Here is a 288,358-nt window from a genome sequence, read left to right as displayed (position 1 = left end):
AATATACACAAAATGTTATGATAACTCACAGAGAAAAAAATGTGACAATGAGTGTGTATATGTCCATGAATGACTGAAAAATTGTGCTGAACACTGGAATTTGACACAACATTGTAAAATGATTATAAATTAATAAAAAATGTTAAAAGAAAGTTAAAAAAAAAGAGAAAGAGTGTGAAGACAGAAAGACCTTCTACTTTTGGACAAGAAAGAGTATTAGGAACTGAATTTACTCTCTTGCTTGAAATTATCAAAAAATGGAAATAACTATGAAACATAGGTTTTCAAGACACTGGACACAGATACTAAAGAACAATGAAGTTGCCCAATTTCCTTCCTTGAGAGAGTTTCCAGGCTGCAGGGTAAGGAAGGGAAAAGCAGGTAGAACCTGGCCAACTGCCTGAGTTAGAAGTAAAGCTGAGTCCAGGTAGACCAAGGTGTTAAGAGTTTCCATAACAGAGTAAAGGAAAGGAGAGAGTAGCATAGAGAAAGAAGTCTGGATATCTGTAGAGGGTCCTCCTCTAGTAGTCAGATGAGAAATGATCAGCATATATGTGTGTGAAGAAACTACCAGAAGCCAAGGAAAGAAACAGCAAAAGAATTAGAAGTAGCAGTGCCAGAACTCACACAGGACCAGAAATACCACCTATTTTCACCAATCAGATTGAGAACTGGGTAAACTAGATAAAGCTCCTTTCTAAATAATGGAGAATAATTATTCCTATACTGAACACAGCTCCAGTACCACCTAATAAATCTTCTGATGAAACCCTGAAAGGATCAAACTGTTTTCCAATAACTTAACTGCATCTCAGCACAGAGCTCAAAAATATTTACAGCAATTCAAAAACATCCAACACATTCCAAGGTAAAACTCACAGTATCAAGCATCCAATAAAAAAATTACCAAGAATGCAAACAATCAGAAAAACAAGATCCACAATAAAGAGAAAAATCAATTAATCAAAACTGACTAAAGTTAACAGATGTTAGAATTGGCAGACAAGGAAGTTAAAGCAATAATTATAATATTCAAAACATTAAGTAGAGTCTTAGAAAAAAAAATTTTTAAGGCCTAACTCAAACTTTTAAAAGTAAAAACTATAATGTGGGAGACAATACGCTGGATGAGAATAATGGCACATTAGACATTGTAGGAAAAAAGTTCAGTGAATTCGAAGATACAGCAACAGAAACTAGTCAAAATGAAATGCAGAGAAAAGAGAATTAAACATAGCATCAGTGAGCTGTGAGACAACTTCAAGCAGCCTGACAGATGTATAACTGGATTCCCCAAAGTAGAGGAAAGAGGAAGACACAAAAACATTTTGAAGAAACAATGGTGAAAAATTTTCCAAACTGGATGAAAACTACTGGTTAAGTTCCAAGAAGTTCAATAAACCCCAAGCATAAGAAACACGAAGAAAACCATATCAAGTAGTTTTAATTAAATTGTTCAAAACTAGTGACAAAGGAGAACACCTAAAACAGCCAAGGGTGGGTGGGTCGGACCACATATTATGTACACAGGCACAAAGACAAAGATGACAGAGGAGGTGCAAGAGAAAGGACAATGAAGCAACATCTTTAAAGCACTAAAAGAAAAAAATATGTCAAGCTAGAGGTCTATAGAGCAAAAATCTCTCTCAAAAACAAAGGTAAAACCAAGACTTTTCCAGATATACAAAAGTAGACTTGCGCTACATAAATGATACTGGATGCTCTCTGAGGAGAAGAAAAAGGACACCACCTAGAAATACGGATTTACACAAAGGATTAAAGAGAATTAGAATTGGATAAATATGTGATTTTTTTCTCATTTTTTCTTATTATTCTTTTCTACATACATTAAGATAAAATAAGGAAACTTTATTAAGATTTTATGCCTATAATACGTTCAACAACTTAGTTGACATGAACAAATTTCTTGAAACATATTATCAAACTTCATTTAAGAAGAAATGGATAATGTGAATTGTCTTGAATCTATTTTTAAAATGGAATTTGAAGTTAAAAAAACCCATTCCACACACACAAAAGTGTGGAGAGAGACCCTTCTATGACATAGATGGACAGGGATGGCTAAAAGTTGCGGGTAAAGCATGAACACTGAGAAAAACCCTCTGAGAACTAAATCCTCACCCTAACACAAAGCAATAGCAACCTGTCACTAGAAAATGTGAAGCCTGAAGTGCACTGAAGGTAATGATAGTAGCAACAAATCCAAACCTAGCTCAACTCTTGACTAGTTTGACAACTTCACACTCACTGATGACAGATCAGAAGTGTGCTCATTTTCAGGCATAAATAGAATTAACTTCAGTCTCTACTGCTCTACACACAATGTCTGGCATTCAATAAAAAATTTCAAGATCCCAAAACAACCAACATCAATAAAGCATAAACAGGACCAGGCTAAGAAATGACCCAGATGTTGGAACTAACCAGACATGGACTTCAGAATAATTATGATAATATATTAAAGGGTCTAGTGAAAGAGCTGGAACATCCATGAATAGATGGATAATTACAGTAGACAGTTGGAAACTATAAGAGTCAAATGGAAACGATAGAAATTAAAAACCAACCAACCAACGAACACAAAGTCAGAGAGAAAGAATTCCTAAGGAAAGGCTCATCAGTAGACTCCAACACAGTTCAGGAAAAAACTGGTAAACTTATAAATAAATCAAAAGAAATGATCAATCCTGAAACATGAAGAGAAATAAGAGTGGAAAAAATTTAAAGATCATCCAAGAGTTGTAGGACAGTATCAAAATTGTCTGACAGTTTTATTTGAAGACTCAGAAAGAGAGAAAACAAGATAAAAGACATGAAGGGAAAATGGTTGGGAATTTTCTAAAAACAATGAAAGACATCAAAGCAAAGATCCATGAATCTCAGAGAACACCAAGCAAAATAAAAACCCTCCTATCAAAACAAAAACACCCCCTAGATATGATATAATGAAACTTCTAAAAACTAAAGATAACAAGATGTGAGAGATTCAATACAGTATTTGCAAAAAAGGTAGTCTCAATCCTTTTCTACAAATTTTAATCAAAGTTAAGTCAAAGTAAAAAAGAGTCAGAAGTTACTGGGGAACAGAGGAGGATATTTCAGCAAGGGTCATTGAAATGTCATGAGTCCCATCGTCCAAAGAGTAAATACAGATGGTATTATTTCCTGACCCATGTCTAATAAGAAAGAACTTCAGGGATATTACTCAGAAATTTTAATACACATCATCATCAGCTTGAAGGATACATTAGACTGATGTAATTCACATTTAAGAAATCTGAAGGGCATGAAACTAGCTAGCTAGCTACCCAACAACGTCACAGTAAAAAGAGCTTACTGATACGTTGGAATGAGCACTCCCAGAGTGTGTCAGTGAAGACAGCACAAATGCTTATCATGGATCAGATAGGGGTCACGTGGAAGAGAGAGAACACTGCCAAGACAGGCTGACCACAGGAAGATGGAGGCTCCTTGGAATACACAGGAGCCAAGGAAAGAGTAAGAAACTGGTAACTGGAATAGAGACAAATTTGCCTTCAACAAGGAAGCTACAGGACAAAGATCTTTAGCAATAAGGAAGAATTTTTGAAGTATCAACAAAATTACTTACATGGATATTTGGATAATAATAATAATCAAGGTAAGGTATAAGTAACTAATCTTTCTGTTTACTTCATCTTTTCTTCCTTAGTCTGCTTTTCTACTCCCAGAAAAGAGCAAGGAATTTATTCTAAAAGAGGGTGAATAAAACTAAATCCTTCTGAAAAACAGTCTAGTGTAATTTCACCACATAGGAATCTTCCCTATAAACATGTTCTTCTACTGAATTCACAACTACAATAGCTTGTCAATACGTCCCTTTAAAAAAATTAAGTATATGCATATGTAGAGAAAATAGTACAATGAAGCTCCATGTACCCATCACTGAACTTCAAAAATTATGAATTCATAGCCAGTCTATTTTCATTACATTCTCCCACTACCCTCACTCAATTATTTTGATGCAAATCCAGGATATCATCTTAATGGTAAAAATTTTAATATATATTGCTAAAAGATAACTTTTTTTCAACATAACCAAAATTATCATCACATTTAAAGAAATTTAGCAATAATTCCTTAACACAATCAAATATCCAGTCAGTGTTCACATTTACAGTTGTGACAATTTTTTAAAACACAGGATTCAAATAGGGTTATACATCAGAATTAGCCGATGTGTTTCTTAAATCTCTTTTACTCTACAGGGATGTGTGTGGTAGTTTTTTTTTAATTGAAGAAACAGTTATTTACATCAATATGAAACAACACTGCTTGTTGAGGAAAGGCATACCTCATTTTATCATCTCACTTTATTGCACTTCACAGATACTGCATTTTTCACAAAAGTTTGTGGCAACCCTGCACTGAGCAAGTCTATTGGCATCATTTTTCCAACAACATTTACTTAACTTTGTGTCTCTGTGTTATATTTGTGTAATTCTTACAATATTTCAAAATTTTTCATTATTATATTTGTTATAGTGACATGTGATCAGTGGTCTTTGATGGTACTATTGTAATTGTTCTGGCACATTTTAGCAATAAAGTAATTTTAAATTAAGGTATATACTTTTTTTTAAAAGATATAATGCTATTGAATACTTAATAGACTACAATCTAGTGTAAACACAGATTTTATATGCATTGGGAAACAAAAAAAATTTATGACTTGCTTTATTGCAAAATTCACTTTATTGTGGTGGTCTGGAGCCAAACGCTCAACGTCTCCAAGGTATGCTTGTATTCAGCATTTCCCTCATGTCTGGATTTTGCTGACTGCACCCTCATGGTGATGTCATACTTTCCTCTGTCCTCGGTAGTTCTTATAAAATTGTGGCTGGGTACAGATATTTGATCGGGTGAGGTTCATTTTGGGAGAGGAAGATCATGTTGTTGTTCGTGTTCTTCAGTCAAGGCTCCTAATGTCTTGCCACTTTTTGTGATATTAGTAGCAGTTGATGATCAATGCTTAGGGATCTTTAGAGATTACAAAATGGTTAAAATCTAATTATTTAATTCTGTCATTCCTTCTTCATTTAACTAGTTAAAATACTTCTATAAAGAAAAACTTCTCTTTATCTAGCTTTGGTTACTTGGTAGTAGAATTTTTATAGGAAAGATGGAGTAAGTGCTTAATGTTTTTCGCCTTTATTTACTTGTTTTCAAAATGAGTTGGTTAACTAGAATCCTCTACTGGTAACCAATTAGTTTTGCTTTAAGTATCATTATAAATTCATGGGCTAAACATACTTGATATATTTCAATCCACTACCATTATTATTCTTAGTAATACTCAAACTGTCCTATCTTTGCCCAGTGATAGCTTTTTCATGCTTGACTCCTGTGCAGGAAAGAGTTAACCCAGCAAGCCTGGGTTGTGGCCTGTGTGATTGACCCCCCGCCCCAGTAAAAACTCTGGACATCTAGGCTCAAATGATCTTTCCTAGTAGACAACATTTTACAAGTGTTGTCATAACTCATTACTGGAGGGATTAAGTGCATCCTGTTCAACTCCACAGTGAGATGATTCTTGCAAGTTTGCACCTGTTTTCCTAGAGACTTCACCCCATGTACTTTTCACTTTGCTGATTTGTATCATTTCACTGATAAAATATAACTGTGAACATTATAAGTCCTGAGTAATTCTAACAAATCATGAAACCTGGGAGTGGTCTTGGTGGCCCACAACATAGCTCCTAAGTCCTTTTGACATAAACCTAGTAAATGATTGTAGTCTCCCAGCTACCTGTTAAGACAAGAAGTCCAGGCTCATCTTGTACATTTGCTGCCCTAGATGAGGATCAAACATTTCTCCAAGGAACCCTAATTCCTTTCAATGGGAAATAATACTTAGAGACTGCATTCTGGATACAAAGGAATGAGCATGCTTTACATACAACTTATTCCAAGAAAATATGTTAAATTTTAGAATATATGTTTCAAACACTGAATAAATCTTTAAAGTAGTAGGTATTCAGAGTCAGGGGAGGTAGCAGTGTCTCAGTTTGGCGGTATTTACCGCTAAAAAAAATTCTCTTGTTTACCTAGTTAACTGACAAAGTTCAGAAAAAGCTCTCTGAAAGTGGAAAATATTTGAGTTAATCATTTTTAACTATAATCCAGAACTGCAACTAGTAAAAAGAGAAAGCAAGAAACTGGATAGAGGGGGATGGAGCAGGGGTAGGCACTTAAGTACCTAAACATTTCTTTCTTTCTTCTTATCATGACCATTACTACTTTTTGACTAGTACTAGAAAAGTCCTGATATAACAGTTTCTAATTTTAAATACAATTAAATGTATATAAAGGAGCTTATCTTTAAAATTTAGATTTACAAATTAAGAAAAAAGCTAGTCAAATCTGTCAATCTTTTTTCTTTATAGTATTATGCTTTTTGTTTTAAGTTAAGTATTCTGCTTCCTTATGCTGAGGTTTAAACAAATTAACTATATTTTCTCCTTAAAGATTTTATACCTATTATAGGTATCATCTTATTAGCTAATACTTGTATAGCATTTATTATATAACAAATGCCAGGCACTAGTCTAAGTATTTTACATAATCTACTATTTTACAACAACCCCATATGGTAGGTAGGTATTGTTATGATCTCCATTTTGTACATGAAGAAACAGTCAGGCACTGATAGGTTAAATCACTTGCCCAAGGGCACACGGTCAGTAAGTGGTGAAGCCAGATCTCTGTCAATGTAGACTGCGACCTCATGATTTGCTTTGACCAACGAGCAGAAATGACTCCTGTGGAAACATTTAATTGCCAGTATGCACTGTCTAGCCTGTGCTTTCCTTGCCATCATAATAACAGAAGCAGAGATAAATCTAGAGATGCAATGCTGACCCACATATGGAGAACAGCTGCCTTGCAGTCACCCAGACTAGCAGCAAAATTCACGTGAGAATAAACAATTTTTTTAAAATTTTAAGCCATTATTTGAAGATTGGTTATTACCACTACACAAGTAGCTAATGCTAACTACAAAGATTATACACACGATGACGTTAGAACAGGCCCTAAAGGCACACATAATCCTTAAAAACAAATGACTCAGACACCCATGGCAAACACTTCTTCTAAAAGTCAACTACTCTGAAATCGATGGCCTTGTAGAGCTCTCTACAGTCAAAGAAAGAAGAAACAAAAATTATGGCCTGGCTTACACATGGTTCCATATGATATGCTGGCATTATCCCTATACAGAGGTAGCCTTGCTGGACAGGAGAAAAGGGAAATCCTCCCAAGTAGACAGATTTCCAAGCAGTTCTGTCTGGTTGTTCACCATGCCTGAAGAGAAATGACCAGAAACACAGGTCTATGGTTTGACAGTATCTGTCACCAGTACTTGGCTCAATATGCTCATGAAAAACATGGCTCTTTTGGCAGGAAGAGATATTATACCATGGCTCATAACAGACTTCACCAGTGTTAATCTACAATTCCATGATATGCCAGGCTATCTCGTACCTCCGTGTATTTTCTTAAGATACTCTCCTCTCTGGAATGCCTTTCAACTGCCCTCTAGCATAAGTACCCTACTCTTCTTTCAAGACTTAGATCAACCAGTCACTTTCTCCATAAAGTCTTTCTTAGCATATTACTTGTATCCATTCAAAGCCCTTTCTTTTCCCCTCACTCACAAGTTCTCAACGTACACAGTCAGGGATCTGTGAATAACATTCATAAACTTTGATGGGAAGAAAATTCTAACATTCTTTTTACTACTCTCTAACTAAAATTTATAACTAATTATGAATGTAGGCAAAACGAAAAACCTCACTACTTTCTGTGACTTGGTCACCAATAGATTATCAGAGATATTTTCATATTAAATTACAGTTGTTGCAGACACTTGATATCATTTATGCTCATCACTACTTCATGCCACATTTCTCTTGTTAAAGAGTCCCTGCCCCTGTAAGAAATGTTGTTTCCAACAACAGTCTCTCTTCTCTAAGGCACACAAAACATCCAGAGGGATTCTTTCAGGACCTCTTCCTCTTGAATTTAGAGAAGGGAAATGGCCTCCATCCCCTTGCCTTAGGAAACAGAGAACAGTTGATTCCTTTCCATTAATACTGCTCTTCCTTCCTAAGGGGTCACCTCCCCCTCTCCATCTTAAGCCACTTATAAACTGATGAAGTAGACAGAATCTGAGTGCTAACTTGTCCCAGTAGCTCACATACTTAATACCTTCTACTCTCAGAAACCTGTATAGGTTTATTAGTCCTATTTTTGAACCATAACTTCTCTAGGGCAGAGTATGTCTCAGTAGTGTTTGTATTTCCAGCTCCTAACAGGGCTAGCACATAGCTAGCATTTAGTTCATTTTTACTGAATGAAGAGCTTAACAGCAACAAGCAGGTTGTCAGCAGCAGACTCGGCAGAGAGGATAGGGAGCAAGTATGGCAAAGCCTACTAGTTCCCATCCAATATAGTTCCACACCTCCACCCTCATTGAGCTAGTCCATATGCTCAGCTGAAGCCATTTCTGAATCTTACTTATGCTAAGTGTGGCCAAATGACTAAGTTCTGGTCAAAGAGATCACAGGAAGTACTGTGCAGGAAATGCTAGAAAGGTTTCTTCAAAGATGAAAGGTATACCCCTTTTGTCTTCTGCCTTTCTTCCTCCTTCCTTCTGCCTAGATCATGGATGTGATGGCTGGATATTCAGCAAACATTCTGTGATCTTAAGACTAGAAGCCACATGCTAAGGATGGCAAAGGAAAAAAGAAAGGAGACTCGGTCCTTGACAAGTCTATAAAGTTGCCATATCAGTCCAAGACTGACATTTCTAAAAATTTTTTACAAGACAAAGACATGAACTATTTTCTTATTTAAGCAATGGTTATTTATTATCTGTTTCTAGCAGCCAAACACAATTCCTACGTGACAAGGTAAGAAAGAGACTTTAGCAACAAATCTATGGTCTAAGATGTCAACAAGCCATCTCAGTTATGCTTCAGTTTAATGCTGATAGAAGTGTTCAAGATTTCGCCACTGGAATTGGGGGTAGAGGATGTAGGACACAAGACTGAACAAAGAGCCTGGACTCTGTGAAGGTGCACCACCATCATAGTTCAGATGAAGGGGTATTTATAGTAGTTTAGCACACTGACAAGATTTCATAACACAGTACTATAATTTCTTGCCAACATTTGGCAGTTATGTTCTAGAAAAGTAATGTGGCTTATAAAACTCGACTGGCCAAAACCAGATTATATGAAAATAAGAGGCTAGGAAAAATAAACATTTTAATGGAAGATGTTAAACCAACTGTTTAAAACCTGTTTAAGTGAGAAAAACCAGTGAACTTTCTACAGATTAACCTCCTTCAAGTTTTCAGGAAATACCACTGTAGCACAACAGTTACATAAGGCTGATTCTCCCATGTATTATGCACACTGATTCTACTTTATAAAGATTTTGAACCTGTCCTTCCTGGCCTGCCATTTAATGTCTTTTGTCCTTGTGTTTTTATTTGTTCAATCTCACTAAAATTTTTCAAATTCTTACAGTGATTGTATCATTTTTGAACTGTTTTTCATCCTTACATAAAAAAAAATAGAAAATAATCTGATCTCTCTGTGGGAATACTGTTATAGACTGAATTTCTGTGAATCCCCCAAATTCATATACTGAAATACTAACGCCCAATGTGATGGTACTAGGAGGTGGGGCCTATAGAAGGTGATTAGGTCATGAGGGGTGGTGCTCTCATGAATGGGCTTAGTGTCCTTATAGAAGAGATCCCCAGAGAGCTCTCATGTGTGGTAACACAGTGAGAAGACGGCCATCTCAGAAATAGCAATTGGGTCCTCAGCTGACACAGAATTTGCTGACACCTTGATCTTGGACTTCCCAGGATGAAGAACTGTGAGAAATAAAGATCCATCATTTAAACCACCCAGTACTTTATTATAGCAGCCTGAACTGACTGAGATAAATATTTTTTTCCACTTCTGCACTCCCTTGAATTTGGACTAGCTTGGCGAGTTGCTTTGACCAACAAAATGTGGTGGAAGGACCATTAGATAAGTTCCAAAGCCTAATCCTCAAAGAGGCCTTGAAGCCTTACAACGTCCATCTTCACCTCTTTAGAAGGCTACCCTGAGAATGCCATGTAAGGCTGCCAGACTAGCCTACCAGAGGATGAGAAGCCACACTGAGAAGAACTAAGTACTTTAATGGAAGCCAGCACCATGTGCAAACATATGAGTGAGGACACCTTGGACCTTCTAACTCAGTCAGTCCTCCATGTGGCTTCAGCTGCACTAGAGAGCCAAGGGAAACCAATAGAGGAACAGTTTAGCCAACCTACAGAATCATGAAAAATAATAAATCTTTCTGTCCCAAGTAATAAAATTTTGGGGTAGTGTTTTAGGCAGCAATACTAAACAAAAAAACTTTAAGATAAAAAATACTTAATAGTTTTTTGAAGGTGAGAAAGATCACCTTGAGATTTTTCTCTTTTTATCTTTAATTCACCTAGTATGGTATCCTGGAAGTCATGCTTACTCCAGTGCTTCATTCCACTACAATTAAAAAAAGAAATTAATGTATGAAGGTAAAATGGAGAGCCACTAAAGAATTCTGTGTGAAGTTAGTAGTATGTAATAGGCACTTTAGAAAGAGGACTCTGGTTACACTGCAGAATGGACCAGAGGGAGGAAAGATTGACGGCAGGGTGAGCGGAGAGAATACTGCTGGAATGGTCCTAGTAAGATGTTAGAGCCTTAACTATCACTGCTGCTGCTGCTGCTGCTATTATAATGTATTTATGATGTGCCAAGTACTCTAATAAGAACCTTACGTATATTTGCTCACTTAATCCTTAACACAATCCTTTAAAAAATTTTTTTATTTTGAAATAATTATAGACTCACAAGAAGTTCCCAAAATATGTGCCAGGAGATCCCATGTACCCTTTGCCCAGTTTCCCCTAATGGTAACATCTTGCATAACTGTAGTAAAGTTGGAAATTGACATTGGTAATTGTTATTGGTAATTGTCACTGGCTAGGAAACTGACACTGGTATAGTCCATGCAGGGTTATTCAGATGTCTCCAGTCTCACAAGCACTCATTTGTCTATGCATGTGTGTGTAGTTCTGTACAATTCTGTAACAGATATGGATATGTATAACTACCACACTCAAGATGCAGAACTGTTCTATCATCAAGAGGCCCCAGTGCAGTCACCCATTCACCTCTCCCTGACTCCTAACCCCTGGCAAACATTACTCTGATCTTCACCTTTATAATTTGGTATTTCAAGAATGTTATATAGAGAGAATCATATAAAATGCAAGCTTTTGAGAGTGGCTTTTTTCACTTGAGACCCATCCAAGTTGTTGCAGGTATCAAAAGCTCATTCTTTTCATTGCTGCACAGTGTAAATGTGCCACAGTTTAACCATTCACCTGTTGAAGAACATCTGGGTTGTTTCCAGGTTTGGGCTATGAGGAATAAAGCTGCTATGAAAGTTCACATACAGGTTTTTGTGTGAATGTAAGTTTCAATTATCTGGAATAAATGTTTGAGTCCAGTTGCTGGGTATATGGGAAATCTGCTGTGAACTGCAAATTGCTCTAAAAAAAAGTCTAGTTAAAAAAAAATTAAGCCCTAGTACAAAAGAATATGTAAAAAGCATAGGTTTCACTTTCCACTCAGCATCCAACTTCCTCCACTCATTTTTCAAAAAAATACATGGGGAAGGAATTTAAAGAGTTAAATTGACAAACCTTAGTAGCTAACAAAAGTCTATATTAATTAAGAATCAAGCACCATCAAGAGTACAGGGTTATTTCAATTATACCTCAATTAAAAAAAAAGTCAAGGATCCATAATGATAAAGGTGATTAGATAAATTTGATTCTAACATTTTTTTATTCTAACTTCTTTATTCTAACTGTTCAGTATTTTATAATAGAACAAAATAACTATTTTGTAACCCATACTTTTCCATTTAACAATTTAAGTGCCACTTGCCATATTTTATGACTACATTTTTACAGTCATATTTCAAACTTAGAACTATAATCCTATAAATAATCAAAGTCAGACCTTTTATTACATAATCGAGTTTTTAACCCCTTTCTCCAAAGTTAAAATCTACTGATTTACTTTTCTTGTACTTGTTTTCATGGCAGACTGGTATCCAAACACAAAGTCTAGAATTCATAAAGATGAACCAAGAATTTCTAAACAGAATCTGTGTCAAAGTCAACACATTCACAATTCCAAGTTTTAATATATATTATTTGTTTACAAAAAGATAAATGTATATCTTTATCATATCACAGCAATTGCAAAAACAAAACCCTTTAATGAAGAAAACTTTCAATTCTTATTTTCCAATCCCAGTTTAATTTAAAACTAGATAGCTTTCAGAGACATTGAGAGAGTAAGGTATGAGTGTAAAGCACAGGTATGAATCATGACAGGAATTAGCTTGGTTTATGGAAAGCAGGTAGTGCCAAGTAAAAACTAATCTAAATCAAAACACTGGGTGCAATGTTTATTTCTGGCAACTTTAGCTCCTGGCTAGAAAATCTATCCCAGCTATGATATTAAATAGTGAAAATTTATTGAGCTACAAAAATATTGACAGATTTCGAAGCCCTGTTTCTGTTCTGGGACATACCTCAGTGTGAGAGCCTTGAATTAGATCACTGATTCTCAAGTGGAAGCCCACGGTGAGCCATATCATCTAGGAGATTTTTTTTTCCCTTCAAAACAGAGCTACCTCCCTTCATATTCCCCCTTCCATAAGATTCTGCAGGGAAGTGGAGAGGATATAATGGATATGTATGTGTGCCTTTTTTTTTCCCCCAACTCCTAGAGTATTCTCATACATTTGTAACTCTCCACTTTCATGGAGAAATCCTGAATTAGGTCCAACTCTATTTTTTAACGTTCTATCAACAGCAGGCAAAATGAGCAGAGCTACAAAGCGACAAGAGCACAGCAGAAAGCTCTGCAGGTAAGGGGTTGTACTAACACCAGCTGAAAGTCACCTTTAGAGCTTTCTGTGCCAGCTCCCTCCAGAATCCATTATATTACATTTTAGACAATGACAAATGTTCAGTTCATCATCCTGGAAAAGCACATAGTCTACTAGCCAGATAAAAATGTAAAAAGAAGCTATTTTGGATATCAAAAAAACTAAGAAGCCACAGGGAAAAAAAAGACAAAAATGCCTCTGTTCTTGCATTAAAAGAACAATAACAAAGTAATACTCTGTGCATCTGATAACTTACTTGGAGACTTTCTGCTCATATTTTATCATTTTAGTTTTTCATTATGTAGCACTGATTTTTCTATTATAAAACTCAGTCAAGCTGAAAATCTTAATCATTCTAGAACTTAATAAACCTAAGATACTAAAGCTGTATTAAAAACAATCAAACAATCCCAAATCCATACAGCATATCAAGATAGCTTAAGAGTTTATTAAAAAACAAGATTTCAAAGTCCATTTTAGAGCAATTATATTTCCTTACAGCGATTGTTTCAAATTCCTTATAAACGGTCCAGTACTGAAATATGTCAGAAAAGAGGATTTCTAATGATATACAAATTATCAGTCAGTTATCAAACGATATTCTAATTAGGACTAGTGTTCTTAAACCACTTGGTAATTTCCTACCCAATGTTCAACTTTATTGCATTCTACAATGACACCTACTGGCCATTCAAAATCAGCCATTAGTTCTCTAAGACAGCTCTAGTAGGCTGGTTACATAACAAGAAGAAACACAGGTATACACACATAGAGACACACATACACACACACACACCCCTGCATAAAAGCAGAGATTTGTTCACAGATACTCACACTATAGAAATGCACCTAAAATAGAAGCAGAACTATTCTTTGTGACTGAGATAGTATTATTTTTGCCAACAGTTAAAAAGACAAAGAATGAAACATCAAGTATCACAATTTTTATCTGAAACACTGCCAAATATTCGGTACTCTGAACATTTCAATACAAACTCACCTCTCTTTACCAAGTGACACTTAGAAAAAAAAATTTTTTAATTTAGTTTCTAGGATGTACTAATATAAGTTATCGATATTAGGGCAAAAAACCACATCTTAGAAAGTTTTTCTGACGTGCAGAATAAGCTCAGTAAAATGATGTACTTGCTAATACGATTGCTCATCTTAATTTGGGGTAAATCAATTAAGGAATACTTCTATCACTGAACCCACCACAGAATAATCTGTTTGATAAATTCTTAATGACTACCTATGTTTTCTTGACAATCCTGTGTTTCATTATAACGATTACACACAAAAATATTTTTAACCAATTAAACTGGACTTACTCTCTAGAAAAAAAAATTAGCTTTTATTTTCCAAGCTAAAGGCAACATTTCAATCAGCTTATGTTTTAGCAATTTATAATGCTTCTTTTAAAACTGCTTTCCTGCGAACTATAAAATCAAGTTTTTAATGTAGTTAAACAGTCCATTACACATACTGAATGGAATTCCTATTTAAATTCCACATTTCATTGGGCAAATAATGAAGTATAATAACTTGGGGGAAAATGATAATTTACAGTTAATTCTCTCTGTAAATACATTTTACTTGGTCGGAGAGATTCAGAGAACATATTTTTTAAACCTAAGAAATAAGCAACTCATAACTAGTTTCTCAGACTTACAGAGCAAATTACTCAAAAGATGACTTTCTGCCCCAATCAGACCACCACCTTATGTTCAGTCTCTAACATACACAATATCTAGCGAGAAAAAAAATCTACCAACTAATTTTCCAGTCATTTTCCATTTTCCAACTTGCACTTACCTCCTAGTATAGATTGTTGAGGCACTCCACTGTCCTGAAGATTTAAAAAAACTGTAATCAGCCTTGACCCTCAAAACAAATAAATTCACAAACTACAAAACGTGAACCCGGCCACGCTCATCTCTAACACATCTCTCAACCCAAGTCCATATTTGGGATAAGCTCTTCGTGACTACTCTATCCTTCATGCTCCTTCGCCCACAGAGCCTGCCGAGGTAGAAAAACAGTCCAACTAACCAAACTCTTCTGACACATCAATAGGTTTCAAGACCTTCTCTTCGAGGGACAACCTAGTTGTTTGGGTAAATAACAGCCAAGGATTACATAATGTATAGCTATGAAGAGTTTCTAGCATCTGGCCGCCAGTAAGTATCTTTCTTCTCCGCTCCCTCCGTTCCCACCCCCAGAAATGGCCCTAAGAAGAAGCAAACCCGAGGATTCCTGCAATGCTGCGTCCCCTTCTATCTCGGAGCTTGATGCAAGGAATTCCTCCAGCCCTCACGACACCGTTTGCTCCCGCCTCTCTCTGTTCTCTGCCGGCGTCACCGCAGCCCCCATGCCCGAGGCCCCCACGTCTCCCCGCAGGACTCAGCCTCCACCCGCCGCGGCTGCTTCTCCTCACGACCCTCCCAAGCTGCTACCTGGTCGCCAGACGTTCGGAACCATCAACACTCTGGCTGCCGCCTTCCTAGACCACCCTGGGCAGATGCCCTCTCTAGTTCTGGCAGCCGGAGAAGAAGAAAATCCCTCTTATCTGCCACTCCGCGTCCCCCAAAGCCAGCGCCGCCGCCTACCTGTCACCCCGCTGCCTCCGGCTCCTTACCGCCACCGCCTCCCGCTGCAGCCTGCCAACTGCAGCGCAACAACCCGTCCTCCCGTTGGGTGAGTCCACGCTCCAACAACAGCCCCGCTTATTGGCGGCAGGCTGCCGGCGGCCCGCCCCCTGTGCAGTATCTAAAGATAACCGTCTCCGAGCAAGGGCAACGTGGCTTCTTCCCCGCCCTTCTGCCCTCAGTTTCTCTTACCGCGGTCAGACTCCGGATGCACAGATGTGCTGGGGGAATGTCCACTTCCAGCCTCCTTCATGTCATCTCCACCTGGTCCAGGAAGCTGTGACCCAGGACCAGAATGCTAAATTTCTCCTCTGCTTTCCTGCCGTAAGGTCCTCAAGGTGACAACTTCCGTTTCCGGTTGCCTCAGGCTGGAGGGTTGAATTGCGAGTGTCCTGAGAGGTCAGATTGCTGTCAGGTAAACTGGGGAGCTGGTGGGAGATCTCTTGATCGGGAATAAGAATGAGACTCTATTCCGGGATTGTAGAAAGGGAGAGACTAAATGGAGAAGGACGATGAGAGTGTGTAGCTCGAGAGGGAAGGAGATCGAAGAACTAGCAGGAGAGAACTGTGAAATCCTGGAGTAGTGAGGGGTGGTTGTAGCAGGATGCAGTGAGAATCTCTGTGGTGGTCAAGTCCAGATGCTTTTCTTCCTCTTCTGCCACCCGCAGTACCCCCTGCTCCGTGATTTTTTGGTTTACTTTTGAGTAAAATGAAGGCACAACTGCCCTCAAATCAAGAATTTGTAAAATAGGAATAACTGTAATGCCTGCCTCATAAGTATGTATAGTTTTAATTAAGATTTTTCTGGTATGAATATTTATGACACAATGTTAAAGTGAAAAAAAGGGTACAAAATCAAATAATTTTTAGAGTGATTACTATTTTTAAATTGCATATAGCAGATGCAGGGACTAGAAAGGACACTGAAGGTGAAAACAGTTTGTCTTTTATTTATTTTTCTTTTAATTCTATTTACTTTACTTTTATATGGTATTCACAATTTTTAAAATGAAGGTAAGTTGGGATATATATTTCAAAGTCTTTGGTAGACCGTGAAATCACATACAATATCTGTGGCATTACCCTTTCATATCCTTCTTAGGGAATGTATGTACTAGAGCCAGCCCCCTTTAGTGGAGGTTGATCTGCACCAAACTTAAAGGTTCACTCCAAATGTAGGTAGGTAAAAAAAAAAAAAAAAAATTCATCATTACATGTTCTTTCCTTGTTGAATTAATTTGCTTGCTGTTTTTGTTTGAACAGCTCTGTAACTGAAATAATCACCCGTTGTTTAGTCCTTGGCACAATTTAAGTCACTTTATCTAATTTAGGTTTTATTGTGACATATATATATAAAACAGAAAGGTGTATAAAACATAAGTATGTTTTTAAGAATTGTAAGTAAGTAAACACTCGGTAACCATCCCTCAGGTTAGGAAATAAAGCATTGCCAAACACTTAAACAAGCATTCTCAACTGAGGTGATTGCCCTTCGAGGAGGTAAAAATTAATTCTTGTTGGGTGGAGGTGAGAGGGCGAAAAAGAAAAACCTTACAATTGTTTGTGGCCCTCCAAAGAGCCACAGTACATTAATTGATACACACTATATCTGTGGTGTGGGGAGGACAGGATGAGAATCTGATTAGGGTAAAAAAATGTAAAATTTGGAGTACAATAATTACAGTACATTGAAAAACACTGCCTTAGAAGCTCCCTGTATGAGTTTCTGTAATTCCATCTCCTCCACTGTCCTAACTTGTAATAATCATTTACTTGTTTCACTTAAATTTCTTCTTCTATGTTGCATTCCTAGAAAATGAATTGTTAGATTTTTCCTTTTATATAAATGGGATTCAAAGTGTGCATATATTTTTCTGACTCACCCCTTGCTCATTATTATATTTGTGAGATTCAGTCATACTTTTGCATGTAATTTTGCATTGTATAATGTTCCATAGTTAATCCATTCTATCACTGTTGGACATTTGGGTTGTTTACAGTTTGAGGCTAGCATAAATAATGTGGTTAAAAAGATTCTTATAAAGTATATCTATTATACAGATTCAAGAGTTTCTCTAGAGCAATACTGTCCAATGGAAATATAATAAAAGCCACATATATAATTTAAAATTTTCTAATAGCCATATTGAAAATGTAAAAAGAAATACAATTTTAATAATGTGTTTAATCTAACCTAGTATGTATAGTCAGAATATTATTTTGAGATGAAATCAGTATTAAAAGTTAATGAAATATTTTACATTTTCTTCATGCTGTGTTCAAAACTGATGTGTTTTACACTTGCAGAATATGCTATTTTTGTAAATATAAACCCTCAATCTGCACTTATATTTCATAAAATTTACAGTTAAGTAGATTTGTACACCCTATTGGTTCCAAACACACTTTAAAATTATCCAATAACTGGTTTCAAAATCTGTTTTGAAATTTAAATTAATTAAAATTAAATGAAAATTCTTAGTTCCCCAGTTGCACAGGTCACATTGCAGGTGCTAGTGGCTACCATATTTGACAGTACAGATCTAGAGTATATATTTATACAGTATCTTCGATTGGACTTGGTAGGCCATAAAATATTCTAATGTTCAACTTTTCTAGGTCATGCTGCCAAACAGTTTTTTAAAGTGGTTGTGCTAAATCACATTCTCACCACCTGGGTGTGAAAGTGGAAAGCACATCATCACAATGTGTTTTCCCCAGTTTTCACAGTCTTGCAAGGTAGTTTTTAACCTCATGTTATAGAGAGAAACTGAAGTTTAGAGAGATTAAAATGATTTGCCCAGAATTTTGTAGCTCTTAATGGTGCATCCAGGGTTTGATGCCAGATATGTACAGCACCAAAGTTTGCACTTAAGTAGAATTCCAAACTCTTCCTTCAAGTGACTGAGATATCGTTGTTTGATTTATGGCTATTCTGAAGTAATAATAATTTTTAAAAGAAAATGAAAGTTCCCTAAAAATAGTGTTGTTCAACTTTTTGTTGTTTTTTGAAAAGTCATTGAAATATTATATTCAGTAAATGCTTATAAAGGAACCCTTTCTGAAATATTTTAATTAGATAGAAGAGAAAATACATTGAATGTATTAAAGAAATTTTTTAGAAGAAATGAATGTATGTATACTTTAATGGTTTCTTTCAAAGATTTATCATCCAAATTACTTAATATTTTGAGCATAGTAATTTGTAACTTTGAGATAACCATCATACCATCATAATATTTCAGCTTTTATTTTCAAAATCAAACTATTTTATGAAAAAATTTTGACCTTTGTTTTGTATTCTCTTCCAAATACATTGATGCTCAAGTAGGTGTAATATTCTAGAATTGACATTTGCCAAAATAAGGATTTGTCTTGTAATCTAGACATTTTTGGAATGAAACATTATTTTAAAAAAATTTTTTTAAAACATAGTTTGAAGAAGTCAAGACTTTATCATTATAATTAATCCTTCTAAAAGTCTTTTTTTTGTAATAACGTATAGACTCCCAAAAGTCAGACTGAATTCTGAAACTATAATTAGTTTATATTATTGAATCCACCAAATATTAATAAAATAATATATTAAATGTTTCATTCAAAGTTGTGAATGTTGTAGTTTTAACTGTGTTTGCTGGGTGTTGTTTTTTTTTTTTTTTATTGAAGTACAGTCAATTACAATTGTGTCGATTTCTGGTGTAGAGCACAATGTCCCAGTCTTGCATATACATACATATATTTGTTTTCATATTTTTTCCATTAAAGATTATTACAATATATTGAGCATAGTTCCCTGTGCTTGACAAAAGAAACTGGTTTTTATTCTCTTTTAAATGTGAAAATCATCAACATGTTTTGTAATACCTTAACATGTCTGTAAATATAAAGTGTTGGCTAATTTGTCAAAATTCCTGTGTACAGATTTCCCCCCCATATTCTGGGAGCTACTGTTTAATGAAACAAGCATTTCACATAGTATGTCTTTAGTATACACTATCTAATAATTACCTCTGTCTTCTAAAATGCAGTGTGAGAATCCTGCCTTATTTTTGGGCTTGTTTGTAGTTATAAATGCAGACAAAAATGGTAATAATTATTTGGTTTGGTTTTATTTCTGGAAAGCAGTGATTATAGAATTGCTACTGCTAACCTTACACAGATCATGGTACAGCATTATTTACTCATGCCCCCTTAATTTGAAATTCATAACAATTTAACTGGGAACTGAGCTCAAGTTTATTTTTATCTTATATAAAAATATAACACTAGAAAACTGAAATCTTTATATAGCCACAGAGGACATGTTTTATTTAAGCAGACTTACCAATTAAAAAGCTGTCCTAAGCTCTCTGTTGATCTAGTTCAGGAGTCAGCAAACTACAGTCTGCTGGCTAAATTTAGCCCATTGCCTGTTTTTAATGTGGCCAGTGAGGTAAGAATGGTTTTTACAGATGACCATTTGCAATCAATTTCATACTAAGGAACACTAAACTTTGAGCCCCAGTTGAGCAAAATGTCATCCCAAAAAAAGAGGATTGCATTTTTTATCAGATCTGTATTATAAAAAATTATATTCAGTGATTGTCATATTTAGAATTTTATTAATAAAATACTTGTGGAAATTTGTTTTCTCTCTTGTTATGTAAGTATCTACATAATATCCTTTTGAATTTACCTCTTGGTCCACAATGCCTGAAATATTTACTGTCCGGCTCTTTACAGAAGTTCATGTGATCCATATGTATTAAACATAGTAATACTGCATTTTAAAGAACCATCTGAAGAGAGCAGGTAATAAAACAGTATGTACAATGTTTTTGTTTTCCATATTTAAGCATTATAAAAGGACTAATAAGAAGGAACCAGTATTGCTTAGAAATTAGGAGCAGGGCTCTGAAATGGCACTGCAAGGTTCAAAACTCAATTGTACCATTTACTATTTTTGTTTAGAAACTTCAGAAAGTTACTTACCTTCTTGGAGCCTCATGTCTTCATCTATGAGATGGAGATAATAGTAATAATTTAAGGGAGGAGGGTATAGCTCAGTGGTAGAGTGCGTTTCTAGCATGCATAAGGTCCCAGGTTCAATCCCCAGTGCCTCCATTAAAAATAATAAATAAATAAATGAAAACCTTATTACCCCCCCAAAAAAATAATAATTTAAGTTCAAAGAGTTATTTTAGGAGTAACAGAGTTAATACATTTAAAGCACTTCAGCATAGTGTACTTGGCACATAGGGCATGATAAATGTTTGCTATTATAATGAAGAAAGGAACCAAATAGTAAATGTTTATCTCTTACTGATTATTTTTCTTTTTTATATTTTATATATTTGTATTTCCTAACTGTGACTATGTATGAGTTATGTAATAAAACACTGTTTTATAAGATTTCTTAAGTTAGAATTTTGAAGCTTTTATATTGGCTCTCTTTTTTAAAACATTAACTTTAAATGTTTTACCTTAAAACATAAATAGGATACTTGGGTATTTGATCCTTACAATCTATATATTTCTCCCTCAAATTAATCTTTTCCTATAGAGATGGCCCATGGACATGGACACGAACATGGTCATAGCAAAATGGAACTTCCAGATTATAAACAATGGAAGATAGAAGGGACACCATTAGAAACTGTCCAGGAGAAGCTGGCTGCACGAGGGCTAAGGGATCCATGGGGCCGGTAAGAATAACTAAATAATTAATTATCCTAGAGAAGCAGTATCTATATTCCTTTTCAATGTAGTCTCTTCTTTAAAAATTAATCATTGAAAATGGCTTCTTACATTTAAGTTTTAAAATCAGCCTTTTTGAAATATTTACTTACAGTAACATTCCTCCCATTTTAAGTGTGTCAGTCCATGAGTTTTGACTGATGTTTGTAATTATGTGACCACGACCACAGTCATGATACAGAATATTTCTATCATACTAAAAAGATCCCTCATCATCCTTGGTACTCAGTACTATCCTACCTCTGGGTTCTGGCAACCTTTGATCTGCTTTTTCTAGAGTTTTATACAGTTAGAATCATACAGTATGTCGTCTTTTATTCTAGCCACTTTCACTTAGCATAATGCTTTTGAGACTTAGGCACATTGTTAACTTATATTCACAGTTCCTTTCTTTTTTAATTGCTAAATAATACTCCATTGTATGCATACACATCATTTTGTTTGCCAGTTGATGGCCATTTGGGTTGTTTCCAGTTTTTGGCTATTATGAGTGAAGTTGCTGTAACCTTTCAAGTACAAGTCTGTGTGAGCCTGTTTTCATTTCTGTAGGGTAAATACCTAATAGCGGGATTTCTGAATCATTTGAAGTGTATTTTTTTTTTTAAGTAAAAAACTGCCAAACTGTTTTCCAAAGTGGCTGTATCATTTTGCATTCCCACCAGCAGTGTATGAGAGTTTAAGTTGCTCAATACTTAGTATTATCAGCTTTTTAATATTAACCATTCTAGTGAATGTGATAGTAATTCTGTTAATATATTGAGTCAATTTCATTGACTTTCAAGTATTAACCAATCTTGCATTCCTGAGATAAACCCTACTTCCTCATGATACGTTATCCTTTTAAATATTGCTGGTTTCAATTTTCCAAAATTTTATTAAGAATATTTATGTCTATGTTCATGAGAAATATTAATCTGTAGTTTTCTTCTAATGTCTTTGTCTAGTTTTAGTATCTTAGATTTGATTAACTCTCATAAGTCAGATTTTTAGAGTTATGTGGTTTTGTTCTTTGTAACATGATTTTTTCCACTCATCCTAACCTATATTTTTCACTAGAGCTCTCTGATTTCTGTTTCCTTCTCTATTCAGAATGATTGCCAGAGCAGGAAATTATCTTCTAAAGTTCAGGCTTCTGTGACAGGGAAAATCAATGACCCTCTTGAATAGTAATAGTATTGTCGAGTGTTACATACTTTTTGTGCCAAAATACATCATACATTACCCTTTTTAATCTTTATAACAACACTATATTGAGTAACTCATTGAGTAGAAGAGGAAACAGGCCCTGACAGGTTAAGTAACTTGCCCAGCCTAGAAAATTGTGTATCTAGTATAAGTGGCAGAGCAAAGATTAATACCTAGGTCTCTTAACTTCCTCTTTCCATGAAGCTGTAATGACTAGTATGGGCAGAGCCACACAGCTGACCTGTGATGGATAGGCCAAATGAGTCTACCATTTGAGAATTCTGTAAAATCCTGAGTATTGTGACTATGAAATGTAAAATCATCAGTGTTCTTTCTTGTATTTCATATACGAAATGTGGGCATATAGACCTAATTATCTTATGCCATAGAAACATTCTTATTGTCATCCATTTTCATTATCTTATATAAGGTTGCATTTAAGAAAATTAGAAAGATGAAAATCAAATATATTTTACTCAATGAACGTATGTTGTATGTGATCATAATTTTTCCCTTTTTTTCCTCTAGCAATGAAGCTTGGAGATACATGGGTGGCTTTGCAAATAATGTTTCCTTTGTTGGTGCAATATTAAAAGGATTCAAATGGGGATTTGCTGCATTTGTGGTAGCTTTAGGGGCAGAATATTACCTGGAGTCGCAGAAAAAAGATAAGAAGCATCACTGAAGATAATACCTGGAAGTATTTTTTAATGGCTTCTTAACTTCTCTTATAAAAAGAAGATTTCTTCACTGTAGTCTACTGGTCTGTGTGCTTGTCCCTTAAAGAATACTAGTAAGATTTAATAAAATAAGAAAACATGTACCAGTCTGTTTTGTCATTCTTTAAAAAAAAAAAAAAAGTGTCTCAAGCCATATCGTACTTGGTTTGGAATACATGGACATTGAGTGCTAGCAGCAGTATATTCTGCATGTAGCAGACAGCCAGCATATATTTGAACAAATGGGTATGTTCTAATAGGGTTTTTTTAATTTTAAAAATTATGATAAATTTTTATCATCTTGTTTTTATGTGAACAGTGATAATAAATACATTCATAATGTTGTGCTACCATTACCACCATCCATCTCCATAACTCTTTTCATCTTTTAAAACTGAAAGTCTGTACCCATTAATTAATAATTCCTATTCTCTCCTCCCCCTAGCCTCTTGCAACCATCATTCTACTTTCTGTCTCTATGATTTTGACTAAGTACCTCATATAAGTAAAATCATATAGAATTTGTCTTTTTCTGACTGGCTTATTTCATTTAGCAAAATGTCCTTAAGGTTTATCCATCTTGTAGCATGTGTCAGGGCTTCCTTTCTTTTTAAGGCTGAATAATATTCCATTGTATGTATATTTTGATTATCCATTCATTCATCAATGAACACTTTGGTTGCTTCCACATTTTAGCTATCATGAATAATGCTGGTATGAACAAAGGTGTACTCTAATAGGTTTTTAAATGGGAGTTGGCCTTGCTACTTTTACAGGTAGTTTAGAGAGACCTCAATTATACTATAAAATACTTGGTTGCCTAAGTTATGATACACAGCATATGCATGTATCATGTTAATTTTTGTTAATTGTGATATTTTCTACTCTTGCCTTAATCCTCATTGTTCTCACAGAGTGAAACGTTTGATATTTTTTCCTGTATTTTCTAATAATAAATTAGACATTCTCCCCACATGATTGAATTTCTAAATTTTAATTAAGTCTTTTAAGTTGAGACTTAAATTTCAGCTCGTTGAAGAAGGGTAATATTTTATTTATTTGAATAACAAAGCTAATATAAAACTCCAGGGTGATTTTTTTTCTTGGTAGATTTCTTATTTATAAATACAAACTTGGGAAGTCACTAAATAAATGAGATAGGAATTCTTAATAAGCTGTTGGGGTAAATGGAATGTGGCAAAATAGAATCATAAGAAAGGATATTCAAAAGAAGATAAGGAAAGTTTAATGGAACAAAGAGCAATGGGACAAAAATAGCAAAATGGTAGATTTAAACTTAATCATATCAATAATTACATCAGGTGTAAGTGGTCTAAAGTTTAATTACAAGACAGATTGTCAGCCTGGGCAAAACAGCAATACCCAACTATATGCTGTTTACAAGGAAACACTTTAAAGACACAAGGTAGCAGGGTAGGATATAACTCGCTGTTAGAGTGCATATTTAGCACGCATAAATTCCTGCATTCAATCCCCAGTACTGCCTCTAAAAATAAATAAACCAAATTACTGACCCCTTAAAGAAAGACACAGGATAAATGTAAAAGAAAGGAAATAGATTATGCTGTGCAAACACTAATTAATTCAGTTGTAAGGAATATCAGAAAAAAAAGATTTTATAATAAAGAATATTATAAAGAGGGATATTTTATGATAATAAAGGGGTTGATTCATTAAGAAAATAAGAAAGTTTATGTATGCACAGAACTTCAAAATATGTAAAGCAAAACCAAATAGAACTAAAAGAAATAATAAATCTGCAATTATAGTGGGAAATCTCAACATTCTTTCTCAGTAATTGATTTAACAAGTAGATAGATTAGTAAGGCTTTAGAAGACTTGGACAACACTATCTACTATCTTGATATAATATTTGTAGACTGCTCCACCCCAAAATAGTAGAACATTCTTTTCAAGGACACGGGAATATTTACCACAACAGACTATATTCTGGGCCATAAAACAATATAAGAGAATTGAAACCACAAAAAGTAAAGTTTTATTTGTATCTTAATTTGAAAATTATTGCCTGAATTCCTTAGGAGCTGCAAAGCATACAAACCACTGTCATTTCAACTGTTGCAATTACTTGGACTAGGACAAATTAAATGTGATACTTCTTCTTAAAACGTATGATCAAAGTACATTCGGAAATGCTAATTATGTGTCTACTGGCCTCATGATTAAGCAATGTAGATGATTATTAAAAGTATTATTAGCCCCAATTTGTATGTTGGCCAAGTCCATAGTAAAGTAACAAAACCTAAGGAGGCGTAGCTAGCAAGTTCTAGAGTTAGATTTTGAATCCATATCAGACTACACAGCCCATGGTAACCACTATATTACATTACCTATCATGTTGTATCTGGTAAGTAGTATAGATGCCATAAAATTACCCTTTTGGATTTTTTCTCAGAGCTACTTTCTAATTATGCTTGAAGAAAACAGTAGGGATTTTTAAAAATCTAAAGTATGGCATGTAATATTTTGTGAAAAAGAAAATGAATGCTGTCATTTTACTGTATACTTGTACTTTGAAGGGAACTCTTGTTTTGATACACCTAATGAAACAGATTCAGACTTTTTTTAAGTAACATGAGGATTTTGGGGGGACAAGTTGGCATGGAAAATGTGTACAAAGACAAAAATATGGAAAGAATAGGAATTTACCCATGTGGACAGTTAATATGATGGAAGAAACAGAAGAAAATAAAAAAGGAAAAGAAGAGGTTGCAGGATATGGACATGATGGAAGCAACAGAGACAAGGAGAACTTATACAATAGGTTGTATTTAAAATCATCCACTTGCTGCTTCAATCAAACAGAGACCTTAATGATACTGTGGAAAGGAAGATACATTATATTGGTTTTTAACACAGTCAGTCCACATATTAACATAGATTTGTTTAACTTTGGAGAGAGGGACATTGGCAAGGTCTGCTTGATTAGAGATTAGATAGAACTATTCCAGTAGAAATAAACTGAGTCTTATCCTTCATCCTTCTCTCTCTCTTCTCTATTACTGATTACGTTTGCCATTTTTCTTTTTAAAAACTCAGGTGAATAGAAAAAAATCAGAAAATAGACTCATTCTCTGACATGAGAGTCCCCCAAATGGAATACACACAACTCAGGGGATGTGCAAGACCATGCATTGGTGTGAGAAGAGAAAATGTTTAAACTTGTATTTAATAAAAATGAATTCAATATTGCTAATGTTTAATGTATAGATAAACAGTGGAGTTTTCCCTTATTTGGTGGATACCAAGTGATCATGTAGAATTTTTGGTAACTAAGGTATGCTGAAGGGGAAGTGGGAGTTCTACCCTCCAAAGGGAAGAACAAAGGGGCTTTTCAGCAAACTGTTCCAGGTTGTACTTTATATTTGCTCGGTTCCTAGAATTCATTATCTACTAGTTTTAACTAAATTCACCTTCATGCAGTAGATAAATGCCTTGAAAAGATTTTTACAAAAAGACTGCTGACTGAAGCCAATACTGATATGTAGGAGCAAGCAAACAAGAAGAAAATAACAGTTATGAACTCTTTGTCAGCAACATTACCAGGTAAATACAATGATCTAATCATGAAAAGTCAACCCCAAAAAAAGAAAATCAAAATATGTACTTGAACCCACTATCAGTACAATGGCCCTTGCCCTAAGAGTATTAATCTGATATACTAATGACAGTATGTATCATGATTAGCGAAACATTAAAAAATATGTCTCATCTTTGAGGAGAGGGTATTGTTCAGTGTAATAGTGACAGTGTGTGCTTAGCATGCACAATGTCCTGGGTTCAATTCCCAGTACCTTCACTATAAAAAAAAAAAAAGTTTAATCTTTGTATTACCCTTAATTCCTGTATTTGTGTATTCTTAACATACAAAGATAATATTTACATATTACATATAAAATGTTAAGACAAGGATTGGTATTTAATGTAATTCTCAGAATTCAGCTGTTATTAAAAAAATAGCATTCAAAGGACTCATCAGATTTTGAGTGTTGTGTTTTTTTTAATGTATAGTTTACTATATAAAACTCAGGTAGTTTAGCAACGAAAATTAGTTATTTCATGATGGCCTCTCTCTCAATTGGCAACATGAGTTTCAAAATGTGATATAATCCTCATGGGTCTTCAGAATCTCTATAGTTTCAAGGTATTCAAATTAAACAGCTATGTTTGAGAGTGGAGTCCGGATTTACCTCAATACCAGTTTGCAGAGGGAAATGGGGTTTTTCTTTTTTGCTTTTGTTTTTATTTTTGTTTTGGGTCAGAAAATCAGTTCAGGAACTTTGAAACTAGACCACCCAATGGAAATTGCATTGCCTGCCAATGATTCTATCAGAAAAGATCTACTGTAAAGAGTTTTACTTTAATTTTACATATTATGTTATATATAAAATATATATCATATTTATATTATACAGTATAATATCATACAGTATAAATATTAAACATATAATAAGCTATTCAAAATGCTAACTCATACGAAGATTAAATTGTTAAATGCCATATAATGAATTAAATTGAATCACCTTTCATACACAAACCGCTTAAAACACGGCTTTAGTTGTTAAAAAAAAAAAAAAAGACAAAATCCCTTGTCTCAAGGTCCATATATTTTTCTGCTGAATCACACGTGCGGAAAAAAAAAAAAAAAGCTCTTTTGAAATGTGGCCCCAAGTTGCAAAACTAAGTGAAAAGAATTTTGATTGTTGCTAAAGACTTAAGTTTCTGGAAATCTATTACAAAATAAGAACATTACATACACTTAAGACAAATCAGAAGGTTGTGTGTCATTTGGAAAAGTCATATATTTTCATTTTGTGTTTTAATACTGAAAGAATAATTCTTAATACTGTTCCAAACAGTGTTCTGCAAAGCAAATTATGGCTAAAAAGAAATATATTGCTTTTAGATTTTTACCAGGTATAGTATATGTAAATTATTAATTAAACCTCATTATAAATAAAGCATTTAGTACCCCCTGCAAATATTCCACCTGCTTTAATTTTAACTACTCAGTACCCAAGCTGAATTTGGAAATTATAACAGCATTTTACTTATATTTTCCTGTTAATTTGGTGATTAATCAAACATCTTTCTAAATGTACTTATTTTGTATACATTCGTCAAACATTTTTATCTTATTGTAGAAGAAAAAAGAGATTTCAAAAAAAACCCTTTGCATTATATATTTAAATGAATTACACGATTATGTGAACATTTTGTGATTATAGCTCTTCTTGTGCTATTTCTGATATATTTTATTTCATTTATTCTCTTGCTACAAAATTTCTGTGGGGAATACTAACTGTTCAGGGACATAGTACCGAAGGCCAAATTGTGGTTCACAGTAACCATAGCAATTACTGTCCTAAAAATAAAGAGTCCTTGTATCAGCACAGATGGAATCATCTTAGCGAGGAAGAATCAGGTTCACATGCAGCGGTACCACCTGCACCTGGGAATCCCATGTGATAGTAACACAGTCCAAGAGCATGAGGGTTTAGTACAGATATAAAGACTTAAAATTAGACCTTACATTTACACCAAACTTTCCAGTGAAATACAATTAAAAACTAAATCTATATCTGTAGATGCTAAATAAGTTCCAGCAAGGAAACATGTCACAATTCCTATATTCAACAATACAGGGATTAAACTCAAGGTATTAATTTCTTAATTCATGGCCTATAAATACTTCCTTGTATTTGGCCTCAGTTTATCAGCAATTCTAATAAATCAATTTCTGTATTTATAAGTAAATGAAAGAAATTTTTTTACAGCCTTAAACCCTAAATATATTTCTATTATTGCACTTGTCATAACGCATTGTAATTATTCATTTACTTGTCTGACCCCCTCATTAAACCACAGGCCTCCTTGAAGTCAGGGACTGTACCTGTGTACTGGTGTTTAGGCAGTATCTGTTGAATGAATGAATCCATAATTAGAGACCTAAATATACAAGTGAGGTAATAGAGATTATCTGTCACAGACTAACATCTCATCTATGAATCTACAAAGGGTTAGTGAGAATAAAGGACTGGGGAGGCTCACGTATTTTCCAATGTCTAAGAGGCTTGATGGGTTCCAATCGCTTATCAGAAAGCTGACATCATTACAAAAGGCCTGTGATGGTGACCTGGGCACATAGTCCAGGATTGGAGGGCACTTCTCCAATCCCATGGAAAGGCCTATACCTTCTGAAACATGCCATGTAAGCTTCCCCTACTCGCTGATGAGTTGGTGATAAGAGTACTAACCACTAGAGGTCAAGACCAAAGCTACCAATTACTCTACGGCCATTGCATACAATACAATTGTATTTCTCATTTAATACATTGGTCATTGTTTTGTTTTGCCAAAATTACAAGGAACAGAACCCCACATGCAAATAATGTGGCATGCTTACCCAGTCTTCCTCCAAGGTCCAAGACAAGTAGCTTCATGGAGTTACAACTAGAAAGGAGGCAGTTTTCTCAGCTCCTTTTCTTCCAATTCTGTTCATTCACTTTAATATTTAGTGAGCATCTCTTGTGTACCAGGGATCTTCATGGCAAAAAGGATTACATCAATGAACAAAACAGACAAGTTTCTCTTCTCTTGGCACTTACATACTGGTGCAGTGTTACTATTACCAGTACTGGGTCTTTTCTCTACATGTCAGGCATCAAAGACATTTTGTCCACATATAGTATATTTTGCCAAACATTTTTTTCCCTAAGAACATAAATCTGAAATTGTAGTTTGAATCAGTGAGACTTGACTCTTAAAAAAATTTTTTTTTACTTTTTAGTTAATATATTTTTAATTTTTTTTAATTAATTAATTTATTTATTTATTTTAATGGAGGTGCTGGGGATTGAACTCAGGACCTTGTGCATGCTAAGCTCGCACTCTACCACTGAGCTGTACCCTTTCTGCTAAGGCTTGATTCTTGGTAATGATGTTTCCCTCCTATAAATTGCTCAGAATTTTGTACCTTCCTAGTAAAACATATCTTGTTTTATCTTGTAACTCAGGTATTTATATACTTGCTTTATTATTCTCTAGCAGGTTATAAATTCTTGAAAATCTTGCCTTCTTTATTCTTTTGTCTCCTACACAGTGCTGAGATGTGTAGTGGGTTTGCATGCAGCCTGGGTTAACTGAAAGGTGGCCTGAATGTGTAAATGATAAAGTGGGGCTGATCTCATCTTGTAGATTAACAGGAAGCATTTTTTTTCTGTGCCCTGTCCCATGGTCTCCATAGGTCACAGGGGACACCAAGACACTGAGATCTGTTTGCTAAGCAATGAACCATGGAGATTTAGCTGCAGCATGACAAGGGTTCCAAAGCTCAACATTCAACAACTGGTTGAAGCCCCAGGCTATTTTCTCTGATTTCCTACATTCCTTTTCACTCCGTCTTATTTACTGGAAACTAATTCCTGCCACAAATAAGTCCTTTTCTTCAAGCCCTCAGCACAGCGCTTATAATTAGTTTACAATTTATCTCATTCTACTTTGTTTGACTTTTGTCTTGCTTCTAGATTGTGAACTGAGACTAAGACTGGGTATTTTCATCTTTATTTTCTCATTACTTCCCCGTCATCTTACTGTGGGTACAGATGTTCACAAAAGTAAAGCTATGTTCCAAAACTGATTTGGTCTTAGCCTCCCCTGGGACAACCAAAATTGCACCACCCATTCTGGTTTATCTTAAGGTTGAAGACAAGCCACATATGTCTATATGGACATGTAAGCATTGTTTACACAGCAGAAGTGTGTCCAAGTGTTTTTAACAAAGAGCAAGATGATTAGAAATCCATGCATATAGAAGGCTAGCTTTTTATTTTTTATTTTTTTGGAGGGGGGAGGTAAATTAGGTTTATTTATTTATTTGTGTTTGGAGGAGGTACTGGAGATTGAACCCAGGACCTCATACATGCTAAGTATGTTCTCTACCACTTGAGCTATACCCTCCCCGCCAGAAGGCTAACTTTTTAATGACAACTGTAGAAGCCAGCAATTCTAAAAAATCAGTTTTTTCAGCAGTACAAAAGATATCCAAAAACACTTTCTTCAACTTTATTTACAAAAAGTGCCCATTGCAGAGTTATTATTTGTGCCAATAGCACTAGCAGTTATTGCTCAGTTGTGATTGAGGCAGCAAGCACACAGGTACTTCTCACAAGGCATATTTGATGTGAGGACAGATTCAATTCAGGCTTCAAATTTATACACCAAATGCTATTGAAATTCTCAACTTTCAAATTGATGAAACTTTCCTAGCACCCAGGTGGATCTCAACATTGTCTGCCTAGACTTTGGCCACATGGTTAGAAAGATTATTTCTGGAATTTTAAAAAATTGAGGTGTAATTGATGTATAACATTGTATTTGTTTTAGGCGTACAACATAATGATTTGGTGTATGTATACATTACAAAATGATCACCAGAATAAGTTTAGTTAACATGCCATCATTTCACATACTTACAATTTTTTTCTCTTGCGATGAGAACTTTTAAGACTTACTCCCTTAAAATTTTCTGGAAATTTTTCACAGAAAAGCTGGTAGAAATGGTGGATGGCCTATCTGGTACAGGTCTAAGGGCTAGGGGAGAGGACATTTACCAAATCAGGTCCAGAGAGAGTGCTGAAAGCCAGAGGCAGAAAATCCTGTCCAAATGGATTGTGCAACAGAAAAGGATGTGGGGATAGTTTAAAATGCAAGGAGATCATCAAGCCAGGCAGGCAAAGAAAACAAATGGAACAATTCTGGACAGTAAATGACAGGCCATCTAAATAAAAGCTGGTGACAGCTGATACTGCCTGAGGCTGGATCTCACATTTTAGGGCTGATCAGATTCATTTAAAGAGTCTGGAATGGAGCAGACACTAAACTTCATACTCTGGGAAAGTTCCAGGGATGCTGTGTCTGTAGTTCAGTCAGTTCCTTCCAAAAGGAAGGTTATGGGACAGACTGGATGGCCATTCATTTTATATCACTGGTTTAAAGCAATTTATCACGCTATTTGGTGTCATTTTATTCATATTTCTTGTACTTGGGGTTCATTGAGTTTCTCTGATCTATGGTTTTATAGCTTTTATCTAATTTGAAGTTTTCAGTCATTGTTTCTTCAAGTAGTTTTTCCTGTCCCACACACCCTTCTTCAGGAACTCCAATAACATATAGCTTAAAGTGATACTACAGCTTCCCTCATACTGGATTTTCTTTTCTATTTGCGTTTTATTTTAAATAGTTTCTATTGCTGTGCCTTCACACTCACTAATCTTTTCTTCTTCAGTGTCTCATCTGCTGCTCACCTCATGCAATATATTTTTCACCTTAGACAATGTAGTTTGCATCTAGAATTTTAATGTCTTTTTGTATCTTCCCTATCTTGACTTAACATGCTCAGTCTTTCCTGTCTTCTTAAACATATGGAATAGTATCTGTTTTAATATCCCTGTCTACTAACTCTATGATCTGTGGCATTTCTGAGCCTGATTCTATTGACTGACTGTTGCCCTCATTATGGGTTGTATTTTCCTGGTTCTTTTTCTTTTTTGTAATTTAAAAAAATTTACTTTCTTTTTTAATTTACTTACCTTTTTTTTAAACACTTTTAAAAATTCTTTTTTGTAATTTTGAATCGAATGCCAGACACTGTAAACTTTACCTTGTTGGGTGCTGGATATTTGTGTATTCTTATAAATATTTGTGAGCTTTGTTCTGGAAATGCAGTTAAATGATTTATAAACAGTCAAATCTTTTTGAGGCTTGTTCTTTGGCTTCATTATATGAGACTAGAGTCACCTTTAGTCCAGGGCTAATTTTCCCCCAGTACTCAATGAGCGAAGAATTTTAAGATTTTCCACTCTGTCTGGCATAAACTTGAACTATTCTTGTCCCTGTATGAGCTTTGAGAATTTTTTCCTCTGCTCTCTTCAGGAAGTTCTTTCCCAGACTTGGATGGTTTCCTTCCTCATATTCACTGATTAGTATTCAGCTGCTCAGTTTCCTAGAGCAGTCACTCTGTCCGAGTCTCTCACCTCTGGACTTTGCCCTGTGAACTCTAGTCACTGTAGTCTGCCTGGACTCTGTCTCTGCAATTTAAAAAGATTAGCAGGCTCTGCCTAAATTCTCCCTCCCTGGGTCCTGACATGGAAACTCTTTCCAGGCAGCAAACTGGGGGAGTCATAGGGTGCACCTCTCTCAAGGATCACTATCCCATACTGCTTGATGTCCAATGTCTGAAAACTGTTGTTTTATACATTTTGTCAATCTGATCTTGCAGTTGTTTGGGGCAGGAGGGTACGCCAGGCCTTGCTACTGCATTTTGCTGAACAGCTTATAAAGTTAACAGAACCACCAGCAGTTGCATGGACTATATCTGGGCTCCTCCACATCCCATGATTTACATAGCATTACCTTTGCAAAGAATAAAGCAGTCCTAGAAACTCTATTCATTCATTCATTAAATATTTAAACACTGTGGTAGAGATGGCTAGCTGTCCACTACAGTCTGCCTCCTTTCTGTATTATGAAATTACCCTTAGGAAGCGGCTGTCAGGCCAGGGACTGGTTTTCCAGATACTCTGCCCCCCACCACCCATCCCCACCTCCTTGTTTCTCAGTGTGGTCATTTGTTTAGTTTTCACCAATGAAATGTGAGTGGAAATGAGATGTGTCATTTTTCAGACAAGGATTTTTAGGAAGCAGATATGTTTCTTCACATTCTTTCCCCCTTTGCTGATGAAATGCTGAGGATAACAAGTCCCCCGGGAATGGTGAAACCAAAACATGAAAGGAGTCTCAGTCCCTAAAATCACTTCATAGAAGGAAGCTGTCTGCCAGAAACACCTGCATTGATCAGCTAGGTGATGACAAAATAAACTTCTATTGTGCTAAACTACTGCTATTTGGGAGTTACTTTTTAAGGCAGTGAATGTTACCCAACTAGTACAGGAACCTATTGTGTGCCAGGCATCGTGCTAAGTGCTGGATATTCAATGAGAAACCAAATAGTAATAATCCTTGGTCCATGGATCTTAAAGTTTAGTCAAGAAAGACAAAGATAAACAAGCAAAGAGACAGATGTACACGGTCACACCCTGCAAAGCACCCCACCCTGTTCACATCTTTCCAGTAGAATGCATCTTGCTTTTTAATACCAAAACTTCAGAGAATATATTTTCCCCTTCATACAGTGTTTTTTTTTTACATTTATATCTTCTCCAAAGTCACTACAACATTTTAAAACAAAATGATATAAATGGTAAAAAATCTTGCATTGCATTCTGAATACAATTGATCGAATATCAGAATCATATACAGATATTTTTCCAACTTTTTGTTTTCAAACATGAAAACCAGAAAAGTTTAAAGAATACAGACATATCCTTTACCTAGAGTCACCAATTAAGAACATTTAGCCACATTTGTTTCCTGTCTCTCTCTAGACATGCAGACATACAAACATAGACACACACACATACACAAACTGCTAAGCCATGTGAAAGTAACTTGTAAGCATTGTGATACTTTACCCCTAAATATTTCAGTATTTATCTCCTGTGAACAAGGGAATTCTTCTACATGATCAAAATACCACTATTACACTTAGAAATTGAACACAAATGCACAATATTATCTAATACGCAGTCTAGGCTAAAATCCTCTCATCTGTCTGTAGCTGATTTTTATTAACTTATTTACCATCCCTTTATCTCCAAAATAGATCTTCCTTCTCCTACCCCCTACTAGGTATAAGTCCTCTCCAGAACAAAACCAATCCCAACTTGATCAACAGGTTCAATGGAATCCCAACCAAAGTACCAGAAAATTATTTTATGAATATAAGCTAACTGATTCTAAAGTTCATATGAAGAGGCAAAAGGCTGAGAATAGTCAACATAATAATGAAAAAGAACAAAATCAGGGGACTGATGCTACTTGACCTCAAGATTTACTATAAAGTTCCAGTAATCAAGACAATGTGGTATTGGCAAAAAAGAATACAAATAGATCAATGGAACAGAGTAGAGAGCCCAGAAACAGAGCCCCGTAAATATAGTCAGCTAATCTTCAACAAGGGAACAAAGATAATACAATGGAGCAAAAATAGTCTCTTTAACAGACGGTGCTGAAACAACTGGACACACTCATGCCAAATATTAATTAGACACAGACCTTACATTTTTCACAAAAAATTAACTCAAACTGGATCACAGACTTAAATGTAAAATACAAAACTATAAAACCCCTGGAAGATAAAATCAGAGAAAATTTAAGTGAACTTGGATTTGGCGATCACTTTTTAGACACAACAGTAAAGGCACATCTATGAGAGAAATAATTGATAAGCTGGACTTCGTTAAAATTAAACACTTCTGCTCAATGAAAGACAGTATCAAGAGAATGAGAAGAGAAGCCTAGGAGAAAATATTTACCAAAGGCATGTCTGATAAAGAACTGTTATTCAAAATATAAAAAGAAAACTTAAAATCTAACAGCAAGAATATAAACAATCTGATTTTTAAAAGAGCCAAAGATGGGGGAAAAGGGCCTAAAATCTTAGCAGACATCTCACCAAAGAAGACATACAGATGCCAAATAAGCATATGAAAAAATGCTCCACATCACATATTGGGGGAAATGCAAATTAAAACAACAGTGAGATACCACTACACACCTATAAGAGTGGCCAAAATCTAGAACACCGACAACTCCAAATGCTGGTGAGGAGGTGGAGAAATAGTAATTCTCATATGTTGCTGGTGAAAATGCAGAATGGTACTGACACCCTGAAAGATAGTTTGCCGGTTTCTTACAAAACTAACCATACCCTTGCTATACCATCCAGCAATTGTGCTCCTTGGTATTTACCCAAAGGAGTTGAAAACTATGTCCATGCAAAAACCTACACAGAAATTTTTATAGCAGCTTTCATAATTGCCAAAACTTGGAAGCAACCAAGATACCCTTCAGTAGGTGAATGGATAAACTGTGGTACATCCAGATAATGGAATATTATTCAGTGCTAAAAAGAAATGAGGTATCAAACCATGAAAAGACATGGAGGAACCTTAAATACATATAACTGAGTGAAAGAAGCCAATCTGAAAATTACATACTATATGATTCCAACTATGTGACATTCTTAGATAGCAATACAAGACAATACAATAGACTAATGGTAGCGGTATCTCTGTACAGGTGGGAGCAGGTGGCATTTCTGTTCTCAACACGGCCGCCTCTTAGGTTAACAGCAGGCAATGGCAATAAGTATAAATAAAGTATAACCTTTAAAAATTTGTGAATCACTGTATTGTATACCTGTAACATACAATATTGTTCATCAACTATACTTCAATTTTAGAAATATGATATTGTAAAATAAATACATAAATAAAATTTTAAATGGTTAAAAAGAAAAACAAACCACAAAAACCCAGCAGGCAATGGCATCTCCTATGGCCTGGGCTCTAGAGTTAGACTCCTTGCTTGTGAACACTAGCTTCGCTAATTATTACTTGTATGACTTTAAACTCTGGTTACTTAATTATTTAGCCTCTCTAACCCTCAGTTTCTCCATTAGTAAAATGGGGACAATGGTCGCCACCAGAGATGACATGAGTTGATGCATATAAAAAGCATATTAATATGCCCAGAATAAAATAATAGCTACTGGTTATGCATGCCTACTTTCAAACGATGGCTCCCCTTGTCAATGTCTCTTTGTAGGCCCCAGGAGGGGACATGTGCATGACAGATGCTCCCCTGGAGGCTGTGCCCTGAGCTGTGGGGGAATAACCCTATCTCTAACTTCAGTTTAGGCACTGAAGCAGCATGTATTTTTTGGTGTCTGCCTTCTTGCACTTAGCACAATGTTTTCTTCCTTAAAATTTCATTATCAAATGTTTAATCACAAGGAAAGGAAAATCAATCTACTAGAGCACTTACTTCGTGTTGGGAAAATGTTCCTCACTGTGAAGCAACAGCAGGAAGGTAGCTGATGGCGAGTAAGGAACAGCAGCAGGACGACACAGAAATGACACATCTATCCCTGGGCTCAGCCTCCACCTGTGCCAGCATCTTCCTCCAGGCCTGGGACATGGCTGAGCCAGCTGGAGGCCTTTGGACTCCCATGATTTTTCTCTCCTCTGACCTTGACTGTCTCTCTGTCACACTCTGTCCTCAACACATTTCTTCAGTGCTTCATCAAAGCAGACAACAGATAGACAGAACTCCAACAGTCCATGGAGGAAATCAGATGGACATCAAAACTAGAAAAACACAGTAGAGAGACATATGATCATTAAAACAAAAGACAAATCCTGGTTGACAAAAAGAGGGTCAGTGACAGAAATAATAGTTAGGGGCAAAGAAAGGAAAGTAGATCTATAAAGAGACTGAGAAGGAAAGATCAAAGAGGTGGGAGGTAAATCTGGAGAGAGTTGGATCCTAGAAGCAAAGGAAGAAAGGATTTCAATGTGGAGGACAGGTAATGAGTGTCCAACTAAGGAGCAGTGTGCCCACTGGATTAGAAAACCTCATCAATCTTCTTTCCACTTTGGAAGCTCTCACAACCAGGCCTTCTCTGCAGGGAGGAGATTAGAAGAGTGCTCTCTGCTAAATCTGACCAATTTGAAAGGAAAAATTTTATTTTATTTTATTTAATTTTATTTTATTTATCTTATTTTATTTGAAAATACTGACAATGGAGGTACCCAAAGGACATAGCTCAGCGAGAGATCATCCACTGAGATGCTCAGAACGGATCTCATCTACTTAGGAGCTCAGTGCTTCCAATTCACTTGTGTTTGCCTGTTTGTTTTAAAATCAATTTCTTCAATGTATAGTGTTCATAAATAAATGCATTCATTTAAGTGTTCAGTCCAGTGATTTTTGATAAATGTATACTCCAATGTAACTATCATACAATCAATGAAGTAGAATATTTCCATTACCCCAAAAGTTTCCTCATGCATTTTTATAATCAACACTTCTCCCAGGCAACCACTGATGCACTTTCTGTCACCATAGCTTTGTTTTGTCTGTCCTAGAATTCTTTATAAACCATGCAGTATGTATTGTTTTATGTATCTGGATTCTTTCACTCACACAAGCCTTTTCACTTCCCAAGCCTTTTGTTATACAAATGTTTAATCATAAAGCAAAGCTCAAAGAATTTTATAGTGAACACTCATATACCTACTACTAGACTATACCATTATAACTTGCTTTAACATACCCATTTATCAATTTGTCAATCCATCTTATTTTTGGTGTATTTTAAAGACGTCAACACATTTTCCCTAAATACTTCAGCACGTATATAGGGCATAATTATCCATGTTGTTGCATGAATCAGTTGTTTCTTCCTTTTTACTGCTGACTACTACTCCATTCTACGGATATACTTCAAATGGTTTATACATTTACCTGTTGATGAATATTTAAGTTCTTCCAAGTTTGGGAATTATTAGCAAAGCTGCTATGACTATTCATATGCATGCCTTCGTATAAATATATGCTTTTATTTCTCTTGAGTAATACTTAGGAGTGCTTTTGTTGGGTTATATGCTAAGTGTACTTTATAACAAATAGCCAAACTGTTTTCCAAGTTGTACTATGTTACATTTCTGCCAGCAATGTATTAAAGCATCTCACTGATTCTTTGTATTGTGAGCCATTTTGATTTTAGCCATACCTGTAGGCTTTTAATTTTCATTTCCCTGAATAACAAATGACTGAACAGCTTTTCACATACTTATTGGTCATTGTGTATCCTACTTGTAAAGTGTCTGTTTAAGTCTTTTGCCCATTTTAAAAATGGGTGATTTGTTTCATTATTCAGAGTAAGAATTCCCCATATATTCAAGTGTTATATCCATTGAGAGATATATATTAGAAATATTTCCCCCTAGTCTATGGTTTACCTCTTCATTTTCTTGATGAAGGCTTTTTAAAGAACAGATTTAAAAATTTTGATGGATACCAATTTATAAATGTTTTCTTTTATGGTTAGTGCTTTTTTTTGTTGTAAGAAATCTCTGCATACTTCAAAGTTCCAAAGATTTTCTTCTATGTATTCTTCTAAGAATTTTATAGTACACAGCAATGAAAATCAAATAACAATATTGACATACAAAACAATGAATCTCAATGAACACAATATTGAACATAAAAAGGAAGACACAGAAGAATATGGTTTATTTTCATTCATATAGAGTGCAAAAATAGTTAAAACTAAGCTACACTGTTTACAGATACATATGTAAGTGGTATAAATTATAAAGAAAAGTCAAGGAAATCATTCTCTCTAAACTTAGGAAGGTGATTACCTCTAGGGGGAGGAAGTGGGTTATGATCAGGGAGGGGTACACAAGGGACCTCTGAAATACTTCTATTTTGTGCCTTGGGTGGTAGTTATATGGTAGATTTTATCATTCTTTATTAATGTGTGTTCTTGTGTATCACTCACTTTTATGAATTCTTTTACATTTCACAATTTTTAAAAATTCAAGGAGCCCTAGCTTCATTATAATTCTTAACTCTGGGATTAAAAAAAGAAAAGAGGTGGAGGGTATAGCTCCAGTGGTAGAGCACATGCTTAGCATGCACAAGGTCTTGGGTTCAATCCCCAGTACTTCTTCTAAAAATAAATAAACAAATCTAATTACCTCCCCCACAAAAACAAAAACAAACAAAAAAGAAGAGAAAAGAAAACCTCATTAAAAGGGTTTGGAAATACAGGAAATGTCTCAAAAAGTAGAGATCAAAGACAAAGAAAAAAGGAGAAAATAGGAGAAAAAATACAGAGCAAGTCAAGGAGGGCCAATATAGGAAGAAAGGAAGAAAGACAGACAAATAGAGAAAATGGGTGGGACAAATCACCAACTATATACTTAAAGAAAGTCTCCTGGAACTGATGGCTGTACTTTCAAACTGAAGACTCTGAATGCCCAGTACAGTGAATGAAAATTGTGGATGTACAGCATATACTGTGAAATTTCAGAATACTGAAATCAAAGAAAAGATGCTACACTCTTCTTATGTTAGTCAGGGTTCTTCAGAGAAATAGAACCAAGGAAGAGATATAAAGAGATATCAAGAAAAAGGTTTGTTATGAGAGGATGGCTCATTTGAGTATGGAGGCTAAATCCCACAATCTGCCAGCTAGAGACCCAGGAAAGCCAGTAGTGTAAGTCCTGGTCCAAGTCTGAAGGCTGTGACTATCATTTGCATGATTATAATAGCATAAGTACTAAAATTGATCTAATAAAAATCAAAATATAATCATCTTGGGAATATGGTGACATTAGAAAGGTTGGAGTGTGAATAGCCAAAACTATCTTGAGAAAGAAGAATGGAGTTGAGGGAATCATGGTCCCTGACTTCATACTATACTACAAAGCTACAGTAATCAAAGCAGTATGACACTGGTACAAAAATAGACACACAGATCAATGGAACAGGCTAGAAATCCCAGAAATAAACCCATGCACCTAAGGTCAATTAGTCTACAACAAAGAAGGTAAGATATACAATGGAGAAAACACAGTCTCTTCAATAAGTAGTGCTGGGAAAACTGGACAGCTACATGTAAAAGAATGAAATTAGAACATTATTTAACACTATATACAAAAATAAACTCAAAATGGATTAAAAACTTAAATGTAAGACCAAATACTCTTAAACTCCTAGAGGAAAACACAGGCAGAACATTTTTGACATAAATTGCAGCAATATTTTTTCAATCCTAGAGTTATGAAAATAAAAGCAAAAATAAGCAAGTGGGACCTAATTAAACTTATAAGCTTTTGCACAGCAAAGGAAACCATAAACAAAACAAAAAGCTAACTTACTGAATGGGAGAGAATACGATGAGACTGACAATGGACTAATTTCCAAACAAACAAATTAATACAGCTAAATATTAAAACACCCCAATTGAAACAAACAAACAAACAAACAAACAAACAACCAAACAAACAAAAAAACCCAATCAAAACAACCCAAACAACCCACCCCCCCAAATTCTCCAAAGAAGACATAGAGATGGCCAACAGGCACATGAAAAGATGCTCAATGTCACTAACTTTTAGGGAAATGCAAATCAAAATTACAAAAAAGTATCACCTCACACCAATCAGAACAACCATCATTAAACAGTCCAAAAATGACAAATGCTAGAGATAACATGGAGAAAAGGGAACCCTCCTACACTGTTGGTGAGAATGTGGTTGGATCTAGCTATTATGGAAAACACTATGAAGTTTCCTTAAAAAATCTAAAAATAGACTTACCATATGATCCAGCAATCCTACTCCAGGGCATATATCTGGATAAAACTGTAATTTGAAAAAATACATGCACCCCAATGTTCATAGTAGCACTATTTACAATAGCCAAGACATGGAAGCAATCTAAACGTCCATCGACAGATAAATGGATAAAGAAGGTCTGGTATATATACACAATGGAATATCACTCAACCATAAAAAAGAATGAAATAATACCATATGCCAGCAACATGAATAGACCTAGAGATTATCATATTAAGTGAAGTAACTCAGACAAAGACAAATATCATATGATATCACTTATATGTGGAATCCAAAAAAATAAAGATACAAATCAACTTATTCACAAACCAGAAATAGACTCAAAGACATAGAAGACAAACTATACTTACCAGAGGAGAAAGGGGTAGCAGGGGGAATAAGTTAGGAGTTTGGGATTAATGTATACTCATTACTACTATATAAAATAGATATACAACATGGACCTACTCTGCAGCACAGGGAACTACAATTCGATATCTTGTAATAATGTATCATTATTCAGATAATTCTTTGAATTAAGATTCAAAAGAATCTGAAAAAGAATGTATATATATTTGTATAACTGAATCACTTTGCTGTACACCTGAAACTAACACAACATTGTAAATCAACTATATGTCAATAAAAATAAAATAAAAAAAAAAAGAAAAGGAAAAAGAAGCCAAGTAATATAAAATGTTAGGATTTCCTTTTCCTCTATGTTAAAAAGATGATTTTAAAACTTTTTTTTCTTTTAAGATATATATCACTGATTTAACAAAAGTATGAAGCGTGGTGATTGTTTCTTCTTTGGACAAATGTTGTTTTAAGGACAAAAGGACAAATGACATTAAAAATACGGCTTTCAAAAAGAAAAAAGTTTGGAGTGAACATCAAGCAGAGTTTATGGAAAAAGAGAGCTATAGTCTTATCTTGTATAATACAAAGTCTATAGGAAATACTCAAACCTAAAAAAAAATCAAGAAGAAACAATATAAGCATGTCATTTAGAAACGCAAATAAAATAATCATCTAAAAGAAGTGAAAACTTGTCTCTGGAGAGGGATTGCTAAAATGCAGGAAAAGCACTTAGCTAAATTCGGCGTTCATTCATGATTTTAAAAAATGTGTTACATCTTTCCTTCCCTTCTTCCCTCCTTATAATCCAGCCCTAAAGCCACTATGTGGGGCAGGGCAAAGTAGGCACGGAAGCAGAGTGGCTGTCTGATGTGAGGTGTAAGAGCTGGGGCAGGTTGGGGGAAGTGTCTATGCTGGTGTAGGAGGGAGAAAGGAGTGGTTATATCAAATGTTTTTAAGCCATTTATATTTCCTCTTCTGGGAACTGTCTATATATTTTCCCACAATATTTCTACTAAATACTTTTCTTTTTGATTGTACAAGTTTATACAAACTGTGTGTGTGTGTGTGTGTGTGTGTGTGTGTGTATGCCATTAGCAGAATATTTTCAAGGTCCATCAATGTTATGTCATGTATAAGTATATGTCTACTTAGATTGTCTATTTCTTCTTGAATCAGTTTTGATAGTTTGTGTCTTTCTAGGGATTTGTCCATCTAGGCTACCTAATTTGTTGTCAATTATTCAGTGTTCCTTTATAACACTTTTTATTTCTGTGGGGTCAGTGGTAATGTGTCCTCTTTCATTTATGATTCAAATCTTTTTTTCTCTTGGTCAGTGTAGCAAAAGTTTTGCAATTTTGTTCCCCTTTTTAAAAAATTAGCTTTTGGTTTCATTGATTTTCTCTATTGTTTTTCTATTCTGTATTTTATTTGTTTCCACTTTAATATTTTTTTATTTCCTTCCTTTGGCTGCTTTAGGATGAGTCTACTCTTTTTAACAGTGTTTTAAGGTAGAAGGTTAGGTTATTGATTTGAGATCTTTCTTTCTGCTTAATATAGGCATTTAAAGTTATACATTTCTCTCTAAGCACAGCTTTAGCTGCATTTCATAAGTTTTGGTATGTTGTGATTTTCATTTATCTCCAAATATTTTCAGATTTTCCTTTTGATTTCTTTTTTGACTCACTGGTTATTTAGGAGTGTGTTATTTGTTTGTCATGTATTTGTAAGTTTTACCAATTTTCCCTGTTATCAGCTTTTTCTAATTTCATTTTACCGTGGTCAGAAAACATACTTTATATTATTTCTATCCCTTTAAATTTATTGAGGCTTGTTTTATAGCCTAGCAGATGGTATGTCCTGGAGAATGTTCCATGTGCACTTAAATATATATTCAGGTATATTGATTCTGTTGTTGAGTGAAGTGTTCTACAGCTGTCAGTTAGGTCTAGTTGGTTTAAAGTGTTGCTCAAGACTTCAGTTTCCTTATTGTCTGTCTAGCTGTTCTATCCATTATTGAAAGTGGACCATCAAAATTTCCAACTATTATTTTTACATCATCCATTTTTTATTTATATCTTTCAATTTTGCTTTATGTATTTTGGTTCTTTGTTATTAGGCATATTTATTTATGATTATATCTGATGGATTGACATTTTTTTTCTTACAAGATATCCTTCTTTGTCCCTAGTAACAATTTTTGGTTTTAAAGTCTATGTTGTCTGATGTCAATACAGCCACTACAGCTTTCTTGCAGTTGCTATTTACATGATGTCTCTTCCCATATTTTTACTTTCAGTCTGTATCTGTGCATCTAAAATGTGTCTCCTATAGACAATTATAGTTGGATTGTTGATTTTTAGGTTTTTTTTTTTAATCCAGTCGAACAAACTTTCCTTTTGATTGGATCATTCAATCCATTTTAATTTAATGTTATGATTGATATAGTTGGATTTGCATGTGTCATTTTACTTTTTGTTTTCTATTTGTCTTTTTGTTCCTCTATTTCTTCTTTATTGCTTTCTTTTGCATTAAGGGAATATTTTCTAATGAAGCATCTTAATTTTTTAATGATTTTTCACTATATATTTTTGACTTATTGTTTAGTGCTCTAAGGTTTTCTGTATACATCTTATCAGAAGCAGTTTTGGATTTATATCAGCTAGCTCCAGTTCTATACAGAAATGCTCCTATATACCTCTACTTCTCCCCCAGCCCCACCCTTTGTGGTATTTTGTTATACATATTACATCAGTTAATGTTACACACCCAACAATACACTGTTATTATTATTACTTTACCATCTGTAGTCATTTCCTTATTCCAATACAGCTTTGTTCCCACCCACCTTCTTTGTGTTATTAGCAAAAACATTTCACATATATTAATTTCTATACGTTACAGGCACAGCAATCCATTATATTATTTTATACAATTGCTTTTTAAATCAGTTTAGAGTAGGAAAAATATTTATTTATACTGTCTTTTACAATTATATAATTACTTTTTGTAGGTTTTTTTTGGGGGGGGTTATGAATTTGAATTGCTGTCTAGGGTTATTTGCTTTTAGTCAGAAGGAACTTCCTTCAGTATTTCTTATAAGGCAGATTTGCTACCACAAATTTAGTTTTTGTTTATTTGGGAAAGTTTTTCCCCTTATTTCACAAGATTGTTTTGCTGGACATAGGATTCTTGGTTGAAAGTTTTTTCTTCAAGCACTTTATTAAAGATGTTATCTCATTGCCTTCTGGTCTCTCTTGTTTTTGCTGGGAAGGCAGCTATTAATCTTACTGCTAGTTACTTGTAAGTAATGAGTCATTTTTCTCTTGCTGTTTTCAAGCTTTCTTTCTTGTCTTTGACTTTCAGCATTTTGTTCTGTTGTGTCTGTAGATCTCTTTGCATTTATCCTACTTGGAGTTTGTTGAGCTTCCTGGATGCATAGGTAATAGCTTTTCAATAAATTTGGAAAGTTTTTAGCCATTATTTCTTTGAATATTTTTTCTGCTCCTCCTTCACCCTCCTCTCCTTCTGGTATTCCTAATATGCACATGCTGATGTGCTTAATGATATCCTATACTTCTCTGAAGCTCTTTACATTTTTCTCTATTCTCTGGCTTGCATAATCCCTACCCATCTATCTTCAAGTTAGCTTATTCTTTCTTCTGCCAGTTCAAGTCTCCTGTTAACCCCCAATGAAGTTATTTCAGTTACTGTACTTTAACTCCAGAATTTCTATTTGGTTCATTTTTATAATTTCTGAGTCACATCCCTGCTCTAGGGGCTAAAGATCTTTTTATTGATATTTTCTATATGATATGACATTGTTGTACTTTAATCAAGCTTTTCTTTAGTTCTGTGAATATGCTTTTAGTGGTTACTTTGAATTTTTTTTTTTCCTGCTAAACCCAAATATCTGGTTGCTCTTAGAGACAGTTTCTGTTGTCTGCTATTTTTCCAATGTATGAGTCATACTTTCCTGTCTCTTTGCATGCTTCATAATTTTTTGTTGGAAAACAGACATTTTTGATAATATATTGTAGCAACTCCACATAAGTATCTCCTCCCCACTTACTATCACCCCAACTTTGTTATTATTATTTGCTTGTTTATTTATTTAGTGGCTGGCTGGACTACTTTAGTGAAGTTTATCAAGTCCCCTCCACAAGCTCCACCCCTTAAATGTTGTCAAACCCTTCTGACTTGTTATCCTGGCATTACAGTAATTTGGGTAGGGCTCTCTTCCTCTTCTCTGACCATACCCATCTGTTAAATTCCACTAGTTTGCTGGCTGATTGGTGTATTATTTACAAGAATGCTCTGGGGGGTATATTGTTTTTCAAATAAATCCAATCAAATTCTGGCCCCTTTGAAGCAACAGTTTATGAGGTCAAGGTTTAATATTTGTCTTACCCCAGGGGAGCTTCCCCAGAGCTGTCTCGATCTGTGATTCTCTTCTGCAAACCAGCCAGCCTACGATTTAACCCCTATCTTGAATCTCTCAATTGCCTATCACTACAACCTCCAGATTTTTGAGGGCATCCTTTGTCTTGAATTTCTCCATGTTCTGTTGCAAATGAAATCAGTTTTTTTGGAAGAGATTAAGAGCTATCTGTTTTATGGAAGGACTCAGGCACAATCACTGAGTCAAGGCTTTGGAGCAGGAGGTGGAGCAATGGCAAGCTTCTCTCAGGGTCTTATCCCTTTTCTGGGGCTGAATTCTAGGTCAGGATGAGGTAGCAATCTGAGGTCCTCTTGGTGCTTCTCTTCTGGCTTGAACTGTTACGGAAATGACAGGCCAGTCAAGAAACAAGCACCACTCGGAGGGTTGGAGAACTCAGATGTATTACGCCGGCGGGCTCAGAGGGGCTTCTGCTCCAAAGCTCTGAGCACCTCCAAGACGTGCGCATGAGGTTTTATAGGGTAAAGTACAAGCTTGGGGTATTAGGCCAATAGGCATGGAACAGCTTTAGCAGCATTATCATCACAAAAGTAGAGGTGGGGAAGCAGCAAACCAACATTCCAAAGCCAGATATGTATCTTTGAAAACCCAGCTGGCTAGCAAAAAAACATGAACAGCAAACCAACACTAATTAACCTAGATTTACAAGTTAGTCTAGCAGAACTCAGATAAGTATTCCAATACTTAGACTTGTGAGTTATCTTGTTAGCCCAGCCCAGCTTTTCCTTCACAGAACCACTGCTTCAGGAGCAGGGGAAAGGGTAATTAGGACCCCAGTATTGTCAGCTCACCAGCCCAAGGAAGAGCCTCTGTTCCATGAGGGGAGCTGTTTGAAAGAAAGAATCCTCCATCTATCAGCCACTTCACGCAGGACTTAGCCTCAGTATCAGGTAACAACAGGCAGAATGAGAACTGGTGACATCTGCCCCTCCCTCTGGGAGCCTGGGGAGAGGAGGGCGAGCGTTTCCTGTTTCAAGGCAGAGTGGGGTCTCTGCTTTGCAGAACTAGGAAGGCACAGGGAGAAGAGGTCTTTGTTGAAACACCACAGATTCCTGCATTTCTTACCATTTTTTCCTAGAATAGATACTTCTTTATTTGCTCTTTTCTCTTAGGACTAATTCCGTAGGCTTTAAATTGTTATTGTTTTCTTGTCTTAAAACAATTTTCATCAGTTTCACTAGGAAGTGGGTCAGCAGAGCTCCCATGATGTCAGGTCGGTGGTCAACTTCTCTTGGTATTATTTTTGCAGCTTTCTTGTAAGTTTAAATATATTTCAAGAAAAGTTAAGAAATTTTAAAAAGTCACAAGACACTGAGGAATAAAGCATAAAGCACTTTTACATTTGCTACTTACTGTTTTTCCCTCACATGGTGAAAACCCTAGGGGGTGCTTTCTCATCGAGCTGCGTACTTTAAACCACTATCCAATCCAGAAGTTCAGTCAGTCATATAAACAGGAAACAGCAGGCAGGCGGGCTGTAGCACAGAAGAGTGTTTCAACTCAGAGGGACTCATTGGGGTGAGTGGTGAGTGGGGTTTCTGGGTCTAAAACAGTGAATGTCAGACCATCAAACTTCTGTAGGATGAAAGTTTTTGTGGGATGAGAGAGAAGTCCAGGATAAGCAAGGCGACCGGATTAGGGGCTGGGCAGGAAAGCCACGTCCGCTTTCAGACTTTCGGTTTCTTTGCCTCCATCTTGCCTGCATTTTCAGGCGTCCAGGGGAGTGAAGTCTGACGGGTCGCAGCCAGAGGAGAGTCTCGCCGCGGGCAGGACGGTACGTGCCCGCGCTGGGTCCCGCAGCTCCTCACCCTCCCCAGACCCCAGCCAGACGCCAGGCCCTGCACGCTGCCTCTCGCGTTCCTCGCCACGGTTCCTGGACTCTTCCCTCAGCCCGGGCGGGGGATGCCCACCGGGGGCCAGGGGAGGGGTGGGCCTTCTGGCTGGTGACTCAGCCCTATAGATCTCTTATCTGCGGTTTACTCCTGGGCCCCAGGCGGTGGGGGGTGTGTGTGTGTGTGTGGGGTGTGTGTGTGTGTGTGTGTGTGTGTGTGTGTGTGTGTGTGTGTGTGGTCCCCCGCCCCCGCTCGCCTCCGCCCCGGATTCTCGGGGGGTTAGCTTTACTCTTACGGGATCCCAGGTGCGGCCCCTGCGCAGGATCGCCTAGACCCACAGTAACTGGTCCCCAATGCTGAAGCCCCAGAGAGAGGACTGAAAGAGGGCCGCAAGCTTTGGTGGCAAGTCCCCAGCGTCCTGTAAATGTTGCTTAAGAATATCCTGAGAGTTGCTCAATTCCGGGGTTGACCTGTTCAAAAGATTTGGCAGTTTTCCTTTGCAAAGTTGATGAGAACTTCGTGTGCAGTAGTCTGTGTCTTGGCGGAAGCAACCGGCCAGGCAGGAATTTTTACTCTCTTGCAATATGCTGTTGAAGTAGGTTCGGGCGCTATTTCTTAAAGCAGGGTAACGTGTATTTTGACAAATTGCAAGGAGAGCTTACCTTGGGAAAGTTTGGAATGATTTTTGTAAAGTCGTGAAATAAGCTTTTCCCCCTTCTATTCCTTTTCCCCTTCAAAGGGACTGGGGAAAGTAAAATTATTTTACATTCTTGCTCGGTGGTCTTTGGTGGGCAGGGTATGTTCTTTTCAAATATTAAGAGTGTAATGCAATAGAACAAAGGCCATTGAAATTCAAAAGAAGTTTTTGGCTCAGGGTAACAGGAAGTTCAAGGACGTAAAAGCTCTCTGGAGTATTTTCAGTTGTTGACAGTTGAAATTTGTTTACAAAAGGCGAGGAGGTGCCAATGGGGAGCCTGTTAGCTACCGACAAACCATGATAATCTAAAACTAAGACCGGGCTACGGTGGGCTTGACCTGCTTTAGGTAAGAGATTTCAGATAAGAGAAACGGAAATTTTTGGTAATTTTCCTCTGGTGATTCCCCTAAATAATTTTTAAAAAGTTTCACTGGGAGAAGCAAAACAAAACAAAACAAAACAAAAACCAAAAAACCTGGCCCAACTCCAAAATTAAAAAAAAAAAAAGAAGACTCGGGTTTGAAAGGGATTTTCGAATGTGTTTGTCATACATAAGCTGCATTTTAAAAAATAACACTAGTTTTACTTGTAGCTTCTGGGTTGGATGTCCTGATTAAAATGGTTTTTCCTAACGACTTCATGTTTTACATTTGTAACTGACTTCAGCGCTTCCAGCTTTCGTAGGTGAATCCGGCTCCAGGTCCGCAGGGGCTGGGTGTCCTTGACCCCTGCCCCCTACCCTCTGGGAGTCTTGCGCTACTGGGGTGTTGGGAGGGTAGTCGCGGGCAGTTTTTTGAGCTGTGTCAGGGGACCTATCGGCAGCTGAAGCGGAAGTAGGTTTGATCTCTGCGGCGCCCGAGGGTCCACAGTCCGGCTTTCAGTGGAGCAAATATACTCAGCGGCCACGCCCATGGGGTCAAGGCCTGCCGCACGTAATTGCCACCCAGCGCCATGTGGGCTGTTTGCCCCAACGAGGGTGAGTTTACTATCTGAAGAGACACGCATGTGCCCCTGTGGAGTTTTTAAGTTGTAGGGGCTGAGGCTTCTGGAGCACGAGGTTCTGTTTGGGCTGCACGCCCCTGGCAGGACGGAAGCGCACAGAGGTTTCCAGCCTGCTTGCCTTGGAAGCTGCTTCGTGATGCGTCCGATGTTCTCCTCCAGTTCCTTGTTCGGTCCAGAGTAGTTCCATCTCTGGTTTTCCGCTGCGTCAGGTCCAGTCGTGTCCATCAAGGCTGGGCGGCGTTCCCGGCCGAGATCCAGCAGGAAGAGCTGGCGGCTGCCCGGGCGTGAGTAGACCGAGAACCCTACCTGCTCCCTCTTATGACCTGCGCCCCCGTGCTGGCGTCGCCCTCGGCGCCGGGGGCGTCGGGGCACTGTCCGCTGATCCCGGCAGAAAAGGATTGACTCTCCTGCTTTCAGCCCTTCTTTGAGTCTCCTTGGCACTCGCCCACCGCATTCCAAGTCGCCAGGCGTGTCTGTCCCTTTTTACTTCAGGAATGGATTCCGTTTGGTTGTTTCTTCCTTGCAGGGCCCCAAAGGCTCATTAAACTCGTGTTTATGGACTGAAATGCCTCCTTTCCTTTAATTCAGGATAATTCAGTATAAACATATATGGGGCTCTTCAGGGCCAGGCAGAGTTCTGGGAAAGTAGAAATGGATCTGAATTTGATTTTTTTCCCCCAGAATCTCACAGAGTGGTTGGGGGAGACCGAGCAAAATTACCTGCAAAGGTAACATGGATTCCAGGTAGCCTAGAAACGGGCCAACGACACCATAGAATGAGAGGAAGCCGGTTGGGCCAGATTGGGAAACAGATATGTGTTTTTGATTTACTTACTGTATATCAGTGAAGGTAAGACGCGCTATTATTATTGTAATGCCCTATTTTCTTTATATTCAGCACCTGTTACCTCCTCTAGAAAGACTTAACAACCCACCCCCATGGGTTCCCTTCCTCTGTACTTTCCTATATACTCTGGGGCTGTCTTTGCACTTATCATAGGATTGCACTGAATACTCTGCATTGTAATACTTTTTCTCTTAAAAACTTTTCAGCCAAGTTGTATTATAATTATTCGGGTTAAAACACATGCAAAGTAAATAGAGAAAGCCTGCAGGAGTCTATTCCCGAAGATAACCAAAGGTTGCAGTTTACTGTCTTTTCTAGACATTTATGTACTCAGAGTCTATTAAGTGCTTTTAAAAATATGTATTCTGTTCTTTTTTTCTTCTTATATGATGCTGTTTCTTCAATTGTATTTCAGAACTTTTTTTTCCCTATTAATATCTCTGCTTTTCTCATCTGTCCTTTCACTTACCTCTGGCATCAGCTTCTAATAAAATATTTGTTTTTCTTCTCATGAGTACTTTTCTTGTTTTTGAGAATGTATGTATCCACAGTTTAGATTTCATTGATCTACTTGTTCAGGTGCCCTGGATGTTTTTTCTTCCTCCTCAATTCTGGGTTTAGAGAAATAATTTCTTCTTTGACCCCATGCACATATGAATGAATGAATGAATGAATATATATTCTTGAATCTTTTCTTTCCAGATAAAACTGCTTCCTTTTCCACATTTAGTTCTGCATTTTTGTTTCTCCAGTGGCTTCCACTTTGTCTTTATTTGGCCATTTAAGTTTTTGTGCAAAATATAGCTTCTTCATTATTTTCCTCTTATTCTAGAGATTGGATTGTCATCTTTGGTAATTCAGTACTGTCAACTGATTTTAGAAATGGGAACTGCAGATTTTTTTTCTACTTGTGAAATTTTAAAAATTTTTTATTGAAATGTAGTCAATTTACAACATTAGTTTCAGGTACAGCAAAGCAATTCAGTTATACATATACATATTCTTTACCATTACACCTTAGAATACAGATTCTTTTCCATTACAGCTTATTATAAGAAATTGACTATCGTTCACTGTGCTATATAGTAGGTCCTTTTTGTTTATTTTATATATAGTGATGTTTATCTGTTAATCCCAAACTTCTAAATGGTCCCTCCACCCCCACTCTCCCCCCTGGTAACCACAGTTTGTTTTCTATGTCTGTGAGTCTATTTCTGGTTTGTAAATAAAATTTGTATTTTTTTAAGATTCCTCATATAAATGACATATGATATTTGTCTGTCTCTGTCTAACTTACTTCACTTAATATGATAATCTCTAGATCCATCCATGTTGCTGCAAATGGCATTATTTCTTTTTTATGGCTGAGTAATACTCCATTGCACACACACGCACACGCGCACACACACACACACACACACACACACGCACACACACACACACACACCCCTTCTTTATCCATTCATCTGTCAATGGACATTTAGGTTGTTTCCATGTCTTGGCTATTGTAAATAGTGCTCCTGTGAACATTGGGGTGCATGTGTCTTTTCAAATTATAGTTTTATCCAGATATATGCCCAGGAGTGGGATTGCTGGATCATATGGTAAATCTATTTTTATTTTTTTAAGAAACCTCCATACTGTTTTCCATAGTGGCTGCACCAACTTACATTCCCATCAACACTGTAGGAGGGTTCCTTTTTCTTTACTTGTGAAATTCTTGAGTTTTTTTTTTCTTGAACTTCCTTTGAATCTTCCCTTTGACTTGCATATCCTTTTTTTTTTCTTGAGACTTTACTTGAAGCTTTAAAAAGGAGTTTTTTTCCTTCCCCTCACTTTATTAATTTTTTTTAGATTTTTTTTTTAAATTGAAGTATAGTCAGTTTACAATACAGTGTCAATTTCTGGTGTACAGCATAATGTTTCAGTCATACTTGTGCATACATATGTTTGTTTTCATATTCTTTTTCATTAAAGGTTATTACGAGATATTGAATATAGTTCCCTGTGTTATACAGTATAAACTTATTGTGTATCTATTTTATATACAGTAGTTAATATCTGCAAGTCTTGAACTCCCAGTTTATCCCTTTCCACAGCCTTCCACCCGCCAGCCACCATAACCATAAGTTTGTTTTCTATGCCTGTGAGTCCTGTTTCTGTTTTGTAGATAAGTTCACTTGTGTCTTTTTTTTAGATTCCACATATAAGTGATATCATATGGTATTTTTCTTTCTCTTTCTGGTTTACTTCACAAAAGTAGTTTTTAGAGTCAGAGGATCTTTGTTTTAGAGTAGGCTTGTGACAAATCTTGCTTGAATACTATCTGGTGAATGAACCAAATTCCCTGCAAGAATTACGAAAGCTTGATTCAGAGCTGAATAAAAATAATAAATGAATGAATCTCTTCATTCAGCATTTATTGAGTACCTGCATTTACTGAGTCTATTCCTTTAACCTCAGTTGTCACCCGAAATGTTATGGAACTTGGAAAGAGGAAACTGGCAGGAGGACAGAAGCTGGGGATCAGGTAAACAGATGCCAGAGATAGTGATGGGGCTGAAGCCAAACAGGGGATTTTTATTTTCTTCTTTACTTTTCTCCATTTTCCAGATTTTCCTCCAGCATGCAGGTGGTGCTTTGTATAACTAGGAAGAAGAATGCTATATAAAAGGAATCTTCAGAGCTTTATATCTACAGTATTATGCACAACTTCTGATTTTGAACAGGACTATCTCCTGAAGGACCGACTGGCCCATTGTATAAACCGAGAGAATATACCTGCTAGGTTGAAATTTTAATTCAGGCCAGTCTTGTATAGATGAGTTACAGAGATTGTCCGCTAAATATTTTATTTTAGCATGGCATAACTAACTGATAAGAAGCTACGCCCTTGGACAGCTATGGTTGTTTCTTGAGCCCCTTTTGAATTCTTTGATGAACATCTTGAGGAGAAGGAATGTGTGTCTACCTGGCTGGTGTCATATGATGTACACTGAGTTCCTGTAAAGATGACATCATATGGTTCAGATACCTAAAAAGAGCTGAGGCTAAACAACAGCCCTCCTTTGCCCTACTTGGAATTGGAATGTGGCCTCTGAACTCATTCAGGCTTTGCTGAAGCACTAAAATTTGGAATCTTGCTTAAACTCAGACAGCTTGGCCTGGTGCTATTTTTCTTTTCATTTTTTTTCTTTTTCTCAAGGAAATTGAAGCCTCACAGTAAATTGATGAATGCCTCAAATGCCTCACATTTGCCTATGGCGTTTTTCTTAATAACATGAGTGAATACAGCAATAGCACAGGGAAGATGGATTGTGTATTAAACTCACACCATCTCACACAAGGGATTAGTAATTTTGAAGATGTCAGAGGACTGTCATATTTGAGGAAAAAAATACTTTAAATTTTAGGCACTTCTGAGTCCATACTAAACTCAAAAGACTGGTCTGGAGGTCTGGCAAAAAGAAAACTCTGACACACAAATCTTTGAGTTTTAGAACTTGTGATAAGCACAAAGGACAAATTTTTAGCTAAAGGTATGGGGGGAGATTACGTTTTGCTAAAATGCCGAGGGATATCTGGTGAACTTGGCTGGAGACTTTGTGTTCTGTCTGTTCAAGCTAGGGTTCTGTCTACTACCAGGAAGCCCTGGCTGGACCTCACCCAGCTCTTAAAATCACATTGTAATTCACTGGTAAAATTACAGCATTGTTACCTCACAGAGTTGCAAAAACTTCCTTTCATCAACTCTGTCTCCTGGATCTAACAACTAGGTTCCAAGTATGGTTATCTTACTCTGCCACCAGCCCCATCTGGCTTTGCTATAGGTTATGAAAGGATGAGTAGGCATTACATGTGTACAGGCCTGCTGGAGCTTTGTAATCATGACCAGTAGGTCTGTTCAAGTTCTAGGGGGTTGAGCTTGGCAGGCCTGGCCAGGACCCATCACAGCCTAATGCAGATGAGTGGGAGCTTGCCTATCTTCAAGGACTGTACTACATAGGACAGGTACCCAAGAAGAAAGTAAAAACAGTGTTATACAGCAGGAGATGACCTGATTTAGGAATCAAGACAGACTTAAGGAAGAGATGCCTTGAAAGATGGGATAGAATTTCAACAGGCAGAGACTGAAAAGACAAGAGGCTTTCCAAACGGAGGCAAATGCTTGAGCAAAGATGTTAGAACAGAAAAACACTGTCCAGGGAACACTGAAATACTTGTCTCGAGTTAGGTTATGTGTTGGGCAGAGGAGGGGAGATGCTCTTAAGGGGTCGTGCTCTGTGGAAGTTTGCCCTAGTGAAAACTGAACTTTGGTTAAGGAGTCGGCCACTGCATTAATGGATTTTGCTTTACTCTGCTCATGTTTCTGAATTAGATGATTGATGATCTCTTTGTCTTTCTGTGGTTCTTTCACCCCCTCATCTTCTGTAGGCTGTATGCAGCTGTTGTGAACCAGGGAAGTTACTGGAGGTAATGTGATGTTGAAATTCGTAGGAGCTTCCTTGAGAATCATACGGCTGAGCCTCATTAAACAGCTGTATAAGATATACCTTCTAATTTTATGTCATTTTATTATTGGGACCACCTGTTGTTTGTGGGCAATTTGCTATAATTGAAATGCACTGCTTGTGAAGCCAAATAATTTCTTAATGCATACTTTTAGTCACCGATACATTATGTATCAGTAATGTACATTGTACATTATGTATCAGTGTACATAATGCATCAGGGGCTAAAAGCACACATTAAAATTATACAATATTAAATTTAAAAAACAAAATATTAAATTAAAAATAGGTGTTAAATAATCCCAAGTTGGAATGTATTTATGCTTCAGCCTCAGTACATGGTCTTCTAGACTAGTTTCAAATCTGTATCTGCAGCACTCAACAAATCAGGAACCACATGACGGTCTGTTACTAAACACCTCATTTTGAATATGAGGGGCACACAAAATGGCATTTCATGCACTATCTTGGAGTTAAAGTACCTACAGATGAAGAAGGAAAGACAGATTCATTATAATAGCTGCTTGAATTGCTACCCACAGAGCCCACAACTACAGGTCCTGTACACAATGGAGGAGGAGGGAGTTGGGCCTAGTTCTGTTCAGAGTGGATGCCCAGAACTCCCATGACTTGGCCATATTCTGTTCTACCCGAGATCATCTAACCCCTTCTCCTGTATCTTTTTAGAAACTTCCGGGTGACTCTCAGGGATTTTAGATTCTCAGTGGGGATTCCCAGACACCTGAAAGTTCCAGGTTTGCATGCTGCTTTCTGCAGCTGGCAAGGCAGGCTTCTCTCCATTGCTGTTCAGTTTCATCGTGTTGCTAGGAAATCATATTTGCTTGCAGGCTGTGCCTCGGTGAACATGACCTTGCTTTCAGGCTGTGCCATGACCAAAGCAGTGCAAAGAATGGAATATTAAGTATGCCTGTCCTTGGATGATCTAAGTGTGACGGGAACCAGTCATGCTGGTGGCTACGGTACTGGAAACGTTATGTGCTTTCAGTACCAGATGGTTTGGAGGCAAAGTTGACATTCTGTGAGAAAGATTGGAAAGCCTGACTCAAGTTAACTGCATTTTATTGTCATGTATTGGAGCTGTGCTGGGTGCCAGGGAGGTATGTACCTAATACAGTGGTGGAACAAAGGAGTTACTGATTAAGTCCTGGTGTGCTCTTCCCAGGAAGGCTTTACACAGTGGGAGACACCAGCTGGCCCTGCAAGCTGAGAAGGATTTTTGCCAGGCAGGTAAATGGAAGAGAGTAATTCAGGCAAAGACACCAAGATGCGGGAAAAAACTTCAGTTTCAAGGTTTGATTGAAACTGAAAGCGCTAGGCGTGTGAATGAGAGACGAGGGCAGGAGCTGGGGCAGCAGGGGCCCTGACTGCAGAGAGAATTGGAACCTGCAGTGGAAGTTGAAGGATCACTGAAAGGGTTGAACTAGGAAAGTGACTTGCTTCAAGCCCGAACTTCAGGAAGTTCATCCTGATAGGAGATCTATTTGGAGAGGGAGAGGCCATAGACGGGGGAGCAGAAAGGCCTGAGTGAGAGATGAATGCTCTGGCATACCCCCATTTAAGAAGCAGGTGCAGGAAGAGGGTGCTGAGGAGTTGGAGAAGGTTAGCGGGGGACTGTGTAGAATATAGTGGTGTGAGGTCGGCCGAGGGAGGAGAGTTTCAAGGAGGGATTAAGCAGCAGCGTCAGAATGCTTGGATAGAGGAGGATGTCCATGTGACCTTGGATGTGACCTCTAGGAGGTCACCAAGGCCTCTACAAGAGCACTGTCGGGTGAGGACACCAGGGTGAGAAGAGTGAGGCACTCACCTCAGGCACAACACTTAAGGGGGTGCTAAAATCAAGACATAATATTTTAATGCAAGATTTTGAAAAAATTGACATGAAGGCAAAAAATATCAAAAATTTAAATAAAGACAGTATCCATATTACTGATTTTTCCTTTGCCTCGGTTCCAGTGTGGCTTGGCACTAAGTGTTACTGTGTAAGGGCTGTGGGGGCAGGAGGATGCAGGTAGAGGCACATTGAGGAGGGAATCGAAGTTGAAGTTGCTGAAGCACCCAGTGCAGACTCTTCCAGTTCTCAGCTTCACTTAGAAGGCTGGTTGGTCTAGGGGCTGAAAGGCTGAAGGTTTTTTTTTGTTTTGTTTTGTTTTTTTAAAGATGGAAGAAACTGAACATGTTTACAGGCTGAGAGGAGGAATCCCTGGAGGTAGAGGGAGGTAGATGAAAGGGTGGGTGAGGGGCACTGGGGGGAGTGGCTGGCCCAGGAGGCAGGGACAGCAGGGGAAGGTGGGAGAGTTGTGGGAACTCACTTCTGACTAATGGCAAGGTCATCCGGGGAGCTGAGGCACCAGTCAGTGGTATTAGGTTGGAAGAAAGCACCAAAGGGTGGAGCTGCCATGAGGCTGTTGAAAGTAGCTGACCACGGTCCTGGAATAACATGCTGAGCAGCACGTAGAAAGGGGCTCCCTGAGGTCGAAAACCACGTGTGTGGGATGCTCTTTCCCCTCCCTTCAGCATGACTTGCTACTCTAGATGCCTAGAGTTGTGGAGGCTCACCATCTGAGGAGCGGATAATTGGGTGACCATCCTGGTTTGCCTGGGATTGAGGAGTTTCCTGGAACACAGGACTTTTAGTGCTAAAACTAGGAAGTCCTGGCACAGCATGGTGTTGCTGAGCTGGTGGTCAGGAGGCAAAAGGACAGGAGAATTGAAGATGCTGGCCAGAGAGTGTTTGTAGCGTATGCTCTAGGTCCATTTTGGGAGTACAGGAAGTGAGGCTGTTATATGGTAGTGGTTTATGGAACTACATTCATTTATTCATTCAAATATTAACCCAGTGCTTACTGTGGGTCAGGCACTGGGGTCCACGCAGAGGATTTAACCACAGAGAGAAATAAATGCTTTTATGGAATATCCTTCTATTGTGGCTAAGATCAGTTGGTGTTCAGGACCCATTCCCAGCCTCTGCCTAGAGGGTGGAAAACTACAAACTGCATTTCCCAGACTCCTTTACAACCAGCTTGTGGACTGAGTTCTGCCAGTTAGGTGCATTCAGGCAAGATCTGTAAACAGAAGTAGGGTAGAGGCCAACAGCTGGCTGCTTTTGTCGGTTCCTGTGCTGGCAGGCATAGTGGTGGTGAAGTGGGGATTTGAGTAGAAGCAACATGAAGTCCAGTCACTGGGAAGTGTGGGAGGCAGGCATGGTGGTGGTTGGCCCTCTGATCTCGGGGTCACTGCCCAAGGGGTTCTTGAGCTCTGTGTTCCCAGTGGCGGGCTCCTGCTTCCCCACTGCCTTGGCCGAGACAAGGTCTTTCTGGGAGCCCTGGGAGTCTTTCTAAAAAGCCCAGCCAAGAGCCTCTTCCTCCAGCCCTTGTAGCAGTTTTGTAAGCACCCATATCAATGTATTTCTGCTCAAAATACCTGGAGTGGTTTCTGCTTCTAGAACCAGACACCCTTCCCATTAGCTAGGAAGGTGGAAGTGAATTCTGGTGACTTACATCTGTTTTGTTTGATATATTAAGTGATCACTGGCAGCCACTTGAGAAATGAAACTGGAACAGTTCTTAGGTTTCAGCTGCTTTGACTGCGAAGGTGGGGACAGTTTGTACCATCGTGGAGATTTCGTGTGGGTGTGGAAAAGAAGGAAAGACACAGTCATTAAATTAAAATTTGACGGGATGACAGACAAGGGGAATTCCTTAGAAATTTTAGAAAACACACAAAGCTGCCAGTTTTGCTTGGCTGGGGAAGGTGATGGCTTCAGACAGTGGAGCAGAAGAACACTAACAGAAGCAGTGATCAGTCAGAAGGACTGAATGTTTGAAAATGGGGAAGTAGAAGAATTAGGCTTGGAGAGCTTCTTTGTCCCTGAGGGAGGTGAAGCAGTCGCCTTCAGAGGGGTGTGTGGAGTGGTGAACTAGGCTGCTCAGGCAGGGCGGGGCTGGTAAGTGATAGGCACTGTCCTTCCACAGAACTCTTAAGAACTCATTCTACCTGCCACCCCCACCCCAGCTCTTCTGCCCTATCTTTAGAACCACGTTCAATAAAATCTGACTTGTTCTTTTTGGTGATAACTTCGGGATGCCTCTAAGCTTTCTTGTTCTAAGGTTTGTCTTTATATACATCAAAGAAGCTCTAAAAAGCCAAAAGACTACATTTTATTCAGTCTCTTCTTGATAGACTTTAGGTGCTATCCATTATTTTTCCGTACCATCTGCTGCTGCTAGGAACATTGTGTCCATGTTTTGGTACACCTGGCTGAGAATTTTAAAAGAATATTTACTTAGGAATGAAGTTTTCATGTCCTGGAGTAATGTATGCATTCATCTTTACCAGGTATTGCCAAAGTGTTCTCCAAAGTGGTTGTATCAATTTACGATTCTTCCAGCAACATACAGGATTTCGTATTTCTCTGACATTTGGTAACAGATATTAGCATTTGACCAATGTGAAGTAGTATCTCATTGTAACTTAAATCTGCATTTCTCTGAATACTAGTGTAGCTTGAATATTCTATGGTTTATGGCTATTTTTTTTTTCTTCTGGGAACTGCCTGTGGTGTTTTACTGCTAGGTTGCTTGTCGTATGCTTATTGATTTGCAGAAATGCTTTCTACATTCTGGATACCAGTTCTTTGTTAATTAAATAAAATGCATTTGTCTTCTGCTTGGGCTTTCTCTTTTTTTCATTTTTAAAAGGATATGGGCTTTTTATGTCTTACAGAATCTTTCATAATTGGAAGTTATAAACAATATTCTTGTAGAATTTCTTCTAGAACTTTATGTCCAGGATGTTACTGCATGTGGAGTTGATTTGTAAATGGTATGAGGAAAGGATCCCAGTTTATTCCTTATATATATTTGAATAACCATATATATGTTGTCCCACCACCATTTCTGGACATTAATGTCCTTTCCCTATTGATGTACAGGACTACCTTAGTCATCTGTGTGTGGCTTGATTTCTGAGCTCTCATCTGTGTACTGGTTGTTTTATTTTCTATCCTTGTGTCATATTACTATACATTTGTTTTAAATCTTGATTTCTGGTAAGGCAACTTCCTCAAACTGGTTATTCTTAAAACTTGTATTGGCTATTCTTGGCTCTTCTTCTCCTTCAGATAAGTTTAAAATCAGCTTGCCATGGTCCATAGCACAACTTTTGGATTTGGGGTTGGACTTAAATTTATAAATGCATTTGAGAATTGATATCTTGATGATATTGAGTCTTCTGTCCATGATTATCATACATTTCTTCAATTATCTCTGTCTTAACTGAAGTCTTTGATAAAGTTTTATAATTTCTTCTTTAAATGTCATATATCTTTTCTGGATTTATCCTATATACCATACAGATTTTGTTGCTTTTGTAAATAGTATCTTTTTTAAATCTACATTTTCTTCCTGGTTTTTGCTAGTGTATAGTGTATTTATTACTCATATATCTCAAAACCTTAACCACTTACCACTTATGAATTCTAGCATTTTGTCTGTTAATATATTTGGGTTTCCTATGTAGAAAATCTTATTGCCTGTGAATAATGATAGTTATTTCTTTGGTTCCAATGCTTATACTCTTATTTTAAATTTTTTTATTTTAGTGCTGAGTTCTGTCCTCTGGTACAATGGTGAATAGAAGGGATAACCATGCATATCCTGTCTTAAGTGTGATTTTCAGGGGAATGCTTCTAACATGTCACCATTAAGTATAATATTTGCTGTGGACTTTTTTTTCCCTCATAATTACTATTTAACTATGTATAAATTGCTGCCTTCTAAGTTAAATTCCTTGCTTTTAATCCGTAGATCATTTTTTTTAGAGAACTCACATCTATATTATATTATATTATATTATATTATATTATATTATATTATATTATTCAATATTATTATATTGAATTCCTTATTCATGAACAAGGTAATGCTCTCTGTTTGTCTAGGCCTTTATTAATATCTATTCAGTAATATTTTATAGGGGTTTTTTTTGGTGTTTTTTTTTGGAATATCTTTGTTAGAATCATTCCTACATGTTACCTGTTTTAATGCTATTGTATATGGCAAATCTTAAACTATCACTGTGGTTTTTAGCAGTTTTTTCTTTTTGCCTTCCTACACTCTTTTTTTTTAAATTTTTGTTTTCCAAACATTAGCTTAAAAGAATTTTTATTTTCCAAACATTAGCTTAAAAGAACATTAAAAGTGTTAGAAATACAAATCTGACCTAATGGTTAACATCAGAACAATTATAAAATGTTTGAATACATCACATATTTTGCATCACAGCAAAGCATCAAGAGAACTAATTAATATACCCTACTAATTTGTCAAAGTCAACTGAATTCTCAATACTTTTATTAAAGTTCTCATTTTAGCCCTTATGGAGAAGTTACATATGTCTATCTATATCTTCACCTCCATATAGATATCGGTATAGAGAGACATATATTACTTAATGAAGAGACAAGTAATACATATCTGCCTCTGTCTCCACATCTACACATATCCACACACAGACAGAGAGACAGAGACAGATACAGATGCCTTCCTACACTTTTACTTACTTTCTTAAATACTCAACTGTATATTTGAGCAAATTTTTTTTATGTTTTATTTAGCATATCAGTGTGTATTATAGCTAGTTTTTTTTTTTTTCCCCAGATTCTCTAAGGCATCTCAATTTTGGCACTATTGGCAATATAGGGCTGGATAATTCTTTGTTGAGGGGAGCGTGCATTGTGTAATGTTTAGCAGCATCCCTAGATGCCAGTAGGACCCCGTGGTTATCATGACCAAAAATGTCTTGAGACATTGTCAAATGTCCCCTGAGGGGCAAAATTGCCTCTGATTAAGGCATTGAGTTGGCCTATCATATTGCAGAAATTCTCCTTATCATTTTGAACCTTTTAAGATCTTTATTTTAAACTCTTTCAGATATAGTTTCCTAGGATGTGTATTTTATTTGTTTTGTCTTCTGTCATCGTGATTTTTGTTTGTGCACGGTAATTTATTATATAATTGGATTGTGTCATATGCCCTGGGTTGTGAAGGTGACCTCATGAGGTGGTTTGGAGTTTGCCTCTCAAGACCTTATGGGCTCCCCTAGTCTGAGAGTAATTTTTATGTTAATTTCTTGGTTTGGGCTTAAAAGAAACCTTAACAAAATAGTGATTATTTGGACTGTAACCGTCCATCTCCCTTTCATGCTCCCCATTGTCGAGTGCTTATCACCTCTAGCCCCAATTAACTCTCCCCAACACCACCCCAGTGTATAAACACTGGTATTTTGCTGCATCTGGTTGGCCTGGCTCAGCACAGGATCTGTAGTTTTCCTTTTGATATTTTCTTTGAATATGCCAGATGCTACCACTGAGTAATTTGGATTTTACTGCCAAACTATACCTCCATTAGTACAGAGAGAAGACAGCATGCCAGTTCTCTTGCTGAGTGTGCGTGACTGTAGGAAGCGGTCTTACGTGTAATGGTTGGGGGAAATGAACTGAGCAGATAATATTTTTAAAAATAATTGTCCAATTTTGTTAACTCTTGATGGCATTGTTACATCATTGATAATTATGAACTACAAAAGTTATTGTTTTTAAAAATAGGGAATTGAACATTTCATTTCTAGTGGTTCTGTGTGGTTCTTTTTCAGATCTGTCTGGTGAATATAGATAACACCCCCTTTCTTCTTGTATTTAATGACTTCTTACTTATTTTATACCTTCTAATGTGTATAAATATTTTATAGTTAATTTATCGTAATCACTACTGACAAAATTGTGACTTGTAGTTAATAGAAGAACTTGATCTTCTTTTATGGAAACCAGTGGTTAAGTTAAAGTACCGTTTGCCTGTGAGTGGAGAATAGACTTAGGCTCTCCAGGACACATAAAATTAGTATTGAGCTTTCAGATTAAAAAAAAAAACCAACAAAAAAACAAAGTAGTCTGAGTACTACTTTTTCTGCTTCCATTGAGCAATCATTTAGTAAATTTCATTTCTCCAGTTATTCAAAATGTCTGTACTTAAGTGAGGCTTGGATGAATGAACATGGAATTGGTATAGACACACCAGTACTTATTTAACAAGTACACATTAACTAAAATGTCTATTGTTATTAAGAACTGATCAATTTAGACTGGTTGGGAGAAGGCCAGTGTGAAAACTGTAAATGAATGGGTTTATTTTAAAATAAAATATTATAAATTAAAAAAATAAAATTTACAATAAATATAATTTTGTTAATTTCAGATACTGAAGTACTCATTAATATTTTCATTGATGGGGAACTCTGGAACTCTAGGGAAATTATGCTTCCTCTAAGAATCTGTTTCATTTTTCTTGTTTTTGACAGCAAGAGCTTTTTAACATTCCATATATCCCTTTTTGCTTTGACTGCCAGGAAGCTCAGGACAAATTCAAGGATTACTAAAAATCTGTGTAGGCCTTTCTGGCCTGTGTATTTATATGTGTTCTCCGTCCCTCCACCTCATTTTGACTTTCACCTAATTTTTTCCCCTTGTTCTTATATAAAATTTTTTCCTACTTATGTGTTTTAATTGTAACATGTCTCATCTTTTGTGGACTGAGACTGTATATAAGTAAATAAAATACATTCAGTGTTCCTTTCACCAAATCTGGCTAGATAAATATATAAAAATACTTGTACACAAATAAATAGCAACAGTTAGCAACTTACAATTAGGTTGTGTTTCCAATTATTTTTTTGCTAAGATTAGCTTTTAACCTGAAATGTTTTCTGATAGAAACAGACCAGGTTTCAGACAAGGTAGTCTCTCAGAGCACAAGCTCTTATTTAACATAAAATATAGCTATGAAACTTTAAAGTAGACAGTGACTGCCATTTGCAACTTAAAGTTAGAAAGAAAATAGGTTTGCGTTACAATGGAGGAAGTGAAGAATACATCCATGGCATGAACTTTCCACCGATACCATCAGGAACTCTAGTGATAACTGCTGTCTAGCAGTGTATTGTGAATCAGGGCTCCTGACCCTTGTGAGGGGCTCCAGGTCTGAGAAGATGATCGAAACTTGACAAGACCTCTGTTCAGCCATGGTGGCAGGTCCTTTGAGCATTCATGATGATGCCATGTAAAGGGCCTGGGGCTTTGGGAGGATGGCAGCCCAAGTCTATGCTTCCAGGTGTGAAGGAGGGGTTTCAAAGTAGGAGAACAACTGGAAAAAAGAGGTGGGGTAGGGGCAGAAGCCTCTTTTCTCCCATCATTTTTGACACCCTGCAGAGGGTACCCTTCGCTCAGATTCGTATTTGCTCAAGCCTACTTGGAGATTACTGAAAGGGAGTTAACCTGTGACCTCAGGTTTTCTCATCTAGTCAGCTGCTTAGTCATTGGGCTTTTCCTCTGTTCCCCCCCCCCACCACCACCCCAAGGTCAATTATTTGCCACTTAGTCATTAACTCCCTAGCTGTGATTTTCCCCTTCAACATACTTTACATTCGATACATTCTAATAAAGTACATGGGATTTTTTGGAAATGTTCATCTCTGGTTTCATTTCCTTTAAAATGTAGGTTATTTTCTTTATCTGTCTTGGTTTTTGGGTCAGTTGCTTTGTCTACTGAGAGGGTCACTTTCTGTAGACATAACATGAATTTAATCTGCTAGATTAGAGAGACCAGCAAGAAAGGAAAAGCCTCTACCTTGAATTTTAGCATAAGTTACTTTGATAAAAGGATTAAAAAAAAATTCCCTTTCAACCATAGAACTCCTCCACTGGAAAGGAATCTGAAAGAAATGAAGAAAACCATCAGAAATGAATTCAGTAGCCTCACGGCCTGTTGACTGGACTAGACTATTCTTACTGCCGTTCCTTGGGTTGACACTGTACAGGATGTCTGCGGAGGTCTTCCATCAGGTCGAAGAATCACTTGACGAAGAAGAGAAGGAGATGCTTCTTTTTTTGTGCCGGGATGTTGCTGCAAATGTGGTACCACGTAATGTCAGGGACCTTCTGGATATTTTAAGAGAGTCAGGAAAGCTGTCTTCTGTGAGCCTGGCTGAGCTGCTCTACAGAGTAAGGCGGTTTGACTTGCTCAAGAAGATCCTGAAGATGGACAGACAGGCAGTGGAGACCCTCCTGCTCAGGCACCCTCATCTTATTTCGGACTATAGGTAATTCATCAGTGAATACAGCAATAGCACAGGAAGGTTATAATAATATTCTTGTAGAATTTCTTATAAAATTTTATGTCTGGGACATTAGTACATGCAGAATTGATGTGTCAATGGTGATAGTTAATTTATCAGTGCTTCTTGAGGCTGGACTGGTGGGAGGGAAGGAGGAGGTCCAGACTTCAGAACCATAGAAATGAGAACAGTAAGAAAAGCAGCCTCTTTACTTTCTCTACCCTTTGATCCAGGCTGTGTGGTGTTTCTTCATTCCTCTGAACTCCTTGAATTCTTACGACCTGTTAGCTTAAAGTAGTTGGGTAGAAGATCAGAATGAAAGTGGAAGAGGTGGATGGTATGTGTTTGCCTCGTGGGTGGAGTGCGAGTGAGAAGAAAACCCAAGAGTTAGCACTGTGGCAGGCCTCTGACCATGAGAGCTGTGTGTTCTCTGCTAGAATGACTTTCTGTGATGTCAGACCCTGGCAATTTCTGGTGCTGAGAAAGGAAATAATAAGTCTGACAGTAATCTTCCTGAGGTTTGTAGAGCTCTGTGGTCCCTCCCAAATCCTCCTCAGTCTTTCCCTTGCTGAAGAAGTTAGTGGGGTGAGCTCTCTTTCTGTGAGGTTCCTGCTTCCGAAGGCTCTGGGAAGCCCAAATTGACCACGTGCAGGCCCCCTTTGGTTCAGAGAGGAATGGCCGTTGGAGTCCCCTTGAGTTCAGGAAGCCTTGAGTGCCTTCCTCCTGTTTACATAGTACTTTCTCGGAAGCTCAGAGGAACACGGAAGCCACCAGAAAGGCTGCGTTTCTGGGAAGGAAAGATAACTTGTAACCTTAAATTAGCAGTTCCCTTTTCTCCAGGCCACCAGCCTTTAGTTATATCGATAGTATGTATTTGGAGATGACGTGCACGATTGAAGACTATATAAAAGAAAGTTGAAAGCAGCGTGAGCCTTGGAAAGTGTCTGAGACTGGAGGTCCAAAGGCTCATCTGCAGTTCCATCAGTTACAGGTGACGTAGGCTGAGTCAGCCACTAACGTCAGTCGGGTCTTTGTTTTCCTACTTGTAAAGCTAAGAAGAATAATACCTGATTTCACAAGTCTGTTTGTGAGGATTGCCTGTGGTAATTTAGTATGTGAAGTACTTCTTAAAACTGGGAAGCACTCTGCAAACGCAAGAGTTTATTATTGTGGTAGCTGTAATTTTTGCTCACCTTCCATTTCTCCAACCATCAGATGATGTCCATAATCTTTAAACTTTCTGGGAGGCGCTGACTGGGTTTTTGTAAGTTAGGGGACTCTCTCCATTTCCCGTTTCCTTGCAATGGTGAATGGAGGCGGAGAGGCCCAGGAGTGTTAGACTCATTTATTCGTCTGGCCAGTGGGCTTTCTTGTGGGTTGACATGTGCCCAGGAGTTTGGTGAGCGCTAGAGCAAAACAAACGAAGAATCTTCCATCCTCAAGAGTCTGGGAAAATGGGCTTCTAAGCAATGATGGCAGTGTCGAGGTAGTAATGACAATTGAGGTGTCCTTGGGAGCCCCAGTAAAGAGTGATGGTAACTCTTAACTAGAGCAGAGCTGGTTAAGTCAGGAGGGACTTTCTAGACAAAGACGTTGACAGTCAGTGACTAGGATCCCCATGGCTTTTACCCTGTGAGTTCGGGAGCGGGCCAGGAGAGCCCAGGGGTTACTGTGCTTCAGAACCTTGTGACTTCAAGTCTTGTCACTGGATCAGCAGCATCCGCATCACGTGGCAGCTTGTTAAACAGAGACAAGATCACTTTGAATTCTATTCCTTTCATCTTAGTCATTTAGGTTCTTCATTTATTTCATCATAACTTCTGAGGGAGCTAGGGGATTCTTTGGGGAAGTTTTTATTCTCTTGTTCTTTTTATAGCAGTTGGAGAAAGAGGTGCCATCTCCTATTGAAAACTGGCGAAAGCATAAATTTCCTTTTTGAGCTCCCTTCACATCTCCTCCTGGGGTGATCTGAGCTTTCTGTTTCCTGGGGGGGCACATTCAAATGGGGGCCAGAATTAGTCTTTTAACCAGTTACCGGCGTAGAGGTGACCGAGGTGCTTGGTGTTCTCACTAGGACTGGTATCGGAGTTTACTAAAGAAACTTGCCTGGTTTACAGGGTGCTGATGTTGGAGATTGGTGAGGGTCTGGACAAATCTGATGTGTCCTCATTAATATTCCTCATGAGAGATTATATGGGCCGAGGCAAGATAGCCAAGGATAAGGTGAGTGTTCTTTCTTTTTTTGGTTCCTATTCCTAAGAGCCTATCAGAAGCTGGGGGTGGTGCCCTCTGGATTGTGAAGAGAGGGAAACAGTCACTTGAGCGGGATGGACCAGGTCAGGGTGGGTAGGAGGTGGGAGGTTGGTGTGTGAAGGCGAGAAGGGAGAAGAGTGGGTTTTTTTCATAATAACACTAACGGGAAGAAAATTGGTTCATGAATTGAGAGGCAATAGGGTGAGATCATCTGGTGTGGCCCTGAGTGTTCCTTTCATCCTTGTATTTTATCCTTTATTTGCATAAAATTCACAGGGCTGGCTTACACACCAGTTTCTCTCCCTGGTTGGACAGATCCTCTGGGAGAGTTAGGAAGTCGTGTCTGCTCATGCTGAGTAGAAACAGGTGGGAAGTGCTGGTCCACCCCCATCTTGCTCTCCTCCTGCCATCTACTCCTCAGCTAGCTCGGGGTCCGCGTGGAGTCATTAGGCTGCATGTGGAGGTGGGCGGGGGAAGGTTCTTGGGACTGATGTATCCAGGGAATGGCAAAAATAGAGATTTGGGGTTAAAAACGAGGATGAGGTGAGGATCTCAGGGATGTTGTGATTGCCTCTGGTACTGCTGACATGTGGACAGGCCAGGAAAAACTCGGGTCTCTAGTGCGTGACAATATGTCCACCAAGGACCTGCCTCCAAGGACTCTGGTAAATCGTTGCTTGAGAATTCCTCATGTTCCTTTTTTTTTTTTTTTAATTCTTTTTTAAATTGAAGTATAGTCAGTTAACCATGTTGTGTCAATTTCTGGTGTACAGCGTAATAGTTCTGTCCCATGTATCCCTCATGTTCCTTAATGATTGTTTTTTTCATTTCTGAAGTCCGGGGACGTAGGGTGACTATATGCCTCCACCATCAAATGCAGAAGGGAAGGAAAATGAAAAAAATAGAACTCCTTTTCTGGAGTCCCCTAATCAGTTTATTTCCCACTCATTTCTAGAGATTTAATTATGATTATTAATTAAAAAAATAAAGATAGCACATTGGAAACCAAATGTTAAACGGAAGGGAAATAAAACCAAAAGCAATGCCTATTTCTGAAATGGTTCTTTCACAATTTCTGTGGTCCCGGCCTTGTAATTTTGCCGCCTCATATCCCCTAAGTCAGAATGAGTTGGAATTCCCGGCGTTGATGAAAATATTTTAAGAACTTCAAAACTGTATCATTGGAGTTTTTCTAGTAAAAACTTCTCCCCCGGCTACACTCTCTCTTCCTCTTTTCAGGAAAGCCCTTAGAGTTTTTCAGTGTAACACCAGCCTGGCTTTTTGGAATAGAATGAGCTCGGGGGGATTTTGTTTCCAGGGCTGCTGTCACTCCTTGATGACACAGAATGGCCCATGTGTCTATCACCAACCTCGGTCTAGGTTGGCCTCCCTGCCAAAGACTTACCTCCTTTCTGAGTGAAATCCAAGAGTGTAATTTGCTCATGGCCTTGAAAGGACTATAAAACTGAGAGGTCTGGGTTAGGGCGCTGAAGGGGCTCCTCTGGTCGCATTTTCTTGCTGTTATAAGTTACACAGCCTGAGGTTCACATATGGGGCCTAATAATCAGCCCTCCTGACATTTGTTTCTTTCTGGTGGTTCTCTTAGAGTTTCTTGGATCTTGTGATTGAATTGGAGAAACTAAATCTGGTTGCTCCAGATCAGTTGGATTTATTAGAAAAATGCCTAAAGAACATCCACAGAATAGACCTGAAGACAAAAATCCAGAAATACAAGCAGTCTGGTAAGCAGCACTTTGGCCTCTCTGTGGCCTCAGGAAAGTACCTGTGCATAGTGGGTTTGGCTGGTAAAGATTCATGTGTTGGACGGCTGGATGGAACAGAACCTGAATGTCCACAGCCCCCACCAGCCTGCAGCTGAAGATCTAAACCCTTCATGTCCTTCATACCCCAGATCTGCTGACTTTGTCACCCACACCCGTGACTGCAGAGTCTTGGCCCTCTGCAAAATGCCACCAAGCAGTTGTTAAAATTCTGATCTTCAGGAAAGAGTCTGTATGCCCATTGCCTGCAAGGGCTGACGATGCTGTGGACATTCAGGGCTTTTGAGTCTATGCCGAGCCCCGCTGCCTTGCACCATTGTTTGGACTACCATCCAGCTCTGGGTGGTATCTTGTCACTGTGGGCCTGTAACTGCCCTGCGTATGTCCCAAGTTTCACAAAACCTCCTCATGGAAAAGGGCATCTTTTCTGCTGATAACTCCTCCTTCCATAAAGAGGACCAGCTTACATTGGCCTCGTTTGCGACACCCCTACCCTCAGTGTATATGTGTGTGTGTGTGTGTGTGTTTGTTTATTTGCTTATTTATTTCTCTGAATGGAGTCACTGGAGATTGAACCCAGGACCTTGTGCACGCCAAGCACAGGCTCTACCACTGAGCTAGACCCCCCCCCCGTTGTCTTTTAGACTCAGTGTGGGCTCTGCTAGCAGTCTACTTGCCACCAGAGAGCTGAAGAGTGTGTCTGATACCCAGTGATCAACACATAACTCCCCTCCCCCTCCCGAATGACTGATACAAGTTCCAGAGTACCATTTTCAGTCTGTTAATGTCATTGGTAGTAGAATCATCTGATCTGATATTTTGACATCAGTAAGGTGGCTGGGAAGTTTCGGGTATTTTGAAAGATCATGATTGACCCTGAGCTGAGTCATTGTTGAAGATACCTTTGATGATAATTTGTAAATCTTAACTCAGTGCCTCTCTTCTTCTTGTAGCTCAAAGAGCAGAAACAAATTATGTAAATGCTCTTCAGGCATCTCTCCCAAACTTGAGTCTTAAGGATACTTCATATAACCTAAGGGTGAGTCTGGAGCGAATATGTGGAATCCCGGCATGAAACAATTTCAGAACTCGATAAAAATATACATATTCTTTGAGCATATACTTCATTTAATATGTACAAAAAATTGTGACAAATTTGCATTTGTTTTAAAATATGTGTACCTTCTTATGAGACAATTTGGAAAATACAGAGAAAAAATTTAAAGGGAGGGAGATAAATCACTTCTATCCTATTACCCAAAGACAACTGCCATTATTGTCTTAGTATATTCCCTCATCTTTCCCTGAGAATCTGTTGTTAACCATTACCTTCTCTGATCATCCAGATAGTTTATTGATATATAATATTAATGTTTGTTCTTTTCTTCTGTATAAATGGTGTCACACTGTGCCCGTTGTTCTCATCCAAGAATTCTTAGAAATTGTTTCATATGAATCTTATGGAAATCTATTTACTCACTGTTTTTCATTGTTGAGTATGGTTTCACTTTCTAGATGTATTACTATGTATGTATATTTTCATTGTTTCCAGTCTTTTGTTCATAAAACAGTGAAAAATAAATATCCTTATATTTATGTCTCTGTGCATTTGCTTTTCATTGAGCTTACTTTAATGAGTTCAGCAAAAGTGTTTTGTCCTTGAGTGATGTTATTGAGTGATTTGTGACCATAAATAACACTTAGTCACTTGTTGTGTTAGTGAACGATGCAAGGTTATCATCAGAATTGTGCTTTGGTTAATTTTTTTATCTTGAGAAGTTAACTTTAGGGTAATCTCACCCTTATCCCCATATTAAAGATATGTGGAATTTGTAGTCCAGACTTAGACCACAGTTACTTGGAATCTGTAGTCAAGACTTTAGGCCACAGTTTATAATTTGTACATTATAAGCACTCATAAAAGTATGTGATGAAAACATTAACTACACCTGTAATAAAAACAGTTTTGGGAGAATATAAACTGTAAGAGATACCACTGAGCAACAGACTTTCAGAACTAATATGGATGTTAAGCATTATACCGTCCAGCCTCTTCATTAAATAAATAAGGACAGTTAGGTCTAAAGAACACTATGTGATTGCCCACCTCAACTTACCACCAGACGTGGCCCAGTCAATACTCCTTTCTCTACACCATGGTGTATTTAATAAACTATGTACTATCATGTCATAGCTTAGATATATCTGTCTGTCATTTTTTCAAGAATTAAATATGCTTTTTTTTGTCCTCCTGAATCTCTATGATATCAAATCATGAGACAAAGTGATTTAGGATTCAGATCCAGATTTTCTGCGCTTTCTCTGCTATTGTCTATCTAACATAAATTTTACTGTCATTCTTAGTCAAAAGCCTGCTGTGTTTTTATTATTGTCTTTCCATTTTGTTAATGAAAGTAATTGTATTCACTGTCTGTGTAACCTATTGGGAACCCACATGTTGTGTGTGTAAATTTTTCCTTCAATTTGCTATTTTTATCTGTGACCCTTATCATTCATTCATTTAGTAAGCAGGCACTGTGGTATATGAATTCAGTGAATTTCTCATGAGATTTAGGAACTGAATACCTGGATATTAACTCATACAAGGCTGCAAAAAATGCTTTAAAAATTACAGTGGCATTAAATGACATGTGATACCAATATTATAGAATAAAAAAGTTGTATGACTCTAATATAATGCTTTTTATATTTATCTGCAATAAATTCAGCTTTGATTTGATGTTATGTCTCTTCAATAGGATGTAAATGTGAATGCACACCTATGTGGGATTCCAAATTCTATCTAATATCATTAGCTTCTGGTTAAGTCATTGATTTTTAGTGATAAAAGCAACTTATGTTTTTCTTCAGTTTAGACGCACAGACTTAGTTGCAGACACAGCTTAATAAATAGTGTACTTCTCTCTTTTGGCTAGGATAGCTTCAGAGGAGAACTGTCATTTGAAAGCTGAGCGTATCAGATGGTTGACAGTGTGTGCTATGTGTACCTTACACAGGACCTGTCATCTGAGAAGAGAAAGGGTCTGTTCAATCTTTCATTCTCTGGTTCATTTCACTCTGGCCCTCAGAAGGGGTAGCTAATTTTCAAGAACCACACCCACATGGGGCTTATGTATAGCTGCATTATAGGAAAAAAACTGGACTTTGATTAAGCACTTCCATGTGCCTAAAGGACACTGTGCTGAGAGCTTTGTGTACATTTAATCTTCACAAAAAATATATCAAGTAGGTACTATTATTATCCTCATTTTGAAGATAAAGAAACACATAGAGTTAAAGAACTTGCTCAAAATTACCTAGCTAGTAAGTGGCAGAATCAGGATATCTGATTAGCTAGGTTTGTCTGGGTTTGAACACCCACTCCCACTCTTAACTGTACTGTACGTTGCCTCCGTGTTAAAGGATCAGGTTGAATGTCAACTGCATGTTCCAACAGCTTGTTTGAATTTGCAGCTGTTACAGCAGCTCCACTTTACCATAACATCGGGCTTTATTGAACTGTTTTGAAACATTCTAATATGCTAGTTTGGCATATTTACATGTTCACTGTATTGTCACTTTAAAAAAAACAAAAGAGTTGCTTCTTTGGCTGTAGAATATGGGGTTTGTGGAGTTAATGGTTCTTGCTAGTCTTTTTTAGATAATTTAACAGTGAATATGATATTTCTATTTTTTCCTGGGTAAGAATCCTATGGAGATTTTTAAAGAGGTGTCATGCAATGGGCCTCTGAGAACACGAACGGGGAGTATGACCTTGTTTTTTATATTTGAAGCTCCAGAATGGGAGGAGTAAAGAACACAGACTCCTGATGGGACAACCTGACATTAAAAGTAAGACCAGCTTTGCTTTGTATTCATTCTTTTTTTAAAAAGACTTTTTTTTTTAAGGTTTGTTTATTTATTTATTTTGGGGTTTCTTTGTTTGTTTTTTACACAATAGGATTTTGTTTTCATTTATTTATTTTTAATGGAGGTACTGGGAATTGAACCCAGGACCTCAAGCATGCTAAGCACACACTCTACTACTGAGCTATACCCTCCCCCCTCTTTGTTTTCACTCTTTATAAATCCTTGATAATTCAAATACAAAAATGTTGCATTTTTAGAGTTGGCCATTTTTTAATCTGCGTACTTTAATTAAGCTCTCAAAAAAGTTAAAATCTTCAATGTATTCGTTGGCATTTCTAGTTACCTATCAAATTAGCCTATTTGAATTTAAAAGCCTTGTATTCCATCAGCTTCATCATCTTGGCTATATCTTTAAGAGTTATGACATTTACGCCTGAAATGGAATTATAACCAGGCCATGTGCAACATTAATCTAACCATGATAATGAGCTGTGTTAAACCAAATACCTAGCAGCAGGAAGAAGGAAGGTTACCAGGATCTTGTTTATAGCCCATTTAATAAATCTAAATGTGCCACAGATGACATGCCCTACGCCTACAAGGAAAGAAAGAAAAACAACCCTAGTCATTTCAGCCATATGATCCCTCTTGTTGCTCTTAAAACATCAGCCCTTGATCCTGTCATTTTCAGAAAGTGTATTTTTTGCTTGTCTTGAGTCCTCCTTGCAGTGAGGGCTGAGACACAGTTGCTCACTACAGTGGAGATGATTGTTCAAAACTCCTGGAGGCAGCAATGCACGGACAGGCAAGGAGGCCTCGGCCTTACCTGAGGAGCTTGGACTTTGTCCTGTGTGCAGGGGCGATCATGAGCGTAGTGAGCAGGGCGCTGATGGAAGCCAGGCCCTTTGCCCACGTCTCATGACTCAGCCGACGTGCTGTCTGCGGGCCCCTGGAAACATTTCGCCCAGATCAGCCAGGTGGAGCAGCTCATGCCGGTCACCCCCTACCTAGAAGTCCGCTCTCCAGCAAATGCCATTGAGAGGTGAATTAGTGCGTGAAGTGACAGCATGTTTCTTAAAACATGGGTGAGGTGGTGAGAATTAGCTGTCTAAAAGAAAAATGGGGGACCTGGTAGATTTTGGAGAGGAATTAAAATAATCAGTATTCTTTCTGTTGGGCTCCCTGGTGGCAGGTTTATCCTTGATGGTACCTATACAGGTGAGGTCAGTGAAGCTCCCGACACCTCTACAGGTCCCTAGGAGAGCTAGGTACCTGCTTTTGCCTTGATATGGTTTATTTGCTAATGAAAGAAAAAAGCATCTTGATAACTTGACCTTAATCTAATAGAAGTTTAAAATAATCAAGCCAAGGATTCATATTATTTTGGACTTCCAAGTAGATTTCAACTGGATCATGCTGATGATGTTAACTAGAATTTATTAAGCACTTTTAGTAAGTGCCCTAAACTGAGATAGACATATTACATAGGCTATTTTGTGTTTTTTAAATACTGTCAATCCATGATTGCTAAAATACAAAAAGATGACATGAATTTTCCTCTTAATTCCAAGTATCAGACATTACCAATGTTAATGTTTTATCTATATACCTCTAGTAAGAACATGTAAGTTTATGTACTCTCATTAAACAATGACTAAGTAAACCTAATTACCTTCCCCTGCCAAAAACAAAACAAAACAAAATGTTAAAAAAAAAGTTAAAAAAAAAATAAAAAGACTGATTCAACTTACACAGCATTACCATTTGAAAGTGCTCGTTTCCCCCAAACCTTGCCAATACTGGCATTTTCTTTCCCTGTCTTTAGATATTATTTCTCATTTTTGCAATAATCATGTAATTAGATGTTCATCTCAGAGATTAAAAAAACAAAACAAAATCCCCAAAACCCCTGAGACTTCGGGAAGAAACTTGCCCGAGACCACAGAGCTTGTGAATAATGGGGCTGGGGTTTCAGCCAGCCCTTTATGTCTTCAAAACTGGTGATTCTCCACCTCCTTGGGGCTAATCAAGTCATTTTTTATTTAATAAAGTTTGCTTTAGGCTCATGTACATTTGCTAAGCCCACTGTCCCCTGTCTTGCCATTGACATTTTATTTTATGATCTCCCAGTATCACTGCACTAAAAACACGGCCACCTGTTCTGTAAGTGGTGAACCCACAAAAGCTTTCCCTTCTCTGAATCTCTAAGGCTGTTGTCCACAATTTCAGCACGTGCAGGAAAGCTATTGATACTGTTGGATAGTAAGGTTATTAGATTCTTCCTATCACCAGTCACCTGGTCTTTACCTAGAGAAGGGCAAGGTTCCTATTTAAACTTTTTCTACATAACCCCTGTTTAGCATGGGGACTTGTATTTTCTTATCAGTTAGGTTTTTCAGTGTGTGCTTGGAAGCTTGGGGCTGAATATTGCTGGGGAAAGAAGAGACAGAAGGGAGAAGAAAATAGGGAAAGAGAACAGCTCTGACATAAAGAAACCCAGCCAGCATGGGAGCATGCTTAGTTCTCCTGTTTTATAAATAATTTCTCTCTCATCCCCCAGGAGAACCAGTGAAGACATCCATTCAGGAATCAGAAGCATTTTTGCCTCAGGTACAGAAGAAATGCTCTGACTTGGTATTGTATTGGAAGCACAGTATCTGTGGAGAACACTGACGACTTTAAAAATATCTGTCCTTTAAGAATTCTTTGTGACAGCGATAGGATGCTGAGTGCTATTCTGAGAACTCTTCTGCCCTAAAGGGGAACCTTGAACGTAGCAAAGAGAAAGGTGCTGAAGTGGATTGCATTAGCAGACTTTGGAATGCAGGAAAATTCCAAAGTGGCATGTCTCTCCTCAGCTGAGTGACTGCTGAACACATAAGTAAGCAGTGACACTGAACTTTGACTTGTTCTGACCTTTTCTTACGCTGATACCTCCTCTTCATAACGAGAAGCAATAGAAGGCCTCCTTTTGTACTGGTTTGGAAAGATATCACTTGTACAACTTCAGGTTACTGTGGAAACACAACCCATCTTTTCTCTGTGTTTTAAATTATCTTTATCCCACAAAACTAAGACACGTGTAAAGAGACTGAAGTTTTCATTAAAATTAAATCAAAGCTGAAATAGCTTGTTGATATTGAAGGGAAATGTCAGCTCTGCTGACTTCAGCCTGTGTCTACTGAGTGACTCACCTGCCAAAGGGAGATTTGAGGAAATCCAGAAGAAAAGATGGTATGGGTGAGGCCTTGAGGAAACGGAACAACATTTCGAGTCTTTAACAATCCCTGCTTTCCTTTCCAGCACACACCGGAAGAGAGATACAGGATGCAGAGCAAGCCCCTAGGAATCTGCCTGATAATTGATTGCGTTGGCAATGACACAGGTAGGTCTGGATGCTGCCAATTAACTAATGCCCCCACAATGAGATCATGGCCCATGCAAGCTGTGTGCATCAGAGTGATCAACACTAGCCACCGTGACAAACCACTGCCAAAATGTGGTTTCAGACGGGAGGGGTAGTTTCTCTTGTCACAGTCTAGTGTGGACCAGGCTGGGGAGCGTTGTTCCATGTGCTTATTCAGTGGCTGCATCAGCTGAGGCCTTGGAGTTTTCTGCAGGATCCCCTGGACCTGGCTGGTGGATGAAGGAAGGCTCTCGCGAGAGATTTAGGGGCCAGGCCTGACTGAAAGTGATACGCATCAGTTCCATCCCCATCCCTTTAGTCAGAACTTGCGTGTGGGGCCGCAGCCAACCGCAGTAGACAAGAACTTAGTCTAGCTGTGTGTCAGGAGGAATGTGAAAGGGGATTTGGGGAACGCATGGTATTGTCTCTGGCTCGGAGGCATTCCTTGTGAAAGCTGGTGAGCTTTAGTCTTGTCTGTGCAGGCTGGCTGCTGTGGCAGGGAGGAACCCTGGGATCCAAAGGGGGTTGAGAATGGAAGGTGTGCTGGGCTTCAGTGTTTTCAGATGCCCCATCATTTCACCTAGATAGACTTTGAAAGCTTTTTCTGGGGAATATTAAAAATAGGATAAATATGTGTTCACTTAGAGGCAATGTGTCCCTTAGATCTGCCACCCTGGAATTTGGTTATTGACCTGAGTCTGTACCACCTGTGTGTCACCATTGTTTGGGTCTGAGTTGACTTTTTTTAATTGAAGTGTAGTCGGTTTACAATGTTGTGTTAATTAATTAATTAATTTTGCTTTGAACATGTTTCTCTTTTAATCTTCATAATAACACTCTCATCCCCATGAATAAAGGAAGCTGGAAAGTTCATAAGTGACTTGCCCAAGGTCTCTCAGCTGGAGGCCAGTGTTGTGTTAATTTCTGATTTTTTTTTTTTCCTCCCCCATAAGGGAGGCACTGGGGATTGAACCCAGGACCTTGTGCATGCCAAGCACGTGTTGTACCACTGAGCTATCCCCCCGCCCCCTGAACTGATTCTTTTGCTCACTTGTAGTTGGATGTCTGGCTCAAACTGAATCAATCACTGGGGATGCATTAAAAGAGAATGAGAAGAGCCTTGATAAAGTGCAATAGCATTCACTTTAATTATTTATCTCTTTCTTGAAAGGATTGATCATTCTATTTCCACAGTTTTCCAGCTTCTCAACATTCTCTTAGAATGAGTCAGAGTTGTCTTTTAAGCTCACTTAAAATGTTACCATGGTGAGTTTTACGGGAAGAGACTGTAAGAGAAGGTCAGATTAGGAAACATGAGGCTGAATTTCCCAGGATTTCAGCTATGAGCTCACTTTCTCATGTCCTATATTTGGTTAAATGTAAGAAATGCTGTCTCCTCAGCTATCGATGTGTCCTTTATTTACTTTTTAAAGAAACTGAGCTGTAGTTGATGTATAAGATGTCCTTTCTGTTTTAGCTGTTAGTATCCATATAAGAATGAGGAAATATTTTTTCAGTGAGTAACGTCCTGCTTTAAAAGCGGTTATATCATTGTCCTCCTCTTTTGGCTGTAATCAGTTCTGTTTCATTAATTGGCAGAAAGTTCCCAACTGGCCTTGGTGCAGGCTGTGTGTCTGTTACATGAAGAGAATCACAAAGATAAAGCCATGACTTCCTGTGAATTTGTGGCTGAAAGCCAGGATCTGAGCTCACTTCCCTTGCTGAGTTATGGGCCTCTCGCCGCTGGGCACTCAACGTGTATTTGTATTTTCTGCATCATAGGATCATGAGCAGAGTTGGGTCCTGGAACATGACTGTGTGGGTTTGAATCATGGCTTTGCGTGTGGTAGCTTGTTACCCCGCCAGTTTTTCTAGCCTCTCTGAAGCCCAGTTTCTCTTCTGTAAAATGAGTTAGTAACAGGACCCATCTCGTAGGAAGGTTGGGAGGAGGGAGTGAGTTCTTATTTGTCAAAAGCTTAGGGCAGCGCCTGGCACTCACACTGTAAGCACATTTGTCCATTTTGCTTAATTTTAGTTGCAAACCACTAAGCTAGCACTTGCCTTGGCTTTGTGCTTGGTACATGGAACCTGACCCCAAAGAAGTGAGGAGCCAGAGAACTGGGGTCTGGAGGCCTGCTCTGGCTCAGGGGTGGGGACAGGTCCCCACAGTCTGGGACTAACTGGAATAGAGGGGGCAACCCAAAAGGGGTAACTTCTGGGGACACACCTAGGTAGAAAGCTGGGCAGACCACTCCTACCAGTCATCATGGACAGTGGGTGTGACAGAGAAGGAGAATCTGAGTACAAAGGCCAGGGTGAGGGAGGGCAGGGAGTGGCAAGATGAGACCAGAGAAAAATATGGAAAGGAGGGTGGAGTGGGAGTTGGAGCCTCTTTGATCTGAGGTACGAGCAGGTATTGGCCTCGGGTGCATCTGTCTAGCTGCTTCCTTGTCTCAAGCTCTCCCTGCGTCTGGGAACAAAACAAATTACTGGGTTTGAGGCCGCTTACACAATTCCCTCGGGGACAGGTGGCCAATGGACAGGTAAGAAACAGGACAACACACTTTACTCCTGTTGTGTTGGGGCTTCTATCACCTGAGGGGTCCTCAATCCATTTACGTGCCCAGATGAGACTCTGAGCAGCAGAAAACTATTGATTAATGTGGAGAGGAAGACAGTTTCTTCTCACACTCCCTCCCCAGGCCTCCAGCTCTTCATTCTCCACCCCCAGCCCCTCCCTCGGACTTTTCCCTGAGGATTCGAGGCCAGGAATACTGCTGGACTTGACAGTAGTCTCGGTTACGTGCAGCACTTTTCATTTCTTCGTTTTCATCCTAACAGCCCGGGAGCTTTGTCTAGATGATGCTGTGGGGTTTCCTTTGTCTCTTGCTTAGTTAACCTTCTCTCTTGGTTAATGCTGAACGTTTGGCAGGAGTGTGGCCGTCTGGTAATAAACATTATTACCAGAGACAAGGGCTCGGAAAGAAACTAACAATAATATGATAAGACTAACTTGAGGGCGGTAGTAATCAGGGTGTAAAATTTAAACTCTACTATCTAATCTATTAAATCCATATCTACTATCTAATCTATAAAAACCTACTATCTACTGTTCAGTCTAATGTGCCAGGTGCTTTGCTAATTCCCTTACATGGATTCTTACTTAATCTCCATAAATAATACTGTAAGAAAGGTACTATTATCCCCACTTTCAAGGTAAGGGAGCAGAGCACAGTAAACCCCCCTCCTAACTGAACTGATAGTAACTGAGAGCTGGGACTTGAAGGCTTGACTCTGGAGCCTCTGCTTTTAGCTACTTTGCTATCACATAAATTCCATGTCTCTAGAACCTGGAACAGTGCCTGGCACTTGGGAGCTCAATAAAATGTTTGTTGAGTGAATGAATAAGCTCTGTTGGTCTCAGTGCGTTGTTAAAACCATTCCTTTGTAGAATTTAGCCGACTGTCTTATACCTATCTTTTCCTGGATGAAAATCAGACTTTTATCCAAAGACTGTGCAAGTTCCTTAAACCTTTATAGGTCAACTTTTCCTTTATCCTGTGTTTACTGAGCACCTACTATGAGCAAAATATCAAGCTTGGTCCTGTGTGAACTAGATCTGGAGACAGTGAGGTAGAATCTGGTCTCAGCCACATTGTGAACAAAGATAAGATTGTTGTTGGGTGGCTCATTCTTGAGAAGAATCCTTATAGAGGGCAGTAACCTCTTGGAGCAGATATGGAGGCTTAAGGATTTGGGGCTATCTCAGTTCAGTTGAATTGAAAAGTTAGTCCTCGGTGTTGTGTCATCGGTGTCAGTGACCCAGCAGAGCTTGGCCTGTGTGAGGCCCTGCTTCGTGGTGCCCTGATGTGGTGCTTCTGATCTTGTTAGAAACTCAGATGCGAATGTCCCACATCATAGGCACGTGGCTCTGGACTTTGACCTAGGGCTCTGGCTGGGTTTTAGGCTGCCGAATGAAAGACGGTGTTTGCAGATTTTAAGTGGACATGTTTATTCCTGTCTCTTTTCTCTCTTGCTTTTTCTGAAAAACTTGAAGATTTTTCTGTGCTTTTTAACCAGGCTAAGGCTTAGATTCTTCTACCAGCTGCTGCCCATTTCCCTTGGAAGTCTTGCATAAGTAAACTTCCTCTTTCAGAAGAGCAACAGGAGTTGTGAAAGTCCCAAGTCGATGGTGGAGAGCTTTGCAGTGGTGTTGACTTGAGCTTGGCTGCATCTTGGGGTCACCCAGCTTCCTTTCCCCCCTTTCCCTTAGTGGAATGGGCAACAACCCAAGTCAGCCGCGTTTTCCTGTACTAATAAAATGTAGGAAAATCTCAGCAAGGGGAATCAGAGCAGCTACTGTGGCCTCTGCTCCTGAGCTATGAAGACACATGGCAAGTGACATCTGAGATAATAGATGGTGGCTTCATTCACACGGAGTGGCCACTGCTGCCCGCCAGCTTGGGTGCCGAGGAAGCGTAGCCTCCTGTCCTCACTCCCGTGAGATTAGGGGACTATTGAAGATAGCTTCCCTGGGGAAAAGAGATCAGGAAGTCTGTGGTGGGGCACTTTTTATTTTCCTGGGCTTTCTTGTCCTCTGAGACTAAGCAGCCACTCAGTTGGAAACCTAGCATCACTAATGAAATTTCCCTTTAAATCAGTGCTACATAGCAAACCCTTTTTTCATAGACAACATGAACCTAGGCTATAAAAAGGAACTGTAGGTCCACAATCCCTTATTGGAGACCCTTGTATTTCAAAATTAAGAAGTTTTAAGAGTTTAGAAAGATGACATAGTATTCGTGGATAAAGGGACCCCCAAATTGGAAAGCACACCAAGCGGGTGGGCAAGCCCCACCCCACCCCCAATGTGTGGGTCCTTGCCTGCCAACTGAGAAAGAATTCTCAATAGAGGCAGAGGAGAGGGACAAAGTGAAAAAAAAGAGCTGCTTTTATTGCTCAGAGAGAGAGAAAAGAAAACACTTGAGTGGGGACCATCAGTCAGGTTGGCGGTTGCGACAGTTTCCAACCCCCAACTGGCCGGGAAGGCTCTGCTGTTGTTATCTTCATTCCGGTGATGCCAGTCATCTTCTGTTACTGGCTCTTTACTCCCGTGGGGCTCAGCCCTAAAACTAAAGAAATTTTAGCAGGAAAAAAAGAGAACAAAGAAAGAGATACTGGGATATGTCCTTGGAATTGATGCAGCAGTGGTGGGACATAAAACGTCTTGTATGGCTATGTCCTCAGAACCAAGGAGCCAGCTGCCGTATAAGAGAAATGTCCTGCCTTTCATCAGCCTGACACTTTCTTCTCCTTGCTGGAAGCCAGTCTGGGTCAGTAAGCATGTCTCATCACCTCTCTCAGTGGTACATATACTGAATTCATAGAACACTCCAGGGGGTCTAGGGCAGTACCTCATAATCAAATATGTGACTTTTGCTGTAGTAAAGTATTTGAATGGATACTCACACTAAGTAGAAAAAAAGACTGAAAACAGTCTCTGATCAGTTTAGGGAAGGTTTTGCCACAAAATGAGTCGGGGGAAGAACCTAAGTTTTTCAGAGCTTTTGGGATTCTGAAATTGTGGGTAAGGAGTGGTGCATATGTGGAAAAGCAGAGGACTTCTAGCTGCCAGAGCGACCACAGGGGCCTCTCTTGACATGCACTTAACATGTTTATTATTGATATTGTTATCTCCTAAGAAAAGAAGGAATTAATCGTGATCATTTGTGCTTTTAAAAAAAAGACATTTAAAAAGTAGTCTGTAATTTCAAACAGTAAAACCCCTTGGCTGGTGTATCTGAACAAATGGAAGGTCAGATTTATACAAGGCTGATCCCACCACCCACTTCCTCCCCGACTGCTGTCTTTGTTCACCATCATCTCCCACCTGGGACCCCCGCTTAATTACTCCTTTCCCACAATCTCATCTCCAGATGTCTCAGACCACACCATCTCTGATCTGCCTACTTTACCTAAAACCCCACTGTTCTAGGTAATGCGTCAACCATTGTTTTGTCCACATTTATATGCTTTGCTTCTCCAACAAGATTATGGGCTCCTTGAAGGACAGGAACTACATCATGTACCTCATCTGTATCCCATTATCACAGTGTTTCTGTCACACTGGTAGAGGAACTTTCTAAAACATGAGTTTTGGGGTCAAGTGAATTTGAGAAGTGCTGAATAATTTCTTCCTCTTTGGGAGATTTGCAAGGCACGCTGGCCTTAAAGTTTCCGAGCAGTCTTCCTTCTACGAAACATGGTTAAGTCTTGTCAACTGTGTATTTCTCAATCATGTTTGACCTCAAAACTCCCCTTTCCACTAGAAATAGCCTGCCTACTTGTGTTCCATTCATGTACTTTATAGTAATTTGAGCTGGGCTTATTAGAGGTAACTCAATTGTAAATAGACCGATGAAACATTCCTCTTTCTTATTTATTCTGTACGTTTATTTAATGAATCCCTTTTTGTAGAGAGTGTCAAGGTAAATGTGAGCTCATTTTTGATCAGAACACATTCTAAACGAGTGGGGTCATTTTACTGTATCTGAAATTTTGAATTTCATCTCAGTAGCCCCCAAACCTATAGGTAGTGCTGACCCCAGCCCTTTACTAACAACCCCGTACTAACTGCAAGGCCAGAAGAAGCCCCTCATCATGTGAGGAAGTTAATTGAAAAACAACAGAATTTTACAGAGACAGGGCTGGGTCGGGAGTGGGGTTTCCAGGGCGGGCAGAAGGAGAAGTAGGACTTCTGCAGTTCATTGAAATTTTATTTTCCAAACTCAGCACCCAAGTTTTTCTCCCCCTATTTGCAAGTGAGGACAAGGAGGTTACTGTAGATATGTGGACACAGAACCTGGCCTCTCTGAGCCCTGTTTGGTTTAGACCATAGAGCCCTCCCTCTGGGTTCTAAGCAGGTGGATTCCATGCGAGGGAGGCATCGCAGGCTCCATGGCTTGTGGTGATGTGCCTGCCTTTATTTTCTTTGAAATCAATATCTTCTGTTGGAATGAGCACTCACAGTTGGCAAAGCATCTTTACAGAAATCTCAGTGGATCCTCATAGCCACCTTCTGAAGGACATGGTATAGGCCTTAGTATTAATTCTGTTTTATAGATGAATAAACTACAAATGTAATTGGTTCAAAGTCGCACTGTCACCACCCCTTGGTCCTATAAATCAGTCTGGGCTACATCCATGTTCTTAGTGGCCCAAGAAAGAACATTGCACATGCCAGCTAGCATCAGTCTTCACCATCTGATAGAGAAAGATGTGAATATTAATGGGAAATGCCAGCCGTGATGGCTTCAGGTTGTGTCTGTTGAGTGACTGTGTTGCCACAGGGATATTTAAGGGATGCCCCCCTCTTGGTCTGAGGCCCATCCAGATGCGGTGTTCTTATTGGCCTTATACTTGGCATTGGGGACCTGTATGGCTTTTGGCTTCACCTCCAGCTTTATAGCCTCTTCCCTCCTGTTCTACTAGGTCTGGACTTTCTGTCCTAGACCTTGGATTAGCCACCCTGATGGCATAGGTTAGCCTTCTCTCAGGACCAGGCAAGGTTCAGACCAGCAGGTGGGTGGAGGAGCCAGGACTGAAACTCAGATCTTGTGATTGCAAGACTGTTTCTCTTTTACCCTGCTTCATGCAACTGCCTGCTGACTGCCTTGTGACAGACAGCAGCTGCTCCAGCCAGAACCTTCGGGGAGCCCAGTTAAAGAAAGAGATTAAGGCACAGGACAGCAGGTGTTCCGTCCAGACCCCTGCATATCGGCAGGGAAAGGGAGATATCAAGGACTTTGACTAGGGAGGAAATCTATCAGTGATAAGAGGGTTTTGAGGGAAGTGAGCCAGTCTGAGATAATCAGTAAACAAAAGAGCTTTGTCTGGTGTTTCTCTGTTTGCTTCTGCCCCCTAGAGGAGGGAATTCACCATGACGAGTTTGGAATAAAGCAGTGGGATGGAACTGGGCTCCCCTTCCAGGTTCTCTCAGGGTACAGCCCTGTGTTTCATCCTGTGCACAGAACCTGGTACTGAATCCTTGTCTACACCCTCAGAGGCCATGCCTACCGGGCAGTACTGACTCCTTTTCTGCCGCTCTGAGGGTGTTCGAGGACAAGTGAGGTATTTAATAGGTTATTGGCAACCCTCATTTCCTGATAATAGTTATCATAGGATTTTAAGAATATCAGGAGCTTTATTTTTATATCTCTTCATTATTACATGATATATATAACTCATTTTTTTCCACTCTTACCTGTGGGCCAGGCAGATGGAGAAAAGTAGCCTAACTTCAATCTTAGTTAATAGTTATTATCATTCCCTTTTGATGACTTACCTGGTGAATTATTTATCTAATAATGTGTGCAAATCACTCCAAAAAGTAGTAGCTTAAAACAATAATACTAATGTCTTTATATCTCTCACAGTTTTTGTGGATCTGGAATTTAGGAGTGGCTTAGCCAGGCTGTTCTGGCCCTGAGTCTCCTGGGAGATTGTGGTCAGAAATAACCTGGGATCATCTGAAGGCTTGATTAAGATTGGAGGAGCTTCTCAGGTGGCTCACTCCTATGGAGGGGAAGTTGAGGCGAGACCTAAGTTCTTTTTTTTTTTTTTTTTAACATTTTTTATTGATTTATAATCATTTTACAATGTTGTGTCAAATTCCAGTGTTTAGCACAATTTTTCAGTCATTCAGAGACCTAAGTTCTTATACACGTGGGTCTCTCCACTGGCACTGGGGACCTTTATGGCATTGGGGAACTATATTGAGAGTTCTCAAGATGTGGCAGCTGGCTTCCCCCACAGTGAGCTGTTCCACAGTGATCTAACCTTGGAAGTCATGGAATATCTCTTCTGCCACGTTCCATTCATTAGAAACAAGTTACCAAGTGTAATCCACATTCAAGGGGAGGGGATTACAGTCTGTCTTTTTAAGGGAGGAGTGTCAAAGAGTCATGGACTTACTAGAAACCACCATATCTGGCAGGATGTGGGTCTCCTGAGTGGAAAGTTCTATAAGACTTTATGTGAACGTGTCCAGGCACAGCTCATAGGCCAGGCAAATTAAATGAAGAGCACTCAAGCCAGCTCTTATTTGTCCAGTGGCTGCTTATTCCAGCTTTTTGTTTACCCAAGGCTGTGTTTCTTTTCCAACTTTTTGTCTTTTTCCTGCCAAGAGCCCAGAAGAGAAATTATGATTGCTTACTTTCACTTTTATAGTTTATTACTAAAGTTTGCAAAGACAAGACAGTTGAAATTATTGATTTGAAGCTGTGAGTTTCTGAATTATTTGTGACTATCCATACTTCATATTGTTCCCATTTAGTGTCAAGAATTGAGAATTTGTAGTAAACAGTTACGTGTACCTTCGGTTATTTATCTCCCCATGACCCCTTTGTGTGATGACTGGACTGTATGAGATGGGGCCCCTCTGTTCCTTGTTGGAAGTTATATCCATTCTGACTACTGTCGTGTTGTTTGGTTTGGGGTGAATGCAGCCGTAGACTTCAGGAAGACCAGACCTCAGGGGAGGAAGAGAAGTGGGTACGTAGTCACGGAAACAGATCCAGAGGCATGGCTAATAGTTTGGGTGACAACCTGAATTAGGAGATTCTGGGCTTATGACAGAACAGTTTTTATGCCTCCAAAATGAACTAAGAACTGGAGGCACCCCTCAGACAAGGAACAGAAACTTAATGGTTAGCTCAAAAGGATGTGGAATTCTTGAATGAGGAAGAGAAAGATGTCTGTCTTTGCTATTAGAAAGACGAAATGATCCTGTGTTTACTTCACCAATGAAGGCAGACTGAGCAGATGGGAAAGAAGTGGATTGCGTAGGATTTCTAGGGTTCCAAGGTCATAGAAACTTCTAGAAGATGGAAAAAAGATTTCTTAAAAGGGATAAGGACTAATTTTTATTGCACACCAGGAGCTTTATTTGTATTATCTCATTTAATCCTCACAGCATTCTCATAAGGTAGATTTTATCACTTCCATTTAAAGCTAGGGAGACCCAGTTCCTTAAAACCATGCAGCCCGTGGCTATGGTGAGGTCAGCATTAGAAGGCAGGCTTGTCTGACATGAAGTCTGCTTTTTCCACTGACTTGCACTGCTTCTCAAGGCAGTCAATCCAGGATTCCTGGAAACTAGAAGAATCTTAGGAATCACTGTAGAGGGATCTTGGCCAAGGGCTCCCCCTGCTCAGTCAGAAGCTACACTGGGAAGCAGGTCATGAGGAGAACTGGAGAGTCTGGGAATGGTTCCAGCTTAGATCCAGGGACCTCAAATCAGCCCACAGCAAGTGGAGGTGAGGAAACTCATAACCTGGGCCACCTTTTCTGCCACCTATTGGATCTAGGTTTGGATCTGTACTGTGCAAATGCACCCATTTCTGTGAACTTGTGTTATTTCAAGAAAGAGCCCTTTTTTTTTCTTCTTTAACTTTTTTTTTTTTTAAATTGAAGTATAGTCAGTTTACAAGAGCCTTTTGAACAATCCCCAACTTTGTTTTGGTTGAGGAGAAAGTTTTTTTTTTTTTCTCTTTGATCATTTAGACTAGAGGTAGGCCCAGTCTGTGCCTGTGGCCAGGTGTGGTGGTGGCCTCAGGCAGGGAAAGTGTTTAGCAGGGGACAGATCATAACTGGGAGCCTGGGTCATGAAAGTCACATAATTCATGTTTCCGGTTAACATATCCCTCCTGCCCTGTTCTCAGGTCCTTCAGCCTCAAAATATGACAGAAAAGCAGACACAGACCATGTTTAGCATTGCTACCCAGTGTCTCTTGAGCTTTTCTTACTCCTGTGTCATCATTCATATTTGTTTGTTTTTCCCAGGCATTCTTCGGGACACCTTCACTTCCCTGGGCTATGAAGTCCAGTCTTTCTTGTATCTGAGTGTGGACGATATCATCAAGGTTCTTCACAAGGTGGCCCGGATGCCCCAGCACCAAGACTATGACAGCTTTGTGTGTGTTCTGGTGAGCAGAGGGGGCTCCCAGAGCGTGTTTGGTGTGGATGAGACTCACTCAGGATTCCCTTTGGATCATATCCGAAGGCTGTTCATGGGAGATGTATGCCCCTCTCTCTTAGGGAAGCCAAAGATCTTTTTTATTCAGAACTATGTGGTGTCAGAGGGTCAGCTGGAGGACAGCAGCTTCCTGGAGGTGGATGGGCCATCAGTGAAAGACGTAGAATCCAAGGCCAGGCAGCCTGGGGCCTGCACCATTCACCGAGAAGCTGACTTCTTCTGGAGCCTGTGCAAAGCGGACGTGTCCCTGCTCAAACGGCCCTCCAGCTCCTCGTCACTGTACCTGCAGTGCCTCTGTGAGAAACTGGGGAGAGAAAGGTGAGCACCTGGGTGGTGGCAGGTCCTCGCACCCGGCGGTGGCGGGTCCTTGCGCGTGTTGTTTGTTCTCTGCTACTGAGATGGAGGTACCACCGTGCCACGTTTGATGCCCTTCTCTTCAGGGAGGAAGAGGGATTTTTCAGTCCCTGTTGGGGTTGCCTTAGGAGTATGATACAGACCCCGCACGGCTCATGAATGCTTTGTGCTTCAGAAGGTCACTTATTAGTCAGCTTGTGGTTTGGATAGTTTTCTTCAAAATTAAGAAATGTTTAATTAATTATTTTTTTCTTATTACAAAAGCAGTACATATTCCTTACTGGAAAAAAAAAAAAAACACCATGAAATACAGATGCTGAAAGCAGAAAATAACAAGCAGTTATAATCCTGCTAATTGAAACCAACTGCTGTTAACCAAATCTCAGTATATTGCCTTCCAGATCTTTTTTGGAGGCCCATACAATCATATATAAGTATGCTTTTTAAGCCAAGGTGGAATGACTGTCTACTATTACTTTATAACCTGCTTTTAGTTTGTGTACCAGTAGATCACATATGTTTTTACAGGTCAGTAGTCACATTTCTACAGCATCACTTTAATGTCTGCAGAGTAGTTCCTAATACGGATATCGCATAATTGACTTGGCCAGTCTTCAGTCGTTGGGCAGTGTTTTGCTTTCACAGAAAAGAAAGTGTTCAACATCTTTGAAACTCAGCATTTGGGCTTATTCTTAATTGTCTTCTTGAAGGGAAAATTCCCAGAATTAGAATGACTGTTTCAAGGGACAAGCATTTTTAAAGCCTTTGATACATCTTATCAGATTGTCCTCTAGGACCCTTATACCAGCTTTGTATGAGAGTGTCTGCATCCCTGAATTCACACTGATACTGAGTGCCCTTTTATTTCCCCAAGTCTTGACAGTTTTGTAGGTGAAAAGTGGTACCTGACTATTCACATCTGCGAATCTTTGTTTTTGACATTTCTGATGTTTATTGGCAAGAATACTTTTCTAAAGGAAACACTGGTGACCTGGTTTCCATTTAAGCCTCACTGTACCTCAAATGTAAGATCAGCAGTCCTTTTTCAGCCACCCCCTAATTACAACTGAGACTGTTTCTGAGTCACCCGGGAAATGTATTCTGTTGCAGCTTTGGGGACTCCAGTAATAAATCTCAGGGCCTGGGACCCCCAGCCTCCTCAGTGATGGCTCAGCAGTAAGGGGAGGGCTAGAGCAGGAGCGACTCAGCCTTCCGAGGGAGAGACGCCATGGGCCAGCGGTACTATTGGCCTTTTATGTCCATCTTGCATTTACATAGACCATCCAGGTGGCTTATCGTTTTGTTAGTGTGTACCCAGAATAAAACTCAGTTGCCCCTTGCAGGAAAGGACTGTGGTCATTGGGCCAGAGCGCTGCAAACCTGTTTGGATCACTTGCTAAGAGGGTCGTAGAGTTTTTAAGAAAGGAACAGTTTCAAAGCACTTTCATGTCTATTGGCTGATTTCACCCTAATGATATTCTGTCTCTTTGTTGATATTTGCATGACATTAATTTTTGCCTTTCTCGTTCCCTCCAGAAAATGCTCACTCCTGGAACTCCACATAGAACTCAACAGCAAGGTGTATGATTGGAACAGCAGAGTGTCTGCTAAGAAGAGGTACTACGTCTGGCTGCAGCACACCCTGAGAAAGAAACTCATCCTGTCTTGCACATGAGAAGCCAAAGGCCCTCCTTAGCCCTGCAGTCTCCATCACTAGCCAGGCAGTAGTTTGCAAGTAGGTGTGTGTATACACGTAGGTGAGGTGAGGTCCTGGCTGGTGCTGAAATGACCCTCTCTGAGGAATGCTGGATGGGAGAGGGTGTCTGAAGCATGGCTTCTGAAGTGAAGGTGTTGGCCTGTACTGCTGACATAGCTCTCCAGGTCAGCGTTTTTTGGGAAGGAAACAGCTTTGAAATTTTAAAAACCAGGTACTGGTTGAATTGGGCATCTCAGGATTGCATTTTGCTTTTCATCGTCACCACCAAGTAAAGCCACAGAAATAAGCACTTAGGGTAGCGGCGCTGGAGGCTGTGTTCCGCAGGCGCTGAGGAGACGTGAGGAGGAGCGCGACCCCTGGCTGCGGCCGCCCCTGGTCTCTGCTGTCACCCAGGTTCTCCGAGCCTCGGGTGGGACCCGGCCAGCCGAGGCGCCGCGCTGCTGCCCGGACCGGTTCTCCCGGCAGCTCCCGGCGCCCGGGACCCTCTCCGGCCGCTCACCCGCAGCCCGCCGTCCGCGCAAGTCCCCGGAGCCAGGCCTAGGGCGGGCGGTGGCTCGGCGTGGCCGGGCTGGGCTCGGTGGCGTCCCCGTGGCCGCGGCCGGCTGGCAGGACGTCTCTGGCCAAGAGAAGCACCAGGCTCGTGGTGGTCAGCGGGGGCGGCGTGGGCAAGTCGGCGCTCACCATCCAGTTCATCCAGTCCTATTTTGTAACGGATTATGATCCAACCATTGAGGACTCCTACACAAAGCAGTACGTGATTGATGACCGGGCAGCCCGGCTAGATATTCTAAATACAGCAGGACAAGAGGAGTTTGGAGTTATGAGAGAACAGTATATGAGAACTGGAGAAGGTTTCCTGTTGGTCTTTTCAGTCACAGATAGAGGCAGTTTTGAAGAACTCTGTAAGTTTCAAAGACAGATTCTCAGAGTAAAGGATCGTGATGAGTTTCCAATGACTTTAATTGGTAATAAAGCAGATCTGGATCATCAAAGATGGGTAACACAGGAAGAAGGACAGCAGTTAGCATGACAGCTTAAGGTAACATACATGGAGGCATCAGCAAAGATTAGGATGAATGTAGATCAAGCTTTCCATGAACTTGTCCAGGGTTATAAGGAAATTTCAAGACCAGGAATGTCCTCCTTCACCAGAACCAACACGGAAAGAAAAAGACAAGAAAGGCTGCCATTGTGTCATTTTCTAAGAATCCTTTGAATTTTAGCTACCAACTGCCAGGAAAAGCCCTCGACTTCTCCTCTCCTTAACGGTTTATGTCATGCTGGTACCTTTCTAGCCTTAGACAAATGATTGCCATGGTAGCCTTAGACCAAGAAGCTGGTTAATCCTTTCCCTGAAGCTCATCCTATGGTCATTTCAAGACAGATTTAAAGGAAACACGAAGGCTGCTTCAAAGATACATGATTCCTTTAAAAAATATATCTATATACACAGACACATTCTTTTTTAAGGGCTTTCTTTTATTAGGGATGAATCAGTTTTGGAACCTAAGCTGTTCGCCAAGTTGGAGTCAGATGTTCCCTACTGGATTTTGGCTGTTCTAGCAAGTAGTCAGTGATAAACCTTTTAATTGACAATTACTATAACTATGGATGGCTTCTGTTTTTAATTCTGTGGATTGTGTTTAAACAATTCAAAAATATGTTCCTAATTTTGAGATACTGAGTGGTATTGCACAGTTGTCACTTTACTGAACATGTACAACAGTCCCATGAAGTCTACAAGGCTTACCCTTGTATAGCTTCCGGTGCTAGAATTAAAATTGATCTGTTATCACAAAAAAAAAAAAAAGGCATTTAGAATGCTTATAGTCATGAAGTTAATAAGCCTCTAGGTATCCATACCCCAGGTGAAAAAGTAAAATCAAAAGACAGAACAGTGAAAAGAGAACATAGCAGAAATGGATGCCATGCACATATCAACAAGGAGATAGATTATCATTAGGGTGAAATCAGCCAATAGATATGAAAGTGCTTTAAAACTGCTCCTTTCTAATGCTCTGTGAGCTGCTTAGCAAGTGATCCAAACAGGTTTGCAGCACTCCGGGTCAAACACTTCCCTTACCTCAGAACTGTTCGGCGGATGAGCTGAGAGAACCTCTATGATCATACCCAATGAGAGTTTTTGTGACTGGTGATGCCATGTGAACACAGCTTATTCATATTATTACAGCACACTATGGAGTCCACAATTTTGAAAAGATTGAATCAAGCCTTGAAAATTGGTAGGATTTTGGCACGTTGAGGTGGAGATGAGAATGTGTTGCAGGAGAAGAAAAATGAATCAAATAAAGAGAGATCAGGGAAATGCAAGGAATGTTTTAGAAACCTTGAGTGTAACTTTTAGCTGGCATAGGGAGAGTGTGAGCACTGGTGAGTGATAAGCCAGCAGGTGGCAGTGGTTGGAGTGCTGCCCTAAACCCCGTATTTGTCTTTTAGTCAGCTCTTACGTAAATTCTTTTGTAAGTTATTTTTCTGACTTTATTATTTATTTATTTATTTATTAACTTTTTGAGTTTGGAATGACTCAGCTGATAGTTTTTATTCAGAATTTCTCATGCAGTTTCAGTCCTTTCAAGACCCAGGTTTTTGTGTCATCTCAAAGGCTTCCTAACTGTTATGCTTGGGCTGGGAAGTCTTGAGCAGCTGGGAGCTGGAACAGTGGATGTTCCTCAGGTGTCTGCCTCTTCTTTGTGTGTTTGCTTCAGCACAGCAGTTTCAGGGAAGATTTTTCTCACTTTAATAGCAGAATTAACAATGACTTCTTTGTCACTTTTGTATAGATTACTAAATGTCTATCTAATTCTTTTTCATTGAGTATAGGTTTTAAATGAAACATTTTAGGCATCCTAAAAGAGAATTACATTAGGTAACAATATAATGAATACTCATGCACCCATAGCTCAGTGTAAATAAAATTGTTTGTTCTAGCTCTGGGGAAAATTTGAGTATTTTGACAGGGGTTGCATTGGATCTGTAGATTGCTTTGGGTACTCTGGCCATTTTGATAATGTTGATTCTTCCAATCCAAGAGCACAAGATATCTTTCCATTTCTTTGTATTGTCTTCAATATTCACAGTTTTTGGAGTATAGGTAACCTTCTTGGTTAAGTTTATTTCTAGGTATTTTGTTGTTTTTGATGCAATGGAAATGTTTATGCCAATTATAAAACTCTGGTTTTTGAAGTGAAAAGAAAAACAAAAGTGAATGAAGGGCTGCAAATGGCAAAATATCCTTCTTTCTTATGGGTGACTTGTACTCTCTCTCTCTATATATATATATATAGTATCTTCTTTACTCATTCATCTATTGATGTGCATTTGGGATGCTTCCATATCTGGGCAATTATAAAGGATGTTATTGTTAATAGCAAGGTATATGTATCTTTTTGAATTAATTCTTATTCTGTGCTTGGCTTTATTCCTTTAATAACCATGTAAGTTTAAAAACCCAAGCTGTAAACGTTCTTAGAAACAATGAACAGAACATATATGTAAATTTAAAAAGTATATTGTGTATATGTATTTACATGTAATATATTTATATGCAGTCAAATTGTAAGAATTCTACTTAATAAAACTGAAAAGTTAAAAATAAAAAATCAAAGGAGAAATAACAAGAGTGTTCTAAAATCTATCTGAAGACTCTGAAGATATTACTTTAAGTAATAATCCTAAATGTAAAAGAGATAAATGCATTAAAATATTTCAAACTTTATAATAGCCCCAAAGTGAGAATTAGTCAAGTGTTCAGTAATAGGGGCATGGTTATGATGAGATGTTCACTGGTTGGAATTTTATGTAACCAGTAAAGTTCTATATGCAAATAGTAAAAGCTTATATAAGCTGTTCTTAGCTCATTATGTGAATTATCTCATTTAATCCTCAAAATAGCTCTATGAGATAGGTGTTATTGTCCTCATGATTATTTCTTCCCATTTATAGATGAGAAAAGTGAGCAAAGTGGTGTTAAGTAGCTTACCTGTGGTCACCCTACCCTAGAATATAAACTCAAGCCATAAAGAAAGCCTTTTTTTTTCAAAAATTAAAATAAAATTTTTATTGAAGTTTAGTCAGTTTACAATGTTGTGTCAATTTCTGGTGTACAGCATAATATTTCAGTCACACATATACATACATATATTCCTTTTCAGATTCTTTTTCATTATGGGTTACTAGAAGATACTGAATATAGTTCCCTGTGCTATACAGAAGAAACTCATTTATTTATTTTATGTATAGTAGTTTGTATCTGCAAATCTTGAACTCCCAATGTATCTTTTCCCACCCCTTTCCCACACCCCTTACCCAACTATAAGTTTGTTTTCTATGTCTGTGGGTCTGTTTCTGTTTTGTAAATAAGTTCATTTGTGTTTTGTTTTTTTTTTAAGATTCCACATATGAGTGATATCATATGGTATTTTTCTGAGAACCTTTGTTTTTACAGTAAATATGCTTAAAGCAAAAGCAAACAAAAAGTCTCTCTCACAGGGAAATAAAAGACCAGAAAGAAATATTCCAAAAGTGGTGTATGGATGACAGAACCATGGCTGACATGTTTTCCAAATTCTCACCTATATATCTATATAATTGAGAATGTTGGTTTCTATAGTAAAGCCTAGCTAATTATTTCAACTTTCAACTAGTTGGTTCTCCACTGATAAAGAAACAGCCCTCTCCTATACTTCTTCATCTCATCTCTAGCCTTTCTTTTCAGTAGCAGGACCGTGGTCTCGGGGCTGCTTTTCTGGGCCACTTTGGGAGGACCGACTTGTCCACCCTAGGTCTACTGTAATCCCCAGTCCCTTCCAACCTCTTCCATGAACAGGCCATGGGAGGAGTCACTTGCCACCTTCTTTTGTCTGCAGTATTTGAAATGGGAATCTCTTCTCCCAGATTCTAGGAGCAAGTTTTCAGGATTAAGCATGTTACTTAACGCCACTAAGAGGTCACAATTTGAAGTTGGCCTTGGCAGTTTGATGTGCAGCAGATCCTGCTGCTGTCCCCAAATATCCATCCCCTTTTTTCTTAGTAATTGAAGTCTTGATTTGGAACTGGGCACAAAGCCTCACAAAATACAGTCTGGTTGTCCAAGACTCAATTTATAGCAAGATGGTGATCATGTGTCTAAGTCCTGGAGAATAAGATGTAAACATCATTATCATTTGGCAGCTGCTGAGAACTTTACTTAAAAGGTAGCTGTTTTTTGACCTTTGCTTCTTTGTCCCTCTATCTCACTGACTGAAATACGCATATGATGGCTGGAGCTCTAGTTGCCATCCTGAACTGTGAGGATAAGGGCCATATTGTGGAGATAACCAGGTGGTGAATAAGAAGGAGCCTTCTTGCGGGAGGGCACTAAGGAGCAAAGTCACCAGCCCTAGATTGCCTACCTCTGGACTCACATGTAAAAGAAAAAATATGGAGTTTGTTTTTCTTTTATAGACTGAGTGGTACATTGTTATTTGATTAAAATGCTTTGACTGTTTATGCATACTGTAAGTTTAAATTAATTAGTCTAGATGATTATTTTAATTTTCTAGTGATTGTTTAAATATGTATGTATTGTTAAAAATGTCTTGTTAAAATCTGAGCTGACCTGAGTGTTTAACATGTATGATGCTCTCATTTATCTCCTTTATTTTTTATTAAAAAGTTTTTTAAATACACCTTCATTGTGGTATGGTTCCTATACAGTAAACTACACATATTTCAGATGTACATGTTGATGAATTTTGATAGATGTATACACCCATGAAACCACCACCACAATCAAGACAGCTAACATTCCCAATCACTCCCCAAGAGGTGCAATTTTCGAATTCCCGATTTATTCCTTCGCACCCCCTTAAAGCCCTGGTAACTCCTTTTATTAATTTTTTTTTGTGATTGCTGTTGGAGAGCTGGAGATGCTTCATTAAGACATTGGTAGGATTTGGACACTATCCTCTTAAGAGATGTAATACACAAGGAAGAGTTCTAACCAAATCATTCAGTATAGTCTGGCTTTTGGACCTGGTTCACAGTGAATAAGAGTTTGAAAGCTGCATACACAAAATTGAGTATAAAGAAGACTCATTAACTCTGCACTTATTTTTAGGATAGCTAAAGACAATGACTTCAAAGGACCCACTGGTTGTAAATCCACGAGTTCTTGTTTCCCAGCTAGACCCTTCTTGCCTGCAGCAGCCCCAGAGATAGAAATGTAGAACTCAATCAAGGTTATTTAGGTGACCCTCTATTTTAGGTGGAGGGGGAGTCACCTAAAAAGTAGATTAGGGGCAAACAAGTATTGTATATATGCATCTCATAGCCCTAGGCATTGCGGCCAAAAATGGAAACAATTCAAATGTCCATCAACAGATGAATGGATAAACCAAACATGGTATATATAATGTAATGTTATTCATCTATCAGAAGGTGCAGATGAACCTTGAAAACGATATGCTAAGTGAAAGAAGTCGGAGACAAAAGGTCACACATTGTATGATAGCATGTATATGAAATACCCAGAATAGGTAAATCCAAGAGACGTACAGCAGATTAGTGATTGTCAGGGGTAGGGTGAGGGGAATAGGGAGAGTCTGCTTAACGGGGATAACGTCTCCTCTGAGGTTCTTGAAATGTTTTGGAACTAGATAGAAGTAATGGTTGCACAGCATTTAAATGTACTAAGCGTAACTGAATTGTACAATTTCAAATAGTATGTTTTATTTGGATTTCACCTCAATTTTAAAAAAAGCGGGAAGAAAGAGAAGATTAAAATCAATCATTTGTTAATCATTCCGCAAACACTTGTCCCCAATTTTTTCTTCTTTTTTTAATAGACATGTTTTGTTAGAACTTTAGATTTATAGAAAATTTGTGCAGAAAGAACAGAATTTCCATATACTCCCCCATGCCCCACGATTCCCCTATTATTAACAGCTTACATTAACGTGGTACATCTGTTACAACTGATGAACAATATTGATACATTATTATTAAATTAAAGTCCACTAGGGTTTATATTAGGGTTCACTTTGTTGTACAGTTTCATGGGTTTTGACAAATGCATAATGTCATGTATGCACCATTACCATATCATACAGAATAGTTTCACTGCCCCCAAAACACTTTGTGCTCCACTTATTTAACCTTCTCTCCCTCTAAGCCCCTGGCAACTGCTGATCTTTTCACTTTTTCTATAGATTTGCCTTTTCCAGAATGCCATACAGTATATAGCCTTTTCAGACTGACTTCTTTTACTTAGTAATATGCATTTAAAATTCCTCCATGTCTTTTTGTAGCTTGATAACTCAATTTCTTTTTATTGCTGAATAAAACTTCATTGTATAGATATACCAGAGATTGTTCATTCACCTGTTGAAGGACATCTTGGTTGCTTCCAAGTTTTGGCATTATGAACAAAGCTGCTATAAACATTTGTGTGCTGATTTTGTGTAGACATAAGTGTTCGACTCATTTGGGTAAATACCTGGGAGAACAATTGCTAAATTGTATGGCAAGACTATGTTTAACTTTGGAAAAAACTGAAAGACTATTTTCCTAAGTGGCCATTCAATTTTGCAGAATTCCTGTTACTCTGCATTCTTGCCAGCATTTGATGGTTGTTAGTGCTTTGTATTTGTAATTTTTGTAGATGTGTAGTGATATGATACATTGTTGTTTTAATGTGCAATTATTTAATGACATATGATGATGAGCACCCTTTATATCCTTATTTGGCACCCAGATATCTTTATTTTTTTAATTGAAGTATAGTCCATTTACAATGTTGTGTCAATTTCCAATGCACAGCATGTTTCTGTTTTATATATATATGTACATATATTTTTTCATATTCTTTTTCATTACAGACCATTACGAGGTATTGAATGCAGTTGCCTATGCTAAACAGAAATTTGCTGTTTATCTGGTTTTGTGATCTGGTTTTGTATTTCTGATGTAAGAGATATTCTGTCAAAGTTCAGTAGGTATTCTGCTTGATTTGTTCCATACGTAGGTATAGTTTTTGCTGTATTCGTGGGAGAGTGAGCTAGGTGTCCTTCTGCTCTGCCATCTTGGCTTAGCCCTCGGATATCTTTTTTGTTGAGATACATGTTCATACTTTTTGCTCATTTTAAAAATAATTGTATTTTAATTATTTTTTACTGAAATATAGTTGATATACAATACTTTGTTAGTTTCAGGTGTGCTACATAGTGATTTGACATTTACATATATTATGAAATGGACACTATGATAAATCTGGTAACCATCTGTCCCCATACAATGTTATTACCATATTATTGACCATATTTCTTATGCTGTATATTACATCCCCATGTCTTATTTATTTTATAGCTGGAGGTTTGTATCTCTTAAACCCTTTTGCCCATTTTCAAATTGAGTTGTTTTCTCTTCTTCTTTTTTTTTTTTTTTAAGTGAAAATAAGTTTATTCAGGGAGATACACACTCCATAGACAGAGTGTGGGCCATCTCAAAGGCGAGAGATGGCCCCAGAGCATGGGGTCATCTAGGAAAGTGAGATGTGCCTAAATTGAGTTTTCTTACTATTGTGTTTTAAGAGTTCTTTGTATATTTTGGATGCAAGCCTTTTACCAGATATTTGTTTTACAAATATTTTCTCCCAGTCTATGGTTTGTCTTTTCATTTTCTTAATAGTGTCTTTCACAGAGCAGAAGTTTTTAATTTTATTGAAGTCCAACTTACCAGATTTTTTCCATGAACTGTGCTTTTCATATTATATCTAACAAATCATCAACAAACCTAAGGTTACCTAGTTTTCTTCGATGTTATCTTCTAGAAGTTGTAGAGTTTTGCATTTTGCATTTAAATCTATGATCCAATTTGAATTAATTTTTTGTCAAAAGTGTAAGGTCTGTGTCTGTATTAATTTTTTTTTGCATGTCCAGTTGTTCCAGCACCATTTATTGAAAACGCTTCCTCTTCGAATTGCCTTCATTCCTTTGTCAAAAATTGGTTGATTATATTTGTGTGGCTCTGTTTCTGGGCTTTCTATTGTGTTCCATTGATCTATTTGTCTACTGTAATATGACCACTATAGTTCTGTATTAAGTCTTGCTGCACCCAGTGTTGGAATTTTGAATACACACGACTGTATTCTTTGTTTCATTTTATACAGAGCCCATATTATTGTAACTTTAAAATATTAAATAAAAATTACTTATTATTAAAAAGGTCCAATATCTTCTAATATATATAAATACAATGTATTTATTTTAAACATAAATGGCAAAATATTTTAACACTGTTCTCTCTCTTTTCCTTCATGTGGTCATGTCTATAACTGTACGTTTCTGACTGAGATTTAAGTCATTCACAGTTTTTCACTGTGATACAAGAAACATCTTTTCTTACTGATTTGATAAGGACTTTCTGCTCCAGACCTAGGATTCCCATCCAATTTCATTGTTCTTTTTCAATATTATTTTGGCTGTCCTGAGTCCCTTACATTTCCATGACTTTTAGGATCAGCTTGTTGATTTCCATAAAAAGGGCAGCGAGGATTTTGATAGTGATTTCACTGAACATAAAGATCAGTTTGGGGAATCTTGCCATCTTAACTGGACTCCCTCTTTGCATATGTTGATATCAGTGATATTTCACGTCACTTGACTCATTGTAGAATTTTACAGACATGGCTAAGTCTTAAGCTGCCATTTTGAAAAATTATTGAATCAAAGGCTAAATCAAAGGCAGCTTTCTCTCTATTTTTTGTCCTAGAGACAACAAACTATCCTCTAAAGGAAAGACCTTTCCACTTCTTTTGATTCCTTTTCTGGGAGGCAGCATTAAAAATACTTTACTCCTTTAACCACATCCACCTAGTTCCCTTGCCAGCCTAACGCTAGTTTGTTGAACTCTTTTAGGAAATATCACCATCTTGTGGAACTTTGAAGTTTTGTCACCCCAGAATTACCTGGCTTCTTGCCTCAAACAGTTAGATAAGAAAGTGGGATGGAAGGCCTTTGGGGTTTATAGACTGGGGAAGAGGTGAATTTAAAGATATGGGTTCACCCTAAGGAAATAATTATAAATATGTTCAAAAATTTATTTATAAGGCTCTTCAATGCAGTATTATTCACAATAGCAAAAAACTGGAAATGAATTAGATGTCCAGCAACTATAAATTGGTTAAATAAACGTGGTATATTCATGGAAGAGAATTGTCATCTAGCCACTAAACATCAAGTTGTCAAAGACTATTTAATGATATGAAAGAAAGATAGATGTGTTGTTAAGTGAAAATAGCAAGTTGTAATCTTAATCCAATTTTTGAAAAATAATTGCACACAGAAAAGTGAAAGGATATACACTAAAATTGTTTTAACTGAGATATAATTGGCATATAACATTGTGTAAGTTTAAGGTGTACAACATACTGATTTGATGAAATTTTAATGGTAGTTATAGATTATAAAAGACTGTGTGTTTCTGTATTTTCCAGCTTTTCTAAATTAAATATTTAAAGTTCTGCTTCTCTCTCTCTCTCTCTTTTTTTTTAGCAGAGGTAGTGGGAATAGAATCCAGGACCTTGTGCATGCTAATCATATGCTGTACCATTGAACTATACCCCTCTTTTTTTTTTTAGCCACTTTTTTCCAATAAGAAAAGAGACATGTTAAACTAGATCAGTCTGCAGTAGCGTGACTACAAGATGAGTCACACTTCACTTGTCCAGCTACAGTCTCCTGCCAGTCTCTTATCTGGAGATCTCTGCTGGGATCCTTACCAGGAAAAGCCTTCCCCTTCAGAACTTAGCTGCACCATGCTCCCATATACCCAGAAGAAGGCTATTTCTGGGAAGGTCCGAAGTGTGTGGATAAAAGTATGGAGTGAGGAAGGGAGAGAGTCCTGGACGTTGGGCATGGTGTAGCTAATCGAAAGAGTCCGCTACCTCAGGACTAGGGGTTGGAGTGGAAGTTTCAAGGCATCAAGCTGTTTTCCAGCAAATAACACCCACCTCCCCTAACACTTATGTCCGCCCGTTCTTTAATTCACGAGTTTTTACTTGGGAAACTTGGACCAGAGCCTGGATGTAAAGGAAAGCCAGCTACTGACACCACCCCCAACCCCCTCCCAAGACGGAACTAAAGTGGAACAGTTTGGTATTTCCCCTTGGTCACCAGGGAGGTAGTAGGTTTTGATTGGCTCTTCTTGTGGACCAAGTTGATTGCAACCAATCAGGAAAGAGGTTGGAAGGAATGTTTATTTTTTCCACTACTATCAGCTCACCATCAGCATGCCCTCAGTAACTGTTTTCTGAATAAGAAGAAGTATGAAACGCTGACTACAAATAACATGGCACGCAATCTCCTCTTGGAAACTTGGCTTGAGTTTCCCTTGAGAATGAGGCGTACTAGGATAAAAGTTTAAGTTTTACTGCAGGTGTCTCTATTTTTCTTCCACCTTCCAGGCTTAACTCAAATGCCTCCTCCTCCAAGGCATCCCTATCTGTATTCTTCCCTTGTTCCTTGGGGCTCTTGCGGCAATTAGTGAGCTCACTGCAGCATCACCCTGCCCAGTAGTTACAGAAATTACATTACTTTATATGGAGTTACAGACAGTAATAGCCTTGGGATCAAGAGCATGGGATTTGGAGTTAGAGAGACCTAGGTTTCAGTCCTGAATTCCCAACTCTTCCTAGGGTTGGGATGATGGCAAGATCTACTTTTCTCTGAACTTTGATTTCCTCATCTATTGAATGTGAATAATAACACTGACCTTAGAGAGTTCATGAGAGATGAATGGGGTCAAGAAATAATACTAATCATAGCTATTATGGAAGATAGACATTGTTTTATTCACCTTTGCTTTCCAATTGTGCCCAATTCAGTGCTCTACACATAGGAAGAGCTTACTGTATATGCACTAGTATTGAACAAAGGTTGAAAAACCTAATGTATTTTATGAACAGGGTGAGAAATGAGAGTGTCATCAATTTGCTGCCCCAGCTAGTCCAAGGAATGAAATATGGATAACTGAACAAAGGAATAGAAGACCAAGACTTAGAGTTTGTCTGTCTTACTGTTATCCTTTAAAAAAAAATTGTGGTAAAATATACACAACAAATTTTTCCATTTTAACCATTTTCAAGTGTACAATTCAGTGGCAGTAATACATTCACATTGTTGTGCAACCATCACCACTTGGGCTTGTCTTTCTTACACACACAAGTTCTCTAGACGATGTCTAGGGTATGGAAATGGCACTTCAATACATTTGCTAATAAAGCATCATAAATCTTACTTTTTTCAGAGATTAAAACATCTTTTTAAGATTCTGTACTTCTTCCCAGAGCTCTGTGCATCTGGATTAGCTGAATTACAGTGTAGTGACTTAAAATCAAACTCGCTGGCTTAAACTTGGCTCTGCCACTAGCTCACTGTGTGACCGTGGACAAATTACTTAATCTTTCTGTCTTAATTTTCACATCTTAGAAGAGGGGTCATAGTAATAGTAGTTATTTTAAAAGTTTGTTGGGATGATTGGGATGAGTAAGTAGTAGCTGGCCCATGGTAGTTGGGATAGTAGTATTAGGTATTGCTTGTATACTATGTGAAGTAACGTCCTTGAAGTCTCTTTCCTGCTGGACTGAATGTGCTGTGAGGGCAGACACTTCACCAGTTTTGCCTACTGTTAGTTGAATTCCTTGCAAATACTTCCAAATGGGCTTATAGTTCAGCCCCTCCCCCTCTTTTTTTGCCTTACATTTTTGTTGTTGTTGTTTATTTGCACAGGGACTTATTTGAAGAAGGGTTAAGATGGCTGACTGTTATTTAATGAGTTTTTGGCATTTTATTTTAAAAGTCAGTGAGTTTGGGGAAGAAGATGGTTAAGAAAAATTGACACTTCCTTTTTCGACTCACCAAGAGGAGTGATCCACTTGTGCCTTCCAGGAATTCATTTGTAGGGGCTCTTGGCTTCACCTGGGAAAATCCCTAGCTCTGCAGTGGGCAGATACACAGTGTGAATCTGCCTTTAGGAGACGCTGTTTGTCAGTATTGTCCTACCCAGGGAAAGGGGAGGAGGCAAGGCAAGTGAGTCAGTGATGACATCAGCAAGAAGTTAGAATTAGTTACCAAAGCCAGAGGCTCCAGTTGTTACTTCCCGGTCAGCAACAAGTTGAGTTCTCTTCCCACACAAATGGGAGATTCCTTGGAACTTGGAGCACGTGGAGGATTTTAATTTCTTTAAAATTTCTCTGTTCTCAGGAAATTTCCCCAGAACATTTTACCTCCGGAGGATCAGTGGAATTTGATCTGAAGGTAGGTAATTAACACCTTTTCCCTGCTGGTGTCTCACACTCTAGCCTTTTCCCTTGCTTTAATTTACGCCGTAGAAACTTGCAAAAACTGACCACTGTCAGCGATGGGACTGTTTCTGCCTGGATTTATTAGACCTACTGGGGAAAAAGAACGTTTAGAAAGCCCCAGGAAGGTTCTCACACAGCCCTTTCCTGGTAGAAATATGCCAGTTCATAAATGGAGACAAATCTGGCAGACCTGCCAGAGCCAGAGAGCAGAATCTTCAGGAAACTGCAAGATAAATGTGTGATGTTAGAATAAGAAGATGTCCCCAGAAACCAGTCATATTATTTCTAGTATCACAGAGCTACCAGAAGGGAAGAATCCATGGGTGATTACATTAAAAATGACAAATTGTTTGGTTTTCTTTTTCTAACAATAAAAGAAATATATGTTCATTGCATAAAATTTGAGAAACTCAGACAGGAATCCAGAAGAAAATTTACATTATCTGTAATTATACCACCTGGATATAACCACTCTGTGATCTTGATGTTTTGTTTTGGGTTTTTTTTTTTCTGCTGTGTTCGCCTTCCTTTTAGAAAGTAGTTTCTTGTTTCTAAGTAGCCAGGTTTTGCATAATGAGTATACACCTCAGCCCTTAATTACATTGAAAAAATTGTGTCAATTCACCAGTCGGCTGATTAGAATGAAATTTAGTGTAGAAAATGCCATAGTTTATGAACTGCTCAGGTGGAAGTACTGATTTTGGTAATTTATGACTTCCTATGTTGATTTGAGCAACTATTGTCCGAAACCACTCTTTCTGGGATCTGGGGTTATAGCTTCTCTTTCTGTTATATAAAGGCCTGCCCAGTAATGGAGAGCAACGTTAGCGTGTTGTGCTTGGGTTGGTAGACACTTCAGAAATGTAACACCCCCCACCAATTTGTTCTAAAATATAAACGTGCTATTTCTGCCATTTGGTGGGAATGAATTAAGAGCTCCAACTGGAGAAATTGTGCTGTGTCGTCCTCCCTTTTGACCAGCTCCCACTGGGGACATTGTGATTTAGGAGAATTGGAATTGAGTTCCAGTAAAAGGCTCTCTCAAGATCTCCTGAAAGGTTAACATGGAAGTGTTGGGGTCGAGTTTTCTGAGCTATGGGTTTTTGAAGTGACCTCATAGTGATTTTCAGTTTTCAGCACTTCTAGGAGAGTCTAAGGCTTGGAACAGAGGAGGCCAGAACTGGGGGAGCACCTGGGAAGCTGGGGTGCCGGTTGTCCTTATGCTGTAACGTGTGGCTCCCACTGCTCTGTCTCTTTCAGGGTGGCCATGACATCTCAAGGCGGAAGTCTGAGTTCCAATTTAGATGATAACTGTCAAGTGAACTTTCGAGGGAAGCTTCTGATTATAGACTCCAACCTGGGGGATCAAGATGTGGAGCGCTTAAAGTTTCTCTGCCGGGACCTCATTGCCCACAAGAGCCTAGAGAAGTCCAGCTCAGCCTTGGATGTTTTTGATTATCTGTTGGCAGAGGAGCTGCTGAGCAAGGAGGACCCCTTCTTCCTAGCGGAACTCCTCTACATCATCAAGCAGAAATCCCTGCTGCGGCACCTCCCCTACACCAAAGAGCAGGTGGAGCACTTGCTGCCGGCCCGCAGGAAGGTCTCCCTGTTCAGGTGATCAACGCCGCAGGGCCACTGGGCTTTGAAAGGAGGCTGGGATTAAGAGTTTTAATCTTAAAGATGAACGCGTTTCTAAGATTTTTTTTTTTTCCTTGTCTACCTTCCTGGATGGTTTGGTGATTCTAAAACCGGAGATTCTCAGCTTCAGGTGCTAATGAGAAGGGAGGCCGGGAGGTCAGCAAAGTTTCAAAACCCAGCCCTGGGCCTGGGGGTGGCTGCCCTTTGTTTCGTCTCCCGCCTCCACACTGCCAGGGCCACGCCTTCCCGCTCGCCAGCCTCCATGCTCTCAGGCTGGCCTTCCTCCAGTGAGTCACTACTGTGCCCACCTCTCCCCAGCCGTTTGAGAAGAGAGTAATGCATTCTGGGAGTCAAGTCAGCAAGATAAAAAAGGAGATGTGTCTCTGGGGTAGGGAGGGACGTCATTTACGCCATGTCAAGTACATTTTGGGGTGAAACCCAGAGAGATCAAATGTAGGCATCAGACCTTAGACAACACTGTTTTAAATTGTCCACTGATCCAGTAGCTACATCAGACAGGGAAGAGCCTTTGAATCATTACTTTATGGCCTGGAGGATAAGGATCTTGCAGGCCTTACCGCTCCAATGGGCTCCTAGGACCCGAGGTAAACTTGGTCAGTGAGGGAATTCTGGAAATGGTTATTTCCACTCTTCTGGTTAAACAGCTGAGGAATGAATGGTCTCGGGCAAACAGAGGTGTAGTGTTCAGTTTTTCTCGTTGTGGATTATATGCTTCCCCAGAATTTGGGGTAGTTTCCTTTCTTTTTGACAATGGACTTTATAATCACTGGCATCGGCTCCTCTCTGATGAGGGCCTATAAAGGAAGCCGGAATTTCAGGAATGGAGTCCGGGGAAGGGCTGGCATGCCGGCATTGTGTTTTATACCTTCCTAGTGTGATGTGAACCAGCGCTGGACTGGGAATCGGAGGTCCTGCCCCTACTGCTTACTGTTGTCGTGATTTAATGGGTCACTTTGAAGCTCAAAGTTTTCGTTTTTGAATCTACAAAATGGGATTAATAATTACTCACAGGCTGGTGATCATTCAAATGAGAGATAACGTTTATTAAAGCACTGAATTTACTGCCTGTTCTCTGCAAGTGCGAGGCTTTAATTCGTCTCCTGGGTGTGTGTCTTAGGAACCTTCTCTATGAACTGTCAGAAGACATCAGCTCAGAGAACTTAAAGAGCATGATCTTCCTTCTGAGGGAGTCGATTCCGAAAGTCCAGATGGTGAGTGGGCCGTACCGGACGGGGCCTTTGTAAGCATCGCCTGAATTGGTGACGTTGTTGGAAAGGGCTTTCAGGAGGGCTCGTTTGTTGCGGGAGACAGTGTCACACGAGGGTGAGGAATACGGACTTTTGGTGGGCCTGGCGTCTAGTCTTGGTTCTGTGACTAACTCCTTGGTGTGGGGCCAGTGACTGAACATTTCGGAGTCTCCATTTTCCCACATGTCATATTGTAGACAATTACACTTCTTCCTTCCAGGGCTGTTAGGAGGATTAGATGAAATAATGTACATAAACTATTAGCCAGGGCCTATATTTGGCACCCAGTAACCAGGATGTAAATGATTGACTGCTGCTGGCATCCACTGTGTTTTACGAGGCAGAAATGTAGGGGGCACCACAGAGAAGCAAGGAGGTGGTAGATACCTGCAGAGTGGGAATTGGTCGTCCATCCCCTCCGTTAGCTGAGGTTTCTGAGGGAGCTGTCCTTTTCAGTGGACTTCACAGTGTCCCCCACGCAGACTTCGTGCGAAACTCATCTGAGACACGTGTTTGAAGATGTGCTTTGTAAAGGGCGGTACGGGTGCCTTGAACCAACAGTGATGTTTTTAATATTAATGTGATGCTATCTGCTGATTCTCTTGCTCGATGGGTCACATGTAAGGGCAGGAAAGTAGCTGCACACTGCTCCTCCGTGCCTCAAAACTGTTTTTTCTTTTGATTCTCATAACAGCTTGTGACAAGCAAGTCAGTGAATTTGGGAAGGGGCCAATTTTCAAATTTTATCCTCTAACATTAATTTTGTTATTCAACTGCTATTTTTTACTCAATTTTAAGTTATAAAATGCTTGATAACACCAAAAAATACATGTAACATGTATAGAAGTTATGAAACATAGCACTAGGTGAACAGCCACAGGTCCCCCATCCAACTTAGGAAAGAGCACATCACGAATGCAAAGAGTCTACGTGTGTAGCCCTCCCAGATCAACTGAGATTATTGACAAAGAACTTTTTTTTAAAGGAAAAATCACTGAGGAGTGGAATGCTTTTTTACATGTGGTAGGTCCAATGAGGACCATGTTTAGTAATTCATTAAACATGTTTCCTGGTGTCGGACCTGTAGGTTAATTAACCTGCAGATTACTTCTGTGTTTTGGCTACAATCTTTGAGTCCTTCTCTTTCCTTTTCAGAATGCTCAGGGATTTTAGCCTCTTGCTAAAGATGCTCCCTCTTGCATCTTTCCATTGGTTATCTCTCCAGGCTCCCTTGTGCCAAAGATTGGTTGTGGGTTCCTTGGTGGTGGGGGCTGAGTCTTACTCATCATCATAGCCCCACAACCTTGGAGAATTACCAAATGGCGCTGTGAACAAAAGCATGAGTGAACGGGAGGATGTAATCTTCCCCATCTTTTTGAGAAAACGGCCTGAACCCTTTCTGCTTCTGTGATTTTACTATGAATAACTGGCCAGGGGATTAGCAGATGAACTAAACCACCAAGACGGGGATGTGCAAAGATCCTCTTAGAGCATTCTCATGGTTGTTGCCCCTTGTCTGAATCTAATAATTTTCTTCCTCAGTTAACCCCTGGAAGTTCTGATGTCCTCCTGTTTTTGTTTTTTACACACTTTTTCTTTTCTTTTTATCTTTTTATTCTTAAAAAACAAACCCAACAAGATACAAGTACAGAAAATGACACAAAACATAGAGCTTAATGAATTATTTTAAGGCTAACATCCTTGAATCTACCACTGAAGTCAAGAAATTGAATTTTGCCAGCCACTCCAGAAACCCCTCCATTTGCTCCCTCCCAGATACAGCCCCTTCCTACTCCTTGGAAGTAACTACCATCCTGGCTTTTATAGTAACTATGTTCTCATGTTTTGTTATGGTTTTATCACTTACCTGTATATCTCTAGAACTCAATTTTGTCTTGACCAGTTTTTTTTTTTTTTTTTTAGTGTCTTTTCATCTGTAGGTTAAATGCCCACCCTGTAATCCCTTTCTTTTTCTTAAAATGTGTCTGTTGAAGAACCCCAGTACAACTGGCCCGTAGAATTTCCTACAGTCTAGGTTTTGCTGATTGTGCAAGTTTGGTGCAGTTTGGCCTGCTTCTCTGTCTTCCACATTTCCTGCAAATCAGGCAGCTGGGTTCAGAGGTTTTGTCGGACTCAGATCGGGTCCTTTTGCCAGATGAGAGATGGTCACATGTTGTGCTCATTCCTTGGGGTGCACACAATGCCTGGTTTCCTCTCTCTTTTGATACTAGCCACTCTTGATGTTGAACAGATCTACGTATTGATCCTTTGGGGGTCGCAAAATGAAGATATTCAAGTTCTATTATTTCTATTATTTTACTTCCCTCTCACCTATTTGGTTACTTGGTGATACAGTTTATATATAAGTCCTTGATACTTTCTTTATTTACTCGTTCAATTGCTGGTTTCCTGTTATTCTCTGAAAATGACCTAGTATAAAAAATACATAAATTTGAACTCATGGATTTAAAACATTTTGATGAGTTTCAACCCACAGCAATTATTATCCTTATTGAAATTCAAATTGTTCCATCTTTGCCCAATTTCCTCATCAAGTTGGTTCTCGAGTCATTTTGACATTACTCTAGCAATATTTGATGACTTCCTTAGTGTGACAAGTTGTCTTATGTTAATTTTTTGTGTATTTTGCCCAGACCTAGAATCCAACATTTTTCCAAAGCCCTGGTTTCTTTTCATGAGAAATGTTATTTCAAGATACAAGTTAGATGCTGGATATGCTCATTGCTTCGGGGTTGATGATTGTTTCTGTGTTTTTTTTTCCCCCAAAGAATAGTGCTAGGAAATGTGTGTGTGTGTAAATTTTTTGTTTTGTTTCAAAGTAAAATATTTCATGAATTCATACTATTATTTCCAAGTCAAATTCGTGTTGTTAATTAATCTCTTCTGTATTATATTTGTATCTTCTTTTTTTTCCCCGGTTCTCATGTTACAGGGCATGATAAAATTTGTTACAGGGTTATTTGCTTTATCCCCTATTACATATACAACACTCTCAGAATATCAATATTAATACTTCTACCACCAATATAATTAATCACAAGATTGGAATGTTTATTTTGCATGTGCTACACCCATTTTCTCCCCATTTTTTTAGGGTTGAAATATATTTACATTGTCAGAGTATATAGCCATTGTATACTCCATTCTCTCTTCTTTTATTTGTTTGTTTTTGATGAGGGTAAGGTAATTAGGTTTATTTCTTTTTAGAGGAGGGACTGAGGATTGGATCCAGGACCTCATGCACACTAAACATGCCCTCTACCACTCCTCCACCTCTTTCTTTTAAAATTTTGCTTTTACACTCTCTTTTAATCCTCCTTTAGTTCTCTTTCTACAAGTAAATATACACGAGGGGTGTGTGTGTATGTGTTTACAAGCATATCCTATAGGTCCATGAGTTCTTGAAGAATCATAAAACCAGGGAATTTTGTTTTAGATAATAGTTTTTTAATGTGCTTGAGTTTGCATTGGTGCAAAGTGATTACCTACTCATGTGACAGCATTTCACCTTAAATGTAGAATTTCTCAACACCAAGGGAGATTCCTGTAGTTTGAAAAGCTCTCCAGGTTATTCGGATAATATTCGCTCCCAGCTTTGGGCATCCTCTCATAATTTTTCCAGTCTCTGGGTTTATAGGTATTACATCTGTTGTGATGCACAGAAGTCCTTACTCCTCACAATGGGGTGGGGGGTAAGAAGGGCATTTAATATGCTCAACACGGAGCCATGATTTCCCACTGAGAAAAGCCAGGGAATGTATTTCTTCCTCTGGGCCTTTCTGCTTAAAAGGCGTCTATAGCTACAGAACTCTTCATGGTCAGGAGCAGCTCAAACATTTCTCCCTCTGCTAAACTAGCTTTTAAATCATCAAAGGCCCATGTCCAAGTAGCCAAATGATTTTATGTTTTTCTCTATCCATACAACAGTAAAAGGAGAAGTCACTCTGTTTAGCTGTGGTGTAGAACTGTGGAATAACCCGGTCAAATTCATGGAAACTGCAGTTCCTTCTTGGATTTAAAATGACCTCAGCTTTATTCCAAAGGAGATCTAACTCATCACGTCAGACTTGTGGCTGAGTTATACACCTCAGATAATCCAGGTTGATCTCTGTCTGGCTGTGTGGTAAGATCAGCCTTCTGAAGTGTGTAAAGGACAGACTCTAAGCAACCCAGATGCATTTCCATACCGGGGCTTAATGGGGCTGCATTATCTGCAATTGCAATTGCAAAAGATTTTATCACAGGAGTAAATTTTTAACCAGCCAAGGGAGGAGGGCCTGAACACCCCTCAGCCAAAAAGGAAAGGTTGGAAATTCACAAAGTCTCTCTAGATGGACAGAGCTGACCTGTGCAGGGTGTTTTAGGTTTCTGCTTTGACAGCTTTCACACAAACTTAGAGCAGCATAGCTGCCTTCACACATCCTGAGAGACCCAACAACTGTCAGGATATCCGTTCTCAGGATAGCAATCAACATAGAACGTTGGTTGTAAGGGAAACCACACCCAAACCTACTACCTTTCTAGCAAAGAAGCAGAACAAAAGAGAACTTCCTGCTAATATTTCTCAGGGTGGTGTTCTTAAACTAGCATGCAGACTCCATTTAAATTGTGGGTGTTTGTGTGTGTGTGAGTGGGAGGCGTCATTTACTCAACATCTAAAACAAAGGATAATGGATTTCCATCGTTGCTTTTGGAATCATGTCTTAGCCCCTTTACTTCCTCCTGGTAGAAAGCTGTCAAGATAGGAGTTTCTGTTTTGAGGTTCAGTGAGTGCTCATGCGCATATCAGCTACTGTAGAACCTTGTGCAGGGGATTCCCTCTGATCCCTTTGCCCAGCTGATCAGCTCTGCATGAATCTTCCTTTACCCCCTCTTCCCTCCTGCTTTATTTTCTGGGCAGGTCATTGGTGTGCTAGGGCTGCAGGTGAGGACACACACATTTCTTTGCCTTTTTGGTTCTCCGGAATGTCTTGAAAATTTATCATCTCTCTTTTGATTGGATTAGGATAGAGCACAGTTAAAACTTTGTAACTCTGGCCCTTCCCTTGGTTGTTGGTATATTGAGTGCCTTGTTTGAAAACACACACACACACGCACACACACACACACACACTCTCTCTCTCTCTCTCTCTCTCTCCCTAACCCATCCTCATCCTTCTTTTGCTGCTCTGTTTTCTTCCTTCCTTTTATTGCTAACTTCTTGAAAGAATAGTCAACACACACTCTTTCTCCACTGACTCATCTCTTAGTCACTCCAATGCATTCCAGGGTGGCTTCAGCCTCCATCACTCCCAAGAAACTGTTCTTGCTGGAGGCACCATGAGACTCTTTGAAACGAGATTTTTAGTTTCTCATCATTTCCCCCATATGATTTTCTTTGCTTGGTATATCCTTTTCCATGTTGGCAGTGAAGGCCTAGTCATCCCTCAAGACCACACTCAGTTATTACCAGCTAGTGTGAAGGCTGCTCTGTGGAACAGGTGAAGGATGAAGAAGCGGGGGGTATCACCATTTGACATGATCTTTGACTCTTCCTTTATTTTTTCACCGACTTCCAACTGACCTTCAGACTCACCAAGTTACACTTCAGAAATGTCTCTCAAATCTGTTGCTGCCTCTGCATTTGCACTCCTAGCTTTAGACCATGTCTTGACAGTCTCTTCACCAGAGTATTTAATCTTCCTGCCAACATTTTCTCTCTAGTCCATTTCCTCCTCAACCTATCCCCAAGACTTCTATTTAAAAAGAAAATCTGTTCATGTCACTCTTCTCCTTAAAAACTCCTACTGGCACCCCTTCATCCTCAGGACACTTGCCCAGACCTCTCAGTGTTCCTTCCTGGTCTGATACCAGCCTACCGTTCCGGCCGTGACCTAGCTTTCACTTGGAGTTTGTACTCAGGCTTCCTGCTCAATATTCCTGAACACACTGTCCCTTTTTATCCATCCAACATGTCTGGGGACTCCCCCACCTGCCTGTTCCCATCCTGCCGACACTTATTGTGTATGCAGTTAGATAGTGTTCAGATGTTCACTTTCTGATTATTTATTCTTTTCTGTGGGCTCTACCACAGTTTTATTCATCTGTATTTTTTCATAACCAGATTCATACACTGATTGAAAAGCCCTTGTCCCTGAAAAGATTATGGTGCCCACCACCCCATTTGTAATTCAATATCAAAATAATACTAGCCAATTTGCACTTTTTCCCAGGAGTACTTAAGAAATGTTTTTCTTTTAAAATACCAAATATAAAATTCTCTCAAAATATTTTCTTCTCATTTCTTTGGTGCTCCTGTTTTGCTGCTAACCTAATCTATTATATCTTGACAGCGTGGGTTAGAGGCAGTATGACTCAGTGGTTAATAAGACAAGCCTTGGTATCAGACTACCAGGGTTCAAATACCGGCTCTGCCACTTATTGGCTCTGAGACCTTGGACAAGTAACTGAACCTCTCTGCGCCTCAGTTATTTCATCTTTAAAATGGAGATTATAATAGTATTTACCTCATTGGGTTTTTTTCTTTTTCTTAACAGCATTATTGAGATATAATTCACATGCCAAGTAATTCACCCATTTAAAGTGTACCATTCAATACTTTTTAGTAAATTTATGGATTATATACAACTATCTTTACAGTTGAAACTGAGCAGGACCCTTTGGGGGCCTTCCTGGGTACAAAAGCCTTTCTGTGCCCCCGTTTCTTATTTGAAGAAAAAGGTTTTAGTCTCCTAAGCCTTCCCTGAGTTCCAAAGGGCCTCACTGGATTGTTTTGAGCTTAATATACAACAAGCACTTTCAGGCAGTGAGTTCTGAATATTTGGTATCTGGTGTTAATAGAGACTTACTCAGTAGTGCCCCTCCTCCCATACTTTCGAAGTCCTCCTGGATGGACACTCCACATTAGTCATCAATGCGAAACCTGGTGCCTAGTGGCCACACAGGTAAAGTTTATTGAATGAATACGGATAATCAGTAGGCAAGTAAATGTGACGCCATTGATTCTCTTGCAGACCTCTCTAAGTTTCCTGGCATATCTGGAGAAACAAGCCCAAATAGATGAAGATAATCTGACGTTACTGGAGGATCTCTGCAAAAAAATTGTACCTAACCTTACGAGAAAGATAGAAAAATATAAAAGAGAGAAAGGTAACTAGCTTATGCTTGCTTGCTCACTTGCTTGCACCAGACCATGGGAATTCTTAAACCAACTGGCCATGTATGATGTTTACTCATTATTCTGATAGTATTCTCTTGGGAAAGCCAGAAATCCCCCCATTTGTTCATTTTATATATGTGTATACACACACACACACACACACACACACACACACACACACACACAGATATGTACCTATATAGCTGATGTACAATGTATGTTTCAGGTTTACAGCACAGTGATTCAAAAATTTTAGATTATAGTCCATTTATAGTTATTATAAAGTAGTGGCCATAGTCCCTGATCAACACATATTTATTGAATGCATACTTTGTACTAGGCACAGTTTTAGAAGTTGGAGGTGCAGCAAGGTATACAGCAAAGGTCCTGCCCTTTGGAGCTTCTACTCTAGTGGGGGAGAGTAGTCTTCTTCTGGTTCTTATGTGGGAGTGAGAGTAACAGAAATTGTTTGAATGAAATAACACACAAAAATAGGAGACAGGAGGACACAGAGGTTAAGAATGGGGTCTATGGAGTCAGAGTGCCAGGACTCCACTTGTTCATGGTGCAGTGGCCCTCTCCTCAGCTGTTCTATGTCTCCCTTTTCCCATCTGTAAAGTGGGGATAATAATAGTACCTACCTCATGGGGGTTTTTGAGGATTGAATGGGGGAATTCCTATAAAACGCATGTCTGGCACAGAGTAAGCTTTCAACACACATTGCTATGAATCTGTTTATTAGAAAGGAAAGTCACAAAAACTTTCATATCCTCAGAAATTACTATCAGAGAAGACTTTTCTTTCTGTTTTGTCTTTAGTCTGTCTTGTAAGGGTTGTATTGTTGTGGCATTATTTAGAAGTAGCTGCCCAGGGCAGAATCAAACTTGGTTGCCTCATCGTGTGTCAATATGGTAAATATTTGTGTTTTTTCCAAGTCCATTTCTCCACTATTAAACAAGAGCTAAAAGTAAACACTCACGAATGTATTCGTGAAACTTTTTTGCCACACCCGCATTTTGACTCAGAGACTCAATGTAGTGTGCAAATTTATCTGGTCGAAAAAGAAACAATCCAAAAGGAAACTTCTAAGAATTCTATTAACACAAAATGAGATTGAACTGTTGTTAATTTGAGAAAATCTCGAACAACAATCAAAGCAATGAATAATTTAATGTATAATTTAAGTAAAAGTTATGAAGAATAAAAACAGTTCTAACCATCAAGTTATCAAGCAATAAATAAAAAGCAGGAAGTTGATACTGAAAGTATTTTTGAAACACTCACTTGAACTCTGAATGCTGAGATATTTTTCTGATCATATCATCACTTTCCTGTGAAGTAGTAACCCATACAAAGTAAACATAGGGCAGGTAGCCAGATTATTTTGGATATTTGAACTCTGGAGAAGGCACTCTAGTTTCTTCGTAGTAAATGTTTACATTCCTCTCAGTGAGTCTTGAGGACAGAGCTTCATATCAGAATTCAAATTTTGATTTTTTCTTTTCCACAACCTACCTGCTCTGTGATCTCTTTTGGATGATGAAGGGAGAAAAATTGTTTTCCTTTACTACTCACACTAACATTTCTGGAACACCTTTGACCCCAGATGTGTGCATTTTTCCACACCAAGCAATTCTCCAACTGGGTATATTAAGGTTTAATTCAGTTCTGACACTAACCAGAGTTATCGCAGATCCTATAGCTTAAGGCCTCAGTCTCTCAAGCCTGCCCCCACCAGTCACAAGTAGTGGGTCCGCAGATTACCCACAGCTTCTGTTCAACTTGGTTACAAACCAGGGGTTCCCAAGACCCCCTCCTCAGATTTGATAATTTGCTAGAACAGCTCACAGAATTTAGGAAAATAGTTTACTTACTAGGTTACTGGTTAATTATAAAAGGATACAACTCAGGAACAGCCAAGTGGAAGAGATGCATAGGGGAAGGTATAGGGGGTCACCCTCTCAGCACGTCCCAGCATGAGCCCCAACCCAGAAGCTCTCTGCACCCCTTCAGGCAGAGGTTTTTATGGAGACTTCATTATGTAGGCACAGATGATTAAATCTTTGGCCATTATGATTAATTCAACCTCCAGCCCCTGCCCCCTTTCCTGAGTTCTGCGAGTAGGGCTGAAAATTCCAACCCTCTGATCTCTTCATTAGGTCCCCCAGCAACCAGACCCCATCCTGAGGCTGTCCAGGAGCCCCCAACCACTGGTCATCTACTAGCATACAAAATGTCACCACATCTACTAGCATACAAAATGTCATCAATCACTTCTGAGATTCTAGGGTTTTAGGAGCTGTGTGCCAGCAAAGGGGGCATATATTTATTTATTATTTATATTTATTTATTATTTTGTGTATATTTATTATTATATCATAGGTGTCAGTTAATATTTAAATTTTGACTGCCTACAATCCTCTGGGAGTTTGGGCCTAAATCTGCCATTTAGGATGAAGGACTGAAAAGATAGTGGGTATGCAGACTTCAGACTTCCCTGTAAGTGAAGTGAGCCAAAGGCTAAGCCCACTGCACCTGATTAGGACATGAGCTCTGTTTATGGACCACCTGGGTATCTTTCTGAGTTTTCCTGAGCCTTGGTGTTTGTTTTCATATTTTAAATATATTATTAAAAATAGTGTATAATAATTACAATAAAATTAAATAAAAATTCAAATAATGGCAATAATACAAAGTGTAGAAGTAAAATCTCTTCTTTTGCTTCCACTGCCGATCCATCCCCCAGAGACAATCACTGTTTAGAGTACATTTGTGTAGCTTTTCTTCTATATAGAGATAAATGTGTGTGTGTGTGTGTAGATAGGTAGATACATATGATACATATTGAAGTAAGATCATGCTAATCATATTCCATAACTTGTTTTTTTTCCCACTTACTATATCTGGCATTTCCCCATGTATATAATACAGATATAGCTCATTCTTATTAATGGTTCCATAGAAATAGATTTTATATATGATATATTTATTTAATCAACACTTTTTAAACTTTATTTTTTAATAAAAAAAAGCCTTTTTTTTTCAGTGGAGGTACTAGGGATTGAACCCAGGACCTCGTGCATGCTAAGTATGTGCTCTACCACTGAGCTATACCCTCCGCCTTATTTAATCAACACTTTTAATGATTTTTCTTTTCCTTTCTTTCCTTTTCCTTCCTTCCTTCTTTCTTTTTCTGTTTGCTATTACAGTCTGAGTTCTGGTTTTATTTCTTGAGATAATGCTTTTGTAATGTTTACTTAGCAATTAGAGGACACATTAAGCACCATAAGTTCTGAAATAGTATTTAGTATATGGTCGTTTTAAGGAACTAATTAAATTACAAAAATAAGAAAAATAATAAGGAATAAAATATAATAATACAAGGAATGAAAATATAATGATAAATAAAAATAATTTATAAATTCACATTTTTGTCTGGGTATATATGTAGACCTCTTTAAGAAATGCCACTACAAATTTGCAGGTACCTGTAAAATAACTTCTTTTGATGATGGGTTATCTCAGATTGCTACTAGTCAGAAGGTGATTTTTGTTTCCCTATACAATTCTATTCCCAGCGTCCCAGGTAGTGACACCTCCGGTAGCCACGGGAACTGAGCCATTGCATCAAGGAGAAGAGGAACTATTTTCCCACTCAGACATTAAACAATTACTTGGAAGCTTATCGGTAGGTTCATTGGTGTGTTGGTAAGTGTTTAACCACCAGCCCTACTCTCCAATGCCAGCAAAAGTGAGGGGGAGAGAGAGAGAGAGAGAGAACCTGAGGACCTGATTTGTAGCATTTGGTGTAAATACTCCCACCATGGCTGATTTCCAGTTACCAACATGGCATTAACTGGATTTCAGACATTAACTGAAAAGCTAACGATTGGCTCTCACTAGCTGGTTTGAGCTGACTCCAGTACACCACTGGTTTGCATTGAAACAGTTCTGTTCTTATCCATGGGACTTGATCAGGGCTAGCTTCATGGGTGTACAGCCTGTACAGAGCCCATGCTTCTTTAATGCTCAGCTGCCATTGTTTTCAAATCCTTAATAATGTATGAACAAGGGGCCTCACATTTTTATTTTGCACTGGGCCCCAGAGGACATAAACTGGTCCTGTAGTATTCAGCAATGGAAGGGTGGGTCGAGCAGGACACACGGGGAGAATCTGCATTCTGTTCCTCACAACTTGATCGTGACCCTTGGGAGACACATGACATTCTTCCCTGAGATTTATGTTTCTTCCCAGCTGACTTCACAGATCTATTTTGCCAACATCTGTCAGCATCAATGAGGTTAGTTTGGCCCTGGAATATTTTGCTTTCAGTTTTGGTTTTTAATTGTGGTAAAACACACATAACTTAAAATTTACTATCTTAACCATTAAAATTTTTTTAAAAAATTGCTGTAAAATGCAAATAACATGAAATGTACCATATTAACCATTTTTAAGCATATAGCATTGTTAAGTGCATTTACATTGCTGTATAACCAGAAATCTTTTCATATTGCAAAACTGAAACTCTGTGTCCATTAAACACTAACTCCTCATTCTCCCTCCCACCAGCCCCTGGCAAACACCGTTCTACTCCCTGTCTCTATGAATGTGACTATGCTGGGTACCCCATATGAATGGAATCATATAGTATTTGTCTTTTTGGACTGGCTTATTTCACTTAGTATAATGTCCTCAAGGTTCATCCATGTCAGAATTTTCTTCATTTTTAAGGCTCAGTAATATTCCATTGTGTGTATATACCACATCTTGTTTATCCATTGATCCATGGATGGACACTTGGAGTCCTTCTACTGTTTGGCTAGTGTGAATAATACTGCTATGAACATGGGTGTACAAATATCTCTTTGATACTCTGCTTTCAGTTCTTTTGGGTATATACCTAGAAGTGGGGTTGCTAGATCATATGATCATTTTATACTTCTCTTTTTGAAGAACTACTGTACTGTTTTCCGTAGCAGCTGCATCATTTGGCATTTTCACAAACAAAGCACGAGGGTTCCAGTTTCTCCACATCCTTGCCAATGCTTGTTATTTTCTTGGTTTTTGATAGTAGCCAACCTAATGGGTGTGAGTTTCACTGTAGTTTTGATTTGCATTTCTCTAATGATTAGTTATGTTGAGCATTTTTTCATGTGCTTGCTGGCCATCTGTGTATCTTCTTTGAGGAAATGTCTATTCAAGTCTTTTCTCCATTTTTTAATTGGGTTAAAGTTTTACTTTTTATTCTTAAAATTTCTTTGATGGCTTATTTACTCCTTTCACGGTGCCATACTTTTACAATTATAATTTTTTAATTTTTAAATTTGGAAATATGTTCAACCTTACAGAAAAGTTGAAAAAATGAGAATAATACAAAGAGCACTGTTTCCCCAGATTCTCTTCCCTGTTGTTGACTTTTACCCCATTTGTTTTATCATCTGTGTGCTCTCTCTATCTTTATCTTTTTTTTTTTTCCTGAACTTTTTTTTAAAAAACAGTTACACTCCCATTTCTTTCTTTCTTTCTTTCTTTATTTTAACAGAGGTAATGGGGATTGAACCCAGGACCTCAGGCATGCTAAGCATGTATTCTACCACTGAGCTATTTCTCTCCCCCCCAGTTTTTTTTTCCTGAACTTTTAAAGAGTAACTTGCATACATCATGGCTCTTTACCCCTAAATACTTCAGTGTATATTTCCTAATAATAAGGGTATTCTTTTTCAGAATGATAGTACAGTTATCAAGGCAGCAAAGTTAAGTTAATACAATAGTTTCATCAAGTCAGTGGTCCATATTTCAATTTTATCTATTGAGCCAATAATATCTTTTACAGCTTTTTGGCCCCCAGTGCGTAATTCAATCTAGGATCATATACTGTATTTAGTGGTCATGTCTCTTTAGTCTCTTTGAATTTTTTCATTTCTACAACTTTTCTTTCTCTTTTGTGACATTGACACTTTTGAAGAATACAGTCACACCCCTCCACCTTCTATAAAAAAATAGAATTTTCCTCATTTTTTTGCATGTGGTATTACTTCACGATTAGACTCAAGCTGTATATTCTGGCCAGAATATTACATCGACGATACTGTGTCTTTCTCAGGGAGTTCCATCTGGAGGCACGTGGTGTTCATCAGCCCTCCAGTCATGATTTTAATTTTGACTATTTGGTCCAGATGTCTTATTTCTTCACTAGATAGTTAATTTTATACAGTGACTATTTTTTCCCTTGGAACTAATAATCAGCTGGTAGGAAGACATTTTAAGACCATGAAATTATCCCACCCCACATCAGAAGTGTCTCCCTAGATTGAGCATCCATTGATGATTCTTGTGTGGTTCAGTATTTACTGTGTTGGCTGAAAAGCAATGATTTTCACACTCCAGTATTCTCTCCACAGTTATGTCAGCACTCAGGATCCTACAGCAAGCAAGAGCCCTCCTTCCTCCCCCAAAAGTTATTTTGCCCACTAAATGTAATTTCTCCCCTCATCCACTTTTTTACCTAGTTTTGTGCTCAGAGACTGACTTGCAAGTGGAAACACACACACACACGACTTCCCCCTATGCCTACTGGAAACTGAGTAGTTTCTAAGGGGTGTGGCTCAGCCTTATCTCTGAAGTGCTGCTGCTTTGCTGCTGTTGGATGAGTCGGGCACTAGCAGTGGTGGTGCTGGGAGTGCAGGAGGCTTTGGGGGACATCACCTCACGTTACATACGTTCTCAACATCCCTCAGGTTTGGGAGGTGTCTTAAAAGTTATCTAGGCAACCCTGCCTCTGTCCATGATGTGACAGATAGACTAAAACTTGGTAAATTATCTCATGCTTCATATGTACCTGAAAGGTCTTTTTACATAAGAAGAGCATGGCCAACAATTGCATTTAATGAGAAGAAACTGTCGACAGAAATAATCAATAAACAATCTATAATAGGAACAGAAAAGAGTTTTATTTGAGCCAAACTGATGACGATAGCCCGGAAGACGGCCTCTCAGATAACTCTGAGGAACTGCTCTGGAGAAGCATGGTTTTCAGCACAGTTTTATGGCTTGTCAGAGTAACGAATATCAAACAAGTCAGGGATACTTTCCTTCAAGGTTTCAAAAACAAACAAAAACCAACAAAAAATAGACCAGCATGTACACAGTGAGTCAGTGTGGACTTGGGACCTGGGAAGGGAGTTTTATCATGGAAGAAGTATCAGCATTGGTGCCCCAGGAAAGGAGGCATTTAATCTTAATTACTAACCATGGACATTCTTTACTTCTGGCTTACGCATCCTTTTCTTTAATAATTAAATTAGATAAATGATGTGTGTTTGATAGACCACAAACAGGCTGTTCTAGTTATTATAAAATTCAAGTTAATTCATATATAAGCCAGATTGACTTCCCCATACCTTAATAAATGAAATTTTCTTCTTTCAAAACTGTATTTCAAGCAACTCCCCTAATTTGTTTAAAAATCAAATTAATATTTTTGAGTGTGGCCTAACGTTTTCTTAAAGAGAGGCATGCCTTTCCTTTGAGGAGACATAACAGCTCCTTTTTAAGGCCTAACTGGACCCCTCTGGAAAGAAGACTAAGTGTGACCAGGCAGTGGGCCGTTCATTCATTCATTCCTCTGACGCAGATACTTAGGAAGAGTCAATGGGGTTTGCAATATTCTCAAAGAGAGCAGGACAGACCCTAAAGCTTATTCCTGGTCCCGTTTCTGGCTGATTTTATCGGCACAAAGGTGGAGACAAATCAAGGAAACCTGGGGCCAGGAGTTGCTGGGCTGAACCCACTGTGGTAGCTGTGATGCCCTTAATCCCGGAAAATGCACTCAGCTGCTTTCAAAACCAACTGGACAAACCCAGAAAACAGCCTATCTAGCCCTTGAATGCCATTGGGAAGGACTCTAAGATTCTGAAGAAGGGGAAATGCGTCTTGTGAAAAGAAAAGCAGGAGTCCTTTTGGGAAGTGAAACGAAATTTCTTTGCATTTGTTCTCTGAGCGCCGAGCCGGGGACAGCAGCACCTCAGAGATTCAGGCTGAACCACATCCCTTAGCAGCAACTCCGATTCTCACAGGCAGCCTGGGGGCGAGGCAGTGCAGCTCTGTCCCTCTCCAAGAGAACTCACCCAACCGCAGCCAGAAGCCTAGTGGGCTCCTGTGGGGCGGCATCCCCAGTGACATGCCCGTCACCTCCGACAGGTGTCCTGGTGCAGCCCATCACACAGCCAGCGTCATCCCCTTCCCAGAACACCTTTGTCACAGCCCCTTTGGGGTCTTCGGCTGTAGCTAAGGGCTGGGGGCCATGGGAGTAAGGTGGATGGGGAGAAGATGCAGAAAACAAGGGCCCTAGACCATGTTTCAATTTTGTATTTAATTTTATAAAACTAACAGTAGAAACTATGGAGTCCCCTCAGAGATGCCTGCATCGCATCCCTACCCTGCTTCTCCTCCCCCATAGACTACCATTTTTACTTGTTTTTTGATTTATCCTATTGAAAAAAATCCACCCATATCTCTCTTTTATTATATTCATGTATAGATACTATTCTTCTCCTTACTTCCTTCATGTCGCAGTGTCTCCTGGGAAAGTGTGTAGAGATGGCTTTTTGTCTTCTGCCGCACTGTGTGATGAGCCATTGTTATTCTGACCACTCCCTGTCGGCCAACATTAGGGTTATTTCTAGTCCTCAGCTACTCCAAATAATGCTGCAATGACCAAATATCTTTGTACATGCATGATATATTTTTGCCGCTGTGTCTTTGTGAACTTTCCCGTTTGGAAGGAGGGAGCCGATTCTTTCCTTGTCAGTTGCCAGTAACCTTTTCTATGGCTGGGGACCAGGTAACTTCTTCTCTGCATCAAGCCTAGACTTTCAGCCCTCACCCTAACTGTGTGAATTTCCTGCAAGTCATCAATTTCCTCTCTCCCCAACAGGAGGGGTCCTGGCAAGATGAGCATGCAGGGAGTAACCGTAAGTGTTTCTAATACACTTTTGTTAAGTTGGATCAGTACAGTAGGAATAGATATTTGATATACGCCAAGCAATTTGGGGTGACTTGGGAGAAGGTTTACAAATTAGTGGAGAATTCCGTTCTAATTCAGCAAGCCACTGAACGCCTGGATTATACCAGGCCATGGTGGGGATGGAGAGAGGGTGGTTTATACTCCTAAAGCCTAGCAGAGCCACACAGCAGAGTCTGGGGAACACAGAGCTGTTCTCCCTCCACCCTCAGAATGAAGTCACCCTCTGCGGGAGGGAAGGAACCCTTGGCGTGCAGAAGCACTCAGGCCAGCAGCGACGGAGCAGAATGTTGAGTCTGAGGGAATGTCTTCTTCTGTGGAGCAGTGTGGTTCCAGATACTGATTGTATTTTTCAGAGGGAGAGAGGCAGGCAGAGACTTGGCAACAGTGTGTTTAATCCTCTGAATTCTTGCCCAGAAACCATGACCTTGAAAAATATTTCAGAATCTGTCACTGGGCTAAACTGCTTACAAACAAGCAGGTTTTTGGTGTTCTCTCTGTGATGTGTCCATTCCTCTTTTTTTTTTTTTTTTCCTGGAAATTTAAACTTCAGAATCCAACAACCCCCACTTTCCTAGGCATCTTTGTCTTTCTGATGGGGAGGTTGCATGATAGGTTGCCGACAAGAGTTACCACCCCTGAGCTCTTGTCACGTGCAAGGCGCCGTTCCAAGAGCTTTGTAGGACTTAATCTCTTCTAATCTTCTAGTCACCTGGAGATAGGGAACACCATATTCTCATTTAGTGATGAGGAAACTGGGACCCAAGAGGTCTAGTCCTTTGCTGAAGGTCATGCAGCTAGAATGGAATGGAGCTCGGATTTGAACCCAGGACGTACCCTCTGAAGTCCTGGCTCGACCTCTGTGTAGCTACAAGAGCTCAGACAGTGGTTTCACTTCTCTGAAAACTAAGCATGTTTCCTTTAGCTTTGAAGGAAATTCTGTGGTTTCAAAGTATAGACCTGGCTTCCCTGAAGGGTTACATTCTCCCACAGTAAAGAGGAATTTACAGGTGCATAGGACTGCAGTGGGGATCCCTTTTAGTAGGTTCTCTGATCTGGGGATCCAGACTTGTCAGTCTGAGCTGAACACCCAGGACTGACCCTTAACTGTGAGATGAGGGCAGAGCTTCCTGAATTCTACTGAAAACCTGCCAGGGATGCATGGGAGCAGAAAGGCTTCAAGTTACATTTTCCCGTTAATGTCATCTGACAACTCAACTTTGGCTTCCTCTCTACAAGGGATTCTCATCCAGAGGAACCAGGGAGTTTGCAGGCACCCTTCAAAGCAGTACAGTCCTCAGCCAGTGCCAAAGGCATGACTAAGTGCATCCCAGGGCTATGGTGATTTTTGCTCTGCCCAGATTGGGTTGCTGGGTCTTTTTTTCCCCCCTTTCTATTTGGTGTCTGCCCAGCCTCTCTCTAGCCAGTGACATAAATACTGACTCAACCCAATCAAGCTTTTTACCAGGAATGCTTGAGGTGATTCCAAACTAGCCTCTGTAAGGAAATCTGTAATCTAAGTGTTTGGGGAAAGATATGTGAAGAGTCTGAATACTTGTCTTTCTAGGTGACAGAGCAACCCCGGTCTCCACGGAGATGTCAGGAGCATCTGTTGACACTGTAACATCTGAAACCAACACAAAGGTTTGGACTGTTCCTTCAGGTCTTCTCCGGCTAGGGTCCAGCCATTAAGGACTTTGTGGGCTCCGATTTTTGTTTCTTTCTTGGTTCTTCTTCCTCTGTCTGTGATTATCTCTGTCCTTTTCATCTTTTTCTGTAATAATCAGAAGGTGTCCTGATTTTTGGCTGTGGAGGTAATGTTATCGCCCTTTCAGTCACACCCTTTGAATTATTTCCAGAATAATTGGTAATCCAAAAATTACCATTTGACATTTTTGTTGTCTTCTTAGAACCTTACCTATGCTTTCTTCACTTTGCTGATTATAAAAAGGAAGATGCTTTACATAAATCCTGGATTTGCCAAAGTTACAAATATATATTCTGTTATTTAACACTGAGAATTGACATTCTGCAATCAGACCAGGTGAAGTCTGAATTTTAATGAGGACGTGGCATTCCACCTTAGAATTAATCAGTTACTTCCAAACCAGGGTCTTGAGAACTCTTTGTCTTTGGTATGGAAAAATGGAGTGGTTGGTTAGAAACATTAAGTCCTTAAAATGAGGATCCCCTAGTAAACGTTTCCTATCTCTTCTTTCAAGGAGACTGCTGTGTACAGGATGGATCGGAGACACAGAGGGCACTGTGTTGTTGTCAACAACCACAGCTTCACCTCACTGTCAGAAAGACCAGGGACCAATAAAGATGCTGGTAGGAAAGTCTGCAAGTGTATGAAATGCAAGTTCGGGGTCTTAAAATCATTTTTTTATCTTCACATTTTCTTTCTGTAGTTTTTCTCTTCCATGTAAATACAAGGATATCATAATGTCTTAGTCCATCTGATGGTTTCTAATACCATAAACTAGATGGCTCATAAACAAGAAACATTTCTTTCTCACAGTTCTGGAGGCTGGAAAGTCCAAAATCAAGGCTCTGGCATTTTGGTGTCTGGTGAGAGCCTGCTCCCTAGATGGCTGTCTTCTCTCTGTAACCTCGCTCGGTGGCAGGGCCAGAGAGCCACATGAGGTCTCTTTCTGGGCTCCACCCTCATGACCTCAGCACCTCCCAAAGGCTCACTTCCTAATATCCTCACTTTGGAGGTTAAGGTTCAACATATGAATTTTATGGGGGACACAAACATTCAGACCAGAGCACTTGGGTGTCACCAACCTGCTTAAAGAGTGACAAGCATCCCTGACCATTTATGGTTTGAGAGAGAGCACCTGGGTTAGTGTGAGAAAACCTGGGTTTGAGTCCTGCCTCCACCTCTAACCAGGTCTGTGGGAGAGGCCCGTGGGAGAGGCCCGGGGCCTCAGCTGCCTCGTCTGTGAGACAGGATCAAACTCCGGCCTCTGTTGACTCTTGGGATCATTGTGATAGCGCTGTGGGTCCATGAAAAGGCAGGTTAACTGTAAAAATTTACTGCTATGGAAGTTAAAAAAAAGAAACCCAAAGCGTCAGGCTATTTGCTATGCAATTTTTATAAAATTAACATTGTTTCACCCCTTTGTTTTATTTTGTTTCTCATCATTTCACTATTTCCTCTTTCTCTCCTTTTTTTTAAGAGTGTCTGGAGCGCGTGTTTCAGTGGCTCGGGTTCAGCGTACAAGTGTATGTTAACGTGACTAAAAGTCGCCTAGAGGAGGTTCTGCGGGAATATAAGAGTCATCCAGGCCATGCTGATGGAGACTGCTTTGTGTTCTGTGTTCTGACCCACGGGAAATTTGGAGCTGTCTACTCTTCTGATGGGGACCTCATTCCCATTCGGGAGATCATGTCTTACTTCACAGCCCAGCAGTGCCCCGGCCTGGCTCACAAACCCAAACTCTTTTTCATCCAAGCCTGTCAAGGTGAAGAGATACAACCCTCCGTATCCATTGAGGCAGATGCTATAAATCCTGAGCACGTGACCCGTTCCCTCCAGGACAGCATTCCTGTTGAGGCGGATTTCCTTCTTGGCCTGGCCACTGTCCCCGGCTATGTATCTTTTCGGCATGTAGAGGAAGGTAGCTGGTACATCCAATCTCTGTATAATCATCTGAAGGAGTTGGTCCCAAGGTGAGAGTTTTGAGTTGTTCCATCCACCTACCTGTTCCTCCATCTATCCACCCACCCATGCATCCATCCATGCATGCATCCATCCATCCATCCATCCAACAAACCTGTATTGAGCACCAGCAAGGAAGATACAGAATAAAAAAAGATACAGTGCCTGCCCTCAAGCTGCTCACACTCTAGAGGGATAGACAAGTTGACGAGGAAGATCATCCCCAGTGGTAAATATACATTGTAAAGCACAGGTGTTACGGGAACGTATAGAACCAGCACCTCACCCATATTTGGAGCATCAGGGGAGGTGTCGAGATGACAAGTGGTGGTCAGTGGAATATGGGGGCCAGTGTTCTAAGTGCTTTACATAAATTCCCTCATCTAGTTATATGGCAGCCCTTCAAACCGATACCATTTGAGAGCTGAGAAAACAGGCATAGTGAAGTAAGTAAACTGCCCGGGCCCACATAATCAGTGAGTGGTGAAAGCATAATTCAAACTTGAGTTCTGTCTCCAGACCCTATGCTTTACTTCCAGTGATAATGTTTTGCCCACTCTTGGAACATTCTAGTAAATGGTACACATCCCACAACCCCTGGCTCAAATGCTACCTCCTCTTTGGAGCCTTCTCGTGTCCTCGCAGCCAGACATGCTGTCTTTCTCCTTGGAACTTGCAGTGGAAACTTGACCTTCTTTTCATATGGTGTTGGTTGCATTCTGCCTTGTATTATGGAGTTTATCCATATGCCAACCTTGTTATGTTTCATGTCTGCATTCTAAGGGTTTAAGTTCAGGAGTTGTGTCATGTTTATCTTCATATCCCTCCCCAAACCAAAATAGAGGGCATTACTAATAGCGGTCTCTCTCTATTTCTATCGTCTTCTATCTATTGTATCTCTATCTACCTATCTATCTATCTATCCATCCACCAGCTTGAAGGAAGAACATGGAAAAATAATCAGATGCAAAATGCCTTTGTGGATGAAGTACATTAAAATATAAGGTGTGATTATTATAATATCCTTAAATACTGAATATAGAATTGAAAAATTTTATATCATTTGGCATTTCATTTTCAATTTCAAAAAAAAATATTTTTTTGTATTTGGCAAGATTTGAGTTAGAATCTTGGCATGTTAGACTGGTAAGAAGCCATATGTTTTAGGGTCTTTTTTCTAAGACCTGGTACGTGATTTCTGTCTCCCAGTTGAAAGTATTTTTTCTTCTCTGCCTGCAGACAGGAAGATATCTTATCCATTCTCACCGCTGTCAACGATGATGTGAGTCGACAAGTGGACAAACGCGGAAAAAAAAAACAGATGCCTCAGCCTGCTTTCACACTACGTAAGAAAGTCATATTCCCTGTCCCACAGGAAGAGCTTTTATTATAGTGGAATTCTGATCAACTTGTAGATGTGAAAAGACCCTTTGACCATCATTTCCAACCTCCCACCCCTCATAGAAACCAGTGACAGATGGTGAGCTGGCCTCCGCCTATCATTCTAGTAATAGGAAATGCCCTAAGTTCTGACGCAACAAATTCTGGGGGTTTTTTTTTCCCTTTTTGATAAGTCTAACTGTTAGAAAAAATTTTTCTTATTGAAGACTTGGATTGTTGTCTTGAATTTAGTTGTGCACCCTGAGAAAAAAGCAATCAGCCTTGGTTTGTGCATCTGTGAAGTAAAAGGTGGGACCTGGTATATTTTAAGGTTCCTTTTGTCTCAGAACCACTATTCGTGGCCTTGACTGAGCCTAGATTCCCCCTTGTTATACTTCTGTATCCCCTCTGCATGGCCTTGTTTTGGACACTGGGTGATGATGAGGTCATGGTTTGCTGACCCCCTCTCTGCTCTCCCCCCAAATTTGGTCTATGCTGCACCCATGTCTTGCTTCAGTGTAAGGAAGGCATTCCTGCAGGAGCTGTTTCTCTTGGGCTGGGAAGAGGGTTGGCTCTAGGAAGATGACAACTCCGTGTGAAGAGAGACACATTCAGCTACTCTGGGAGCAGAAACTCTACAACCTTGTGTTAAATTCCACGTTGGTCAGAACTTTTCAAATGCTGATGACGGAACACCTACCTCGAACCAACGAAAGCAAAGAAGAAAACTGATTGCCTCTTTCACCTGAAAACACACGAACAGGAAGACTGGCTTCAGCTGAGGCTTGAATCAGGACTAAATCTGCAGCACATCATCTCTCTCGGCCAGAATCCTCAGGGTTGGCAGCTGACTGTAGTCAATAGCCCCCACCTTGTCTCTAACACACTCTGCTCCTCTGGACCAAAGTGGTGGGGAGAGAGGCTGCCTCAGGGACTGAGTTGTTCACAGGGCTTGTTGCTCTCTCTTTAGCCAGAGGAGTGTCTGGCTGAGTCTTGTGGAGGGGGTGGTTCTGTATGGAAGCCTTGATATTTTTAAAATTAAGGTTTTGAACACTTTTGTGTACTAAACTTTTTGCTTAAATTTCAAGAGGGATTTTGAATTCTTAGAAGGAATTAAATGTTAATTCCTGGAAGGAGGGAGACTGAAAGTCCTGTGGGTAAGGACTTCATTTACACACGAAGAAGCTGAAGCCCAAGGAGACAGACTGATTTGCTACAGCCTCCAGCCAGTTACTGTTTACAGGATTTTATTTCCAACTTAAATGAACTAGAATGTCATGGGTCATAACAGGACTTTACTAATGTTTCCTGGTTATGCAGGTTGCTCATGAAAGATGTCAGAGAATGAAGAAAAATAACTCAGTGGTGCTTGATTTGAGAATTATTTCTGTGGAGGTCACATTAATGCCTGGCAAATTTGCAGTGAGAAATATTCATAAGAACCTTGTTACAATGTAGCAAGTAATTATGTGGATTTGAATGTAAGTTGACCAAGGAAACTAATATATATGTAAAGATGATTTTCCAAAACCATTGTTCATACGTGTCAAAGCTAACAAATAGCTTGGTGGTTACTGTCTTTGTCCAGTTGGATATACACAGCTTTTGGACATTTGATAGTCCTTTGCAAGTGATGGATGGTCTGATACAAAGGAAAGAGCAAAGGATCTGGAGAGAGAAGCCTTGGTTTTCTGTTGTACGCTGTGACTCCCTTGCTCTGAGACACTATATCAAGCTAGTTTTTTAAGCCTTGTCTATGAAGAGGAAAAGTATTATCTGTTGGGAGGATTAAGGTTGAAATCTAATTGTGATGCAATGCGTGTAAGGCCTTTGGGTGGCAAGTCTTCTGGTAGTAACCTCAGTGGAAACGGCAGAGCTCGTATTCCTTTGCCCCTAATTCCAGCTGACTTTTAGCCTCAAATCAACACTAGCAACACCCACCGACATTCTCTGAGTGAGGAACAAGACTAGCTCTGGGCTCTGAGTCCAGCTGGACAAGGCACCGCTGATGATGGACTGTCCTGCCCCAGAAACCTGTGGGGCTTGTGCTCGGCCTCTGGTCCCTCGCCTCTGGTCTACTTTATATTTCTGTTCCACTGGACCTTAGTGCTTGTGCAAAGCTAAACTCCAGAATCAGGAAACTTTCTATGAACTTTCTTTTCAGAGGCCCCTAGCAAACACTTGAGAAGTCACTAGAGATCTATGTCTGTGAATCGTCTGTACAGACGCCAGGAGTGTGGTCATTCTTCGCTCATTTTTTCTAAATGGAGCATGTACACACTTGTCTCTTGTCTGTACGTATGTGTGTGTGTGTGTGTGTGTGTGTGTGTGTGTGTGAATTTAGAGTCCAGAGACAACAGCAGGTGATTTGGTCACAGCTACTTGGTAGTGGCGACAACCATTGTCTACCTACCTGGATATTTATGATGAAAACGGGCAAACTGAGTAAGTTTCTGTATAGTTTGCCTAGTTTTGCTCAACCTACAAGAGCTGTAGTTAATTCTTTCTTTTCCCTTCTTTCTCTCTCAGAAGTTTGGCTTCTACCAAATAAGATAAAGGACATGAAAACTCTTGATAGAGCATTATGCAAGTGTTAGTTATTTAATAACAATACTGCCGGTGTGTAACATTGTCAGTTCTAGTCACTACAGCATCCTACTGGGCTCTGCTTCAGGGATTCACCATGGTGGGTGGCCGGTTTGATATCGTGGCATTTCCCTTAGCAATACATTATATCCCGCCAGTGCTCAGGTAATTTAAACACATAAGCAACTTCATATTTAAGCACTGCCACGTAACTTCTGTGCTCACATCCTGGCACCCATAGAAAGCAATGAACCTTACACTGCATTTTTTAATGTAGCATGGATTAGGGTCCCTGGCTGGGGTCCCCAGATTTACTGTCAGGTGCCAGTGGTTAATCTGTTGGAAATCTTTCTCCCATCCATCCTCTTACCCCATGACAGACTCCTGCTCCGCCATCCCTCCCCTCCGCTTAACTCTTCCAGCAAAGGGAACTCATACCATACGCCGAGTTGCGGATTCGGGAGACCCCGAGGTCCAGCCTTCCGAGTGGAGGATTTGCAATCCTGCCACCTGGTTTCACTTGTGGACGGCTTTCATTTTTTCTCTGCTGGACTTGAATTGATCCCCTTAGAATGTCCTTAAACCACTGGTTCTCATTCTCAACTCGAGCCACACCAAACCAGTGTAACGGTCTCCTGGTGAGATACATGCTGCACGTGACAAGTATTTTTGGTTTTTTTTTTAACTTCTTTTTTTTCTAGTAGGGTCTGGGTCTTGTCAAAAGTCTACAGTTTGCTCTTAAGGTTGTGGTAAGACTATAGAGACACATTTGTATCTTTAAACAGAAACTGCATTCTGAAAGTAGATCTCTTAAAAAAAGCACTGAAGGGAATTTCCTGTTTAAAAGAAAGAGCCATTTGTCAATACAAACAACTGTTCCTTAATGTAAATTTTGCACATATAAAATTTTAAAAGAGAGTTTTTCTATTTAAAATGCTAAATTGTATTAAATTTTACTTTTTAAATTTATTTTTGAATAGGGTTTATCTTTACATTGTTAGGGTGTATTGGAAGGGTGTTCAAGAAAAGTCTTGGCCCCATTTCTGTCCACTGTATGCCCAGTCCTCTCTCCTCCTCATTCCATAGATAATTCCAGGGTTTCTTAGTGCAAATGCAACAAATACAAATATATGTGCATTTTAAAATAGGTTATTCTTGACACAGAGTACATACACTGTGAAACTCACATCTCATTTGGTCTTATTTTGAATGATTCTGTGAGATGCCTAGAAATACTGGTACAATTCTAGAACAGGAATAACTTTATGAGCTTTGTGGACTGAGCACTTGTTATAGTAGTAATTGCATTACCAATAAATAGAGACATTTTTCCTTTTTACTTTTGAGTAATATCTTTGATTTTACTTAATAACTTATTTTCTCCTTACATGGTGATATATGCACATTGTGAAATATTTGGGAAATACAAGAACACACAAAGAAGAAGAGTTAACTCATTTATGTTTCCATTTTGGCGTACACTTCCCCATGATTTCATTCTGTATTTGTCCCTGATCTTCCCCACCCTTTAAACGAGCCTAACCTCCATGTCCCTCAATCACAAATTCAGTCAACTTTGTCATTACCGATATCCGTACCTCTGCCCAAATCTCTCTGACAGCCACCTCCTACCATTCCATCACATTCCCTCTAGGACCCTCCCTCCAGCCCTCTTCAGTGCCATTAAGGCCTCTAGTCAGTCCATTGACCTTATCTGCCGTCTTTCCAATGTCAACACCGCCCCTCACTCCCTCTCTCCACCTCTACCCAGCTGGAGTCCACATGTCATCACTAAACTCCCTCTGTCACATCCACCCTCAACACCCTTTCCTTTGCCTCAGTCCTACTCATGGGGCAGAATCCCAACTCTGGTTAATCCCATGTCTGCTCACTCTACGTGTGTACTGGAATTCTCGATTGTGGCTGGTGAACAAACTCAACATTGCAGACGAGCCTCACTGAAAATTGACCACAAACCTCAAACAGGCTCTCCGTGTTTCCTGGAAATCTTGTGACATTTCCCTACTTCTGTCACCCTTTTGCTTTCTCAGACTATTTTATATGATCTTTGGTTTGCTCAGACCTCTGTCATCCTCTAGTCCCCTCACTTTCAGTTGAAGGTCTTACTCATTTCGCTAAGGGAAGTGATCAGAAAAGACTCCACCTTCCACCGCCAAGTCTCCCTGCCCACACGCACCTTAACCCTCACTTGCTGATTGCTCTCCTGTCAACAATGGGGGAGCTGCTGGGGCTTCTCCGGGGAGTCAGTGCCTCCTGTGGCGCAGGGACCATGCCATCCTGCTTACTCACCTCTGCAGCCCTCCCTCCTGTCTCCTTCCTGCTCTGTTGTCCTTCCCCTGTCTCCCAGAGCATTCCCCTCAATGCAAAACAGGCTGTACTTTCTCCTTCCTTCAATACAAAACAAAACAAAACAAAACTGAACCCCCCTAAAGCTTATCTTCTGTCAGGTGCTCAGAAGCGCCTCTGAAAGGAGGATTCCCGCGCTGGGGTTTTGTTCCGGAAGTGCTGTTGGGACTGGGAAGCAGGGCAGGGCAGGGGCGGAGGCAGGCAAGGCTGAAGCCACCCATGTTCTCTCAGCCTGGCCTGGCTGAGCGAAAATCCTGAGTCCCACTCTACCAGATGTCAGGCAGCCTGTGGGGCTTTTGTTTGTGTGTGTGTAGAGGGGGAGATAATTAGATTTATTTTTAGAGGAGGTACTGGGGATAGGAACCCAGGACCTCATGCATGCTAAGCATGCGCTCTACCACTGAGCTATACCCTTCCCCCTCCGTTAGGCTTTCATTGTCCCTCAGTCCTCTGTCCTTGGCTAAGAGCTGGCCCAGGTGGGGGAACTTAAACTTCCCCTAGTCTGAGGCCAGTCCCTAAAAAAGCCCCCCCCCCCCAAAGGTGTGAGCCTTTAGAAGCAAAATCCCCTCCAAACAGGCAAGCTGGCGGGGGTGGAGTGGGGAAGGGGTGGGGCAGAGAGGGGGTGGAGTGGGGTAGGGAGTAGAGGGGATTGAAAAGGATCAGCAGAGATCTGGCAGGAGCACTGACAGCATCCCCTAGTCCCTCTGGACCCCACATCACATCTCCTCTTTCCATCCTTAGGCCTGTCCAGCATTGGCGTGGCCTAGGGCAACAGTAAAATCTGAGGCCCATAAACCACAGGTACGAATATAAATATACAACCAACTACTCTCCTCTCCTACTGCCTCTTTGGAATGACTTGAGAGGCCAGGTTAGAATTTATTATTTCTGTGGTGGGTAGAGTGTCTGCTCCTGGTCCACAGTCGGCCCCTTTCTCTGACCACCTCCTGCTCCTTCCAGATGACCCGAAGCACTAATAGGTGCAAAAGAACATGAAAAATGTCATACAGTCAGATCAGCATACCCTTAATTAAGCGCAGAATTTTGTGGAAGAATTTTCTACACTTTCAAACTAAAAGGTTAGAGCTATTTCTTAAGAAGTCCTACCTTTTCTTTACTAACCCACTATAGATCGGTCATTTGTGAATTTACCTAAGCAGAAACACTCTCCTCTTGATTATTTTAAAACTTGAAAAACAACATTGGAAAGCTAAAGAGTGAATCACAAGCTGGGACATGATAAGTGCCATACATATAACTGACAAGCAATCTAGAAATATATAAAGCCAGTATCTGCTGCAGTTTTGGGGGTGGTTATTTCTGCTGTGGTGATATAATTAGCATGGCCAAGGCAGAGATAAGGAGCATTGACTCACTCTTTATTGCCCCGAGCCATCCCTACTGCAAAATAGCCAGCCTGATACCTAGTCTGGAACAGGATGCCTGCAGATGAGAAACTCCCTTGTGACGCCTCTGAGTGCCCCAAGCCTGTTTTGATAAATTAGCATAAATCAAGGGGTTCAAATGCAGACCCAGCCCTTTTCATCTGTGCCCCCGACACCTCACTGCTGCTGACATCCCTCCATTCCCAAAATGCACAACCGGAAGCTCAGTACTAGATCTGATCATCCTATGTTGCTGCTTATTTCACCCTTTGGAAGACTTCTCATCACCCCTACTCCTTCCTGACTCATGCCTCCCGACTCCTCAGCTCTGGCCACCCTGCGGGGAGACAGTGAGTTTTGGCTGGGGGCTTCTTGCTGTGGCCAGATTAGCAACTCCAGCACTTGGGTCTAGCCACTTGATGAGGCTGAAAATGACCACTCGGTGAGAGTGACAGAGAGATGTCACTGTTCTCATGTTCCAGATCAGAAGATCAAGGCTCAGAAAAGCTAAGCAATGAACATGGTCACACTGCTAGAAAGTGGGAAGGATCAGCGTTGAACTCTATCTGGTGACTTCCAAGTTCCTGACCTTCCTGTCTGCACTACACTGCTTGAGTGGAAATAACCCCAGAAGGAGGGCAGGCCTACACAGGGTAACACACCCCATCCTTGTTCCTGGAGGTGGGGGCCTGGCCTCTTTGCCTGAGTTATCATCCTGAAATGTCCAGGACAAACCAATTTTATCAACAGTTTCAGGCCTGTGAGAAATGGACTTGGCCCGGGTTAAAGGCTGTGACAGAATTTGAAAATAGGCAGTTTTATTACTTATAAGAAATGTGATTCATTCTGCCAGTAATTGGAAGCACAGCTGTCTGTGGAAGAGGTAGGCTAGTTCAACTTCCTCCTCAAGCTCTGCACTGGATCCTTAGGTCTGGGAGCCCTGATGGTGATAAATCCATTCAGCTACGGCTCTCCAACCCCCTTTAATTAAAAAAATTTGGGGGAGGGTGGCGGTAATTAGATTTATTTATATTTATTTATTTTTAATGGAGGTACTGGGGATTGAACCCAGGACCTGGTGCATGCTGAGCACACACTCTACCACTGAGCTATACCCTCCTCCGTTGTGTTCACTGGGAAGTTACAGTTTCTGGGAAGTCATTCAGCGGCAGGAAGAGAACACGTGTGGGGACACTGAAGAGGCCCTCAGATCTCCCAAGGCTGGGAATCAGAACTGGCTGAAGAAGATGTGGCTGTGCCCACTGACCATTGAGAAGTTCCCTGGGCGGGGTCAGGGGCCAGAGCTTGTCTGCAGTCGGCAAGCGGGGCTGGTGAGCACGGAGGGGCTAACACAGTTCTCAGGGTGGGCACGAGTCAGGTGCTGGCAGCTGGGTCTGATCACCAGGAAGAGGAGCAGCGCAACCAGGAAGAGGAGCAGCGCAACCAGGAAGTCTCTCCCGCGGCTCTCGCTTGCTCTGTCCCTCCAGCGCCCTCTACCGACAAAGCCTAAGATTGAGCCAGCTGGCAAAGGAGGTGTATCACAGGGTGTAGCTTCGGCATCACGGAGCCGGACTCAGAGAGTGGACTGGAGCTGAGAGGCAATGCATTGGTTGATCCTGGGGCAATATAAACCCTGCTTTTGTAAACAAGATGGTGTATGTGACAAAGTATGTGCAGAGATGCTATAATAATATTTGTTCACACTTTATTTACTCTGCGTGGCAAGAGCTATTCTAAATATTTTGCAAATATTTGATTTTCATACTAACCCTCAAAGGCAGGAGTTGTTAATGTCTATACTCTATGAATGAGGAAACTGAAGCCCCGTGCTGTTAAATAACGTGCCCCAGGTCACACAGGCTAGCAAGTGGCCCAGCAAGAACCACGATGGCTTTACAAGCACAGAAGACTGAAAGAATCAAACTGTTAACAGTGGAGACCTCTTAAGGCAGCACTGAAAAGGCCATAGGAGAGGTTTTCACTTTTTTCTCAGTGCTTTAAATAAATACATACAGTGATTTTTAAAAATAGTGCTTTCTCTTTTGTTTTTGTATCTGTGAGGTTTTTTTTTTGTTTTGTTTTGTTTTGTTTTGTTTTGTTTTGTTTTGGAGTCGGGGGAGTTCTATTTTTCTAAGTAACTAGAATCATTAATAAATGACAACTTCCCCTGCCAGGCGATCCGGGAGAACGGCAGGCAGCGGGGGAGGGCGTTTCCGCAGGGAGAGGCAGAGGCCCCATCAAAGGTTGAGAAAAGGCTGAGTCACACGCCTGAGCACTGGTTTCTGGCTCACTTAGTGTGAGTCTAATCTGTGACTGGTTATCCATGCCGAGCTTCCTGCCCGCCCTCCCCACCCCCAGCAGCTTCTGAGAGAAGGTGGCTAGTGGCTGCCCGAGGGAATTAGTATGCATGGAGCACTTGCTCTCTGTAAGATAATATACATAAGTAACCACCACGCTTCAGCATTAATTTACTCATTCGCTTGGCAACTTTATTAAGCAGTCATTTTTAATCCCTGTTTCCCAGATGGAAAGACCGAGGCTCAGGGAAGCAAGGGAAGGTATCTAGATCCTCAGCGAGAGGTCGAGCTGAAGGCAGATCTGTCTAATCCCAAAGTCCAAGCTCACCAGGCTGCTTTCTAGATAGTGAAAGACTTGGCTTCTTTCCCCAACTGCCTGCTTCTGGAAGGCTGACCCTGGTGGCTGACCAGCAACTTGAGATCCTTCCCAGAAACTGAGGGCTGCAGGGAAAGCCAGGCCAAGGGTGGAGCTTTGAGCAGGGTGCACAGGTTAGAGGGAGAATTCTAAAATGGTGCCCGTGGAGCCAGCATTAGCAAGGTAGCCTGAGATCATGAAAATGGCTCCTAACAGGGACTGACTCTCCTGGGGAGCACCCCAGTGGGTTCCTGCCTCTCTGGCAGACACTTCAAGATTAGTAAGTGGGTCCCCTTCACCTATGTTCCATGTGCTTTTCTATCTGGGGGTTTTGTGCAGTTTCCAGTTCATGTGAGTCTGCATACACCCCCTTTAAGACTAGGTTTCCATTCTCTTTGGTGGTTTTCCTGGATATATTCCTTGTTGGTTTTCAAAGCCAGGTGTTTTGGGAGCTTGTCTCTCCTGGGCAGGACCTAAGGGGCTGGGGTTCCTGATGTGGAGCCTGAATCCCGTGCTCCTCTGGGGAAAGACTTGTACCTTTGTGATCTCTCCCCAATTGTAGATTGCTGCTTCTGGGGTGTGGTTTTAGGGGGTTTTTCCTGGTGATCCTACCTGTTGTTGTTTTTTGTTTGTTTGGGGGGGTTGTAATTAGATTTATTTTTTTTTTAAAGTTATTATTAACTTACTGGTAATTGAACTGAGGACCTCCGGCATGTTAAGCAGGCACTCTACCACTGAGCTATACCCTCGCCCCTCTCCTACCTGTCTTGATACTGTCCTTTTACCCTTTGCTGTGGAGGCTCTGTTCATCCAGTTTTCTGGTCCCTTTCAGAGGGAATTATTCCATGTGCAGTTGTAGATTTGTTGTGTTCATGAGAGGAGGTGAATTCAAGATCTTCCTGTGTTGCCATCTTGAACCCTCTCCCTGGTTTCACTTCTTTTACCAAACACCCCAGTAAAGCATGCTGCTTTGTAAAGTCATTCGTTTACTTGGGCATCAGTGAATGGATGGTTCTATCTTCTGGTTTCATCCTGGCTCAAAAAGACAAAAGTGACAGTTGAGAATAGTAGCCTTTGGTTCTGTGCCAGTGCCACCTGTGGGCCAGTTTTGTGTGATGACTAAATAACAGCTTAGATGTCAGGCATGATTTGGGTGAAAAGGCTAGCCTGGGGAATAATAGAAAGAGGCACTCTATATTCTCATGAAACAACTTTAGCGTGAGCTTTGGGAACAGCTTGTTGGCAAATGGAGAACAGCTATGGGGTCCTGACTGAATGTGTAAGAAAAACTTGGAAAAAAGAGACATACTAAGCTGGAGTAGTCAAGGTTGGCTTCCTAGAGGAAGTGGACAGTGTTGTGCAAATTCACATTTTGGAATATCATTGGGAGAGAGTATTCCAAGCTAGGACAACCAATAATGGGGGGTTGGGGGGCAGCAACAGAGACAAAAGTGGGTGGAATAGCATGATGTTATCAGGGACCCAAGGCTGAGCTGGAGCTGACATGCACTAGTAAAGGGCTCTGAGAAGATTTGAGTGTCATTTGGGACAAGTAGAGGACTTGCTCTGTTTGAAGAAATATGCCTTGAGATATTTTGAGATAATTTCAGGGACTAGTCACGTCCCTTCCCAGCACAGGAAGCACTTAAACTTTCATCCTCTTTACTCCTCTGATAACGTATCATCTCTCCTCAGTCGTTAGGTATCTGTATCTAATTTCTGTATTTTGTTGTCAGATTTGTTTTTTACTTTTTGGTTATTACCAAGAGTTCTTAGGGATTCAGAGACACCCATCAGCTCGCTTTTCTTCCATGTTTCCACCTTAATTCTCAGGTATCTTGGGCTGATTGTGCTTTGGGTGCATATGCTTTCCTTAGTGGTCATGTCTCTCAGTTTCCCTTTCCCTCTGGCTTGAAAAGTTTCACCCTTTTTCAACAGAGGAACCCTCCCAGCTCAGATGTCATTGGTCATGGGCAGTCGTTGCCCCGTTGTCCATGCGCTTGCCCTGGGGAACTCCCACTGCAGCAGAACAGTGAAGCTTGTCCCTGGTGGCTTCAGACACAATCTGGTACAGCATTTGCCTGTTGATAAATGAAACCAAGCTCATGAAACCTGGCTTTCCTTTGCCTTTCTTTCCAATACCAGCGAGCCCCTACTCTCAGGGCGTTTGGGGGACGTTTGGTCCCATTTAGCCTGTTTACTTGTCCCTCTTGCCTTCTCGAGGGGGGAGTGTATAAATAAACAATCTCAAATTATTGCATAGAAATTCCTGAAGCACTCACATTACTGAGGCAAGCACGCTTCTAGCATGTTGGAGGTAAGATGTAGACATGCAATGTCTCATAAGCCAAATCATGTGCAAGAATGCAGATCTGACCCAGAAATTCTCTTCTCCTTCAGGGCCTGTTGTCTTCAAGAATAGAGGAGAATTTTAAGGCCTATCCAGGCCTTTACATTTAAAAAAAAATAATTTATTCCTTTTGTTTGGTTTCTGTGGGGAGAAGGTAATGAGGTTTGTTTGTTTATTTATTTAGTTAGTTATTTACCTGCAGGTACTGAGGATTGAACCTAGGACCCGGCGCATGCTAAGCACGCACTCTACCCTCCAGAGTCTCACATTTCCTGTTATTTTTCTTTTTCCCTTCTTCCTCTATCCCCAGAGAAACATTAGAGTCATTCTTCCTTAGAAGAGCAGAAACATAATGAGGCCTCCTGTCATCACTTTTATTTTGCCTGGTGAAACAGCTAATGCTGGCCATTTAAAAGGGAAAAAAAAAGTAAGAATACAGGAAAAAAGTTAAACTTTTATACTCAGTTGACAAGGTAAAATATACGTTTATAGTAATTAAAATTAAACTACTTGAACAGAAAAATGGAACAGAGTAGACAGCCCAGAAATAGTCCCTAAAACATGAAAAGTGTGATGTAGGCAAAGGTACCACAAGTCAGCAGTGAATTGGGGAACATTAAATAAGTGGTGCGGGGACAACGAGCTGACTGCTTGGACAGAAAGTCAGGTTAGAGCCTCACCTTCCATTGTGTATTAAAATGAATTTGTCAGTATTTAAATTTAGATATTTAAACTTAAACTTTAAAAAAATCGATAAAAAATGGATTGAATTTCTTATCTCTGTGTGGGAAAGCTCCATTTAGGCTTAAAAGCAGTGAGAGAAACTGAGCAAGGAATATAATGAGAGGAGCAGAATGCACCGTTCCAGAGTGCGCCACTTCGGCGTGTGACTGAGCTTCTGAGCTGAAGACAACTAGGACCCAACAGACGCAGGAAGAGCTTTTTAGCTGACTGCAGAGGAGTCTTATTTTTATGGGTCTCCTGTATGCTTGAAATATGCTTTTTCGTGGTTGATGTTTTATGTCAATTGAATTGTTAGACCAACCAAAGAAACTAGAAGGGAAGAAGGGATAAGTCCTGCGATAGAAAGAAATGGTTTCATGAAGATGAAGTACGCCTGAAAGTCCTCACCGTTGACCAAATAGGTCAATACCAGAAACAAAGTGGGTAGGTTTGAATATCCAAGAATTTAAACTCTCTTTTTCACAAATAAAGCAAAAGCAAGTAACAGAATTGGGAAAATACGTAGATAATAAAAGAAAGAAATAAAAGCTTAATAAATCTATATGAAAAATTTATATACATAAAAAGCCGATACCTCATAACTATTTAATACATGACAAAAACAGATAAATAGCCAATTTGTATACAAGAAAACTTCTGTTACTGAGGCAGTTACAGGACAGAGAAAAAGAAATCTTCCCAAATCATTTTGTGAGGCACATACAGCCCCGAGTCTCTAAGCACAATGCAAGCAATTTACTTTTAAGAAACTAAGGTAGGAAGATCTTATAATCATCTCAAAGGATCCTGAAAAAAATTTTGTTTTCTGATAATTTAATTCCCCTTCCTGATTTTTAAAAATTGCTAGTGTGCTTAGCTAGGGAGTTAAGATGAAAAGAGAAGTTCCTAACTTGATTTTTAAAAAAAGTATCTACTAGAAGCCTAAAGAAAGAATCCTACTTATTAAGGAAGCTTTTATAAGCATTCTCATTAAATGCAAGAACATGATGGGGGAGGGTATAGCTCAAGTGGTGGAGCATATGCTCAGCACGCTCAGGGTCCTGGGTTCAATCCCCAGTACCTCCTCTAAAAATAAGTAACTAAATAAACCTAATTACACCCTCCCCAAACAAACAAATAAAAGAGAATAAAATGTTTAAAAAAATAGAAAATAAACTCAAGAACATGATAAAGTTCTCTGTTATTAATGCTATTGTTCCACACGGTGCTGGAGGGCCTGTCCAATTTGGGAAGTTACACAACTTAACAACTTAACAAATTTAACAAGAATATCCGGTGTTGGGGGCGCTGCTTATCTGTGAGGTTGGCCAGTAAAGCCTTTGTAATTGCCTGTGGTCGAGCCTGAATGCTCACACATAGGATTGCAGCTTGGAGCCAGACTCCTCCACTCCATCCTTTGGTTTTTCAGAGCCCGAGGGAGAAACACACAGGTTACCCTACCATGGACCTGAATGGCTCAAACTTTGACAGACTGTGTCCAAGGCCATAATCAGTAACACTCCAAGTACAACGATTAGGCCTGCCTGGAGGATAGAACCATAACCACGGGCCCCAACCATTTCCCAGCCAGGAAGAGACATCCTCTATCCTGTGTGGCTCTACTATGGAGACCCAGGAGGCTTTTTCCTAAGGCTGGGATGAATGGTTCTGCTTTGTCGGTCTCATTGATCCAGGTGCAACAAGTGTTGGCAATCGCACGGACCCCACTTTGGCTGGACGCAGGAAGTTGTGGGATAACGCAGTTTCCAACACTACTGGGCCTGAGGAACTGAGACTGATGTGTTGTGCTTCCGAAGCTGAAGCAGTGCATTAGTGACCTCAGAGAGAGGCAAGGACAGTCTGTATACAACCTTTTTACCTGAAGGACCTGATGGTAGAAATTATGACCTGGAGTGGTAATGCCTGCTGGCAATTTTCCTGAGTAACCGGGGTCCTCCTGGTTTTGGAGTTTCCGTATTATTCAGTGTAGTGCGATACTCTCAAAAGAAGGGTCTATTTTGAATATCGAGACGTTTCTTAATATGCTATATAGATATATATCTATCTATATATCTATCTATATCTATCTATATCTATCTATCTATCTATCTCACATTGCTGGATGGAAGACAAGTGAAGTCCTGGTGTTTACAAAAGAAACAACACTCCAAAGGGGTATACACAGTGCTGAGGGTGTGAGAGTCAATGACATCCATGGTGTCTACCAGCCAGAAGTCACTCCCAGTGGGCAGAGTCCTTGAGTGGCGCTGAAAAATCTGAGTGAGGCAGGGGTAAGTAGAAGGGAGGAGAACAGCCCGGATAGTGGACCCCATGCTCCTTGGCCCAGATGTTCCAGCTGCTTCTGTCTCAGACAGGACCAAGCTGACACTCAGGGAGGCGTTTCGCTTCTGCATCGTCAGAGTCCCAATGTGGCAACACACAGGGTCAGTATGATCAGGTTGGGGTACCGGGGATACCAGAAAGGTCTAGATTTAAAGAAACATGTTTATCCATGGGATTGGGTGGTGGGGAACACAACCAGCAGTTTGTCAAACACAGGGCAGTGGCAGCTTCCTGGGACAGGCTGTCAATGAATTTGGTGACATGGAAGTCACACAGAGAGAGGAGACAGGTTAGATGTCCACCTCTCCCTTCCTCAGGTCCAAAGTTACTCATATCCTATCAGCTGGAGGGGTTTTTCCCCATCGGCTGTGATGGGTACAGTCTGTTCTGCACCCTGAGCAAGAAGAGCCCCTTTCATCCATCCATTTCATTCATCCAGCCGTGAAACCTAATCTTCTGGCTTAGATCCTCTTGTGACTCAACAGAAGTTTCTATCCTACGCCTTGATATTCACCCCGTGGGGCTACCAGGTGCAAAGGGGCAAGGCTGACTTAAGGAAAGTGTTGATGGTGATGATCCTTGAAGACTTCTTAGGCAAAAACTCGGGCTCTGCACCCAGGGGGTAAATGAAGAAGGGGGCTACTTCCTCCACCCTGGCTCTTTAATAGCTCTTCTAATCTCCTATCTGTTTGAGTCTTCAGACAGGGCTGGAGGGAACAGAAGGACCTCACAGGGCTTCTTGCAGAGATGGGGGTGGTACAATAGAAGGAAGTGGGCAAACTACCCGGTCAAACATATGATGCAAATAAGAAGTGCCCTTTCAGGGAACTGCTGTGTTGAGACCCCAGACCTCTCGCCCGAGATGTAGAGTCCTGTGTGGGGTTATCTTGTCCCCTCTCGTTAGCCTTTTTAGCCTGTCTTTTAATTGTCCATTCAGGTGTCACTTGAGGGTAACATGGGGTGTGGAGAGTCCATCGTATGCTCCACGATTGGGCCCAGTGATGTGTGGCTTGGGCTGCAACTCCAGAGCTGTTATCAGATGCAGTGTGCTCAGGAAACCCAAACAGGAAACAAATGTGGTCCTGTAGGGCCTGGAGAGCGTGGCCTGAGTCAGTGGGATGCATGGAAATGGCTAGGCCAAACCAGAGGGTGTCAAATGCACTCAGGATCTAGCAAGGTCCTCTGGATGGGTTGAGAGGCCCAATGTGATCTGCTAAGAATGTCTGGTCCATTGACTGGGGAGTCTGCCCCTGGACAGTGTTTTTAGCCTTGACTGGGGTCTGGCAGGTGGGACAGCCTTTCCATGCTGTGACTAAGTCTTCTGACAACAGTCCATGTGCATAGCCCAGGCTAGGACAGTGTCTGAATTCTCATGCACCATCCTCTTGTGGCTCCAGGATCCAGAGCATCTGCTTGTTCTGTGGTAGAGGATGACTCAGTCTCCGTGTTTACCTGACAAGCATGGTCTGCTCATCGGCTGTTTCCCTTTCTTAGTTTTGGAAACTTTCTTGTGAGCATCCACATGGGTAACAAAAAGAGTATGAGGAGTGAACCGATCCTTATCCAAGTGTCTCATCTCCACAGGGGGCCTTGTTTTATAAGTCAGTCTGAGAATTGCCAGTAGCCTGACCTGCCACAGCCCATGACTTTGTAAATATAAGCAGAGTTCTTGTTGGAGGGGACTGGAGAGCCATCTGTACTGCATGAAGCTCTGTCCAGCTTGCGGACATGCCTTCTGCACTTGCTGAAGGACAGCTGTCTCCCAGGTTGGATGGCAGGTGCACTGCCTTCCGGCCAGGTAGACGTTAACCAGGAGGAGCCGTCATGAACCAAACCCCATGAGTGGTCCAAGAGGTCTTTATACCTGGGGCCCTGCTGGGCCAGTGGAGGCAGTGGCTCCTCGAGCAATATACCTGGTAGGCAGAGGGACATTCCTGAGATCTTTTCATGCAGTTGTGAGAGCGCAGCTGCGCAGGGTGTGTCCACTCATTCCAGTATCCCTATTTTACTATGGATGGTCCTGAGTCACTCTGATCCAGCAGTTTGAGGCCTCTGCTCAGCCCCAGAACATGACTAATATTTCTGGTTTTAATTACCTTACAGTCATGAATCATACACTTAGTATCTACCAGTGCCCAGTAACAGGCCAATAACTGTCCCTTAAAGGGTGTGTACTTTTGAGCTGACTCTAGGAGCTTATGTGTCCCAAAGCCCAACGGGTGCCTATGACCTGTGGCAGTGTCCTTCTGCTCCAGGCTCCAGTTTGCAAACAGGGAGCTTGCTAAGACCTGTAACTCAAGTGGCAGATGTGGTTCTGTGTGGCCCAGGGAAAGGATGGCCTAGGTGGCCCCTTGGAGTGTGTCCTGTTGGTCAGGAGTCTTCTTCAAATATAGTGGCTTTTCTATTAAACTGATAGATGACACCATCAAGAACCCACTGGAGAATGTGAGCGAGCCAGTAGCTGAATAGTCCCACCAGTCCCTGGGCCTTCTTTCTATTTGTTGGGGGTAAAGAGGACTGAATGCTTGCCAGTCGTCTCCTCTGGAATGAGAAGCCACACTCTTTCCCAGATTATGACCAGGGATTTCATTTGGGTATTAGGACTCTGTGACTTGTCCTTGTTAAGAGCCTAGTTGTGTCGCTGCATGTGGGCCAACGGGGCATGTGGTCCTTGCCAGGTGGTGCCCTGGTCTGAGCCCACCAGGAAGAGTCATTAAGAGCTTCTGGGAGCAGAGCTTTTTGGCAGTGAAGGTCTATGTGATGGCAGACAGCCCAGGAACTTAGGTGGCTTGTGGAAGGATGCTAAAGGTGTGTTGTAACTCATTTCACATGAAGGAAAACTGATGCTAATGATCAGGTGAGAAGGATGCTGAAAAAGGCATTTGCAATGTCAGCCGTCACATACCAAGTTCTCTCGGCTTGGGCAGCAGCCTCTGTAACAGTCACAGTGCCGGTACTGCGAGCACAACAGGCAGCACCATGGCGCTGAGCCACCAGTAATCAAGGTAAGTTCCCAGGCACCCGGCGTTTTGCACCTGAGACAGACGGGACCGTTAAGGAGAGTCTCATGTAGCAGTTCGGCTTCTTCAGGCTCAGCAGTGAGGGCAGTTATTTCTCCCCCACCCCAGGCAGGTGGTGTTATTTTGGGGATACAACAGCACCAAGAACCGGTAGTCATGCAGGTGCATAGTCCTCCACGTGCCCCAGGAAGGTGACCCGAAGTGCAGCAGTTGCCATCGGAGGGAGAGTGTGAAGGTGATGGGGGTACACCTGGACAAGTCACCCACACCATGAGCACATTCAGTGGTGGGGGCCACAACAAGGGAGGGCTGGAGAGACTTGAGGGATCCATCCACAGCCAGGTTTGGGCAAGAGTTCTGGGGGTGGTGGCCTCAGTTCCCAAACCAGACAGAGCACATTGTCTGTTTGGTGTTCATCTTGGTGCCCAGGGGTTAGAAGAACACAGTCATCAGTACCTAAAAGGCCCAAGAATGCAATTCTTCCCCCACCATTAAAATCTAACTCAGGCATATGACCTCCAGTCCTCCCTGGGGACAGAGAGACCTCAGCTCAACCCCTAGTCTTCTTTATTTTTGCAAATTGAGAGGTCTGGGTAAAAGTTTCCAGGGTTCTGCAGTTGATCTCCAGTTGGTCAGGAGGGTGGAAAAATAGTGCCTTAGTAGCCAGAGATCAGTCACCATGCAGACCCTTGCAGGCTGCTTGTCAAGTCCCCTATGGCCTGGTATCTGGCCATGAGTTCCTTGGTGGGGCATCAATTTCCTCTTTTGAGACCTGCTCATTGAGTAAGGGGACCCAGAGATCTCTTGGGGGAAGGCCCTTGCCCAGTTGTCCAGGAGACCATTTTTGCTTCACACTTTCTGTTGATCTTTCTGTTGTGCTGGTTAGCCGTAGCCACTTTTTCCATGCCTGGGAATTCGTCAGTTAAGAACTGGACCTCCTGAGGAGGTTTACTTGCAGTCAATAATCAGCAGGGGAGGCACCTACGAGCCTAGAATTCTGAGTCCGGTTAACGATCTTATCACCTGCAGTTCACATTTCCTCAGTGTAGACCCAGGGGACCACTAGGGCAGCTTACCACTGCTCTGGGTTTGGAGCGAGGCGTGGTCCCAGGCTGCTCCTGCTGACACAGCAGCTGCCCTAGGTGGCGGGCGGGGGATTCCGGCCGGCCGCAGTGGCCCCGCGGGCGAGTCAGGGGCACCTCCTCTGCTGGCTCTGTGCTTGGCTGCTCTTCTCCCAATCCTTCTCTTGTTTATGTTTCTCTTGATTCTGTTCTATTTAATCTATGCCTTTGGGCAGGTCTGCCTTGTAGGCATTTTTAGTTCTCTGTCATTTATGGGAGATGAAAAGAAAGCCTCGGGGACACAACAGGGTGTCCTTTCTTAAATCTCCAGTCTGCTCCCCAGGCTGCTTTCTTCTTGGCACCCCGAGAGTCCCTGTGTGACTGTGAAACTATTTTCAGGGTATTTAGTTGTCTTTAGAGGGGAGGAGTGGTGAAAAGTGAGTCTGAGCCATTGTGTCTCCGAAATAGAAATTCTTCCCTCATTTTAATATAAGAAAAAACTGAGTCACATCATGAGGGCTAGAACTTTTCTGTTTCCTTTCCTGCTTTATGCCAGAACAGCATCTGGCTTAAAATAGGGACTCTTGACTCTCTCTCTTTCTCTCTCTCTCTCTCTATCTATATATCTCCCCCATATATGCTCTATCTCTCTCTCTCTATATATATAATACATATATGCTTTTTCTCTATATATTTAAATGAATGAATGTCCTAACTAACTAGAATCCTGGAAGAAAAATATTTGAGACCCTAAATGAACAAAAGAACATATCATCATGCATTCATTAAATGTTTCTACTGAAACTGTTCTTAGAGATTGTCTAGCCTAACTCCCTCCTTTTGAAATGTAGAAATTGGACTGAGAACCACAGTGACCAGCCCAGACTCAAGTCTGGGAACCTCTCTTCCTGGTCTGTTCTCTCTCCACTCAGCAACAGGAGCGTCATGAAATGAAGGAGGGTATGTCTCATTTCCTGCTCACACCCCTGCCCTCTCATGCTGTCTGTTCTGCCCATGGAAATTCCAGAAGTAGTCGTGCTCACAGGAACACTAGCGATATGTTCTTGATTTGACTTTGACTATTTTTGAGGCGTTTCTTGGCAAGAACACATCCCAGAAACAAGCACCTGTGTTTGCCTTGTGGTAAGATGTATTTAGAATTTTAGGAAGGAACTGATTTGTTTCTGGAGTTGTCTGGGTTGATGGCTACAGGGATGTCCAGGTGATAGCTTCTTTTAACTGATTACTGATTTAAATTACAACTTTCTTCTGTAACTGAGAACAAGTTTGGGTCCTTGCAGCTCTCTGGTTAGAGCTCTTTCCTCCTGGCTCCGTCTTTTGCCCTCAGTTCCTTTGCCCAGGTGTTCCTGGATTTCTTAGAATTCCCCTTGGCACAACCTATTCATGAATAACAGCCTCAGTTTTTGAGGTCCAAACATCCTACTTCCTCCATCACGATGATTAATTCTCTCTCTTTTTCCCAGTGTTTAAATAATTAACAAGACAGAGAAAAATATCCAGAACAATATAATAGGAAATGCAGGGCAAGAAAATCATGGGGAATCTTACCTCATAGTTGACCAAATGCAGGGGTAGTTAACTGTTGCCAAATTGTATGAAGGTCCTGCTTAAGGGACTCTGGTGTGTAACCAGCTTGTGCGCTGAATCAATGTCCAACCAGATCTGTTGGGACACAACTGACTGAGGCGGCCAGTGACAGATGATCCCAAGTGGTAATATCATCAATTCAGGTTTTCAGTTAATACTTCAGAACAAGATGCAAATTTGGCCTCAGAAAATCATTTGGAGGATTTTCACTTTGGAAGGGTTGATCCATGACATTGAAGGGGCTGGGATGTTGGAGAGATGCCATTGTGACTTCTAGTGGCTGCCCTGTGTATATGTATTTATCATTCTAGTCATGCTGTCCTGCAACGCCCCTGCTCACTTATCTGCACGTCTTAGAGGTTGCTCTGTATCATAACTTCTTCTGTTCTCTGGCCTGCCTTTTTTCTCTCTTATTGGTATCCTCTTCTGAACAGAAGCTTGTAATTCTAAAACAGTCCTGTTGACCTTTTTTTCCCCTTATGGTTAACACTTTCTGTTTCTTATTTAAGAGTCCAACATTGTGAAGACATTCTCTTAGGGGTTTCTTATAAAAGCTTTGTTACTTTGCTTTTCATATATATATTTATGATCCTCTGGATTTGAAATCTTTGTAGGGAGGTGATAAAGATCCATTTTTATATGGCTAGCCAACTGATCTGTTATTATTTATATAAAAATCATTCTTACTTCGCTTCACTGCAGTGTCTTCTTTACTTATTAATCAGATGATCTTTTATATGTGAGACTTTTTTTTTTTTAAGTAATAGACTTTATATTTGGTATCAGGGTGACGATGGTCTCATAGAATGAGTTTGGAAGTGTTCCCTCCTCTGCAATTTTTTGGAATAGTTTCAGAAGGATAGATGTTAACTCTTCTTTAAATGTTAGGTAGAATTTACCTGTGAAGCCCTCTGATCCTGGACTTTTGTTTGTTGGGTGGTTTTTAATTATTGATTCAACTTCAGTACTGGTAATTGGTCTATTCATATTGTCTATTTCTTCCTGGTTTAGCCTTGGCAAATTGTACCTTTCTAAGAAATTGTTCATTTCCTCTACGTTTTCCTTTTTGTTGGCGTATAGTTGCTCATAGTAGCCTCTTATGATCCTTGTATTTCTGTGGTGTCAGTTGTAACGTCTCACTTTTCATTTCTGTTTTGATTAATTTGGGCCCTGTCCCTTTTTTTCATGATGAGTCTGACTAAAGGTTTATCAATTTTGTTTAGACTTTATATTTCAGAATAGTTTTAGGTTTACAGAAAAACCGAGCAGATAGTACAGAGTTCCCATATACCTCTCCCCCATCCTTCCTCTCTCCACACATTTTCTTCTATTATTAACATTGTGCATGAGTGTGGTACATTTGTTACAATTGATGAATCATATTGGTACATTATTAACTAAAATCTATAGATTACATTAGGGTTCACTCTTTGTGTTGAACAGTTCTGTTGGTTTTGCCAAATGCAAATGGTCATGTATGCATCATTACAGTGTCATACAGAATAGTTTCACTGCCTCTCAAATCCTCTGTGTTCCATCTGTTCACTCTCCCTCTGCTAATCCCCGGCAAACACTGATCTTTTTACTATCTCTCTAGTTTCACCTTTCCCAGAATGTCATATTGTTGGAAAGACACAGTATGTAGCCTTTTCTGAGTGGGCTCTTTCACTTAGTCATATGCACTTAAGGTTCCTCCATGTCTTTTCATGACTTGATAGTTCATTTCCTTTTATTGCTGAATAATATCCCATGGTATGGATGCACCCCAGTTTGTTTATTCACTCACCTGCTGGAGGACATCTTGGTTGCTTCCGCATTTTGGCAATTATGAATTATGAATAAAGTTGCTATAAACATGCATGTGCAGGTTTTTTGTGTGTGTAGACATAAGTTTTCAACTCTTTTGGGGAAATACTAAGAGCATAATTGCTGGATTGTATGGTAAGAGGCTGTTCAGTTTTGTGAGAAATTACCAAACTGTCTCCCAAAGTGGCTGTACCACTTTTCATTCCCATCAGCAATGAATGAGAGTTCCTGTTGCTCCACATTCTTGCCAGCATCTCGTATTGTCAGTGTTTTGGATTTTATTGATTCTATGAGGGTATATAGTGGTGTCTCATTGTTGTTTTAACTTGTAATTCCCCAGTGACATACAATGTTGAACAGCTTTTCATATGCTTATTTGCCATCTGTGTATCTTTTTGGTGAGGTATCTTTTCAAATCTTTTGCCCTCTTTATAATTGGGTTGTTTATTTTTAAACTCTTCATTCTCTTTAGTGTCTTTTGAAAAACAGACATTTTTAATTAAAAAAAAAAGTCCAACTTCTAGGGTGTGGGGGTTGGGAAGGGACAGACTGGGATTTCAAAATGTAGAATAGATAGGCAAGATTATAATGTATAGCACAGGGAAATATATACAAGATCTTGTGGTAGCTCAGCAAAAAGGAATGTGACAATGAATATATGTATGTTCATGTATAACTGAAAAATTGTGCTCTACACTGGAATTTGACACAACATTGTAAAATGACTATAACTCAATAAAAAAATGTAAAAAAAAAGTCCAACTTCTCAATTATTTCTTTCATGGGTTATGCTTTTGTTGTTTTTTTTAAAAAATACACCACCAAATGCAAGGTCATCCAGGTTTTCTTCTACGTTACCTCCTAAAAGTTTTAGAAATTTGTGTTGCACATTTATACACATTTTGAGTTAATTTTTGTGAAATGTGTAAGGTCAGTATCTAGATTTTTTTTTTTATGTGGATGTCCATTGTGCCAGTTTCCATTTGATGAAAAGACTATCCTTTCTCCATTGGATTGCCTTTGCTCCGTTGTCAATGATCAGTTCTCTATGTTTGTGTGGCGCTATCTCTGGGCCTTTTATTCTGTTCCATTTGTCAATTCTTTTACCAATAACATATTGTGTATTGTAGTGTAGTAAGTCTTGAAGTTGGGTAACATTAGTCTTCTAACTTTATTCTTCTTCAGTTTTGTGTTCTGGGTCTATTGCCTTTCCATACAAACTTTCCCTTTCTTTCATCCTTTCTTTCTTCATTCCTTCCTTCCTTTCTTCCTTCCTCTCTTTCTTTCTTCCTTCCTTTCTTTCTCCCTTCCTCTTTTCCTTCCTTCCTCTCTTTCTTTCCTTCTTTCTTTCTCTCTCTCTCTCTTTCCTTCTTTCCTTCATCTATTTACTTATTTATTTAGGTGGGGGAAAGTCCATACAAACTTTAGAATCAGTTTGTAGAGATCCACAAAGTATCTTGCAGGGATTTTGATTGGGATTGTGTTGAATCTACAGATCAAGTTAGGAAGAACTGACATCTTAACAGTATTGAGTCTTCCTGTTCATGAATGTGGAATATCACTACATTTAATAGATCTTTGATTTCTTTCATCAGGTTTTTATTGTTTTATCATATAATATAGTACATATATTTTTAGATTAATACATAGGTGTTTCATTTTTTGGTGCTAATATGAATGGTGTATATTTTAAATTTCAAATCAATTCTTCTTTGCTGGTTTGTTGAAAAGTGGTGCATTTTTATATGTATAATAATCTGTATCCTGAAACCTTGGTAAAATTGCTTATTAGTTTCAGGAGTTTCTTTCCGATTTCCTACATAGACAATCATGTCATCTGTGAGCAAAGACAGTTTTATGCTTTCCTTCCAAATCTGTATACCTTTTATTGTCTTATTGCATTAGCTAGGACTTCCAGTACAATGTCAAAAATGAATGATGAGAGGGAATAGCCTTGCCTTGTTCCTGAACCTAAAGGGAACATCATCTAGTTTCTCATAATTGAGTATGAGGTCAACTGTAGAGTTTTTGTAGATGTTCTGTATCAAGTTGAGGAAGTTCTCCCTATTCCTAGCATGCTAAGAATTTTAATCTTGTATGGGTGCTGGATTTTATCGAATGTTTTTCTTCATTTATTGAGATAATTGCATGATTTCTGGACATTTTGTTGACATGATAGATTACATTAACTGATTTTCAAATATTGAACCAGCTTGCATACCTGGAATAAATCTCAGTTGGTCACGGTGTATTATTTTTTATACATTGTTGGATCAATTTGCTAATATTTTGTTCAGGGTTTTTGTATCTATGTTCATGAGAGATATTGATCTGTAGTTTTACTTTGTTGTAATGTTTTTGTCTGGTTTTGTTAGTAGGGTAATACCGATCTCATAAAATGAGTTAAGAGGTAACCTCTCTGCTTCTACACCTAGAAGAGATCATAAGAATTGGTGTAATTGGTTTCTTCCTTGAATGTTTGGTAAAATTTGCCAGTGGACCTGTCTGGGCTTTGTGCTTTCTTTTTCAGTAGATTATTAATTATTGATTCAATTTCTTTAAAGGAGACCCAGGTGGTAGATAAAGATGTGCTTAGAAAATATAACACCAAAAGCCCCCAGTATTTTATTGTATTATTTGTGCTGAACTCACCAGCCTACCAATAGCAAGTGCCTTTATTGTCTTTTCCATCACTACTCTCCATGATGGTATGAGAAGTCTTCTGGGATGGTCTAACTAGATATTGGGCAGATCCCACAGATTGTGACTTTTCTGGTAAAAGGAAGGATAAAACAATGTGACTTATTTTCACCTGTTAAACATTTTGTTCAGATGTTTTAAAGTTTCCATATCAACTGATGTCAAAGGATCCTCTTACCTTCAGCTCAGGGATAAACCTCAGCTAGGAAACCATCAGTTGAGGAGGGGACCATTTATTTTTTCCTTTGTCACTTCTCTCTACCCACTCCATGTCTTCTGGGTCCCCCAGAGTGGCACAGGGGAGGAGATAAAGAAGAAAAGTTCTTTCTGCTCAGCTGTAGATCTCTCTACAGACAGAGTCGGTGCCCACTGTCATGCAGGCATCCAAGTCCTGACACATCCACACAGATGCATGGGGAATTCCAACTTTCCACGGCACTGTTACAGTGGAGTTTTTGACAGTATAAACTCCTACCCATCATAACATCCTGAAGGTAAGAAAATTGTTGACATTCACCACCGCTCAGCAGAGGAAAGCCAGTTTGGAAACAAGGTACAACTAGGATTTCCTTATGGGCCAAAATGGGTAAATGAGAAGGTTGCCTGTCTCAAGACCTCTTGATCAGAGCCTGCCTAGAAGAGCTGCTTGCCAAGGCCTTGATATTGTGGGGTTCACCTCTGAGGCAAGGAGCCTGATTATAATGGGTACAATTCTGTACTCTCAAAAACTCCACTGAACTGTACATTTTAAAATGGTTAAAATGGTAAATTTTATGTTATACATATTTTATCATAAAAAGTATTTTTAATGGCTTTTGACATTTGTCTTCAGGTTTGAGATACCAAGAAATGGTTCCCAAGAAATGGTTCTTGGACCTGGGCATATAGTGAAGGCAGACCTTGGAGGATCTTCACTTTGTGCTCAGACCTTCAAGAAAATATTTAAAAAGCTAGGTTCGTGGCATGAATATTGGAATCACAGCCCAACAATAACCTCTATTTCTTCCTTTCTAGATCAGTGGAATGGGTTCTTGTCTGCTGTAGTGTCTTTGAAGTAGAGAGGCCAGGGACTGGCATCCAGCAAACTGCAGAATATACACGTGGGGGTCAGAGCTGTACACTCCTCCACCTGCCTGTGGCTCTCTAGTCATCTTTATACCAAAACAAAAATCGAAAGACTTAAAATCCCAGTTGTTAAAAACTTTTAGAGAACTAGCTGATCTCTCCCTGCACAGCCCCAAGGGAATGAAATAAATGGATTGGAATGCAATCTACTTTCCTTCCCCTCACCACTTTCTGGAGGGAGTCTAGGGCCAGATCCAAGGCCAGGCTGAAGGAGGAGGAGGGCCCCAACTGAATCCATACACTGGACCACCTGGCCTGTGGGTCAGTTGCACACAACTTAATAGAGAAGCAACGCACACAGAAAAACATGCACATTCAGGGGATTTTTGTTTCACTGTCAGTATTTGCCCTTGACTAATGTCCTGTGGTTCAAGTCCTGATCAGTGGGATGGGTGTGCTGTAGCCAGCTGAAAGGAGGCTGAGTCATTCCGGGCTTTCTTTGGGAGACTTCCAGATCCAAATCTGTTTTTAGCAGATTAATAGATGTGAATTCTGGAGCAGGCCGTCACGTGGGAGCTGAAATTCAGGAGGGTGGAAACCTCTCAGCAGTTAAATCAAACCAGGCTGTCCTCACCCTGCGCTGGGCAGGGACCAGCTGACCATGTCCTGCTGAACTGCAACACCCCAGATCTTCCAGCTTTTCTAGGACTAAAGACCAAGTACATTATTCATTTCTGTGTCAATAATCACATGGACATATATCTCAAGGTGGAGGTGAGAAACTCATTAGAACAAGTGAATTAATATTGATCCTTGCAGATTATAAGAAGAATTTAACAACTAGAGGTTCACAATTCACTTGTTAATTATTTGTCTTTCTTTTTAAAAAGACCTAAGACTGGGAGAGCCTGGGATCAATACATTACAAAGGACACAAGTGGATGCCCTGAGACTCCCCCACTCATCCTCACTATGGCCCCCTGGATGCCTCCTGGGGGCCTCCATCTCTGGCCAGGCTTGGGGGGAGGGTGGGTGGTGATGAGCTTAAACTCTCAAGTGAGACTTTCCTGGGTTCATGTGCTGGCCGTGCCCTTTATCAGCTGATTGACACTGAACTTAGTTTCCCCATCTGTACAATAAGTCTAATAATTCATAGCTACCTTACAGACATTGTGAACTTAAGTAACCATGGTGTGACTATTTACTCAGAACTGTTGAAGGCCCAGGCACCACTTTAAATGTTCATTCTATTGTATCTCCTGTGATTCTGCTCAGGTAGGAATTTCCAAGCTGCAGCCTGAAGATCAGCGTTTTTTTAAAAAAAATCTCCTCAGTTAAAAAAAAACCAAAAAAGCAAAAAACAAACAAACAAACAAACAAAATTTCTCCTCAGTTAGTCCTCACGTCAATCAAGTTGAAAATCATCGCTGTGTATTCACGTTTACACAGTGATTAACTTCTCAGGGTCTCAGAGAGACACAAGCCTCCTTCTGCCGCTCACTAGCTGAATGTACACGGCCTAATCTTTCACCTCTCCAAACCTGTTTCCTCACTCATAAAATGGGAGCAAGAAGAGCATCCACTTCTGAGAATTGTTCAGGAGGTGCAATGAGCCAGTCTGTGTGGCTGTGCCGGCACATACACAGTGTTTATTAAACAGCAGGTGCCCTTAGGCCAACTCATTTTTCTTAGGTGACCTTTGGACCTTTGTGAATAGGTCACTCTGTTTTAGTTTAAATTTACTGCTCTTCCACATCCATGTGGGTCATTTCAAATCCTAAGTGGTAGGGAAGGGGGGATAGTGTGTTACAGTGGGAAAATCCTTGTGTTTGGTCCAACAGGACTGAGTTGGAATCTGTGTATTCATTGAAGCCTCAGCTTCCTCATCTATAAGATGGGAGAACAATCCTCTGTTGTGAGAATGAGATAATCGTGAACGAAAATACTGCAATGTGAATAAAAATACTGCAATCATATCAGTAAACAAAGAATGCTGAAACCAAGTCACCAGCGGCTGCCGCCACTCCCCAGTGAGGACAGGCCTGCAGCCCAGCCTCTGCAGCCACTCACAATGGTGCACTCTGAGTGGACTCAGAATAATAAAGGACAAAATAATGGCCCTAGATAGCAAGGTGCTTGTCAAAGGAATGAATTCAATGAGCCCAAATGTTTGCTTCCTTCCATACATAGAAAAGCACTGAATTCTTTAACTTGAGGTGCCTGGTTTCTTTTAGATAACAAGTAATCTTTTAATATTCCAACTACCTGGTCTTTGTTGTAAAACTGCTATATATCTTAGCTCCTCCCCTACCTTTTCAGAGCAGTCCCTCAGAGCGATCTGAGAGGCTGTCATCCCGGCTCAAGTCCTCCTGCCAAATAAAACATAACTCTTAACTTTTAGGCTGCACATTTATTTCAGTCGACATACTCATACAAAGGCACAATGTATAGGTATTATATTATTGTTGGTGTTTTGATTATAAAATGTACACGATGTGAAAACAAAAAGGCGGAAAACCCTTTAAAAAATTCAAACAGGAAACAGGCAGAGAGCGGGGTAGGTATGGAGGATGAGGAAAAGCTGGGGAGGGCCTGGGGCTCAGGGGCCTAGGGGACAGATCTCAGCAGTGCCACCCCTCCAGGCTCGGCACTGGATAGGCAGCAGCCACTATTAATCCTAAGGGCTCAGCACTGGCCAGGATGCCGACAATGTTGTTACCTCTGCCCAGGGCTAGACCAGACACCACCCCCTCCTCTGCCTTCTTGTGCAATATTTCCTCACATCTCAACTAGAGACCTGCTTTCACCCAAGAAGAGCTCTTGCCATATGATTTGGGGGGCTGGACCATGGCTTCAGTGCTGAGATTTGGGCCACCGAACAGAGGGACAATTCCTCTCCCCAGACCCCTTTCAAGGGAGAATGGCATTTTCTTTGCCACAGGCAGCCTCAAGCCTCTCTTTAAAGTGACCAGACTTATTAATATTAAATGTAGTGAATATAAATGCTTTCCAATAGTGCACGCACAGCTTCCTGGTTTCTGGTTTGCACGTGGAAATTGGGCACTGGTTCCTTTAAATAAGAAACATTTCCTATTGGAGTGAGTCATCTCTGGTCTCTAGTTCTCAGAATCAAGTTTATTCTCTAGTTACCTCTGTTCAGGAATTTTCTTTCTCTGTTACCAAAGACCAGACTTCGCCCTTCCGCTGGACGGCAATGTTTTCACAAGTTCTCCTTCTTTAAATTGAGATTTTTAAAATCCCTGCTGAATTTGCTAGTAAATTCTCAATGTGGAGAGCAGAGAAACAGGAAGTGAGTCCGCTGAGGTAGGCAGAAGAGCCTGGTGGAGTGATCGAAAGTAAAAGAAAACTTCTTCCTGGAGGCATTTCTAGCCCCACCCCCCTTCCTCCCTGCCGGGTTTCCAGGGATTTTTCTCAGGTTGTGTGAACCAGCCTTAGTGATCAGAACGTGTCAAGTTAGACAGTCTAGGGGACTCGGCATCGGGAACTTGGTGACTGTGATGTTGCCGGGACAGGGTGAAGCAGGTGAGTGCCTGGTGCAGAGGTGGCGTCTGGACACCACGTTTCTGGGTCTCATGAGAGGGGCAGCTCAGGACCTGCCAGTCCTGCCGAGTGGAGTCACCTCGGGGTCTTGCAGGGGCTCAGATCCCCGAGTGGGTTTCTCTCTGAACCACAGTCGCTGGCTTTTCTAATTTTTAGCTCTGAGGAATCTCCAGCTCCTCTGCTGCCTCAGATACAGACACAGTGCCTCCCTCCTGCAGGATTACTTTGGAGATCCACAAGAATTATTTCCCTACTTCCGTTTGGCCCTGGGGCAGAGGGTTGAGTTAATCACCCTGTCTGGTCCAGATTCCCTGTGGCTTGGTCTCCAAGGCCCAGGGCCCCTTCCGCCCTCCCTGTTCTGGATACTTTCTTTGATCTCCCAACTCCCACCCTGCTTCCTACCTCGCCTCTCTGGCTGCCAAAGACAACTCTTGAAACCTTTTGAAATGCATGGGTGAATCGATCTGTATCTTTGCAAAATGTATCCTTGTTCCACGTGTGTACGTGACTTTTTAAACTTTGTGACCAGCAGCCAGAAGTAATTTCTGTTTCCTCAACATTAAACAGGAGTAATACTCCCTCGTGAGGTGGTTGTGAGGATTTGTTGATAATAACAGTCACTTACAGCGGTGACCCGCACTGCTAAGTAGCCGGTAAGTGTTAGCAGTTATTATTACGTATTGGTATAATTTATATTGTGTTTTGCTCATTCTGTTTCTCACTTTTTTTTTTCTCAAGAAAGCACTCTGCACTTTAGGTTTTACGTATTTTGCCGGGTCCCACTTTCTAACCACTACTTATTATTCCATGATGGGCAGTCTCCACAATCCTATATAAGATCTTGCCCACCAGTCCTCAGCCTCATCCAGCTTGTAAACCTTTGCCAGTCCGATGGGTACAAAGTGGGTAGCTCGTTGCTTTATCTCGCATTTCCCAGTTTACTCAGGAGTCTGAGCCTCATTTGTACGCTTTGGCCATCTGAGCATCCGTGTCAGGGAACCCCACGTTCGTGTCCATTGTCCTTCTATAGGGTTTCTTTTCCTTGTTGATCTGCAGGAAACCTTTGTATGTTCTAGATACTGCTACTCCTGCAGCACGTCCTGGGAACACGGGCATGAAAGATTCGGTCTCCGCCTTATGAAGCTCACAGCCTAGGACAGGAACTAGTCACAAAACAGTGGGGCGAATGCTGGGTGGATGCTCAGGAGGCCTCAAAAAAGAGCCAGAGACCACCTCCTGGGCTAGGATTTAGCCACAAACAGGATTTTCAGACTTCACAGGGCAGAGTCCAGGGAAGCAAAGGGCATGGTAGGACGGCTGGCACCGCTACCTAGCCCTCTGCAGGTGGAGAGGCACTTTCAGACAGCCCGTTGAGCCTCTCAGCTGTGAGATGGGTCTCTGCCCTCTGAAGGCTTGTATTCTTTGGGGGAAAGAAAAAAGGCAGTTTCAAAGAAGAGAGGTGTTAGATTTTTCCCCCTCTACTTTTATCATCAGAAAGCATTTCAACCAACTGAGAGCAAAAAGGCAGGACTAATGTGTGTTTTGTTCACTGTTACATTTCCAGGGCCCAGACTATGGTGAGGGCCCCAGGATTTGCCTCTCTGGTAAGTTTGGCTGGGCCTTTTGGTAGGAAGGACTGTGATTTCAGAGTTTTCTAGGCTGCTGAGGGTGGGATCTGGTGGCCTCAGGGCCGTGGAGGTGATCCATGTATCTGAGTGTAGATGGGGGAACCATGAGAGTTTCTGTGGAGGTCAGGAGACCGGCTGAGGGCCATGGCAAAGGTCCCCTAGTTTCTAGGTCTCAAGACCTCTCAGGAGTGTTCCATGAAATTTACTGAATAAAACGTTAAAGCCAACAACGAACCCAGAAAAATCTGTAAATTCCTGAAATATGGAAAGAAAGGGTCCTTTGCTATCATTTAGTTCGACTTTCCCAGGTTGGAATGAGTAAGGAGGCCCCAAAGAGAAAATGACCCGTCCAGAGTCACACAGCCAGGGTCCAGCTCAGGTGGCCTGGGGACCCACCCAGCACCTGTCTCATTTTCCATAGGCTCCCTCAGAAATATGACAGAGGTGCTGCGTAGAGGCCGGCCTACCTCGCCCGGCTTGTGTGACTCAAGAGTTTCGAAAACAGGAAGTAAGCGAGCTGCACTGTTGGTTCTTTATTCGACATTTGTTCTTGTCTTAGCTGTGTCAGGGGAGAAGAGGCCTGTGAAGAAGCCACTGTGAGGGCCCCGGGATTTGCCTCCGGTAAGATTGGATGGGCCTTTGGAGAGGAATGTTTTTGGTTCTAGAGTTTTCTAAGCTGCTGAGGATGTGGTTCTGGTGGCCTCGGGGCCCACGGGGTGATCCCTGCCTTTGAGAGTAGATGGGGGAACCGGGAGAGTTAGCAGTGCCTCTGGGGGCCGGGTGAGGGTCCACAGATTCCAGATTTCCAGACCTCTCCAGCTTCGGTTGATGCATTCTTGGACGGTTTTCTGAAATACTCCCAAGTCCAGTTATCTGTGCAGAGGCCTCTTCCTTATGCCGGCCAGACTTGTCAGAGAATAGAAACCAAAATTTAAATCTAAACTTGACATTGCTGCTTGGTAGAGCTACCCATCTGCCGACATACAGACCCACCAACATAAACACACACACACATAAACAGACACATGCACACAGTCCTAATAACTCAATTATGTATTTTTTTGAGAAATTAAAAGGGTACAGAATATTACAGGGAATAATATAATAGCAAGCATAGACTGATAATCAGAGACCTGCACTTGTGGGGTAAGCATTTCTAGGTTAAGTTACACATTTCTTCAGTTTGGTTGGTTGTAAGTTTTGTTGCCATTTGGAGACGTTTACTAAGCTGTGTGATAGCCCTGGCTGGGGCCCTGCAGTGGACAACTGCTTGTGTACAAGGTGGACATCTGGCAGGTTCTGGGGGAACCCCCAATTTGGGGTGGCCGTCCTGGACAGAAGGGAATTGGCCACACTATTGCTTAGGGGTTCAGGCCTGAAAGCGGCTCTCAAGTACTCTTGAGCTTTGAGTGAGATGCAGAGTTTTGCCTCGGAAGATTAATGCAAATTTTGGGTTTATCTTCCTCAGCTTTGATGTAGTTTACCATATCACCAAAGGACGGAGGATGCTGCTAGAATATTGTTAGAAGGCTTGTTTATGATTAGGTGAGATTTATTTGCAATTAAATTGTGGTATAAAAGGCAGTGGTAATTGAGGACTCCGGAATGAGAGGCTGAGGTCTAAATCCAGGCTCTAGCACGTAGCAGCTTGGTTTGTAAGGTTCTGATTCTCTCTCTGCTTTTGTGGATTTGTTAAGAATTCCTGTTTTTGTGTTTTGGGGGTTTCTTTGGTCTTTCAAAATTTTAAATAATTTAAAATCTTTAAAAACATTTTGATTATGTGTCTTTCTTCATTAAATTCCTTCCCTGGCTTCCAACTGCAATTAGTATAAAGTCTACATCTTTGCACGTTCTGTCATTGAAACCCTCGAATGAGATGATCAAATCTGGGCCTGACACCTCTCTCACTAGCTTATTTCCAAACTGATTTTTGACACCTGTAAGATGAGGATGATCATAGCAATTTTTTCAGAGAATTGTAGTAAAATGAGAGAAGAGAAATATTTTTATGTTTATATGGTTATATATTGTAAATGCTTATATATCATAATATGAAAATTTATTTATATAAAGATATTTGGGGGCATATATTTATTATAAAATATTAAATATACTTATATATTATATGAAGTTTTTTAAAGATACATAATATATATGGACTTATTTTTTAGATATTATATAACTGGAGGCATTTCAATTCCCATCCCCATCTGTTTGCTCCACCTTCTATGCATTATATGTCAAAATATTCAGGTTTCTATATTCTACAAATGTATATACACACATTATATGTGTGTGTGTGTGTATATATATATGTGTATATATATATATGTATATATATATATGAATATGTGAATAAAATTTGAAAAAAACACCAAATGTGATCCCAAAATTACTTTTAAATGGCAAGTTTCTAAGTGATTTTTCTTTTTCTTTTTAAAGCTTTTGCACTTCCTCTAAGGAACAAGTGTTACTTTTACTCTTTTAGGGTAAGAAAATACAACAGTGAGTAGTCTTTTAAAAATATTACTCTGATAGTTTCTAGCTTCATGCCCGCGAGCTCATGCAGTAAACCCAGGTCCCAAAAAACAGAAAATGCCTCCTGGTCCCTGTATCTGTAGAGCCAGAACCTAGAGGAAGCCCATTGATAAGGGTGTAAAATCTAGTGCAGGTGTAAAATCTAGACAGTACTTGCCAGGCACTACGACCAGAGAGATGAGTGCTCTAAACAAACAAAGACTAAACATCATACCATAGTGTGTTCTAGAAAACTTAGGTCAGGAAAAAAGCCTTGTCAGCACTTTCTCTACTAAGTGTCCGTTTTAATATGATGCAAAAATCACTTAGAAAGCATTGTCAAGCTATTGCAAAGATAATGAAATGAGTGAAGTCAACTGGCTACAGAGGACAGGAACCAAGCACTAATCATTGTTATATCCAAATTCATGTCATCCTGGCCTTGGATTTTATTATTTTATGTTATCAAATGCTGTCAGAAAATGCTATTGAATATGTAACAAAAGCCTTAAGAAGGTTTGTTCCTTTTGTCTCAATAACACTACTTTTAGGAAATTATTGTAGCAAAATAATCAGAGGTATACATGGAGATCTGCATGTTAAGATCATGCTAAATGTAAGCAGAGACTGGTTAGATAAATTATTGTCCATTCTTATGATTAGATGCTTTACAGATTTTAAAATCCATGCTATAGAAGAAAAATAAAGACATCAAGATGTACTTATAATATTATCAGTGGAAAAATCCACTTATACCTCAGAAATATGATGTGTTCAAATATGAGGAAAAATATACATACGTAAAATATTTGGCAGGAAAGACAGTAAAATATTATTAAGTATTTATATTTGGGTGATAGAATTATAGGTAATTTTTCTTCTTTGTATCTTTTCTAGGTTTTCTGAAATGAATAAAATAAGCATTGTTATCATTAGAAAAAATAATAGCAGAGGGGAAAAATAAGGAGATTCTGCTTTCATTTGATTCTTTGGTTGATTTTATTCTGTAAAATGATATTTTAATAGTAGTTAGAACTGATTAAAAGATTTAAGGATGCTGGACCTAATGGTACTAAACAGGCTGGACCTGGGTTAGATCCTTTCCAGTATCATATACTAGAATAAAAATAGATCTTTAAAAAGGGATTTTAAGTCCGTGTACATTTAGGATAAGTAATACATGCAAACAGTAAAAATTCACACTGTGCAAAGGGTATAGAATGCAAAGCAAGCCTCTTTCCTGTCTATACCTGGGCCTCCCCACCCACAGACCTCTGGTTCCTCTCCTCTGAGTCAACCATTGAAGCAGCTTTCTCTGTGTTTTCCTCAAAGATCTGTGAGTACAAAATTGATGCACTTTATGAGTTCGGTATTTCTCTTTCCAGAATTTCCTTATCTTTTATTTTATGCTTTTATATATATGTCAGTAATCATTGAAAATTTAATTGTACTGTTTGAGTATTTTTTAAAAGTAGATGTATGAATTTTTGGTTGTATTGCAACTTGCCTTTTTCACTGTCATAATAACATATCTTTTTATTGTTGCTGTTGTTAATGGAGGTACTGGGGATTGAACCCTGGACCTCATGCATGCTAAGCATGCACTCTACCACTGACCTATACCCCCCCCATAGATATCTTGAATATCTAACCCATTTTTACTTCAGAAGATGGAGTGCATTTTCTTAACTGCTGCATAATATTCTGTAGTATGACTGTGCCTTATTTTATTTAGCCATTCCTTTCTTGGAGGGTGTTTGGGATGTTTCTGGTTGTTCAGGGTTACTTTATCATGCTGTGGTGAGATTCCATGTGCACAGCCTGTGGAGCACACGTGTGTTCCTATGGAGTGTGACTTAAGGAGTGCACTTGCTAGTTTGTTCCCTTGAATATCCAGCAGTTTTTGTTTGCTGCACTTTGAACATATGCTTTTAGGTGCTGGCCACATATTTAAGATATCTTTCCTAAATAAAAGTATTTTCATGATAATTGATTGCTTTTGCAGTGAAAGAGCTAGCTTCTGCAGCCTTTGTGAATCCAGTGCAAAGTGTATCTTTCCAAGGCACTGTCCCTCCAGTTTCCTGAATCAAGAAAACTTGTCTAAACAATAATGTAAGCTCTAGATTAAAAGGGAGAGAAAAAAAGTTTTGCCCATAATTCCAATTCTAAGAAGGAAATAATTAGAGATGTGCATAGGATATATGAAAAAAACTTCTCAGTGCAATGTTATTTTTAACAGTAAGGAAACAGAAAATTGCTTAAAATAAATTTTAATATCTCCACATGTTAGACATCAAGAAACATTACAAATATGCCAAAAGAGAGTATTTAATGGTAGGGTAAATATTCATTTTAAATATTAAGTGCATAAAAAAAACAGGTGTATACACCTGGATGTGCAGCCTGATTCTAATTTTTATATAAATATATCTCTGTGTGTGTGTGCGTGATCACACAGTTATCTGTGTGATCATGTGTAACTGTGATCATGTGTAATTTTTGTATTTTCAATTTCCACCCAAAAAACACTGCTTTCTAATCAAGATTGGGGGAAAAGGTGTTTTTTTGTTTTTTGGTTTTTTTTTTAAGAAAAACTTCAAAGTCTTTGGGACCACTTTTTAAAAACATTTAAAAATATACCTTAATGTGCATGTCAACAAGTTTCTGTTCAAATATCAAATGTAGAAAATGTGTGGGTCCTGGTTCACTTTTATCACCACCTCATGATAGGATTTGTGGTTTCATCCCAGTATGTCAGCAAATGCAGGGAGCTTAAAGACTTTAAAGATTCAGGAGCGTTGTTTCAGGAAGAAAAGAGGTCTAAGCAGATTAAGGTTCTTTGAGGTTAAGGAAGGTGCCCAAGGGCACAGAGTCTGTGGGAGCAAGGAAGAGTTCTTCAAGGAAGAGTTCGTCAACTTTGAAGAGGCTGAAAAGCCACTGCTTCCAGCTGAATTCTCCAGTGAGGAAGTGGGAAAATGCCGAGGGTGAGAGGAGTGCTCAGGTGACATGCCTGGTCGGTGTCTGGCCCCACAGGCAAGCTCCCTCCTTCTTTCAGGTGGACACTCCTTTGTTGGTTAGTTGCTGGCCGTTACTCTACATGCATCATAGGTGTTATGTACTCACAGCAGTTCAGGAGACGGTGTTCTTCTGATCCCACTTTACAGAGGAGGAATCTCACCTCGGAGGATGTGAGCTGCCCAGGCCTGGGCCGCTGCCCCCACTGGGTTCTGATCTAAGTTCTGTCTGACCCACAGCCCCAAACTCTGAACCACTGCACTGCCCGCCTCCCTGACAGTCAGCTGCTGGTGAGCTTCCTGGCTTTGATGGCGACCCTGTGGTCCTACCTCCTGGAGCCAGGTCCCAGTCTTGTTCCTGTGACATATCCAACATAAACCCTGCTCCAAGGGCTCCTTGCACCACAAACATGGGCCTGTCAGAGTAAGGAAGGTGAGGGGGCAGTTGGCCAGTGCGATGCAAGGGGCTCAAGAGGGAGAAACCAGGATCCTGGGCTGCTTGCATGAATGTCGTCTGGGGTCTCCTAAAGCACTGTCCTCTCCTGTTTTCACCTGCTCAGACATGTAAGTCTGCGACAGCACCCCATAATCTGACTTAGAGACTGAGTTGAAAGACTGATGGAGTTTTCTTGGTTCTGTTTCCAGTCTTGGGTTATTGACCAGCCGTGGATGCTGGTCCAAAGGCACGTGGGGGACAGCACTGTACGGTGTCCTCCCGCCACCATTGTTTCCACCAGTCCCCACCACTTCTCCCACCTCCCACCCTTCCAATCTGTCCTCCACATTTTAAATATTAATCCCATATTGGATGATGTCATTCTCATATCTACAATCTTTTCTTAGTTCCCTGATACCTCCGGGACAAAGCCTGACTCCCTTGCCCCTGGTATGAGGCCTTTTATAATGGTTCCTGGCCACAGCTTCATCCCTACGCCCTACCCCTGCCCTTCCCAGATCCTTTCCTCCATCTTTTGCATAAATTATTTCATGCATTAATTGTCTTTTTCCACCTCTTCCCCCAAGGTGCCTCCCCTCCAGGAAGCCCTTCTCCCAGGCTGAGTTAAGGGTCTGTCCTCTATGTTTCTACCACACCCTTGTCCCAACTCTCTGACCACTCCCTAGTTTGTAAAAAAGTCTACCTTCCAAAATAGTAAGCTACTTGAGAGTGGGAACTTGTCCTGTTTGTTCATTTTTTTTCTTTCCTGTATCCAAAGCATAATGTCTGACATATATAATAGATGTAAGATAATTTGATGAAGGAACAAGCCAGTAGTGGTATTTTTCCTCCTCATCTGAACGTACCATTGCATTTTGACCTAGGTTACGACTACATTCTCCTAACACTTGAGCAGCATGAACTTCAACAGATGTCTCTATAATATTGGGGAACAGCTGGACAGTGATGACCTGGCTGCCCTCAAGTTCCTGAGCCTGGACTACATCCCACATAGGAAGCAGGAGCCCATCAAGGATGCCTTGATGTTATTCCAGAGGCTCCAAGAAAAAAGAATGTTGGAGGAAAACAACCTGTCCTTCCTGAAGGAGCTGTTTTTCCGAATGAATAGACTGGATCTGCTGACCACCTACCTGAACACGAGTGAAGAGGAGATGGAGAGGGAGCTTCAGATACCAGGCAGGGCCCAGATCTCTGCCTACAGGTGGGGAGAGCCTCCACAGTGGGGACCTGGGAGGTGTGGGTTGAACGGACACAGCTCTATGGGCAGGGCTGATGCTGTTTGCAGGTTGTCTGTGTGGTGTGACTTTGGAGGCTCTGGGAAGTTGTCCCACCAGGGCCAGATTAAGAAATTTAGTGACATTAAGAATAATACAGAAAAAAATGCTAAAAACATAAAGTAAAAATTTCTTTCCAAAGTGAGACATTACCTCTAGGTATGCGTAAGTTAAAATAGATATTTAAAAAATGTTCTAACTCTCTCTCCATTACATGTCTGTTGCTTACTTTGCCTGTAATTGAATGAAGCATCTCTGCTTCGCACCTGAGACCCCCTCCCACCTGCTTGTGGATGACTATGAAATTCTCAGTGGGGTTTTAGGCTTTTATTCCACACTTAAAGGCTTGTGTTACCAAGTTCTCCAGTGAGGTGTATGCTGCCCGTTGTACTGGACTGGCCAGGCTGGACCCCACAATGGCCGTTTGGTCCCTGTGATCCTGGCTGCCGCCAGGAGAACGGTGGTGGCTTGGGCCATCTGTCCCGCCCAAGGTCTTGCGGCTCAGCCCCTCCTCACCTGTAGGAGGGTTGGGAGCTCAGGGACTCAGTAGTCTCTGTGGAGTCCAGCCTGAACAGGATGTTCGGTCGCATCTTCCTGGTTCTGTGACAAGACTTTGAAAGTAGAAAAACATCGCCAACTTCTCTCTTTCAACATCGCGTTACCCCACCCTCCTTAAAGTTATTTTCAGCCTTCTTTTCAAAGAACTTCCACTCAAGCCTTAGCTGTGGCCCATTTCACTGTCCTGCTTGCTTGTCAGTAACCATGGCGTGTGTGGCACTGACTGCTCACAGCCAGAGCTCAAAGCCGCTATCCTCTGCTGCCTGGCCTCTGAATGCCCCGTCCTCCTAGTCTCAGAGATGTGCGATTCGGGCACTCAGAGGTTTCTCTACTTAAGGCTGACCATTTTGATTTTAAATGTCAAAAGGGGTATTCCAAGTGCACTAGTTTTCTAGGGCTGCCTAGAACAAACGTAACCAAGTGTCACAAACTGAGTGGCTTAACACAAGAGAGAAATTAATTTTCTTATTGTTCCGGGGGCTGGATGCCTGAAATCAAGGTGTCATTGGGGTTAGTTTCCTCTTGGAGGCGCTGAGGGAGGATCTGTTTCCTGCTCCTCTCGTGGCTGCAGGTGGCTGCAGAGTCCCTGGCCTCCCTTAGAGGGACATCACTCCAGTCTCTGCCTGGGCCTTCACCTTGCCTTCTCCCCTGTGTGTCTGTGTCTCAATGTCCCCCTTCTTTTAAAGACACCACTCATTGGCTTAGGGCCACCCTGATCTAGTATGACCTCATCTTAACAAGGTTAGGTCTGCAAAGACCCTTTTTCCATATAAAGCACATTTACATGTTCCAAGTGGACACGAATTTGGAAGGAGAGTAGGGAAGGACACTATTTAATACTGGGTAACTTGGATTCAATTGAATTGTGAAGTCCTTGTAATGAATTTTTTTCATTAAGGCCTCAATTAGTCATAAAAAACAACAGCTCCGTAATTAGGAGAACGGGAAGGCCTCATCTTGTGCCCACTGTCTTGGTCTTCTGAAGGTTGCACGCTTTCTGTCATGTGCGCAAGGCCGAGGCAAACTGCCAGTGCAGACAGTGATGTGGGCCTCTCAGTCGGAGGGGAAAGAGTCTCTAACAGGGGCAGGATCTGTCTGTTCAAATCTTCAACATGCTAGCTTGGGAATAAAAGGGTCCGTGCAAGTACGATCTACTGATTGTTCATCATTGTTGAATATTAACCAGGAAATTGAAAATACGCTAGTGTGACTACTTTCCATTTATAAGAAAACACTAGATGTTTACATTTTCAAAAGATCATTGCTACCTATAAAATTAGAGTCTTTTTTTAAACATTTTTTATTGATTTATAATCATTTTACAATGTTGTATCAAATTCCAGTGTTCAGCACAATTTTTCAGTCATACATGGACATATACACACTCATTGTCACATTTTTTTCTCTGTGAGCTACCATAACATTTTGTGTATATTTCCCTGTCCTGTACAGTATAATCTTGTTTATCTATTCTACAATTTTGAAATCCCAGTCTATCCCTTCCCACCCTCCGCCCCCTGGCAACCACAAGTCTGTATTCTCTGTCTATGAGTCTATTTCTGTCCTGTATTTATGCTTTATTTTTGTTTGCTTGTTTGTTTTTGTTTTTGTATCCAGATTTATTTCTAGGAAATGATGGTGCAAGAAAGCTGGTAGGTTTCGGTAATGAGGAATGTAGAAGGGCAAAATGCCTTGTGACAAGTTAAAAGGGGAAGTAGCTTAGGATTGGACCCAATCTTGGCGAAACTGAGAAAGCTTTAGAAAAATACTTCTAGGGTAGAGATTCCATGAGAAGAAGGAGGAAGCAGATTGTAATACTGGATAATTTCTTGTTTTGCACTACAGTTGACCATTGAACTACATAGGATTTAGGGATGTGGACCCTCCGCACAGTCAAAAGCCCATATATAACTTGTAGTCAACCCTCCATGTCTGAGGCTCCACATCTGCAGATTCAACCAACTGCAGACCTTTTAGGACTGTATTACATATTTATTGAAAAAAATCCAGAAGTGAACCTGCTCACTCCAAACCCACGTGGTTCAAAGGTCAACCGTATTTTTATTTTCAGAATTTTAATTTTCTAATTTAATTTTGAAGTTAATATGTTTTTGTATTAGTTATTTTCCTTTACACTATAATAGTAAAAGTTTTTCCAACTTATAAAACATCTCTTTGTTCATTCAACAAGCATATCCCAGGAGCCTTTCATATTTGGGGAAATAACGCCTGTCATGTTTGAACACTTAGTATGTTGCCAAAAGTTGGTTTAAGTCCTTCCGATAAACTTATTCATGTAACCCTCACCACCTCCCAGTGGGGTAGATGTAGCATAATCTACAGTCTACAGATGAGGGGAAGAGTTGTGCACCACTTCTAAAGCCACACAGCTCGTGAGTAGTGGATCCAAGGTTCCAACACCAGGAGTCTGGGTCCCCTGCACCTAAAACACTGTATCTTATGACTCTCTGGGCTTACAGAAACCAAAAGAGCACTACCCTTGCTCTCAGGGAACTCGGACAGCTTCATAATCAGACAATTATAGTATGTGTGTGTGTTACCGTTCTGGTGATCTACAGGCACAGCGGGGTGAATGCAGCTTTGAGGACAGTCTGGCAGTGCATGAGCGGTTAGTGGATGAGTGGTTTTCTGCAGATGGACAAGGGAATGAAGGTGTAGGGGGCACAACATAAAAGGGTGAAAGGCAGGGCAGCTGGGTGTGTTCAGAGAGGAGATGAGGGGACAGTGGTGAGGTGTAGCCAGAGATGAGGAGGCAGGCTGGGCTTAATTCACAACACTCTTTATCCCAGAAGGAGGTGTTTGGCCAACTTACTGAAGGTAGTGGCTTAAGAACGTTGACTGGTTTTAATTAAGAAAGTGATGATCTGATTTGCATTTTGAAAAGCGTAATATTCAAAATCAAAGTTTTTTTCTATTGCAACAAGATCTTTTTTTTTAAAAAAAAAACTGTAGTTGATTTACAATGTTTCAGTTGAACATACAGCAAAGTGATTCAGTTATGTATATATATGTGTGTGTATATATATATGTATATATGTATTCTTTTTCAGATTCTTTTTCATTATAGCTTATTACAAGATATTGAATACAGTTCCCTGAGCTATGCAGTAGGTCCTTGATGTTTATTTTATATATAGTAGGGTATATCTGTTAATCCCAGATTCCTAATTTATCCCTCCCACACCCTTTTCCCTTTGGTAACCGTAAGTTTGTTTTCTATGTCTGTGAGTCTATTTCTGTTTTGTAAATAAGTTCATTTGTATTGATTTTTTTAGATTCCACATATAAGCGATATCACGTGATACTTGTCTTTCTCTAACTTACTTCACTTAGCGTGATCATCGCTAGGTCCATGCAACAAGATCTTGACTTTATAGTGAAGGACAAAGGAAAAACATAATTCATTTAACTGAAACTCAAAGTTGGAGGACTTTAAATTCTGTAAAGAGTGGGATAGTTGGGTGTGAGTCAATAGTTGTCAGTGTCACTACACCAGCCTCTTTCTAAGAACTCAACTCGTGGTAATAAATCGTACCATTACTTGGCTTTATTTTAAAGAGAGGCCATTAGAATCAAGTCCACTGAGACTACAAACATCAAATGGGAAATTAAGAAAGTATTTCTAAAGTGTTTCTGTTTCCCGCTACAGGGTCATGCTTTTTCAGATTTCAGAAGATGTAAACAAACTGGAATTGAAGGACTTTAAGTTTTTTCTCAGCAAGGAGATCGCCAAATGTAAACTGGATGATGACATGGTAAGACCTGATGTCTGACAGAGAGTTAGTCCCGAGGACCAAGTGGGGACCCTGCAGAGCTAGAAGAGACAGTAGTGGGCCTGAGACCGCTTCCCCACTGCCGCAGTCTGTGAAAGCACCCTGGAACTCTGTGTGTGTGTGTGTGTGTGTGTGTGTGTGTGTGTGTGTGTGGTGTGATGGAATGTTGTGTGAATGTGTGCTTGTCTGTACGTATGTGTTGAGGGCAACACTCAGTCTGGAGGTGGATCAGGTACCAGAGGCAACGTTGGATGCGAGGCAGTTTCCAGGGCTCCCACGACGGGGACCAGGCTGCTGCGCTTTAGCGACGCACTCAGGCTGTCTCTCATAAAAGTGTGCACAGGTGGCCTTGGCATAGTGTCTAGACCTGGGGACTGGGTGACGTCTGCTGTGGCTTCTTCTCTGTCTCCTCATGTCTGTCTTCCTGAATGAGAGTGCCTCCCTAGTGGTCCATTGATTGGCTTTGTAAGACCAAGATGTTCTCTCAGGGGAGTCAACTTGGGAAGCTAGGGTGGGCACTTGGTTTGGAGAAAGTGGAAGCAAAAAATAAAATAAATAAATCCAAAAGCCGATATGGCTCCATCCAGTCTTCCAACTTTACTTCTCCTCCCTCCAGACCTTGCTTGATATTTTCATAGAGATGGAGAAGAGGGTCATCCTAGGGGAAAGAAACTTGGACACCCTGAAAAGAATCTGTGAGCAAATCAACAAGAGCTTGCTGAAGAAGATCAACGATTATGAAGAAGTAAGCAGAGGTAAAAATAACCTGAGAGCTGCGAATCAGCAAAATGTAATCTTAAAGAGGCAGACCCCTCTATGTCACAGCTGTTTCTAATCAAGTATGTGCATGTTTCTTTTTTAACTCAGAACCAAGGATGAGCCTTGAAAGCAGTCCAGGGGAAATCTCAAATGGTAATACTTGGAGATTTGTTTTCAATGTTTATTTCATTAATTTCCTCCCTGGTATCTTCATCGCCTCCTCTCCATAACCTTCTATCTCGTCTGTATCTTTTTTTTTAATTATTATTCTAATCTTTTTTGCATTTTTTAATTGAAGTATAGTCAGTTTACAATGTTGTGTCAATTTCTGGTGTACAGCATAGTGTTTGTCATACACATACATACATATATTCTTTTTCATATTCTTTTTCATTATAGGTTACTATAAGATAGTGAATGTAGTTCCTTATGCTAAATAATAGGACTTTGTTGTTTGTCTATTTTGTATATAGTAGTTAGTATCTGCAAATCTCAAACTCCCAATTTATCCCTTCCCACCTCCTCTACCCTTTGGTAACCTTAAGTTTGTTCTCTATGTCAGTGAGTCTGTTTCTGTTCTGTAAATAGTTCATTTGTGTCATTTTCTTTAGATTCCACATATAAGTGATATCATATGGTATTTTTCTTTCTCTTTCTGGCTTGCTTCACTTAGAATGACAATCTCCAGGTCCATCCATGTTACTGCAAATGGCATTATTTTATTCCTTTTTGTGACTGAGTCATATTCCATTGTATATTATACCACATCTTTATACAGTTGTCTGTCAATGGACATTTAGGTTGTTTTCATGTCTTGGCTATTTTAAATAGTCCTGCTGTGAACATTGGGGTGCATGTGTCTTTTCAAATTAGAGTTTTCTCTAGATATATTCCCAGCAGCATAATTCCCCTAGCTCCATTCTTCTTTCTCAAGATTGTTTGGCTATTCAGGGTCTTTTGTGTTTCCATACAAATTAAAAAATTTTTTGCTCCAGTTCTGTGAAAAATGTCATTGGTAACTTGATAGGGATTGCATTGAATCTGCGTATTGCCTTGGGCAGTATGGCCATGTTAACAGTATTGATTCTTCTAATCCAAGAACACAGTATGTCTTTCCATCTGTTTGTGTCGTCTTCAATTTCTTTCATCAGTGTCATAGTTTTTGAAATACAGGTCCTTTGCCTCCTTAGGTAGGTTTATTCCTAGGTATTTGATTCTTTTTGATGTGTTGGTAACTGAGATTGTTTCCTTAATTTCTTTTTCTGCTATTTCATTGTTAGTGTACAGAAATGCAGCTGATTTCTGTATATTAAATTTGTACCCTGCAACTTTACTGAATTCGTTGATGAGCTCTAGTGATTTTCTGGTAGCATCTTTAGGATTTTCTATGTATAGTATCATGCCATCTGCAAAGTGAGTTTTACATCTTCTTTTCCAATTTGGATTCCTTTTATTTCTTTTTCTTCTCTGATTGTTGTGGCTAGGTCTTCCAAAACTGTGTTGAACAAAAGTGGCGAGAGTGGGCATCCTTGTCTTGTTCCTGACCTTAGTAACTCATCTGCATCTTAATGGACCTGCTCTCCTAATATCAGAGGCTACTTGTTGTCACCTTCTCTACACACTGGAAGATTTAAAAGGAGTTATCAATCATAGACCCTGCAGCCCCAGGAAGGCAAGTTTGAAATAGGGGGAGAGTTGTTAGTCAGTGATAAGATTTTAGCTTATTCTGTGGACTGCAAGGATACTACATTCAAGGTAGCCTGTGAATTTTCATTTTAAAAGGGACCTATGTTGTCCTGGGTGCTACATTTCCCTACTAAAGTAACTTCCCTGCCATGTGTCGTTCCAGATTTGTCTCAACTGCTCGAAGGGGAGGGGTCCCTTGGAGATCTGGCCTTGTCGGACTCTCGGGGAGACCAGGACAGTGAGCCAGAGGTACCTGGAAATTCCCATCCCTTTTCCCTTTTGAACTGCAGATTCTAGTTATTGTATTCCTGAGCCTTTTTAGCTTCCAGGTAAACAAATAAAAGACAGAAACTTATTGAAAATGTTGAGAATTGTAGGAAAAATTCACAAAAGTTCACTTTTGAACTTAAAAAAGGTGATCCCTTTGGTTTCCTACGTGCTGAATTTCTATTTTAAAGCCAAAGACAAAGGCGTTGGAACAGTCAGAGGGCAGAGGGGTGGGGAGCCTCCAATCTGATCCTTTCAGCAGCTATGTCAGCCTAAATTGGAGAAGGTTTTTGGGGAAGAGTTGAGCAGGTTGGAAGATGCAAAGTCTTTTCTTTTAGTTTGGCATTTCAAAATTGTTTCTTTTTTGTGATTCGATATCAGCCGCAAATGTTCACTATGTAGCCATCTCTATGTTCTTGGCCCAATGAGCTGGCCCAAAAATTGCCTTTCTAGACGGAATCACTTCTGTTTCTGTCACCTTCAACCATTCACCAAACACATTTTGACTCAGCACCCCATTCACCTCTCTCCGTGGCAGGAAGCAGAGGAAACCACCCTGTATGCTAAATGTCCCATGGGAGACTTGAAATTGAGCTTGAGAGAGACCATTTACTAGTGGACTCCTGAGAAATTACCAGACTTCTCTCAGTCTGAACATCAAGGATTAACCAAAGTCATGTGGCACTTTATAAACTGTAAAGCAGTCTGCAAGTGTTGTCCCCGCCCATCAGCTAATGATAACTGAGTGTAGGAGAGATTTGGTAACTTGTCCAAAGTCTTAAAGTTATTAAGTAGTAGAGCCAGGAATTTGGCCCCTGAGTCTGGGGCCCTTTTCTCCACCTCAAAGAACTACATGGATTTCCCAATAAATGTGAAATATCTCAGCACTGAAACTGCCCTGGGAAAATCGAGAGGGCACAGGGTCACCTCTGATTGATACTGTCTAGTGCTAGAGTCTGGATACTGTAACGTGTAGCACAGCCAAGACCTGCCTGACCAGCGCATCTCTCCTTCTAGTCACTGTGGTCCTGAGAGCCAAATTAAGCCATCAGCTTTAAAAATCCTGGGATCACACTATGTTGTGTGATAGGCAGGCCCTCAGCTGTTAGCCCAGAAGTATGGATGAGTTGAGCAGAGAGTCAAGGGAATCGTAAGGTCACAAGGGGCAGCCCAAAGATAGCACTGGGGCAGTCACTCGTCCAGCAACTCCTGACTGAGCTCTCACAAATTAATAATAAACCTACTCTCTGTCACAGTTGTTCTCTGTCTTGAGCAGAAACGAGAACAAATAATGGCAATACAGTGTGATGACAACACTATTAATGTAAGTGCAAATGTTCAGGTGGCCCACGTATTGGGACACTGACTTTCCACACTACCTATGGGGCAGAAGTCCAGGGATCCTTGCAAGGGGAATGAGTAGAAACTAATTCCTTAGGTGAGCAATGCCAAGTTGGGGTGGCACCGTGGAAAGTGCACACACGTCCCAGTTTGGCTTAAGAGACACCTTACCTCAAAGTAGGAGGCTCTTTGTTCACAGCTCAAGTGTTTGACCCAGAGTCAGCTCCTGGGTTGGATTTTTATTTTCCAGACATGGAGCGAAGTTTACCGAATGGAAAGCAAACCTCGGGGATACTGTTTGATCTTTAACAATTATGATTTTAGTGTAGCACGGAAGGATGTGCCCAAACTTCACAGCATTAAGAACAGGAATGGAACAGACTTGGATGCAGGTATAGTAGATCCCTTAAGAATACAGCTTTTGTTCTCTCTTTTGATTTTTGATTTTCTTTTATTTACTAGTAAAACATTTTTGTTAAAATGGCATCGATTGTATTTCTGATCAAGGGTGCACAGTATGTAGGACGAATGGGTTTAGAGATCTAATGTGCAGCACGATGACCATAGTTAATGACACTGTGTTGAACACTGGCAGTGTGCTAAGAGAGTGCGTTTCAGGTGGTCTCATCTCACACATACACACAAAGTAACTATCTGAGGAGATATGTTATTAGCTTGACTGTAGTAATTATTTCACTATTCATATCATCATGACGTACACCATAAATATATGCTATTTTTATTCAAAAGAATCAGACAGGAAGCCTGAAAATGTTGAAAAACCTTGACTAGCTCTATTAGAGCATTTGGAGAAAAAATAATGTCAAGTATACAGAAAGCAAAGCAATGAAAAAGTAATGCTAATTCCAGGAAAGACAGAAAGTTTAATAAGAAAAGAAGCATAATTAAAGAATATTATGTTATATAGTACTAGTAATACAAATGTTTCTATTGTTTCAATTAAACGTTGTAAATAATTGTGTAGGAGCACCAAATGCTCGTCACCCACAAGAGGAACTCAATACAAAATCTAAAATTTGAATTTAGATTCAAACTCTTATCTGCTCCATGTTCTCCCTAGTTCTGGGCTGTGGTCTGGGAATTATTGTGGTGTCATATGACTTTTCTTGTTTTACTTTTCAGAGGCTTTGAGCAAGACCTTTAGCGATCTTCATTTTAAGGTCGTAGAGTTCAAGGACTCCACAGCAAAGGATATCTTTGAGAATCTGCAGCAATACCAAGGCTTGGACCACACTGACAAGGACTGCTTCATCTGCTGCATCCTCTCCCATGGAGACAAGGGCATCGTCTACGGCTCCGACGGGCAGGAAGCCTCCATCTACGAGCTGACCTCTTACTTCACTGGTTCCAAGTGCCCGTCCCTTCTTGGCAAGCCCAAAATCTTTTTTATTCAGGCTTGTCAAGGGGATAAATACCAGAAAGGTATAGCTATTGAGACTGACTCAGAACAGAAGGAAGCCTATTTAGAAATGGATTCATCACTTCAGAAGAGATATATCCCAGATGAGGCAGACTTTCTGCTGGGGATGGCTACTGTGAACAACTGTGTTTCCTACCGAAGCACCGTGGAGGGGACTTGGTATATCCAGTCACTCTGCCAGAGCCTGAGAGAAAGATGTCCAAGGTAATTTTTGCTTACTCAACCCTTCATCCATCTCTAAATGTCTAGCTGTGGATCACAAAGCTGTAATTCTCAGGTCAGTTGCAGAGTGGGAGAGAGGGCAAATGTTAAGATCTTTAGTTCACAGATAGAAAAGACTGAGATACCTTGGAGTTTCTTTTATTTAGCCCCTCAAAGGACAATCAGGGTATCACAGAGCTGGAAGGACGGTAAAGTCATATAGTCCAGCTCTGTCTTTAGGCAGAAGCATGACTAAACCAACTCAACTAGTTTTGGAGGTCATCCAAGAAGGCAGTAACCCATTTCAATGTTTAACATCCTCCAACCCTGTCAAATGTTCTGTAATAGCTAACCAACCTCAAACCCTCTTGTGGGAGATAAGTGCCAAAGAAGAGAAGCCTTTTATACGTCCCCTTATTTGGCCTGAGTTGAAGTCACACAACATGTGGGAAAATATCCTTTCCTCATTTACTATATCTTATGCTTCCTTTAGTTAAACAATGATTTTGTTTGGTACAGTTCACCAAAACACACACACAACCAGCAGATAAATAGCAAGGAGTCTTCTTCAGTTTCCTTCTAGTTCTGTATCTCACTATGTTTTAAGTGCTTGAAGAGGAAGGATTTCCCATGGCAGATAAAGCACAACATCAAGACTGCGTTTTCATTTTGTAACTTAGACCATGAATCCTGCAAGGTTCCCGGTGGAGCTAGCTGCAGAGATGGACCAATAGGTTGTCCAACTCAACTGATAGGAGAGGCTGGTGAGAAAGGGGCGGGGCAGCTGCGGGAGACATTCGATTTCCACTTGCCTGAAGTTTGATGGCGTCATAGATGAACCCATAGAAGCAATGCCAATTTGAGGCAGAGGACGTCAGGAGGCATTGAGGCGATTAGCGGGAAGTGACACAGAACATGGAGTGAAGGGAGGTGAAGACAGGTCATGAGGGAAAGAAACCAAATCTGATGCTGACACGGATGTTTCTGATAGTCAGTAGAGAGCCTGAGTAAACCAAAGGCAAAGTGATTAAGCTCTGAGACAACTTATTTACCCAGAAAGCTGTGGTCGGTCTTGGATTAGCAACTTATTATTATTTCAAATGCCTGATGTTTTGAGGGAAATAACTGTCACTGATCACAGCAGATGAAAGGGTTTACCAGTTGATTTTCCACCCACAGATGGTCACAAGGTTATGTTATGTTTTTCAGAGGTGAAGATATTCTCACCATCCTCACCAAGGTGAACTTTGAAGTAAGCAATAAAGATGACAAGAAAAATATGGGCAAACAGATGCCACAACCTACTTTCACACTGAGGAAAAAACTCTTCTTTCCTCTTAATTGATGCTGCTGTTTAGTTGCATAACACTACGCTTAATCTGTTGTTAAAATGCTGCTAATTTACTCTTTTTTTTTTTTTTTTGGATAGCAGGAAGGGGAGAGAATGGGAGTCAGGACAATCTAATATTTATACAAATTCAAGCCTAAATCTCTAGCTTTGCAAGAACTAGACATTTATAGCCATAACATAACTTTAGTTGCACTTTTAATTCGATGAAAATGTTTAAAAATAAATGATTCGACCAACAAGGGGCTAATTTCCAACACATATAGATATATGCTACTATATATAAAGTAGATAATTAACAGTTTTTTACTGTACATGACAAGGAACTATATTCAATATCCTGTAGTAACCTATAATGAAAAAAATATGAAAAGGAATATATATACATATATATATATATATGACTGAAACATTATGCTGTCCATCAGAATTTGATACAACATTGTAAATTTACCATACTTCAATTAAAACAAAAGTTTAAAAATAAATTTATAGTAGACTTGTTATGCAAGGGGAATTTCAGTGACTCCCTTTCAAAGATCACTGAGGGAGATTTTGGTGTCCTGACCTGGCTGAAAAAACCCTGGTGTGTTGCGGTTTAAGGCACAATGCTCCCACATCCAGCCTGATCGATGCTGGTGAGGGTGACAAGCAGTCACGTGAGCCTCCTCTCTTGAGCCATGAGAAGGCTCTGCTTTTCAGGGATGAAGGCTGCCTTTTCTCTTCTTGCTCTTACAATAAGTGCATCATGATTTGCTTTTTTGCTAACAGTGCTGCACTCCTTTTATGCATTTTCATTTGCTTTCTTGAACTTTTCAAATAAATTGAAATCTTTAGTAGTTATGCTACTTTTGACAGCTAAGTTTTTAAAGAGTATAGAATAAACTGTAATTATCTGACTCTTCCTTGGAGATTGTTTTTGTTTGTTTTGTTTTTGTTTTTTGCTGATGGAATCTTACAGGTAGAAGGCATCGGGATCACAGATGGGTTCTCCTTGAGCCTCCTGACGTTGGCTCACACGGTTGTACTTCTTAAATATCTCTTGTCCATATTTAAAAATTGGGAGATGTCACATAAAAACCAAAATGCTTTTAAAAAAAAAAATCAGAATATCTGACCACATTTAGGCCATGTTCCTGTTTGGCAACAATGGAATGAGTTCACCCAAACCCCATAACCCTTCCCCCACCTTGCAGGCCCCCACCCCATCCTGCCCAATCCCCTCCACTGAAGCTGCTACTAATGACCATTTATCACTGTGCTTGTGTGATTGTGTTTTCTTATGTCCAGCCTACCTCACTTGTTTATGTTGTCTGCCTTGTGGGCATTCGATTTCTGGTGAAGGTAGCAGGAAGTATCAGAAATTCTTCCCAAATCATAGGTTAGGGAACATGACTGAGAGATAGGGGAGTGGGGACACATATAAGAGAGAAAAAGTTTGGGGGAATCAAATGAATAAAGTCTCTTTCTTGCTAGCTAAATGTTCTAGGGAGACAAAAGTGCACCCCAAAATATAGTCAAAATTTAATAAAAGGACATTCTTCAGATCAGTGTCTTCATAATGAAATATGTAAAGGTGGAAGACAAAACAGTACAACGCTGAGAGAAAGCTCAGCTCTAGCTGTAGAGGAAATCACTTTTCAATGAAGAGTCATGAAAGTTTATGTAACTGAGTTGAGAAATCAAACATTCCCAAGCACTCAGAAGAAAAAAAATTGTGAAAAGACACAAGTAGAATCAAGGCAAACCAAGAACTAAATACATCATATGCGTTTCTCCAGAAAATCTCACAGGAGTTCTTAAGCCTACCAAGATGGGGTTCCTACCCTCTCTGGTGGTAGAGATCCAACTTTTCTGCTTATGGTTCTTGTGTTTTGTTGCTAGCATCTTCTAAAGTGTCAGAAATACCGTCCTGCATAGTAATAGAGGTCAACTTCCCAGATCGTTCATCATAAATTTCTTCATTTTTGGCAATTATCCTTTGTCTATAAAAAAAAAAAAGACCAAAAAAAAAAAAAAAAGAGATGTATCTTTATATACTCAAAAGGTTGAAAGAGGGATAGAATATGTGCGGGGACAGAGAAATGTGGTTTCATTCCTTCACTGGGTTAGAGGGGAGTCTCATTCATTGTTTGCAGTGGTTTTGAATTTAGTGAGATATGATAGCTGGATTACCAAATTCCCTCATATGAAGAATTTTCTACTAAATTAACACAACGAATAACTTCCCTTTGTTAAAGTATTGACCAAAATTTATTTTAATGGTTTAAGATGCATCTTCATGTAAGAGTCTAATTTCTGACCTGAAGTTGATTTTCACAGGAACCAAATGCAGCTGCATCTAAGGGTAAACCACTGACACCTAAATCCCTTGTAAAAAAATTAATAAGCAGAAACCTCAATTAAACAGAGTAGGGAGATCAGAAGAGGGGGCACTCTCGTCCCGTGAAGATGGCAGAGCCCAACAGGAAGAAGAAGGACTCCTTTCCTGGTAAGAATTTAGCCAATGGAGAGCCCTGGACTCTTTGTTTACTATAGCTCTCCCCACTTCCTTCTCCCCTCTATAAAAGGGTTCTTCTCCTCTTGCCATAGGGAACTTGCATGTGGCTCACCATGGTTGCAGATCCCCAATTGCAATTCTTTACTGATCCCAAGTAAACCCATCTTTGCTGGAGAAGTCACTGGCAGTCTATTTGTTTTAGGTCACCATTTTGGTGGCTCATATGGGGACCAGAGGAGATCCCAGATAGCTCTGGGGCTGGTGAGCAACAGGTTTGGTGCCCACAATTGAGCCCACTGAGTTCACTGCTGTTCTCGATGACCCGGGAGTTTGAAGGTACATCTTTCCCCTGGATCTGAGTTCATGCCCTCTTTGCATTTGAAGCTCTCCAGGCTTTATTCAGAATCTGTTTAAGGTTTTGTCTTTCCTGGTTAAGGCCTGTTCTATGTGTAAATTGATCTCATTTTGAGATTAGACTGTTTCAACTGAAGCTGGCTGAGAAGCTTGTCAGTTCATTCCTTTGGGAATAGGAGCTGCTTCACTGAAACTGTCGATTTAGCTGTCGGCTCATTCCTTTGGAATAGGGGCTGTCCTCTGGAAACTGGCTGAAAACCCTCTGGTCTGGCTCATTTTGGATCAGTCTGTTTCTTGAGAACTGGCTGGTATTAGCTTGTAGGCTGTTTGAGTCTCAAGCTGTTTGAATTGAGCTGTTAACTGAGCTATTTAAAAATTATTCATTTACAGAAAAACCTCTGAGAAATGGGACACCAGTTACCTAAATATTTTGTTGGTGCCCCCCTTCCCTGCTTACAGGGACTCCAACAAATTTTATATTTAAAAACTGTGGTCCTTCCACAAGTGCACTTCCAACTAAATGGACTAACCCAACAAAGGCAAGTTAGGATCATAATGGCCATTATGGAGAACTTTTGAAATCCCAAACTTAACTTTCTTAAAACCAAATTGGACCACAGTATCTCAGAAATTTCCAAAACTGAGTGGAATGTTTATTTTGATTGATATTTTGAGGCTTCCGAATGCTATCAGGAGTCTAAAATTGCCTCTCTGCAAAATAAGATTTTGAGGTTCACTGAGGCAAACAAGTGATCAAAGATACACTGGCTCCTGAGGGCCCAGGCTCTTCTTCCTCAGCTCCCTTGTTTCGGGCTTCGCCTCTGGCACCATCTTGAGAGTCTCCCTTGGCTTCCTGTAGGCAGACTCTGCCTCTAGCACCAGCTTCCTCCTTCCCTTCTACGCTGCCTCCACTTCCTCCCTACCCTCAGTTCTGCTGTGCTAATTCCTTCACTGAACTTCCCCTTCTATCTGAAACCCTCCCCACTCCCTTTTCCTCTAAACTTGGCAGAACCTGTCCCTTTAAAATTAAGCCTTCTGAGGATCCAGATCCTTAATTTCTCATACTTCTTGGACTAAAGCTGAACTGCGAGTCACAGTCAAAGATTTTCTCAAAGTAGCCAAAGATCCTCACAGACTTGCTGAGGAATTTACTACCATCATTCAAAGTTACCAACATGGTTTCTCTGACTGATATCAGCTGGTTCCTATGCTTGTTGGTGAGGGCCAGGTTCAGCATTAGATGAAAAGCTAATTAGGAAAATCCTGAAAGGTCTCTAAAATTGCAGTCAGGAGACTGGCCAGCTAACTTATTATATGGCTCAAGCAACCATGAGGCGACTTCACTGAGCAATTCCTAGGGCATTTCCAAAGACGATTGGAACAAAAGTCGGGCTTGCACACAAAGATCTGATGAACCTGTTCATGACTGTTACAATTGACTTCAGATTGTTTTTAAAGAAAAGTTTGGCTTTCCTAAAGAGGTTGATTCCACCCAGGTAGCTTTTAACTCTATGTTTATGAATGAGCTGATCTGGGACGTTTCCCTTCTATAAAAAGAAGCAGGATGGGATGGGAAACTACGTCCACTCAGAAATTTAGTTAATCTGGCAAACCAGCTCTCTCACACTCTAGATGAGTCACCTAGAAGGAAGAATGCCAAAATTCTTCATCTTCAACTCCAGAAGATGAAGTGTCCTCAACAAGACAAGGATGCTCCTACTTCTTCCAAATATTATAAAGAGCCAGGGCATTGGGAAAGAGATTGTTACAAATTTAAGTGCATCAGGCATCTCTAGCCCTTTAACCAGCCTTTCCAACATCCCCCCAATTCTCAATGATGGGACTCTTTCCAATCCTCCCTCTTAATTGGCTTGGAGAAACATTTCTCCAGATTGGGGATGAATCTCTTCCAGTTCTAACTGGCATCGGAGGTACACTCTCAGTGCTCAACCCCATTACTATAAAATAGCCCCTGCCTCAGAGCACTAAAACAGTCAAATAGCAGGGATCCATAATGAACCTCAAGAGGTTCCTGTCTCTGAACCTATTCCTTTTTGTTTGAGTTCTTTGAGATATGGACACCCTTTTCTCCTTAGTTCCTCTGCCCCTACCCATTTATTAAGGTGTAGATTCTTAGAGAAGTATCATGCCAGTTTTTTTTCTCCCAAAAAGAGGGAAATAATTCTAGAATTTGACAGCAGTCATCAAAGCAGCCAACCGAGTGAATTAAGTGACCCTGTGACATCTTTGATTTACTCTGCCTCTCACGGCACTAGAACTGATTCTGGAAACACTGATCATTTGTCTCTGTTGAATCAGCTACCATCCTCCTTAAGGGCACAACCTCCAACTGATATTGGCAAAATTCACAGTGCACCTCTTATCAAGATTCAGATAGACCCCGCAATACCTCTTCCCTATAAGCAAAGAAGCCCTTCAAGGCATAAAGCCCATAGTAGAAGATCATAAGGCTTAAGGTCTTGGATTTTAAAATAATCCTCAGTCATAAAACTGAATAAACTCACAGACTGTCAGGTAAATCTCAAGTGTCATTTTGCACAAAAACTAAGATAGGAAAGGGAGAGGAGCCTAGACACACTCCCAGCACCACTTTGAGTGAACGGACTGCAGTGGGTAACTTCCGTGGCCAGGCTCACAGCGAAGGTCTCCCTCCTGAAAGTGCCCTGACTGCACGAGGGCATACCTAGGTTCATTGTCACCTACTCCTCACCCAACTCCTCTCAATTCCTAAAGATAACTCAGCCTCGTCTTTCTGAGCAGCATCATTCATACCTTAGATGAATGTTTTCTTCGGTCAGGTTCTGTATTGTGTATTTAAACTTTTCTTCAGCTTCAGCAAGCTTGGTCTGGAATGTTTTCTCCAGATTTCCAACCAGAGCTTTCTGAAAGACATGTACATTTGAATAACCATCCTTCCCAAATTAGAGTCATCCAGAGCAGAGCAATATGGCAGAGCTGCACAGAGACCTGGTTCCTCCTTTCAACTTCCGTCCCCACCCCAGCCAGGACTCACCTCTCTCTGGAGTTCCAACTGGGTTTGGTAGAGGGTTGTGTTAAGTGATTCTAGGATAAGAGCTTGAGCGTGCAACTCTTCCTCCATGACCTGTGTAAGAAGAAATCGTTTCAGGACATCGTGATGATGTCTACCTATTTATTCTCTTCTCCGGGGCACCTGGATTAGAATCTAAAGCATCAACTTAAGATACTCCTTCTTCCACACCATTCAGTCACTATGTCCTGTTAATTCTTCCTCCTCTGAATCTCACTTGTATGTATCCTCCAGCCTCACGGTCACTGCCCCAGAGCCAGCCCTCACCAGAGCTCACCTGGGTTGTCACAACAGTCAACAATCATCCATTCATTAAACAAGTATTTCTTAAATATCTAGTATGGATTCCAACTATATGACATTCTGGAAAGGGCAAAACCACAGAGACTGTAAAAAAGACCAGTAGTTGCCAAGAGTTGGGAAGGGAAGCAAGGGATGAATAGGTGGAGGATAGTGGATTTTTAGGGCAGAGAAACTGTTCTATGTGATACTGCAATGAAAGATACATGGCATGATGTATGTGACAAAACCTATGGGATGTATAACACAAAGAGTGAGCCCCAAGCTAAACTATGGACGTCAGTTAAAAATGATGTATCAACATGGGTTGATGAACCATTGCAGTATCATAGGAAAGGTTTGGAGTCAGTGTTCCCAGGCAGCAGTATTGTACATTTCAGAGCTTAAAAGGAAGAATCCAGCATTTTATTATTCAAGGCCCCTTTGTGGTTTGAGCCTCACTAGAAATGGAATGCATTTGAGATCATACAGTATATTGTTCATACATTTGTTCAGATCTGGCTCTAAATAAACAACAATGGCTTTGTTTTTCAGATAGTTCTAAAATCCCTTTTGACTTATTGAATCTAGCAAACTCAACTTTAGGTCTTCCATTTTTTAATTGATTCAGGAAAATTATCATAGATTCCACTTTTTGAGAGTGTATCATTCTAGTAAGATATTTGTAAGATGCTAATTCCACAGGACAAATGAAAAAGCTTACCTCTTTGGTCTTTCTCAGCTCCTCTAATTGCAAGGTGTCCCTTTCATGTTGTTTCAACAGCTCCTAAAAATATTTTTTTGGGGAAAAGATCAACACTAGAGTTCTGGCACTTCTTTCAGAAAATTAAGAAAGCCAGAATAGGATTCAGGAATATAATGTAATATTCACCAGTGTTTAGATGGTGGGTTAATGAAGCACACATTATAAACTAATGACATGACATGCTGAAGTTACATAATGAAAATGTTACTCATGTGCAACCTAAGTGCATTGAGAAATGTTAAAAGAAATCATATTTTCATGAAAGGCTTTTCTTGTTAGTGTATAGATCAAATACTGTTAAATATCCAATTCTCCACAGGCTGAACTTTATATTCAGTGCAACCCCACTCAAAATGCCAGCAGGCTTTTTTGACAAGATAATTCTAAAATTTATATAGAACTACAAATGGTATCAAAGAGCTGAAATAATCTTGAAAAAGCAAAGCTGGAAGATTTTTACTTCCTGATTTCAAGCTGCAATAATGAAAACATTGTATTGTTGACCTAAATATAGACAAACTGTTGAATGGAACAGAATAGAGAGTCCACCCCTTGCCCCCTCAAATACAACAAAGACACCAAGGCAACTGAATAGAGGAGAAAATGGTTTTCAACAAGTCATTCTGGAACAAGGAATATCCATATGGAAAAAGATGACCTATGACCTTTATCTCACTCCATACACAAAAATTATTCAAAATCGATTATAGAATCATAAAAGCTAAAGTTATAAAGCTTTTTAAAAAATACATCTCCATGTCCTTGGAATGGGCAATAATTTCACAGAGTGCACAAAACGCTGTAACCATAAAAGAAAAAAATTGATAACTGATTTTCATCAAAATCAAAAACTTCTACATGTAGCAAGACAGCATGAGCAAAGTGAAAAGGCAAATCACAGGCTGGGAGACAGAATTTGCAACATATCTGTCTGATGAAGAACCTGTCATAGTACAAAAGAACTCCTATGTAGCAATAATAAAAGATGAACAACCCAAGTTCTCTTTAAATAGCAAGACTTGAACCAAAACTTCACAAAAGAAGATGTAAAAATGGTCCAATAAGAAGATGGAAAATTGCCTGACATAATTAGTCATCAGGAAAACTAAAATGGTAATGAAATAGCACCTCATACCCACTGGAATGTCCAAAATTAAAAGGCTGGTAATACTAGTTGTTGATGATTCAGAACAATTGGAATTCTCATACATTTAGGATGCAGGAGTAAAATGGTACAACTACAGTGAAAAATATCTTGGTAATTTCTTGTAAGGTTAAACCCATACCGACCCTAGAGCCCAGTCATAGCACATCTAGGTATATTCCAAAGATAAGTGAAAGCATATATCTACAAAAATAGTTGTACAAGGGTGTTTATAGAAGCTATATTTGTAAAAGCCAAAAAAAAAAAAAAAAAAAAGAAACAACCAAAGCCTCCCAAAACAGAAAAATGGTCAATACATTCTGTGATACTCCTGAAAAGAAATCCTACTGTGCAATAAAAAAGGAAGAAATTACTGGTGTGAATAATGAAGGGATGAATTTCACAGAAAGTATACATTGAGGGAAAAGAAACTGTACACAAAAGAGCATATACTGTATGATTCCATTTACATGAAATTTAAAAACAAGCAAAAGTAATCCATGGCTGTGGGAACCAAAAAAGTGATGAGTTTGTCAAAACTCATCAAACGTGAGTTGTACATGACCAAATTTGCTTTCTTTAGTTTGCAACAATGCCCTTTCTCTTCAGTTATGGTCAAGGATGAGACGGACATTCAGAGACAGTTTCTGGCAGAATAGGGAATTTCAGGTTCTGTGTATATTAGGATTCTATTATTTCTTGTTAATTACAATTTTCATTCCAATAACTCTATGGTAAGACTGTTTAGATAAAGGACAGCAAGACTGACAGTCTACTTGTATATATTTCCCGAGAAGCTGGGAAAGGAGGACTATCCCATAAAGCCAAAAAGCTTGTGTAATTACAGAGGCACACCTGGGAATCGCACGTCCCACCCAGACTGCACATTCAACCACTGATGTGCTTTGGGTTGAGTTACCTCCTTCTCCCGACATAAGTTCTCAAGCATAGCATTTATTTTCTTCTTCTCTTCTTTGGACTCTAACTCAAACTTTTTGGTTATCCTATATTCTGTGGAGGTAAGGAAATCACATATATGTTTAAATGTGGGAAAAACAGATGCAGAAAGACAACCAGAATACTTGAAGATAACAAAAATTCCATACTGGGTCAAACTCAAGGTCCTTTCAGCCTGATGTTTGGCCTCTGATGCCACCTGGAGATGCTTGAGAGTGAGGTGAACATGGCAGTGGTCCCCAATTATATCAGCCATATGGGATTTACCTCTAATGCCTCTGGTTCTTTTTGTGCAGTTTAGGTCAGATCCATTGCTTACTATTTGTCCATTCCCTCTGCTGAAGTAACCCCTATGTTTTCTTATGTATCCTTATCTTAAAATACGGCTCTCGGCTAACGTGACTTTTCCACCTAATAAAATTCATTCTGTACGTAGCCTTGGGGTAGAGATAGGCTTCAGTGGAGGGTGAAGGAACCTGCCAGCAGAGCCCCAATTCTAAACAGGAGGAAGGAGGGGTTAGGGGCTCACACAAATTTCTCCTTCCACATCACAGTGCTGGAGATGGATAGGGAGGCAACCCCTGGGCTCACAAGATTATGTCTGGACTGAGCTACATCATGAGCAGCTAAAGTCTGGTCTTCCAAACTAAGTTTGTAGCAACTTAATGTAGACTTTGGCAACATGGGATGAGTGTTGTAGGAGTAGCTGGGAGTCTAGGGGAGGAGCCAGGCTGCTCTACACCAGGATTCCAGGTAAAGCCTCAAACAGGAGCAGCTCCATGTTCCATTGCCCACCCTTGACTCCAGGGTCTTCATGTTCCCTTCTGGTAGTCCAGAGTGGGAATGGCCTTGAAGATGAAATTTCCCAGGGAGTACCTGCATTTACATGAGTAATTTGTTAAAATCAACTAACTCTGATCTGAATTGGGTTGGTTGAGGATGTGGGAATAGGTTTACATAGCCCCACGTCTACCTCAACTGGTCCTCTAAGTCAGGGAGCAGAGTCTCCATAAATTTCTCCCTCTTTTTTCCATTTATGAAGAAGCAGGGTGGGTAGGAGGCTCTCCTGTTGAGCATTCTGGATGATCCATGCTCTTTGCTAAGTGTTGGAAATATTAAAAATATATGGCAATATATGAATGTATCAAATCAACATGTTGTACACTTTACATGTATACAATCTTACATGTCAACTATATCTCAATTAAAATATATATTATATATGAAACTTGGCTCCCTTAGAGTAGGGCATGGGAATATAGAGACTCTCAGTATAATGAATTGTGTTGTCCTTCCCCCAACAAGTGAATATTTGAAACAAATTCAAGAGCTATTTCTCCTGGAACTTTGAGGTCACCTGTATTCAGATAACAAGTCTGCACTCCTACATATGTCCCCAAGCTTGTTCCAGCCACCAGTGAGTTCTAGAAGGTGCGGCTTAGGTCCTCAGGGGGCTCACTTCGCTATACTCACTCTGGAGGCTTATTAGAAATTCAGATGCCTGGATCCTACCCTAAACCTACTGAGGTCTCAGAAGCGAGGCCCAGTATCTGCCGATATAACATGCTTCTCAGGTCATTCTGATGCTCACCAAGGCTGAGACCCCAGAAAAGACTCCACCCTTGTTGCACTGTCTTGAAGACTCCAGACACCCTCCATTCAGGAGTCCAGCCATGCGGCTTATCACCCATAGTGACTCCAAGGCTGCCTTCTTCAAGCTTGAGACCGAACTTAATGCCAGGTTTTTTGTGCACCTGTCATCAAGAAGTCCAAAGTTCCTGTACTCACTTTGCCATAGCAGGATCTTTTCCCTCTCCAGCTTCTCATCCTTCTCCCATTCTGCCTTCTTCTTTGACCACTTGTCCTCCAGCTCATCATAAATGCTGTCCTGTGGAGGCGCAAAGTACCATGAGGAAAAGCATCCTGAAAGGCTGCACCCCTGCCTTCCAGACCCGAGGCTCAGCTTTATAGCTTCCCTCAGCTGGGACACTTGCCAGGGGTCCCCATATGGTGACTGGTGGGAGTCAATTCCAGCCCAACCCACCCGCGAGCCTGTGGAACCTAAAGATCACAGGCAAACTCTGCCTGGTGTTTGCCCCCCTGGAACTGGGCTTCCTTTGCAGACAGGCAGCGTTCCCCATGCTGCAGATTCACATGGCAGCTCCCTCTGAAACAGGAATCACTCATCATAGCACGGGAGGAAACACGGGAAATGACTAGTTTTTAATTTTTTTTGAATAATTATACCCACTATATTTTCTTTCAAGTCATTGATGAAAGTGTTTTATGGAACAATGCCAAGTCAAACTTCTGGTTCACTCCACTAGAAGTGATTCTTAAGTTGATATTGAGCAATTAATTAGCACTCTGTTAGGTTTATATGTGCAAGAAATGCCCTTAATTGTGCTTCCACTTGGTCTGCATTTTCTTATTTTTGTACCATGAAATTTCTTACCAAATGCTTTGTCAAAATACCGTATATATTTATATATTTATATACTGTCTCTAGTAATTCTACCTAGTCATTAATTTGAACACTTAGAAAAGAATGGGACGTTTTTCCGAGGGTTCATTTTTCTTCAGCAGACCTAACTCCCTCTGTGGTTAGGGTTAAATAAGCCTAACCTGATGGTAGTCCCATTGGTTGGCTCAGACCTCATGAGACGGGGACATCAGGAGGGGAAGTCTCAGGGCCCGGAGGCTGCCAGGAAGGTCTCAGGACCCTGACCCTACTTCCTTCTCAGGTTAGCAGCAGGCTTCACACAGTGCCTGGGCGCCAGTGCTCATCTGTAATTGTGGCCATTTAGGTAGAGGTTCTCATCCTTTTCAAGATTGGTGGGCAGGTCAGTTTCCATAGAGCTCACCGTCTCTGGAGAGGCCCAGGTTGAAGCGAACACAAAGTAATTTGTTAAAATCACAAATTAAACCTAGGAAATTGGGGCAGCTCACCCGCTCGTCAATCAATGCTTCTCTTAGGCTCTGCTCTGTGATGTTTTCCCTGAGTATATCAAGGTGCATCTTGAAAAATGAGTTTTGAATAAAAGCTCAAAACTGAAACTGTGAGTGGTAAATAGAATTTCAGAGGTGGTGCTGGTGCCTAACTTGGTTTCCTCCTTTGATGGGTGATCAACTGTCCTTGTTTGCCTGGGACTATGTTGTTTCCCTGGGACTCCAGATTGTCAATGTGAAGTCCCTGGCAAACCAGGACCAGTTGGTCACCACAGGAAGGGGGCTTGCTGTCCCAGCGCTCCCCTCGTCCACTTCCTGTCTCCCACTCTCTCACCCGCTAGGAGGAAACCATGCCCTAGCTTTGGTTCCCTGGGCTTCCATCAAGTTAGCTGATTAAATGAATGGGCTATGTTCTGAGATGGCTAGGGCACCTCACTCTCTGCTTGTGGGAGCAGCACAGAGTGATAGTCTTTTTTGATGACAATTTGGCCAGATTCATCAAAGGCCTTAAAAATGTTTATTTGCTTTGACTCAGTACTCCACTAAAATCAAAGATGTTACAAAGCAACATTAACAGTGGTTGTTACCACAGGGGTGATTATAGTTCATTCTTTTTGTTGTTGCTGCTTTTGGTTTTTGAATTTCCATTAAAAAAAAATGAGCAGTTATTACTTTTATAATCACAAACATATTTTTCAATGGGCTTTTTTAGGGTCCAGGTGACCATCTTGTCCTGCACAGACCCCATGTCAGTCCCCAGGTTCACTCTTCTCCCTGGGTGCACTGAGTGCCACTTAGGTTCAAGGATGGTGGGAATTTCAGGAAATTATTTTCTGGGCAAGAGGTCTAGATGCATCTCTGCGTCATCAGCCAGGAATGAGCCTTGCTTCTCTTACTCTCATAATTCACCACGGAGCTCTGAATCTCACCTGATATACATGAAACATGTTCTTCAAGTACTTATATTCCTTTCCCATCTCCTCTGGACAAAAGGAAAACAACAAGGTCATCATTATTCCCCAGAAATGCAAGTTTTCAAGCTCCAATGTGAGCTTTCCCGCACACCTTCTCCACCTCAAACTCCTCCCCTATGTGGTGAAACCATGGTGTGCCTCCACAATCACTCCAGAAGCTTATTAGAAATTCAGATGCCTGGACCCCACCCTAAACCTACTGAGGTCTGAGAGGTGAGGCCCAGAACCTGCCGATAATATTCTTCTCAGGTGATCCTGATGCACACCAAGGAGGCTGAGAACGAATCCCTGGGGGCAAACCTATATTTGAGGGAAAAAGAGAAGCAAAACCTTGGAGGATGTACCTACTTCTCTCTTTTTTAAATAACATTTCCTAGTGTGAATTGGTTTTGAAAACAATATATGTTCTCTTTAGAGAACTGGAAAACCAGCAAGGTACAAATACCGTCTTTTAAAAATATAAGAGAAAAGAAAGGGAGAAGGTTATAGAATTTCTCCTTCTCCCCGTGGAGATTAGTCTATACACTCAGAATTCTGAAAGATACACACTTTGCCCTTCCCAAGGGCAGCACTATTTATGGGATAAATCACGCACACCACCCTTATGGTTTATAAGGCCATACAAATCACAGTGTGTCAGTTATGAGACAGGAGGGAAGAGGGCAGGACACAGCCATTAAAAGAATGACACAGCATTTAGCACCAGGATGGTGGAAAAGCCAATTCCCAACAGTCCCTGAGGCCCAAGATGGCGGGAGATTCGCCCTCCAGTGGGCCTTGAGCTACGTTATACACATTGTAATGTACTAGCATGGTGAATGACACACAAGCACCTTGACACAACCATGAAAGGTCAAAGAGAGGGGCGGTGGCCCAATTCTTGGGAATCCCTGCCCCTTCCCCAAAGTAGTTCGAATAATCCTCTCACTTGTTAGCATATGAAAATTAGCAACTAGCGGTCTCTCTGTTGCCTTCCAACACGGCCTGCTCTCTGTCTATGGAGTGTGTGTCCACCTTTACTTTAAGCAACCACCCCCTCCCCAGCCCCCGGGTACATCTCTCTAAATAAATCTACTTTTACTCAACTGTGGCTCACTGTTTTTTTTTTTTTAGCATATGTCAGTGTTTATTCCTTTTATGGCTAAACAATGTTCCACTGTAGGCATATACTGCATTTTATTTATCCATCCATCAGCTGATGAATTTAGGTTGATTTCACCTTATGACTATGAATAATACTGCTATCAATATTCATGTACAAGTTTTTGTGTGGACATATGTTTAATTTCTCTTGGGTATACACCTAGGAGTAGAATTGCTAGATCATGTGGTAACTCTATGTTTAAACATTTGAGGAACTACCAGATTATTTTACAAAGTGGTTCCACAATTTTTCACTCCCACAGAAATGTTTGAGAGTTTTGATTTCTCCACATTCTTGCTATCATTTGTGATTGTCTGTTTTTTGGTTATAGCCATCCAATTGTGTAAGAAATAATACCTCATTCTGATCACTCTTGAATTCTCTCCTGCATAAAGCCAAGGACCCTCACTTGATGGGGGGCACATCCCAGGGACTCAACTCATCCCAGACCTGGGACACGGCCGTCCTCTGGAGCTCCCCCCGCTCCCACTTTTTCCTGTATCAGAATTTAATGAAACACCATCACTCTACAGGTGAGGAAACTTGCTAAAATGCAACAGTATTACATTTGTAGAACTTTTAAATATACTTCAAAAAGTGCCCTCACACTCTTATCACTCTGACAAAGGCAGGTATTATTGTCTTCGATTCCCAGATGGGGAAACTGAGGCTCAAGGAGATGGAGGGACTTCCTCAGATTCCGACATTTGGCTGCAAGCCTTTCCTTTCTGGGAGTAGGGAGGACTTTGGTTGACATAGTTCGCCTTTTTTTCAGTTTCATTCTCAACCACTCCCTCTTCCTGGGCTTTAGAAGGAAACCTCAAAAGCCTAGCCAGAGTCCACCTGTGGCTGTGGGAATTCCTGGCCCTAGACCCACATGGTCAGCCTCTGCCCCTTCACCAGGGTCATTCTCCCATGTCCCAAGCGTACCGAGTTTATCCTTGGCAGCCAGCTTCTCTGCTTTCAAGGCTGCTTTGTAATTTTCCTCCAGCTCACTGAGCTGTGCTGCGTGAGCCTCCTCAAGCTCCCTGTGGAATCCCAGGAGAAGGCTACAGTCACCAGTGGAAGGTTCACCTGATCCCACCTCTTCTCCCTCACACGGGAAGCTGGTGGGCAGGCTGCGTGGCTCTCACTTCTTCCACATTCACCTGGCATCCATCCAGAAAAGGGTGAGAAGACCCCTGGTTTCACTATCCACCATTCTGAATGGAGCTGGCAGGGGCCACAGACTCCCTCCAACAGCACAGTCTTTGCATATAGTGCTCTTGGAAAACTGTGGGCTGCAGTGGCACCCAGGATAATTTTAGAGTCCAGGGTCCCTCCAGCCTCCATTCCAGGAGGCAAAAGATGGCAGTGTTCAAAAAGAGTGTTAAAATAAAAGGTTATATGAACTATCAAGCCAGGAAAAGACATGGAAGAACCTTAAATACATATTAATAAGTGTAAGAAGTTAGTCTGAAAAGGATACAGGCTGTATGATTCCAACTATATGACATTCTGGAAAAAGCACAGCTATGGAGACAGTCAAAAGATCAGTGGCTGCCAGGGATCAGTAGGGAGGGAGGGAGGGAGGACTAGGCAGAGCCCAGAGGATTTTTAGCACAGTACAACTATTCTGTATGACATCATAATGGCGGATACACGTCACTAAACATTTGTCAAAATTCATAGAATGTACAGTGCCAAGAGTGAACCTTTACGTAAACTGTGGACTTCGGGGGATAAAGGTGTATCAGCGTTAAGTTTACTGATTGTAACAGATGCCCTGGGCTGGTGTGGGATGTCAGTGATGATGTAGGTGGTGCAGGTGTGGGGTGAGGGGTATGTAGGAATTCTCTGTACTTGACTCTATTTTACTGTGAACCTAAAATTGCTTTAAAAAAAGTCATTTAATACAGTAAATAAGTTAATTAATTTTTAAAAAATTTAAAAAGCAAGTCTGTGACAACCAGGAGGACTTCTCTCCAGCAGGACTGCTGAGGCTGCTCCGGTGCCCAGCAAGGGTGTGGAAGGGAACTTCGTGGGTTTCCTCACTCACACCGACACACTCACACCTCCTTCTCTCCCCCTTGGTTTGTCTCTGCAGCCCTGGCTCCTGCCCCTCCCATACCTTCTTCCCATTTTCCCCAGGCCCTGACCTAGCAGCCAGGGACAGGAGAGGTGAGAAGAGGAAGAGAATGAGGAAGAGGAGCAGGGTAGGGAGAGACTGGGCTGAGAACAACATTTACCACAGAAATCTCGTAGAGAACCAAAAACTGGCCCTTCTCAGCATTCAGCCGAAAGGGAGATTATAATTGAAATGAAATAATTGGATGGGAAAGTGCAAAACCAAGAATAATCTTCTCTGTGCTAGATTTCAGTGGCCTCACATCAAACCATTCTGCTCTCCAAAGAATGTCTCTCACCTCCCCTCCCCTTGCCACGCACCTCCCTTTGGCACCTCCTGAAATCCCAGTGAGCTGAAATCCTGCTGGGATGCAGGAGCCTTAGGGCTTCCAGCACACAGGGACACACTTCCAGCACACACTGGCATATGCCAGAAAGCATACCTCTTCTTGCTTTCAAAGTTCTGCTGCATCTCAGCACAGTGGAGATCCCTTTCATTAGCGAGCTGGAAAGGAGGCCAGCATTAATGAGAGAGCACTGGGGACCCCACTTCCCCTCCAACCTGCACCTTCTGAGAAGCCTTCTCCATTCATGGGGCGCCCCACTCCCCACGCCCCTCCTGTCTGTGTTCTGCAGTGTCATCGTTACTGACAGAGCAGAACAATTCTTGCCTTGCTCTATGTTGTCTGGTACATAATCAATTCATAATGTTGGTGCATGGAAAGCATCCCTTGCATTGTTTTGTGGGCAGGTCTGGTCTCTTTGGCTGACTGTAGTCTCTTTGTAAGATCACGGCCTTTGGCTTCTTGGATACATAATTCAATTGAGCAAACATTAATTGTGCAAAAGGCTTGAAATGGAAGAGTCAAAGAGGCCTAAGACTCAGACTCTGCCTTCACTGAACTTACAACCCAGTGTTAATAAATCCTCATTGGCAGAATGGCCACGTTCCAGCAGATGGGATATGCTCATTCCCAGCGGCCCTCCCTTCTAACTCGTCGGATCCTCTGGCCAGTGTCTCAGGAAGAACGGACACTTCCAGCTGAGACAAGGGTTCAGGGCTTGTCCTTGTCCCTCTCTGACTACACAGTGGCAGCCAGCACTCCTCCCTTCCCCAGGGTCACATGACACTTTGGGGTGTTCACAGGTGGGAGAATTTTAAAGATCACACTCTGAGGTCCCTCCATGGAAGTAATCTAAATATGTCTTCAGCAGGGCGGAGGCTTCAGTGAGTCTAAGTGTGTGTTTTGTCCAATAACCCACCACTGATGAGTTGAGTGATCTCATGCAGTTTAACTTCCTGAGCCTCCATTTCCTCTCTGTAGAAGGAGGCTATAAACCTGGCAGGGTTTTCAGATAAATACAGTAACGAATCACCAGTAGGGAAGGTCTCAGTGTGAGTCACATGCTAGGTCACCGCAGGATTCAGACACACTGGGGAAGTCAACCTTCAAACGTGAGTTTCAATAAAAGCAGGCAAGGGCGGGGGGTGGGGTAGGGAGGGGACTTGAGCATCTCCGGTTTATCACTCCAGCCCGTGCCACCAGGCACCTCTGCTTGGAGTGAGGAAGAAGAAACCATGATAAAACAGATGGTAAAATCTAAAAGAAGTGTCACCCACATCCCAGGGAAACACAGAGTGCAAACTGAAATCAGTAGATTCTGAAGAGGGGATTCGGGCAGTTAAAACAGCAATGGGGAGTAGGTACTGGAGGCTTCTGGGCAGCTTTTGAGCAAAATTGGAAGTATTGGTCATGCTGGTGCCATTAGCAAGAGCCTCAGCAATGTCTGAAATTTAATGCAGCACAAAGACCACAGCAGGCCCCCCTGGAAATGGCTGGCGCCCCAAGTGTGGGGCAGACAGTGGTACTGAACATGCCGGAGGCGCCCCGAGGACTCCCGGAGCTGAGTTAGGCCTCGAGGAGGGACTTGAGTTCTTGAAGTTACGGATGAGGATGGAGTCAGAGAGCTACTCCTGGGTGACCATGGTCTGATCTTCACACCTGTCCCCTGGACAACCTGGTTCCCATGACTGAGTGCGTGGCCTCTTGCCGGGAACCCAGTGGGTGATCTGAAACTACTGGTCTCTCTCCTTCTTATAGAGATGCCGGTCAAATCGAGTATCACTCACCAATTTTTGGGCAGCATGATGGTCTCTGTTCATTTGTTCTATTATCACTGTCAGTTCTGAGATTTGTTCTTCTAGGTCCGCAACGATATCCGTCCTAGGGACGAGTAATCTATCACCCACACAGCTCCCATGCCTGGCCAGGCAGGCCCCTCCCTGAGCAAGGCTTTGCTCTGCACCTGCTCCGTCATCCTGGGGGTGGGGGTGGAGGGGGAGAAGGAATTTGGCAGTAGGGTGGTTGAGCCTCAGAGGCAGCCCTTTTGGGTAAGCTCGCCAGAGTGAGCAGGGGTGGTTTGGTGACCCACTGAAGAGAAGGGAGAGAGGACTATGTCAGGAACCTATTAGGCTTTGATCTTGACTCGGTAAAGACAGTTGAAATGGAGGATTAGGAAATGAGGTCAAGGAGTAGGATTGATGCTGACAGTGAATCCGAAACAAGGAAGGGGCCAGGAATGGGTCGAAGAGGTTGATTCAAGAGTGTGGCTTTCAGAGTAGACTACGGATTTTTGTGTTTCTGGGTCTGAAGCCTCTGTGACATCTGGAGTAAACAAGGGGCAGGGCAGCAGAGATGAGGTCCTTGATCCAAGAGGGTGAGAAAACAAGAGAGAGGATGTTGGAGGAGGTGGGGAAAGAGAAGATACAAAAGAGAGATTTAGGAGGTAGAATGAGACGGCTGTGGGGACCGACTTTACATAGCCCCGGAGGATGGAGAGAGTGGGGCTGGAATGACCGAGGGGATGGCCATGCGTGGCCGGGTGGAGTCAGGCAGGAATCCTCTGTCTCTCAGAGGCATAGATTGAGTGGCATCTTTGGACATAACAAAGAAGAGATGCAGACTCGGGCCTCCCAGAAATTCCGACTTTCTTCTTAGTTCTCACTTCCAAATGCAGACTATTTTATAAATATTTTATCTATTCATCCCCTCCAGGAACAACTACTTTCCTTTAGTATGAGTTACACCACCCCAATTGTTTTACAGCTCAGCTGACTGACTGGTCCGTCATCCTGACTCCAATGGGCTTGGAGCCAAGAGGTGGGTGGGGAGAGGAGCCAGCGCAGGGTGGAGCAGGGAAGGGACACGGTGGGCTGGCCCTCAGCCAAGACAGGGCAGGCGGGGCTGGGTCTGAGGAGCTAGACGTGGGTCCAAGGGCATTACCTGGACATTTTGACTTTGTCCATGTTCTCTGATTCCGATTGCTTTTTCCGATCAAACATCTCGTCTCCCAGGCTGACGGAAATCTGCTCCCTATTCCGAAGGAGTGTGTAGCCAGGAGACACGTTGAAAACTTCCTGAGCATGAAGGTGGGAGGTCAGGTAACATTGCAGACTTGGGTGCTGAGGCTGCTCCAGTCTCCTGCTAGTGCCCTACTCACATCTCAAAAACAGGCCCATAAGGCGGGATTCCAGGGCCCAAGGCCCTGCGCCCTCCCCAGTTACCACTCGCTCTCCTTCCTCCCCCAGGTTTCTCTCCTGAAATCCACTTGCAGGACTCAGCTGGCTCTTGTGTGTCACCACAGGCCTCTCAAAGGCAACAAATGCAAAGCCCATCCATTGACCCCCACTCCCCGCTCTGCCTCTGAGCCCGGTCCTCCTCTGTGCTCTCCTTCGTGGCCAAGGGCCAGGAGGCGGCCCCACAGTGTGGAAGTTGCTCAAGGTTTAGAATAGATGGGCCTGCGTTTGAATCCTGGCTCTGCCGCCAACCATAGTTATTCAACATCTCCGTGCCTTAGTTTCTTTGTCAGAGAATGAGTATAATAACTCTTCCTCAAAGGGCTTTTGTGAGGAAAAACCAAAATAACATGAGAAACTGCCTAGCTAAGTTGCAAATAAAACAAAACAACCCCAAAAACATTTTAGTCAGTTCCTTCTGCATCCCACATTAGATACCAAGTCATTCATCTGGGCAGGGCTGCCAGGCAGCACAGGCCAGGATGAGACTGGCGTCCAGAGCTGTTCAGGACACTCCGCAGCACCCTGGACCCGTCATTGTTCTCCGAACTGTAGCTCAGCCCCATCCTCCCTTCTCCCGCACCCCTGCCCCTGACACGGCCCCAGGCCGCGGTCATCTCTCTCCTTGGCTCTGGTGATCCCCTCCCCGCCGGCCTCTCCTCCTTCAGTCTGGCTCCCCTCAAGTTCACCATCCTCTCCACCTGGAGGGCTAGTGTATCTTTGTTGTTTTCTTTCCCTGACCATTAAGGGACTAAGTGATCCTTGTTTAAGGGAGGTAAGTTGGGGGCAGGGACAGAGGAGGCAAAAGGAAAATAGATAAAAGCAGAAAGTAGTAAAATAATATCCCACCAGAGGGTGTTTTTTTTGTTTTTTGTTTTCTAAAATGTCTTACCTAGTCCTGTGCCTGTGTCCGACCCCGAAAGGCTCCCAGGCACCAAAAAGATTAGATCCAAACTCCCGGACAGGTGTCAAGATTTTTCTGGCCTTGGTCCCCATCTCTTTATACAGCACCTTCCTGTCCCTTCTCCTCTCAGGTGCCCCGATGGTCCCTCCCCCAGCGTTGTGAGTTCCCAAGTGCAGCAGAGGGTTTCCCACATTGGGGCAGGAGCTATACCCAGGCCTGGACTGATGGTCACCATCTGGTTTCCTTGGGACACTCTCCTCATCCCTACACAAGGCGGTAGGGGGTGGTAATTAAATGCTGTCTCTGGGGTCTGATGGAGCCGACCTCAAGTCCTGGTTCTGCCACTTACCAGATGCATGTTAAATTGAATAATTAACAACTCTTCCTCATAGGATCATTGCACAGATTCAATGAGGTAAGTATGTGTAAAAGTCCATGCCTGCATACAGTGGGTCTCAATAAATGTTAGTCCCACTGCCTTCATCCTGTTTTTACTCACATAAGGTAATTTACTGCTCTCCTCTTGTTTTCTTAAATAGATTTTCATTCTGCAAGAGAAAAGCATGATCAGAAAGCAACCAGAGAGCAAAGAAAAGCTCCAAGCTTGGAAGCTGTACCCAGCTCTTGCCACTCATCGGTAACAAGTGACATTACCCGGACAGTCTCTGAGGTCCCTTTCAGCTCTCAAAATGTTCTACTTCAGGAAATAGGGACTATGTAAAGGTCCAGGGAACATTGGTACACAGATTGTGATGAAATGGTGGGTAGTAAAAAAGTGGGAAATTGACTCATCACCAGTCTAATTGTAGAACCATTGCTAAAACAGGGGCCGAGAGATTTGGCGTGAAGATCCCAAGTGCCCTCCTATGAGCGCAGTGCATAATCTTCAATGCACACGTTTTCAGTGACATCTATGTTGTCTGCACAACTGCCTTTCTCCATGTTTGCACCAGAAGTTGGTGTTCTGGGACTCTGAAAATGCCAGTTAAATGAATTCAGGATAAGCAAAGTGTTACTATTCTGAGATCTGGTGTTAACCCTGATTATAATTAATTTTCGTTTTCAAGTACAGAAACATGAGCACAATATTGGGTACACAAATGTCACAGGAGTATTTATAAGGGAGCTTAGCTGGGACGTGGGAAGAGTTGAGTCAGAGAAACTAGCTTCTTCTGATGTGGTGGCAAGAAATGCAAGTTGGATCGTGTTACTCTTCCCAGAAGACTCTGATGGCTTCCTGTCCATTATGGGCTAAACTGTGTGCTACCCCAAATTCAAACATTGAAGCCCTAACCCCTGCTATCTCAGAATGCAACTGCATTTGGAGGTACAACCTTTAAAGAGGCGACTAAGTTAAAATGAGGCTATTAGGGTGGGCATTAATCCCAGTTTACTGGTGTCCTTGCAAGAGAGATCAGGACACACAGAGAAGCCCAAGAATGTGCACGCGCAAAGGAAAGACCATGAGAGGAGGCAGCAAGCTGGCTGCTATCTGCAAGCCAAGGGGAGAGTCCTCACCAGAAACCAACCCTGCCAGCACCTTGATCTTGGACTTCCAGCTTCCAGAACTGTGCTGTGAGACAATACATCTCTGTTGCTTAAGCCGCTCAGTCTGTGGTTTTGTGTTGTGGTGGCCCTAGCAGCAAATACACCATCCCTTTCAGAGTAAAAGCCAAAGTCGTCGTTACAGAGGCCAGCACACTTCACTGTAAGCGTTTCCTACTATTGCTACTACACATTACTACAAGTTTAATGGCTTAAAACCACACCAACTTGTTATAGTTCTGGAGGTCAAAGTCTGAAATGGGCTAAAATTAAAGTGCTGGCAGGGTTGTGTTCCTCCTGAAGGCTCTGCAGGAGAATCTGGTTCCTTGCCTTTTCCAGCTCCTAGAAGCTGCCCTGTTCCTCGTGGCCTCATCCTCTGTCTTCAAAGCCAACAGCAGCACCACTCCAACCTCTGCTTCTATGGTCATGTCTCCTCCCACAGTGACTTCCTCCTTCACAGGTAAGGACCTTTACGCCTACATTACGGCCACCTGGATAACCCACGATAATCTGTTCAGTTTAAGGTCAGCTGATCAGCAACATGATTCCATCTGCAGTCTTAATCCCCCCTTAGCAAGTAACAGAACTTAGTTACAGTTTCCAGGGATTAGGTTGTGGGCCTCTTCAGGGGGCTTGTTATTCTGCCAACTACCTTCAGCATCTCTGCTGCTTCTCTGAGCTCATTCCCACCACTCTCCTCACTTCCTCCACTCCCCTGACACACATGGGCCTCTGCTTTCCATGAAAAAATCAGGCATGCCAAGCAAGTTCCCACTCAGGTCCTCTGCACTTGCTGTTCCCTTTGTCAGGAATGCTTGCCCCAGGTTTCAGCGTGACTCCTGCTGTCTCTTTACACAGGGATCACCCTGACATCTCTGTGTAAAATAGCAACCCCACCCTCACCATCCTCTTTTCCCCATACCTGCATTATTTTTCCGCATAGGGTTTGGGGACCTTGGATGGATGAATGTGTTTATGGTTATCTCCCTGCCTCTGCCCACTGGAATGCAAGTCCAGGAGAGCAGAGACTCTGCCGTGCTCACTGCTGTCCCCCTGCCCCTGACTCAAGGTCTAGCAAATAATAAGTGCTCAATAAACACTTTACAAATAAATAGAATACAACGATTCATGCAAAGGCCTAAAATTAAGTCACACTTCTAAGCTTACAAATATGGATAAAGAATTTAAGGGGTGAGTAAAAACAGAGCTGCAATCTACAGAAAACCTTAGATATAGTAAAGTAATCAGGAAAAGAGAGAGTCAGCACCATAAATCCATGGGAGACTCTTTGCCTAGGATGTGAATGGGGCATGTGCCCTTCTAGGGCAGCACAGGGGTATCCGGGCTCTTCTGCTAAGAGCTCCTTTGAAGCGACTTTGAAAGCTGTGGGGACAGAGGGCCACAGAACCCATGTGTAGGATTTGAGGTTTGGGGGAAATCTCAGTGGGTTCTGGCCATTCTCTGACATCCCTGGCAACAGTAAGCTCCAGTCAGGAAAGGCTGGGAAGGCCAAGAAGGGAGATTATTTTATTCACAGAACTTGAACCACCCCTGCCCCCTGGATGTAAAAATACTTACTTTGGGGTGACAACAGGTTTCTTTAGGGGTTGGACATAATTTTGTTTTTTTGAAGCTGGAGGAAGAGGAGTTAGCCTGAAAGTGAAAAATAAATAATGAGGGAGAGAAACTTGGAAATTCAGAAACCTGGTTTAGCACTCCCAGAAAAGGTAGATCTCACAGTGATCCCAAATTGGAATACATGGTCTGACAATGGGAATCTTTAAAATCAGGATGGTCTTGAGGAACCTCAGGCCAAAGGCTTTGACACCTGCTCATGGTCCCGGGGGTTCCTGGGCTCTCAGTATGGATCGTTCCCCACTCCCCCATTCCCAAAGCTCTTCGTCCCCTGTGGAGGGGCAGCTGCCACGGGCCCTTTCCCTGCTGCACTAACGCTGAGACTCCTTCGCTGAAAAGGACACTCAGCTCAGACAGGACACTGCACTCAGGCAAGAGTGCAGCTGGGGAAAGCTGGGCTTTCTGGCCCTCTTGGGATTTTGAGAAGTTGACTGCTTTGGAAATCTTGTGAGAGAAACAAAGCTGCAAGTGGAGCCTGAGCTCCCAGGTCCTACTCTGCCCCAGAGGATCCTCACTTGGGCTTCGCTGGGGAGGTCCTGCTTGGTGGCTGAGGGGTCTTGATTAGCTTCCGTGGTCCCAAGTTCCAGGGGTCCCAGCAGGTGCAGTAGACGAGAGGGTTGGGGTACATGGCAGATCAGGGGTGCTCTTGGCTGCTGGGTCAGGAGGCCTTCGCTGAAATGGGAAAACATCATACAGAGTCAGAGCAACAATACTTAGCTTGGGAAGGACCCAGGGAAGGCCCAAGGCACAGGTGGCAGACTCTGGAAGCTGTCGAGGTGGTACAGGGTCTTGACTATGCAGAGAATATCACCTTACCCCTTGCTGCCCTGTAGACTTGACTTGAAAGCACTTTAACCTTTGACATAGTTGGGTGCTTACTGTGAACCAGGTCCACATCAGGGATCAGTTATTGTTATGCCAATTTTACAGAAAGTTCTATGCAAGACCTGTTATCAGGCTTTCTCTTCACTTCAGAGACAGCTAGTATGGAAGAGCAAGTGCTTAGGAGTCAGACAGACTTGTGTTTGTCCCCAACTTTGCAACTTGCTACCTCGGTGACCTCTCTGAGCCTCAGTATCCTCATGTGAATTTTGCTTACAGAAGTTTTATTTCTAAATTTGTAGGACAATAGATTTATTTTTGTGTCTGTGTTAAATTGAAATATGCTATTGTAAAGAAAATCAAAATAGAGAAAAACTTAAAGAAGTAAAAATTATCCAAAGTACTAACATCTAGAGATGAACACTGAAAATATTTTGGTTAATGTCTTCTAGAATTCTCTCTAGTCTAAAGAAACAGATTTATATAATTTTCCACAAACCAGAACAAACTCCACTTACATTCTAGATATGCTTTTTTCAACAATGTCATGAGCTTCTTTTAATGTCAATAACTATATATATGTCATCATTTTTAAACTTAAGTTTACTGTGGAGTACAAAAGTAGAGAAAAGAGTACATTGAACTCCATCACCTAGCTTCAGTGATTAATGATCTGTGTCTAGTCTCATTCCTCTATACTCAGCCCACTCCTCTAACACTAGATTATTTTAAAGAAAATTTAAAGCAAATCTATAATTTTAATTATACTTCAGGCAAATTTTTAAAACAAGTCTGAGAGTTATTTCTATATATATATCATCCATGATTGTGTAAATTTCTATGAATGTACTCATTTACATTTTTAGCCTGTTTTGTATTTATGAACATTCAGTTGTTTCTTTTTTTTCCCTAATATAAACAATGACTTGATTTTTTTTTTTTTTTTTTTTTTTTTTTTTTTGCCCTTAAAAGCTAAAGTCGTCTTCTTCCAAACACCTATGGGGATGAAACTCAAAATATTTAACAACCGGGAAGACAAATCTATTGAATAATCAGAATAGTCATGGGCTACGGGCTGGAACCTGGAGGACCCTTCTCCGGTCCCCATGCCAGACATTAACCCCTTACTTGCTGAATCCTGAGTAGGTCTGGGAGTGCCAGAGGAGGTGTTGGGGCACCAGGATGTCACGTGAGGAGGGCATTTGAAGAGTTTGGACAATGTGTATGCACAATCAGTATGGCACTATTTCAGTATCCGTGCATATGAGCTAAACATTGGCCCTCTACCTCCAGGACTCTTCCAAGAGGAAAATACTGTTAACAGCCTTTTGGGTATGCTTCTAGAAATATTCTATAATCTTTAAAATTTTTTACACAAATGAGGGCAATATTTTACACACTACACCATGCCTTGCTCTTTTTATGTAACAGATTATCTAATAGATATTTCCATATCAGCATAGATAGATCCACTGTATTCACAGTGGCTTGACAGGCTTCGTATGGTTTTAGGAATATAGGTGTGTGTGTGTATGTGTGTGATTTAGAATTCTTTTTCCTTATCCTTTTTCTTTCCTTCATCTCTTCTGGATGACTTTACCTGAAGCTCAGTGGACTGAATGTGCCAACTGGTGATCCTTTAGTCACCAGTGAGCCAGCTGAGCCTCCAGCAAGGTTACTGATTAGCATTAACCAGAAGAAAAAAATATATAAAACATCTTTCCAAAGAGCTTACCTTGGACTGCCCAAAGACTTGTTTTTCCCATGTGGCTCCTCTCCAAGTTGGGAGTCTTAAAGACACCGCAAGGTTACAGAGAAGCTGTGTCGCATCAACACAAAGTCCGAATTCATTTTAGGTCAAATCCAGAGGTTCCAGAACTTGGAACTTTAGTGGTCATTCCAAGTGATTGAAATGCCAGAGCAGAAAATCCACAGTATGTGTGGTGCAGAGAGACAGGCTTCCAGTGCATCCAGTCAAAGGCCTTTTACAAAGGCTGACCTGGCATGAGTAAGAATTTCCCTCCTAAAGTCGATCTGGTTTGAGTCTTCCAATATTGCAATGAACGTCAAGCTAGAGGAGAAATTCCCCCTCCATTCAGACTCTTGATTTGGACCTTGAGTTGTGAGGTTTGTCCTTGGAAGATGGCAGGGGAAGGTTTGTTTCTTTTATTGCTATGGAAACAGAATGGTAGCACCTCATTGGCTCAGGCACTATGCTCTTTACAAGAGAAGGCTGGGGAAGCAGCCATTAAGAAATTCTCCAAGATGTGAGACAAGATACATTTAAGATATACTTTCAGAGGAAACAGAATTTAAGAGCACTACTAGGCTTAACTGGCTGTGGCAGTAGTTGCCAGACAGGATCTGTGATGGATTTTAAGTTCCTCTGTCATTTGCTCACAGAAACCTCAAAGTCTAAAGTGGGCACTCTTCTTGAATTTCAGGCTTTGAAATCTCTAAGAGTACAAATCTCCCAGAGCAGGAGTCTTGTTCAGTCATCAAGGAGCTCAGATTTTATTTTTTCTAAATAAAGCTGCTTTTCCTCATTCTAGAAAAAAAAAACTTTCTTATTAAAGATAAGTGGCTTTCATTTTTACTTTGCTGCATGTCACTATAAGAAATATATTTTACACATTTTATAATAAAAATTTGCATGGAATAATACCCTTGCTACATACTAGTCTCATCTATTTCTTTTTCTTCTATTTAAAATGGAAGCTGATTATAAATACACCAGATTGATTTCATGATCCTCTGATGAGTCACAACTCAAAGCTTTCAAAGCACTGTTATAAATTCACCTGTTCATTCTACTCCGTATTTATTATCTACTGTGTTCCAGGCACTGATGTGAGGTGTGGGGAGATACCTCAGCTCCTGTGCTCCATAGAGCTTAGAGACTGGTGGGGAAACAGACAATTTATAATATCAATAAAAGCACAACAAAGCTTATATTAAAGCTTTCACCACATGCAGTGGGAGTGGGTAGCAGAGATTTCTCTGTAGTTTAATGAGTCAGACCACAGTTTTGATGAGAGAAAGAATTTGACTAGCTTTGCAGATTGGAAAGATCATTTTGACTGCAGTGTTAAAAAAAAACAATTGGAGGGGTCAAGACAGGAGGGAGAGAAACCAGTTAGGAATCTGTGGCAGCGGTCAAATGAGACCCAACGGTGGCCTCAATCGAGAGAGTTGCAGTGGGGATGGGGAGAAGAGGACACGCTAGGACTTGGCGATGATGCTTCCTGGGTTTCCGGCTCAAGCACTTTCCGGTGCCATTATTGTGATGAGAAAGTCAGGGGATAAACAGGCTCAGGGGAGCAGATCATGATTTCAGGTCCAGACTTACTGAGTCTGAGGTGCCCGGGAGACATCTAAGTGGTGATGTCTACTTCAGAGTTTGTTACATGTTCTGTGGAATTCAAAAGAAGAGTCTGGGCTAGAAACACTTTAGGAGTCTTCAGAGTAGATAATATTTTAAGCCACAGGAGTGGATGAGATCACACAGGGAAAGAGTGTGTGTAAGAAGAGAACAGGGTCTAGTACAGAGCCCCGGGGAACACCGCTGTTTATGACAGTGTTTCTCAAAGTGCGGTCAGTAGGTTAGTTAAAGCTGTATAACCATCACTTGAAGGAAAGTGGCTTAAATCAAAGAGGTTTATTAATTTCATGAAACACAAAGTCTGGAGGTCGTGTGACCAGAGTTGATACAGACTCAGAAATGTCATCATATATTTAATACCTTGTAATAGCCTATAATGAAGGGGAATATGAAAAGGAATAGATACATGTGTACAACTGACATCACTATGCTGCACACCAGAAATTACACAACATTGCAAATCAACTATATTTTAATAAAAGAAGAATTTTAAAAAGTTGCTGCCAAAAAAAAAAAAACAAAACAAAACTGAGTTCTTTCCATTCTTCTGTCAAGCCAGCCTCAGCGTGTCGCCGGAGGGGAGCCTCGGAGCTGCACCGTGGCTGCCACGACTCCAAGCACCATGAGCAGACGGGGTGGAGACTACCGGGAAAGCTAAAAGGGAGGGAAAGATGTTACCAAGAGAACAATGGGATTGGATATTTACTTCAAGTCCATTTATTGTGTGAAAATTCATATTCAAATGCTTTCTTATGATTTAAAAAAAAAACAAAAACAGGATTTGGGTCTTGTGTGGAGAGTGGCTAAAAACAAAGATACAAAGGAGCAAGCACTGAAGGAAAATCCCAGCCACTTGGCTAGGCTGAGGCTTAGCACTAATTATTTTGGGATTTTTTTTCCCCCTCTTTTCCTCTTTTTAGAGACGAGTACTTTTTCGCTCCGAAACAGTAGAAGGGAAGGAAATGAAGGCTTCTAGGAGCTAAGGGTTAACTGCTCTTCTCTTTGAATTTAGGGAAACTTCGGCATTGCATAAAAAGCTCTTTCCAAAGACCAGGGAAGGGGGCTGGTGCTACTAACATTCTCAGTAACTTTCCCCAAAGCAATGTGCCTTAGTATTTGGAATGCAGGTGGAGGAGGCCAGAATACCAACAGGATAACCAAGTGTAAGGTGAATAAATGAATGAGAGAAATTGTGACTGAACAATCCACATAGGTCGTCAGAGTTCATCTGCACATTGCTTGGGGAAATGGGCCCCATCCTGTATGGTGCAGTGGCTCTCACGAAGTGGCAAATGTGATCAGCTGGTGAGCATTCTCCATGAGAATACTTCGTGTGCAGAAAAGACAGTGCTCTGTTAAGGAGCTTGTCATTTTCTTCATGTTGCTCAGTTTCCTTTGATCATTTCTTGTTTTTCAGAATCGGAGTTAGGGGTGCTATGCTAACTCCCAAAGACCCACTCGTCAGTTCCCAAATGGCTCCTAGCCAGGGAGCCACAGGAATCACACAAAAGCGTGCCGTGCCACCCTCATACTTCTAAAGAGAGGCAGCTGCCCTAAGCCCTGGTCTTTAGGGGGCTCTGCATCACAGGTGTACACAAAACCCAAGCTTACTAAAGAACACACAGGTCCTGGATCTGGAGCTCAGCTCTGCAATAGTAGGACCCATCCATTCTGAGCATCCATTCTTACCATTAACACCAGCAGGCTCCAGGGGAGCACTTCACATCTCTTGCCCTTTATGTTCGAAACAAAAGATGACTGTGTGAACATGCTTCAAGGTTTCTTGGGTTGTGCTGCTGAAGTCAGAGACACTGCTTTGGAATGCAGGAGGGATGGGGGCCCCAGCAGCAAGGTGAGAGGAGAGGAAATTCATCAAAAACTCTCAGATAGCATGAATACATAGATTCAAGCTTAGTGAGATACCATTTTCCAGTGGTACTGTGCATCCATTTTTTGTCCTTTTCATGTTTTCATTTGTAACTCCACAGGAACTCATTATTGGAGTGGTACTTGCAAGAACTACATAGTGTGGCTGAAGAGAATTTTGCAATATGATTTTTTTTCTTCCAAGTAAGTTTTATAATTTAAAATTTTTATTTATAAATTTTTTTTTTAATGGAGGTACTGGGAATTGAACCCAGGACCTCACACATGCTAAGCACAAGCTTTACCATTGACCTATATCCTCCCCACTGCAATATATAATTGCAATATGCAATTCTGAGTACCTTTAACTTTATATATGTATACAGGTCTAGATGGAGCATGAATGAATCATGGTGCCAATTCTTTCCATTACAGTATGGATCTAGAGATTGCTTTGAGAGATGGTGAAATAGCTAATAAGTGGTAGTGAGTTATATGAAATTAAAATACTTTGTAAAATTTTCTGGCCTGTTGTTGTCACGTTTGAATGTGATGTGAAATTCTTACCTTTAAACAACTTAGCGATTTTGCTGAGAAGGCAAGAAAAATTAATTTAATGAAATAATACTTTGATTTTCATGTATTTTTCTTTAACATTTCACATCACCTTTGGTATGCTTCACTCGTACTTTCTTCCTGGCTGCCAGCCAACAGTTGTGTTCTGGCATCTTTGCCAAGCCTGCACAGCAACATTTGTTCACTTGAAAATTGTATAGCATTTAGTCCTTATTTCACAAAAACTAATGAAAAACAGAAATACCAAATTTGATATTAACATAACTCAAACTAAATATGATAGAAACAGAGGTGAAAGTCAGCAGGATGCTGAAAGCCTCAAATCTTTACCCTAATCAGATTTTTGAAGTTAAATACATCTATTGATAATCATTGCGAAAGAAAACACAATTAAAGATGCTGGGAATATCACTAAATTATATATCAAAGAAGTTGAGGCTCATACTTCATTTATTTCTCACAAAATGTTCATATTTCTAAATGAATATTAAATGAATTTTTAAAAAGATACAGCAATTAAATTGTGACAGAGAAAAGAGAACATCAAAGAACCTTTTCTATTAGAATCTAGCAATTTTCAAACTTAATTTCTTGCAAATAGTTTCTAAATAGCTTAGAGTATCAGTAGTAAATTCTGGACTATAGGAAAAGAACTGCTTCATACTTCCTATTTTCAAATTAAAGATCTGCCTATCAACGACTTTAGGTTTTATTTTTTTGTTGCTGATAATTTGCTAAGGAAACAACATGGCTATTCCATTTCTAAAAAATCTAAGAAAATACAATAAGATCTGTTTACTACTCATGACTATTATTGGTTTGTTTTGTGTTGGTTTGGCAAATAGAGGTTGTTTTCTGTACCAGAAACAACCTAATGGAAAGGAAGGACAAGCAGGATTATCTGTGAAAAGAACTGGGACAAAAACACAGGAAGACAAATGAAAATTTAAGAAGATACTCATGTTTATTATCTGATTTACATTTGACAAAGCAAAGGTAGGTGCACAAAGAGCTGTTTGACAAAGTCAAGCCCCAGATATCAAACAACAGCATCTCCCTGGCAGCCCCAGAGGGCACCAATGCCACTCCCAGGGGCTGGGCTGGCAATGCAACCACTCAGCCACTACACACTAGGAGCTCGAGTTTCAGATGTCAAAAGTCAATATTACCAGCAAGTACTAATTATGTACCAGAATGTTCAGAAAAAATAACAGGCTTTGAATACTGTATAAAATACATCTTTTATAGAGAATAGGCTCTTGTGAGCTGCCTTTCACTTATTCCCTCCCTTTGCCAAAGCCTGTTCATTCAGGTGAAATCAAGGACATATAGTACAAAATTTGTTTAAAAATTACTTTAACAATGGGCATTAATTTTTTTCCCAAGACCCATGCCTAAGGCTATTTACATCAGATTTGGGATCATCATAATTCAGGAGAACTTTTAATTCTGAGTTCACAGGGAAGGTATCCATCCTAGGAGATAACAGGATACTCAGCAATACCTGAGGTATAATCATCGAAAACCTTCAGAAGGAAAAAAGAAGACTGAAGTTTCCTATACTGGCATGAGAGTACATACACAGCTGATACAGAAAAACTAAAATGAAGGAAAAAAAAAAAAAAAGAAGAAAAACTGAAATGTGCACAGTGCTAAAACCTAACAGATAAATTAAGAAGGAACTTGCTACAAGGCTCCAGTTCTTACTATACTTTACACACAATTTCATTATAATAGAGATTCTCAGGCTGTACCAAAGATGATTTTAGGTGGAAATTTCAAAAACAGCAAAACTCAATTTCAAAACAGGATTCATTTCTAGAGACAAGCACACACCAGTGTACAAGCACTGTGTTTCTGGTGGAACACCAATGTCAATTTAATTTTCAAAAACCAAGGTCTGGTCCTCTTTAATCAGATGGGCTTGTTTGGCTGTGAATACATCCTCACTCTGCCTCCAAAGTGATCATTTTAGCATCGGTTATTTTAAAAGGATACTAATTATACAGAACACTTCAAAATCTATCTTAATTTATAGTTGTTTATATAATATACATAAAATCTGATCATTTAAAACTTTGTTCTACTCTCTGGCCCCATATTTCCTAATCCCTGATGTTTCTTGGAAACTGGCAACAGGAAGGTTGCTTTCTTAGAGAATAAATAAAAAAAACTTAAAGAATTGGCTAAAATAAGCACCCCAGAATTACTTTCTTGAAATAGAAACTCGAATATTATCATTTAAAATGTGAATGGGAATATTTTCGAAACTGAAACATCAGGAATTCCTCTGGTCCACATTCAGGACACTTATATCCACTTCCAGACCAGCTGGAATTCCTTTCTGAACACCTATGTACGATCTGCTGACTTCAGAATGACTGAGCAAAGGGGAGAGAATGGGGAGAGAGGACAGTCTCACTTTTTGTTTTTAAGAAATTTATTTAGGAAAGTTTTATTAAAAGATCATAAAAAGCATGGAAAACTCACACATTCTTACTACTGCATGTGTGTTGCTTTTTAACCCTTTTGAGCACAGAGCTCTTCCTGAGGAGAGCGAGCTCAGGAGGACAGAAGGACCCTCCTCTGGCCCGTAACAGGGGTCTGGATGCGAGTCAAAGGAGCAACACTCATCAGGAATTCTTCAGAAAACTGCCTTTCAGTTAAGTCAGAACAAGGGAGCAAAACATTTGCAAATTAGGCACCCAAAAGATCAAATAACATGCTTCCCATTTTCAAAAATAATTAGCCCCGCCTTCATCTTCGCCCCATCATGTCTTTCATGGAATGGCATTTCTTTCTGAACTGGACTGCCGAGATAAAGCCACATCATCTGACCATCTGACAAGGAGCAGACCTTGGTCAGCAACACTCAGAAAACAGATCTGTTTCTCTTCCCACTTCACAGCCTTGTGTCACACTGCTCAAAGCTGAAACTTAAAACCTAATCCCGGAGTTTCACTTTGTTGTTTCACATCATTTGTTTAAAAAAAAAAACAAAACAAAAAGGAATCTCAGAGAAAAAGCAAAGCTTTGACTTTCCAATTAAAAAGTTCATTCTCTAATTCTACAGATATCAAGAAAAAGGCAGATGTATTTTAATTTTATTTTGTATTAAAAAAAAACACAATCTCAAAGCAAGCACCTGGGTTTTACTTCAGTTTATAATAATTCACTGTGCCTGAGAATTTTTGTGCAAATACATGTCACCTTTCATTAAAAATATGCATAGCGCATTTTGGAAAAAGTATAGTTGCAACCAACCTTCCTTACAAAAAAACTTACAGACATAAACACACAACATTCTCTAATTCCTATTGATTGCACTTCTGGTTTAACCCTTCCAGCCTCCAAGAAAATTTGAAAGACATGTAATTATTTTCATATGCCTTGGCTACTACACTTATCCGAAGAAATATTTTGAAAACAACTTTCCTTGGTTCCAATTTCCCATATTTTCCTTCTTAAAGTAAATCTCTCCTACCCACTACTCATGTTGTTTTGGGCGGATGTTGTATAAAAAATACAAATTTAAAAAAATGAACTCTTGTTAATCACAGATACAAAAGGAATGTGGATGATGTTTGGGCTCCCAGTGGCTCAAAGGCCCGAAAAGAGAAAGCAAAAAGGGAGTCTCCATTATTCTGATCTTATGAAAAAGGTAAAATTCCTTGTATGATAACTACTCCTTGATGGATACGTAGTTTAACCAGACCTTAACAGGGGCCAACATAAAAGCCATCTCATTGTTGTCTCAGTAACAGGCCAAGCTTCCAGCAACCTTCCAGAACAGCTTTCAACAGGCAATGGTCAAAGTAGCCTTTTTCCCTCCCATCTCATAACCTGGGTTCCCTGCTTATGCTCACCAGAAGTAAATGTGCTAGCAAGTTCAGTCTTTCTGGTATGTTTCAATATTACTGAATTGATTTTCTTTTTTATTTTCAAGACAAGAAAAAACAACTGAAGGACTACATTAACACTTTCATCCTTCTCTGCCTCCAAACAGTCATGACCCATTTATTTATACCTTCAATTTATCAGACGAACCTCCTGCTTTGGGGCCTCATCGCAATTCTGTTTCCATTCTTCCACTTTCCCTTTCCCACATCCACAGCCCTTCTGCAACATGCCTCTTCTCTCAGACAAGACCACATGTATCAGTGCAAATCTTTCCTTCATGTGCTAATTTGTATAAGAGGTCAGCCAACTGCTGACCCTCAGTTCTCCTTCAGGATATCCATTTTGGGTGAAGATGTGCAAACTGGGGTGCCAAAGCTACCCATCATGACTGGAAGACTCTGGTTCCTCCTCAGTCCACTCAATAAATTGCTACCTGAACTTAAATAAACAGCAGAGTTTGGTCTTTGAAGACTATTTTCTGCCTCTTGGCTTCTTCCATTTTTCTGGGCCTCAGGGGTTTTGATCACTCTGGCTATGCCCAGTCTCTTCAGCCTGTCCACTAAGTTCATCTTCAACTGGCCAACATCAGGAGGGTTCCGGGATGGTCTCAAGCCATACATCTCCTGGAGGAATGTTTCCGCTGGTCGGGAGGCCAGAAAATTTTCAGAGAGGTGGACTCGAGGCTCATCAGGCAAAGGAGAAGGGCAAGGTGAGTGAGATGGTGAATTGGGTGGTGTGGAAGGGATAGCCAGGCCTCTGGGGAGAGGCTGGAGGAGGGGGATCTCTGAAACTGGACTGTGGTACACTTTGGCAGAGATGCCTCGCTCTTGCAGAAGTTTGGCCAAGCTCATGGTGCTGCTGAAGGTTATGGTGGAATCTCGTCGATTGGTGATGGACTCACCAATGCTGAGTCTATAGGACAGAGCAGGAGAATTCACCGCCGTGTTTGATGAACTGCTACCACTACTTCCACAGGATAAGGAGGGGAAGCCAGTGCTTTCCAAGAAAAGAAAGAAAGAAGAAAAGCAGGACAGAGAGTTTAAGAATAAAAAGTAATCCTGAGTCAGCATTTTAAGTAATTATAGCAGTTAGCCACAGCAAATACAGAGGAACAGCCAACAAAATATCAGTATCTGAGGAATGAAGTTTTTGATGCGTTACTTCAATAATTAGTTTTTTGTAATTTGTAATTTAGTCATTAACTTATTGAAACATATTTCTTTTCACAGCATATGAAAAAGTTTACTATGCGCTTAGATAACTTTATTCTTAAACTTTGACTCTAAAATATGTATCTGTAGAAATACAACTAAATTTTATGATAAAAATAAAAGAAATTTAAGTATTAAAGAAAGTAAGCTTTAGAAATTTCTCTTGATATAACCATTCTATAAAGTAAAATATACCGAGACAATAATCCATGATTTAACAACTCTTCAGCCTTTCAGAAAATACAATCTTTCATAACTAAGCCAAAGTTGCTCTTCTAAAGAGAAATTTATTTTTTTAATCTTTCAATTTTTATATGACTGAGAACAAATAAAGTTCTGTTAAATTTCCATTTTTAAGAATGTTAATTCCAACCAACAGTAGTATAAAGACACCCATGGAGTGAATGTTTCTCAATCTTGACTTAAAGCATGTATTTCTGGGAAATTAAAAATAATCAAAAGCTTCAACAGCTATTAGAATCTTTCTTCTTAGTCTATGTTTTGTTAAAAAGAAAAAAAAGCTAAATAAAAAATCATCTACTCAAGGAAATGGAGAGGTACTTCTTTAGCAAATGTTTCCCCCTTGAGCAAATGTTAATAGCATCTGATAGATAAACTTTCACTTTAACACAAAATACTCAGAATATCTAGATGTGAAGATTTTTTAAAGATTATGAACAAAATGCAGATCTAGGATTAATAAATAAACTTTGTAAAGTACTAACTTGTATTAAAGAAGCAAATGCAAATAAGTTTGACTACTTCTCAGTACCACTAAGAAACTCTTATCTATTGTACTCCCAGTCTCTCACCTCCCCATCCCTACTTAATTGTAGAATTTCCTGCCCTTTCCTAAACTGTTCACTTCATTACCAAACAAAACAATGGTATCAAGAGTACTGAGGTACCACTGAGAGTCTTCTCACGAACCAACTTTTTTAAAAACTATTACCCTGTTGACCATAAGAACAATGTGGAAAAATCGCAGACATGCCTGTTCATTACAGACTTTATTGAGGTCTTTATTGGATACCATCCAAATGCTTCCCTAAACAATCAATTTGCTTCTGTCTTATAGACATAGTGAATCATAATCTGATGTCCCTCTACTTTGGCAGCTAGAAAGTTATGACTCAAATACACAGCTCACCTTGCTTAGCGAGTATATAAGATTTGAAAGTACAATTGTGCACTAGTTTTATTCCCCTATCCATTTTATATCCTTACTCTTCATTCCTCTTTGCTTCATTTTTTCCCCCTCTACTTATAGTTAACATTATCCCTGCAATGCTCTCAATATCTTTGAAAACTACCTTTGATTCTCTTGAGAGTTGGTAGGATAGAAATTACAGCAATATTGCTTATTGTTCTAGCCCGGGTAGTAAATAATTTGGAGTGCCCAGAGGGTTCTGGCATTGTCCTCAGCTTCTGGGAGGTAACCTATGCCATATCTGCTAGAAGGGTGTTTGTTTAGGATGGGGCTCGCCACACCAGATCTGGGGATGGACCTGGCCGCACCTAGTAGTTGACAACGGGGGCCGGTCATGCCAGAAAGACCAACCATGTGATTTAGGGGGAAGCTTGGGTCAGTGGACCTGGAGATGGGTTCAACTATATGGGTAATCAATCAATCATGCCTTACACACTGAAGCCAAAGTAAAAAATCCAGACACTGGGGCTTGGATGAGCTTCCCTGGTTGGCAATACTCCGTGTGCACTGTCACACATGGATGCCAGGAAAGTAATGAATCCTAAGGACAAGGGAAGCTTCGTGTGTGGAACCCTCCCAGACTCTGACTTGTCCATCTCTTCCTTCAGCTAATTTTAACCTGTAACCTTTCCCTGTGATAAATAGCAACCATGTGCATAACAGTTTCAGCGAGTTCAGTGAGTCCTCCTAGAAAATTTATCAGACAACAGAGTGGTTTGGGGAACCTCTGAACTGGCAGGTGGTATCAGAAGTGAGGGTAGTCTTGTGCAGAGGATGGGTTCCTCAAATCTTGCAGTTTGGCTAACTCTGGGTATAGTCTGGGTCATTTACTACCTGTCTGCCCTTGGACCATTCACCTGAAATTTCTATGCCTCACTTTTTTCATTTAGACACTACATACTCACTTGCCCTGACTACTTCAAAGAGATATAATGATCAAATGAGAAAATAAAATGTGAAAATATTCTAATGAGAAATCATCACAGACATTAATTAAAATTCTAGGAATTAAAATGACAGTCATTTAAAAAAGAAATTCATGAAGACATAGTTGAGGTAAGAAGTAAGGCCTCAAATTGCTGACACCCTCTTACCTGGGGGTAACCTGAGTGATATCCGAGGGATGTAAAATCCTACAGGTGGTAAAGGTGAACGTCGAGTTTGTGCATGACAGACATTTTCCTGGGTGTGAGGTTGCAGCTGCAGCAGGGTTTTTTAGGGAATCAAACACAAAAGTGAAAGAATATGTTAGCAATGTAAAAAGTTCATCATTATTTATTAATAATACATCATTTATCAAGTGTCTTTTGTACAAAAGTCTCCAAATCTAGAAATGAAATATACATATTGCATTTGTATCCACTGGTTGGTATATAGCTAACTCCTTCAATAATTTAAAACTGTAATTCAAAAGGATTTAAAATAGCTTACAAACAAGAGAGAAACACATTTTTGAAAAAAAAATACTAAAAAAACCCCACCCAGAACTAGTCATCCAATCCTTCTAGCCAAACTATCTACTCCAGCAGTTCTTGAAGTGTAGTTTGCAGACCTTGTGGGAGTTTACAGGTCAAAACTACTTTTACAGCAATGCTAAGATGCCACCTGCCTTTTTGACCAGGTTGGCATTTGCACTGCTGTTGCAGAAGTAATAGTGGGTAAAACTGCTGGCTCCTTAGCATAAAGGCAAAGACACCAGCTGTACTAGGATTCTTCACTGTTGTGCATAAGAACATCCTTGATGAAGCAGTAAAAATTATTTATTAAATCTTGACCTTTGAATCTTTTCAATATTCTGTGCGATGAAATGGGAAGTAAGCATTAAGCCCTCTGCTGCATACTGTGATGCAATGGTTATCCAGAGGAAAAGCACATGTACAATTGAATGTAACAATTTTTCACAGAAACCATTTTTACTCGAAAGAACAACTAATAAAGGTATTCAGACTTGGATATCCGGCAACATTTTCTCGAAAATGAATGTGGTGAGCTTGTCTCTTCAAGAAAATAACTGACAAGATTTGCTGCCAGTGACAGAATTTGAGCTATCAAGTTAAAATGAGTGTTTTGGTAGATCTGTATCCATCATTGAGAGCTTGAAAGTTTCCTAATACTAAAAGACTTACCTGCTGAGACAGGTGGTGATAGTATATGATTTTAATATATTATATAATGAAACGTGTCAACATTTGGAAGATCTGCATAACTCAGTGAATTAGTATTTTCCCAAAGCACAATGCATGATGTTATAAAATCATGCATGGGTAAAAGATGCAATTCAAAGTGTAGGATAGACTAATAGATCTTAATGTAACAAAGTATGAAAAGTTCACTGACAGGGTTTTAGATTCACATTGTTACAAACCTTAGAGAAACTACCACTTATCAAGTTTTGATGTAATTTCAAAGAATATCCACAAATACCTAAAGAGGCTATTAAAATACTCTTTCTTTTTCCAACTACATATCTACGTGAGGCTGCTTTTCTTCATATTCTTCAACCAAAGCAACATATTGTAATAGACTGAATATAGAAGCTGATACAAGAATCCAGCTATCTTTTATTAAACCATAGAGACTTGCAAAATTGTAAAACAAAACCATTCTTCTCACTACTTTTTAAAAATAGCTATTTTTTCATAAGACATATTATTTGTGTTAATATGTAACTATTTAAAAATAATTAGTTAATAAATATTTTTATAATTTCTCATTTGATTTCTAATATGGTAAATATCAACAGATATCATTCACAAGACAAGCTCTCTTGAATTCTCAATGGTTTTTAAAAGTATAAAGAGATTCTGAGTCCAAAAGGTTCGTGAGCCCCTGACTGAATTGCTCTCATGCAGGTTGGCTGAGAAGTGAAGAGAATCGTTAAGAGCCGCTAGTGTTACGGATTTCCATCATCTTATATTCAAGATGGAGTACACGCCTGTAAGATTTAAGTAGAGGCAGTCAGCTGACCATATAGTTATGCAGAAAGCAAAGCACTCTTCTCACCTGAAACTGGACCACCAGCTGAAGTCATGGGTGGTAGGAAGATTCCTGTTACTGGCTTCGATACTGGTGGTTTTTGTTCAACTTCTGAAGGTTTCTGAACCTGAAAAGTGATACCTTCCTCTTCATCCTCTTCCAAATCTGAGAGGTGATAGATGGCATCCTGGGGCAACTGGGTAAAGCCTTTAGTTATGACACCTGGTCGTGGGTCAAGAATGGTTCCTAAATTTGGTTGAGCAAGCTGCTGCCACTGGTGCAGAGTCTGTGATCCTGAGTATGCAAGCCAAAAAAAGGGCATGTTTTAAATTTTCAACAAATATTAAACCTTGGAAGAGAAGCTAAAATTATATGTATAACAAAGTAATGACAATAATAAAACTATTTATTTGGCCTTAATATTTTGGTAACATTTGTAAATTAAAGTTCTCTGTGGAAGATTAACAAGATGCTAAAGGTATGAATAATAATCTTTCTATTTCAAAAGTTAACTCTAAAAAGGACAACTAAAGTAGGGATGAAAAAACCAAGACAACACCCTTAACAGGAACTAGGATGCAGAGGCAGTGATGAGGCGGAAGACATGTGCCTCAGAGGTGGGGCTGAATTTCCTCAGGTGACAAAAATCAACATTCCTTTGGCTTGGAACCATGCCTATGAATTTTGAAGTCAAAAGCCAGGCTCTTAGGTTGGAAGACACCCTGAATTTCAGTGTTTTTTGTATACTTCTCCACCCTGCTCTTGACCATCCTTTCACCAGGCTCTCAGGGAGAGTAGGGAAGTGAAGAAGGTGATAAAAGGAGGATCTAATCTCCTGGTCGCTGTCTACGGATGCCGGTGAGTGATCACTGCAAGCTAGATGCAGTGTCTAATTATGTCACTGATACTCATTTTATCCCATTTTATCTGACAAATACTTGCACTGAAGATTAGTGAATAAAACTAACTAACAGAACCTTTGAGTTTGAGGGGTCCTTATTTTTTCTAATGCAGACTTATGATAATAGCAGACGATCATTTGAAGATTGTCAATATTCCATAAAACAAAGAAATTTATTTTGAATTCAAGTTCTATTTTAGAAGAGAACAGAAACTGAACTGGAATGATCAGAACAGAACAAAAGAAAAATACCTCTAAGCAAATGACACTTCTTGGGTAAAGAACTCTTTTTTGAAAAGGAAGGTAGAGATGAAGTATTATATGCAGATTATTTTTATTTATCTATCATATCCCATTTATCTTACCATGAAAACTGCTGTCTAAGATATTCCAAGGAAATTCCTTAGCAAAGGAAGAGAAAAGATTACTCTTCCTCCCTCACATTTGTATAAAAACACGAGTAGAATAGAACTGACAGCCAGCCGATGGCTTGGAGAATGCATATCTTTTCACTCATTTTCCACAAAATACTGCTATGCACTGGCACCCAAACAGCGAAGGGCTAAAAAGATATCTTTTGCACATAGTGCTCTTATAATTACAGTACAAATTTCAATTCCAGGGGGAGGAAAAGCCAAGAAGCAACATGTTAGAAATGGCCTTTACTTATTTATTACCTTCAAGGGGCTTGACAATTTGTAATTTTTCAGGCATAAAACCTCGAAGGCAACTGGCACTGCTGAGGTCTGTGATCTCTGACTGGTCAGTGTAGAGAGAGGCAAGGCTCTCGGTGGGGGTCTCGCAGCCACTAACCCCTTCTTTCTGGTCAGCCAGAACCTGGATCTTCCGCTCCCATTCTTCAGCGAAGAACTGCTTCTCACTTAAGTAGTTCTGTCGCCGCAGACTCAGGCGATGCAGGGCTGCAGCCACATCACTCTCCGCAGAGGGTCCTGGTTGATCCACCTTCCGAATGTTCCTGCAGGACAATCACATGCACTGACTAGACCTCTCCTTTCCACAATGATGAATGTTCAAGAGACTGATCTTCAAAATGCGTATTTTCTTCTTAGATATTAGGAATATAGAAATAGTAACAACAAACCCACACCTCTAATACTATATTCTATTTTTATAGATTATTTCAAGTGACTTCAGATAGACAAAAATATACTTTATTATGTGGTGTTTACTAACTTCTATTTCACTTAACTTTGAAACTTCAGATAATGATCATCTATAAATTCAGTTAAAGTAGTTAAACTAAATATTATCATATTTCACTCAATCTATATTACCACTGATGGTTAAGAGGTACCATTATTTTATGTACTACTAAGAAATAAAACAATACTACCCATTAAAGTATGATATGTCATTGGCTGCAAAAGAAAAATACTTTCAAAAATATCAAAATGTGAAAAAAACTACTTTGGGTCATAGAATTCTCTATGAACACTGTAGACATTTAAGAGGAAATGCAGATGGTCAATAGGCATATGGAAAGATGTTCAACATCGCTAGTCATCAGGGAAATACAAATCAAAACCACAATGAGATATCACCTCACACCTGTCAGAATGGCTATCATCAAAAAGAATACAAATAACAAATGATGGCAAGGATTTGGAGAAAAGGAAACCCTCGTACACTGTTGGTGGGAATGTAAATTGGTGCAGCCACTGTGGAAAACAGTTTGGAGGTTTCTTGAAAAATTAAAAATAGAACTACCATACGACCTAGCAATTCCACTCCTGGGTATATATCCAAAACACTAATTTGAAGAGATACATGCACCCCAATGTTCACAGCAGCATTATTTATAATTGCCAAGAAATAGAAGCAGCCTAAGGGTCTATCAACAGATGAATGGATAAAGAAGATATGGTGTGTGTGTGTGAGAGAGAGAGAGAGAGAGAGAGAGAGATGGAATACTACTCAGCCATAAAAAAGCAAAATTTTGCCATTTGCAGCAACATGGATGAATGTGGAGGGCATTATGCTAAGTGAAACAAATCAGACAGAGAACGACAAATACTGTATGATATCACTTATATGTGGAATCTAAAAAAAATACAAGAAACTAGTGAATATAATAAAAAAAAATTGGACTCACAGATATAGGAACAAGCTAGTGGTTACCAGTAGGGGGAGAAGGGGCAATATAAGGGTGGGGGACTGGGAGATACAAACTATGGGGTGTAAGATAGGCTCAAGGATGTATTGTACAACACTGGGAACACAGCCAATATTTTGTAATAACTGTTTTAAGTGGAAAGTAACCTTTAAAAATTGTATAAAAGTTAAAAAAAGAACATGTTGCAGACTATAGGAGACTATTAATAAAGAAGCAAATGAACACACAAATTTTTGAGACCAGTTTTCATAATGTTTTTGAGATATCAGCATTTGAGAAGTTCATTTATTCAATAAACATGCATTGAAAAGTCAAAACAAACAAAAAACAAGATTCGTAAATACTGCATTTTCATAGTTCTGTAATACATAGTTTTTCACTTTTCCACATTTTAAAAATTGGTGGTATCTTATCACTGATATCAGAAGAAAGAGTAGCAAGCCAAGTTTTAGTTATTCTATGTGTGAATTCACATAGATTTGTTTCTCTTAAGAACTGCATACAGTGAGGCAGTACTGACACATAAGGCTACTGTGGGTGCAGAAGCTACCTGCTACAGACCAGGCAATATGATGAAAAACCCAGGGTAATGGATTTCTGCATGAGGAAAGACTTCTCTCAGGTGCCAAATATCTAACTTTCAAAGCCTTCAGCTGACTTTCCAGTAATCCTCTTTAATTTCTAGTTCTATGTAATTCAATGAAATGAATTAATGAAAAGCAGGAAAAAAATCTAAAATTAAACAAATAGGAAATTGAGAGCAATCTGATTTTCCTCAATAGGTATTCAAGATTATTGTGTATCCTAAAGGCACCAAAGCAGCTGAGATTATGAGCATGAATTAAGAGAAAGTGTCATCCAATGCTATGTATAACTGCCAATGACCAAAAAGATGCAAACAAATTTAACTTTGAACACGAAGATTTAGACTCAAGTTTTGCCACACCAAAGAAGGAAGTAGCAAAGAATTTTATAGTTCAATACAAACTCTATTTAGAATACACTAAATTAAATGTAGCTTTTTCACTCCAATGACCTGCCTTACAAATAATGATACAGGGAGTCATTACTGAATGAAAACTGACAGTTCAGAACTTCCTTGGGATAGCACAGAGCAATGATAGAATTCGAGTATATGAATCTATGTTTCTTACCCTGGAACCTCCTCTGAGTTGTTCCCCTGGCTTAGGATTGTTTTGTCCTCTGTTTGTTGTAAACCAGACTCAAAAGGTTTTGCTGTCATGATGACACTTGAACGGTTGGAGCCTGGAATGGGTAGCAGAGCTGGGAATGAGATAGAGCGGCCCCGTGTGTCATTGGCAACCTTGACAGTATCAAATACCCGTTTCTGTTGGGCTCTGTCAAAAAAGAAGTGTTCATTATTACCACTGCCTACCAGTGGAGTGCTTCAGAAAAGAGACACATATGTGCAGTTCATTAAAAATAAAGCCACCCTGAAGAGCCTCTAAAGTTTAGGAGAAATCATTAGAAACTAAATTTCAGAACAGGAGAACGCTCTCACAAATGTGAACACTATGAGGAAAAATTAAATAGTAAGCAGATTTACTACTGAATTTCAAAATATCAGTCACTTTGGACTGTGGCTTCTTTTTAATTTCCATCTCAATGGTTGAGTAACAACACATGCGATCTGTACTTACTTTTGTTTAAAGAGAGAAGATTCCTCATCCAAACTCAGCTTCTTACGCATGGTCCCCTCAATCTCAGCTGCCAGAGATTCCTAAGAAAAAAAGCCTGAGTTTACTACACTGATTACCTAAAAAGCCTGTTGGGGGAAAAGAACTGTCTTTAAATTAATTAACAGTTTCCAGAATCCAATACTTTTGGTGTTATAATGAAAGAAAACATAAGAAAATAGTCACAGGCTAAAATGCAGGGGGAAAAAAAGAGACATTCTAGAAATGTAACTTTTAAAAAGTACCAACTACTTTTTCATGGTATATTTTTACAGGAAAGCAGTGGGGAAGAAACAATTATGGTAAATAGAAAATACTACATTTGTAGACACACAAAAATAAGAGTATGAAATGCTATAAACCAAGATGTTCATAGTGATTCTGCAGAGGTCAGGATTTGATGGTATTTAACTATTTTTGCTTCTCTGTAATTTCTAATTTTTCTATAATAAACATGTACAGCTTTTATAACATAGAAAATCATTAAAAGAAAAATAAGCAAGCTTTCCCTTTCTCTGGTCAGGAATGAAGAGTCAACTGGCATGTGTGGCATGCTCAGTGGGGCTGAGTTGACAATGACTAGAATTGGAGGTATGGGTGTGAACTTATGATTTTATATATGTATTATATTTATTTTCTATATCTTTATTTAAATATATGTTTATTTATCTATAAACAAACATGGATATGAATGAAAAGATAGATATAGATGTGTTCTTGTACATACGAACACACATATATTTCCTAGCTCTACCTGCTGAGAGGGTCTGGTAGCAATGACACTCTAGTGGCAATGGACACCTAACACCCAGATTTTGGATTCCAAACATCATTCCTCATTAAAAGTAACCAGAGCTCCTTGGAGAAATGGCTGATTCCAGACTGGGACAGAGAAAAGGCAAGATGAGCTTGAAGGAGATCCCACTGGCCATATCTGGGACAATTTAAGTATCAAAATAAATATTAGTAATAATGGATTATAATCCATTGGCTAAAATAGAAATCTATGAGTGTATACTAACGTAAGTAAACAAATGAATAAATAAGTGAAGCAGAAAAGCTCTAACTTACAAAATAATGCCAATGAATAAATGTTGAAAAATTATGGAATTAGAAAACCACCATTTGGCAATCATTCTAGTAATAACTGAGTCAGACACAAATCATCAATGGGGGCTAAAACTAGTGGGTAAAAGTCTGATGAGAAACAGGATCTTTAAATAATCTCAAAATATCTCCCCACAAAATAGTAACTTGATCACTTGTTTAAGATAGTATCTGCCAATTTTCTTCATTGCGAAGTTAATTAGTAACATTAATTCAATCAACTATTAATTAACATTGATTATAGTGGAAAAAATTGGCAAATACTACCTTAACTAAGTGATCAAAATTAACTAATATCATTAGTAATGGGATAAATGGCCAATGTGTGCATTCTGATACAATGTACTGAGAAGAACATGGCATTATTTCTGCTAAACATGCATTGCCTCAATCTAATCATGAGGAAACAGCAGACAAACCCAAATTAAGGACATTCTAAAAGGTCATGAAAGATAAAGCAAAGACATAAGAACTGTCTGATTAAAACAACCAAATGCAATGTATCCTTCAAAGAACACTGTTGGGACAATTGGCAAAATTTAAATGGGCTCTGTGGAGGAGATAGTGATAGGACTGTATCAGTGTCAATTTCCTGAAGTTGACAGTTGTATGTGGTTATATAGGAGAGTGTCCTTGTTTTTAATAAATACACACTGAGGTATTAAGGAGTAATACCGTGTATCTGTGACTTACTGTTAAATGGTCCAGAAAAAATAAGAGAACAATATGGAGAATGTAGTAAAATGTTACACTTGAGGAATCTAGGCGATGAATACATGAGAGTTTTCTGTTTTACTGTTGGAACATTAGTCTAAGTTTAAAATTATTTCAAAATTAAAAGTTAAACAAAAATTCTGCGTCTATATTCTTCAGAAAATCTATTATAATTTATAGTTTCGGTCCTTAAAAAAATTGCACGGAAGTGTTTAAGAGCTAGATTGTTAAAACAACCCTTTGAATCAACATTACAAATTCTGGCATAAACTCAGAAGTTATCATTAATTTCTTTAATTAAAAAAAACCATTTATTGATGAATTAAATAAACATGATTCCTGCCCTCATGGAGCTTACACTGTAACTGAAGTTAAATATTTGAAGAGACTCAAGATCATTAAAAGAGGTTTTACATGTTCACTGCACTATTTGAGAAAGTGACATGTGGTGGGCCTAGGGCAAGGATGACCCAAGTTGAAGTAGCTCTATGGTACACAGACCCAAACCTAATTTCCTTAGGGTTCATCTTTATATTACAATAAATCTAAAAGGTTAACTGTTAGAAGAAAGGCAATAAATAGGAGTATCAAGGTAGATATAGATATGCAAATAAAGGCCTAAGTTCCTTGAATTCCAAAAACAGGGACAAACCACATTATCTCTGTTCAAGATGCTTTACACCATCAGAAGCCATATTACCCTCAGGACCATCTAGCCTTAAACAAGTTTCCCTAAAATACATAACATCTTTCTCATTCCTTACCCCAGGAAAAACTCCATAGGACGGGGAAAAGTAGAGATGAGCAGCAGGGCCAGATCTACTCCGAAGTTCCTTTATTTCTTCTTGGGATTCATGTAACATTCCCAGACACTCCATGTTCCTGTCTTGTAACTCATGCAGCTGAAAGAAAGGATGGTAATTAGTGTCCTTTATTATATTCTCAAAATGACAATGGCGGCAAAACACCCATTGGGCTAAGAATTAATTTTATCCACAGGACTCGTTAACTTTATGAATATAATTTTAACACAGAGACTGAAACAAATCAAGCAAGGAAAGTATATCTATTTCAAGCTGCCAGAATTAGGGTATATCTTGGCCAGAATTACACATAAATGTGATTTCCTAAAAACCTGAAATGTAGCTGAGACAACCATAATTGTCAATTCAATATTTGATGTTTCCTATCCTTAAAATTCTTACAGAGACGGGGGAGGCTATAGTTCAGTGGTAGAGTGCGTGCCTAGCACGCACAAGCTCCTGGTTCAATCTCCAGTACTTCCATTAAAATAAACAAAGAAACCTAATTACCTCCCCCCGGGAACAAATTAACAAACAAAAACAATAAATAAATAAAAATTAAAGAAAAACATATAGAGGAAGTATAATAGCTATGGTCAACTTAGTTTAGCTTAATATTAGATACGTACGTTTTTAAACATCCCTCTAAGTCTATAAATGACAAGGTCAAGTCTACAAAGTATTGTATATGATGTCAGGGTGCTCAGTTATCCTAAACAAGCAGTTACTTCTCTCTTGTTTCAGAATCTTCTTTATAGTTAGATACACAAGCATGTTAAAAAAGTACACAATTTTCAGCGTACATTTTAACTTCAAAAATTTCTTCAAGTGTGGTATGTTGATTGCATCAGCAGTATCACTACGGCTAAGGGTGCTTATTAAAATTGCAGAGTCTAGGCCTTCACTCTGGACCTACTGAATTAGAAACTTTTGGGGATGGTGCTTAGGAATCTCTATTTGAAACTTACATTGAAAAAAAAAAACTCACTCTGCCAGGTAATTCTTATACGTACTAAGGAACCACTAAATTATATCTAATATATAAGATTTTTATGTAGATAGAAAGTAAGAGATTTCTGCTATTTCTCCTGACATATATGGTATAAAACCAGATATTATTATTATTATTGTTATTGTTATTGTTATTATTATTATTATTAGAAAGTATCTTATTTTAAAAACTGTTGGGTTAGTTAAAGTAGATTGGTAAAAGGGTCACATATTCCTAAAGAATCTTATAAAAGTCAAGGTTTCCCCAATTAATCAAGAAGGATGTTGTCATGTTATTAGTTTCAGAGAGAGAATTTTTTTAAATTTTTACTTCTTAGATCTTATAATTTCATCTTAATCTTCTGCTGTTGTTTTACATCTGGCAATCACCTTTAATCATTCTTATTCACAAAGAAAAGAGAAACTATTCACTCCTCCCTTCCCATATCACACAAGATAAAGGAAGATTCCATTACCTCCATCGTCAGTTGTCTTTGGGCATCTTTGGAAGCTTGGAGGTGAAGTCTCAGTTCTTCCTTTTCAATCACATGCTAACAACATATTAAAAGAGACATGTGAAACCTTCCCATATAAAATACAGGCTACGCTCTCTCTTTTTAAGCCATCTTAAGAATCTTTCAGGGACATAGTCCAGAGGACTATCAAAAGCTAACCTTTCAAAAGCCAAATAAGCACAATAAAATGGGCAGACTGCCAGCTTAATCAAGGTGTTCATAGGACAATGAGCATGAGTCAGGAATTGACATCGCACTTTCTGAGGAAAATCTAACCCCATTTTAAGGAAAGAAATAGTGATTTTAAAGTAGTCATTCACACTATTTCATGGCAGAAGAATAAAAGAGCAATCAGACTGAAGCATTGTAAAAGGGCAGGGTCCATGCTTATTTTGCTTAATGCATCTAGCACTTGGCAGAGTATAAAGCACTAGGTCGGTGCTTTTGTTGAATGAATGAACCTACTTCTTTAACTTTGTGCTGAAGATCTACAATCTGAGACAAGAGAGAGGAGATCTCTTCTTGGTATCGAATCAGTTCATCACTTTTCCCAGACAATTCTTCAGTCATTCTGGACATCTGAGCATTTGTTTCACCTTGAAAACAAAACAGAAATAAAACTTAATATAAATGTAGAGCAGAGGCTGGCAAACTATGGCCTAAGGGGCAAATCCTGCTTTGTAAAAAGCACTGGACTATCACAAATTGATTTTTCTTTAACATAAATTTGAAATAAATCTGGATCACACAATAGAGAAAACTAAAGGTTCTTCTGAAATAGGTTAATGCTGGGAATTTAACAGGAGGCAACGAAGCTAAGAAGAGATGACCTGTAAAGGCAAGCAAGCTAACGATTTTGCCGCACTCTTCTTTATGAAGGACAAGAAGGCTGAAAAGAGATAGGTGAATTACCTGTCTTTGTAAGTGCCGAGACGTTTCTGTCTTTGAGAACTCTTCAGGGACATAAATAAGATCCCAAAAGAAATGAAAATCAAGCTTAACAAATCTAACAAAAGAATATTCCCAGAATGGAGCAGTCACAATCTGTTAAAGCTACTGAGATGCTTCTCCTACTGAGATATAGGAGAGAGACTTTCTGGGATACCTAGCAAACTGAGTAGGGCTTCTAAAGCAATTCTTACAATCTAGCATTCTGGCATGCTGTAGAATTCCATTGGGGAGATAAATCTTTATTTCATATAAAAACTCTGACATCTAAACAAGTGGCAAAACTATTTCTCAGTGCTATATACAACTATTTTTCAATGGATAGAATGTCTATAATATTTCAAAGGATGGCAATAAGGAGGCAAGAAATCAAGATCCAAGTTCTTCGGTAAGTCATTTCTTTTTTGTTTTTTAAAGTGTAAAAGGTGGGTAAAGATGGAGCTGATGGAGAAGATTCAATTTACATTGCTTCTGGTTCTCTAATATTCTGTAGAAGGTACCACATTCTGAGGCCCACAGCCCAAACGATTTGATATGATGATGTCATATCTTCTTTTAACACAAAACGGTTTATATTTACGGAGAGATTAAAATTTTTTCTCTAGTAAAGCTGATCTTTTTCCAACTGATTTTTTAAAAATTATTTTAGTTAACAATACAATGAAACTAAATTATATTTCTTTATAGACACAGAGCTGGCACTTAATACTCATTGAATATTATGTCTTATACCATCATTTAAGCCCTAGCTTTGCTACTTACCAGTTTTCTGACTTCAGCAAATCATATTCTCTATAGAACTATATCCTCATCAACAAAATAAGAGCTTTGGTTCCCTTCATTCTAACATGCTATAACACATAGAAATATAGGTCTTTATTTAATGATGACAATTTGAAACAAAGATACTTCTTAAAAGTACAAATGGCATTTTATATAGAGCTGTAGGCTCAATGTGATATTCCGAGATTTTCAGTAATTATTTAAAATTGTTTCTTAAGATGCTTCTACTGAAACCATTGATCTAATTTCTGAGTCAGCCCAATGAATTGCTCAGAGGCTACAAAAGAGAATATGTTAATACTTACGAAGTTCTTTAACACAGTCACTGACAAGCTGCTGTTCCTTCTCTTCATAGGTAATAGTTTCTGTCTTTATGTGACAAGCCTCCATGGGAAAAAAAAAATCAGTATATGATAATATCTTCTAATGATTTTACAGTATTAACTAAAAAACCCTTTAGTACTCATTTGAAGATAAAAGTTCATCACTTACAAAGGGAAAAAAACCCATAAAATTTTACCTATTATAAAATAAAGGATAAAGAAAAGGACATGACAAACATCTCCCCCTTGTTCCTCTCAGGGCCTTTGCAATGTGCCTGTTCATCTCCACCCCCAGCCCCTCCCCTCCACCATACATCTCTGTTTGGCTAATCTACAGCTACAGCTAAAACGTCACTTGCTTAAGTAAGACTTCTTTGATTCCTCCCACCCCCATTATACAAGCTCATGCAACACTGTAATTTTCCAACAGAGTTCTTATCACAGTTGTAATTACTTAGCTATTTGTGCAAACTCCACAAGATACATATTCCATGCTGTGGCTTTCTCTGCTTCATCTGTCAGCTTGCTATTATCCACTTTTCAGTGGGATCTAAGTAACAATGGAAGGCAAATACATGTGCCATGGCTGCCATCCCCTAATTGGAATGTCAATAGCAAATCCTAAGTTATGCCTTATTTCCCCTGAATACTGTCTGGACCTAAACCTTATAGCCTTTAAGGTAAAAGAAAGTAGGAATAAGTTGACTGTACCTTCGATCGAAGAACCATGTTCTCTTCTTCCAGTTCCTTGAGCTTTTCCTGCAGCATGTCCAACTGCAGCAAACCTTGAGATAAGTTAAAGGACTCATTGAACCGAAGAGGTGTAGAACAGCTGGAATCAGTCTCACTCTCTTCAGAAGCAATGGAGACAATTCGAAGTAACTCATCTTTCTTGGAGAGCTCATGCTGCAGCTGATTAACCTGCACATCAAAAGGGCTTGATTTACAAGATGGCCTTTATTTTGCATTGCTTACAAGTAATATAGCATCTAATTCATGGAGCCATTGCTTCTCACCATAAAACAAAACCGCAAAATCAGCTTCTAGGTTTTACTGACTCAAGTAACAAGGGCTAAAAAGAGAAAACAAACCTCAGATACTTCCTAATCTACAATTTTAGAGCATTAACTCAACAAATACAGCTTTTTCTAAACTAGGTGAAAAGAAAAGTCAATTTTTATATTGTTTATAATAGGGATATAGGAGGAAAATTTCACATAAGATAATGACACATTCACAGTTCAAAACAAAACTGAAGAAACTTCAAAGTATCAGAATAGAGTCTTACTTCAAATTCTCAACTAAAGGCTTGTACTTCTAAGCTGTATGACTCTACATGACTTCTCAACTTTAGTTCTAGGGAATAAATACTTTCAAAGCAAAGGCTTGAATGTTATTAAACATGAGGCTTTTATAAAATATAAATGAAACCAGATAATAACAAGTAATAGAAAATTTGAAGTGTAACAATTCAAGTAAGTAACAAATCAGTTCTCACCAAAAATACTTATTGCTATGGATAACATATTTTCAAAAATTTGTTTTCCTTTTGTTTGGGTTTTTGAATAAAAAGATATTTTATTTGGGGATATATATATTTTTTAATAAATTTAAGATAAGATCACACACAAAGCCTACACAGAGGGGTGGGATAAAGAGTTAGAATCTAAGGACGATGCTGTAGGTACTAAATATAGGCCAAGATAGAGTCACATAGGTACTCCTCTGTACAGTAACATTTCATTTCTCTACTGGTTAGTTCGATGGATACCAACAGTCAACACGTGCTGGTGTTACTTTTCTACCTACCGTCATCACTTCAGGGAGAGCCAGGAAAATAAATTCTTCATCGCCCAAGACCTAATTGTTTCATGCTACAAATACTTGATCCAAGACTTACTTGATCAAAGGCTTGTCCCAGTTGCTCCTCCAGGGCTTCATTCTGCTCAGACAAGACATGGTTCCGCTTTAAGAGAGCTTGTCCAATTCGAGCAGCTAGCTCCAGATCACGATCTCTCTGTTAAAATACCAAATACATCTTCTCTTTGAGTACAAATAAAATTAAACAGGTAGTTTAGAACTTCTGTAGTCATTTTTGCTAAACTCAAAACAATGTCCCAGAAAGCATCAAGATCCATTTTAATGCCCAGACACACACAAATGAATACAGGGTCTGACACACAAATGGTATGTTGGTTAAATGGATGACCACCATAGTTGGCATTTCTTTTCTTGATATCAAGTGAGATTTATTGATTACCCTATTAATTAGGATACAGCAACCCAACCTTCAAACTTACGACTATGGTGAATTAGAAAATCAATATAGCCTTTAAAAAGGAGGACAAGGCCTGACACAAAGTAAAAGTCCAATAAATATTTGTTGAATGCATTTGTCTATCAAGCATGATAATGATACAGTAGGCATGTTGAAAACAGTTCCAATTAGGGCAAAGCTTATAAGCATTCAGAGCCAGAGGCTTACAGGAAAGCATAATCAAGAGCCCTGTTGTCAACTAGTGTAAGAATCTTATTGTGAAATAAAACAGGGAATATAACAGACTGGAAGTTTTGAGGCTATAGGGTTCTTCTTAGAGTAAGAGAAGGGAGTCTGCACAAGTTGGAGGTAATGATGCAGGGAGGCCTACAGAAAAGTCAAGCAAGGCAAGAGTGACTCTTTCTGGGTAAATGGTGATACTTAGCAATTGCACAGGAATCCCATCTATACGGTGGTGGTGAGGACAGTACTTTGTAGAATGGAAAACTGTCAATATACATCTAAGTGCCTTATAGTATATGAGTAGGGGTTCAGCTTACATTAATCACTATATATTCTTATTTGCTCCATAGCAACATGAAAACAGGTGGATGGATTATCTCTAAATTTTCAAGGCCCACTTATCTCATTTTCAATATAGGCTAAGTGGGATATACAAAATCATTCTGGGGAGCTACTGGGGGTGAGGGGGGTATGGGGAGAAGTTTTCTTCAAAGAGAAGGACAGTTTCTATAAGATCAATTGAAAGTGAAGCATATGGAGAGACCTTTAAGACCACCACTTGGAAAAGATACACTACACATACTAAAAAGCCTGTCATGGACAAAGTGAGCACAAATAATAGCTTAGACTGAAAGTAGAAAATGGAAGATGCTCCAAACTGTTGGTGTTGATTTATAACGGAGCTGTTTCTTGAATGGGCAGTTCTGTTTCAAGGTGAATGACAACAGGGATTTATTAAAAAAAAATTTTTAAAGATTGTTTTTCTAGGACAGAGAAGGCAACCAGCATCATTATAACAATAACAACAAAAAATTAAGTCTTCCACAATTTCATAATAATAAACCTCAGAAACTGTTGACTTTGGTATGCCAGTTGCTCTAGTTATAACAACCTTATACAAAATAACCCAGAGGAAAAACATCATCATTTTTCATTTGGTGTGTAAATTCTAAATGATTTTCAAGTTTTAGCTTTTTGTACCTTAGAAAAAGAAGACATATTCCTACCTCAGCCAGGAGGTGTGTAACCATGTCAATGTCATTGTAAGTTTTGGTCATCTGCTCCACCCTGTCTGTACCTAGAACTGAAACAGTAAAAACAACTCATCAGAGGATTTAGGAATAACACAAAGTTTTAAGTATTTATAAAAATTTAAAGGTAACAACAATCACAAACCCAGACTTTCACGAAAAATATTTAGTATGAAAATATAGGTGAAAAAAGCAAAGGAGAGAAATATTTCATGTGCTAGATTCTCAGGAAATAGACCAATTACTACAAACAAAATGTACACCATACAGTGAATTAAGAAAGTATCAAATGATCACAAGGCAGTCAAAGGCTTGTCCCAACTTGACTATCTCCTTTTCCCTAAATAGGACTGAAACTTTGACTCACTCACACTAGAGAATGTGGGCCTGGAGAATTAATTAAATCACCAATTGTTTTATATCCTAATCTAAATTAAAGTTATTGAGGGGCAAGCTCGTGAGAAGTTACATATAAGGGATTTAATTAGAATTCTGCTGTGATTATCTTTGACATCTGTGGCCACCTATCATGTGAGCTAGCACACTAAACGAGGAACAGGACTTGTAGGACCTTTTTGTAATTCTATTATCAATCATAACCCTTTTTAGCTTAATTAAAAACTCATTTTCTTTATGATAATCTTCATCATATGTAGGCCTCTACTATAAAATAAACTGTATGCTATACTGTTACTTGCATAACTCAAACCCATTATTCCTGGCCCTCCATAAATTCAGTAACTGCACTTGACTAATTTAGTTCCAGAGAAAAGGACAAATATGACCCTAATGATTCCACAGTCAGAATATGCAATACCATTTTAAGCTAATGATGCGTAATAAAAGAGGGGTCTTTTGACTTTGGAGTGTATTACGTGAAACAGACTTGTGTTTGACTTTGACTGATTTTATAATTAGTTGCCTTAAAGTGTGAAAACTCAGAGGCTTGAAGCAGAAAAGCTGAATTCGGGTATTTGAATGAGCTTGAACAAGTCACTTATCCCTCCTCAGATTCAGATTCCATACTTCTTAATATGGAGGTGATAACACTCATCTCACAAGGTCATTAGGAGGTTCAAATATGATACTCTACTAAGCAGTAGTCAGTAAACTGCTAGGTGTCATACAACTGTTTACAGTTATACTATTTAAACACAATGGGATGTATGAAACAGCCCTCATTTAAAATTCTCTGTAAGTAATGCACTGAGTTGGCAGCAGGTACTATGATTTAAGTCATTTGCAGTTCCTTAGTCCCATTTTAACACTGAGGTTGCCCCCAAAGACACCATTAGATAGGTTCTACTTTAATCTGAGCCTCTTATTTTTCTTCCTAGCATCACTGCTTAAAATAAAACTGGGAATTACCCAGAGCTTAATTATTAATGATAATCTTGCTCCTAGTTGAAACTAAAACAAAATTGTTAGATTGACAGTATCAGGAGAGAGTTGAAAAACTTTTAAACTGAAATTTAAAAGACTTTTTAAAAAATCCAGAAAGAAACACTTTTACTCCAAAAGAATTTGTATTTACAAGTTGAAAAACAATTCTATAATTTAACCACAGGGATAAAGGAAACAGCCTTTTGGGCCTAAGGAACCTTCACAATTTAACTTGGTAGCATAGCAGAAACAAAGGATTACAAATTAAGGCAGATGCTTACAGTGTTTGGTCTTTTCTACTTCTGGTCTCAATAATACGATGAGAGAAAAAAAATCAAGTCAGTGTATCTATGCTCTAAACTACAGAAAACTAGCCAATGATTGCAAAAACAAATGTGGCACAGGGCAGTGGGTCTCAACTCCAGATTCTAATTTAATTCATTTGGAGGAGCCGCTGGGCACAAGTAGGAAGTAAAGGTGCCCCGAAGTTCTGAAGCGAAGCGAGGGAAGAAAACCACCGATCCGGGTTCACATGCAAAGCAAGAACCAGGAATCCTGGAGACTCAGTTAAAAACAGTTTTTATACAACTAATTAAAAAAACACATTACATGGCTTATATTACATGACTGATCAGAGTTGAAGATGAAGTGGCCAATTTAATTGAAGTAAAACTAGAAAGTTAAGAATGTAATAAAATGCTGCGAGGTACAAGTCATACATGATGAAAGGGGAACAGAAAATGAAGGACACAGTAATACAGAAATCTTTATAATAAAACATTTTAGTGAGAAGAAACTAAAATATATTTCCTATTAAATGCTTATCATCTGTCACAGTCTGACAATTTAAAGCTAAACCTTAAGAAGTTATCTAGTTTTATGATCTCATTTTCTTATATGAGGAACCTTGACTGAGAGGAATTATGTGACATGTCCAAGATCACCAAGCAAGCTATTAGTGGCCAAGCTAAGATAATAATAAGATGGTGATAACAACTCCCATCTCACAAGGTGACCCAAAAAACCCTAGGTCTGCTCACTCTCAGAGAAGGGCTCTTTGCACCATGCTGCTGTTTCTACCACAGTCCCACCAAGAGCAAAGGCTTTTATCTAATAAAATACTATCTATCTGCAAACAACATAGGTCCAAATTTTGTTTTTAAAGTGTAAACATATCTATACAGACACAAAAGAGGCTGGAAGGATACACCTTAAAAAATGTTAATAGCGGTTATCTTTGGGTAGGGATTATGGTTGATTTGTTGTTCTCTTTTTAGTTTTCTGCTAATTTGCCATGAAGAACAAATGTTGTCTTTGCAATCAAAAAATAGCAGCTTTTGTTAAGAGGTTTCAAAAAGGAAAAGTGAATTTTCAAATGCTTAAATATTCATTACAGCAAAGAAGCTAGATAATGCAACTAGAATTCTCCAATTCTTATGTTTTGTGTGAAACAGTCTATATATCACCAAGTCCCAAAGGGTGGGCCACCTCAGTTGCACAAGGTCGCTCAGTTGATGCCAGTCAGTCACAAAGTATGTAGGAACACAACGGATTCCTCTCTGCAGCCTGATCAGCTCTGTCTTCTCTTCTTTAACACAATACTCCTGATAAAGACAGGCTGCTTGGGGAGATTCCAAAAGTACTCATGGCAAAGCTCTTAAGTGCCCTCTTGGCATTTAGACATTGTGATTAAATGCTTCCAAAGTGACAGACTAATTCTTCACTCTAATTCTGTAATCGAGAATGCAGAGCTTAGCAGGTTAACTTTATTATAACGAATCCTATCAAGTCCTGTTTTCCCTTTAGTTCTCAAAGGTTAAAATAAAAATATGTTAAATGGTACAGAAATTAGCAATGTTCCTTGCTTGACTCCAGACATCACCTTTCTAACTCCCTAAAAAAATTTTATACTTCAGGGAGAGGATAAACATTTTACACAACAATTTTGGTTTCCAAAGGTTGTTAATTAATATTCAACATTTATATTTAATATTTGGAGAATCTAATGTTTCTGAGAAAACATAAGGGGTAGATATACATAAGCACTTTGCTAATTCTTATTTTATGTTATGGATGCATAATCTCACATCAACCATCCTCCAAATATTTTCAGATGGAAAATGCCAATGTTAATCCATTTTGACACCCCTGTCATTTATATGAGAACTTGAATAGTTCTCTCATATGTCCTTTTTCAAGATCTAGAGTTTTTACCACAATTACCTAATTTGAAGAGACTTCTAATCTTTCATCACTCTCCAACCCTCCTACACCAAAACCCAAATATGATACACAAATGCTGCCCGCGTGGCAGAGTAAAAACTGCAATAGTTCCTGATAACTACAGACAAGTCTTGAGGTTTTAACCCCAAAGAAGTGGTTCTTGCTGCTATAATACAGAGAATATTTCTACAATAAAACAAACAAACAAACAAACAAACAAACAAAACTGCCTTCAAAAGAACTGAGACAGAATAAAGGAGGCTGATGATATACACTGTCTAGGACAGCCCTTCTCAGCAGGGTTCCAGGGGAGAATTAAGTCCTATAGATAATGATGTGAGTGACAATTTTCTCAGTTCTCCCAGGAATAATACCTAGCTAGTACATGACACATAGGGGATAAGGTAATCCCTTCTACAATAGATGTCTTAGGGCATATGACTTAATTTTTCTGTGGAACTAGTTGAGAGGATTATAAATCTGCTAACCTCTCCAACTCGACTGATGATTAATGCTTCCTGAATATTATCAATTGTATTTCTTTCCCTGCCAGTACAGATTAATGATTTTTGAGGGCAGAGCTTGAAGAAAAGTATAACTATCTACCGGAAGTAATAATTTCTACAACTATATTTCCCTGCAAAATTTTACAGCCTCCCTAATTCCTTAAATTCTCCAATTAATATCACGGTGAAATGGCCAATGGCTTTGGTTAACAATGCTCTGGATAAGAGGCTAAAAGCCTTAATTTAGCATTCAGTTACTTAAAAGGTTTCTTGAGGACAGAAATAGTTTTGAGTTTCCAATTCAAGTTTAAAACAGGTTTACAATTCTTTTTCTGAGCTGTAAGTAATCTGGTTATAGGAAAGTACTAATAAAAGCAAGTTAATGATTACTATGAAAATGAGGATTTCACAACAAAAATCATTCTCCAGCTAGAATCTTTAAAAATAGCAAAGCAGCCATTGGGAAAATATCAAGGGCTTGATAGAATCTCATATCTAATTCAAATGAAAATAACTTTACAAAAACACAATATTGAACTTAGAGGCTTATTACATATTTAACAGCTACTACACATATATCTTTATAGTGAATGAATAAAAAAAAGTAAGCTCAGCTGATTCCAAAAATCTGCATTCCAAAAGGTCAAAAGCAAAAATGATCTCCTTTAACCCACAACTCAAAAACAAACAAACAAACTCCCTATTTTAAAGTTTAAAAATAAAGTTATTTTATTTTAAAGTTATTTAGTTTTCTCACTTTTAAGAGTTTGCTGTATAACGTACTTATTTTCAGGACAAATTTGGCTTAGTTTCTCACTGAAATATTCTCTCTGAATCCTTAAGTAAATGATGATTACTATATAGTGTGCACTTATTTCTTCTTGGCATTATTAAAACTCCTTACATATCCAAGAACTATACTTTTTAGTGACTTGACAAGTTCCTGTGATTTATGTCTGTCTAATAGGGAAGATATGAGTCAAAAAGTTGATGGCTCAAGATATTAAACTATTAAAATAATAAGTGTTGAGAGATATAAAGGAATATTACAATTTTAAATACTTTCACTACTTTTTAGAAAGAGTTCCTTTTTCTACTCAGTCAGAGGAAAGTATCAAGTAAAAGGTGGGAGAAATGGGAAACTCTGAGTGTGCTTGCAACCCTGGACACACAGTCATAAGAATGATAAGCTTTCTGTGTTCAGATGTAACACAATTAGAATCATTTCTTTGTGTTGTTAAATCAGTTCAAGTTAAAGTAGGTACACACTGAACAATGGCTAGGGACGTCAAACATTTTAAAATTCAACACCAAGACACACATGATCTTTAGTACAACGGACAAACTCTAAAATACTCACTCATATAACGGAAAGTCTCTTCAGCAAGGACTGGAGAGAGGTCATCAGATGCATGCTGCTGCTGTTGTGGGGACTGAGTCCAGTCTTGATTTTCATATAGAAAGAGAGAGTCCACTCTCAGCTTATATTGGGGTAGCTGTTCTTCCAGCAGGCTTACCAGCTCAACTTCAGGGAGATCTTCATTGGAGCAGACATCTAAAGAAGAGAGTCCATATAAATGAATCCAACATATTTCAATTCACGAAGCTACAGAGGAAAATCAGTGAAATTAGTTCTGTGGACGTAGGATAACCAAACAAACATTAGTCAAGATTGTTTCACCTGTGATTTTTACTCTAATTACACCTTATCTAAAAATATATTGCTTAGGGGGTATAACTATGTTTCTAAAGTTTAAATGAATTTGGACAAATTTCTTATTTCCTCCTTATCAATCTGTTTAGTGCTGCTTAAAAGAGATCTGATCTCAAATGACTTATATGCTTGGAGGAAAAAGGCAACACAAAACAACCCGTAGCAAATAGCCAGTTCAAAAGGAATAAAATTATATAGCCTTCATTAATAGAATTTGAACTCTGTGGGAGGATTCTTCAAAATCTGGAAAAATCACATTTTAGTATATTATCACAGCAGCTAGATATAAAAAGAAATGAATGTTTACTGGTTAAATGTTACATAGTAATGTTAACATTCCAGCACAGTGCTGTAGCACTGGCACTGGAATAAGTACTTAATCATTTTTATTTTAGAGATGTGATACCTTTACAGTCCTGAATACCTTTCACATTACTACTCTCGCATCTGCACACCTCTAACTCCTCCTGCATACACAACTCTGAACACATTTGGGCCTCTCTGCCTTTACGTGTTTGCTCCTGGCTTCTTGTTCTAAATACTGCTCATCATTTAACACCTCCCAAATTTAGCAGTTTCCAAAAAAAAAAAAAAAAAAAAAAAAAAGTTATCCCTTTTAACATGCTTGAAATACTAGGGCCTAAAAATAGAAAAAATACAGGATGTCATTCCAACCCTCTCGTTATTAAAAGAGATCTGGTATTTCCTTTGTGGGTAGCCTAAAGAAACATGTTCTAAACTCTGGTAAACAACAACAAAGAATAACAAACATTTAAAGAAAACATACCTTAAAAGAGTAAATCTCAACTACTTAACCTTAACAATGCTGACATTAATCAAATCAAATATGAGGAGGCTGAAAATATGACAATCCTATTCACCCAGAAGGACAAGCAGAGGCTTCATAACTATGAAGAATGAGGTACATAATCACAGAGAGGAGGTACTAAATATAGTTCTAAAGAAGCTTCTCTCAACCCTTAGCGGACCTCTAAAATAAAAGCTCTGAAAATACATACAAATTCTATTACTATGAATTTCATGTGACTATTCAAACTTTTCCAGCCACAAATGTATCACCTACAGATTGTCACTGTAATACTTGCAGGAAGAGGTGACTATAAATACGTGCAGAGCTTGAAAGAGACTCTTAGGCCTGCAAGGGTATAATGAAAATGAAGAAGAAAAGTAACATTCATTAAAAGAACTACTATTCCCTAGACATTGTCTTTTAATAAAAATTAATGAAATTCTGTGAAAATCCAATTCCTTACTTCCAAAAGGTAATTTTAAAAATCAGCATTCAATCAAGGTTTCATAGATTCAACTAAATATTCTTCAGACCAGCTCTTCCTATTTGCTTCTGTATTTCTGATAATGTACCACTTACTGCTTTCCTGATTGTCTAGTCTTAACAGCCCCCTCACTACGTTTTTACCATCCAAATTTCTTTTCCTTATGCTCACTTCTTTCTAGCCACATTACCTCCATTTAGGTTCAAGGCCTTCTCTTATTTCTCTTGAATATGACCTCAAAACTGGTCTGTCCTCATTACACTGATATTTTCCTCCACATCTTCATATTTTATTATATCATTCTCCCACACAAAGCTAAGAGAGGTCTGGATTTCATGCAGCCAGAGTAGAAAAACCTATGAATAGCTGGGACAATCAGTAAAGGTCCTAGGAGAGTCATGTCCACTGGCAGTAGTGTTAAATTAATGCTAGAATAAAGCACATTAGAGTATGGTTTAAAGTGTGATCTAGAGGCTCAGATAACGAAGATTAAAAACAAACCCCCAAAGGACTGACCTCATCAGCAAGTAACTCAAGGACTTGCTAAACAGTAACAATCTTCCTAGGAAGACAACAAAATTCAGACATCAAAGAACATAATGTTCAAAATATTCTGCGTTTGATAAAAAAATTACTAGATGTGGAAAGAATAAGCGAATTGTAACCCATTACTAGTTGGAAAATGAATCAACAGACATAGGCCCCATAATACTGTCAATTGTCTATGAAGTTTACATAATTCCATTCAAAATTCCACCACTTTTTTTTGGTTGAAATTGACATTCTGGTTTCAAAATTTATATGGAAATGTGAAATATCTAGAATGGCCAAAATAATTTTTGAAAGAGAACAAAGACCAAGAATTTGTACTACCTGAATTCAAGATTTACTATAGAGTTACAGTAATCAAGACAATGTGGTATTTACAGAAAGATAGACTTAGGGATTAAAGGAACAGAATGAAGAGTCCAGAAATAGACTCATACATACATCATCAAGCGATTTTTCAATAAAATTACCAAGGTAATTCAATAGGGTAAAAGATAATGTTGTCAACAAATGGTGTAGGAACAACTAAACATTCAACTGGGGAAAACAAAATCTGGACCCTAACCTCATTCTATATTCAAAGTTGATTATAAAATGGACTGTTGACCTAAATATAAAAGCAAAAACTATAAAATTTTAAAAAGAAAACAAAAGAGAATATCTTTGTGATCTTGAAGTATGCAAAGATATCTTAGAAATCACACAAAAGAATATGAACTATAAAAGCAACAACTGATTATGAGGCTCCACCAAAACTTAACATTTTTGCTCTACAAAAAGACACCATTAAGAAGATGGAAAAGCAAGGAACAATCTGGAAGAAAATATGTGCAACCCATTTATCTAACAAAGGATTTACATCTAGAATAATAAAGAACATTTGCAATTCAACAGTAAGACAAATATAAAAATGGGCAAATGATTTAAATAGACAACTCAAAATAAGATCTAGAAATAGCCAATAAACACAAGAAAAGACACTCAGCATCATTAGTCATCAGGGAAAAATAAGTTAAAACCACAGAGATAGCAGTACATATCTGCTAGAATGGTTAGAATCAAAAACACTGACATTACCAAGTGTTGATGCTGTCAAGCAGAGGTCAGCAAACTATGGCTCACAGGCCAGTTGGAGCCTGCTGCCTCTGCCTAGTTTTGCCAATCAAGTTTTATTGAAACACAATTCCATTTGTTCTTTTACATACTGTCGATGGGTGCTTTACTACTATAAGGACAGAGTTTAGTTGTTGTAACTTGGCAATAAAAACTAATGAACTGTTGACACATACTACAACGTAGATAAATCTCAAAAACACTTTGCTTCATTAAAAAAGCCAGATACAAAAGACACAGATTAATTTATATGAAATTCTAGAACAAGCAAATTTTACCTATAGTAACAGAAAAGCACACTGCTAGTTGCCTGGAGTCAGCAGTTGAAGGGTGAGGAGACCTCGGTAAAAGGGAACTTTGGGGGATAATAAAAATGTTCTACAACTTGATTGTACTAGTGGTTACATGACTGAATATATTTGTCAAACCGAACTGTACACTTAATGGGTCCATTTTATTGTATCCTAATGCAAATATCTCAATAAAGCTGAATACAAAATGGGGGGGAAATCTTTGGGTTTAGATGGGTTTCAGAATTTTATGGAGTTTTAGAAAAGTAATACCGTCCATTTACTGTATGTTACATAACATCTCCAAATGGTTTTGTAGCAGCACCCCATATTTAAATATATTAATATACTTTCAGCAAACATAAATATTTAAACTAAATGAGATAAGTCTAGAAACAGCTGCATAGGTCAGGTTTTGTGGACCAATGAGTTTTACAAACAAAGTTCAGAAAAAACTTTGGGTGTATAGTTTTTTCAGTCTTGCAGATAAGGACTTATGGGGCTGCATCTGTGTTTGCATACACTGTATACCATGAAAGCCTCTTATGTACAGGTACTGTAGTCAGGTGCCTGCAGGGCATAGAAACACAAGCACCTCTGTCCTTGTGGAGATGGGAAGACAGGAATAGGAAGACAAGATAGGGAGAGGAATATAATGCAGTTCCTACTGACCAGGGCTCACGTATACAGGGAGTGAGATTTAGACAACAAACAGCACGCAGGGCAGATTTTGATAACGTGTTAGGAGACCAAGGAAAAAAAGATATTAATTCAGTCGGTCTCTGAGGAGACCAGGCTGGAAAGGGAGGCTGGGTTTCATCATGGCAGGTCTTATACAAATTTTATCCCGTATGCAATAGCACTTCATTTATTAGACTGCACTCACCAGTGATGCTCTCTGAGTCTCTGTGATTGATATTCATGAGGTTTTCTTCACCTGTCGGTGATGTAAAATTGGCATTCTGGGATTGATTCATGCAAGCTCCTGTTTTGCTTTGGTTGAGAAGGACAGCTTTGGTTTGAATCAGAGGAAAGAGAAGCCATCAAGCCATTCAATAAAGAAAGGATCTGGTCAAATGGATATTTTCTTTTAAACAGATTTTTTCTGATGAGTCAAATGACATCTGGAGCAATGAGTGTTCTCATGTGATTATCATACCTTGGATGGTCATGACCTAAAACAAAGAACACATCAGGTGACTTCAGAATTCAGCAGGTCTTTAATAACGGCAATCCAATTACCCGGAATGTCTGTCATTAAGAATGTTTTCCTAATGATACACACCACATGGATAAATCTCAAAATAGTTATGCTGGATGAAAGAAGTCAGACAAATAAAGTTTATGATTCCATTTATATAAAATTCTAGAAAATGTAAATTTATCTATAGTGACAGAAAGCAGATCAGTGGTTGCCTGGGGTTGGGGAGGGATTATCAAGGTGTAGAAAGGTTTGGGGGATGATAAATATGCTCATATTTTGATTGTGATGATAGTTTCACAAATACATACATATGTCAAAACTTACCAAATTCTATATTGGAAATGTGTGCAATCTAATGTAAATTATAATTCATTAAAGCTGTTTAAAAATTTTAAAGATGATCTACTGTTCAAAGTAAAATAATAATAATACTTTGTGGGTTTTATAACATGCACAAAAGTAAAATATATTAAAACAATAGCATAAAGGCCTGGAGAAGAAAAATGGGAATATACTGTTGCAAGGTGTTTATACTATATATGAATTAGTAAAATATAACTCAGAAGTGAACTATGATAAATTTTAAAATGTATACTATAAGCCCTGAAGCAACCAATAAAATAATTCAAGAATTATAGATAATAAACCAACAAAGGAGATGAAATGGAATAATATAAAGCTGGGTTCCTCAACCATGGAACTACTGATATTTGGGGCCAGATAATATTCTGTCATGTGTACTGCAGGATGTTCAGCAGCATGCCAGCAAAATCCTCTCCCCAGACTCTCTCCCAGTTTTAACAGCTCAGAATGTCTCCAGACATTATCAAACATCCCCTGGAGGACAAAACTGTCCCCAGTTGAAAATCACTTAAATAAAAGATGTTAACCTCACTTAAAATTAAAATAAGTAAAAATGTATAGAAAATATTTTTCATCCATTAGATTACTAAACATGAAGTTAGAGGGTATGGAGAATGCAGCACTCATACTGTGGATAAAAGAGCAAATTGATACAAGCTTTCAGAAAGGCTATATGGCAATGCTTACCAAACTTTTCAATGCATATACACCATAATTTAACAATTCTACCATTAGGAATTTATGTGATGGATATACTCAAAGAGTATGCTAAGATGTATGTATAAGGATGCCCATACGGTATTTTCTTTTTTTAAAGCATATACACAGAACTGGAATCAAAATATCTATAAAAAATAGTTTAATAACAGTTCATATGAAGGACTACAATGCATGGGTGTGCACTTTAAAAAAAAAACCATTGTTACCAGTTAAGAAAACTGTTCAATATTAACTATAAGCCTAGCTTTATATCAAAAGACAGTCTCTTCTAAATAGTGTCTACTTGGCAACTTGCAGCTTCTATTTATGGCTAATTTGTTCTCATGCCTACTATTTACAGGCATCATAAACATTCAGTGCTTTTACAAGAGTCACCCACAAGAAATAGAAAAGCCCAAAATAAAAGCATTAAAGGAGACTGAAAATGGTCACAGAGGTAGCACAGAGAGGCACTCTCAGCAAATACTAGGGAAAGAATTTCTGAGATAGAATGTGCAACAGAATTAAACATTACAGAGAAGTCAAAGAGTTACTTGGTTTAAAAGAGGTGGCATAAGAAGACCATAAAATCAACAGTAACCTTCTGGAAACCAGGTCAACCAAGAGGTTAGGTCCAAAGCCAGGCTGCAAGTAATCAAGAAAGACGGTAAGAATGGAGTTTAGTGAGTGTAGAGCAATATTTCCAACATCTAGGCTTTCAGATTTCCATGAACCAGTAAAATTTCAAAAACTTCTGTGGTTACTGGCATAGTGTTGCTGTTTTTATACTTCATAAGTGAAAAAATATACAGAAAAAAACCCAACATAACAAAAAACAGTCCTTCCTCCAAAAGCTTATAATTTTGTGTTGGCATAACAAAAATTTTTCTATATTTGAATTAAACATTTAAAAAAATTTCTTAAATTCTATTTTACATATATAACTATTTTTCTTGAAACATGTTTGCCAATATAGCAATCCGCCCTAGCAAGTGCAATGTGAAGTAAAGATCAAAAATATTTGTTTAGGTATGTTGATTTTAATTCCAGTTGTCAAATACTCATTTTCATATTCAAGATCAGCCTATTATATGCAATTAAACTCTTCCCCATGTACTATCTGATTGTCCAAATTGCCATACCCAAATAAACCACTGCAAGGGGAATGGAACTAAAATGGGATCAAACCAATAAAGACTTGTCCACCCCTGGAAATCAGGAGGAGAAAGAAAGCAAGTCCCCTGAATATTTGAACATCAGGAATCTGAACAAAATCTCAAAACAAAATCTCAACCAAAAATGATCTGCTATGTAAGTCTCCATGTCACATGTAATTTTTATCAAGGTCTTTTAAATTATAATACTTCAGAGACCCAAATTCACAGATTATGAATCCAGTGATCTATTTTTAAAAATAGAATGGCAATGTAAATATAAGAATAAACATGCTACTGTCTAATAGGCTATGTAGTACAGTCGGTAACCTACTGACTGAATTTGACCTGCCACCTGTTTTCTATAACCTGTGAGCTAAGAATAGGTTTCACATTTTTAAATGGTTGGAAAAAAATCAAAGTTAAAATGTTTCATGATATGTGACAATTATATGAAATTCAAATTTCAGTGTCTACGAATAAAGTTTCACTGGAACACAGCCATACTCATTTGTTTATGTGTTGTCAATCGCTTGCTTTCATGATACAATGGCAGAACTTAGTAATTGTGACAGAGACCTTATAGTCAGGCAAAGCCTAAAATATTTACTATCTGACCCTTTACAGGGAAAGTATTCCAACCCTTGATCTAGTAGTAAAATAATTCAAGCATCAAATAACCATCTATCTAAATCAGTAAGTTCCTAGACCAACTTCTGAAACAGGGAACCCTCAACATTTAGATATACTTGTGATTAGATCATTATCGCTAAAAGAATTTCAGTAAAGAACAGACTTCTACTTTCTACACCTACAAGCATATTTAAAAGTTATTTTCAATTTCTAAGAAAGCATTTTTTTTTAAGTTGTAAGTTAGAAATCTGCTTGTGAAGAAGGAAGTGGAGAGGGGAGGGAAGATAAGAAAGGAAGAAAGAAAAAGAAGAGAGGGAGCAGGAGGGGGAGGATGAAAAGTGATAAAAGCAAAGTGCCTCCCAAATTGGTTCCTAAAAAAAACTGGTTCTTAATCATATTGTAATAAAAGACCATTGTGAAAATCTAATGATAACTTTGAGACTTTCTGCCTGCCACTACCACTCTGTTACACATTGGCTGGTTTAATCTTATATTTACAGTATGATTCCTGGTTTTTTGTTTTGGGTTTTTTTTAAATTTTTTAATTTTTATATTTACATATATCACACAGGAACACAGAAAATCTATGTAAGTTTCAACTATGGATGCTAGATCTTTGCTCTAGTGAATTGCTCTTTAATTAGTTTTGGAGGTTTTGTTAATGATTTGTTCTTAACTTTCACATACAAGAATAAAGAAAACCAAGGAACTAAGTCCACCTCCAGAGTCCTGCAGGGCAATCCAGGAACCTTCCCAACCTTCACAATGTGCATCAGGTCAGAGGTAATCTGAAAGTGATATGTTCTTCCTGATGACTCTTTAGAACTAAGTAAACCCTTTGGATACACCCTGTTCTAGCACTGAGCTCCTCAGCAGGATTAGTAGCAATACTGAGTATAGGACAATGTATGTACCTTGGTATTAGACACACCTGAATTTTATCTTATTTACTGATTTTCAGGCTCTGAGCACATTATTTAACAGTTCCTAATTGTCAAGGTGGGAGTAATAATTAACTACTCTTTACAGGGAGGGTAAGGGATGAGGACTAAATGAAGACTAGAAATTCCTAGCCTGGTACCTGACATCCATCCAAATGCTCATTCCCTCTAGCTTCCCTCTCACTTGGGCTGAAGAAAAGATGGTGTCCTGTGCCTAATGTTTCTTAAGTTTCTGACTTAACAGTCAGCTGTGAGCCCAGAATGCCTACCCTGTTTGCATAGATGTAGCCTAAAGATTACTTCCGAATAATCTTCATATAGAAAGAGATAAGGATTAAGCAATGAAGTGACAAGTGTCACAAACAGGACTGCTAAGGGAGATTATTCCTGAAGCTAGTTCCTTCACAGATTCTGGGAAAGGGCTCTTATAATAAAAAGCTTAACAATAACTAACACCTTCATTCATAGCATAATGGCTGTATTAGTTTCCTATTGCTGCTACAATAAATTACCACAAATTTCATGGCTTAAAACAACACTAATTTATCTTACAGTTCTGGACCTCAAAGGATGAAATAGTTTCAATGGACCAAAACCAAAAGCCAAGGCATTGGCAGAGCTGTGCTTCCTTTGGAGGCCCTAGGGGAGAATCCATTTTCCCTAGCTTCTAGAGCTGCATTCCTTGGCCCAGGGCCCCTTCCTCCATCTTCAAAGCCAGCAACACAGTATCTTCAAATCTCTTTCTCTGCTTCCATTGTCACATGCCTTTTCCTGACAAATCTCCTGCTATCTCCCTCATAAGGACACCCGTGATTTCATTTAAGGCCCAACTGGATAATCCAGGATAATCTATCTCCCCATCTCAAAATCCTTAATTTAGTCCCTTCTGCAAAATCCCTTTTGCCATATCAGTTAATATTCACAGGCTCCAGAGAATTAGGGTCTGGATATCATTGAGGGCCATTACTGAGCCTACCACAGTGGTTAAGAACACGAATTCTGAACTGCAGCTCTGCTACTTACTAGTTGTATGACCTTGGACAAATTACTTAACTTCATTTTTTCATCTGTAAAATGGGCCTAATAACACAGTCTACTTTATTGGGTTGCTATGGGGATTAAGTGAGTTATGAGAGGATAACAGTAGCACCTACCTTGGATGGTCACTGGGAAAATTACATGAGTTAATACACATAAAGCTCTTAGAACAATACCTTAGAATACAGCAAATGCTATGCAAATATTAGTTACTATTATTTCTATCACCACCAGATAGTACAATTTTTAAATAATAATAATAATAATATAATATTTTTATTATATTATATAATATATTATTAATTATTATTATTATTATTATTATTATTATTATTATACCACACACAAATTTGGGCACATTGTAAACCCTACTCTTGACTGCTTAATGGCTTCTTCTCTCAACCTAAGAAGTCACATTTACTTCCCACCCTCTGATGAGTGATGTTAGTTTAGTGCCATTAATCATCTTCTTTCTACTTCTCTGACATATGAATAAACAGAAAGCTTGCAGAATCAGAGTCCTAAATGTAGTAGAAACGAAACCCTGGCAAGCACAAACACATTTTCAGTGCCCTTCCTCGTTTGTACACACACATCCTTAGTACTTCCTTGAGTACCATCTACTTACTCTGCTGGATCTTTATTCACTCTTTTTAGGAAAAACTTCACAGCTTTTCTTTATAAAACAATCAACCAAGCATGCGTTACTTAATAAGCCAGCCTTTGTAATTCTTGCACATTTAGGAGATAATAGAGTAAGCTAGCCAAGTGACTTATTTTAATAAGAATGAGACTTAAAAAGAACAAACAAACCATGTCACTGATAATAAATATTGCTGGCAGAATACAACATGCTGATGACTTAGATAGTTTAGCCTAGCCATGGAAACAAAATGGTCAACAGTAAGGGCCTAAATATAGGCCCTGTGCCTTAAAAAAAATCTTGCTACTTCCTTAAAACAGGATACTCTGGCCCAAACAGCCTTATAGAAAGGCTAAAATAATTCAGGGACACTTCATTTTGACAAGAGTGCAGAGCCTAAAATTACAGTAAATATAATGATGTAACAAACATTTAAATTGGAAATATATTTTATAATTTTATTGTACAAATAATACTTTGGAGATTAATTTAAAATACATATTGGCTGCTGATCTGCATGCAGAAGTGGCAACAGTGCCAATCACCACCTCCAGCAGCAGCTCTTGTAGGCAGTGACAACCTTAATCCAGACAAAAAACCTGTATAATTTACAAAATAAATGTACCATGTTCTCACATTAAATAATGCAGTTTTTGACAGTGACAGAGACTCACTAATTTTAATACATCTGGTTACATCAAACATAAAAATTTACCAAAAAAAAACGCAATAATTTTAAAACCAGATATTGAACCACAAGAAGACCTTGATAGCTTCGGCGCTCAGAGCTGAAAAAAAAGGGAGGCAAGAGGGTGTTGTGTCACCACCAAAATCTGATCTGGACAGTGAGCAGCAGACCTCACAAAGGCAGAGTCCAGCTGGGCCGATGAACCACTGTATACTCCATCTGGTACCACCATTCCACCAGCATTATAAAGTTCACCCTGGGGAACTATCTGGTCCAAGCAAATATCTGGTCCCTCTTTTTTTGTGTCATTCAATTTAATGACCAGTAGGGTTTTCAGAATATAAAATATATAGAGGCAGCTCTACTTAAAAACAGGGTGGATTCCAAAAGCTGTAAAATCCATTCATTTCAAAGTTCAAAAGTTCACAAGTGAGATTTAGGTTTATAGGGTCCACATTCCCTCCTAGCTGATATGTTTTTGGCATTTAAAAAAAAAAGTGCCCTGTTTTGTTTACAAAGAACATTTACCGAGGCAGGCAACCCCTCCCTGCCACAATCTCTAGCAACATAAGGGAGGGAACCTCTGGCAGCTAAGGAATCCACACCAGAGTTTCACTCGAAGATTAGAAAAGGCCTTAAACCCATGGTGCCATCTGTGGTTTATGATAAGTTTCCACAGCACCAATTTCACTCACCATGCTGTCTTTAAGTTCTTGAACTTCAACTTTAACCCGAAGTAACCTTTGACTAAATGGGCATCTCACTTTAATGATGATCCTCTGCTAAAACCATTTCAAATATTCACATTTCTTCACCTTTGGCTGACTGTCAACTGTACAGATACATCTTTTTTCACATATCCTGGGATTGTCCTTCATAATCATTCTTATTGCCCAATCATATAGGTAATGAGTAATTTTCTCACTTCAATTTTTTATACTATTTCTATTTTAGTGTTCATCTGTCTATCACTAGCACTGCTTTCAGAGACAAAATGGGGCTTGTAATATTTATATGATACCTCAAAACTATATGTGTGTAAAACAAACAAAATAATGGCTGAGTTGAAAGTGACCACCTATTGGTGATCAGCAGAGCTGAATCCCTTGCTCTGGAGCATACAATGTCCCTATCCAGAAATTTTCATAAGTTATAAGTTTTAAGTAGACAAATTTGTGTTTCAAAAAATGTATAAGAAAGTAAACCTACCATGCAAGGACAGGGCACCCTGTCCTACACATTTAGAGATGTTGATTGTGCTTGGCATTTGGTTTCAAGCCAAATATTAAATAACATTTGAAGAAAAAAATTATCCTGATGTCTTGTTTACAAAGATAATGAATGTATATTCTTTGATGTAACCCAGTCTGAACTACTGCAGTGGAAAGTGAACCCATTTCTCTATACCTCAACAAATAGTAAATAACATGAGAATGGTTAAGTATCTGATTCATAGGAGTCTTCAAATCACTAGGAGCTAAAACCACCACAGCAAAACTGAAGGTTTTCAAGGCAAGGAATCATTTGTGAGTCAATAATTAATTTTATAGAAAAGCAGCTATATTATACAACTGTGGTTGCACATTCCATACTTTACCTTTTATAAAATTAGGCAAATAATCCAAAAGCAAAAGGATATTAGAGACTTTTTCAAGAAAGCAAGGTTTAGTAATTATTAGAAGCCATTCTGTTTCATATTCCACATCTACAACATCATTAAAGTACAATCACAGTTATCAAAATATAACCCCAATCATGAGGAAAATGCTAAATCATGCTTTCATACCTACTGTTCAAGAAGTTAAGAAAGCAGGATTTTTTTAATGTTAAAATATAATATTTTATGGTGTTTTAATAACTAAGTTTTACCCATCTAGAAAATTCATACATCCAGTGTGCTGGAGTACCAACTATGGCATCTAAGAAAGGTTATTACTATCTGTAGATTTTATTTTCAAATTCTTAGAAGTATAATATTATACATGTTAGTAGATAAGTTTCCTTTTCCCATCTGGCATTACAACAAGTTATGCATATTGGTATTCAAAAGTAAAGTCAGAGAAGTTTAATAGCACCTTTGAATTTATAATGGACTATAAAATAACATTTACTACAAAATCCACTTATTTTCAGAGACTTTTCATTAGTTTTCCATATTCCCGAATTGATAATGTTAAAATGAGAAATCTGTACTTGGATAACAATCTCTCTGTGCTGTAGTTTCCTCATTTATTAAATGGGAACAATAATAGTAACTATCTTACAGAGTTGTTATATGGATTAAATGAATTAGTGTTTATAAAGCATATATAATAGTATTTGGTAAATAGTAAGCATTATTTATGTGTTTAATATAATTAAAAAGTTAAACAGATAAGGAGGAAGAATTATAAAATACAAACACCACCATTTCACAGTACCTGGTCTCTGGGACGTAGATTCAGAAGATACAGGATTCAGATCAGTTTCTACTAATCCAAATTGTCAACAGCTCTAGCTCTCAAAAAGCACATGCTTGTATGGAATTGCCACCTTGCAATAATTCATGAGTTATAACAATTATTCTTAACTAAGGTAATCCTTTCTTGTCACTAAGTACTGGTCTTAAAGAAACTCTCATGAAAATTTACCCAAATAAAAAGGTTGTGTTGCGAACACAGAATAGCACAGCAATTCAAAGGAACCAGAGAAACTACGTTGTTGAATTAAATACACATATACCAGTAATTCTGCTCCTGGCTGTATCTATCTCAAAGAAATTCTCATATAAGCCCATAAAGAGATGTGAGAGATTGTTTCCTGCATTGCTGTTTGTGACAGTTAAGGCGAGGGCCCACTCCCTGGAGAGCAGATAGGTAAAAGGTGGATACATACCAGAGAACAACAGCACTAGGAATACAGTGCTGATGGAATAAAGCAGGAAGCAAAATGAGAGCGATACCACAATGCAATTTATATAAATTAAACTTTTTTCTGCATTTTCTGCACTATAAGCATATTAAAATGCTTGCCTTGTGGGGAGGAAAGTGGGAGAATCTGGGGATAAAAGCATCCCCAAAAGCAAGATATGGGGATAAAAGAGAAATTTTTAAAAATCTATGGAGGTCCTACTATCCGTTTGGCCGACTACTTATTGTGTAATTATTATTGCGTCTCTTCAATCCTTAATGTCTGAACACGTGCCTGGACATGAAAACATTTGCTGGAGACAATGTGTGCAGAACTAGCAATCTCTGCAATGTAAACTATGTGGGGCACAGTTCCTGACAATATCTTAAAAGGCCACGTCACTTTTATATTACTACCTAGCTGCTCTAAAGCAGTGTATTTAGATTTCAACCAAAGAAATGGTTAAAAACAAAAATAAGAACTAAGTGAAGATAAGCCTCAGTGTTGACATCTTCAGGTGTTTGGTTATCTGGTAAAAGTTTTGAAAGGAAAAGTGCTTAATGTTCAGAGACGACAAGAGTTTAAAAGTAGTACCAAATAAATTACATTCCTTAAATGAACCTATTTATCATTTGATAAAAATCAGCCACAAGTGAAACTGAAATTTCCATTCAGTTTCTCTTTCTCTTTAAAACACACAAACACAACACACACATATACCATGTGTGCACCTTTGTTTTTCATTATAAATAAAGAAATATATTCAAAAAAATTCAGGCAATAGATAAATATGAACAATCAAATGAAAGCTGCTTGTAGTCTTTTAGCATCTTTCACTAGGGTAATTAAGTTTGTTTATTTATTTAATTTATTTTCTTTAATGGAGGTACTGGGGATTGAATCCACGACCTCTTGCATACTGAGCATGCACTCTACCACTGAGCTATACCCACACCCTCCCAAATCTTTACTAAGAAATAGAGTATTAACATGCTGTTTAGCAGCCTCCTCATTTATCTTTCCATGCCAACATATTATCAATCTGTGCCATCATTTTAATATGATTTACGTTGTAATGAATTACACAGTATTCAGAATATACAATTATACAACCACTGATAGTTTCCATCAGTAGCTTTCTAACAATTGCTCATCCACTTTAAAACTCAAGAATCTCAACTTTTTTATAAAAAGCCAAGTAGTAAATATTTTAGACTTTGCAGCCACATAAGGCTTCTGTTGCGTATTATCTTTGTTGTTGTTGTGTTTTAACCCTTTAAAACTGGAAAAAAAACATTCTTAGCTTATAGAACTGGCTGGACTTGGCCCACAGGCTATAGTTTACTGATCTATACCCTAAATCATAATATTTTTGCCCCATAGAATCAAACAATGACCCAAAACTCTTAAAGAAAATGCAACAAGTAGCTAAATAAATACTATCAACATCATCTGTTTGAAACTCTCCTTTTAGACAGGAATTCCAAATTTTGCTTGATGTCCTAGAGACAGCGAGTATCAAAAAAAAGATAGTAGATACTATTTACACAACCCTAGTTTTATCCCTCTTTCCCATCACGCATTTTTTCAAACTTGTTTCTATAAAAGATCATAATTGACTTAGAAATATAAAAACTATGGTGAATTATTATTTGGCAGTTAAAAATAATTTAGTGAAGCCATATACAGTTTAGTCAAAGGAAATCGGATAGAAAATAGCTTAAAAATACCAAATACACAACCTCAAAAGGGTAGACTTCTGTCTTGTTCACCAAATGGTCTTGATTTAGTTCTCTAAGAGAAGGGGAAGGTTGATATTTAAACTCGATCTGAAATTCTGTATCCTTTTAAGAGATCACTATCTTTGTGCCACCTGGCAAAAGAGCTACACAATGCTACATAGTATAATCAATTCTAACAATGCAAAAGCTTTTTCAAGATAGGGTTTTCTTGTAACTTCTTCAAAGAATGGAGACTGAGTTTAGTATGAATTATTTAAATTTTTGAAAGTTTGATAAATAGAGAAAATAAGAGTTACTGGTAGGGTTATTATTATCAAATTATACCTAGCAAGGCACACATTTCATCGTCTTAACATAGTAAACAGTGGAGTTCCTCTTACAAAAGAAATGTTTTTTGTTTGGGAAAATACATGGAAAGGGCACTTATGGTGGAAAGAAAGGGCTTGAAGCATCAAAAGGAAGGCTGATGCGCTGCATAAGCCCAGGGAAAGAACTATTGTTTTTTTTCCCCCTCTAGAGAGGGAGAGAGGAAGGGAAAAAAGTCACATCCAGATGGCAGTAACTCAGAGGCCACAAGAACACTAGGAATTTGCAGAAATCTTAGGACTGTTCTGGCTTCCTTCTAACATGAAACTGAAGGTTCAAACCAACTGTTTAGCTATTAAACATTCAGCTGACATTTGGGTTATAGACATTAAAATATTCATTGACAAGAGCAGTTGCTGTCAAGAACTTATATTCCAGGATATTAATAAAGTCATCACAGGTTTATATTTTAAATCTTTTTTTAAACAGAAAATTATGTCCTTTTGACTAAAGTAATGGTTAAAAGAAGAAAAAAAAATTCAGAAATGAGTAATTCAGAGTAAATGACATTATAGAGTTTGTGGATTTCCTGGTCTCTTAACCAAAAATGGGGGGAAACACCTCCAGCAGAGGCAGTTTATCTAATAGATCCCATGGATACTAAAGTCTGTACTATACTGCAGGAACCAAATAAATCCTTCCCCAACAAATCAGAAGGAATTTTCTTTCATGTTGACTGGTAATGTTAATGTAATAGTGTAAATCAAAAGACACCACCACCTGAAAACCTACAAACCCTTCACGGAAGATTAAGAAATAAAGCGAACAGGAATAATCATACTGGCAGACTTAAGACTACTTCTGTATGATCTGTTTTTCGGGACTTATCTTCAAATCAAATAGCCAAGAAGATCCCTTGAAACAGCACTTTCACAAAGCAGTAAGATAAATACAAATTTTAAAAACAGAAATAATTCAAGAAGAGGTAGAAAATCTGTGTCCTCATTTCTGTCTCCTCTAACTATCATACATAAACTTGCTTTTGGTGGCTTAAGATGATCCTAAATCATTCAGCTGTTTTAAACTTAAAATACCTAAAGTCTTCAGAAGTAAAAGTTTCCAAAAGCTGCCCAAAGAAAAACTGTAGGCAGGACAGCTCTTCAGATCAGTAATCAGTGGCACCAGGACACGCAATCTTATATGACCAGGAATGGGGTACAACTTAAAACAGGGATGAGTGCTGGTCAGGACAGAATATTTATTATAAACATATTTATAAACATATATAATTCTAGAATGAGCCTAGAATTCTGCATATTTAAGACATATAACCATTTAAGTAATATAATTCTACTGGGTAAGAGACACTGCAATTATATCATGGCTTAGATATAAGACTCGTTTTCCAAACCAGATGTCACAGTCAACTTCAAGACTTCAAGATAAGGTAATTTTTGAGGGAGAATTGACACGTAGTGGATGATTTTGGCTTGCCAATGAAACTCAGGAATCAAATAAGAACAGATACTTTGAGGGGAGGGGCATGGCTATTGGCAACACAGGACACAATTTGATTCTGAGCTTGATGGGTACAGATTTAGGAACTCTCTTCATCCAACTGTCTTTAGCAGCTAGTATCCCCAGCTCTTCAGGATTTTATCAGGGTCCTCTCCTTTCTCTCCTCAGGTATCTCATCTCCTTTGAAGGCCTTAATTTCCAATTATATGATAATTAGCCCTCAAGGGTCTATCTTCAGCCCAAATCGGCATTTCTTGGCTTTAAGCTAGAATTCTCCATATTGACTTAGAATCAACCCCATAAATTCACCACATTCTAAACTGAAATCATTATCCTTTTCCTATGAAATCTGTTTTTTTTTCCCTGCTTTACTAATTAGTTAATATTATCAATTCATCTGATCAGCAGAGCCAAAAATCTAAGAGTTATCTTTCTTCTCCTCAGTCCGTGCTTTCCAGGCAGTCACCAGTTCCTGTCAATTTATTTTCCAAGCCTATCGCTCTGGCCTTATTTCAAGCCCTTCTCTCTGTCCTTGTCTACTGCAATGGCTTCCCACCTAGCCCTCCAGCCTCAGCCCTCTCTACTCTGAGCCAGTGTGGCTCTTGGGATGCATACTGCCTCCCAGCCCACTCCTCCCCATTCCTTTAGCATACTGTTCCTTATGTTTCAAAAGTCCTCCACCTCTAAAGGCACACACACGAAAAACTTCTGGTAACTTGGTTTCTCATGTATATTTTCCTACAAGGGAAAAATATACTACGGAGACCAAAACACGCAGTTCCCTTGACAGTTCTACTCTTTATCAAGAGCAGACATCCTGGCTTATTTATCATTCTTTAGTGAGTTTGCTCAGTATGTCTTTTCCCCCAAGCCCGATCAACTCTGGGCACACTGAGAAAACTTCAGTTTCTGGACCTGAACAATTGAAAAGGACACACCACTGCCCTGTGAGACTTTTCCTGTGCAGAAACTAGCTCTTTTGACACTGAAAGCAAAACCCCAAACATCTGTTAAATTCATGACTTGACTGTAGAATATACCAAATGAAACTAGCCCTCCAGAAGTTTTTGAAAATTGGTTTATAATGGTAAACAACTGATAATAGACACAAGAGCTTTCTGTGTTTCAAGTGAAAAATACATGATGAAGAAATATTCAGTCTTTCCTAATAATAACAGCTAACACTGATGGAGCACTTATTATATGCTAGGCATTGGGTTAAACACTTGATGTGCACAATCTGCTTTAATCTTCACAACAAACCCATGATGTGCATATTATTATTGTCACCACTATATAGATAAGGAAACCAAAGCTTAGATGTTAATTAACTTGCCCAAGCTAGTAAAAGCCAAGAATCAAACCAAACACTGTGTTTTTCCAAAGCTGGGGCCTCTCACCTCTGAGCTCTACTGGCAAGAGGCTGGGTGTGTAGGGGACAGTGAGTGTGTGTAGTTTGAAAAAGCCTCAGAGATAACTCTAACACAATCCTCTCTCTCCACTCCACTTTGTAAAAACATATATTGATTACTGAATAAAGGGGGGAAAAGCAAGTAAGCCCCCAATTTGTTCTTAAGTGGTTTATATTTGCTTTTAGAAATGAGTCATCTGATCCCAAAGTTGGCTGTATTTACAATGAAACAGAATGACCTCTGTTTTTATGTCTATTGTGATTTTCTTTAATAAGACAACTCCAAATCTGAGTCTGACTTCGCCTTTCAGCGGGTCTTCTACAGCATCAAGAAAATAATACAAATGTATTATCATAAATTGGGTATAATTCTGTTACTTGTTCTGGGCTGCTAAAAATAAGTGGCATATCAATCAAATAAATCCTTATTCCAATAAATTAAGTCTACCTGTATCTTAATATCTTGCAAATGCCAGACATTCAATAAACATCTGTTAAATGAATGAATCAATCTGTAGGCAAGTTACATCCTTGCAATCTGCAATAGGGAGAAAACGGAACTACATGAGAGACAAAACTGTTAGAGCATTTGAAAACTGAAGGCTTTCTTAGCCCAATTTACAAAGATCTGCATAGGCCTCTCATGGGTTTCAGTAAGAAATGTGAGCATATATGCAAGGCTATATCAGTTAAGCCCATCAGTTACACGGAAGTTGAAAACATCCCCTAGAGATAGGTTTGACAACAGTGTGGCAAAAAAAACCCCACAAAATCTTTAATACCAGTATCCTCTGCTTTTCGAAAGTCGACTGAACTTTACACCACTTTGCTTTTACAAAAGACCTACATTAGTATCTATTTTTGCTAACTAAAAGAAATCCAAGGGGGATTTTTGATGTTATGAAAAAAGCATTTGTTTTGGAGAGAACTGTTATAGAGGAATCGGGCACCCTGAGCAGCGGGAGGGGCACCGTCACGCTCCTTCCCAGGGAACTACGCTCAGCATCTCAGCGTCAAGCCGCTATAGCTTTGAAACGTGTCTGTGACCATCTGTGCTTTAATCCTGATTTATTTTGTGCATCTGTCAGCAAGATGTGTCCTAAGGTAACTGCTTCACTTTACACCATGCTGGCTTTCCAAAAGGTTTCCCAGGAACGCTCTACTTTCTGATGGTGAGGGAAACCTGTACCCAACCCCTCTCCCCCAACTCCTCTTTCTTATTTTAGAAACATTGTTAGTAAGATGTTTTCCTCCTAACATTAAGACATGGTCAGGAGAAAACTCCAACAAGCTGCTATGGGAAGGGAAAAAAAGTCCTCAGAATAGACTAAAAAGAACTTGATGACTCAGGGTCATTACTATGACTAGCAATCACTGTATTATGGCGACTACGGTGAAATGCTCCAGGATTTAAAAGAGCTCTTTCTCCCTACACTAAATGGTCTCAAATTGCTAAATTTTTTGGAGATTTTAAGTCCACTTCTGATTTTCTTTTCTCACTCACTGTGAGGTTATCAACCTCAGTTGCCAGTGTGCCTCTCCCTTTTCTAATCTTCTGTTGGCTGAGAATACAGATAACCAGGTTATCAGAGAACCCAGAAGGTGTCTGCTTGAGACTGAACCCCAGGACCTGTTTTTCGGCCCTTGGCTGGTTTCTCAAGTACCTCTTCTTTCATCCCTCCAGGATAGGGATTTAGCCAGCTGGCTTCTCTTCCTTTAGCACTGTCGCCAAGAGCTTTTCTCACCTCGTGTTCTTTTCCCTAGGCTGGCTATGAGTACACTCTGTCCTTTCTTTACTGTCTCCCAAGAAGAGTATAGGTCCTCGTCCCTTTTGTGAAAATTTTACTGTTAATCATTATGAAGAAAAACGGTGGAAACATGGAGAAAGCGGTTTAGAAAATCTTCAAATTTTTCATTCTGATTTTACTTCTTTTTTTGACTTTGCTTCTTAATCAATATTTCTTGATTCCCCTACTTGGATGCCCCCAGGAGACTATATGCTCAATTTTTTCCTTATTATACTATGAGCTCCTTGAATCAAGGTATCTTACTCTTGTATGCCCGAAGTCTTAAAGCAACTGACACATAGTAGGCTTTCAATACAAGCCCAACTACAAGCTTAAAGATTAAAAATGTCAGCACACTGAATTACAGAAGTAATTGAACAAAACTGATTATTAATACATTTCAGTCCAACATCAATAAATGACTTGCCTTGAAAAACAAAATCAAGCTAAGATGGAACATTCAAAAGAAAATGTATTTGCTTCATAAAAAAAATCTGTATAAGAGTTTGCTGGTAGGGGTGAGGGTATAGCTCAGTGGTAGAGTTCATGCCTAGCATGCATGAGGTCCTGGGTTCAATCCCCAGTATCTCAATTAAAAAGTAAATTAAAATAAATAAGCCTAATTATCTCCCCCTCAAAAATAAATTTAAAAAAAATTTTAAAAAAAGAGTTTGCTGGTAAAAGGATAATTTATCATTTTTTTTTAAAGCAATAACACACTACCCATTTTCCTTGTAATAGCTAAAAAGAACTAGTTGTCAGCTTTGTCAGAAAGCTAAAGCTGAACCTTTGGTTCATTGTTTAGTTTTATTATGCTTTCCACTAAGAGCATTTGCAGCTGTTTATGAATGCATTTAAAATAAGTCCCACATCAAATAAGAAATGACCAAGCATCTTCTTTAAAAAAAACCTCACAATTACTAATGTAAGTCTTATTTGTAATCTTTCAATTTTGTGACTAAAAAATAAAACAAAGGTACACTCAGTGGTTTAGCCTAGTACAAGCTAAAATGATGAGAATGTTTGAAAAGAAATTTTTTTTAGGTTGTTAAATTATGTGCTTTAGGAATAGTAGTGCCGTCTCAGAAATACTGTAGTTGGTTTCCAGTCTCCTCCTCTTCCTTTCTTCCTTCAGACAGAGAGTGCTCTTTCTTAACCAACAAGCTTCCCTTTGTTTTGATTTCTACTACTGGTGTGAATAACCCCAAAGCACCACACAACATGCCTGTGACTGAAAGCAATTAAGAGCCAAAAGCAGAGTTTTGGCACTTGGACCCCAAACATGTACTTTACAAAAGTGATGAATTTTTGAGAAATCCATTTTCTAAGTTGACATACTTTCTAAATATAAAGAAGTAGTTAAGTTCTCCTGAAAAGGTCACAAAACCATGTGAAGAGGGGCTGCTGCAAATTCATCAGCCATGAGTCTCACATCATAGACATGTCCCCCACCCCTCACCCCCATATCCTCTTTAATGCCCTTCTTTTCTGAGCCAATTCCATACCATATGTTTCTCACTCATCTCTGAATTCCTGTCTGTTCTCCATCTCTCTTACTCTCATTCCTCCCACCAGAAATCCACACACTACAGCTAGCTTTCTCTTCATACTCTGAGAATTAAGTACAAACATAATCTCAACCATGCACTTGCATACTTGTTGATGGGAGTACAAACAGAAATCCTCTAAGAAGGGGAACTGGGTGGCTGGAAGACAGAAGGGGGGAAAGAAACTTATTTTTCATCATACACCTTTCAATTTTTCTACCATGTGTATATGTCCACCTAGTTAAAAAATAATGAAATGTATGTTGCTTAAAGTCTCTGCTCTTGCCTTCCCTAAACTTTGCTCTACTGGTTATCCCCATATTCCACTAGCTTCACCCTCTTCCTTGAACTATCATCATGCTCAAAGTCTTCCATTTTATTAAAAACAGATAAAATTTTAAGTCTCCCTTCCCCAAGACTCTGGGTTCCCCTCTAGCTCCTGTCCTCTGTCCTCAGCCAAACTTCCTCACAGAGTATTTACTCTCATTCTCTTTTCCTCGTCTCTCATTCATACCTCAACCCCACTGCAATCTGACTTTTCTGAAACCACTTTCCCTTCAGTCACCAATAGTCCCTGCTAACCAATCCAATTGTACCTTCATGGCCATTATCTTATGTCTGCTTATGTCATGTCTGCTTCCATATTATTGACCACTCTCTACTTCAACTTTCCTCCTATGGTTCTTCTGGAGCCTACAACTTACAACGGATGCTCTTTCTTAAGCCCCTTCATTGGATCACCCAGCTCCCTCCCTTTGATCCTTAAATGTTGGTGTTTTCCAGAGTTCCAATTGTGATTATGTTTTTTTTTTTTTTTATTGTTGTTGTTTTTCATTCCCCTTTGTGCAAACCAGCCACTACCACAGATTAAATCACCTCTTTAGTGTTAATAAAGCCCAATCTCTCAATCTGGCTCTTCAGACCAGACTTCTTCCTGAGCTCCACTCAGATTTCTCACAGGCTGATTATGATCCCCTGAACTGATCCACTGAACAGCAGATGCCTCCTTTCTCTCACCTTACCACATCCAACCCTCTGTCAAATCCTGTACAGTCTAATACCAATATATATCTCAAATGTACCCACTTCTCTTTATCCCCTCTTCTATTATCCTAATTCAAGCCATCATCATCTCTTAGAATATGAAAAATCTCCTAACAGACTTCATGTTTAATTGCCTCTCTACTCTCCATAAGGCAACAACAATAAAGTTTTTAAAACTAAACTCCTTTTTAAAAAATTCAAGGAAATCCATAATATCTAGAATAAAATCCACACCTCAAATCATAGCTTGTAAGGTCCAGCTTCATCTGGCTTCTGATTACTTCTCCTCCCTCCCTTCCTTGCTCAGACTCAGCCACAGGCCTTTTGTCATTTCTTTCCACTTCTCATCACATTGTCTCCTGTCTTGGGCCTTGTAACTGTTCTCTGTACCAGAATACTCTTCGCTCTTGTTCTTTATATGGCAACTACTCCTCACCCTTCAGGTCTCAGCTGAAACGTCATCCTCTGGGAGAGGTTACCAGTCCACCTGATCTGAAGCAGCCTTTTCTGCCACTTTTATTTTCTACCTCAGCATCTAATATTTCTTTCACAACACACATTACAATTTACTTCCTGGAAGTCCTCTTCCAGAAAGAAAGAGGGAAGGTGCTGTCTTCTCCCTTTCCTCCTCCTTGCTGATCAGAATGTAAATATAATGGCAGGAGCTCAAGCAACTCAATACATTTTTTTTTGTTGAAATGAACTACTAACTGAACTGGTGGGTGAATTCTTTCACCATTAACACGCATAACGATCGCCTCTATTGTTATCCAACAGAGTGTAACACTCTTAAATTGGACCCTATTTTATTTAAACCATTCCTTCCCTCTTTATGACTTGCCAGAAAGCTTTCTAAAAAGAAAGAACTCAAAGTTTGGCAAACTGACAGAGATGTATGGATAAGCGTCAAAGGTCTCAATGATCTTTACAACATGAATTAGTTCCACTTCTATACCACGGGTAGACTTTGTATGCTCATTTTCTAGCATGAATAAACCATAATACAGGGTGTAGTGAAACAGAATGTCCCCAAGGTTACATGAGTCAGTAGTAAAGCTAGCAATAAAGTTGGAACATTACATATTAAGAAGGCAGTTATAAAAGAAATTTCAATAAGATAATCTCAATTAACAACTAGTCAACCAGCTGCTTATTGACCAGCTTTCAATAAATGCCTCTTGAATTAAACAAAAAGTACTAAAGAGAGATATAAAGTAGTATGCAACAGCCTCTGTCTTAAGAGAACACAAAGATCTAAGAAATCTAAAATCTAATGGAAAGAGTTCTAATGAGCCCCATGATCTAGATAAGATCTAAGATCTAATGATCTAAGAAATCTAAGGATATAACACCACCAAATAAAAAATAAGGATTTAATGAGTATTAGAAAAGAACTGTTCTGTAGTCAGTGAGGGGGGATTTCTTTTCTAACTGAAGTGGCCTGCCTTCAGTAAGATTTAATGCAGGGTCCCTCAAGGAACATAGGGTTCCTCAAGGATGGAAAGATTTCAATGGTGAGAATGGAGGTGTCTGGTAGTTAAGGACAAAGAAGGAAAAAGAGGCCCCAAAGCAAACAGCAGACAGAGCCAGTTTGGCAGCAGTGTACAGAGCAACTTAAATCGGAGTTGATTATGGGGAAGGTACTTGGAGCTTTACATTGGACTAGTTCAGATTAAGAACTGTGCACTTGATTCCACAGGGAACCAGTTTCTAAGTGGAAAGCGGTATTTGCAAAATAAATCTAGAGTCAGAATACAGGATAAATTTCAGGAATGGAGAGATTAGAGACAGAAAAATAATTAAGAAATTTTATCACATTGTGCTTGGATTATTGTAATAAAGGTATAAACTAGATAAATGGAAACAGTAGGAGGGATGGGTGAGATTTGTGAGACAGTGAAATAGGACTTGTTAAATTGGGACTAGATGAACTTGATTTATCCTCTCTGAAAAGATAATTACTTCTAGTATACACCTCAGTCATTTGGCTTAAAAACCTCACAATTTTCCTTGCCCCTCACTCCCTCTTTCCCAGACATTAGCTGTCGCTCACCCCACCGCTCCCAAACTGGCTTCCCCAAACATACAATACAGTCCAGCCGAAACAAAGGATTGTATTTACTAGTTCCCTAGACACACCAGGAGATTCCTAATCTTATAAATCTGTTCATGCGATGTCTTCTACCTTTAATGCCCTCTCCCTCTTCTACATATCCAAAGTCCAGACTAGACATTCCTCACACCCCAGTTTAATGCCTCTTTTCCCACCAAGCTTTCCCAGAAGCCTCAACTCAAAGTAAGCATTGACTCTCAACACTGTTCATTTTTCTCTAAAACACTTTTTTTTAAACCTTATAATTGTTCTTTATCTCCTCTGATAAACTGCATACTCCCTATGGCAAACATACCCAATTTACTATTGTTTTCCTTCCTCCTCCTTTCATAGGGAGTTGAAGATGTTGATAAATAATATATGGCGACAGTATAGTATAATGGCTAAGAGTATAGACTCTGAAGACAGACTGCTTGGGTCTGAATCTTAATATTGCCATTTATTTGCTATGTGTCCATGGGTAAGTTACTTAATCTCTCTGTGTTTCAATATCTTTATGTATAAAACAGAGATAATAAAAGTAGACATTTCATAAGGTTGTCAGACGAAATGGTTTAGAATAGCATAAGCACCATAAAAGTGCCTATTAAATGCAGTGAAAAAATACTGAATATGTTGTAATATCTGAGTAAATATTTATTTATGGAAAGCAAAATGTCAAAAGCAAAACCAGTCTCTAGGTACAAAACAGGTATATACAAGTTCTTTTTAAAACTTCTTCTGTATGCCCTAAGGGTTAGCCGTGCCCTTTACAGTCTTCCTTGTGTTAACAATGGTTTGTTTTAGTTTGACATTTCAATATTCTGAGAAAATATTTAGTTCGGCTTCCTGTGGCAACAAGACACCTAACGGATCTCCTTGCCTGCAGTCTTACCTGTTTTAATCCATCCTCCCACAGCTCACAGAGTATCTTTCTAAAATGCAGACTTAATGTTTTCCCACTGCTACAAATCCTATCCATTCCATCCCCCTTAGAATAAAGTTTAAAATCCTTTGCATCTCATACAAAAATCATCCTAATATGGCCCCAGTCTAGTCTCCAGCTTCATCTCTCAACATTTCTTTCTTTCTAAAAAAATTTTTTATGTATTTATTTAATAAAGTTCCTGGGGATTGAACCCAAGACCTCATTCATGTAAACGCGTACTCTACCACTGAGCTATATCTTCTCCCTTCTCAACACTTCTTATCATGAAACCTAATTACCCAGCCACACCTCAAAGGTTTTTGTATTTCATTCCTTTTGCTAGAACATTTCTCTATTAGTTTACTAGGGCCACCAAAACAAAATACCACAGACTGGGTAGCTTGAACAACAAGAAATTTATTTTCTCATAGTTCTGGAGGCTGAAAGTCCAAGATCAAAGTGTCAGCAAGTTTGGTTTCTCCTGAGGCTTGCAGATGGCTGCCTTCTCAATGTGTCCTTACATGGTTTTTTTTTTTAACCTCTGGGCACACATCCCTGGTGTCTCTCTTTGTGTCCAAAGTTCCTCTTCTTATAAGAATACCAGTTAGAATGGATTATAACATATCCTAAAGCCTCGTTTTAACTTAATTACCTCTTTACAGGCCCTGTCTCCAAATATAGTCACATTCTGAGGTTAGAGGGGTTAGGGCTTCAATTTACAAATTTTGGAGAAACACAGTTCAGCCCACAACAACCCCTTCCCCTTTTCTTTGGCCAAGCTAATTCCTGTTTGTTTTTCCAAGACCGGCCCTAGCCTTCCCATCCCAGGCAGATGGCACTGCCCTGTCTCTGTTCCCATAGTACTTCTGTACGCTGCAATCATATTAACACACTATTCCAATTGTCTCTTTCCTTTTTCAGATTGTATTCCTTAAGAGCAGAGACTAAATCTCTAGCGCTCAGCACAGCATCTGTCCCATTGAAGGTATTTACTAAAGATTTGATTATTTACAGAAAGTAGAAGAAAGAATGTGGACTTTGAAGAAAGGCAAGCATGAGTTCAGATCCTGGCTCCACCATTTACATATCCTGTGACTTTGGGCAAGTCACTAAGTGCTGACTTTCTATTCTACATAATGTAGTTATAAACATAAATGACTTAATAATAATAAAAGCGTCCAGTTGTAGGGTTGGTACACAGTAGGTGCTCAATAAACATTAGAGTGAAGATTCTGAGACTGCCTGGGTTTGACACACAGTGCCACCACTTAGTAGCTGAATCACCTTGGCTATGTTAACTTAACCTCTGTTTCAGTTGCTTATCTCTAAAAACACCTCATAATGTTACTGCGAGGATAAGTTAATATAGGTAACACCTTTAGACAGGGATCTAATACATAGTAAGTATTATAAAATGTTTCCTATTATATGATCACTGCAGATTCAAACAAATATGACTGGAAATCATGAGTACTTTAGTTCCTTCAATTACTAAGTTATTTTAAATGTGAATATTTCCTTAATGCCTCAGATTTCTTACCAACTTAATAGGATTGTTAACTAAAGAGGTTCAAAAACTGGTAGATGATATAAACAAAGATCAAAATGAACATGAAATTACATATTATCACCTGTCTCATTCCTTATACTGGTGTTTAACATATTTTGTGTATTGAAGTAAAAATCTTATACAAGTTTTTCTACTCTTTGTGACTATGGATTTTAACCATTTCCAGTAGGGAATAACACTTCTTGGCTCATATTTTCAATTACTGAACTACTAACCTTTTGAACTGGAAAGTCCTTTGAGATGAAAGGCTGATCCTATAATGGCTTACAGAAGTAAACAAGTGGATCTGTAATGGGCTTTTAGGGTCTTAATGAGCAGCTCTGTGGAGGATGAGAACTGCAACCAGAGAGAACTGGTTCAAAGGTACTAAAGCAGGGGTTCAGAACTTATTCTAGAAGTCCAAGGTATGTAGTGGGATCCCATATCAGGAAATAACGCTAGAAAATGCTTTTTGATCATCCAACCTTTAAGGTCAGTCATTTCTGAAGTAGGTACAAGTCATGTGACTTGTAACTTTGAAATAAGTTAGATCTAGGTATGAATCTCCACTTGTTACATAAGCAAAGTTTTTGAGCCTCAGATTACGCAACAGGGTTATTATAGTGAACAACTGATGGAATGTACGTGGAGTTCACAACTGAGATGCCTGGCTGATTGAAAGGACTCAAATATCAGTCTTTCTAACCCCTATCATCATATGAATAAGAATCTGTAAAATGATAAATCATGGTCTTTCCTATAGAATGTGTTTTCTGAATGTCTGAGACTTGTCGAACATTACTTAATTTTAAAAACAGAAAGCTGGAATAACTGCTGAGATGATCAAGTGTTTTCACCCCTGTGCTGTCTCACCATCAAATGTCCTTCACAATTTCTCCTGAAGTGTCACATCACCACCATTAACATGCTATTTGGAGATCACTGTAGCTCAGATTTCTAATTCTACAGCAAAGATTTGAAGGTCGGAAAAAAAATTTAAAAAAATAGATTTTTTTAAAAAACAATCGTCCATTTCACTTTATTCCTATAGTCCATTCTAGCTTGATGAATTCCCAGTGGAAAGTTAGTTTCCAGCGCAGAAACTGCAGGTTTAAATAAAAGGCTCGTAGGCAAGTAACTGGGTTCACCACTATTATAATGACCCATAAATCTTTTAAGTGTTTGAGAGATCATTTTTATGCTGGTATTAAAGGGACATCTGCCAATATCCATTACTTACTTTTGAAACTAACGTCAGCCGTGTCTGGTTCAAAATCAATCGCAGGAAAAGCCCAACTCAACATAGAAAGAGCTGTTTCCAATACCCTCTCCTCTAGTTCACATCACAGAGGGTGACCGAAGCTTAAGGTTTAACGTCCAGACACTAAAGCCACTCATCGCTCAGGGATGGGACAGCAGGTGGATGCTGTCCGGCAGAGGAAAGGATGCTGCCAATCCTCAGGGGTGCAGCTGGGGGTGAACCCAGAGGCCAGAGCCCAACGCCCATCACTTCTCACTTACACTTGGGAAACAATCCGCTTCCCACCTCAGGGTGGGGACCCGGAGAGGATCTAGCCCTCCCGTACCCGGCTCCGGCTCCAGTGTCCGCGCGTGTCCTCCGAGGACCCGGAGGAGCGCGGCGCGGACAGTCTCCTCTGCCTTCAAGGGAAGATGGCAAGGGCAAGTTCGGGTCGTGCGCGGGAAGATTACTCACAGGATGGCCCTGCTACCTCCGTCCTCCGCCGGCGCTCTCTCAGGAAGAAGACTAAAGCGGCGGCAGCCTGAGAGCAGCAGCCGAAGCGGCCGCCGCTGCCAGTAATTGCCCGGGCGTGGCAGGGACGGGCGAGAGACTTCACAACATCATCACTTGGCGACTTCAGTTTTGCAGCGACGTCGGGTCAATGACAGCAGCCGCACAATTGGGAAAGAGAGGAGACCCACTCTCCCAGCAGCCTCCACGGCCCCAACGCAAGACCTACTGGGAATTGTAGTTTCCTCTCGACCACGCCCCTTAGATGGGATGCCACGCCCCCTCGCTGCTGGACGTGGGGAGGGAGGCGGGGCCGCGACCCTGGGGCCGTGTGGGGCAAATCCCGTTCCCGCGGGCTGCCGAGGCTGGGGCAGAGTTCCAGGCCCACAGTCCCAGTCCGTGTCGCGGGGTTCTCCAGAGCCCCGCGGTTGGCACTGGGAGCGGGCCTTACGCGCTCGCGTTGCCCCTGGGCGGGCCGGGCCCCCGGGCCCCCGGGCCCCGCACCGCTGGCCGCCTGAGGAGAGCTGCTGGCCGTGGTCGCCGCCAGGGTAATAAGGGAGGCCGGGCCCGGGAGGGGAAGGGCTAGGGGCCGGTGGGGACGTGAGGGAGCGTGGCTCTATCTGCGCGCCTCGGGAAGCCCGAGCCTATAACTCGCCGCCTGACCCCGTGCCCGAACGGCCCACGGAGCCGTGGCGGAGTCCGGCTCAGCACAGCGAGCGGCCCCTGCGCCCCGTGCAGCTCCGGCTCAGCCCGGAGCCCTGGGCCGCGCGGCGGCGGAGGCACCTGCGTGCGGGGCAGCCGGCGCCTGCTGGGGTCGGCGGTGCCAGGTGCGCGGGGCCCGGCCGCCCGCGGTGCCCTCCCCGGGTCCCGCCACCCCCACCCCCGCTCTCACCCCCACCCCCGCTCTCACCTTTTGGCGGCACTCATCCACCCGCCGAGTTTCCAAACACACGACGCCCTCCCGCCCCGGATCTATGTGCCACCTTCTGCAAGTTCGCTACAAAGTGCCCCAAAGCAGGACTCGGAAGGAAGCTTTTACGTGATTAAATGCTCAAGCTGCGTTTTGTCCGAGGTGTTTAAGTCAGCGTTGTGTTTTTCCCTCGTGGGTTTGTTGTGTCAAGTGCCTTTTCCCTCAAAACTTGATCAGAATTTGTGACAGCGCCTTCCTAGTATAGAGTCTGGCACACTGTAGGCGCCTAGTAAATATTTTTTGAAAGCGTGAGTCAGAATGCTAAGTTTGGAAAATTCTACCGAGTTGTGTGTTGCTATAATTTTTAAGATTTTATGACTTTCCAAGATCACTTTGAAAATTACAATAATTTTAAAGCTCCACAAAGAGTTAAATCGGTTTTTTGGGTTTTGTTTTTGTTTTTGTTTTTGTTTTTGTTTTTGCGTTCTCTGTAACAGTGGTCTCTGTTGGATTCTTGAATTAACTCAAAACCTGAGTTCTGTCATTTAGATGCGGCTTCTGATTTTCACAGAAAGTGTTAACCTTTCAGATTAAAGGCTTCAGAGGAACCATTCTATTATGGAACAAATTTAAATGATTTATAAAGCTTTATCCTAACTAGCTTTTTAGATACCAAGTGTAAAAGGCCACACTGATGTACTTGTGAATACATTTAGAAATACAGTCTCAAGTATGATTTTTAAAAAGGGATTTATATTCATACCTAGTGAAAGAGCATGCAGGAAAGAATTATGACAGCAAATATATCTTGCGGGGAACCTCTCCCCCCCTTACTAGGGGCAGCTGCTGCCTTGACCTCAAAATGTCTTGTAAAATTATCTCTTAATAGTCTGTCCCATCTAAAGCAAATCCTCTGGGATTAAACCAGGCACAGGGACAACCCCTTTAGTGCTAACAGTTCTCACAGATTGTGTCAGTTTCTTATGAGTTTTTCTGAAAAATAGATGATATAATGGAGTCTAAAATTTTTCTGTTAAGAAAGAACATATTACACGGAAAAAGCAAGAAACAAAATCCTAAGAACCGGGAAACTCAGTTAATCACGACATCCCTAATCTTTCTGCTTGTGGGAACGTATACTACAGGGGCCTTGTCTGCCCTGATCACCAGTGAGTGTTCCTGGTGCCCGGCACAGTGCCTGCCTGACCCACAGCACCCATGCATTAAACACTAGTAGAATGAATACTTGGCTGTTTTGGATAAAAAGTGTAATGACTTTCTACAGGCGTATGGTTTCTTTATTTACTTAGATATTTCTTTAGATTACTAGAAGTCTGTAGTCCTTGTGTCAAAGAATAGCTGCCCAAATAGCAGTGGGTTTATGGCAATTAGATCTTAAAGGAATTTGTATGTGAATCTAAGTTATTTTACTTTTGTTTTTTATAGTAGGATATTTCTGAGTCTTGAAGATAAAGCAGAAATCTTTGGAATAGATGGATTTTTGTCACTCTCTGTGAACTAAAGCGGTTCAATGTCTCTTTTGGTAAGTGTTTATAAATACAGATCTAATTTTGTGTCAACAGAGTAGTTAGATGTTAGTGCAAAGCCATCATCTATATCTTCTATTATCATACTCTGATGGGATATTCTTATGCTCTGAGATGTTATTTTGATCTGAATGACTTTTGGTGTTTAAAAATGAGTTAAATTCTCATTGAGTTTTTGTGTCTTTAAAAAAGAGCTTCTCCTGTACTTTTCTGATATACTCCTTCTATTCCTTTGTCCCATACCCACTTTTTCTCATACATTTTCTCATACATTTCTCATACATTTACTCTTCCATCCAATTAGCTATGCCTTATCCTTCAAATCTTTCAAAATCCCTTTTACAAATTTCCATCTGACTACAGGCAAGCAAAATAGCATTAAAAGTAAGCTCCTTGACTTAACAAGACAACATTTGGATCAATGTATAATATGATGTGTAGAAATCAACTTGGTTTTTGTTTTCATTAAGTCCATGGTATTTACTGTAGATTAAGTGGTTTTACATCTTTAATTGTGTTTTATGTAGAATATAATATGTATTTGAATACTGGAATCATTAAAGCAGTGATCTTTTAATAAGTGATGGGTGCATTTATGTGATGATTTATAATTTAGAAATATTTTCATATATTATCTTTCAGTCTTTAAAATTGTAATGATTGGCAGGGCAGGTGGGTATAATCCTCATTTGGAGTTTAGCCCACGATTGCAAAGAATTAGAGCCAGGGCTCAAACTCGTATCTGCCAGTCTACTCCATCACTTGCCAAGTCTGAGAGGCAGAACTATGAAGTTAGGAGACTGTATTGTTAGTTATTTGGAAAATATAGAATGCATGTACTTTATGTTGAAAGTAAAGTTTTTCTACTTAAAAGGAGAGCTTTTTATATCTGGAAAATACATTGAGGTGAAATATCTACCTCAATTTCTAAAGCAGGGATCAACAAACTTTTTCTGTAACAAGCCAGATGGTATTCGTGTGTTATATGGTCTCTGTTAAATTACTCATCTATTGTTGTAAAAGCAGTCATAGACAATATGTAAGTAAATGCAAATAAATGTCTGTGTTTCTGTAAAACTTTATGCTCTAAAACAAGTGATGGGTCATTTTTGACTCATGGACCATAGTTTGCTGACCCCTGCTCTAAAGGATTACTTAAGATTAAGAGTTTTATATCAATATGTACGTTGGATGAGATGTAAAAGGGCATTTGATAGGTGAAGATCCTGAGATTCAAAGGTCTGTGTGGTTCCCGGGGCTTCCAAATTTGGGTGAAAGTATGTCTTATTTAATCTATTATTTCATAATTATGGATTTTTTGAAAAATAATAGAATTTGATATTGGGTCATTTATATTTGTTTAATTTGTTAGTAATTTTACTTTGTTATATTCTTCCTACAATGATGAAATATTTAGAATCCTTTGAATCAAAATATTCAAATTTTCTCCTAAATGAGACATTTGTACAACTGATATAAAGTTAATATTTTTGTTTATGAAGCATTCTTCCCCATTCAAGTTTTACCATCTATTTGACAGCCAAGAAATGATGTTTTCAAAGGTGCATCAGTTAACAAAATTCCAGACCCCTAGAAAGGAAGCAGATGTTCAGCATAAACCATGTTATTTGCACTAACAGTTTAGGCACTGTGATCTGTTCTTATTAGGGAATGGTGGGAACCCTCCCAAAATCTGAGTTCATAGATACCAGCCAGGGGTCAACCTTGCAATCAGGCCTTTCCAAGGAGAGCTGTTTTAGGCTACTGTCAACTCTTTTCTACACAATGGTATCCGTGATTATTGTGAAAGATTCAGGGTAAGTGTTGCCAAATATATATAAATACCAAGTGTAATATACAGGTGGTTTTTTGATTTGAACAACAGTAATAAGTATCTTCAAAAACTATTTTGTTGTAAATTTTATTCACCCTACACAAACCAATAGAAACTTTACAAAGGAAAAATTCTACAGCTATCTTGATACTGTTTAGCTTCTGTTCCTCAGGGGCGAGTTTTATATAAAACAGTAAAATGATTGTGGTGAGATTAATAAGTTATACAGACCATAGGAATTTAATCAGTAATTTAGGCCAACTGGGAAAATGACTAGTTTGATTAGTGAGAAATTCTGGTATATTTTAAAAGAAAGGAAGTTTGATTACTTTAACTGCAAAGTGTTAAGTAGACATAGATGGACTTATCTTAAAGACTCATTTGATATTATACTTTAATGTTCATATAAGAATGAATGTTCATGAGGTGCTTGAAAATCACTAAAAGTCTCTTTCATATAATTTGTTTATACTTTTCTTTTGACATAACCTTCCTAAATAGGATAACATCAGCTTTACCCCACTAACATGTGTAGGTGTTACATTTCTTTATTGACAATATGTGATAATAGAACCACGGGTTAAAATTCAAGAAAATGTGAATTATGATAGTGACACCAAGCCTCTTAGTTTGCTCTGAGTTGGTTAGAGATGTTTATCACCTTATGAAACAAAATTGGTTCCAAATATACTCAATGTGTGTTTTCATGTGGATAAACATGGTTCCTACACTTAAGGAAAAAAACAAAACAAAACTGAGGATCAAGATAAAAATGATATATAATGATATAACAGAATAATCTTTAGCTAAATATTCAGAAGAAAACTATAAAGATGATGAAAGGATTAAAAATTAACACCACCAGTAAAAATGAATTGATATTAATACCTCCAGAGTAGAGGGCAAGAATCGGAGATAGTGCCAAGTAAAATTAAAACGTGTGAAATTTGTCTTCATACCTAGCTGCTTCTCCCTTCTCTCCCCTACTGTATATGAAGCCTGGCTCCAGTTCAAGTTCGTGCATGCTGCCCTTTCTCTCTGCTCCTCAACCCGGTCAACAGACTTTTCTGTATTCACATGCCACCCTTACTTACCTTGTGACTTATTTTTTCACTTATTTAATATATTTCTGAATTTACAGGATTGTTTCTGCACTTCACGAACACAAGTTGAATCACTCAGACCTGAAAAACAGTCTGAAACCAGTACCCATCAAAATTTGGTAAGAAAATGGTTGAGTACAATTAATACTCCTCCTTTGCCTTCTGTAATACCATTTTGCAGAATATAATTCCTGGTTCTCCTATATCTCTTTTTCTTTACAGTATATTTTACTGTTTCTTCTTCCTCTACTTAAGCTATTCTCCAGAAGTGTGTAGTTGGCCTCTTCTCTTCTGCTTCACAGGATCTCCCTATGCAGTCTCACCTGTTCCTGTGGTTTCTGTTGCTCAGATTTGAGATTGTCCTGGAGCTGTCTGAGGTTTTCCTTCAAGTCAGGAGGGGACCCTGTCATCAACCAGGACTGATGATTCTCAGATTTTTATCTGCAACTCGACTCTTTCCCGGGCACCAGATGTGTCTGTAGAATACCTCTGATTAGAGTTTTCAAAGGCATCGCTGTAGGGTTTGAGTAAAACCGTATTCTTGTCTCATACTTTACTGACCCCTTGTATTTCCTGCTTTGGCAAGTGAAAACCCGTCTACTGAATCACTCTAACTAGAAACTTTGGAGTTATTCTCACACTGCCTCTATCTCTGCCTCCACATCTGGTTATATACTAATTTCTTATGGATCTGTCTCTGAAATGCCCTGGAGTCCATCCCCTCCTGCTACTAATGAAATCTCATCATCGCTCACCTGGACTATTATAGGTAAACTTATTGCCTCTAGCTTCCTAGACACACATATAACCTCCTCTCCCACTCAGATCAATATTCAGCATTTTTACTAATACAGGCCTGTTTGTGCCACTTTCCAACTTTTCAAATTTCCATTGGTTCCTAAAGCCTGTAGAATAAAGCCTACACTTCTTAGTATAGTATAAGGACTCTAAATGACGTGGAATATGTCTGATTTTTGAGTTTCATTTCTTGTTACCAAGTCTCTTATTTCTGCTTGAAATACCTTTTTCCATTTTCTGTCTCTAAAATTCCTCCTCATGCATAAAGAGTTGGTTCCAATATCACATCTTTGAAGCCTTTGAGCTTATACCTTTAATTCTGTTATGCTCCTGCAGGTCTTAAACGTTCCCATAAAATGGCATTTACTATATCATCTTGCAGTGATTATTGTATATGTCCCTCCAACTATAAAATGATCCCCATAAAATAGGCATCCTGTCCTTTTCATCTTTATCATCCCTGGGCAATACCTGATATATTAAATGATACCTAAAGAAACTTGCTGAGAAAACTATTTCTCTGGGATCTTCCCCCCTTAGTCTCTTAATCTTTATTTTATATTATAATTCTTAAACCTCCCTTGCAAATACCTTGCAAATAAAGTAATCTCAGTTAATCCTGTTTATAAATTTATCCTGATCTTATCTTCAGTTGTCTTCATTTTTGTCATTTCACTTTTACTCACTAACACTCTAGTCTTCTAGTTACATACCCTTTTGTACAAAAGGATATAGTGTCCAATCCTAGTTTTCATCCAAATATTACCCTTCAAACTGACATAGTATTTAGAAAGTAAAGTGTCTCTTTTTGGCTCCTTGCTGTTACCAAGAGAGGCCTAGAACTCAGGAAACTTCCACAAGTGCTGCTTTTTTTTTTTTTTTTGGTATTGTGCTATAATACACGTAACATAAAATTTACCATATTAACTATTTTTAAGAGTACAGTGGCATCAAATGCATTCATAATGGCGTACAACCACCACTGCCATTTATCTCAAAAACTTTTTTCATCTCATAAAACTGCAACTCTGTACCCATTGAACAATAACTCCTGGTTCCCTCTCTCTCCCAAGCTCCTGGCAACCACCATTCTACTTTCTGTCTTTGATTTTTGACTACCCTAAGTACCTAATCTAAGTGGAATCGTACTATATTTGTTATTTTATGACTGAGATTTTTCACTTACCATAATATCCTCAAGGTTCATTTGTGTTGCAGCATACTGCAAAATTTCCCTACCTTTTAAGGTTGAATAATGTTCCATTATATGTTTATACTACATTTTGCTTATCCAGTCATCTGTTAGTAGACACTTGAGTTGCTTCCACATTGTAGCTATTGTGAGTACTGCTGCTGTGCACGTGGGTGTATAAATGCCTCCTTGAGACCTTGATTTCAATTCTTTTAGAGAGATACCCAGAAGTGGAATTGCTGGATCATATGGTAATTCTATTTAAGTTTTTTGAGGAATCACGATACTGTTTTCCACAGTGGCTGTACCATTCATTCTACATTCCCTCCAACAGTGCACAAGAGTTCCAGTTTCTCTACATCCTCTCTAATACTCATTATTTTCTTTTTGATAACAGCCATCGTAGAGGGTGTGAGGTGATATCTCATTGTAGTTTTGATTTGCATTTCCCGGGGGAGGGTATAGCTCAGTGGTAGAGCATGTGCTTAGCATGCATGAGGTCCTGGATTCAATCCCCGGTATCTCCATTAAATAAATAAGTAACACTAATTACCTCCCCAACACCAAAAAAAAAAAAAAAAAGTCCTGCATTTCCCTAGTGATTAGTGATGTTGAGCACCTTTTCATATTTTTATTGACTGCATGTATGTGTTCTGTGGAGAAATACCTATTCAAGTCTTTTGCCCATTTTCGAAGTGGGTTTTTTGTTTTTTTATTGTTGAGTCTTGGTTCTCTTATATTTTGGGTATTAACGTCTTATCAGAAGTATGATTTACAAATATCTTCTTTCATTCTGTGTGTTGCCTTTTAACTTTGTTGATAGAGTCTTTTGATATACAAGATTTTAAAATTTTCATGAAGTCCAGTGTGTCTGTTTTTTCTTATGTCACCAGTGTCTTTGGTATCATATCCAAGAAATCATTGTCAAATCCAATGTCATAAGGCTTCATCCCTATGTTTTCTTCCAAGAGTTTTATTATTTTAGTTCTTAATTTCAGGTCCTTCATCCATTTTGAGTTAATTTTTGTATAGATAAGCATCCAGCTTCATTCTTTTGCATGGATATCTAGTTTTCTCAGCACCATTTGTTAAAAAATACTGTTCTTGCTGTATTGAATGGTCTTGGCACACTTGTGAAAAGTCATTTGACCATGTATGTGAGGGTTTATTTCTGAGCTCTTTATTCTGTTCTATTGCTCTTTATATATATCTGTCTTTGTGTCAGTACCACACTATTTTAATTACTGTAGCTTTGTAGTAAGTTTTGAAAGCAAGAAGAATGAGTTCTCCGATTTTGTTCTTTTTTTTCCAAGGTTGTTTTTGCTCTTTGCGGTCCCTTGAGATTTAATAATACTAAGTCTTCCAATCTTTAAACATTAAGTGTGTTTACATTCATTTGTGTCTTTTTAAATTTCTTTCAGCAATGTTTTGTAGTTTTCATTGTACAAGTCTTTCACAGCCTTGGTTAAGTTAATTTCTAAGTATTTTATTCTTTTTGATGCTATTGTAAATGGAATTTTTTCATGATTTTTTTTCAGATTGTTCATTAACCAGGTCTTTTGAATTTTTAGGAAATTATTGAAAAGTTTGACACCATGATTTTTGCTTTCTAATTCTCTAACTAGTCATCAAATCAAAAAGAGAAGTGAAGTTAGTTTAAAGATGATTTATTCTTAGTACACCTATGCTGTCTTCTTGTGATTGCTGTATTGTCTTCTTAGGTGTCCATAACTTGTCTATGTAGTAATTTGATATCAGACCTTACTGGGCAACAGCATCAAGCTTGCCCCTTTGTAATTTTCTCCCTTTTTTTGAAAATTGAGTCAGTGTTTGACTATTTCCATTCTGGTTTCTCATATGAGTTCTGCTGTATTTGCAAACTTAATATCCTAGATGCAATAGTCTTTGGTCTGAAGGTTTAAACCTATTTGAAACAACCTGTTTTGGGCTTCATCTACTTAATTATAATATAAGTTCTTTTAGTTTAAAGAAGACGATTTCCCTAATGGAGTTGATGGAAGCAAAGTAGACATTGATGAGCCTGATTTCAATCCATCATCTGGTAACCTGATGCCATTTTTTCAAGCAGTGAACTGTAAGCCTCAGTTCATTCTGTGCTCTAGCCTTCCTGACAGCTTATTACTTTAAAAATGTTTTAAATTGTTACATACTGTCTTTCTCTCTCATATGTGTTCTTTAAATCTGAGTTTAAGACTACCTGTTCTAAGGAAATCAAATTGATTTATTTAGATTTCTTTCTTCATTGGGATTATTTCCAATGGTAGAATTTCTTTTTACAGCCTTTCATCCCTTTTGCAGAATATTCACCTTTATTCACCTTAAGTCTTGAGCTTATAATTGTATTTTTTCTGCTCTCTTAAAAGTTTAGGGAACATGTAGAATCAAGGATGTGAAAAGTAGTTAGCAGAATTCCTAGTACATAGTAATGTCATTTCTAACTCCCTTCTTGCTTCTCTTTACCTTGGAGGCAGTAACAAGATTCCTATCACCTGCTGGTGACTGTAAAGGCTCCTAAGTGTCTTGTGGAGTACTGGTGTCCTTTTGGAGATCCCCATGGCTATCATATGACACCAGTTGTGTTGGCCTTTCTTTCTCCTGTGTGCATGTTATTTCACTGCCACTGGGACCTGGTGCAAACCTCGGACTCTGATTGCACTGTAATACCTGGTGAAACCCCATAGTGGTACATGGTCATTAACTCAGGAAATCTGTACCCTATCCTGTTGTCCCATCTCTTAAAGTTTATTTTTCTTTCTGACCTCCGTTTCAATTCATCTCATCTTGTGAAAAACTTCTTCAGCTTCTTTTAGTAGGCTACAGTGTGGAAATTGTTCTTTGATTGTTAACACCTCCACTAGCTGAGCACTTGCAATTTGTAATGGTTATAACTGGCGACCACTTGAAGCAAGCACATGCATAGAATATGCTTCACAGGTCCCTGTGTCTCTTCCCTTTATATATTTACTAGATACCCTGAAGAGTCAACAGTCATTCTTAGCAACTCTTAACAATGCTTACTGGAAATTGTGCTGAAAAGTATTCTTTGCTACATGTAATTCTGCTTTTCCTGCCCTTTCCCCCTTCACAGGCTGATAGCTTTCTAACTAGCACCATTTATTAGCCACTGTAAACACTTTTTGGATCTTAAAACAGTCTCATAAGCCACTTTTCACTGCTTTCCTACTGAGCCCTTGTGTGTTTGAAGAGACAATATCGGTATATAATACTGGAGTAGGGAACCAAATTGGGCACCAAAAAAGTTTACACCTATTTTCTTTTTATATTTTAAAAACAATGCAGGCTGATGACCCAGCCCTTTCCTTGTTGCGTCCATCCACTGGAGCCAGTGAAGTGATCTGTTCCACGAACGTTTCTCACTATGAACTCCAAGTGGAAATAGGTAATAATACCAGGTCTTACATAATTGACCCATCATTGTTAGAAATGAAATTGATGACAAAAAGATTATTTTGTAAGGAGGTCTTTTTCTGTTTCTACCCACAGCAAAAAACTAGATGTTAATTGTGTCAGTCAAGTGGAGCTATTAATTTTATGTGTGTCCCAAAACAGTAACCCAGATTTTTTCAAGATTATTTTCTAGAATTTTTACTTTTTTCACTGAAGTACTTATAGAGGAGGAAGATACTAAACAATCTAAATATTTATTATTTATATATTTATTGTGGGAAACGTCTGATCATTTGTCTGAATTAAATCAAATCATGTGACTCTTTTCAGTCACAGTCCTTTAACAAGATTACTTTCTTTTAACTTAAAAATTTATCTGAAATCTCATTTATAGTAGAAACTTTTTTCAGTTGTTTGGAACAGGCTGAGTTATTGTTTATAGCTTTATATATGTGTAACATTTGCTCTGAATATTCAGAAACACCTGAAAAAATGTGACAATGAATATATGTATGTTCATGTATAACTGAAAAATTGTGCTCTACACTGGAATTTGACACAACATTGTAAAATGACTATAACTCAATAAAAAAATGTTAAAAAAAAATCTGTGAAATGCTACAAACAGATACTATGTTAGGTGCTAGGGATATTAAGCCATGTAAGACACTTGAGGAGTTCCCATCCTCTCTGGGAATATGAACATGGAAGACAGCTATGTTTTATGCCCTGGAAAGTAGTGTAGTAGATGTGTGCTAAGCATTATGGGAACTGAGCAGATGGAACATCCAGCTGTGCACCTTGACTCTTCTGGGAGTCAAAGAAGATAGAAGATAGCAGAAAGGGGCTGGATCCTGAAGAATGAAAAAAAGTTGGCTAATATTCTAGTCAGGGTTTTGTTACAAACAATAGAAAACAATCTTGACTACTTAAACAAAAAAGGCATTTTTTGGGAACAATTTTGCTAATTCACAGAATCATTGGCGAAATAAATAGGCTTGGAAGAAACCTAGAGAAACTATGTGACTAGAACCATAGCCAGGGCCACAGCGTAAGAGGAGCCTGGTTAGTGTTCTACCTAGTAGGCTACTTTTACCACCAGACACCGAACCCCACTGGAGAGTTCCAAACTTAACTGAAAGAAGTTTCTATTACAAATGGGATTTTAGGTGAGGTTTTTAAGTTTTAAGTGAGTTCTGACTGCCTCTGCTTCTTTATGTAACTCACTTCATCCTCCAGTTGGCCAAGCTTAGGTCATGGATCCTCCCTTGCCAGGGTCAAGGTGACCAAAAGAGAAAAAGATTTGACCTTTTTAAAAATAGTTCTAGTAGAAAATGCCCCCAAATTGGAAAGGACTTTCAGATGGTGTCGATCCAAAAAAGGTTAAAAAATAAGTAATTCAGTAGGTGACTGAGGGGGACTGTCACATAGTTGCTCTGTGCCTAGATGCAGGAACAAGGGGAGAGTAAGCCGTAGTAGGAGATAAATCTGAAAAAGGAGGTCTGGAACACATTGTGAAAGTCCTCACATGGGGTGCGTAGAAGTTCAGAGTCTTATCTGTCAGTCCCTACAACGTACTGCTTCATTACTCAAAAGATTTAAGGAAATGTTTGAAATTTATCCTCTCTGTATTAGAGAGGCATTGTGGAATAGTGATGGTGATAGTAATAGCATTGTGTATTCTTCCATTTCACCTCTTTACCACTCCCATTTTTCAGATGAGAATACTGAGGCTCTGAGAATTTAAGTAGTAGTCACACAGCTAGTCATATGAAAGCAAACCTTTGTGACTGCAAGTACTACGCTCTCAGCTGCTGCACTATAGTACCTTTCTTTTGTTAAAATGCTGAATTTACAAGGACAACTGACAGCCATTCCAGGCAGCAATCTGGAAGATATAATAGATCAGTAATTTACAACCAGAAGTATCATCCTCATCACCTGAGTCTTTTTACAAATTACAATACCCATATCCCATCACAGACCTACTGAATCAAAACTTCTGTTGAATGGGACATACGCACAGGCTTTTGAAGTAACTTTGGTGTACATTCTGTTTGGGAATGCAGGCCATAGTGAGGAGGTCACTGCATCTATCCAGGGAAAGAGGACAGGACTTGAGCTAAGGCAGTGATGCTGACACTGGGCAGGAAGGGATGAATTTCAGATTAACTTCATTTCAACGATACAAGTGGCAGAATTTGGTGACTGTGGAGAGAGGGAGGAAACTAACCTTTATTAAGTGTCTATTAATAGGTTGCCATTCTAGGTGTTTTTAATTTGAAAACTGACAACACCAAATGCTGGTGAGTATGTCAAGCAACTATTTTTATGTCACTTGTGAGAATGCAAAGTGATTCAGCCATTTTCAGAAACAGCTTGGCAACTTCTTATAAGGTTAAACAGATATGACTCAGCAGTCCCACTTACAAAGAGAAATGAAAACATATGTCTACTTAAAGACTGCTTTAGGCAATTTTATTGGTAGTCACCAAAAACTGAAAACAACCCAAGTATCTATCGACTTATGAATGGATAATAAATTGTGGTATATCTATATGATAGATTATTACTCTTCAGTAGAAAGACAGTAACTACTGACACGTGGATAAATCTCAGAAGCATTATCTCACACTAGTCAGAATGGCCGTCATTCAAAAATCCACAAATGACAAATGCTGGAGAGGCTATGGAGAAAAGGGAACCCTCCTACACTGCTAGTGGGAATGCAGTTTGGTGCAGCCACTGTGGAAAACAGTATGGAGATTCCTCAAAAGACTAGGAATAGACTTACCGTATGACCCAGGAATCCCACTCCTGGGCTTATATCCAGAAGGACTCCTACTTCAAAATGACACCTGCACCCCAGTGTTCATAGCAGCACTATTTACAATAGCCAAGACATGGAAACAGCCTAAATGTTCATCAACAGATGACTGGATAAAGAAGATGTGGTATATTTATACAATGGAATACTAGTCAGCCATAAAAACCAACAACATAATGCCATTTGCAGCAACATGGATGTCCCTGGAGAATGTCATTCTAAGTGAAGTAAGCCAGAAAGAGAAAGAAAAATACCATATGAGATCGCTCATATGTGGAACCTAAAAAACAAACAAACAAATAAACAAAGCATAAATACAAAACAGAAATAGACTCATAGACATAGAATACAAACTTGTGGTTGCCAAGGGGGCGGAGGGTGGGAAGGGATAGACTGGGATTTCAAAATTGTAGAATAGATAAACCAGATTATACTGTATAGCACAGGGAAATTTATACAAGATCTTATGGTAGCTCACAGAGAAAAAAATGTGACAATGAATATATATATGTTCATGTATAACTGAAAAATTGTGCTGAAAACTGGAATTTGACACAATATTGTAAAATGATTATAAATCAATAAAAATGTCAAAAAAAAATCTCAGAAGCATTATACTAAGTGAAAGAAAACAGGCACAAAAGACTATCTTCCTTATGGTACCATTTACATGACAGACAAAAATCACATTAGTGGTTGCCAGGGACTGGGAGTAGGGGATTGCTGAATAACGTCCCATTGTTTGAATGTATCACAATTTTTTATCATGTCACGATATTAGCCATTATAATAGATATGTAATGGTATATTGTTGTGGTTTTAATTTGCATTCTATTTTGAGCAGCTTTTCATGTGCATATTGGCTTCTCTGTGGATTTCCAATTTAATCTGCCTATTTTTTAATTGGGCTGTTTGTCATTTATTATAGACTGGTAAGAGTTCTTTCTATAGTACTCTGGATGTAAGTCTTGTCAGATAGAAGTATTGTTAATACTTTCAATCAGTGGCTTGCCTTTTCATTTTCTTAATAGTGTTTTCTTGAGCAGAAATTTTTAATTTTGATGAAGTCCAGATTATCAGTTTTTTTTTCTTTGGTTGCTAACACAAATTTTATATCTGATTATAGGAAGAGGATTTGACAATTTGACTTCTGTCCATCTTGCACGGCATACTCCTACAGGAACCCTGGTCACTATAAAAATTACAAATCTGGAAAACTGCACTGAAGAACGCCTGAAAGCTTTACAGGTAACAATTTAAAAAAAAAAAGATACACTTAATGTAATGTCTATTTAAGGACATTACATCTGTAAGAATTTTTTTCCCCCAAATTAATATATTCTGTTAGAGAAAGGTGAATTTCTTTCTTCTAATAAACATGCAATTACAGAATTGGAAAGAATCCTTGGAAGCCAGATCCATGAAAGAACAAATATATTCAGACTTTGGTAACTACTATAAGTTGTTTCAAATGCATATAGTATTAGAACTCTGGTCTGGAATTTATAATACCCCTAGTCAGTGCAGTCACAAATAGTCATTAGGGAAATAGAAAAAGCAGAAACAGTTTCCTTTTCATCTAGTTAGGTAAAATTAGCTTCTGAGTTGACAAATTTTAACAGATTGCATTTCAGAAATATTATAATGCCATTTTCATTGTCACTAATCATTTTTGATACAAAGAGGGTAAGGATTTTATTTTGGTATTATCCCAGTTTTTAAAATATTTATATGTGCACATGTATTTTGCACAGAAAAACATTGGAAGAAATTATACTGAAATGTTAACAGTGATTCTCTCTGTGATTTAGTGTTAGGAGTGACTTTTATCTTCATATTTTAATGTATTTTTAAAATGTTTCATAAGAACATAGTATAGTTATTAAAAGCATGACCTCTGGAGTCAGATTTTCTAAGTTCACATCCTACTTTCACTTCTTTTATTAATTATGTGCTCTTGGATAAGTTTCCTGACACTTAGAAATGTTCTCTTCTGTAAAATGGAAATTACAATATCACATACTTGGTGTAACAGTTGTGAGATTTAAAGAGATGGCGGCACTAAGAACTGTGCTTAGTACTAATAAGCTCCACTGAGTGTTAGCTGTAGCTACTGCTGTTACCTTCATCATGAGGAAAAAAGGTTGTGTTTAAATGTTGTTCTTGTTTGTCTACCCCAGAAAGCAGTGATTCTATCCCACTTTTTCCGGCATCCCAATATTACAACTTACTGGGCTGTTTTCACTGTTGGCAGTTGGCTTTGGGTTATTTCTCCATTTATGGCCTATGGTAAGAAAACTCATTTTAGGTAAAATAACTCATGGTTTAGTCTGGATGCTTTAATTATGAGTGTGATGTTAGATTTATGATTCACTACTTTTAATTTATAAACTGGATGGCCTGCTCTAGATTTCATGATGCATTTCTATATCTGGTTTATGTTGAATTTTAGTTTTTGGGAAAAAAAGTAGAATGGGTCTGGTGATAGTGAAACCGCCACTGATTGCTTCTCCTTGAAGTCCATGCCTTTGAACAAGCTGTCTTTTCCCTTCAGTTTCTTTCTTCTCTCTTAATGGAGAGCTACTATTACTCTTCAAAGCAGAAGTAGTTTTCCACTTGTGCACACCATGCCTATCCCCGTTTCTCTACACGGTACACTTATTTCACTGTATTGTGAACATCTGTGTGTGTACCTGTCTCCTGCGCTGGACTTGAGCCTCTTGAGGGCAGGATCGTGTATGTATTTTTCATTTTGGCGTCCCCAGGTGCTTATAGAACACCTAGCACAAAGTGGTGTTCCATAGCTGTTGAATAAATGAATGGATTCTAGAGCTTTGATCTTTAGGATAGCTTTTGTGAATTGCCTCAGGATTTAAAACATACATATTCACACAGTATGTTTTTTCAGTAATATTGAAGATCGTTAATTCACCTTCGTAATCTCTAGTGTGTTGTTAGAAAGTCTTTTTAAGGATTCTTGAAGGAAAATTACCTTTGTATAGGAAAGTAGTTAGACTCTAAAATGTAAGAGGTGTGTGGTTTATGGTTGAAAAGAACATTTAAAACATGGCTAGAAGCAAAATCACTTTCAGTGTTCATTTAAGGATTTCAGGGGTTTCTTTTTAGGTTCAGCAAGTCAACTCTTGAGAACTTACTTTCCTGAAGGAATGAGTGAAACTTTAATAAGAAGCATTCTCTTTGGAGCAGTAAGAGGGTTGAACTATCTGCACCAAAATGGCTGTATTCACAGGTATATACTTATTTGTATTTTATGAAATGAAAGAATTTGAGAGGAAGAAATCTTTTAGGAAGCTTTTAGGAAGGAGCAGTTGAATGTTAGAATGGAAGGATAGGAAACTCACAAATGAAAATTGAGGGATAAAGGGGCCAACAGGTACAGTAGATGCTGATGTTTTATAGTTCATTCACTGGGAGTGTTCAGACCACCTCCTGTGTGCCAGGTGTGTGCTCAGTGCTGGGACGGAGTGCCTGCCCTCATGGAGCTCAAGCCTCAATAATGAGGGATACAGAAACCTGTCTGCTTGCGGTATAAACTAGGTAGTGGAATCCGAGTTAGCACTTGTGGGTTTTTTTTTTCCTTAAGCAAATAAAGATCTTCTTTATCTGCTTTTCAGCTTTATGTCATGTTTGTATCATGTACAAATTGTAACTAAACCTTTCTCTGATTTCTTAAATATTTTGCAGCACCTTGAAATTATCATACTAAATATCAGTTCTCTGGTTACCAAACTGTAGATTTAGAATTAATTGGCTGAATGTTAAAAACAGTGCTGCTCTAAGAAACATTGGGACTTCGCTTTCCTTTTTAAGTTACTTTTAAATAAGCTTTTTTTGTTTGTTTGTTTCAACCTCCTTAAAGCTTTTTTTCTTACTGTTTATTGTTTCTTAGCAGCAGTCTGGTTAACTGAGGATTTCTAACACTGTATTCTAATTGATCAAGGTTTTATTATACTTTATCAGATTATTTTGCCGTCCTGCTCTATTAGTTTCCAAATTCTGTGTTTTGGATGAAAAACAAGTCTCTTTTATAATTTATTTGACAAAGAAAATTTTTATATTAGACATATATTGATAAATTTTGTGAATACTACAAGAGGCTGCCTTTTATTGGATAATATTGTATTTAAATTCTAACCTTATGCATCAAGTATTATTTTATAAAGAGTATTGAATTTCCAAGAGAATACATGGATTTATTCTGACCAGATTTTTATTCTTTCTTCATTGGCCAATTTCCTAGTATTTAGAATTGTTTCTTTTTGTTCTAGGAGTATTAAAGCCAGCCATATCCTCATTTCTGGTGATGGCCTAGTGACCCTCTCTGGCCTGTCCCATCTGCATAGTTTGGTTAAGCATGGACAGAGGCATAGGGCTGTGTATGATTTCCCACAGTTCAGCACATCAGTTCAGCCGTGGCTGAGTCCCGAACTACTGAGACAGGTCAGGTGTGGCCATTGCATTGGGTTGTCTGTGCGTCTTGAGTGTCTTCTGAGCTTGACTAAAGGACAGTTGTGTCCTTATATTTGGACTGATGAAAGGCCTACTGCAAGACTTTTTAATTCTTTCTTGTTAGGAACTTTTAAATGTATACCATATGTTAGGTATATCTTGATTTCTCATGAGTCTTTTTCATTATTATTCACCATCCTTTATCAAAAAGCACATGTATATAGCTTTTTAAGTTATTTACACTAAAGGACTTCAAATTAATTGTTCTGCAGGATTTACATGGATATAATGTAAAGTCAGATATTTACAGTGTTGGGATTACAGCATGTGAATTGGCCAGTGGGCAGGTACCTTTCCAGGACATGCACAGGACTCAGGTAAATGCTGCTAAAATCTCTGAACTTTTCCCTTCATGAGATCCCGTACATTCTAGAAAATTTCTTTTAAACATCTTTGCTGTAGACTCCTAGGATCCTACTGTTGTTGTTTTGAAGGGGTTGAAGGAAATTTTTCTTTCTTTTAGATGTTGTTACAGAAACTGAAAGGTCCTCCTTACAGCCCTTTGGATATCAGTATTTTCCCTCAATCAGAGTCTAGAATGAAAAATTCCCGATCAGGTGTAGACTCTGGGATTGGAGAAAGTGTACACATCTCCAGTGGAACTCGCACAGTAAATAGTGACAGATTGCAAACGCCATCCTCAAGGACGTTCTCTCCTGCCTTCCTCAGCTTGGTTCAGCTCTGTTTGCAGCAAGATCCTGAGAAAAGGTAATACTGGTCTCTTCTAAAGCATAAATTATCTGTGTTTTGTATTGTATGGAAATTTTGTGGTATTTCCTTCCTGCCAAATTCAAATCTTTTATCAGTCTTTTCATCAAGATACTATAGTCTAGCCCAGAAAACATCAGTGTTAAAATCAAATAGAGGCAGTGAGCACGTGGAGAGGATACAGGATATGAAGCCGGAAGACACGGGCTTTCGTCTCCACAGTTTCGCTTCCTAACCAAATCACCTTGTCAAGATCAGTTAATCTTTCTGGACATTAATTACTGCATTTGTCTAAGGCACTTTAGACACTTCCAGGCAGTACAAGAGTGTTAGTTGCTGCTATTACAATAATTATTATCATAGATAACTATTAGTGTTGGTATTTTGGAAATAAGGTTTGTGTCTTTTTAATCTTTTTTTAGCCCCTTAATGCCTATAAAAGTGCCTAATAAATGTAAAGTCCTAGACTAATTGAAGGATATCACTAAATTCTTCCCTTTAGTCAAGGTTGAAGCTAAGAACTGGGCTTCCTGACATAACGTTCTTTTTCCTTTTAATTGTTGTGTATTGAGTTTTATAACTCTAAACTTATATAAGTTCTAATATATATTTATACCAAAAAGGTCTACATTCTAATTTTTGATAATTTTTTCAAAAAAATTTCAGGCCATCAGCAAGCAGTTTATTGTCCCATGTTTTCTTCAAACAGGTGAGCTGATCTATCTTCTGGTGTCTATAGATATTTTTTAATACTATTTAAAAGTATGTCATTTCATTGGCTTAATGGGACAGTTTGGTTACCAAGATCCTTAATAATAACTTTCTTACAAGGTAAAGTTAAAAATAAGAAGATTTTTTTGTAGTTCAATTATAGATTTTCTAAACTATTTCCATTCTGCAAGACAAGATGAGTAAAAACAGAATATCATCAGGTGTTACTGTATCCTCAGTTTATATTTTGATTAATTTAAAGACATTTTATTCTTCTATGTTGGCTGGAAGTGGTGAAAGGGCAAAATAATTCTGATAAAATCAGTTTATTTGGCTGTTACCTCTTGTTTTCAGATGACCAGAATCAAAGGCATTTTTAAATGAAAATACCTAAAAACAACTTAAACACTTTTAAGATGATTTCTTTAAAAGTTGTTTATTGCTAACAAAACTAATGCATTGAATTTATGTACCAACAGCCTTATTTTGAGTTTCTTTAACAGATGAAAGAAGAAAGCCAGAGTTCAATACTTTCACTGTTGCCTCCTGCTTGTCACAAGCCATCAATAGCACTGTCTCCAGCATCACCTTGGACTGAGCCGGAATGTGGTTTTCCTGATGAAAAAGACTCAAACTGGGAATTCTAGGGCTGCCTAATCCTTTTATGTCCTATATACTTGACACTTTCTCCCTGCTGCTTTTTCTTCTGTATTGCTAGGTACAAATACTAGGATTATACTTGAAAATACAGTTGGTGCACTGGAGAATCTATCATTTAAAACCACTCTGTTCAAAGGAGTATGAGTTTATAGCCCCTTTGTTTAGCTCAGAGTGCTATTATAACTCCAGGGAAACTTTGGAATTATTAATCTAAGTACATTTAGTGTCATCTGTTCTCAGACTTCTTTCCCCAAGCTGTGACTGACTCCTCTTCTTGATCTCTCAGTGTAATTTTTGAGCCAGTTAATTTTTCAGCATTTTGCTGCCCTCAAGGGAATGAGCCTTCAGAGGACAGTGCTTCCAATTTTTACTTCCAGATTCTCTAGCCTTTTTGATCATCTATTGTTAAACCAACAGGCTAGTTTATCCTGGCATCAGACCCTTTTGGTATAAGGGAAACTGTTTATACTTTTCCCATTTTCTTCTGTTAATACTTATGGTAATAGCAAACTGAGCCTCACTCACATTAAATGATTCACTTGAAATATATACAGAAGTTGTAATTTGCTTTTTTAAAAAAATTTTAAGGGGTTAAAGTAACACTTTTCTACTTATGTAAATTATAGATTATAAATTCATGCACCCCGTGGGAGCTCAATAAAGATTTGTTGAACTGAGTTTATACTTAATAATTTTCTTTGTGTGGTTTAACAAAGCTAAAAGCTAGATTCTAATTTGTTTTGCCAAGGAAAGCTCTTTCTCAAACAAATAGCTTCATTTCTATAACCTCACGAATGGGGACAACCTGGTATTTGATTCAGTTGGAAGCAGGAGATCTTCGGCCCTTTACATGATTATTCTTGCTGCTGTAGGGGATACAACATATAAGGACATTGAGATCTTGATGGTTTTACCTTATTAGCAAAAGAGATATGTTGCCTTAAAAAGAGTATGTTGTTTGAACTGTGATAAGTTGGGACTTATCTCAGTTAGTAGAGCTTCTTAATTTGCACACTCTTATTTTAACATTGCATTAAAATTATTTTGAAATGATTATTTTAAGGCTTAAAAATTAAAACCAATGAGACAAATAATATACAAATTAATACACGTTTTGAGACACAAACTTTTTCATATTTACTGGTCAGCCCCTTTTAAGAATGTTTGGGTTACTCCATCAAGTAAGCCATGAAGACTTGCCGAAGTGGAGGAGAGAGAGGAGATGAATACCAGCTGAGGCCCTGCGATCACCTATCCTGGTGGGGGCTATAATTCATTCCACTACCTCCTCCTAAATTTCCCTTAGCAAGAGAGGCTCACAGGAACCATAGAGGAGATTCTCCCAAGTCTGTGTGGAGAGTCAAGATGTGTAGTGCTAAAGGAAGATTGTGGAGGCCGGAAACAGTCCCTTTAGATCTACTGTATTGGAGTTTTACAGAGAAACATAACTAATGGATTTTTTTTTTCAATTGAATTATAGTTGATTTACAGTATTGTGTTTCAGGTGTACAGCAAAGTGATTCCGTTATATATATATTTATATTTATATTTATATTTATATTTATATTTATACTTATATTTATATATTCCTTTCCAGATTCTTTTCCACTAATAGATTGTTACAAGATATTGAATATAGTTCTCTGTGCTATACAGTAGGTCTTGTTATTTATCTATTTTATATATAGTACTATGTATCTGTTAATCCCAAACTCCTAATTTATCACTCCCCTACTTCCCTTTTGGTAATCAT

The 288,358-nt window shown here is 39.4% G+C and overlaps 8 protein-coding genes, 1 long non-coding RNA gene and 1 pseudogene across 39 annotated transcripts in view; 6 read left to right on the top strand and 4 right to left on the bottom strand.

Annotated features, from left to right (window-relative positions):
- FAM126B (family with sequence similarity 126 member B) overlaps window positions 1-16,060 on the bottom strand; it is a 63,509-nt gene extending 47,449 nt beyond the window's left edge. For 2 of the 4 annotated variants that reach the window (XM_014563681.2, XM_014563683.2), the window contains exons 1-2: window positions 15,693-15,768; window positions 14,899-14,932 (exon numbers count right to left, since the gene is read on the bottom strand). The gene's annotated coding sequence lies outside the window, so the exon portion shown is untranslated. Of the gene's footprint in view, window positions 1-14,898; window positions 14,933-15,539; window positions 15,636-15,692; window positions 15,769-15,923 lie in introns of those variants that run through there. The other 2 variants (XM_014563682.2, XM_032480074.1) reach the window with 2 other exon arrangements.
- Window positions 15,186-23,475, top strand: NDUFB3 (NADH:ubiquinone oxidoreductase subunit B3). 4 transcript variants are annotated; one of them, XR_004320054.1, is made up of 5 exons: window positions 15,186-15,200; window positions 15,306-16,146; window positions 20,454-20,522; window positions 21,274-21,415; window positions 23,181-23,473. XR_004320054.1 is itself a non-coding variant. In XM_014563686.2 (4 exons), exons 3-4 carry the CDS (start codon window positions 21,276-21,278, stop codon window positions 23,335-23,337), a joined length of 297 nt encoding a protein of 98 aa, XP_014419172.2. In that variant the 5' UTR covers window positions 16,023-16,146; window positions 20,454-20,533; window positions 21,274-21,275; the 3' UTR covers window positions 23,338-23,475. The 4 variants fall into 4 exon arrangements, 3 of the variants coding, with proteins under 3 accessions (XP_006190012.2, XP_014419172.2, XP_014419171.2); XM_014563686.2 differs by lacking the exon at window positions 15,186-15,200 and having other exon boundaries at window positions 16,023-16,146; window positions 20,454-20,533; window positions 23,181-23,475; XM_014563685.2 differs by lacking the exon at window positions 15,186-15,200 and having other exon boundaries at window positions 16,077-16,146; window positions 23,181-23,475.
- Window positions 23,476-23,587: 112 nt separating this feature from the next.
- Window positions 23,588-47,891, bottom strand: LOC116663746. 2 transcript variants are annotated; one of them, XR_004320056.1, is made up of 4 exons: window positions 47,335-47,891; window positions 37,361-37,683; window positions 29,820-29,956; window positions 23,588-29,331 (listed from the first exon to the last, which is right to left on the bottom strand). It is a non-coding gene; the product is annotated as an uncharacterized LOC116663746 (long non-coding RNA). The 2 variants fall into 2 exon arrangements; XR_004320055.1 differs by having other exon boundaries at window positions 23,588-29,956.
- A 45-nt stretch (window positions 47,892-47,936) lies between these two features.
- Window positions 47,937-91,843, top strand: CFLAR (CASP8 and FADD like apoptosis regulator). 15 transcript variants are annotated; one of them, XM_032480077.1, is made up of 13 exons: window positions 47,937-48,061; window positions 48,255-48,317; window positions 50,284-50,358; window positions 50,756-50,924; window positions 65,194-65,602; window positions 67,735-67,840; window positions 69,477-69,612; window positions 70,605-70,690; window positions 73,446-73,503; window positions 76,082-76,131; window positions 76,825-76,906; window positions 87,770-88,280; window positions 89,853-91,843. In XM_032480077.1, the coding sequence occupies exons 5-13, from the start codon at window positions 65,244-65,246 to the stop codon at window positions 89,989-89,991; spliced, it is 1,527 nt and encodes a 508-aa protein (XP_032335968.1). In that variant the 5' UTR covers window positions 47,937-48,061; window positions 48,255-48,317; window positions 50,284-50,358; window positions 50,756-50,924; window positions 65,194-65,243; the 3' UTR covers window positions 89,992-91,843. The 15 variants fall into 15 exon arrangements, with proteins under 15 accessions (XP_032335968.1, XP_032335969.1, XP_032335973.1 ...); XM_032480078.1 differs by having other exon boundaries at window positions 50,234-50,358; XM_032480080.1 differs by having other exon boundaries at window positions 48,054-48,068.
- Window positions 90,824-91,843, top strand: LOC102514334 (annotated as a pseudogene).
- Window positions 91,844-103,173: 11,330 nt separating this feature from the next.
- On the top strand, window positions 103,174-131,477 carry CASP10 (caspase 10). The gene is given in 11 exon segments (XM_006189972.3): window positions 103,174-103,346; window positions 104,654-105,007; window positions 106,170-106,263; window positions 113,334-113,469; window positions 117,058-117,167; window positions 122,419-122,455; window positions 124,073-124,149; window positions 124,728-124,836; window positions 125,691-126,183; window positions 127,412-127,523; window positions 127,525-131,477. Coding segments are annotated over 10 exon segments (1,578 nt in total). The 5' UTR covers window positions 103,174-103,346; window positions 104,654-104,660; the 3' UTR covers window positions 127,588-131,477.
- A 24,876-nt stretch (window positions 131,478-156,353) lies between these two features.
- On the top strand, window positions 156,354-177,975 carry CASP8 (caspase 8). 7 transcript variants are annotated; one of them, XM_014563714.2, is made up of 13 exons: window positions 156,354-156,761; window positions 157,347-157,432; window positions 158,344-158,383; window positions 158,967-159,028; window positions 164,179-164,371; window positions 165,259-165,596; window positions 169,898-170,003; window positions 170,638-170,776; window positions 170,889-170,933; window positions 172,630-172,715; window positions 174,325-174,466; window positions 175,218-175,719; window positions 176,926-177,975. In XM_014563714.2, exons 6-13 carry the CDS (start codon window positions 165,292-165,294, stop codon window positions 177,059-177,061), a joined length of 1,461 nt encoding a protein of 486 aa, XP_014419200.1. In that variant the 5' UTR covers window positions 156,354-156,761; window positions 157,347-157,432; window positions 158,344-158,383; window positions 158,967-159,028; window positions 164,179-164,371; window positions 165,259-165,291; the 3' UTR covers window positions 177,062-177,975. The 7 variants fall into 7 exon arrangements, with proteins under 7 accessions (XP_014419200.1, XP_032335963.1, XP_032335962.1 ...); XM_032480072.1 differs by having other exon boundaries at window positions 158,829-159,028; XM_032480071.1 differs by lacking the exon at window positions 164,179-164,371 and having other exon boundaries at window positions 158,829-159,028.
- Window positions 177,976-178,001: 26 nt separating this feature from the next.
- On the bottom strand, window positions 178,002-203,909 carry FLACC1 (flagellum associated containing coiled-coil domains 1). Its single transcript, XM_006189971.3, has 15 exons — window positions 203,526-203,909; window positions 201,484-201,640; window positions 200,912-200,986; window positions 198,288-198,336; window positions 196,592-196,725; window positions 195,439-195,532; window positions 193,751-193,812; window positions 192,132-192,229; window positions 190,013-190,065; window positions 187,923-188,022; window positions 186,097-186,188; window positions 183,992-184,054; window positions 182,953-183,042; window positions 182,712-182,821; window positions 178,002-179,049 (listed from the first exon to the last, which is right to left on the bottom strand). The coding sequence occupies exons 2-15, from the start codon at window positions 201,594-201,596 to the stop codon at window positions 178,923-178,925; spliced, it is 1,260 nt and encodes a 419-aa protein (XP_006190033.1). The 5' UTR covers window positions 201,597-201,640; window positions 203,526-203,909; the 3' UTR covers window positions 178,002-178,922.
- Window positions 203,910-208,555: 4,646 nt separating this feature from the next.
- Window positions 208,556-267,285, bottom strand: TRAK2 (trafficking kinesin protein 2). 2 transcript variants are annotated; one of them, XM_032480067.1, is made up of 16 exons: window positions 267,267-267,285; window positions 241,317-241,605; window positions 236,830-237,024; window positions 231,334-231,410; window positions 229,727-229,843; window positions 228,538-228,747; window positions 227,809-227,887; window positions 226,238-226,368; window positions 225,734-225,808; window positions 224,229-224,366; window positions 221,608-221,687; window positions 221,101-221,304; window positions 218,490-218,788; window positions 216,939-217,205; window positions 215,030-215,135; window positions 208,556-212,510 (listed from the first exon to the last, which is right to left on the bottom strand). In XM_032480067.1, exons 2-16 carry the CDS (start codon window positions 241,405-241,407, stop codon window positions 211,832-211,834), a joined length of 2,748 nt encoding a protein of 915 aa, XP_032335958.1. In that variant the 5' UTR covers window positions 241,408-241,605; window positions 267,267-267,285; the 3' UTR covers window positions 208,556-211,831. The 2 variants fall into 2 exon arrangements, with proteins under 2 accessions (XP_032335958.1, XP_006190008.1); XM_006189946.3 differs by lacking the exon at window positions 267,267-267,285 and adding an exon at window positions 266,321-266,523.
- On the top strand, window positions 266,649-287,282 carry STRADB (STE20 related adaptor beta). Of its 3 annotated transcripts, none has more exons than XM_032480070.1 (12): window positions 266,649-266,904; window positions 268,713-268,809; window positions 271,789-271,869; window positions 277,062-277,161; window positions 281,123-281,244; window positions 282,177-282,285; window positions 283,123-283,246; window positions 284,286-284,457; window positions 284,739-284,843; window positions 284,990-285,234; window positions 285,901-285,943; window positions 286,425-286,555. In XM_032480070.1, exons 2-12 carry the CDS (start codon window positions 268,798-268,800, stop codon window positions 286,443-286,445), a joined length of 1,134 nt encoding a protein of 377 aa, XP_032335961.1. In that variant the 5' UTR covers window positions 266,649-266,904; window positions 268,713-268,797; the 3' UTR covers window positions 286,446-286,555. The 3 variants fall into 3 exon arrangements, with proteins under 3 accessions (XP_032335961.1, XP_032335960.1, XP_032335959.1); XM_032480069.1 differs by having other exon boundaries at window positions 266,650-266,904; window positions 268,716-268,809; window positions 286,449-287,282; XM_032480068.1 differs by having other exon boundaries at window positions 266,650-266,904; window positions 286,449-287,282.
- Window positions 287,283-288,358: the final 1,076 nt, after the last annotated feature.

This window comes from Camelus ferus, chromosome 5, assembly GCF_009834535.1.
Source record: "Camelus ferus isolate YT-003-E chromosome 5, BCGSAC_Cfer_1.0, whole genome shotgun sequence".
In the NCBI taxonomy this organism is placed as follows: Eukaryota; Metazoa; Chordata; class Mammalia; order Artiodactyla; family Camelidae; genus Camelus; species Camelus ferus.
The sequence above is the reverse complement of the archived record's forward strand: the minus strand, read 5'-3'. Positions and strand labels throughout refer to the sequence as shown.

What these genes read in the sequence shown, in the direction of transcription:
- STRADB (XM_032480069.1), top strand. An exon ending in TTCTCCATTTATGGCCTATG is followed by an intron (nt 282,286 to 283,122) that starts GTAAGAAAACTC and finishes GTTTCTTTTTAG; the next exon opens with GTTCAGCAAGTCAACTCTTG. An exon ending in CCCATGTTTTCTTCAAACAG is followed by an intron (nt 285,944 to 286,448) that starts GTGAGCTGATCT and finishes TTTCTTTAACAG; the next exon opens with ATGAAAGAAGAAAGCCAGAG.
- CFLAR (XM_014563699.2), top strand. Translation starts at nt 65,244, where the DNA reads ATGAATTCAGTAGCCTCACGGCCTGTTGACTGGACTAGACTATTCTTA. An exon ending in CATCTTATTTCGGACTATAG is followed by an intron (nt 65,603 to 67,734) that starts GTAATTCATCAG and finishes CCTGGTTTACAG; the next exon opens with GGTGCTGATGTTGGAGATTG. An exon ending in GGGACAACCTGACATTAAAA is followed by an intron (nt 73,504 to 76,081) that starts GTAAGACCAGCT and finishes CTCATCCCCCAG; the next exon opens with GAGAACCAGTGAAGACATCC.
- FLACC1 (XM_006189971.3), bottom strand. Translation starts at nt 201,596, where the DNA reads ATGTACCCCAACCCTCTCGTCTACTGCACCTGCTGGGACCCCTGGAAC. An exon ending in GGCTGCCAAGGATAAACTCG is followed by an intron (nt 190,066 to 192,131) that starts GTACGCTTGGGA and finishes CCTTTTGTCCAG; the next exon opens with AGGAGATGGGAAAGGAATAT. An exon ending in AAAGATCCTGCTATGGCAAA is followed by an intron (nt 186,189 to 187,922) that starts GTGAGTACAGGA and finishes TTACCTCCACAG; the next exon opens with AATATAGGATAACCAAAAAG.
- TRAK2 (XM_032480067.1), bottom strand. Translation starts at nt 241,407, where the DNA reads ATGAATCAATCCCAGAATGCCAATTTTACATCACCGACAGGTGAAGAA. An exon ending in AGACTCAGAGAGCATCACTG is followed by an intron (nt 237,025 to 241,316) that starts GTGAGTGCAGTC and finishes TCTCTTCTTTAG; the next exon opens with ATGTCTGCTCCAATGAAGAT. An exon ending in ATCACTCAGGTTACCCCCAG is followed by an intron (nt 212,511 to 215,029) that starts GTAAGAGGGTGT and finishes TTTCTTGGAAAG; the next exon opens with CACTGGCTTCCCCTCCTTAT.
- CASP8 (XM_006189947.3), top strand. Translation starts at nt 165,292, where the DNA reads ATGAACTTCAACAGATGTCTCTATAATATTGGGGAACAGCTGGACAGT. An exon ending in TTATGAAGAAGTAAGCAGAG is followed by an intron (nt 170,777 to 170,888) that starts GTAAAAATAACC and finishes TTTTTAACTCAG; the next exon opens with AACCAAGGATGAGCCTTGAA. An exon ending in CTGAGAGAAAGATGTCCAAG is followed by an intron (nt 175,720 to 176,925) that starts GTAATTTTTGCT and finishes TATGTTTTTCAG; the next exon opens with AGGTGAAGATATTCTCACCA.
- NDUFB3 (XM_006189950.3), top strand. Translation starts at nt 21,276, where the DNA reads ATGGCCCATGGACATGGACACGAACATGGTCATAGCAAAATGGAACTT. An exon ending in CTAAGGGATCCATGGGGCCG is followed by an intron (nt 21,416 to 23,180) that starts GTAAGAATAACT and finishes TTTTTCCTCTAG; the next exon opens with CAATGAAGCTTGGAGATACA.